The following is a 238,158-nucleotide window of genomic DNA, read 5'->3' as shown; positions in this document are numbered from 1 at the left end:
TTTTTAGGTAATTAACCTTCCAGTTCTAACTACATTAACTATCAAATTCTAGAACACTGATTTAAAAATTATTCAAATGTATTAACATAAATATTCCATTTGATTACATTTTAAAAAAATTAAAATTTACATAAAATATGATATACAAATATAATTAATTATAAGGTAATACAGTAATACAGTAGCCTGCATGTGCATTGATTATATTCTTGGTGTGTATAAGAGTTATACAACCTACTATTACTATAATGTTTATAAATCCAGTATTTTTAAGTACTTTGCTAATGCTGGATAGCAAATGTTGAAATGGAAGTTGAATAGAAACCTTTTCTCAAGTTGTATTAATGTTGAACTCAGAACATCCTTTTTTCTGATTTCTGAATGTAGGAGTCAAAGAACACCAGTATGACTCCATGTAAAGTCTCCATTCAACATTTTTTTTTTCTTTTTTTGCTTTTTCCACTCAGAAAGATAATGTGGTCCTTTGGATAATGCTGTCATAATTAAGCAGATCTGCAACACAGCATAAATTAAGTGTAGATGTACTAGAGATCTATAAATACAGTATAAAATGTTATCTAAATCAGATGGGCTACAAATAAATACAAAACACAGAAATTGCCTGATTACACTTACATAGATAACTGAAATATATATAAGTGTAATCATGAAATGTAATGCAAATTAACTTTTTAAACTTACATGGATGGAATATATGCCACATTTCAATAAATTTTGAATCAGTATTCTAAAATTTGATAGCTAATGAAGTTGAACTTGACAATAATTGAATTAGCCAAAATCTTTGTGCAAAATTTAAATGCCAGTTTAATTTCTTAAATCAAGAGCATTGAAATTTCTTAAACTTTTCAAAAGTAGTGATTATTACTTCTATTTAACGTGTCAAAGTAATAGTAATACAGTAGAGCGTTGTTTATCCGAATCAATTGGGGACTGGGATGTTTGGATAACCAATTATGTATGAAAAAATATATTAACCTATCCGATGTTGAAATTTTTCTCCGTTACGTGTCGTTTCGTGTTGAATTTTTGTTGATTTTAAGTCTAACGAAAATTTTTATAATAATAATCAATGCTATTGTATCATTAAAAATTATTTCTTTATTTTGTACAAAAAAAATAAATATATTGAAAAATATAAAAACAAAAAAATTATATTTTAGAAGTTAATCTAGTATCAAAAACGTTTGATTCGGCACGACATAGTCTGACTGGAAAGCTTTCGGTTAACTGGCTTTCGGATAAACGACGCTCTACTGTACTATTACTTTGATATTTGCAATTGTTTTATTTGAATCAACCACATGAAAATTTTAGTAATAAGAAATTTTTGAATAACTGATACATTTTAATTTTAGTCATAATGTTGATAGTGTTGTCTTGCAAATACAGTTTGTAGCATTTAAAATGAAATGTTAGTAGTAATAGTAGTAGTATATTTTTTATTTAAGTATTTTTAAAGAATTTGTATTATAAATAAATATATAATTAATGTTAAATGTTAACTAAGTTAAATTTATTAATTGGTATAATTTGTCACCACAGGAAGATATTTTCAGTTGTTGAATATTAGCAACTTAATACAGACTATACTCATTTTGCACTGGTTTGATTTATACTGATTGGCAATAACACTGGTTTCAAATTTTTCCTAATAGTCTGAAAAATTCTTTTTGACTGTTAAATACAAATATTTTTTTACACATGTGTGGTAGCACTGGTAATGCTAGTAGACACTTCACTTTAATAGTGATTCTAAGCAGTGTTGGTTTATTATTATTGTAAGGTATTTATTGTTTATACTGTAGTTCACAATTTTAAAGCAAAGTTATTATGTAATAATAATAACTGAAAAAGAACAGCCAAGTCAAATAAAAGGTAATTAGTGACTCTAAATGCCCATGTCTGTCTTGCAGAATGATCCTGACAGGAAATGCAAAGTAACAAAATGATTTTGTAAGTAAGAGTTTGTATGAAGCCTTAGAATCTTATGAAATTTTTAGAGAGAGGAAAAGACATGGCAAACGACTTTGTATTCATATTTTATGGAGGTGTATGATCCTCAATGTAGTTCTTGGTGGATGACCCTCGACTGGAATCATCATTGCAGAACTGAAGTTGCACTTAGCATCACTGCTGCACAAGATCAGCAAAGTGGCAATATAAAAATTACATAATCAATTTTTGCATTAATATGAATTGCTAAGGAAACAGTAGTTAGTTCACTTTATTAAAAATTCATATTAACAATTTTCAGGTTCAAGGTCAAGGTTGTATGATTTATGGAGTTAAGGATTAATAAGAAATTGAAATCTCTAAATTATAATATTTTGAATTAATTTACTAAGTAAGATAAATTATCATTTATTTTTGTAAATAAATTATTTTCAAACCAAACAAAGTGAGGAGGAGATAGTATTTAACCTTGAAGTGTGGAGCAGTGTATCAGTGGTTAAACAAAACAAAAAAACTAAAAGAAATCTTTGAATTTTTCGTCGGATTGGAGAATTATTTTTACAATATTAAAACAACGTCTGTCCAAAAAGGAACCACCATTTATTTCTTGCGTTCGTAGACAGTTCACACATTCGGCAACTGACCTTTCTGTCAGTTGCCGAATGTGTGAATTGGGTGTCACCGGTTCTTTTTTAGAAATTTTTGTAATTTTAATTAAACGTTTTTTGTGTTTTAAACAGACATTTTTAACTTCCGGCAACAAAGCAGCCTAAAACGAAAGGTCAGTTGCCGAATGTGTGAATTGTCTACGAACGCAAGAAATAAATGGTGGTTCCTTTTTGGACAGACGTTGTTTTAATATTGTAAAAGAAATCTGATTTTTTTTTCTGTTGAAAATTGTTTGAAAAAATAGAAAATATTTTTTGTGCCAAAAGAATAAAAAAGGAGCCAAAGTTGGCATCACTGCATGCACCTTCTGATGTGCAAAGTAGATGTGCTTGCATGGGACTGCATCTATTTAAAGGATGGATGTTCTTAAAGTTTAACCCCTATTCTCTGATACAGTGGAATGATCTGCTAAAACCAGATGTTTGAATTGCTCTACAATAGGATGTTGAACCTGTCTGCTTACTAGGAGAAGAAAATCTACTCAAAATAGAACATTTATTACAGTACCACTTTGCTTTTTTACACTTTTATACATGAATAATAAAATCATCATTGGAAATAGGGTTATTTCATTGGGGTTATACATTATCTTGTAATCTACAGTTTGGTTTAACTCAACTATACATACATACATACACACACAAACTGTTAATAACTGAAATGCATCCCTATTTATTTCATATTAAAATGGATTTATTTTGTGCTAATTTTGTTTGACATTTCTTTAGGAATGCATCACCAGTATAAAGTGAGAGCAATCTGTATATAATTAGAATTATAATCATTCTTTTTATGATTTTGCAAATAGCATTCTTACAAGAATGTGGCTTTTAGTTACAAGAATAAAATCAATGTTTAATCCATCTGCATTTTTAATCATGGGATCTATCATTCATTTTCAGAATTACACAATTCTCAATTTACATTTATAAATTAGAACAAAGAAGACATTAAAAAAAATTAAATTGAAACCTGTCTTTGTATTAGTAAAAATTTTGGTACTAAGCATGTTTTTATAGAAAAAAAAAAAATATAATATATATATATATATATATTAGGAAATTCTCATTAATTCAAAATTCCATTAGTTTGTAACTGTACTTTTGTCCCAGCTGGGATATGGAGATTTACATGTTAAAGAATTTGGTTAGTTCAAAATACAGCTACTTTGTAATTTGAAGTGAAAATTCTGTCCAAACTATGATATGCACATGTTAACTTGTTCATTTAGATCAAAGTGCTTCCATGCTATAAGAGAACAATAGACCAAGAACAAATCTAATCTGGTCATATATGACTGCTTTTATAGTAATACATTTTTGGGTGTAACCTTACCCATGGACTACTATTCTTTTTCCTCTTATATCATAAAATATGGCTGGGTTTCAGGATTGCAAGATTGGGCTATGAGTAGCAGATTGAGATTTTGTAGGACTCTAAGCTACAACTTTTGGGCCACTTTAAAAATAATTTGGGCTATGTTTTGAGGAATTCTGCTTTACTTTTTATAAAACTTATCTGACAACTTATGAGGTTCTCACTGGACATATGCTGTTACCTGCAGTTTGTTTATATTATTATTAATGAATGAAAATAGCATTCTGCCATAAGTAATCACATTCCATTTGCTTAATAAATTACATCAGTTACACGTGCATTGGAATAATAATCCATGCATTTGGAATATTATAGAGAAAAACATAAATCTCGGATATTTCAATAATTCAGTCATGAATATTTTGTCCCTGAATTTTGAACTAACAAGGATTTCCTGTGTATATATATATATATATATATATATATATAGTCAACTCATTAATACAAATTGCTAGGAGAACAGTAGTTAGTTCACTTTATCAAAAAGAAGCACTAAGTTTATATATGTATACAGTATACATAAATTTATAGTATAAGATTATAGAATACTTTTATACACACAGCACTTGCTGTAAAGAAGTGACATTAACTATTAATCACTTTTTACATCCTCTGTAAGCTGGAACTGTATTTGAATTATTCAGCTTATGCAACTTTATGTCAGAGTATTACTCTGTGCTTGTTCAATTATATGCAACCAGCTAGTCAGTCAATTATCTGTTTGGTCACATTACTTTAAAGCAGGCCTGGCCAACCCAAATTGTTTTGCGGGCCACTTTGATCACGTGAAACATTTCGGTGGGCCACAATTTAGTCAAACATGCTTTTAAAAAAGTAAAACAAATACAAAATGAATAAGATTTTATTGTTATACCAAGACTTCGTACTCGTACTTGCGCATTAGAACGATGACACATGCAAATTTTCATTTATTTAATTGGTATACACATAACAGGAAACAAAAGTTTTAATAGATATATAATATCGCTTAGCGGGCCACACAATTTAAAGTGACCGGTTGCATGCGAGCCACGGGTTGGCCAGGCCTGCTTTTAAAGTAATCAATAAACCAAAACTGATTTGTATTTTATTCAAAACTGTATTCTCTACATTGTAATTTTTTATACGCTAGAAGTACTCTGTAAGGTAATTGAACTAATGATTTTGCTAGAATTATAGCAGCCTGCTGCCTAAAGTTAGTCTTATAATAATTTGATGATTGATTATTATGTTTTCACACAAATAAGTGAATCTAATTGTTTTCAGGTATCTTATATACATAATGGATCTGATCTCAAATTCTTCAAGAAACACTGCAATAAAATTGCATGTTTATTTCAGAAAAATCAGAACTGTCTTTAAAAATTTTATTCTGATTTATGTACTAGTTTTTAGGTGGCATAAATGGTTTCTGAAAAGAATAGAGATTAAAATTCCTTTTGAAGTCATATTGTGATATGCTTTCAGCTTTAACACATATAAAAGAGAACCATAAAATTTGTTGAAGTGACTGACTAATTGTTGAAAAAATAACTGAAACAAATTGAAAAATCTGGAATATGTAAAATTTGGCAAGGATGACGATTGCAATAATGCGCTGACTTATGTTCAGATTAAATCAGTTACAATTGAAAGAGCATGTGTTGAATTATCGATCACACTTTTCTCCGAGTTTAAAAGCATTTTGGGATTGCTTTCACTCACTGATATAAAAAAACAAAATAATGGATGTTCTTAACAGCATCTCTAAAAAGACTTTAGATTTCTATTTTGAAGATGAATAGATAGGATTGATATTTCTGAGAAAGGAACAATAAAGGTCAGTTTTGTTTTATACAAATCATTTGTATGTGGAATGAATAGTTTTGTTTGCAATAATCCTTGTATAATTATAATTACATAAACTCTTGATGAATATTTTTAATAATTTTTGACATTTGTATTTTGTAAACATTATTCTTATTTATATATTGATTTCAGTTTTTTCAAAACTATTAACATACAAATTTTGATCAGGATTCAAAATATTATTAAAAATATTATACCATATTATATAAAAATGAATCAGTATTCTATTTACAAAAGTTTACTCTTTCAACTAAAAAAAAAAAAACAGTTTCTATACTGCTAAACACTTGAGAAAATGTGTAGTAGTAGTTATTTATACGACATTGAAAAGAAAAATATAAAGATGTTTTATTTTAACTTTGTAAGAACTCTAATTGTTCATTTAATATTCACAATTTTTAAGTAAAACACCTCCTAGTTCACAAGAATATCCAAAGTGGACAAAGACAATATATAAGTAATTAAGGACAAGAAGCATATACTCAAATTTTATAATTTATACTTGCTGCTGTATATATATTCATATTGCATTTTTCATATGAAAATTATTCTAACTTTTTTTTTTTTTCTTCCTTTCAAAAATATTTTAACAAATTTTAGAGAGGGTTTGGACTTGTCCAGAGTCTCACCAGACACAGAAAGAGAGAGAGAAAACTTGCTTTCATGAGTGGAAAAAGGCATCAAAGTGGATGGTGACTACTTCCAACCCAGACTGTGAAAAGATAAAAATGCTCGTAAACACATATTGTTAAAATTAAAACCTTTTTAAGTTAAAAATGTTATTTATTTACCATACAAACATGCAGCACATTGTTTCCAAACAAAAACAAACTGTATTTTGCATTTGGGGCCTGTTTTATGTGCACCACTCTATTTACTAAATCAAGAAATGTGTACCAATACTTTTTAACTGTTGAGTCCTGTCTGCATTTCTTGTAAAAAAGTCATTAATCATTCGTTTAGTAGTACTATACTTTTCCTTTCAAATTTTCAATATTAACAATGTTTGCTTGATTTTTTTTCAGTGGTGATGTGAGCATAAACAAATGCTCTTATGGACTCATATGCACAAAGTGTTTAAGTAAAGCTTGGCATTGGTTCAGACTTAAATTTTTGTTTAGCTTCATTGTCATCACCATCATTACCTGTTCCCATCCCTTCCAGCTTGTCTGTCATATATGTGAACACAGTCATACAGCTAACTGTATACAATCCAAACTGCTAGTTGCTTTATCACATTGAATTTGATGTCTAATGTTTAATTCACGAGCTGGTATGTCAATAGAGTGTACACTCATTGCCATAAAAATTAGTGCATCAAGGAGTTGTCAGAATCAAATGAAATTGTACATAAATACACCGCACTAACCTTATAATGCTTTGCAGTTATTTTGGAACATGCATGGACTGAAAACGTTTGTGTTATGTTCCAAAATAACCGCAAAGCATTATAAGGTTAGTGCGGTGTATTTATAATTAATGCTTTGTTTATTGGATGGATTTTATTGAAATTGTACATATAAATTACAATATAATAGGTGATTACAAAATGAAAGCAAAAGGATCATTTATTGCAGGAAAAACTACAAATGAAAGGAGGTTTTAGTTTTGTTTGACCACCTCTGGTGTGAATGTATGATGTGATAGAGGCATACTAGTGCTGTATAGTGTCCTGCAGCACCTCAGTCTACAGTTGCTGCAAGTGGTCCTCTAGTTCAGCCAGAAACTTAGACTGTCCAACTTGGCATCCCAGATATGTTTGATGAATGACAAATCAGAACCAGGCAGGCCAGGAAAGTGTGGCAATGTGGCAGAGGTAGTTCTGTGACACCCTTGCTGTGTGTGGTCAAGCATTGTCATGTTGGAAAATGGCTTTTAAGAACCCTGTCATGAGAGGCAACATGTGTCGCTGCAGGATATCACTAACATACCACTGGGCTAGTCCTTGGATCACTATTAGAGGTGACTGGCTGTCAAATGTGATGGTACTGCAGACCATCACACCAGCTGTGGAGGGGATGCCACTCCAAAGTATAGGAAGGATTGAGGTGTTCACTATAGGATCTTCAGACATGAACATAGCTGTCGTCAGTGCCCAAACAGAATCTGGATTCATCACTGTAGATGACCTTGTTCCATTCCATTGCGTTCCAATTCCATCAGGAGTGTCACCACTCACCATTGCCCCCTCCAAATGGAGGCAATGGTGGGTGGCTGTCAATGACAGCACACACAATAGCTGCCGCAATATCAAATGTTTCTTGCCTAGGTGCCTCAAAAATGGTATGGACAGACATAGGGTCTGTAATGATGGCGTCATCTGTGTCCATACGGTAGACAATGATATGGTCAGCTGTGTGCATGCTTGTTGGAGGACCAGGCAGTTCTGTCAGGGTGGTCTGCCAACAATGTCCTGAGCCTGGGCACCATGTGTGCAAGCTCTTTCTCGTCCACTGGTCCCAACACCACCTTGCAATGTTATCAGAATGGCCTAGGTGGCAGTTATTCAGCAAGATGACCATCAGCTTTTTTCAACTCGATGATCTTTCCTCTTTCAGACTCAGTTAGTTCTTATGGTCTTTGATTGCGACATAAAGGCATCTCTAGTGATAGAGTATCCCTCTATAACAGGTAAATTATAGACAGGATTCCTTTGTGTGCTTTTTATAGGCCAAGAGGGACACACTTTAATGCCCTCTGCTGGCATTATGCAATGAGCCATCATGCTATAATTCTAATTGTTTCAATATCTGCTTGAGACTTATCTGCATGCCAAATTTTGCAGTAATATGAGAACCCGTTGGTGTGTTAATTTTTATGGTAATGGTGTATTTATGTATTAGGTCTACCGGAAAGTTCTGTCCGTTTTTAGACTAAAACAAAATAATAAACTTTATTGAATAATATAATTTCTATCATTATTTATGACTTCTTGCCAGCATGATGGCAATTTGTTTATCCCATTTTTAAAAAATGCCTTATCCCTAGAGGTGAAAAATTGAACCAGTGCTTGTCTGATATCTTTTTCGTTTTTGAATTTTTTGCCCTGCAAAAAAGTAAGGACAGAAACAAGTGATAATTGGACGGTGCTAAGTCTGGGGAGTATGGTGGATGCAACAGAGTTTCCCAGCCTAGCTCTGCGAGTTTCTGACGAGTCCCCAAAGCAGTATGTGGCCTGGCATTATCATGAAGCAGTATGATATCTTTCCTATTGAACATCGTCGGTCTCTTTTCTTGGAGTGCTGTTTTTAAATTATCCAATTGCTGACAGTACCTCTCCGAATTTAACTTTTCTTTCAGTTTCAACAGCTCAAAATGTATTGGTCCTTGAATGTCCCACCATATACACAACATTCTCTTACTCAGGTTCAACTTTCGTTTAGAGGTGGAGGGGCAGGTTTTCCAGATTCACAATATGCCCTTTTCTTTACGATGTTGTCGTAGGTAATCCACTTTTCATCCCCAGTTATCATCCGGTCCAAGAAGGGTTCAATTTTGTTCCGTGCAAGCAGAGATTTGCATATGATGACTTGATCATTCAAATTCTTCTCACTGAACTCATGTGGCACCCATCTCGAATATTTCCACACCAATTCTAGTTTCCGAATATGGTCTGAAATGGTTTGTTGAGCTGAATCAAGCCTTTCCGAAATCTCCGATGTCAAAAAAAAGGATTTTGCTCTAACATGATCTTTACGGTGTTGTCGTCGATCGAAGATGGTCACCCAGAGCGTGGCTTATCAGAAAGCTTGAAATCACCTATTTGAAATTTTTCAAACCATCTTCTGCATGTTCTATCAGAAACTGTACCTTCACCAAACACTTTCAATAAAATTTCTACATGCTTCTGTAGCATTTCTTCTTTGTTAGAATTCGTACAAAATACAGTAGCGTAAATGAACTTTATCAGTAGCTATGGGTACATTATCGCTACTCACTTAATACTAACACGAATCATCTTTGTTTTAGTTCATTTGCTAGGTCGGTATGTATTCAGTGATAAAAAGAGAGAGCCAGATATGAATCAAATGAATATGTGCATACTTGTTGAAACTTGTTGTAACCAGAATGGACAGAACTTTCCGGTAGACCCAATATTTGGTTACTAGTGTGCTACTGCTAATCTTCCTTATCAGTTATAACCTTAGTTATTCTAAATGCTTGTATTATAATGTAACCATACTGTACTCAGATAACAAGTTTATTATTGCAATATTTTATACAACCTGATAAATTTATATTTAATTATGTTATTTTCTATATTGTGTTTTGGGGTGCTGTCTTCATCTGTCAGTGCTGGTGACTTTTTGTGAAGATTTAATTTGAGATCTTAACTACTCATGTTTAACTGCAAAATGTGTTATATATCAGGTAACTATGTAATTATTTGTTCTAATTACACTATTCTTACATTTATTACTTCATGTTTTACTGTTAATGGGAGGTATTGAACCCAATTCCAGCCCAATATCTCAAACTCCACCTTTCTCCCCTCTCCCAAAGTCTTTTGCATTTAGTAAGTGTCAACAGTCTCCTAGCGAAGCTATGTGAAAAAATCAATGCTTGGACTCCTTTTTTCCTATGTCAAAATCAGCTCTATCAATTCCTCCAAATCTGGTTATGTTTCTTGAGAAGTGTTTTGATATTATTCTGTTGAAATTAGATGTATTATCAACGAAATTTGATGGTTGGCTAATTTGCATAAGGAACATGAGGAACATCTATCATCGAGAAGAAAGTAGAATTAAAGTCAACGTCAAGCCAGTTTTGTTGTCTTTCATATTTTTTTGGAGTCCTCTAGTAATAGTGCCAAAAAGAAAAATATAGCACTATATTTTTCTTTTTGGTTTTCAGTATTATGAACTCTATTTGGGCTCTTGGGAGTTGCTGGGATCAGTTAAGAGACCAAATGAAGATTGTATCTCCCCTAAAAATTGTTATCAAAATACACAAAATGAATTTGGTCATTGCGGAATTGGAAACTGAATCTTGATCTACAAGAATCTGAAAAGAATTTGTTTGAATGAAAAATTTTCTAAAATAAATATTTTTGATGGCCGATTTGACTTGGAGGTCTAGAATGCAAAGGAAAAGGCTCATCCTACTCTATAAAGAAGCAAAACAGCAGAATAAAGTAGACTATATTAGAGCTATTTAATGATTGATGGTGAAAACTTTACTTTCGATTTAGAAAATAATGTTTTGCTTAAAACTATTTTTTCAGGGAAAGGAAAAGACCCAGAGGATCAAGTGTAACTAGTGAACTGTCTAGGAATGTGGCTGAATTTGATTTGAATATTTTGTCATGTAATTGTCAAGGAATTTTAACTTCAGATCTTATGAATGTGAATTTTCTGAAATTTTTATTATTCTTTCATATTGTTACTCTTTCAGAAATGTGATAACACATTCTAAGAAATCATTTCTTGCTTGATTAAGTTCATCAATAACTATTATAGAAAGCTTAACATGTAAGGCAGTTGGCCCAGGAAGGCCTTTTGGTGGACTATTACTAATTATTTGCCAAACATTCGGTAAGCTTGAATTTCCAAATATATCTGATAATTTTATTATGGTCAAATTCCATTATGACAAGGGTTTTTTTATTGGACGTCGTAATTTGACATTAATTTTTACATATTTATCTACTTCTAATTATGATAGCTTGATGGCAATCTTGAAGGATATATTTTTTTATATGAATGATGATTTTTTAATATTACGAGACATTAATGCTAGAATTGCAAATAAACTATATTCATTTTATTTCAGTTCTAATATAAATTTTTTATAATTCTTGTGCTTCTAGTGATCCAATTTGGAGTGTTAATTTTGTAGAAAAATTAGAAAAGACTCAATTATGGTTTTTTAAATGGATTTTCCACTTAAACCATTCAGTTTCCGGATCCTTGATAAGATGTGAATTGGGTATACCATCTTTGGCAATTGGTCTTCACCGTTTTCGATTTTGGTTTAAAATTCTTGATTTGCCTGAATGCAACTTTAGAAAATTAGTTTATAATAAACTTATGGTGGTACAGCAATTATCATCTGTGATTTATTGCCAAATGCTATTAAAAATTGATTGGAGGAGCTGGGTTTTTCAATGCTCATCAATCTCAAGTATTATATGATGTTTTTTCTGCCAAATTACTACAAGCAGTAAGATAAATATTAGCTGCAAGATAAAATGCAGTCAGAAATATAATTGGTTGTAGACTTCATCCTTTTTGTGGTTTTCACATAATTATTTATTGTTAAATCTGAATTCCAGGATTAAATCTTTAACAATATAGCTTGGATTAAATGCATATTATATTTTCTTTTAATGGAAAAAGAATAAATATGAAAAACACTAGGTGCTCTTTTTGTGATTTGGTTGTTGAGGATATTAAGAATCATATATTTATTTCTTGTGAACCTTTAGGATATTTAAAGAAATCTTTGTTAGGATATGAATTTAATTTTTATTCTTTGCTTGATGATGATGTAAGTCCCATAACATTGTTTAAGGTATATAAACTTTTCAAGATTCATTAAATCATTATGGCATAATACTAACTACTAATTTTGTTTAATGACTTTGTATAATTAAGTCTATTTTATGTATGTGTATCTGTCATGTTTTGATATGATGATATTAATTATTAATATGTGGGATAGTGGAAAAGTCTTGCACAGTATTTTTTTATCTGAAACCAAGGAATGTTACAGTGAGTGTGTTGTTACTGTCCTTCGAAGTAGTCTCCCTCATGATCGACTGCTGCCTGCCAGCATTTGGGCTGGTCCACAAATCCTGTCAGTTTACCACTTTTGTTGAGCTGGCGATGCATCAGGTAACGGCCGCCAAGATTCATCAACCGAGGCAAATTGCTGTCCTCACAGGGGCAGTTTGAGCTTGAGGATCAAGTTGAAGTCAGGGGACCGGGTCAGGACTATACAGAGGATGGGGCAAGATCTCCCAGCTAAAGGACCTAAACAGGTCAGTCACAGTCGTTGCAATATGCGGTCGCACGTAACAGACTACAGTACCTATTCTGTATGGTGAATGACACCTATGAACAGTCAAGGTGAATGACGTGTTCTGCAAACATGTCATTCACCTCCTGCTCATCACTTGTTTACTGTGGACCTTCACCCAGTTCTCATCTGTGACAATGCAAGTATTCAATGTGATTGCATACACCACGCAACAGTGTTGCCTAGATTTTCAAGACTTTCCTATTAATTCCATATATGTAAATGATACTTATTCTGGTATATGTACAGTACTGTATCTACTACTATCTTGTTTTCTTTTTCTCCCCTTGTAAAGATGCAAATAAAATCAATAAACATGATTATTATTTTGTGTTTTTGTTTTAAGATGATATAATATAGTCAACTAATGCTTGTTAAAAGCATGTGTCAGAGCTTCATAAAAGGCAAAAAATAAGTAGTAATAACATCGTTATTTTAGGGGAGAGATATGTCATTTTTTTAGTATATAAATACTTTTCTGGAAGGATTTCTAAAGAAATGATTTATTCACATTAAAAAATATAAATTATTTTATTAAATCTGTATATAACAAATAGTCCAACAAATATAAAGGTAAAGGTAATTTCAAAATTTTATCCAGTTTAGCCCGTCCCATCCATCTACGTATGGCAATGCGGCAGATCGACTGAAGGCGCAGAGGCATACCTGGAAAAAATTTCAAGAGTTACAATAAAATTTAATTTTATAAAAAAAGATTAAAAAACTACTTACTTATTATTTCCTGAAAATAAGCTTTACAACTATTATCTTTATTTAACTCCGTTACAAGCAATCCCTCCAAATCTTTCTGCCACAGGTAACCGCCGAATTCAACAAACAGTTTGGCATATATAGCGGGACAGCAGTGTCGAACCAAGGCGTGAGATAAGGAAATCTGAGCATATTTTGAGGGCAGTAACGACGGCACGACTCGTCTTAGATCCGTCTCTGCACCCGCCAATAGCAGTGCGGTGTAGCATTCGTAGTGTTGATATATTGCAGCAATGTATAAAGGAAATCCGGGAATCTCTAGCGATTTATCGATCAGTTCTGTGTCTGCACCATATTTCAGAAGCAGCTGCAAAGATTTGTAAAATTATGTCAGTTTATTTTTTGTTTACTTGTATTTTACACAAATTACAAATTTTTAAAATTTATTTCTTTACAAGCTGCTGGTATAACTTGTAAAAAGAAAGAAAAGAATAAAATTGATAAAATTCTTTTTTTTTTCATTTTACCAAGAAATTTTTTTATATTAAAACACTGATCTTATACAAGTTCTTTAGTATTAAGATAAGTGTAAAATTAATAAAACAATAAAATTCCTGCATCTGGAATCAAGGAAACAATTAGGTAGCTAGCAATCAAGTTTGTAATTGAATAGGTGTAGATTATCAGGTTATTATATAATACATTGGATGGCCAAGAGGTGAAAAAAGACACCGGGACCCACAGGATCAGCGTGGTTAAGAAATTTTTATAGATGCACTCCCCTGGATATATCAAACACCATCCAGCTGTCCCTATGATGAAACCTCTTTTATAGTGCCCACAAGGCAGAAATAATTTAAAAAATGTATATGATTGTTATGTTTAAACATTTTCCAACATGAATGTAAAGTTAAAATTAATTTCTAATCCTATGTATTTTATTTTTTAAGTTCATTTGAATTCTAAAAATATTTTCTAAATATCATCTAAGACTGGCCAAACTTTGCCCTATCAAAACAGAAGTGTAATTAGAGAAAAAAAGATATTACCCCAAAGTAATTTGATAGAATATCAAACTACTAACAAACTATCAAAGTTTGGCCAGTCTTATCGTCAAACACACACTATACTAGTATATAATTTTGAAATCAATGACTTTTGATGTTCAAATTTGCCACTATAATTTGAAATTTTAAAAAAATTTTTTATGTGAAACAAATTACTTTTGTAATTATTTTACACATCTCATCCTTAAATGTAACTGCCAGTAAAGTTGAGAGAACGACAAATTATTCTGTATGATTAATAAATTTGGCTCATTTGATACAAATAGCCAATTCATTACTTCTGACATCATCTATTCTTTCATCTATTAATATATGATTGATCATCATGCATGCAACTGGCTTTAATTCAACGTACATATAATTTATTCTGTATTTATAAATATCATAAAGAAAACTTAGACTCCATTGAATATACTTTTTCTAGTATATCAGCTTTTCATTTAATGTTAAATTTTGTAGATAATTTATAATTTTTTATAATTTAGGATTAGTTTGTAATTTTTACCAGAAATTTGACCACACAAGAGTGTCAATAATGTCTTTGCTTTTAAAAATACTATATATTATTAACATGATAAATGTTAATCAAATGAAATATTCATTACAACAGTTCAATATCTAATTATCCAGAAATCTCGTCAATTGTCAATTTATAACTCAATTATTAATAAAATGTATAAGTTTAGTAATGTTAGAGCATACAAAGAGAGTTTTAGGATAAAAATTCTAAGATTTTCCTAATAGAACTTTGCACTTTGTTGCAAACAGCATCAGAGGATGGTGGTTCTAGAAAGTAATCTATAATAACTGATCTGTTTTATGTATTATTTTTTGCCAGTGAAAAAAGTCTCTTTAAGTGTACAAGTAACACTTTGTATCAGATTATCAAAATAGATTGCAAATGCTGGTACTTTACACAAAAGAATTTAATACGGCAAACAATCAGTGTTTCGTGTAAAAAACACAAATATAATTCGATGTTTAGGTTAATGTTTGTTAAAAAATCAATGAAATATTCACTATTTGGAAGAAACAAAGTCTTCGAGGACAGGAAGTGAATTCTTTTATTGTTTCTTCCAAATTGTGAATATTTTATATAATTATTGCGTGAACTTTCTCGGTTAATACCGGACTCTTAATTTACCTTGACGCAATCGACGTATCCATCTTTTGCGGCAATAAACAAAGGCGAAGACCTGTTTCTACCGGAACCATTCGGATCCGCACCGTTTTCCAACAATAGTCTCGCGCAATCGACAAAATTCTTCTGCACGGCAACGAATAGCGGAGTCTGGCCCTTGACGTCCACAATCTCGACGTCGGCACCGTTTTCTATCAGATACTCGATGCAGGAATAACTACCACCTATTGTAATATAATGACAATTATATAATTGTTACGGACATAGAAGAGAAGAGAGATGTCAAGTAATTGATACTCGTGGCTGCCAAGCGGATAGGTGTGGCTCCGAAGGGTCTCACTCTTCTGTTTATGCATTGTTTACGTTCCGGTTCGGACAGCAGCTCTGTTAGTTTGTCTAAATCACCATCGAACGCGGCGTAGTGAAGTCTCGTGTCTCCATCGTCCGGATCGACGATAAAATGTCGTATATTTAGCATAAATTCGGCCTCGGGATCTTTAAAAGTACGAAACTTCTCCACGTGCCAAAAATAGAAAGCAACAAATAGGCCATCACGTGATCTAGTAAGCGATACTCGGATTCTTTCTTCTATGTTTATAAATACTTGTCATGTTTTATAATCTACGTAAAATATTAGCAGATCGATCGGATCAACGCACGATCGATATTATCGGTAAAGATTCGCGCGTGTAAATGAAAATCGTTCGAAGCGCCCCTTAGTGGATAGAAATGTAAATGGTTGGACTTAAAAAATATTCTTTTGAGTAAAAGTGTAACAATGCGATAATTATCTAAAAATGTAAAATAATTACCATTTTTCAAAATATAATTTGTTTTTTAAATAATTACTGTAATAATATCACTATATACTGTAGATATTTTATGCGTTTTTGAAAATTACAAAATAAAATCAAATATTTATATTTATTCAAATCTTTATTATTTATATTTCTACAAAAATAATAAACCAGCAACCAGTATCTGCACTTTCCCCGGTCACATTTAAAATTTTGGTGGCGCCATCTCTTATCACATAGAAGTTTTTAAAATAAAATATTTTTAAACTATTATGAGCTTAATTTTCAGAGTAGGATTGAGTTTTATATTTAAAAAAATCTAAATGCTAATAACAAGTATAACCGTCATTAAGTGAAATCCTACTGGAGTTACACATCTCCCCACCCATCGACCTACCTTTAACTACCAGAATTTAATAGCATCAAAGCTCTCTATAAACAAACAAACCTCCCTGCAAAATTTCAGGAATTTTCGACAAAAGTCACAGGCGTTATTAACTATTACAAAAAAGACAAATCCCTATATCGATTTTTATTAGTGTCTTAGATCATAAATATTCGAATGCAAGAATATCGAATAGATTTCCCACCCCTCGAAGTGGCTAGCAAATGTTTTTCGTAACTCGACATTCGAACTTTCGCCGCCTAAACCAGTGCTTCTCCAACTGTTTTTTGAATTTCCGCCCTCTTGGTTGTGTCTGTTAGTAGTAATGCCCCCTGTTCTGTGTACACAAGGAGTGCGTTCGTTAATAGCGGTCTTTCTGCGTCTCCGCTACTACGAGAGTGCACTGTTGTTTGTAGACATTTAGGAACGACGGTGAAAGAAAGAAATATGGCGGCGTCCGCACTATCGATAGTATCGTGATGGAGGAATCTATAATTCGAAAATATGAGCTCTTAAAGTCAAAAAAAAAAATCTCAATTGTAAAATTTAACCATAAAATGGATTATTTGTTGAAAGAGCATTCAAAATAGCCACGAAAAAAATTAGAATGCCGGCTACCATTCGAAAAAAATTCGAAAGGACACTTACATCACCGCGTGCACTAACTTGCACTTTCACAACTTCTAAATTTTCATTCATAAAACCATATAATGGACACAGAAACGAAACTATTTGAGCCACGGAGGACGCCATGTTGCTTTCCACCGTAAACTACTGCTACAAGCCGCCGTTTTTGCCGTTCGACGGCGCGCACTCCGACCGGAATTTAAGAACGCATTCCGCAAAAATTTTTGAACGGATGTCACTCGCGCGGAGTAACGCGCAAGAATAAAAGAACACACCCAGGGATCCTCCTAACATGCCTAACGCCCCCTTGGATGATTTAAACGCCCCCATCGCCAACTTTAATATTTTTATACCAAGTGGGGCGTCTAACGCCAAGAGAATCATCCACATAAAAACAATAGTTGCATTGTCTAAGATACAATTCCTATTATTCTATTTGAAATACGTGCTCATTTATTCCTATTTCTGGTTAGCAAAGCGAAACGTTTCCATTGACTCGAATGTAAAACTAAATGATTCGCTTGCATTGGCAAATGCAGTGTCACACAATTCGGGGCTTTCTCTTATCACTCGATGTAAAAACCAACGGTTAATTCAAGGAGTTAAATTTAGTCGATTAAACCCAGTCGGACATAATTTAAAAGGTGACAATTTCTAGTGATTTTGAAATAACTCGATGCCAATTCAAACCAGGGACTTTATTATAGAAATAAAATAGCTTACAGTAACAATTCAATTGTTACGACGTTTCTTGGTAATTACATTTATATTAGGCACCAATTAACCTTCGTACGGAAACGATAAATTTAAAAATTGTCGAATCGGTCCAACACCAAGGTTTGCCACAGAATATCTTGTAGAAATCCTAAATTGATTCCAATTCTTCTGCAACTGTGTTGCTTCTGTGTTTAATTCGATTAATTCAAAATCTGTTTTATGTAAATTACAATTCTGTCCAGTTGTCCAAATGCATCTTCGTTACACTTTAAGATCCTGGAAGCGATAAACAATGCTTAACGACATTTATTTAAATTTGTATTTTCCTAATGATAATGCCACTTACAGTTTCATTCAACGCAATATTTCTGTCGGAAACTCCGTACTTGACGAGATTTCAGAAATAATCCGTCTTCAATTTTCGTGTTCTTGGCATTCTTCGAATATTGAGTAAATTAATATGACGAAATAAGCAATGGATACAATTCCAAGAGACACAATTTAAGAAAGTCCAAATTCGTGTACAGACACGATTCAGGAGTCAAATTCGAGTGTAGACATAATTCGGGAGAGTCCAAATTCGTGTAGGACAAGATTCAGGAGTCAAATTCGAATGTAGACATAATTCGGGAGAGTCCAAATTCGTGTAGGACAAGATTCAGGAGTCAAATTGAAGTGTAGACATAATTCGGGAGAGTCCAAATTTGTGTACAGACACGATTCAGGAGTCAAATTGAAGTGTAGACATAATTCGGGAGAGTCCAAATTCGTGTAGGACAAGATTCAGGAGTCAAATTCGAGTGTAGACATAATTCGGGAGAGTCCAAATTTGTGTACAGACACAGATTCAGGAGTCAAATTGAAGTGTAGACATAATTCGGGAGAGTCCAAATTCGTGTACGGACAAGATTCAGGAGTCAAATTCGAGTGTAGAGATAATTCGAGAGTCCAATTTGCAAAAATAGTAATTCATTAGAAGATAATAATAAGACACAGCCGGGACGAAGTCAAAATCGGGAAGTCATAATCGAAATTGGTATTGACGCAATCGGGATGTCAAAATCGGGAGAAGTCATCGATAATTTTCAGAACGTAGAGATGAAAATCTCTAAATTTCTTCCGAATTCTGTGAAAATAAAAAGAAAATAATCAAGATTTTCTAATAAAATATTCAATTAATTTTTACATTAATAACTTTATTTTTTTCTAATTTATATCAAATATGTCATTGTTAATTCGATTATTTTAGCATGTTCTCGTCCTCGTAATCACGTAAGATTACTGGATAATTTAATTTCTATAATCATTTATACTATTGCTTTCTCTATGTTGCGAGACACAGAGAAAGCAATAGTATAAAAGATTGTATAAATGAAATGGTATAAATGATAAATGATTTACTGTTGTCCGCCATTAATTGCGTATTAGTATGAAATCGTGTTAATTTATAAACTGAGACCATGTTTGGTGTAACTAAACACGGTCTTAGTTTAACTAACTAAACTAAGTGTTTGGTGTAAAATACAATAAAGTTGCCATAGACACTTACCCAAAGCGAACTCGGCCCAAATCCAGCAAATAAGTTATAGCGAATTATGGAGCAGATCTTATTGTCGATGGAAAGATGGAAACCAAGAGATCCTCACTCGAACTGAACGTACTCGCATTCTCCACCTTTGGCCATTTTACACACTCTCTGCACGGATCTAAATGTAGAAAATCAAGTATAATTATTCACGGAAAACGTCTAACTCGATTTGAATTTCATTAAAAGATATTGCGGCGCTATATCGAGGTTCCGCCGTATTTCTATCGATTAGCCTACAATGAGTGAAACTAAGATAATGAAATTTTCTACTAATTCCTTGGTTCGGTGATGCTTAGAATTCAATTTTTCAATTTTATATTAACTTTTCGTTGTATTAGTAATGACACGGGCGTGGCAGACGAACACGCCGCCAATTCTCGATACAGCGCCGTACAACACGGGAAAGTTATGCGATTCTCAAATATTTCTAACTCGAATTTGTCTTCAGATTTTAATACTATAAAAAATTTTTGGTGTAATCGATACTTGGGTTGAGCACCGCACTCGATTTAATGCTAATTTCAGAGCCGAGGCTAAATCGCGTACGAAATCTTACCTCTTAACGGGTTTCCACATGCTCTTAAAGAACGACCCGACCTTCTTCAATGTATTTCTATCCCGATATTCACGGCCAGGATTATCTTGCACGCAATCTTCGTGCTCTGCCGGGTCTTCGTTTCGTGGAGCAACCGCGCTCTCTCTATTGTACACTTCTTCATCCTCCACATCCTCGACCAATTTCTCACTAAAGAAGAAAAGAAAGAATTTGTAATAAAATAAATATATAATCCCCATTACAATCCCCAGCCGGCATTGTAATGACCGTCGATGGTTGTACGGTAATCTTATATCAACTGGAAGGGAAGATCGGACCGAAGGTCCGGGTAGCGTAACTAGTAACGTGTCTGCACGGATAGCAGAAGTTGCGGGTTCGAATCCCGCTTCGGGCCGATTCTTTTCTTCCAGTTAGGCCTAAATTTATTTAAATTATTTAATTAAAATTCTAATTATTAAATTTAGCAAGAGATGGCGCCTAACGCCTAACTCTAGTATCAAATTAACTTAAATTATTAATATTTCTATAGCCATTTACTAGCCCGATAATTCGGCAGTTGTTGGTCTTTATATGTAACGGGTTAGTTGTTGTTTATTTATAAATATATAATCTTGAAATTGAATTACGAAACTAACCATGAATATTTAAAAAACGTTAAAGAGAAATTACAACACTTGGAAAACATTCGATTTAATGCCATTCACACAAAGTAACACTATATCGAAGTTTGATTATATATACGAGTATGCGCCGCTTACATACGAATCCAATAAGATCATGATGGAGGATTACAACGGAACCAAAAAATTGGCAGCATTTCAACGTTTAGATGTGATTTGATACACAACTACTTATTATCACTGCGTTACGTTTGGCTAACGTATACGTAAAGCCCTACACAAATGAAACTATATAAAATTTGCATAACTACGCTCTATGATGATTCCTTTACGCCGTGTATCTCGGAACGTTAAGCGGCTCGTACCCGTTTTATGTTATAATATACATAAGTTTATTATATACAAACAGTAATGTAATTTACCTGTTAAAACGTTGGCAAGCCGTCTGACAGATTGGTCGAACCTTCATCAAAACTTCTCTATAAGCAGGCTTGATGTTATTTTCAAAAACGTCCAAACCTTCGAAAACACCGATCGACGGTTCGAACTGCTTCAAGAGGCCTTTCTTCATCTTGCTGCCTCGAAATTTAAAATCATCCAAATTGTGTGGACTGACGAATCTTCGCACGTCCACATGTTTATCCAATCCCTCCCTAAATATGCAAAGACAATAACTATTTAATTCTACTCTCAAACTATAGTTTACATCCTGGTGCTTTTAAATTTATTCGTCACAGGGGATAAGCCTTTTATGAATTGTAGCTTGACACTCGACTAGTCTAAATATTTTTCTGTTATTTTAAAACAACGCATATTAAAATTTAAAAAGTTATAGTTTATATTTATTAATCGAAATTCGGATTAAAATTTTAGTAAATTTCGTCATATTCCGTACCGGAGTTAGAGACGAATCTGTAATATAAAAGAGGCCCAATTACTCGTTTAAATAACTGTGTCTTATAATGCCCCGTATTACAGGAAGACACAAAAATCGTAAAGTCTACTTCAGATATAAACCAGAGTAGGAATCTTTACATTTCATTTAATTAGGCCTAATTATATATTGTAGATGAAAGTTTTTCTATAAAGCTTTTAATCTTTAAAACGAATTTCTTATCCGAATAAATAATAATAAAATGTAAAACGTCTCATACCCAGGGGGACGGGGCAGGGGTCGATACTCTCCACCATCAAAAAACATCTTCGAATCGCTTTCCAAATCGCACTCTTCCTAACAAGAGCAAAACGCAACAACGACAAGTTCAATTGTTGAATTCGTTTGTTACGCGTTAAACCGAGAAGAAGGGAATTTTTATCAACAATTTTTGATTTTTTTTAATAATTATAATGACGATTAAAAAGACACACCGATGTGGGGCTAGGAGTTAGAATAGGACCGGTTCGATAAATGCACATGGTGGTGCTGACGTGAAATACGAACATGTAAATATAAACATTTCGCGTTAACCAAGACCGTACACAGAAATATAAAACGAAATTAAAGCAAATACGTGGCGAAAATACAAGAAAAACTCGATATTTTTACCGTAATATCGGGAGAAATGATTATTTAATGGCATTTAAATTATCATTTCTAGAAATGATTGTATATAATTATAAAACAAAGGTGAACTGCGCGTGGATTGTAACGTGGACCTGATGAATCACACTCGCCGAATAACTATTTAGTCGGCAACTTCAATATTAATTAAACTGATGCTTAATGTCACCAGGAAAGTCGTGCTAAAATTCCGTTAGTTTTTATGTGCTATTTTTATTGTGCTAGTTAGTTTTTATGTGAATTTAATACAAAATCAGCTGAACATTTGTGAAGTTGTGGCGAATCTTTAGTTCAGCCAATGAAAATACACAAGCGTCTAGATCCCGAGCGAGTATTAGTTCTAAATTACGCCGCTGCGTAAAATAGCGCTAATAGCCGGACTCGTTTTGTTGTATTTTCTGGTGGTAATTACAAACTACGAATGCTTTATTCGTAATTACTATTAGTTAAAAATGAAAGCAAGTTAAATCTTTAGATAAACCGAATGATTTCTCTGTAAAAAATTATACAGTAATGTTTAGAACGGAATGCTCGTAAGGTGTAACTGGTAAGATAACAGGAAGATATTCGGTATTCCGAAATTTTTGACGTCATTTGTGATTTTTAGAGCTTTGCGATGGCTTAAATGTAATTGTTTATAAATTATTTATAGAAAAAAGCAAGTGTTCGAAAAATTATACCTATTAAGCTTTACATAGGGTGAACAAATTCGTGTCTCCCCCGCACATACATTAACATCTATACATAGAGAAATTATCCCGATTTTTTTTTTTTTTTTTTTTGTTTTATTTCGCGACGTTTCAAGGACCCCTGAGCCCAAAAATGAAAAACTCTAAGGGTGGTGATTATGCCGGATCGCCGGATACTTTTCTCCAGTTTAAACAGCCGGGAAACAAAAATTATACAAAAGGTAACGAATTAAATGAAAACTATAATTTTAAATAAATAAATGACATTAGTTAATCTGGTGAATAGGCGGGACGATGCAATATTTTCGTTCTCCGACACGTTTCGTATCATTTTCTCACGTTTATTCAATATGTGTTTAGAACATAGCACAAAATAACTTTACTTATTAACATTCAGGATATAGGAAAAAGAATTGACTCGTCACTCATCACATTGGATAGTTGTTCATCATAATCAAATTCCAAAATGATTAAATAGTATATTAAATAAACAAATAATAATAACAAACAGTTTTGTACATTAAGAGACAGGAAAGAAATTCCAATACTCTGGTGTCAAAATGGAAAAACGACTCGTAATTTTAACCTTGTGACAGGGGCCCGGAAGCGCTCTCGCGATGTGTGGCGCATGAGAGGTGGTTGTAGGCCAGTTTCAAAAATCAATTTTGTAAAAATCATAGTTTTTTTCGTGGTTTTATGGTATTAAATGTGTTTTTGATGTACTAATAAAAAAACTACTCAAAATATATCATTTTTGTTTATTTACAACGAAAACAAATAAGTATAACGTTTCAGGAATTTTTCAGGAAAAAATCGTCAACTCTAGAAGCGGATTTTACAAACTGTAAACAAGTCTGTTGCTATCTAAGCTCTGATTTGCTTTCCTGTATGTGTTTTTTAACTATCGCAACCAATAAATGCTTTGTCACGATCCCCGAGCCAAAAATATTTCAGTATTTCCAAAAATACACCCCCTAAAATTCTACAGAAACTAGAGGTAAAAAGGCGATAGTAAACTTCTTTTACACTCTAATTGGTTAATTTCTTTGTCTGTTATTCTATTATTAGATCCACCAGTAAAAACAATTGCCTGAAAAATAAAATCTTGCGAAATGCCACCCCCGCAGCTTACCACTTCGAATTATGTAAACAGTCGTTATAAAATCGCTATAAAATCACTTGTTTTAATCGTTTATTCACTTCTAATTTGCTAATGAAAAGTTGTTTGACAGTATTTAGACGAATAAACATGTTTTCAAAACCATTTAGCAATAAATATTCCCATGATACTCCACCTTTCAACCATTCAATGCTAAGTCTATGGGGCACCTTCTTGTCGTTAATTGGCCTTAAAAATCTCGTTTATACGCCTTGTATGCTCTAATTAGTCATTTGTATTATGACTGACCCGATATCAAGCAATGAGCGTTCTTTCGAAACCCTAACTCGGTTCCACCCCCTCCATTAGTCGCGCTAATACAACTTCCTCCGTTAGGCGCGCGGGTACGTACTGCATATATGTTACCCTGTGGCTTCATGTGAAAAATTTTTTTCGTACAAATTTGAAGTTTTTTCAGTGCGATTTTCAGTAGTTTTAAGGAAGGTAATGAGGATATTATTCTTCAGCATTTAATAGATTAAAATATACGCGCCTTTATAAATGTCTGGTTTACACATGTACTCCGCGCGTCTAACGCGGGTATCTGCCAATACTCTGCCTTTTTACCTCTAGTTTCTGTATAATTTTCGGGGGGGGGTGTATTTTTTGAAATACTGAAATATTTAACGGCCCGGGGTTTGTGACAGAGCATTTATTGGTTGCAATAGTTAAAAAACACATACAGGTAACGTCATCACTCAGTCAGGAGAATTTCATTTCTTGTAAGAGACAAAACATGTTATAAATTCTTTGGAAATTCCATACGCGAGAATTTCTAATCTAAACAATTGCAATTGAATTATTGTTTAGGTACTTAAACGACGGCGTGTCATTAAACTGCTTGACCGTAACCAGAAATGAACATTCACCATTAATTAGGCATCAATGCTGATGACAGAATACCGTCAGGATGGCCGAGCGGTCTAAGGCGCCAGACTCAAGGTAGACTCTTCCTGTATAACGCAGGACCGTGCATTCTGGTCCACGATAGTGGGCGTGGGTTCGAATCCCACTCCCGACACGAGTTTTTCTTTTTTATATGTGCGGTTAATTGAAAATGTCTATTTTAGTGTTACGTAGCGCCTGGAAGACATTTTGTAATTCATTTGGTTTGAAACTGTAAAGATAATTGGGTCAGAAGTGTGCAACATGTAGAATTCCGTTTTGAGGCCATGGCAAAAGTAGAATAAAGTTATTGAAACATTTATAAGCCTCGAACAGAAACTCTGCTTGGCAAACACGCAAACACGTGCGACAAAGCAGAGTTTCTGTTCTAAATTTAAAGCAAAAGAAGTTTCCGAATTCTACTGTGGCTGTCGCCTTCATTTGCACAAACGATGACAGGGGCAAAGAAGAAAAAAAAGGCCCCACCGAGATTTGAACTCGGATCACTGGATTCAGAGTCCAGAGTGCTAACCATTACACCATGGGACCTCGCACAGACCCGCGTGTCGCATATCACCTTAATGCTTTGCAGATTGCCTTATCGACTATCGCGTAAAGATATCGCCGCATCTGTTGTTGCCGATAATGGAAGTTTCTCCGTCTGCACTTGCCGTTAAAAAGCGAAGCTGTTGCCACAAATCTGTCAAAATAATGCTGTCGCGAAGAGAATGAAGGTTGCGATCATTGAACGGGGTGAAAAAGAATTTAAGAAACGTGTTTCGTTTCGTCATGTAGACCGTAAATTGACCGTGTAGCAAATAAACCGTAAATTGTCGATGGCTGTCCGATCGGTGTGTAAATAATCGAATCATTTATTCGTTTCGAGCGTACTACGTGTTTTTATCGGAAGCGGTCACGACAGAGGCACGATACTGACACCAACTGACGCTTGGATTGCACGAAATCGTGCAATGCAAGTGTTAGTCGGCGAGCGTCGCGATTTCCACAGCGAAAGACAGTTGTATGCGATCGAAAATACTCTCGACTGATTTTTATTTTTGATTGCCTGTTTATGAACATTATTTTTGTTTATCACTGGTGATCTGCAATCCCATTCTTCCAGCCTCGTGTTCAAGGCTTGTGGTCATACTCTGCATCTTTGGGCATCAACGCAATATCATCAGCAAAATCCAAGTCTGTGAGTTGCATGTATGCTCTCCATGGAATTTCATGTTAATAAAGTGTTTGTAACAGTTGAGATCCTCATTCATTTCCAAACACATTGATTTTCATTATTGTCCTATTTTTACACAGCAGTATTTTAATATAAAATGTATATTTATCATATCAACATTTTCGTTGTGGTCTACTGAATATTAAAACACAATTAGTATAAAATCTGCCAAATGTCTAAATGGATAAGATCCACTAAACACTGCAGCTGACCATGGATTTGAACCTGACCAGTGGACTGTTTTGTTCATGTACTTAACACTTAAATAGAGGTAATTTTTTGATAGAAATTCTCTTCAGAGATACCATCCCGTAAGTTAGATGGAATAAGGCCCTTGTGCTGTATTGCCTTGTTCCATCAAAGAAGCAGTCTTATACATTTCCTATAAAGGTGCTAGGTACTGGTAAACTTAAGTTTATCTTTTAATGACGTACCACTCATATTTATTAAATTTGTTAAAGGTTTGTTATTAAGGTAATTGCAGTTTGGAATATTTAATATTCTAAAATCATAGATTGATAGGTTTATTATAGAGTTTTAATGACATTTGGAGAAATTGGGGTTATTCAAGTGAATTGGGAACAAGTTAAATTTTTCCCACAAGAAATAATGGAAAACACTTCCTGACATATGGATTCCTGATATTTAATCATTTTCAGGAAAGCATTATATAAGGATATGGCTGTATTTTCAGTATTATTGTTATATATCAATAATAATTATTTTCACAAGGAGAAATTGTGATTGATAGAATTCTAGTATAAATTATTTATATTGTGACATAAAAAATTTTCTTTCAGGAAATAATTAGGCTATATATATAATGGATCCTGGAAAAATAATTTGAAGGATGGATCTGGAGAACTAAAATTAAAGGATAAAGGAATAAATATTGGTAGATTTTGGATGAAAGGATGTTTACGGTGTGGTCTGGTACAAGACGATAAAGATAAATGGGTTAACTCCATATCATCCACTACCACCGGTAATATATTTTTATTACACAAATTTAAATTAATGTGATTATATATAAAATAAAAATATGTAATTATTAATAGAATAAATAGTGTTCAATTTTTCTCAGTACTTAGAAACATAAAATCACTCAGTTTTACTATACAGGTAACCCCCGTATAACACGGGGCTTCTATAGCATGGATTCACTCTAACATGGTTCGAGAATTGGGTAAAACCCTTGTACAGCATGAAATGTAATAAAAACTATTAAAAGCAAACTTTATCTAATTTGAAAATAGGGAAATCCCCGTACAACAGTTCAATAAACATGATAAAGCTTTTAAGTGTGAAAGATACCTCATTTGACATTTTTCATTCGAGCGCATATGTACTATCAGATTTTCCTGCATAATTTTTGTGAATCATTAGTACTTAAGTACAGTATGTAAATTTTCTTTTCCCGCCTTCTGTCGATACATGTGGTCCTTCTCAAAACTTGTTTCAATGTTGCCAGATCTCGACGCTTCTGCTTTTGAAGTTGCCAGACGTGTATCCCTTATTCCATACTTTCTTTATTCAGTCACCGGTTTTTAGGCATTGAACTGCGCCTCCGACTGTTGAACAATCCACACATTTATAAATATACTTTAAGACTTTGTGTCTCATTTTTGGCAACGTAGATTAAAAATTTTCAGTTAATAGTGTTTAAACAATGTTTTCTTTGTCATCACTAATTTATATTAAAATTTTCTTAAGTGATACATATTAATAAAGATATTTATCTTATTTATGAAAATATAATAGCATGTTTTTTAATTTTTGAAACCTAACCTCCCTTTTTGTACTAGTTCTTTGTTTTGTATAACATGGATTCGCATAACATAGCAATTTTTTGGAACATAACTCCAGTGTTATACGGGGGTTACCTGTACTGTATTTTGTTCTCTTAATTCTTTGATTCAAATTTTTGTAATAAAAAAAAATTGAAAGGTCAACAAAAATTTGTATTGCACAGCATTTATAAGCACAGTCTCCACAATTTAACTAAATATTTTGTGTACTTTTCCTAATTTTTTCCCAAAATTATCATCTTTCTCTATTTAATACTATACAGAGAATAATAAAAACTATAAACTGATGAAAAATTACAAGTACTGTATGTTGGTATCATTTATTATACAGTGGGTGATCAGTTAATGAACATAATCCGTTCCATGACTGTGTTTGTTAACAGACTACCGATTTACCGTAAATTTTTGTGGGAATTTGATTAATTCGTTCTGGAGACCCCAAAAAATAGTAAATATAAATAAACATAAGTACATAATTTTTTTTATGTAATAACAAACTAAAAGAAATCTCTCCATCTTTTCATGAATGTTTGTACTTTGTTTCTCAGATTTTCGTTTACTCCTTTATCTGCTTGAGTCTTTTTCATTTATATCTTTCTTAGCTAAGATTTGTTTACTGTAGACCTGTTGAAGTCATTTGCCTACAACGGGTGGCACGTAAGAGAAATCATCTGGCACGTAATGCATCATATGATTTTTGTCCTTTTCAATTATCATTTCTGTTTATCACCTGATCATCCTTTTTTTTAAATCAGATTTTTTACATTTATTCGAATTAAAGTGTATTCGTTAGACTTCGGATAATGATATTTAAAGAAATTAAAGATGTTAATGCATGCCAAAGTCTTTAAAGCTAAGTATGCTTACAATATGACACGCGGACTCAAAAAGGTTTGCCATCCCTGGCCTACAATATCAGACATCTTTTGCCCACTCTTTATTTTGGCTATTATGTCTTGCTTAGTTTCTATAGTGAACACAGTTCTCAACATGCCAGTCTTTTTAGGTCCAAATATCAATTTTTTTTTTTTAATATAAAGTTCAGAAAAGCACTTAACTAGTGCAAATAGTTATGTATACAACTTTGCGTGGTTTATGGAACGAGACTTTCATAGATGTCATTAAAATATACTGTAGTTTTACGAATCTTAAATGCAGCGTCGCTTCTTGTGTTTGTTCTGTCAGGTGTTCGTTATCCGAACATAAAAATCTTTTGCGAAAGTATCTGTCGTCCGATTTATTCTGTCTGAACCGTTTGCTAACTGATCATCCACTGTATTTCAAAACTAGATTTACTACTAGCTCTTGCATTGAAGTATTAGATGTATTTGTGTTCATATTAAAATTGTAAAATAAAACAACAAAAGAAGTGCAAATCGATAATGTAGCAATTTGATGATGCTGTGATTATATGGACATCAAAATCTTTTGACTCAAGAAATTTTAAAATTGGAGCCCAAAACATTTATTTCCACATAACACTATTGTTGGTTGGTAGTTACTATAATAACCAGGGCTTGGGTTGGGTAAGAAAGCTCCTGACTTATAGTTGGACCTTATAGAATTTTATGACTCAAAATATACTTTGGAGACAGGGATTTAATTATATTAACTCAGAATCACTTGGCAGTGTTGAAAAGCCAATCATCAGGCATTCCTATGGAAACTGAAAGTACTTAGTGATAATGATGATACTTTCAGTTTTTCATCTTCAGAAAACACTGTGTGTCAATGTATGATTCAGTAAAGTATTTAAAAACATGATTTAAGCCATTCTGTATGAATCTTTTGACAATAAAAATTTAGGATTATCTAACAGTGTGTATCTAAGAATAAATTTATGAAAAGAAAAATCAATAGTAATTAATGATATGCAAAGAAAGATCATGAAGTAGGGGAAATCATAAAATAAGATCTTGCATTACAGGGGCCGTATTCTGGTCACTTATCTCTCGTCTCTTCTTTCACCGACGAATGACGTCAAAGCGAGAGACGAAATTCGTCTCTCATACAAAGTGGCGATTCTGGTCGTTCGTAACGATCTCGTCTTTGTCGTTGACGTCACGATTCTATTCGGTTGATTATACATGTTCGGGTTATCTGCGCGCGCAACGCGGTATAGAATTTTAACCAATGAAATTGTACAATTTTCGAAAGTGCAGAATACGAAAATATAGAGCACGTGGTACGGCACGAGGTAATCAAGATGTCTCGACTTATGTTATCATCGGAACAAATGGAAATTTTGGTAACCGAGTTGCAAAAGCGTCCATATTTAGCTAAAGGAAAATTGGACGGAAATATTTCCAAAAATACTTTACGAGATGGATGGCAAGAAATTAGGGATAAAGTGAACTGTCTAGCTGATGGTCCACTGATCGAAGTGGAACAATTAAAAAAAAAGATGGAGTCAGTGGCGTTCCCGAACGAAAAGTAAAGCGGCTGCTTTAAGGAAAGATATACTTAGAACAGGTGGAGGGAAAAGAAGTACTCCACCATTAACAGATCTTGAAGAAAAGGTGTCATTAATTGGGAACGAAGAATTTGGATTGGAAGAAGAAAATTTATACGAGCTTGGAGCTTGCACTACAAGTTCCGTTGAACCTTTACATAATGTAAGTAATACCTTTTTATTTATAAATTCATTTTTTATATATTAAATATAGTCTATATATATATATTTATATTTATATATCGTAGATACAGAATATAGTTCCCGAAGGAAATGATGTGGAACCACCTCGTGAAATAGTTGAGAGGGAAGATCTTGAATCTGCAAGTAAGTTATTTATTATGTCAAGTAATTATATTTCTTGACTTCAAGTTTATTTAGTTTTAAAATTAAATGTTTTAATCTTCCCGTTGTAATGCCAGATTCTGGATGTCGTCGTCGTCGTCACCGATCTTCAAATGAAGATACTGTAACTTCATTTATAGAGCAATCTGTATCTAATCAAAATTCATTATTAACAAGGTAAACCTTATAATCTTTTTGGAATTTATTTTACTTTGAGGTTGACTTCATTGATTAAAATATTAATATAGTTAGATAAAAATATTAAAACATTTCTCTTTGATTAAATGCTTTGTCTAGTTTCATTAAAAGTATCTAGTCATTTATGTGTATATATATATACATTTTTTTTTTATGTAGGCTTTCATCTATAGATGAAAACCTAGCAGAAAATAATGAACTAATAAGACGACAAAATAATATAATGGAAGAGAAAAATATGATTCTCAAAGAAATCTTGCAAACTCTGCAAAGGGTATTTATTTTATATAATTGTTTAACATTTTAATACTTTTTAAAAAATTTATTGAGTAAACAATATTTTTATATTTACATGGTGTCTTCTTTTTTCAGTTTGCGTGATGTGTTCGTACTGCTAGCCAATTTAAACAATTTTGTCTCTTTTTTTATTTTATAATGTACTTAGAAATGAAATAAATAATAAATAAATATTTCTAAATAATAACTAGTGTGTTTACTTATTTATTTAGTCTCTAAAGAATAAAGACTGGAAACAAAATTAATTCACTTTTTTCATTCATGTTTATTTTAACAGAATCTCTGTAATATTAACTGTTGCCTGACATTTACAGCATTCTGATTTGCAGAATGTTCCATTTCATTTATGCTATCATCATCATCATCATTTCCACAGATTTCTTCTGTAGGAATGTTAAATGCTACACAAATGTTATGTAAAATAGCACAAGCCATCACTATTTTTGCTGATTTTTCTGGAACATATTGTAATCCTCCAGCTGACTTCAAGTCAAGGCATCTGAATCTAATAATTAAAAATAATAATTTTAATATTTAATTTTGTAAAATTAGTAAATTGTTAGTAAGAAAAATGTGAGAATTTCTCATACCTCTGCTTTAAAACACCAAAACATCTTTCAATGGTGTTTCTGGCTTTTCTGTGAGCTGCATTGTAATTTAATTCTGCAGCTGTTGATGGATTACCTACAGGTGTAAGCAGCCATGTTTCTAAAGGATAAGCACTGTCTCCTGTAAACATAATTTAGAGAATGGTATTTACTTTTTCATACCAAATTAATAAGAAAATAATGTCTTTACATTTTTGTTTTAGTTTGGTATTACATGACACCGAAATACTTCAAAAGACAATATGTCTGTGAAATATATGCTTACCAAGCAACCATAATCCTCTTCCTATTACTCCATCTTCAAAATTTTCCCGCAGAGTGGAATTTCGCCAGATAAAAGCATCATGCGTGCGCCCCGGATACAATGGGTTAATATTCAAAATTCTCAACTGAGAATCACACACCTAAAAGCATAATTTTAGTCTTATAAACAACTATTATTCAATTGTAATATCTTGTATTCAAGTGATATTAATAGTGAAATGAATGATTTGACATAGAAATTTAAAGGTACCACTTTATTAAAGACATTAATTTTATTTATAGTTAGATGGTTAATTTGTATAAATACTTACAACTTGAACATTAATAGAATGAAATCCTTTTCTATTGATAAATGATTCTTCATTATATTTGGAGGCTGGAGGTGCCTTGATTGCAATATGAGTGCAGTCAATAGCTCCTGCAATAAGTAAAGAAATAGTAAAAATCATCATATAATTAAATAAGAAACTTTATCATTTTATACACTAATTTTAAAATTATAAATTGTAACAGCTATTTAAAAAAATAAAAGTAATTACATACTATATTATATTCTAATGAACAAATAAAAACAATTTACTCACCCACAACTCCTGGCATTTGACTGATGATAAAAAATCCAGAGGACACATCCAATTGTTGTTCTCTACTCCTAGGAAAAGAAATTTTGTGTCCCAATCGGCGGATGATACTGTTGACTACAGACGGCATAATTCGGGACACTGTCGACTGGGCAACTTTAAGTTGGCAGTGATCACCGATGTGGGTGCCGGGAGGCGGACGATGTCTCGTTCCTCCTTTTTTCGGCTAACAAGTCCGTTAGACCTACCCACGTCAAGATGGCGGTTCGGATGAGTTACGCGTTACTCGTTGCGCGAGTGGAGGAAGTCAATGGGTTCGACTGTAGAGCGGCGGATGATAATATTCGAATAAAGGACATTACAACGGATAAAACAATAACAACGATTTATTAAGAATAACAAAACGATTACAAAAGAGGCGAGCGACTGTCGCCTGAGTTCGGATTCGCGGAGGGAGAGTTTACAGGAAATGGGGTCATACCTCGTGATCCGGGTCGGTCCGCTTCAGGATCAAAGGAGTTTTTCGGTCGGTTTCGTTCGGACTTCGGCGGGCACACACCTTGTCTCCCTGACACTACGTAATCGGCCTGGGGTCGATCGGACGGACTCTATGTAACCGACCTCTTTTCTCTCGCTCGTCGCCCTTTTATCGTTCCGGTCACGTGTCCCGTTTTACCAACCAGCATTTTTCGCCGGTTGTTCCTTCTGATTCATATTTGTTCCTTTTGATTCATATCCTTTCCTGCTGATTCAGAATTTTTTCGTGGAAACCGCGCGACAAAATGCTTTAGTCATTACCGGCTTACTTCCGGTGGGTTCGAACTTTCACACCGACATTTCTTTGAGATCCACCAGAAGCAAAAAATTGTAACGTGATCAATAACTGAACTTCTGGTGGAATTACGGTCCGTGACTTTCTCCGGACTAAATCATCTCGCAATTCGTTGCACAGCCACGCGGTAGCTTCTTTCGTTAGACGAAATCTTGAACGAAATTCATCATCATCTAAATCAAAAAGCGTTATCTCTATTTCGAAATACTCTTTCTCGAGATAGGGAACGTTTTGTGATGCGATCGTATAGCACGAGTAGCATGGAGTCGTCCATATTGGATATAACGAAATCGAGGCGAAAGACGAAAGACCGGTTGAAAGACAGCTATCCGCTCGTCTCTGATAAAAGAGAGAAGCGAAGAGAGAAAAAGTTGTCCAGAATCGCGTTTAGAGAGACGCGACGATCTCTCGAGACGTAAACAAACGATTAGCCAATCAGCGACCGGCTTGGGAAAGACGAGAGACGAGAGACGATGACCAGAATACGGCCCCAGAAGTCTCCTGTAATGCAAGACAGGAGCTTAAAATAAAGCACAGTAAAAAAGAAGTCAGTCGAGTTCTACTGACTCTTTAGTTTTGGTTACTAGAAGAGAAACTAAGTCAAAAATTTAATAGTAAATTGGTTAACATTTAAAATTCAGAAATTTTTAAAGTTAGAATTTCGTTACCTGTGTGAACACTTCAATTCATTTTTGAAATTATTAGCAGAGGCCATAAACTATTTGATTCACACTATAAGCTATATTTATTTTTTTTTAATTGTATGTATAGTGTACTGAAGTATCCTCTAATGTAGCTTGCATACATCATTCAAAACATGCATTTAACAGATCATGATGTAACATTGTGTATTTTTTCAGTAGTTTAATTTGTAAATTAAGAACCAGCTTCAAATTATTATGTTATCATTAATACATAATTTTAAAATCTTTATTGATAATTACGTCAGTTATACATTTAAATAAGTAATTGTACAATTACAGAAACATTAACTTTTGAGAAGCTTTAAAAATAATACCAATACATTTTAAATTTATTACAAATGACCTTTCAATGATTATTTGAGAAATTCAAGTGTAATTATATTTATTTTAAAATATTAATTTAAATAAGATAATAATGTTTTATTTGATAAAATTTTCTAAATATAAATGCTATTGATATGTTACCATTAATATCTTTCTAAATGTTATAATAGCTGGAATTTGCCAACATAGACGAAGTGCTGAAAAATGCAAAACAAGATGTTATATTAAGATACGGAACAATATTTCACGATGCAAAGACAGACATAATTGCACCTGTAGAAACTACTTTAAAGGAAGAAGAAGAAATAGAAAAAGTAGAAGGAAGTTTAAGCGAAATTCTTGAAGAATGTATGTTTGAAATAAAAGGAAGTTTAGTTTTTTATCAGGAAGATAGCAAAGAAGACATGACAGTGATGAAATCAAAAGTTCAGATCATTCGTCAAATACTTCATCAGACTTCTCATATTGAGATATATTTGCAATGGAAGTTTGACAATGGTGTTTGGAATGTCAGTGGAATCATGCTCAACATTCCAAATGCCATTGTCAAACTTCTAGGCTTACAGGAAAGCGGCACCGGACGTCCGTTTTCGCATTTAAAACTTCGGCCTCGACCTCACTAATAACCAGGAAAACAATACAGACAAAAATAGTCACTGTAGAAATGCCAATATAAAACACAAAAGTTACAATTGATTTAATTTTTATATATAGTCTATTGTAACCATATTTAAAATTTTCTTTGTTACTTCTCTGGTTTTAAAAATTCTTAATTAACAAATTGATTTCTAAATTTTCTTAAAGAATAGAGATTAAAAACCATTTTCAACAGCCATGATGAAGCATTGTTGTTAAAGATTATTATATAATTGCTTAACATATCTGTACAACACATTATGTTCTATACATTATAATAGAGGTGTACAAGAATTTTTGCCTAAGCTTTCTAAAACATTTCTTTGACCAAGAGGCATTTGGAAAATCAATGATCTCTGGAAACATGTTTAAAATGTTCATCATAATTAAAGGGAATTTAGTTTCTATCATTTTCTTTATTGAATTGAACCAGATTATGAAGAATTGTTAGCCAATGTTTGGAAAGAATTTTCCATTATGAGTGTAGGATGTCTAATAAAAAGTATAGGAAACTGGAAAGGTTTTAAAAACTACTACTGATAAGACATTTGATTATCATGGAAGTTATTGTAAAGATTTTGGCTCTGGCTTTAGCAATTGAAGATTAAGTTTTTCAAAAAAATTTCTAAAAGTCAACATTGAATTTATTTTTAAACAATGATAAATGCCTACGTAGGACCAATGTTTTAAAGATTGAAAAGCTTAATCTGTGCTAATTACAGTACATAGGGCGTTAAACTGATCGGTATAACAAAAACTAATCTTCAAAACAAATCAATAAACTATTTATTTATTTAGGATTTAACAATAGTAATTCTTCAATTTTATACTCAGTAGATTTGTATAAAAGACTTGCATGGAATAATAAATGTGTTCAATTATTATCTTACAGAAATCCTTTTCTGATATTAAATATTTATCAGTGTAAGAAAATTTTAAAGCAACATCCATTCAATTTGATAGTATAAAAATGGGTTCATAAATTAATAATTTAGATTTCTGTACTGAAAAGTCAAAAGTATCACATTTGCATATTGATATTTTACCTATATTCAAAAATTGACTGGTTATAATAGGCAGTGATAACTTAAATAATAATGCAAAATTTTACTGAATGTTTTTTTTTATGTTAGATCAAAATGATATTAAATCACTACATGTGCTTAAACACTGCCTGTTTTGGGAGTTGATTAAGAATTGTACATTATTCCAAAATCAACAAAATTCTAATGATATTTAGCTCTAGCTATGGTGATGTTTTAAATGATGATTTACGAAAAGTAATGACTAATTCATCAATTTTTAAAATCAAACAATCATTTTTATTAAATAAAAGATAAAAATAAATATTGTTAGTAAGTGTGGGAACTATATAAAATATTTACCACACATTTCTAATATCAGATATAGTCGTGATTATTCGTAGACTAATCCAAAAATCAAACTTTGTACAATTATCCGTGTAATAAGTGATCTTGTCATTTCCATCATTTTCTAACAAATACCTGTAGAGTTCATTTTATTCAGAAAGTTGTACAAAATCTTATTAAAACTTTACTCAGAAAAAAGGTGGGAAAGAAGTTTAAATATGCGTGGTTATTAATTTGGTGAATCTTAAAATCTGGGAAAACAATTTATAACGGATAGGATGTAAAATATTGTAAAATACATATTTAAGGATGCATTTTACAATACAATAAATACAATACAGTAGAGAGTCGTAAATCGGAACCACGGTAATCGGAATCGCCGGTAATCGGAACGATTTTCAGTCGGACTGTGTCGTGCTGAATCGAACGTTTTTGATACTAAATTTACTTCTAAAGTATAATTTTCATGTTTATATATTCTTCAATATATTTATTTTGTTTGTACAAAAAAAAAAAAATAATTTTTAACGATACGATAGCCTCGATTATTATTATAAAAATTTTCGTTAGGCTTAAAATCGACGAAAATTCAACACGAAGCGACACGCAACGGAGAAAAATTTGAACATCGGACAGGTTAATATATTTTTTCGTACATAATCGGTAATCGGAACAAATCACTAATCTGAACAACCCCAGTCCCCAATTGATTCCGATTAACGACTCTCTACTGTAATACTATTATTGCATCAATTGTACCAGAAATTATTTATACGAATACAAATTAAACCTCTCGTAAATGGAAATTTTATATAACACTCCAATATATAACAGTGTGAGATAAGCAGAGGATCAGGGGGAAAACCTCGCTGACCACTTATGCTGCACGGGTTGGTAAAACCCGACCTCGTTGTCGTTGAATGGCTAGGAGGGCAAAAGTGAGTGGGGAGGTGCGTCAGTACGTCGACAGTATCCTTACTTTGACAGGAGACAGGTTTGACAAATAACAATAAAGGTTTATTAACTAACAAAAACGAACATACAATAAAGATACACAAAAATAAAGATATACAGATAACTACTGCTAAAATGCGGGTAAAATATCCCTATCGCTAATCGCGATCTAACCAATAAATCAGTCACGGGCCTAACCTCGAGTGGGAGAGATTTTACAAAGTCAATATAACTCAATATGTGGTCCGATGACCGTATGCGACGACCTCCTGGACTATGGAAGCTGGAATCAGTCTTATGTCCGGGACTGGAGACACTGGATTCAGACCTTCCTGGACGATCGCGCCTTTTCCAGAGTTGCTCGGGTTTTTATACAATCGCTGTTGGCATTGAGCCAGTCTATTATTCAATGTTCGATGACTAATGGGCTGACTCGGACTTGTTTTCTCTTTTTGATCTGATCCCGATGCCTTGAATTTTTGGTTTCTCTTTCTGATCGGATCGGATTTTTCTGCGGGCTCACAACAGTATAAAGTATTGAAAATATCTTCAGAAAATATAGTTTTATATAAATGCATTTTTTCGTTTTCATTTTCGTCCGATGAATAAATATATTTCTTTAAACAATTAGAAGACAGTCGTTCCAAAAAATTAGGCGATCACCATTTTTATTTCCTTTTAGTGTTTCAGAACCAAGAATCAGACAGCCAGACCTTCCTTTATAGGCTACATAGCTGCCCTTTCTAAAAAAAGGTTCCTTAAAAGATACGCAGAAAACCAATTAAAATCAAATAAAACGAAAAAGTACACGAAATTAATATTAAGGTCGTTTACTCTTAAACATTAAAATCCGTTAGCTATTTACCTCGAGGGGCTCCCGGGCCCCTCCCTTTCCCGTTCTTAAACAAAAAAAAAACAAACCGGGTGAACTTAATTCGACTGACCGTTCTTTCTTTCATTCTAGTGCCTTCTATTCGGAGCCATAGGACATCGTTTTCACGTAAGTCCCGTTCATCTTTCGTTAGTCCAGTGTCGGATATCCATCGTGTATCGGGATTAGCTACCTAATTATTTCTAAATTAATATCGGAAAACGTCAGCGTCGGGAAAATGGGTTCGCTATCGACCATGGCGACTATTTCGATAACAAAGTTAGAGGAAAAGTTCGCAGAGCTTTTAAAAACAGCAAAGGCGTCCTTCGACCAGTCTAAGAACTTAAGCCGGACGCTAAAAGACAAGATTTTCGACGATTTAGACGAGGCAGCCGGTAACTTCGACAAATTAAAACTATTCCTGCTGAATCTGGCGAACAGGAATAAATTACTACAGATCAAGCTCGAATCCACCGTAGCTTTAGCCGGCTCGGACAGCCAGCAGTCCCCTATTTCGTCGAAACAGACGTACGCCGAAGCTGTAAAAATGCCGCCTCGTCCTCCCAACGACAAAGTTGTGCTCATCTATCCCAGGGAAGAGGATAATCACTCATAATACATCGACAGACCGTGTAGAATCGAGTGAATCGACGAGCGTTCCAGCTTGCCAAGTTTCTCTGCAAATTCGCACTTCGCTCGACGTAATCTGCATTTGTCGGCGCTAATCCTTCGCAGATAAAAGGAGTCGAAAACCCGAATAGATACAGATGAATTATCACAAGATGTCGTAATATCTACAATTCCGATTTTAAGAAATTCAGATTAATGCAGACAGAGGTAAGCCTCTGTCTACATTAATGAAAAGCATATAAACTATGAGAACAATTTCACAAAAACTTTCTACTGAGCAATGGTTTGTAAAGGACTATGTATGTCTTCATGGAGCATCAGTACTCTGCAGTTGGAAAAACGCTGATCTACAGGACTGTCAAGAACTGTTAAATAACTGCTTACATCTTTTAATTAGCAAACAAAAGCAAATTCCAATGTTAAAAAATATATTAATATAATTAAATTATATAATTTCATTAATTTTAAAGCTGAATTATTTTAATATGCATACTTTTGTTAAAATTCAAATATTTTTCTTTTCAGGTGGCAATGGTGGAAGTTCAACTCGGCGAAGAAATTCCACATGAACTGATGATTTCATATAGTGTGTGCACAATTTTATTACTTGCCGTGAACATATTGTCACTTATGATTTCTACGTACATTTTGCCCAACATGGAGGCGGTGGCCAGCGTTCACAGCATGGCCGCCGTTTCGGAGTTTCCGCACGTAAAGATGCGCTATTACGTTAAACTGGCTTGGGTTTGTTCGATAGTTATTGGCATTATACTATTCATTTTAGAAACAATAGTACTATGTTGGATAAAGTTTTACACTTATTAAACGGAGGCCGCATTGGCCGCAACCATATTAATGGTTTTCATACTCATTATCTTCTTAGCACTTACTGTTCATTTTTATAGAAAGTTGTCGTTCACAAGTACGAACAGTCTCGCAGCTTTGAAGAATTGAAAAATATGGCCGACCAAGACTATTATGACGAAACAAACTTGCCTCCGAATGAATCGATCGTGATAAATGTTTGAACTCTTTATACCCACTACAATGACAGTGATATTTTTAATTTACGAAGAACAATTTTTTTTAAATTACGGATTTATTGAATATTTTTTAATTTTGACTATATTATATTTTAATGTTTATGACAAAATGTTTATTAAATAATACATTTATCTTTAAACAATTAGAAGACAGTCGTTCCAAAAAATTAGGCGATCACCATTTTTATTTTCTTTTAGTACTCCAGAACAGAGAATCAGACAGCCAGACCTTCCTTTATAGGCTACATAGCTGCCCTTTCTAAAAAAGGTTCCTTAAAAGATACACAGAAAACCAATTAAAATCAAATAAATTTCTTAAAATCGGAATGGTAGATCTTACATCTTGTGATAATTCATCTGTATGTATTCGGGTTTTCGACTCCTTTTATCTGCGAAGGATTAGCGCTGACAAATGCAGATTACGTCGAGCGAAGTGCGAATTTGCAGAGAAACTTGGCAAGCTGGAACGCTCGTCGATTCACTCGATTCTACACGGTCTGTCGATGTATTATGAGTGATTATCCTCTTCCCTGGGATAGATAAGCACAACTTTGTCGTTGGGAGGACGAGGCGGCATTTTTACAGCTTCGGCGATAATCCCGACACTGGACTAACGAAAGATGAACGGGACTTACCTGAAAACGACGTCCGATGGCTCCGAATAGAAGGCACTAGAATGAAAAAAAAAAACGGTCAGTCGAATTAAGTTTCGGTTTGTTCTTTTGTTTAAGAACAGTAAAGGGAGGGGGCCCCTCGAGGTAAATAGCTAACGGATTTTAATGTTTAAGAGTAAACGACCTTAATATTAATTTTGTGTACTTTTTCGTTTTATTTGATTTTAATTGGTTTTCTGTGTATCTTTTAAGGAATCTTTTTTAGAAAGGGCAGCTATGTAGCCTATAAAGGAAGGTCTGGCTGTCTGATTCTTGGTTCTGGAGCACTAAAAGAAAATAAAAATGGTGACCGCCTAATTTTTTGGAACGACTGTCTTCTAATTGTTTAAAGATAAATGCATTATTTAATAATGCATTTTGTCATAAGTATAAATATACAGGGGGTTTGAATATAATATAATGGGGATATAAGTACATTTTTTTTGTATTTCAGTCTCTGCAATAGTAGACTGCAGTCTCACAGACTTACATTGTGCCAGGGAAACTCATTACTGCAAACTAAAAATGATAAAAATACAGTAAGCAAAAAATAACTATGAGCATTACTGTTACTACTAAAAATATATAGTCAGAATTAAAATATTAAATAAATCCATAATTTTGATGAAAAAACCAATTGTGCTTCGTAAATTAATAAAAATATCACTGTCATTGTAGTGGGTATAAAGAGTTCAAACATTTATCACGATCGATTCATTCGGAGGCAAGTTTGTTTCGTCATAATAGTCTTGGTCGGCCATATTTTTCAATTCTTCAAAGCTGCGAGACTGTTCGTACTTGTGAACGACAACTTTCTATAAAAATGAACAGTAAGTGCTAAGAAGATAATGAGTATGAAAACCATTAATATGGTTGCGGCCAATGCGGCCTCCGTTTAATAAGTGTAAAACTTTATCCAACATAGTACTATTGTTTCTAAAATGAATAGTATAATGCCAATAACTATCGAACAAACCCAAGCCAGTTTAACGTAATAGCGCATCTTTACGTGCGGAAACTCCGAAACGGCGGCCATGCTGTGAACGCTGGCCACCGCCTCCACGTTGGGCAAAATGTACGTAGAAATCATAAGTGACAATATGTTCACGGCAAGTAATAAAATTGTGCACACACTATATGAAATTATCAGTTCATGTGGAATTTCTTCGCCGAGTTGAACTTCCACCATTGCCACCTGAAAAGAAAAATATTTGAATTTTAACAAAAATGTATGCAAAATTATGTAAAATTGTTTTCATAATTTATATGCTTTTCATTAATGTAGACAGAGGCTTACCTAATTATATACCTGTACACTTACATGCATATATTGTTGCTCTACAAAAGTGAGAAAACACCAAAAGTGCTCTGTTACCTGAAGCATGCAATGATTAGTTTTCACTTCAATTTTGGAGAAAATTCAGAATATTCTCTTGGGTGCACGTACCTAATAGAAAACTAAAATAACACCCTCAAATTTATACAATCATCAAAAAGACTACTTTTATATTTTATTAATAAAGTTTATACTTTATAATTTGGCTTTTTACTTTATGTAATAAATTTTAAAATAACTTGTAATTTCTGAGCTGTAATACGTTGTTGGGTATTACAGCTCAGAATTGATATGGCATTAGCATTCATAATTTCACCTGAAGCTTTACATGATTATAATGTGACTATTGTTCTATTTGGAGTTTCAACACCTGCAATCTGTGCAACCAGTCCCACACATTATACAGAGAAACCATATTTCATATTTGTTATCATAAGTCTATAGTCCTACTCCTACATGACATGTACTTATAGAAATTATATATATATATATATATATTTCTATAAGTACATCTTTATTTTGTGCTACTGAGTGACATTACACAAAACTAATTTTTGGATAATGCCACTCAGTAACATGTAATTCTGCTTACACAAGCATCATTACCCTTCATTGCCATATTGGATTCTGATATGCTGTTAGGCCAACAGAAAGCAGGAGTGGGAAAATAAATATGTAATTAACAATTTTAAATAAAGATTTAACTTGATCATCTTCAGTTGAAATTTTGCAAAATTTTCTAAGACATCACCTAAAAAAAGTACTACTGACAGAAAGAAATTCTACTTCTGATGGCAACCACTTCATGACTATTAACTTATGATAGCTTGCCATATCAATCGCACATTTACAATTCCACTCTGCTTTGAAATACCACAGCCAGCTGGATTACCCACCAAGTGTCATTACTTTCCCCTATATGGTCTACGATGTTGTATGATATCTAATGACTTATGTGGGCTTTCTATTAATTTTTTAAAATTTTTTTATAAAGAAACAATAATGAATAAAATTAGGGAAAAGGAATTTTTCTTAGAAAAGAAATGTTAAAAAATAACTATAAAAGAATTAGAAATTACGTTTGAAAAACAAATTTAAAAATAGATTTTCATATCAATAGATGATGAACAAAAAACAAAACTTTAAACTCTAATTATATCTATGTTCAGGCTTCATTTTCATTATTTCTATATACAAAACATAAAATTAGAGAATAATCTCTTATCCACCCATAATTTTTTCAACGAAATTTGACTTAAAAATATAAAAAATTCTATAGTTTTGAATGTAGTACCTGCTGTGCTTCGCCTTTCCTCGGATGCAAATCAGTGGACTACCGTGAAAACAGGTTATAATAGAAAAAAAATACCGAGAAATTATGCCAAAATCTTGGAAACTTTCTCGTTTTAATTATTCTGGTGCAAAGCAAAACAGATGAAAAAAAACACGTAGAAATATTGGGAAAAAATGTCATCGGTTGCCATTTGTTTTTATTTGAAGTTATCAACTTCCATGCTGACGTACGCAGCAGTGGCGCGTTATAGCTTCATTTTTTGACCGATATTTCTACTTTCCCTCTGTTATATATAACAGCAGGAAAAGTGAAAATTTCTTACAGAGGACATAATACGGTAGTTAATAAAATCCTAGCTTTTTAAATTAATATAAACACGATAAAATGATTTATCGATTAATAAATAATTATATTATTCAAAATATAATTGTATTTTCTTTGGTAGAACGAAATCGATGCTACTACGACTTCACTAACATGCTAATCTATACGATTCCTCTTTAAGAGTTTTATTTTATATAAATTAAAATATCAAATCTAATCTTGTGTGAATACAGAAATTAAAATATTAATTAAAGAACTATCGACATATTATTTAAATTACGATTAATTTCTTCTGAAATAAATCTTTTGAGTAAGCTTTCAACGTTTTAATTGGATAAACAAAACCGAAATTCGATATTTAAGTGTATAGTCTGACCATTTATCGGTTTATATCGACTTTTATTTCGTTTCTCGAAAAGGTGAAAAAAGGAAAGTACAAATACACTTTATATAAAATACATTGTAAAAGTACAAAATATTAAAGACTAATACGAATAAATTATTCGGTAGTTTTGCTGTACCTAAAGTGGTAAAAAATCGTCACATTTGTAGTTATAAAAGTGACTTGAATTATATGAAGTGTATTAAAGGTTTATTTACTGTTCAATTACACACTATTCGGACTAGATTTTTCCATTTTGTTCGAAATAGGAAATATAACAAAATATTCCTAATTTTTGTTTATAGATATTTACTGTGTTTTCATTAGAAAACAGTTCTTGAAGTAAAATGAATGAGGACACTTACTGCTTAAAATTTTTTAAATTTTAATGTATTATCTTTCAGTTATAGAAAATATTCATTAAATATCAATAAATGGTTAGAAATACTCTTTTGGTTTTTTTTATTGCAAATACCAAGTAACGCTCCTGGTCCGTTTTCTTTTTTTAGGCTCAGAGACTTGGTTATTAATTTAAACAATTGGTTCCCAAGTTCCAACGCAACCGACACAGACTTATCATATGCTAAGCTTATGTTTACTCAACGCTTAAAAGCAAGTAAAACTTCAGTATGCATTTCGCCAAAAATTAATGATAATAATAATAATAATGCTGTCGTCCTCAGCTGGTTTTAATTTACAACCTAAAATACACAAAAATGGTATTGATACACGAATGTTTTTACATGTTAATTTTTTCAGTTTTTCACTAGAAGATTTGAGTCTTTCACTTTCCAAAGTTGTAAAAATTGTGTGAATCCATCCAAAAGTAACCATATTTTTTGTCTTATGAGACACTTTTTTATACCTAACATTTATCTGATAATTAGGACGAGTCCTATAAGCCGAACGAGTCTTACACTAAGAAATATCCATCAAGTACTGTTATAACCTCTCTAAAATAAGTTGCCAATTGTAAAAATGTTAAGTGTGCGAATACCGTATACAAAGAAACTAAAAATTTTTTAAATCAGGATCTTTAATTCGCGTAACAGGATACAGAAAATTTTGTGGGATGCCAGCTATAAAATCTCTATCCCCGACAAGTATATATACAGTCAAACCTGTTTTTATGCGCTCTTTTTTATGTGCGATTTTTATTTGTGCGATTTTTTTAATGCGAATTTTTAATTTGTGCGGTATAGGTGGCGACTAGTCTCGTGCGATTCGTCATGTCTTACGTTGACTTATTATAGCTAAATAAACTTATTATAGCATAAATGCACTTATTATAGTAATATTATTGCATGAATATGCGAAAAATGAAATAATTTACTTTTTAAGTCAACAAAACACCACCTGGACAAAAATATGTAAAACAGACGATAGACCAGACGATGCAGTCAAGTGCTGACATCTGTTGTCAATAAATTCTATTTCGTACGGTTTTGAATTATTTTCTATGTGAGACTTTTTTTATGCGGTCAACAGGGACCGCATAAAAAAATATATTTTTTAATTGTGTTGCGAAAACTATTATTTACAGCCATTCGTAAAGTTTCGTGAGATTTTTTTTAATGCGTTTTTTTTAATGCGGTCCCTATCCCCCGCATAAAAACAGGTTTGACTGTATTAGTATAATGACCGACAAAAGTTTAAATCTCGCGACGATTCTTTCTTTATAAAATAACTAGTCTACTATAAGTAATTGAAATATATGTACCAGTACATAAAAAATCCATCATTTGACACTGAAAAGTTGAGGTACCTAAATCCTCAAATATTGACAAAAAATAAACAGATAGAAATTTTTATTTTTTTAATGGAACTACAATTATTTAGACATCGAATTTCTTGGGTGTTTAAGATTGGATAACATTTAAAAAATTATTATTACCACAAATATTTTTTAAAAAAATGTTCTTTTTGTGATATTCTATCTTACGAACAATTTTTAATTAAACAAAAACAGATATTTTCAAAATGAATACATTGTATAAGTATTTAATAAATAAGTAAAAAATATAATTTAGATAATTATTATATTGAACGATTTCTGTATTTTACTTTGTCTTATTGTTAAAATGTTATTTAAAGTTGGCGTGTTTCAATTTACACTTTATATTAGAACAAATTATAAAACTTATTAATGTAAATTAATTTTATAATAATAATTAGAAAGAATATATTAATTGAACTTTGCTTTACTGTTACAAGATGTTTTATAAAAACTAAAGAATTGAACTAAAAAGTTTTCTAAATATGAAAACTGAATTGAATTTAAAAGTTTTCTATAAATTTATAAATTAATTTAATTCAAATTAATAAAAACATTTAATAATTAATTTAAATCTGTGATCAGTATGTCTCATGAAATTAATTTAGTGATCAAAGCTTCCCAAACCTATACTACTTTTATAATTATGTTATTTAGAGATAAAGTGATAATACTACACATATTTTTTTTTCAAAACACTACTGATAAAATATTTCTATATCTCATGATATAATGTTCATACTTTAAAAGCTGTTATAATACATAAACAGAAAAGATAAATTTTTATTAAGTTAGTAAGACATAACAGTAACATTTAAAATTGTATATAAAGATTATAAAAATAAGTTTGTGTCAATCATTTTAAATTTGATTCAGATTCAATTATAAATTTCTAATTCTAATTGAAAATACATGCTTTATTAAATATGACAAACTATAGCTGAGTTTAATATTAATATTGTATCAGAATTAAAAAGAATTACAATAAAGTAATGTTTATAGAAGATTATTATTATTGATAATAAATTTACTTATAAATTTTCATTAGACTAAGATCTCAGTTTAAATAAATCAAATTTTTTTCTTTCAATTTTTTAGTTATTACTTAATATCCTAGTAACATTCAACATTAAATTTTGGACTTGAAAATTAAAACAAAAAAAAAAAAAAAAAAAAGAAAGAAATCACTAACATAAAGAGTTGAGAAATGCAAAAATTAACATATTTACTTTAATATTTTGTTTTAGAAATCATACTTTTTAACAAATTGATAGAATTTAAAAATTTTATGAGACATCACATTTTATAATCATCGCATTTGATGATTATAAAATATAATGTTTTATAAAATTTTTAAATTATAACAATTAAAAGGAGGTTTAATATCATCATTTATTATATATTTTCTTATTATGTGTTGTAATTGTTTAAATATCTACCATGTGTTGAACAGATTAATTCAGAATCTTCAAACTTTGATGTATCAGCTTTGAATGTTAGTCATATATAAGAAACTTTTGTCTAGTCCAAAGTTATCTATCTTGGCAAGAACGTCATTAAAATGTTGTACGGTCATGTTACAAAAATTTAATAATCCCAAGAAATTAAATACTTGTTTCGTTGTAAATATTATAAAAACGAAATACTCTAAGCTTAATTGAATATCATCATTAAATAATTCAATAAAAATAAATATTAATACTCTATATTGCTAATATAATTTAACGATAAGCTTTACAACTGAAAATTATAATTATATATATATATTTATATAATTAAAATTTAATGGTAAAGCATAATGGTTTGGTATATTTAAATATATAACACACACACAAATAGCCAAAGATTATTCATTTTGTATAAATCGAAGTTCAAATGTTAAAAATATAAAATATTATAATGATCGATTAAATAATATTCTTTTTGTTCTTATAGTGCAGCAGCAGTATATGATTTATCTAAAAATTTTGACGTAACTAAATAAAATAATTATCGTCGAAATTATATTTTAATCGTATTAGAATTTTGATAATTTAATATTTTTTGTATCACTTAAAAACGTTAGATAAATCTGCTATTTAGTACCTTTCTAATTACGGTAAAGAGTCGTTAATCGGAACTTCGGTAATTGGAATTGCCGGTAATCGGAACGATTTTCAGTCGGAATCGAAATTCTGAATCGAACGTTTTTGATACTAGATTTACTTCTAAAGTATAATTTTCATGTTTTTTATATTCTTTAATATATTTATTTTGTTTGTACAAAATGCAGAAATAATTTTTAACGATACGATAGCCTCGATGATTATTATAAAAATTTTCGTTAGGCTTAAAATCGACGAAAATTCAACACGAAGCGACACGCAACGGAGAAAAATTCAACACGAAGCGATACGCAACAAAGAAAAATTTGAACATCGGACAGGTTAATATATTTTTTCGTACATAATCGGAAATTGGAACAAATCACTACTTGGAACGACCCCAGTCCCCAATTGGTTCCAGTTATCGACGCTCTACTGTACTTGCTTATTATTATAATTTTTAGTTATATATTTTCTTTTTCGGAATTTTTTTATTTTTTTTTGCGTACATGCAATAAGTTAATTCCGAATTTTTTCGAATAATAATTTCTTTAAAGAATTTTTTTTTACATAAATTTCATTAATGCTATGGTAACGATTACACTACCTGTGTATGCATTACATGTTTATTATTCATTAATGTAGTCTTTATTAACTTTCACCAAATTTAGTTGTTTTTGTACTTTAATGACGTCCTTGACTCTTTTTCAGCATCAACTGCTAACAGTATTTATTAATATTCGATCTACTTATTCTTTAAATGGACAGTATATTATTTTATATTATGTTGTTTCCTCATTTAAAATTATATATATATTTTTTAATAGAGTTTTGTGCTTTATTATTGTAAATTGTTTATATATATTTATATACATTGATTGATTTTGTGGACAGATTAATATTTTATTTTGTAGTCAAATATTTTAAATCTTAACAATATATAAACATATGGTTTTATTTGTACATAAGAAGTAATAAATTATTCAAAAATTTATTATTAATATTAATAGATTAATTTATTAACAATAAATCTTTACGTTTATTTTGTTTTAATATTTATATAAAAATTTTGGGCTGCAATTTAAAAAATTGTAGACATAAATTCCCACTGTCGTCCGTCCGTCCGTCTGTCTTTCCTTAATCTCGAGAACGGAGTTAGATAGATGAAAGCCGAGACCAGATATGAGAACATTAGGGACAAAAGGCCCCGATTAATACATAAAACTTTTATTCTCGGTTTTAAAAATCATCACATCATTTATTGATGATGCACTAAAATCGATGTTATATAAACATTAATTATAAATGTACATAATACAGAATATTCTTAATTTGTATCTAGTATATATTTAAAATATTACTTTATTTATAGAGGCGCAAAATAAATAATGAACGAAAAGCGTGGACAAACGTATCGAGCCATCCCCATATCGTGTCTTTAATATGTTACTTCGACGGCCGGATGGCCGAGCGGTAAAGGTGGCAGCCTACCGCTGTGGGGACCCGGGATCGAATCCGAACGGGTCGAATAATCCCCAGGAATTTTTCGGGGGGTGGTCCGTTCGGATATGTCGGGCCCCGTCCCTCACCACCCGTCCGCCCCATTGTGGGCCTGGCCGAACCCATAATGGGCCTACTAAAAGAGGCCCTCTTAGTGCCCACAGGGCGGAAAGAGTTAAAAAAAAAATATGTTACTTCAAAACAAATACAGTAGAACCTCTATTATCCGGACTAATTGGGGATGAAGGTAGTCCGGATAAGAAAAAATCCGGATAATCGAAAAAATAATAATTGACAGTGCATATAGAAGACATGGGCAAATGCGGCTCTTTTTGAGTTACATGCGGCTCTTGCTGAGTGTTAATTTCTGTTTTTTATTATTGTTTTTACAATTTTATTTTTATAATTTTATGAAAAGATGTTTGTTAAAAAAATCAAATATTTGTTTTATATTATATTTATATTATATAATAAAATCGCGCGCCTTACCATACTATCCGCCACGACAGTACAGAACTGCGGCTCCCAAGCATTTTGCAAAACCTACATTTTGGCTCCAACTGAACTCTTGCTTGCCCACCCCTGGCATATAGTATGAATAATTTTTTATTTGTCTAGATTTACATATAGCTTCAATATTAAATTATTTTTTATTAAGAAATTCAATTAACGATTTTTGTTTAAAGCTAGCTGTTCTTTTTGAAGCTGCTAAATCGCGAATACTTTTAAGACATAAGTTGTCCTGTACCACTTTCTACTGTTACTGGAATTTACTAATGGTCTTTTAAAAATTTTGTTCCATGCATTCCATCACGTACGTACGTAAACAGTGTCGCAACTTGCCAAGTGCAAATCAGCAAATTCGTACAATTTTTGTTTATGTTGAACAATCCGGATAATCGAAAATCCGGATAATAGAGGTCCGGATAATGGAGGTTCTACTGTACTAGGTAAATTTTAACTCTACATTTGATTTAATAGTAATACTTTATGGTTTTATGCAGTAATAATTGTCCTTCAGTTTCTGTTTCGTCTCCGACTTTGTGGACGGACAGGATATAACAAAATATTTAGAAAATGATAGACCCTTCGATGAAGCCCGAGTCAAAATGACGGTGCTCAATGTGGCTTCGGCCATAATGTATATTCACGATCGAGGTAATTTTCTAAATCTATTTATTTATTCATGTCTTTAACAAATGTAAATTGCACAATGAATCTGTTTGTCTTCGACAGGAATCATTCACAGAGATATCGGGTCGAATAACGTTATGCTAGATAATTCGAAAGGAGCGCAACTGATTGATTTCGGTCTCTGCACAGTAAGTAGTGTATAATACAATATCCTAATTTTCGTACAAGTGTTGATTTCTCATTAACTGATTATGTTTCTGTCAGTATGAACGAAACCCGAATCAATTTTGCGGGAGTTTCTTCTATCTTTGTCCAGAAATCCTTGAGGGAAAGCCGTATGGTAAGTTGTTCCATTCGAATTTAATCACGTCATTTTGTTTAAGTCTTGCAATTATTAATAATATGAATTCATTTTAGATGTTTACTGCGATTGGTGGGCATTCGGAATTCTCTTATACCAGTTGATTTTGGAAAACATTCTGTAATTCATTTGGTTCGAAATTGTAATGATAATTTGGTCAGAAGTGTGCAACATGTTGAATTCCGTTTTGAGGCCATGGCAAAAGTAGAAGAAAGTTATTGAAACATTTATAAGCCTCGAAAAGAAACTCTGCTTCGTCGCGCACATGAGCGACGAAGCACAGTTTCTGTTCTAAATTCAAAGCAAAAGAAGTTTCGAATTCTACTGTCGCTGTCGCCTTCATTTGCACAAACGATGACAGAGGCGAAAAAGAAAAAAAGGCCCCACCGAGATTTGAACTCGGAACACTGGATTCAGAGTGCTAACCATTACACCATGGGATCTCACACAGACCCGCGTGTCGCATATCACCTTAATGCTTTGCAGATTGCCTTATCGACTATCGCGTAAAGATATCGCCGCATCTTTTGTTGCCGATAATGGAAATTTCTCCGTCTGCTCTTGCCGTTAAAAAGCGAAGCTGTTGCCACAAATCTGTCAGAAGAATGCTGTCGCGAGGAGAATGAAGGTTGCGGTCATCGAACGAGGTGAAAAAGAATTTAAAAAACGTGTTTCGTTTCGTCATGTAGACCGTAAATTGTGGATGGCTGTCCGATCGGTGTGTAAATAGTCGAATCATTTATTCGTTTCGAGCGTACTATCGTCTTTTTATCGGAAGCGGTCACGACAGAGGCACGATACTGACACCAACTGACGCTTGCATTGCACGAAATCGTGCAATGCAAGTGTCATCGACGAGCTTCGCGATTTCCACAGCGAAAGACAGTTGTATGCGATCGAAAATACTTCAGCCGAATCGTTAAACGACGCCCATCAAATTAGATAACGCGAAGAAAGGCGAGGTTGTTTCGTCCTGCGCAACGCATCTGTCGTATATCGACAGATATGCGACAGATGACGATAAATCTTTTGCGACGCTCAAATTTCCGTTGCATGCAATAATGTCCGTTGGCACGTTGATTGGCTTTTAAATGGTCTTTTGAGAAGTGCCTCGTGCGGAGGTCTCATGGTGTAACGGTAAGCACTCTGGACTTTGAATCTAGCGATCCGAGTTCGAATCTCGGTGAGATTTTTTGTCTTTTTCTGTCGTCGAAGCTCGTGCCCTATGCGATTATGACGTCTTGAACGTATTTCGAATGTTTTGGGAGAATTTTTTGGCCACCAACAAGCGGCATTTGCAACATCTGTAGAAACTCTGCCGCAGGATAACGTACAGTGCCTGTATGTCTGTCTCTGTCAACCGTATTGCACTTAATCAAAAATGTTCGTTCTGATATTTATTGTGTAATCGAGTTACAATAGCCAAGAACTTTTGACCAATAAATATCTAGCTTATCCGTTGTAATCGCTGCCAGAATAGCAAGAAAACGTTTTATACTTTACATTTTTTCATGTACAAATCAAATAAGTGTTTAAATCGCGTTAATTTTAATGTAGCAAAGTTATTCGATTTTAATTCTGATGATGTTTCGTGATTTTAATTAAAGTTTGCGTGTTAAGCAAAAACACCAAATGCTGAACGTTTTGTTCGCATGAAAGACAAATATCGTAAGTTCTTGTGGAAGGAATATTTAAATCACCCGCACAGAAACGAAAAAACGATATTATTTATTTAAAAACCATTTGTTTTAAAAGTTCTTAGAGTTGCAATTAAAATAATAACGAACAATTATTTATGGTGACACGGTCACAATGCCGGCCACATGGCCACAATTAAATAAATTTTTAAAAAAATTTTAATTTATTTAATTTAAAATACAGTAGATGCTCTCAATCTCAGATCAGTACTGTAGTGTCTCGCCCCTGTACATCATACTTTTTCGTTAGCAATAGAATCCTGCCTGTCATCTATTTAATTAACACACTAAAAATAAAAAATTTTTAGTTAAATAACAAGTAAAAATTATACTCTTTCCATTTCCGACTTCGAGGATTCTATGAGCCAAAACAAGACAAACAAATAGCAAGGAACAACAATTATTTTATTAATTTATCCATATGCATTTCGCCATCTAGGCCTCATCAGTGGATACATCAGGATGTTATTCGTTGATTACGTTTTATACCCAACAGCCGTTCCCAGCATGCATCAACAATCAATCCAGCATTCAAATTAAGTAAATTTACATGTTCGGCGATACAGAAATGTTCTACAATTTTTCTTTCTAAGTTATTTTCTATTCTATACAAAATTTTAGTATTTTTTATATTTATGTTACAATTAAATTTTTGGCAATGTAAAAACCATGCTGATTCCGTTCTTCTCAGTCTAATGGCTGCCTCATGTTCCCTTACTCTCAACTCCAATCTTCTTCCGGTTTCTCCAATGTAATAGTTTGGATTTCCACATGTACATGACATCCTATATACGACACCGGCGATTTTAAATTGGTCTCTGGGCGAATTTTCACTGTTCATTATACTGATAATGTTAGACATCTTATTCTTTTGACTCGCAACTATGCATACAGAGAATTTTTTAAAAATTGGTTTATATTTTTCAAAAACTTTAGCAACATAAGGAACCTTTACATAAGAAATATCTTCTATGCTATTTTTAACATTAAATCTACGTTTTAAATATAAATCGTACCACTTACAAAGAATATGTTTCGGATAATCATTTAACTGAAATTTTTTAAACAATTGTTTTACTTCGATGTCTATGTTTTCTTGCTGAGTTGTTCGATTTAGTATCTTTCTCAAATCCATAATAAAGACATTCTTTTTATTTTCTAAAGGACAGTAAGATTTAAAGTTAATGGTTTTACCATTATTACATAGTTTTTCATACTTACTAAATGATACACTTGTTTCTTCTCTTTTTATAGTGACATCTAAAAAATTCATTTTATTTTGTTGTTCATCTTCACTTGTAAACTTTAAATTTTTATGTAATCCATTTGCATATTCTTCAATGTGTTTGGATGAAACTGTTTGAGAATCATAAACTATTATTATATCATCTACATATCTTGCATAATATTTAATACCTGTTAGACTTGAAATTCTTTCATCTATTTTATTCATATAGTTATCGGCCAATTTTGGTCCTATAACCGATCCCATGGCAATACCTTTTTTCTGTCTATAATACTCTGTGGAAATTTTAAAGTAATTATTATTGAATACAAATTTAACAAGTTCTATTATATATTCAGGAACGTTATATGTTTTAAGACTTTCTATTATCATTTCTAAAGTGATAGATGGGTACATAGACTTATCTATACATATCTATTACATATAGTGCATAGACTTATGGGTACATATCTATTTAATTCCTTTTAGGAAAATAGATTTGAATTGAAATAAAAAGATTTCCGGCTTGCGTCGCATGTTCATATGTAGTTAATAGAGGCCTTCCTTCTCCTAATCTTTTTATATCTTTTCTCGACTTTTATCTATCTAACTGCGTTCTCGAGAATAAGGAAGGTCAGAAAGGCGGACGACGCCACGTGGGCTTTAATAGATCTACAATGGTTTCAAATTGCAGCCCAACAACAATATAGAAACAACAGTTCCAGAAGATTCTCTTAAGTGAACGGAGTGAACTAGTTCACAACTGCTCACATTTTTAGTTTTTTAGTTCAATTTATTTTTTTAGTTCCTGACTGGAGGGCCCACCAGTAGCCAAGTGGTCTTTGTTCCCTGAACACTCGGACTTCGGTCGTGGATTCGCACCTCGCTCGGACGTGGACGCTTGGCCACGTGGAGTTTTCCGGTTTTTCTCCATATCTGTAAATAGGGACCAGTTTCCTTTAAAAAGACCTCTCGGAAGGCATTCCCCTAGTCAGATCGCCCAAATGTCGCAAAAACTTATCGTCCTCCGTGGTATATCGAGAGCGTTGAGCAGGACGAAACAACCTCGCCTTTCTTCGCGTTATCTAATTTGATGGGCGTAGTTTAACGATTCGGCTGAAGTATTTTCGATCGCATACAACTGTCTTTCGCTGTGGAAATCGCGACGCTCGCCGATGACACTTGCATTGCACGATTTCGTGCAATCCAAGCGTCAGTTGGTGACAGTATCGTGCCTCTGTCGTGACCGCTTCCGATAAAAACACGTAGTACGCTCGAAACGAATAAATGATTCGATTATTTACACACCGATCGGACAGCCATCGACAATTTACGGTTTATTTGCTACACGGTCAATTTACGGTCTACATGACGAAACGAAACACGTTTCTTAAATTCTTTTTCACCTCGTTCAATGACCGCGACCTTCATTTTCTTCGCGACAGCATTCTTCTGACAGATTTGTGGCAACAGCTTCGCTTTTTAACGGCAAGTGCAGACGGAGAAATTTCCATTATCGGCAACAAAAGATGCGGCGATATCTTTACGTGATAGTCGATAAGGCAATCTGCAAAGCATTAAGGTGATATGCGACACGCGGGTCTGCGTGAGGTCCCATGTTGTAATGGTTAGCACTCTGGACTCTGAATCCAGCGATCCGAGTTCAAATCTCGGTGGGGCCTTTTTCTCTTCTTCGTCCCTGTCATCGTTTGTGCAAGTGAACGCGACAGTGACAGTAGAATTCGAAACTTCTTTTGCTTTGAATTTAGAACAAAAATTCTGCTTTACCAAACGTGTTTGCGTGTGTGCGAAGCAGAGTTTCTGTTCGAGGCTTATAAATGTTTCAATAGTTTTATTCTACTTTTGCCATGGCCTTAAAACGGAATTCAACATGTTGCACACTTTCGACCCAGTTATCTTTACAGTTTCGGACCAAATGAATTACAAAATGTTTTCCAGGCGCTTACGTCACACTAAATTAGATATCTTCAATTAACCGTACATATAAAAAAGAAAGGTCGTGTCAGGAGTGGGATTCGAACCCACGCCCACTATCGTGGACCAGAATGCACGGTCCTGCGTTATACAGGAAGAGTCTACCTTGAGTCTGGCGCCTTAGACCGCTCGGCCATCCTGACGTTATTCTGTCATCACGATTGATGTCTAATCAATGGTGAATGTTATTTCTTGTTACGTTCAAGCAGTTTTATGACAGGCCGACGTTTACGTACAGTACGTCTATAGACCAGCCATTTTTAAATGCGCGTATTTTTTAATCTATTAAATGCTGAAAAATAATGTAATTTAAATAAAACATAATACAAAATATTATTGTAAATTTTTATAAGACTTCGAAAACCAAAGACGGTCAATACTTCGATCACTCAATCTGTTTATTATTTTAATGAAAAGTCCCACTACTGAAAATGCCCTTTCCCATTCAATGGACGTGGGTGGAATCATGTTTAATGTACAGTCAAACCTGTTTTTATGCGCTCTTTTTATGTGCGATTTTTATTTGTGCGATTTTTTTAATGCGAATTTTTAATTTGTGCGGTTTTTTTGTGCGATTTTTTATTTGTGCGGTATAGTTGGCGACTAGTCTCGTGCGATTCGTCATGTCTCACGTTGACTTATTATAGCTAAATAAACTTATTATAGCATAAATGAACTTATTATAGTAATATTATTGCATGAATATGCGAAAAATGAAATAATTTAAAGTCAACAAAACACCACCTGGACAAAAATATGTAAAACAGACGATAGACCAGACGATGCAGTCAAGTGCTGAAATCTGTTGTCAATAAATTCTATTTCGTACGGTTTTGAGTTATTTTCTATGTAAGACTTCTTTTATGCGGTCCCTATTGACCGCATAAAAATATTTTTTTAATTGTGTTGCGAAAACTATTTTTTATAGCCCCTCGTGAAGTTTCGTGCGATTTTTTTTATGCGTTTTTTTTAATGCGGTCCCTATCCCCCGCATAAAAACAGGTTTGACTGTATTTAAGAAAAGACAAATGTTACGTGTATTTTCACCGGTAGCTTCGAAGATTTCTAGTTTGTTTTTCAGATGACTTGTAGTACTTCTTTTGCTTTCTAGTATTCTTGATTTGTCTACTTTGGCTTCTTTAATAGCGGTATTAAGCTCATAGCCCAATATTTTGGAAGTTCGTTTGTCTTTAATAATCAGGTTTATGAAGAAAAACTTGATACTTGCAGACTTTGTACTCGTTTATATCCTTGCCCAATTCGCACAACCTGGCATAATGCGTTTATTGAAGCTGCTGGACATGGTTAAAAATTAAGACAGCATCGGCGCAATTATTCCAGATATTACAGGTTCTGACAAGTTAAGAATTTTCAGAGTCCTGCTACAAATACAAATTGATTATTGATGATCTGTACAAGAAGTACAAGAAGTTGTTGAAATGGTCTGAAATTAGTCAAGACGAAAAGTTTTACACTATATTACAGTATATAGTAAATGTGTTACCCTGGTTAAGGAAACCAGTTTGGAAAGAGCCTGAAAGTGTGCCTGCAGCACCAAAAGACAAAAAAGAGGAAGGTAAAGAACTCGATCCGGGGAAGGCACATGTATTGCGTTTTTAAGGGATTGACGAATGACATGAGTTATGCGGTATGTAGATCGAAAGTGGCTTGTGACGTGGGTTAAGTTTTAGGACTGTAAAATTAATATATAAATAGATTTTCAAATAATTTTTTATAATTAACAGAAAATTTGCCATTCAATGTAATAAAATTTATATTCTTGTTACATTCTTTAAGTCAGTGGTGTCCATTCGAAATTGTTTACTGGGCCAACACCAAAAGTAAAAATACACCGTGGGCCACACATATTTATTTACAACAACACATTTACAATTATAGTTTTTTTGTATGTATTTTAATGGGAAACTTGTTTTTCAATTTTTTCACTTAATATTTTATTATCAACGGGTATTTTTGACGTCGTACAACGTACTTGGTATTTAAACTTCTGTCAGTCAATCTGTTATGACTTATATATTGAACAATCCTCAATTTTGAGAAAAAGGTTTACAAAGATAGGTAGTTCCCATTGCTGCATTGTAATGCTCACCGCCAGTTTTTTTTAGGTTAAGGAATTTATCGTTACGGACGTACATTTTTATGAAACTGAACTTTGTCATTGGCCTCAATCATATATTTCAATTTAGAAAATGTCCGGAGATTTATTAACTCCATTTGCAAAGTTGTTAGAGCTGATTCCACGACAATGTCAAATGGACGTAAGAAAATATTAAATATATTCTCATAATTCCTTAAATATGAAAGTTTCTGTTGAAATTCTCTTAGTAAATTAGTAATTTCTTGTTCATATTTTAAAAAATGTTTTGTCACTATTAAATTTATGTAACAATGGAAAGTGGACTGTACTTTTTGATTTTAACTGACTTTCATAAAAGTTGAGTTTTGCTATGAACGCTTTTATATTTCGATAATAGTCTGTGATCAATTTGTTTTCACCATGAAGCTGCTTTATTAAGTTCGTTTAATTTCATTGTGATATCTGTGAGAAAACATGAATCCAAAAGCCGCTGTCCATCATATAATTCAGGAACATTCTGAACATTTTCATTTATAAAAATTCGAATTTCTCCCCTCAAATTCTAAAATCTTTCTAAGCATTTCTCACGATTTAACCATTGAAATTTTGTGGAAAAAAAGCAAATCTCTGTACTCAGATTTCAGTTCTCGAAGGATAATCTTGAAACTGACGATGCTTCAAAGAATTATTTATTACTGCCTTAACTGTTTTAACAATTGACATCACATGGTTAATATTAAATACTTGCGCGCATAAATTTTCAAAGTGCAAAAACAAGGACAACTGAAAAGCACCGAAAATTCTAAACTTTTTTCCATGGGTTATTTGTTAACGTTTCATATACACAATATGTTTAATTAAGCTACTAATAAAACAATGAGTGTGTAGTATATATAAATACGACAATAATGAATTTAAAACTTCGTTACTCTGTAAAATGTATGTTAATTAGAAGAGATTACGAAAATTGAGGGGAACGCAACAATTTGTTTCTGAAAAAGATGGGACGAAGGGACAAAGGTTGGAAACCACTTGACCTACAGCAGATAATCGTGAAATGAAGCACCCCTTAAGGATGCGTTTATTGTTTGACATTTATTACACATAGAACAAATTTGGGGAAATATGATTTCGTTACAGCAAAACACAAATTTAAAAACTTTTGTTGTAAATATACTGAATAAATACATGTACCGGAATATGTAATGCACTCGAAGCGTTGTTAAAAAAATATTTAATAACTGTTTTAATTTCTGAGTGCAGGTGATAAGGTGTTATACATCACATAATGTATTTAGCCATACATGTGATATTTCGTTGTAATAAAAATTTATATAAGATAAATACAGTTTTAAAAGGGCCGCGGGTTGGACATGGCGGCTTTAAGTTAACGAAAATATCTTTTTAGTAAGAAGAAAATTATTTTTACGAAACAATTAAGAAGCTTGATTACTTGTTGCGTATTAAAATAATGCAAACCGAGCTTTAATTGATTTCATTGTAAGTTGTTCCAGTTGTAATTTGTTGCTATTCCACGAAAGTAAACTCGAAGGTAAGTTCATATTTCTGTGTAGAATATTACTTAAGAAAAATACTGATAATTGCTGATTGTGTCTTTGACTATTTACGAAATATCGAGCAAATTTGATTGATACTTCAATCTTATTTCATTCAACTGGCTAATTGAAAACATGGGATTTGACTGAACAACGCAACTTAAGATTATAAAATGCGGGCGGGGACGTCTATTTCCATTTTGTACGAAATGGAGATAAATGTCCCCCATCCGATAGATCGAATTTTGAGACTGGTCTGCAAAATGGATTCTCACAAACGGACTAAAAGAGTTAAGATTCAATATCTACTTTATGAAAAAATGGAATAGAATTGAATAGTTCTTAAGTCTGTTGCGACGTGTAAGAAAAGTAACTCGAATAAACTTAGAATGCTTCTTGAATTTTATAGAAACGACGTAATTTTATGCTAAAACATGAATTAGCATCCACTATTGAACAGTAGGATGTTAGATGATAAATACAGAAGGGTTTTTATGCTTAAGAAAAAGTTTTGACTGTCAATATACTTTTTATATGACAACAAATTTGCCAATAATAATTTATTCTAACGTGTAAACTCTTTTATCACTTGTGTTTGTTTTTACATCGGCAGCTAGCGGCTAGCCGTTTTAAGTCAGTGCTATGCTTGCAAGAACTCGATCGCTTGCTCGCGTGGAGGTTTGAGGCAGAAAACAAGTGCGCGCGCATGACGTCATTCCAAGCATTTAACACGGCCAGATTTTATCGAAAGCTTGCTGGTACCCTGTCAGCATACATGTATTGTGTACAGGGGCGGATCTACATAGAGATTAATAGAGCTTAAGCCCTGAGCCCTCAGTGTCAAAGGCCTACAAAATTTGAATTATCATCATAAATTTTTAATACTTTTTCATTATAATATATTTCATATATTTCACGTGTGAGCATATAATGGGCTTTATAATAGTTCATACTTTTTTATTCACACCACTTAACGTTTCTGCCTATTGTTTAGTGCTAGAGATAGGCTTATTCTTATTATAACTTTCAGCATGCCCAAAAATTTTGGTCAGGATTCGCCCCTGTTCAGACAAATCTCTTTGTTGATTTACTTTGTGTGTGTATACACGTCTGTGTGGTGTTAAGACTAGAGCCCTATATAAACAGAGTATGGCCACTCTAACGTGTGGATGCCATCTTGAGATCAAAGTGCAGTGTTACAGCACTACTTAGCCTTTAAATGAACAATGTTAGAAACAGAAATCAAATTCAGAAAGAAGTTATATTAAGTTAAATATTTTTAGAAATAATTTTTAATTACGTTCGGAGTAATTGTAGTTTATAATTGATAGACAAAATCTCTAGAAGCAAAAACGTGAATATTAGAAAATTATATTTAGTGGATCACGTTTATTCACAGCACTATTAAAATATAAATAATATAAAAAATATGTATTTAAATTTAAAAATATAATATCTAAAGACAAAAATTATAAAAAAATCAATAAAGTTTATTTTTAAACAAGAAAACTCAAGTAACAGTGTAACATAGTAACATAACACAGCGTAACATGGTGACATAACATAGTGTAATATAGTAACAAATTTTTCACTTATTTAGTGTATTGTTATTTTTCTGATATAAATTAAATTAACAGTATAATTTATTTATAACAGTATAATTTAGTATATTATTATTTTTATTTGTAATAGGAATTTATTTAGTGATGATAATCACTAAATATTGTTTAGACCAGGGTTGTCAAACATTTTTCCTAATGGGCCAAATCTTTTCTTAGTATTAGATGCCATGACCAAATGCTGAGTTATGAAAAATGGGCGAATACCTATAATTATACAAATATAAATTTAAAGTTGATGAAATAATTATAAAGGTTATGAAGGTTGAAAATATTTAAATTATTACAGTGGCAAAAAAATATATATGTAGACAATAAACAGACTACTAATTTAATTAATTTTTTGGACATTTGTATCCTGACATGGATTTACTTGAAAAACTAGATTTCCTATTTTTTATACCTGCATCATTTGTTTTTTTCTTTTGTAACTGTTGCTTAAATATATGAAACCTTACATTTACAAAATTTTTCTTCAGCACATCTAAATAACTCTTCCACCCGCAGGAGCATGTTATATGCCGAAACTGTTGGATAGGTCAATGCATCTTTTTTAAATTCCCTTGCCTCTATCAGTTTTTGTATATGTTGAGGCATAGTCTCTGTACTTTTACTTTCAATTGACTGTAAGCAACTGTTACAGTGACTGTCTTTAATTTTTACTTGCCTTATGGCATATCCTGCAAGTAAATACAAGCAATCTTGCTCAAATTTCATAATGTCCACCACCTCTTCTCCTTTACAAAGAAATTCATCTTTGCTGAAGTAACTTTCTGTAATTGGACAGTTCTGAGAATTATCTAAAAACTCTGCAAGGAATTTCCCATCATCCTCCTCATAATTTGTAGATGATGGAGCTTTTAGATACTGAGCAATAGTCAGCAATCGCAGGTTATACTTGAATTCAAGTGCAGTTGGTGTAGGATTAGCTTTTCTAATGCACGAAAACAAATTTTCAAGGAAATCCTGACTACATCTGGATGTTAAAAAAAAAAATGGAAATTATGCTGTTGTAATAATAAGTCTGCCAGATCCAAAACTGAAGTGGTAGACGATTTAGCCCCTGACTATCCAGTTCCAACCATTGGACCAACCAGTTCCAACAATTGGAAGTGGTTGGACTGGTTTCCAACCACTTCCAATTGTGAGGCCATTGAAAATTTCTATACATGATTTTAAGAAGACAATCTATTCATCATACTTGTTCTTATCATGTAGACTGAGTGCTGTAACAGGATGTCTTGATGACACGAGATTAAACCATTTGGCAATAACTTCAATAAACCAAGCTGTAGTTTCAACGTTTCTACTCCAACCAACCTCATCAATCATGTATCGCATTGCAGTACTAGTCTTACAATTAAATAATTTCAAGGCAACATTAACTTTCATTTTCTGAAAATGATGTGTACTAAGTTGCTGTAAAGTAAGTTGAGGTGCTAACTTCAACTCACAATTACTTTGATAATTAGCTAAATTAATAACATGATTCAGATCCACAACATTCGTTGGTAGATTATATTTATGAACAGTGTTAGCTGATAGAATAATATTTACATTATGTAACAGGGCAGCACGGAAATTTTTCAAAATATGTGGCGGATCTGCTATGAAGTAGATCTAGATGAATCATAAGGATGAACAATCTTATTAATAGTTTCTGCATATTTGCCCACATTGATCCCAAAGGCCTTCCACATTGCTCTATTTGCACTAGCCATGTCGCATGTAATGCATATAATTTTCAGACCTATGTCTTCTGCTTCTTTAATAATACTAAGGATAATATCATGCAATATAACTCCTTTGCATGAATTTCCACTGAAAAAATATGCAACAGTTTGTTTCCATCGACTAGTGATACCACCAAGTACAAAGACTAATGCTTGACTTGCATATCCCTCATGTTCTGGCAGTGTTACATCACATAAAAATCTATCACCCTGTGGATCATACTGAACACCCTGAGCAGGGCCGGATTAACCCACTTTGGGGCCTAAGACATTTTTTCCTACCGGGCCCCCTCCCTCTCCCACAAGAAATAATGCACACAAAAAATATAAAACAAAACTAAATACAGTAATACCTCTACATACGAACGCTTCAGCATACGAAATTTTCAGTATACGACATGAAATTCGAACATATTTTTGCTCTACGGTACGAACAAAAGCTCACCATACGACGTTACATTAGTTCGCAGCGCCACTGTCATGATCACGTGTTCTTTCTGATTGTGACTGTGACTGATTTTATTGAAAAGAAACATCCCGAAAAGGTTCCACACTGGTCGCATTGCCGCTCAGTTTAATGACATTTGCCTAAGTCATTTTAGAAACATTTTAAAAAGTAGGCAAAGCCAAACCTCTTTGGATAGATATTTTACCAAGCGACCTCTATGCAGTGAAGGAGAGAAAGCAAAAAGAGGTGAATAAAAAATTTTAAAAATATATAAAACAGAAAAGATTGAAAAAAATTAGTGTTAAGTTATTTTTAGTTATTGATACATTATGTTATGTAAGTTAAGTTTTAGTATCATTTCCCTTCTCCGTCTTTTCCGCCACCAGTTTACACCTCCGTCGTCTATCCTCAAAGGTAAAGTGCAAATAAAGCTACATTTTTTTTTATCAATTGTTATTCCATTATGGTTATTTATACATTTATAACTATAAAACGCATTTTTCAGTGTTTTCCTTACTAAAGTTATCTTTTTGAATGTATTACTTAGCATTAATTTGAGTGTTTTTTTCGTGTTGGAACGGATTATTTGGTTTTACATGTAATTATATGAGGAAAAATGATTCACCTTACGACATTTTCATGATAGTTTAAGAACGGATTAATTTTGTATTCTGAGGTACTACTGTAATGTGAAAAACTAAAACAAATCTTAAATTTTTATTGATAAAAAATATTTAATATACAACAAGAATTTTAGTTTTTCTAGAAAAGTTTGAACAGTTTGTTTATAAATTTAAAAAAATTGAAATTTATTTTATTAAATGTCTAACAAAAGTTATCTTTATGCTAATTAGTCTTTTATATTAATTTCTTATTGCTTTTAGTATTTAACGCTATATTAATTCTCTATAAAATGTGTTTTTGGTATGTATTTTGGAGTGTCTAGAACGAATTAATTGTATTTACATTGATTCATATGGAAATAATTGGCCTCGGTTTTCATTGGTTTCGAATTTCGCCGAATGTTTTCGGACGGATTATCGACGAAAACCGAGGTATCACTGTATTTATATACTTACTTTTTTAAACTATCTTGGCTTTTATTTAAATTATTTTTTTCATTATTCAATTTACCTCTCATGAGTAAAATATTATATTATTTAAATATTAACAAAAAAGGTTAAATTAAACAATTGATATTTTAAGGTAATATTGTTATTGTATAAAAGCATTAAGAGTAGAGATAAGATAATTAGCATAAAGATAAAAGCAATGGAATTGTTCGGCTAGACACGCGGGGTCTTATCTTGTAGAAGCTAGTTGGACACGAGCTTCTAGCCTACATCGCCCTATGGTAAAGTGTGACCTAATTGTCATGTAATAATAGTTGTATGCGCTTATGATGATCTTATCGAGGGAATAATGCTTTCCGGGAATTCCGTTTAAGGGTTACTGGCTTCTATTCAGACGTTACAGACGTGGAGAAAACCCGGAAAACTTCATGTGGACAGCCCGCCCTGGCAAAGCGCGAACCCATGACTGAACTCCCAGTGTTCAGGAGACGGAACCGTTGGCCAATGGTGGGCCGTCGCGGGGTAATATTCACACAACGAGAAATAACGCCACACTGCGCCGGAAAACGCGTGGGTCGCCCTTTGTTTTCGCAAAATTAGCAGCGAGGTCACTTGAGAACGCTGACGAAATCCGAGGCAATCGACGAAAACAGACAAATTTTTCGCGAAAAAATCGACGATAACCGAAGTCAACAAAAACCGAGGTATTACTGTTTAAATAAACTTTATTTAAAAATTCAGTTTTCTAGTCTTTAATTCAGCAATTATTTCATCATAATTAATATTATCCAAAGCATTTTGTTTGATGTATAAAACAGCTAAAGAATTTAATTTTGATTCATTCAGTGAGTTTCGTAAATAATTTTTTACACGTTTTAATACTGAGAATGACCTTTCACCAGATGCATTTGATATAGGCAAAGTTAAATATATTCGTAATAATATCTCTGTATTTGGAAATGTTGACACTATTTTTGTGCTATTTATAAATTGCAGCATATCAGATGGCAACGTTAAATTTTGGCTTTTGCAAATTAATTTAAATTGCAACAATTCCTCGTCCAATTCTTCAGTATTAATGTCGCCACTGTACCATGTTTTTTAGCAATGCGGTATTAATTGATACGTCCTCGTCGTCAGCTATGTTTGTATGAAGAGTTTTAAAAATTTCATCAATAACTTTGTAACTTTTGCTTCTAACTTTTAATTCAAGAGATATTTTATCACAAATTACGTAGAAACAATTTCGCTTAAACATTTCTTGGTTCTGACAAAAACTTACATTTCCCTCATCATTATTAGCATCATCAAAGAAACGTTTTCTTTTTTGGGACCTTTTTCCAAAATCACAATACACTTTTATTTCTGACGTGCTTAATGCCTCTGCTTCTATTTCCAGAAATGAACTTCTTAAACTATTAACGTAATCATATAAATTGTCAAAAATATTTACTGCAAAAGATAGTGGCAAAGTAGGATTTTGTAAGGATTGACTGCTTGCATTTATTCTGGGAAGAATTTTATCCCAAATAACTGTTAACAAAATGAATTCTAAAGTATTCATTTTGTTTGCTATTTTTCGTGATTCTTCTTTAACAGAACATTTCTGAGATTCGTCTAAAGGTATTTCCAGAAGAGCACTTTTTATTTGGTCGAACCCAAAGCGAATTGCCTTAACTGCATCAGCTCTACAAGACCATCTCGTAATACATAACTTTTTTACTGTAAAATGTTTATTATTTGCGGCAAAAGCTTTTTCTAAAATGTTCCACCTATACGTAGAAGCCGAAAAAAGGTATAAATGATTTCCAGTAAATTAAAATATGTTATTGCCTGCAAGCATGATTCACTAGCACTATTTATTACTAGATTTAATGAATGCGAAGCACAAGGAACGTAATGGGCTGTTTCACTATGTCTTTTAATGCGGTTTTGGAGCCCATTATATTTGCCGGACATATTTGCTGCATTATCGTAGCTTTGTCCTTTACAATTACTAATATCAAGTCCTAATTTTGCAATATTCTGTAAAAGTTCATTTTCTAATGATTCCCCCGAGTGAGAATAAATGGGAATAAATCCAAAAAATCTCTGGATTGGGGTTCTATCTTCTGATAAATAGCGCAATATAAAAGTTAATTGGTCTACATGTGTTATATCAGGAGTAGAGTCAATTATTATAAAAAAATATTTGGCAGCTTTAACTTCTGACACAAATGTTTCTAACATTTTCTCGTTCAATATTTCAATAAATTCATCACAAATAGTCGAAGAAAGATAACTCACGTTGCCTCTTCCAGCTGATCCATATTGTTTTATATGCGATGCTAAAAACTCATCAAATTCTGCCAAATATTCTAGAGCTCCAATGTAATTCCCGCTTTGACATTCAGAAAAGAGATCATTAGAGCCAAGAAATGCCAGAGAATTTTTAGCTAAAACTTTTATTGTTGCTACTACCCGCAGCAGTACTTTTCTCTAGTATTTTTTTTCTAAATACTTTTTTTCAACTATAGTATCTACACGTCCCTCAACTGAATTTCTTCCTATTAAAATTTCAATAGAATGCCTATGATCAGTAGAACGTTCATGTTTTTTTACTCTTACATTTACATTTTTCCAGTCCGAGAAGCCTTCTGTAAAAGCGGTTCTTCTGCTTATTATCTGTCAAATTAGTCTAGAATCGATTAATTTTATGGAAGAAAACCTTTCAAACAGCCGTACCCACTAAACTGCACGAGTGCCCGGCTCATATATTTGTAAAATCTAATATCGCAAATATCTTGCAACATAGCAGTAAACTGCTTTAATTCTTGGGCTCACTAACCATTTTCGCTCAATTTTTTCACCGTTTGCCTTGTTACGAGTAAAAATATTTTTCTTTAATGTCCGAGTTACAGTTTTTCCACCTTCTGTCACTACTTTTTTAGCGGTGTGTACAAGAGAAATATATGACGATGGTTTATTTTTAAGCAAATAATGTTGCGTGTCTGTTGTTAAATTTAAAGGCCATAATGAAATGTCCAAATTGTCAAAAACTAAAATATCATTAACGATATTGGATCTACCTTCTATATTTTGTATTTCTACTTCATTAATTGCATTTTCGTTTTTCTTTTCAACCTCTGGTATGTTTTTGGCTTCTATATTTTTCATTTTAACTACTTCAATTATATTTTCATCGTTTTCTGTCTTTTCTATTTGTACTTCTTGATTTTCACTGTTTCCAGAATATTCACCAACGTCCTTTTCTTCAGGCTCAACTTCCACATTGATATTGTCTACTTTTGTATGGATAAAATATTTTAGCAGAGCGTTTCTATGTTTATTTGCTTTTTCCTCCAACTTCTTCTTACACTTTCTTTTCTCAGAACCCGAAGCGTGATGATAATTCATTTTCTCTAATATATTGAAATTTATAATTTAACAAGCTCAAATAATAAAAATTATAAAATTAGAGTAGACCCCGCTATATCACGGGTTCATATAAGACGGATTCGTATAACACGCTAAAAGAGGCTCGTACCAGATAACACGGTAAAAGAATGAGTCAGATTGTCATGGCCGACTCCTGTCTCAACAGGATTGGTCGAATCTGGACCAATAGTGGATATTGTACAAACCGTTAAGTTTAAACAAGCAGCGTACCTACTAAAAAACATTTATTATTCATCAGCCATAAAAATTATATTTCTATTAATGACGTCTCCAAAGTTCAGTGAATTTTTCGCAGAATAACTTATCGGAAAACACGCGTCCGCCGTTGGATGAGCCGCTCCGCGACGAAAACAATCTTAAGCATGGGCGTGTTCGAACGGTGCGCACTCGGTAAGTATTCCTACAATTTTTTGTTTATAGCATAGTTTATATGGATTATTTCCAAAAAATTATACGTGTTTTGGAAATGTTCGAGTCAAATTAGTCTAGAATCGATTAATTTTATGGAAGAAAACCTTTCAAACAGCCGTACCCACTAAACTGCACGAGTGCCCGGCTCATATATTTGTAAAATCTAAGTGACTCGTACAACACGGAATTCATATAACACGGAACGTATCTACCGTGTTATACGGTTGTCTACTGTATTATAATAATGGTAAATGACCTACCTCTGAACCTCAACACGCTTTACAGTAGAAAAGTAAAGAATTCAAAATTCACACTTGCAGCGAACTTCACACTATTCAACAAAATTCACACTGTTAAACACTAGGGGCGCCCCTAGCTACTATTTAAATTAATAATATAAATATTATTGTTACAGAATAACTCTGCTGCTACTAGATTTACAGACATTGCCAAAATCGTTTACAAGGTTACCCCAGCTATGATTTTCAGCTTTTATTCAGTATAATTGAGTATATTATTATTTTTATTTGCAATAACAATTTATTATTTATAAATTCCCATTAGGGGGCGTCCCGGGCGGCTAGTTTAATAATATTTCGCAGGATGTTAGAATACGTATAGTTAATATTATTCTTATCGCTATAAAAAAATTCGAAATTATCGGAAGAATTACTTTTAATAAGAAGAAACATAAGAACATATTTTCTTTAGATTTTAGAATTCATAATAACGATATAAAAAGCAATATGTTTTTATTTATTTGTTTATTATATACAGTTGTCCAACAGAAAAGTAAACTATCTTATTTACAAATCTTTTCAAAATACAGTAGACAGTTCGACCGGGCCCTTCAAAACACCGGGCCCTAGACATTTGCCTCATTTGTCTATTCGATGATCCGGCCCTGACCCTGAGCAATAGCCATTTCATCTAACGATAAGCAGCAGAATTTTTCGTGGCTATTCATTTTCTGTGACTTTATTTTTAAATATGAGAACACATCGTGAAGTATTCCACTTTCAAAATTAATGTTCTGTAGTTGTCTTCGCAATGTCCGTAAAGACGGAAGAGGCAAGCCTTGTTCAATTAACACTTCATAGCCTGATCTTCCACAAGCAAATTTTAACTGCAGAGCCTTTCTTATTGTATTATTTTGCCATTTTATTCCCCGTGTTGACACGTTTCCAAGGGATGTTATTTGATCAGAATTGAAAATTAATTTTATGTTTGTGCTCTGTGTATTGACTCTAGATTTTAATTTTCTTATCTCTTCATAGAGACCCTTCTTACTTTTCTGCACTCTTTTAACTCTGTGTAATGCTAGGTATTCTTGAAACCGTGTTTTCTTATATGTTGAGCATCAAACACAAGACCGTGTTATTTATTAAACACTTGGCACTTTTCCACTTCTATTAGTTGAGACGAGATTTTATTTCACTCGTTTCGGGCATTTCGCCCCTCTTCAGTCAACTAATAAAACAATATACAACATTTCAAGTAATATAACACACACCAACAGATACCACAAAAATTAATTTAAAACGTACCGTTAATTCCTCGAACTCAAGGGTGCGCGTGCATAGCACAATTTGGACCTCAAAGTTACAGCAACAAATATAAATGTTCTACGTACGGCTAATTAAATTGTAAAATTTCTTTTAAAATATATAAACATACAGGCTTATTTTATACATATCGGTATATTAAACATATTCGGTATCTTACTTTTTTTAAAATCGAACGCAATAGATCTTTAATCTTCTTTTTACTAACTTTTTTCTTTTCTTCATTGTTGTTTTATCTTGACATAAAGCAATAAACGTTTGGACCTGGTGTTAACTAAAAAACTCACTTTTCGTCTAGTACTGGCTCATTATTATGCAGTTGTTTGTTGACCATTTGCATATTCTGCTGGTTATGACGATCTGAATTTACATAATTAACTGTATAGCCAAAAGTAGCCAAGTTAGGCTGGATCTGTTGCTTATTTTTTATATGATTATAATATTCTTAACCAATTCTTGTTTATATTTATGCTTAAATTTTTATTTATAGAATTACTGGATTTTATGATGGCCACGCTCTCTTTAAATTTTCTATTATAAGCGTATTTTTCTTTATATAAAATTTTTGTACCATCTTGATCTATATTACAATTATTAAGTAGGCAATGATCATGAAAAACAGAGTTTACTCGATTGTATCTTAAGTCGGCGACGTGTTCCTTTAATCTGTTAATTCTTTATTAATTTCTTCATATAATCCTTTTACATATGGAAAACTAATATATCTTATTCCTGAGCCTTGTTTTTCTATTCTTTGTTTGTCGTTTCTATTTGTTTTATCATTTATTTCTTTTTCCCATTTTGTAATTATATAGTTTGGGTATCCATTTAATACAAATTTATTTTTTAATTCTTTTATATATTTAGACATATTACTTAACTTACTGGTTCTATTTTTAATTTTTTCATATTCCATTGCAAAGACGTTATATTTGATATATAAAGGTATATTAGAGTTATATTTAATAGTCGTACTAATAGTGCAAGGCTTTTTAAAAGGTTCAAATTCGATACTATTTCTATTCCTTGTAATCCTAACGTCCAAGTAGTTAATGCTATTATTAATACTATCTTCTTCTTCTGTTTTAAACTGAATTCGTTTATTTAAATTATTTATAAGGACTTCTATCTGGTTGATTGTAATTTCAGAAGTATTGTACATAATCAGAATATCGTCAACATATCGCTTGTAAAATTTTATACCTTGAATTTTATTAATTATTTCATCTATATCAATCATTACTAATTCAGCAAGTTTAGGTCCTATAACTGATCCCATACTAATACCTTCATTTTGGGTGTAATAATTACCTTCTATTTCAAAGTAATTACTCATGTACGAAAACTCTATTAGTTGGGTGATCTCTGGTGTTATGTTAAGTTTTTTTAATTTTTCTTCAATTATGTCCCATGTTATGGAGGGATACATTTCAATTATGTCTAAACTAGCCATTTTAAAAGTGCTTTCTATCTTCATATCTTTTAGATCTGTTAAAAGCTCATCAGTATTAGATATGGCAAAATTAGAATTTTGGTAAGACTTAAGTTCTTGCTTTAGAAATTTTTCAAGATTATATAACGTTGAATATTTGAAGTCCACTATGGGTCGAACCTGTTCGCCATCTTTGTGAGTCTTAAGTTGAATATTAATTTTTGGTGTGCGATCATTCTGATCGTTTAGGATAAATTCTTTTTCAGCTTTTGTTAATTTATTCATTTTATGTAATCTTGTGACTCTACTTTTTAGCTCTTTATATATAATATCTTTTGGGTCTATCGGGAGTTGCCTAAACTGTTTACCTTCGACTAATTCACATTTCTTATTTTTTACCCAATCAGCATATACAATAATAACTTGTTTCGATTTATCTGCCTTAATTATCTCTAGTCCATTATCAACCAGGAATGTTTGTACTTTGCTAATGTTATTTTTATATTTATAATAATTTTTGTCTTTTATAACAGTTTTGCTTTTTTCTTTTGTTATGTATTTCTTAATTTTGCTACTAAGACTTGATTTAATAAGTTGCGATTCTGGCTCAGGAAGGTTGTTACATACTCGATCTAAGTCTGGTATAATATCAAGAACTTCCCATCTATTGGGGCCACTAAAGTCCAGGCCTGCACGAATTGTTTCAAGGATGTCCTCAGGAATTTTAACCTGTGATTTGTTTTTTACTAGAGATTCTTTCCATGCGCTAATCTCCATGTTGGGCGGATACTGAAATCGTTTTACTAATTTCTCATGTTTATTGGCTTCGTAATCGCTTAAATTTATAATCGGGTCGATCCTTTTGTTTGAGTATTTCGAATTTTTGTCGTTTGATTTTTTAAAATTGCGCTTTAATCTTCTAAGCTTTATATATTTATACTTTATGGCCGATCTTAGTATTTTCAAATTAAAATAGTTCCTATCCCTTGTCGGGATTACTTTAGCGATGGACTTAGGAAGGGAAAGTGTTTTAAGTGTTCTCTTTTCCCTTAGATGTGTTTTGTGGTATCTGTTGGTGTGTGTTATATTACTTGAAATGTTGTATATTGTTTTATTAGTTGACTGAAGAGGGGCGAAATGCCCGAAACGAGTGAAATAAAATCTCGTCTCAACTAATAGAAGTGGAAAAGTGCCAAGTGTTTAATAAATAACACGGTCTTGTGTTTGATGCTCAATCTGTGTAATGCATTATGCAATTGAGATTTTAGTTCATTAATCTGTTTTGATTTTGGTGACAGTAGCTGGCTAACAAGATTACTGGAGTCCCGAAATACTGGACCAGATGTCTCATTATCTTCATCTTCATTTGTGCTTTTACAGCCATCACCATTTTCTTCAAAAAGAAACAAAGTATACAATAAAAAAAAATAGAATATTTAATAATATTTTAAATTTATATTATAAATATACCTGTACTGGGCTGCATAGATGTCATAGGAGATAAATTTGTAGCATAACTGTGGTCCAAGGTCGGATCTATATGCTCACAATTGTTTCTATGCCCTGTTTTTGGTCCAGAGTATCTTCTTCTTTTAGGTGCAGGTCTGTGAGAAAAAAGTGTAGGCACAGCATCACGCTTCAGCAATCTTCTTCCATCCTTCCTGCGATTCTCATACTGATCTTTCTCAAAATGAGCCTATGAGAGTTAATTGTAAATATTCACATTTTACTAAACCAATAAACTTATAAAGGCTAAAATGTAACAGGCTTAATACATTTTAGCCTTAGTTTATTAACGTGCAATGTACAATTAAATAGGTAAGCAAAGAGAAATCCTTTCCCATAAAAATTCTGATTCTTACCTCCCAAAGTACTGCATGTTTTCCAGGAATCCATAATTTCTCATTTTCATCCAGCCTGTTTACTTTAATTGCCCATATTTTTTTTCTTGCTTCATCACCGGGAAATCGATGAAGTTTGAATTTAGGAGCTCTATTTGAGCAATTAACGGCTGAACAACCTGGCATGATTTATTTTTATGTGGTAGCTTTAGATGTATCGGCAGATCTAAAGGCTAAAATGATTTATAACGTCAGTATAGCCAAATAATAACTAACTCGATGTTTAAAATCTATTTTAGATCGGAATTACCTGGTATATAAAGTTTCTAATTCTGTTATTTATCGGAATAAATAGCTGACTCACTTGTCATAAGCAGATCGGAAGCTGGCCTCATAATGGCGTCCATAAACCACGTGATCGGCAATAGCCAATCATATTTTGACCCCACCAATTGACCATACTCTGTTTGTAGAGGGCTCTAGTTAAGACTGAGCATGTTCTCTTTTGTTCCTCCGACAATTTATTTTGGAATATCCTCCGAAAAAATCTTCCCATTACCCAAGGAGATCCAAAACGAATTATTATGGAAATTGCCTCCTACCACGCCAAAATTAATCGTTAACATCGTCTGTCGTGGCTGGAATCTCCCAGACGTGCGATTCCCGCCTTTTCCAGTTCTAACGTAACTTTTGTATTTCAAATCGATGGTCGTTACAAGATCCGTTGGAGAACGATCGTTGGGAAAACCGCCGTTTGTTTTGAAATCGGCGATTGGCCAGGATGATCGTACGTTGGCGGGACGAAACGGAGACATCGGCCGCTGATTGGTGGATCGGCATGAAACTCAACGAGTATAAAAGCATCAACTTTAGGCGAGAAGAGGTTCCCTTTCCAAAGCCCGGAAAGTGTGAGGTTCAATTTGAACTTGGAAAAGTGTGGAGCTCTCTTTGGACTGACAAGTGCTAGGTGTGCTCAAAAGGACTCGAGGACTCTACTGCGGATACGTCTGTGCAAGTAAAGTCGAAAGGTGTTCTTTCAACGGACCTGTTACGGATTCAGTGACTATCCGAACTCTTAATTGTAAGTGTGTGGAAACTTGTTTAATTATCGTATCGTTGTTTTCTAGTTGTCGTGAACATTGTAACCTCCGTATATTCATTTGTTTTTATGAATATTACGTTATTGTCAACTGTACGTAGTGGCCACTTTTTTTTTTAATTTGAGTTCGTCCGTCGTTCCGGTTTTCGCTTAACTCAAGATAGAGCTAAATGGATAGCGCGTTGGAAGTCGTATATTAAATGCGAAGAGTTTGAATGTGTTAGCATCAATCAAAAAGTTAATCATTTTCCTGGTAGCTATAATCTTGCAGAAAAGATTGCTTGTGGTTAAATATAGTCGAGATGCAAAGTACTCACGGAGAAACGGCGTTTTCTTTTATGCCAAAAACTTACATCTTGCCACAGGATTTGGCAAGATTACAAAGAGCTTGGAAAGAAGAATCTCAGATGTGGATCGTTAAACCTCCAGCTTCATCCAGAGAGTCAAATTCAAAAAGGAGTCACCACTACGTACGGTTGACAATAACGCAATATTTATAAAAACAAATGAATATACAGAGGTTACAATGTTCACGACAACTAAAAAACAACGATACGATAATTAAACAAGTTTCCACACACTTACAATTAAGAGTTCAGATAGTCACTGAATCCGTATCAGGTCCGTTGGAAGAACACCTTGCGTGTTCTTCCAACGGACGGTATAAGTGGTGTGACGTTCCCAAAGACTCCAGTCCTGATTCAGAAGTATACATCATTCCCTTTTCTTATCAACGGGAGTAAATTCGATTTAAGAGTGTACGTTTTGGTTACCAGTTTTAATCCTGTCCGACTTTATATCTTTAATAACGGATTAATACGATTCGCTTCGAAGCAGTATTCTAGTGACTTAAAGTTCATCGAAGTAAAGTTTATGCACCTAACTAACTACAGCATCAATCGCAAAAATCCGTCATACAAGTTTAACGAAAACGAAAAGTTATGCCAAGAACATAAATGGTCACTTCAATCATTCTGGGAGTACTTGAAAAGTAAAGGAATCAACACGAAACATCTATGGTGGGTCATCAAGGACATTGTGATCAAAACCATAATCAGTTCCGAAGATGCTATCGGTAGTATGGTCCAATTATACAGCAAAAGCAGATATCGTTATGAATTGTACGGCTTCGACATTCTGTTGGACAATAACTTAAGACCGTGGCTTTTAGAAGTGAACATCTCTCTCAGTCTTCATTCGAACACTGAACTCGACACTGGTATCAAGGAGCAGTTAATTAAAGACACACTTAGCACGGTAGGATTTCATATCCCAAACAATGTCGACGTCCCACCGAGATCGGAAAGAGAAATAATGAAAATGCTGAACATAAAACCCGATAAAGGACAAAGTTATTTATAAATCACAATCTTCATTGCGCGGTGTTAAGCCGAAAAGAAAAAACGAAACAGATGAAGTATAAAGAAAAAAACTGGAGTGACAAGTCAATTTTGAATTATTTGACACCGGATGACGTTCGACGTCTAATAGAAAGTGAAGACGAATTGGCTCGTTGCGGTCACTTTCTTTGTATTTTCCCATCTAAAACGTCATCTGCCTATTTAAAATACTTCAAAAAGCCAAAATATTACAATCTCTTATTCGACGCTTGGGAAAAAAGGATTCAAAGAGACAGAAAAGAACGGAATCCAAGTATTGAAGACTCTTTGCGATGAAGGAATTCATCTGCAATGTGGCAATTCCACCGAAAATGACACTCTTAAACTTCCTAATATTTCCCTCCCAGCCCAAGAAAAGAATCCAGAAAGAAACTTTACTTTTCGTAGTTTTAAGAATTTAAATCGAAAGAAAAACGAAAATGTGCGATTTTCAAAGGAAGAAAACGCAATACCGGGAACTTCTTTGCAGGTGATTCGAGAGAAAAATTCAAATAGTAATCACGAATAATACGCAGGACAATTTGCCATTGATATTTTACCAAAATTTATTTTACGTGTGCAAATCTATATAATAGATTTGCACTCGTAAAATCTGTAATCTGTACGTTACATACTGTGTATGTAACGTACAGTACCCTGTGTACCAAATTTCAACTTTCAACTCCTAACCGTTTGGACTGCGCTGATTATTATCATCAACTCGGCTATAATAGTAATCACGAATAATACGCAGGACAATTTCAATCCGAAATGGGAAGCTTGCTTTCTTCTTCGTATGTTATGGAACATCGCAGTGTTTTCCACCTACCTTTTCATATAGGTAGGCGTGAGGCGGGAGTTTATATTAAACTGAAGGGCCAGAAAGAAAAACATCGCCGAAAAAGAAATCGCAGAAGAAAGAGAAATAAAAGAACAGTTCCGACAGTTCGATTCCGACTTAAAAAATGGGAAGTTTATTAACTTCTATACTGCTAGAACATCAATGGGGTTTTGACTTCTACCTAAGTTTTAAAATAGGTAGAAGTAGAAGTAGAAATGGAGTTTGTATTAAACCGAAACAAAAAAAAAAAAAAAAAAAAGAGAACAACCGTTTTGCTGCCGGCAAAGGCCCCAGCACAAATTGTCCTGCGTATTATTCGTGATTACTATTATAGCCGAGTTGATAATAATAATCAGCGCAGAGTCCAAACGGTTAGGAGTTGAAAGTTAAAATTTGGTACACAGGGTACTGTACGTTACATACGTTTTAAAATGTTTATACAATTTGCCTGTAAATAATGTTAAAACGCTATATACACTATTTCTTATATTATTTTGACTGATGAGGGGCACAAGGCCCGAAACGTGTACTGTATCAACTAAATAAAGGTGGAAAAAGCCATGTGATTGTTATTAACACGATTTTGTGTTCAACACTTCTAAGACAATACAACACGGTTTCACAACAAATCATTAATTAAATTTAATTATTGGTTAATATTACCTGTGGTATCGAAGATGGCGACGGGGAAATTTTTTCCCTAGATACTAGACGGCGACGGGGAAGTTTTTTTCCCTACGTTCGAGATGGCCGCGTTTCCGGTAATCTCGAATCAGATTCTCGAGTGATAATCTGGAAGCAGATTAACAATGGATAATCTGGAAGTAGAATACCGAGTGATCTAAGCGTTACGGGGCGTACCCGTACTATCTGTCGCATTATGCAAATTAATAAATTTCCCCGTCACCGTCTAGTATCTAGGAAAAAAATTTCCTCGTCGCCATCTTCGATACCGCGGGTAACATTAACCAAAATTTTTGCTTTAAGTAGACGTTTTATCCAAATGATTTTCGAGAGTGAGTTAGCAGTTGTGGCTTAGTGGTTAGAATGAACGATTTTTCTCAAAAAATAAAATGAAGAAATTTATGCTTTGGATTCAATTCCGATTTCTCTTTCTATTTTGCCACTTAAGAGATGGCGCCTAACGTCTATTCTTTCTTTCTTCTTTTTTGTTAATATGGAGACTATAGCCTGTTGGTTTTTTCTTCGAGGCGCACCGCTTAGTTATTAGGCGAAGCGGTTAGATCGGTACACAAAACATTCCAAAGCCTCCATGTGTTGACGGGAAGGAAGGTCGGCTCGTGGCGAGTATATGGGAGTTAAGTTGCGAACGACGGACAGGTCCAAGGTCAAGGAACGACCCAATTCTTAGCGGGCTCCCTCGTACTGCGGGCAAACTGCCAATAGTGAGAAGAAGTTTCAGACAAGCCACTGTGCGAACAATCAGGCGAGACGCGCAGGCGTCGAGAGTAAAGAAACCCGTTCAACGGGGCTGTATAAGTGCGAAGATGGGCCAATAGGGTTTCGTGACAATGCGTGATGATAGATCCAAGGGGAGAAAGGACGGAAATGGTCGCGACCTTTACTCCAGAGAATAGTGGACCAGGTGCCAGTGTAAGTACGAATTATCGATTCCCGCAAATTACGGATGAGGTCACGTGCCACGAGAGGCCTCCATCAAGAGCCGGTGGGAGTGTTATTGCTCGCTGCCTGGTCAGCCGCTTCGTTAATATGGATACCGACGTGACCCGGAGTCCATCCGATTTCAAGGGGTGTGGGATGTGTACGGATTGTGGCAGCAAGGTCAATAATGACCGCTGGGGAAGAAAAAGTGACATTGGCGACAGCCTGGAGAACGGATTTACCGTCCGAAAGGATGGCCGTCGGACTGTTAAGACGGGCACTGATGTGGACAGCCCGTTGAATACCAAGAGCTTCCGCGCCAAAGACGCTGCAGTTGGAGTGGAGTGACCATGTTTCCTTGACGGTGTGGGCCGGAACAACCACGCCGAACGCCGTCCGTAAGTGGGATTTTGAGGCATCAGCTCCAATGAGAGACCAATCCCGCCAGGTGGTTGCTTGTAATTCGGCGAACCGAGCACTCAAGGCTGCCGGAGGTTCGCTGGAAGAGTTCGGAAAGTTGTCTAGACGTATGTGAGTAGCGACGCTTACAGAGCTCGGGGGCACATGCCTCTGATGGTAGAGGTGAGAGATAGGAAGACCCTCCTGATAGATCTGGGAGAAAACTCTGGAAGCATAAGGGCTCTGGAAAGGGCGCCAGCGGTAATAGTCTAGACTAGAAGCAGTGTGAAAGATCATGTGTAGAGGGCTATAATGTCCTCTCGAGAGGTGAGTGATGGCGTGCGATATGGCCCTCTGGCGCAGTCTGGACTGGAGTGGAATATAGCCGGACTCAGCGTATAATGAAAGAAGCGGTGTAGACTTGGGCACCCCAAGGCAGTGCGAAGAGCTTCGTGAATGGGTTTTTCGATACGGCGGATAGTAGTTGGGGGAGCCCCATCCAGAAGAGGGGCTCCGAATTCCACCATCGGACTCAAGATGGTATAGACTAAGCAGAGAAGGTCGGCCCTCCTGGCGCCGTTACGGCGAGAAGCGAAGAATTTAAGGAGGGAACCAGCACGTGTCGCTTTCGTTCTCAAGAAAGTTTCATGAGCATGCCAAGTGAAAGAATGTGAAAAGTGAACACCGAGGATATGGAGAGAAGGACGCTGGGAAATGGTTCCCGAGCGAAGGGACAAAGTTAGTGGTGGACGATGTTTAGGAGAAAAATCGACAGTGGCACTTTTAGCGGCTGAAAAAGATAAACTCCATGAGTCTGCCCAGTGTTTGAGGTGGTCAAGTGCTATTTGAGCGTTGCGGGCAGCTTGAGAGGGCCTAGTGCTAGAAGTCAGGATGTAAAAGTCGTCTGCGTACAGAACAGCAGTGACGTTGAAGGGGGGGACTGTCCAGAGGTCCGCCATGTAGAATGTGAACAAGATGGGGGCGAGAACGCTTCCCTGCGGGACACCTTGAGTATAGGCGTGGGAAGAGGACAGTGTGCCACGCCAGAGGACTCGAAAGGAACGATGTAAAAGGAACGATTTAAGCCAGGACAAGAGTCTCCCTCCCATACCTAAATTCTCCAATTTCGCCAAGAGCCCCTCTTGACACACTGAGTCGTATGCTCCTTCTAAATCGAGTGCAACCAGATAAACCCAGTGCCTTCTAGCCCGAGCCACGGCAATATGATGATGTAACGTGATTAGGGCCTCTTCTACTCCCCAGTAGGGGAGAAAGCCAAAATGATGGTGGTGAAAGATGTTAGAGTGAGAGGCCAAATTATGAATGCGGTACAGGATCATATGTTTGAATAATTTAGCGACGTGTGATGTAAGAGAGATAGGCCTATACGAGGTGCATATCGTTGCTGGACGATCCGGTTTAATGATTGTGACAATTGTGGAGATTAACCAGTCGGGGGGCAGGACCTTGTGGCCCAGAGGTTGTTCAGGAGATCAAGGAGGACCGAGAGGCCCATATTAGGGAGGGTCTGTAGAGCTTGAGCATTCACACCGTCAGAGCCCGGAGTTGTGTTTCGAAGCCGGCGCAAAGCACGGCAAAGTTCGAGAAAGTGGAAGGGGGAATCGTTGCTCATAGGAGACCCTGACCGAGGTTCGTTGAGAAAGGCAAAAGTGCCTCTTGGACGAGCATGTCCAAAGAAGGATGCAAAGGCTTCTGCCTGCTGTATAGGACTGAGGCGAGTGTCCATCGTTTGAATTATATGTTGGGTGTCCGTGATCGTCGAAGGTGACCTCAACCGGCGGAAGATGCGGTAGAGCGTAGACTGGGAGGGGGAGAGGCACACAGACGACCCCACCACTCCCGGCGAGCCTGGCGGGTCTTCTGACGGAGTTTTGCCTATAATTGTTTGTATTTGTCCCACCACGAGTACGATGCACGCCTACAGGCAAGACGGAACGCACGACGTTTTTGCACTCTTATGTGGCTGCATTCTGGGGTCCACCACGGCGGTGTACCCGAGGAAGGAATAGAGCGAATTGTCGTGTTAGCGTTAATAGTATTGTGGATGTTATCGACGAAGGAGTAGTAAGAGGTGGGATGTGAATCCCTGGAGGTCCAAAGCTGATCAAGATTATTGGAGTATTGATTCCAATTTGTGGTACGATGAAGATGTGGGGCAGTCGTCGAGCTAAGGGTGCCCGGGAGAGATAGAGTGATAGAGATCGGGGCGTGGTCGCTAGTTAATGTATCAGCGCAAGGGCGCCACGAGGCAAAGCCCAATAGGTCCGGGGAGCAGAAGGTCAGGTCAATGGCCGATGAGCCGTTAAAATGGAAGTAAGTCGGCTCACCTGAATTCCAGCAGCATAAGTTTACTGATGGAAACCAATCGAATAGGATGCGGCCAGTACCGTCTGGGCGGCTGCACTCATTATCCCAATAAGGATGATGAGCGTTCCAGTCCCCACACACAATACGTGGGGAGTGGTCATCCCGCAAGAGGGAGTCCAGAGGGGTAGTTGGCTGGACGCCGTGTGGGGAATAAACGTTAAGAAGAGAGAGAGGGGGGCCTGTGAAACGTAAATCAGGGTCTCTTGGGATTCGATGCCTGTGAGCTTTGGATCAGGGGGCAAAAGGCGGGCGGGACACTGGTGAGCTACCACTGTTAAGAAACCCCCACCCTGGGCAGTGGTGCTGTCTTGACAAAACAGAGTAAAGCCTGGAATGGTAAAGACTACGTCTGGTGTTAACTATGTCTCCTGTATTAGGAGGACGTCTACGTTACGGAGCCACGACGACGCTAGAAGGAGGTCGCGTTTGGAATGAAGACCTCTCGCATTCCAGTACACCAAACGGAAGTAGTGCAAATCGCTAGAGAAATTAGACATTTTGGTTGGAGGTTGTGGACGGGCGGCGGCGAAGCTTAGCCTGCTCCGCTGGTGAGGCTGTGCAAGGGTCATCTAGTGGACTCATTCTCGTGGAGCACGTGAGATCCATATCCGAGGGCGGGCCATCGGAATCAGATGCCGCCGATGGTTCGGCAGGGCAAAATTTAAGGCTTTTCTTTTTCTTTGGAAGTTGGGCTGAGGTCAGAAGACCCGTTGGGTGGGAGGGACGTTTAGTTGTCGTGGGTGTGGCAGATTCCCTGTCTGGATTTAATTCACGTGTAGGCCGGTGGGAATCCTGGGATGAGTTAAACGAGACTGACTGGGTAATCATGCGAAGCTGGCTTAGTTCCGAGCGTAATGCCTCGACCACGGATTCAAACTGGGAAATGCGTTTTGACAAGGTCGAAATATCAGCTGTTTGCCCAGGTGTGAAGGGAATGGATCGCTTATCCCGCCGAGAGGGGTGGCGAGGGATCGTCTCTGGCGGGAGAGAACGAGGAATTGACACGACCTTAACGTATGTCGTTGGGGTTTCGCGTCCCTGTGAACGTTTCGCATCTAGATATGAACAGCGTTGGGTGATGCTAAGTTTCAGCAAGCGTGCCCCTCGTTGATAGGCCGGGCAGCGGGGAGAATTTGCTGTGTGATCCCCTCCTCAATTCACACAGCCGGCTGCTGTAGCAGTGCATTCAGCCGGGTCATGATCGGCCCCGCAAGTTATACATTTACGATTGCCACGGCACGTCTTGAACGCGTGACCGAAGTTTAAACAGCGGTCACACTGACGTGGGCGAGGAATGAACCGCTTGCAGCGGTAACGCTGGTAATAAATGGTGACAGACTCCAGTGGAGAGGCACTGGCTACTGAGAAATAAATGGTTGGACTAGGCACAACGATGTCTCCGTTCCGTCGCGTAAATCGGCGTACCTCTGTGACCGGGAGAGAGGAGGCCGAGAGGATATCGTAGATTTCCCTAACTGTAATAGAAGGGTCCACCCCACGTAGGAGATAGGCCGTAATGGCCAGTCCGGGGCCAAACGACCATGGACTGGAATCCCGGCTATGGCGGGAATGTTGAGGGCTGCCTCTGCGGCCTGATGGTCCCGGGTTTTGATAATGAGAAAGCCGCTTCGGGAGTAACGGACGTCTTGCAGCCTGTCCGATTGGGGAAAATGCAGTTTCAGAGCCACATGAAGATCGGCAGGCCGAAGGCGACGGAGTGGAATTTCTTCAATTCAGACAAGGGAAAAATAAATCGTAATTCTTCGGTAGGCAAGCTCACCGCCGATCCCGGCGCTGGCTGCTGACGGCTTCCGCGCGAGGGAGACGCCATCTTAGGGCCCGGAGGAGAATCCACTCCAGGAGAAAAATCCGAAAAGTAAAACTCCTACCTGGGCAAAGAAAGGACAGCAAAAAAGGCCGAAGACTATAAGGATTAAGGACTGTAGCACAGCCGATAGAAATGCTGGAAAACAAGTGGAAAATCGCTGGAAATCAAGGAGCGAGGAAAAACACACCAATATGGCGGTCGAATTTCGCGCCCTCCTAACGTCTATTTCTAGCGACAAATTACTTTATACCAACCATTTAATTAGCCATATTATAGCCCGATATTTAGGCGATCGTTTGGTTTTCTATTATATAATAATTAAATTATTATAATTTGAGAAATTTGCTTATAAAGTTATTCTATCCTGTTCATTGTAATTTAAAAATGAAAATATTCTTTAAGAAATTACGTAAATTATTTGCAAACGTAGTAAATGAAACTTATTATTATTATTATTATTATTAACAGAATTATTGAAAATAATTGAAGTTTAAACTGATTATAATAATGCGAATTTCATGGGAAACCGGCCTATATTCTAAGGAGAAACTAAAGGCCGGATGGCCGAGCGGTAAAGGTGGCAGCCTACCGCTCTGGGGAACCCGGGTTCGAATCCCGACGGGTCGAAAAATCCCCAGGAATTTTTCGGGGGGTGGTCCGTCCGGATATGTCGGGCCCCGTCCCTCACCAACCGGTCGCCCCATTGTGGGCCTGGCCGAACCCATAATGGCTTGCAAAAAGAGGCCCTCTTAATGCCCACAGGGCGGAAAGAGTTAAAAAAAAAAGGAGAAACTAAAAACAATGTTTCATGGGAATTTTGAATTGTGCAGTAATTAATTGTCCAATTCTGTTTTATGAGTATTTCTTTGTTCTGCTTATGTTAAAGTTAAAATATTTATCTAAATTTCACAGCGTACGGTAAAACCTGTCCAAAACGGAACCTAAATAAAAACAAACCGGTCTAAGGGAAAAACATTGTTTACAACGAAGAGCTTTTTCTGTTTTAAAACGGAAGCCTACCAAAGATTAATAAACCGAATAGCACGGTACCTAATAAATTTACCAGTTTGGTAAATTTATTAGGTACCGTGCGATTCGGTTTACATTTATTCGATCCACGAAAAAAGAACTGTGGAAGGAATGTTGGTAGGATTTACCACTTGTACTGAACACATACAAAATGGAATATTGAGCATCAGAACTACTTCCAGAAATTCAAGACATAAATTTAATAGCCTAACAAGAACAGTAAATTCAGTTGACTCTTAAACAATGTGGGTTTACTACTGTGTTACGGAAGTGTTTTTCATTCAGTAAGTTGTAAAATTGAGTGAAGAAAATAAATTACTCGTTCTTTTCTTTTATCAATATCTACGACAATATCTGGTAAGCAACATTCATTCTCGATTAATTATAAAAGAAATTAATAATGAATGCGAGTCTCTATTTCAATAGATTTTTCTAAATTCTCTATTTACATCGAAAGTTATATTCAACTCTCATCACAACTAGAGTTTATTCAATTAATTATCGTTCTCAAAATGTATATTATTCAGAAAGTATGAATTCTAATGTTAAATTTAACATGAAATTAAAAAATTGACTACCTTTCATTAAAACAGTCTTTCAATTAACCGCAATAATCATGAATAAACTGTATACATATATATTATAATCACAGCGAAGAATGATAGAATTAATGTATTCATTGATTTAAATAAATGTATTTCGTTTGGGTAACATAAATATAATCGTCTGCAACAAACAAAACAGAAATTCCGCAATTTATATGAACGAGACAAGTAATAATTTAATGTAAAAATCAAATTTCTTAGCCGAATTTTAACATTTCTGCGTATTTATCTAAGAAAACAAAAGAATGAAAAACACCATTCTTTTATTTTCTTTTCGAAGCAATTCAATCATCCCCAGAAAAAAGGGAATAATCATTTTTCATACAGTTATAACACTAGTATATCTTGGGTTTTAAATTTGTTGTTTACAGCTGACATTACAGAGCACTTAAATTATTTAAATAAAAAACTTTGAAGCAGAATGCAAACTATATTGCAATTATATGAACACTAGGCTTCTTTTGTTGAAAAAACTGATATTTTTATTATAGTAGTTTATTGTACTGTGTATTATTATAGTCATATAAATTTTTCTTAATATAGTTTCGCTAGTTTGATTTCAATGACATGCGGAGTGTCCGCTTTAAAAAAACTTATGTGGCACTCCGGTGTATTTAGGTTGCTGACCACTGCTCTATGCTGTGAAATTTGCATAGTGGATGAAATATTTTTTCATTTACCTCACTTGGGGACTTTACAGCTGGTTTAATTAGTCCACATTCATTTCCAGATCCCTCTGCATTTTCCATTCCTTATGATTCTAGTTTGCAGGTTGATGATGATTTCTCTTTTCTAAATTTTTATTTCATAGCTGAGGTGAGTAAATGCCTCCTCCTCATCTGATAATTTGTATGCCCATGCAAATGATAAGTCAGAAGTATTTTTCATTACGGATACCACTTGCTGCATTGTTTCACAGTGCACTATTTATTATAAAAATCTCAATTTGGCTATTTGCAACGTTACTTAAAATGAGCCATCATTCACAGTAAAAATTAAAATAACAACTAAACCCTCAATTTATCAACTTTAACATAATAAATAAAGTTTATCCTTAACACAAACTTATAGCAATGTCCTAAATTAAAAAATTGTAGTGGCAATACTGTAGTTCTCTCTTACTGCTCGATTCAATCGTTCTTGATACAAAACATATATATTTCATTGCAACTGCACTATAAATTAAGAAGACAAAATGATTAAAAAACTACTATCTGAAAATAATCAGCATTTTATTTGATTCATGATTGTGATGAAATTGCACATTTTGAGAATGAAATTATATACAGATATTTAAATATTACAAGTGTACATTATAATCCTTTTCTCATTTTGCTGTCCGGATTTCTTCTAGTTGTTTGCGATATTGCTCTGCTTCGTGTTCCTTCTGTTGGAGCTGGGTCTTGTATTTCTCCGCCTGTCTTCGAGCTTCGTCTAGTTCTCTCTGTAATTTTTCCTTTTCATTTTCAATATTATTCTAAAACAATTTAATACATAAGATAAGAATAATTGTTTTGATTCTAGTAAATGTAAATACAGGCATACCTCACTGATATGGTGAGTTGGATTCTGGACAACCATTGTAAAGCAAAGTGTAGCCTGTTTTTTACTTGCCAGTGTATATAAAAAAAGCCTAAGAACATATTTACACTAGCACTAGGCCTAAAAACACAATGCAAAAGCAAAAAATAGTCAAAAAATCCTGAAAACCCTAAGCCAGTGCCAGGCGAGTGGCAAAAGTAATAAATGTGAATTGCAAAGTGCTCTACAGTGAAGTGCCTTAAAGCAAGGTATGCCTGTACAGAGTAAAACTTTTTAAAATAACATTTGGAACATTTTTTAATGTGACATAACTGCAATAAGTGGACTACCAAATTAGGTAGAAAGAATTATTATATTACCATAGATGTCCTTCCGTATGTTTTTATTGAAGACTGTTGGGATCCTTTCCTAAGTCTCTTGGCAGGTGATTCTATACAGTTTCCTTCAGAGTTTCCTGTTAATGAGAGAAAAATTTATTAAAAGAAGACATAAAAACTATAAACATATTTTAGAATCAGTTTAATAATAATAAATACCTCTGTTTTGTGATCCACTCACAACCACTACAGATGATGGAGGAGAATTATTTATAATAGAAGGTAATTGACCTTGATCAGCTAATATAGTAATAACTTTCTACAAAAAAAAATCAAATAAAACAAATTAATTTATTTATTATAATTTAACTGTAAAGATAACGTTAGGACCACTAACTTACTTGATTTCCACTGGGCGAAACACTTTGTATACCATTGGAACCGAGAGAATTTTCCGTGTTTTGTGGAACTGATGAATTCTTCGCCAGATTCTGTTGTTCTTTCACCCATGTGAGTGCCAATCTTCCTGCCTCTGAAAACAAAAGTAATTAAAATTAACTGGATTCATTAAAATCTCTATATGGTTGAGAAAAAGGAAGTAATTGTATGAGAGTATAATGACTATATTACATTAACTGAAAATAAAATACTGTCCTAATTTCCAAAATTTTGCACCACTGAAAACTTGCATTTTCAAGTGAAACAGTTGGAATTACTTAAGTTTTTAATGTTCCAATGATTTACATCTCATTTTACTATTTGTAACAGAAAAATAAAATTTGAATTCATAAAAATTTCCCTATTATTGGCTATCATTGTGGCTTAGAGATGGCATGCAATCGCATACTTTACTGTATATTAGATGGCTATCTGACAGCACAGTATATGAAATAATACACGACAGAAACAGCAGTTAGAATTAGTGCTGCGTAAAGGGTAAGGGTGCATTTGATTAAATTGCAATTACATTAGTTTATAAAAACAGAATAATCTCACAACCAAGAAAAAACTGCTGTTGTGAAATGTATGAAAGGAAATACAAAAATCTTAGTTAATCATGTGTACATGAACAATTCCAGACAGCTGAGCAATATTATGGAACAAAAATGACTTTTGAGAATGCAGGAAAATGAAGAAGACTGTTAATGAGGAATTGAATGAGGTAATGTATGGTTTTTTTGTAGATATCAATCTTCTAACATTCCAATTTCTCTATCTATACTTCAGGAGAAGGCTCCGAAAGCAGCTTAGGAACTAAACATTTCCAACTTTAAAGCAAGCAGTGATGACTTCAAAAATTCATCCAACGTCATAATGCTTGTTCAAAATTCAATGTGGGGAAAGCAAAAATATCAATTTGCATCTTCCTCATACTTGATTATTAGTTGCCTTTTCCATTTAGAAACTACAAACATTATTGGCGATTACGATCCTAAATATGCAGTATTTAGAGCAGCGATTTTCAACCGGAGTGCCGTGAAAATTTTTGAAGGTTATTAAATATATTATTTTCGAAAGAAACCCAAAGAACAATAAATGTAAGTGTCAAAATTAAAACTACTTCAAATTAATTATTTATTATATCAATGAAAAACTTGTATAAACATATACATAATGTAGTAAAAAATATACTAGGTATAATACCAGGTTATTTCATTTAAAATGAAATTTTCTTTATATATATATAATTATAGATAAATTTTTCATTTAATCTAATGTATACTAAATACATTAGATTATCAAATTATTTTAACTTAAAAATAGTGAGATATTGAGCAGGTTTCTGGGTTGAAAAACACTGACTTAGAGTAAAACTTTGCTGACAAGAAAAGGCTTTGTTAAGCAGAATGAACATAGCAGTGGTAATAAACTTAAAAAATCCCACTACTGTACTTTTACGTTGCAGTGGTTTGGCAGAAAAGCTCATTCCATTTATTATTGGGAATGCTGCCAGACCTAGGGTTTTCAAGAATGTTAAGATATGTGGTATTAAATACAGTAATTGGTTGCATCATATTAACAGAAGAACGGTTTCTGCTATAATGGATTGTTTCTATGGCTTTTGGGAATAATACTGAATTTTTTTCTTTCCTGGTCACCATATGTAAAAGTAACACTACTATCAGTGAGATTCCCACAAATTGAAATGTTTGAATATATTAAAAAATACTGATTTTACATGAAAGTTTAAAAACTGTACTAAATATATACAAGACTATAGTGAATCTGAATCCCATAATTAATTAATTAAAAGTACAAGTGTATATTTGTTATACACAAATTATTAACTACACTACAGCAAAATCCCACACAAATTAAGGTATGACTGCGTATGTAAATAGAAACTTTGAAGAAATTACTACAAAATTATAAACTTTCATTCCACAGATCAAAACTGAAGTCCACATTTGGATAATCAGACTAAATTCTTTTACCTGTTAATGAAATAGTCTGTCCTCCTTCAATTGCCGAAGCAATAAGTGTGGAATTATCATTGGGGAACATAGTTATACCATGTGTTTCTAACCATTGCAAGGCCTCTGTGGTAGCAGATGCTAAAATGGAAAAATAAAAAAGTTATAACAAAACTAAGATATTAAAATAATAGTTACAATTACTTCAAAAATAAAAAGTCTGCATGTGAATTATCTAATATATGATATTTAAAAATATTTATTCAGTGAAAAATAATTTACTTTGTTGCTATAAGACGACCTCGCATATAGAACAAGGTGTGACTTTAAAGATGAAAATAAAAAAAATTAGATTTATTAATACAATTCTAATTTTTTGTTGTTTAATCGCAAATAAAATATCAAATGCATATAAATGTACATATTGTCCCGCAAAAATTACTGGAATTTTAAACTTTCAGGAATAATCTTGTAAAATTGACAACATAATTTGTTCATGTAAAGCCGGACAATGGGGAACTTTGTTTTGCCAATTCTTAACAGTCAAATCCATTCTCCGTCGATTATGGGTTTCTCCGAATTTTGATTTCCGAATAATCATCTGTTTTCACGTGGGAATAGATTAAAACTTATATCGGGCTCCCGTGTGATTTTGGAATTCAATTCAAAAGCTTTGCTTTTCCTATTGCTGTTCATCTTTACTCCTGGCAATACACAAGAACGATTCAAACAACTAAGATAAAATATTTTTGTTTTTAAACACAAGCGGATGGGCATCTGGTAAAAAATTTCAATACACCGTTCACAAAAATTATTGCAAAAATGCAAAGAATCCTTCCCTCGCATGTATAGGACGTTAAGATGAGATAAGGACCTAGATTTTCAAAGCAGTAAAAGATGAATAAAAACCTCATCTTACATGCAAGTAAATATGGTATATGAAATTCCATATTCAATTATTGTGGATGTCAATTTTCGTATTAATTGTAAAAATATACGCAATTTGCCAACCTAAAGTTAAAAATTCTTAAAGATATGCAATATAAATTTTGTAAACATTATTTATTTGAATTTTTTAAAGATATTTATTATGCATGATAATCAATCAATTTATTAATTCCTTTAAAGGTTTAGAACCCCCTGAAATGGAGGGGTATTATGCATGATAAAACAATATTAAATATTATATGTTATCCACACAAATAATACAATAAACAGTAACATTAATTAAAACTTATTTAAAAAACTCCATTAATACTTCTATTACATGTGTAAATTATTTCTCATCAAATCATTTATTTGTGATATCATTAGTTTAAAAAGTAAATTTCTGTACGAAAACTGAAATTTCATCACATTAGCTCACATAAAAGGCAATTTTTCCCCTTTCAAAACTTTTGTGCCTGTCAACTGAAAATCCTAGCATATTGAAACCAACCAGTGGCAACCGAAATTGTCAGTGTTCTCTACAACAAATACAGATAACTATTTTTATCTTTGTTTTAAAGATATATGGTAATGTCACGTATCACTGAATGATGCAATGGCTGTACTAATTTTAATATGAAGATTTATTTCAAAATAATTTTCTCGGCTGTTAAAAAGTGTTTTATAACAAAATTTCATATATTATTACTTATTATAACAGAAACCCTACCCCAAACTGGATGTATATAATACTACAATGCTTCCAAATGTAAAATCCAGTTAGAAAAACAAAAAGATTCAATGAAAAACAAACATTTTCAACCTTTACAAAGGCCATCCTCGGGTTCTACTATTAGAATGCAAACCGAACAAAAACGGGAATTTGAATAATGTTCATATACAACAAACATTATTTAAATTTCTGTTTTTATTCGATTTGAATTCTACCAACAGAACATGGCGGTGGCCTTTGTAAAGGTTGAAAACGTTTGTTCTTCGTTGAATGTTTTCGTCCTTCTAACTAAATTTTAGGTTTGGGCGTATTGTAGTATTAGTTACTATAAAATGTCAAAAAGCTTATGTTTGAGGGTATGAGTTTTATAAAAAAAATTGTAAATGTTGACAATGAGTAAAATCATTAATTTTGACCTCTCTCAAGATAGAGAGATTCAAGTCTCATATCTTCCCACCCCCTCAATCTTTAAATGAAACAGACACAAACACACACATCTATGGAATTTCCCCTTTTTGGTTTCAGCGGGTCTCAAAATGTGGAGATTTGCATAAAGCTTAGAGAATCAAATTTGACACAATTCCAATAGTTTCCCTTGTTATGCACATGTAACAGCCAGGAAAGTAAAAATCTTCAATTACAACAAAAGCTTTTGTATATTTGATACCCCTACTTAAATCATAAATATAAATTTTTGTTATCTGAAGTATTCAGTATACTTTATGTTTGTTTTATTTATGCTTATCATTTGTAATAGAATAAAAAAGTGTAATTATTCTGTTTGAAAAATATGAAATGCATAACCTTTATAAAGAGTGAACTGTTCAAAATTTTAGATATTATAACTTATAAACAGGAATAAGTTACATTAGAAATATTTCTTAATTATTTATATTTCTTTGGGGATATTTTGCTACCACTTAATTATATTTATGACCATATATAAATATTAAAATTTTTAAATTCCACTTAAACATTCAAATAAAAAGATCATATTCAAATATCTTGTTTCAATTTAAGGAAATTTGAAAAATGTTCACTTTTCTTAAGTATTGTTGGTTTTTAATCAAAGTTAAACAACAGTGGAAAATTAATTTTTAAAAAAATTTGACTGTAGATTACACAATTACAGGAGCGCAAAAAACAATTACAACAAATAAATATAATTTTATTGTTCAATGCACACTTCACTTTAAAAATAAAACATATAATAAAGAACAAAAGGAATTTGTTGGAAAGTTTATAAAATTAAAACAATATTCTCAAGCAATATAAAATAACAATATAGATAAAAATGAAAACAATGCATTTAGAAATAAAATGTATTCATAATTACTGTTTAATTTTTTTCATTCTTTTCCTGACTTGTTTAATTGCTTTAGTTATAACTTTCTGCAAAATTAAAGAGACAAGTTGAACGAAGAACTTAAACTCGGAACACATCATTTAATAGCAATAATTTTGCTGTTGTTAAATATTGCATAAAAATAAGAAAATAACAGCTACATTTTATGTAAGAAAAATGAAAAAATTCATTCTGGGATTAAACATGCTTAATAATATAATTTTTTACTTTTGTATTTCAGGTTGTACATACTAATTTTGAACATTATCATCTAAATATATAAAATTACTTGTCCTGACTGAGTGATTGACTGATTCATCATTGCCCAGAGCAAACTGCTGAATCTAGAGGTGAAATTTGGTACACAGTTAGTGTGCGTTTCCATGACGTACCCTAAGAAGGAATTTTTCGAAATTCCCCCGCAGGAGAGAGAGGGAGAGCATTAAGGCTTAACATGAAGAATGGCTTCTACTGTACTATTTTAGATGCAATTTTTTGTTTTTAACTGTGTTCAGTCTTTATTGAGTACTTAGGTGTATTAAATTGATAACATTTCAGACATTGTTATAGGGTATTTTTATATATTTTGATTTTTTAGCCAAATGTTCAAACCGTTTCAATATACAATAACAAATTCAAATTTAATTTGATTATAGAACGATTGTAAATGTTCCAGAAAATTGATCAAATTGAAAACAGTTCATTTGATTCTTAGCAATTCTCATCATTCTCAGCGGTAGGTGTTATATAACAATTACTATGGTTGTCGAAATACTGAATATAAATGGTGTTTGCTTGCAAAATCCATGCGGGTGAAGTTACAGGTAACAGCTAGTTAATCTATAATTGAAAGATGCATAAACCATGTGAGTTATCAGAATATTAAGAGAAAATAATAATTCTCCAGTTACAATGCTGTCTAGTATTTAAAAAAAAAAGTATCTTTAATCAGTAAAAATGTTAAAACTGCTTTTGAAAACATGGGTTATTTTTAGAAATTAATATACATCTATATAGATTATATAATAATATACTGTTTTAAATATTTTTAAAAATAGGAGAAACTATAGATGTCTTTGTTATGTCTTTTTGCACACCTAGGAAACAAAACTGTCTTTTACCAGTGAAGTCGACCTTTCATTAGAGGCTACTCATCTGCCATAATATGCAAAATGAACAATTAAAAAGCGTTCCAGGATTATGACACATTAATTAAAATAATAAAATTATATTAATTAACACATTAGCCAGGACGGCATTAATATTTAAATTTCCTTCTATATTTTTAAATATTAATGTTGTCCTGGCCAATGTGTTAAATAATATGCTGTGTTGAACTATTTCACATCCATACGTTATAAAGGATATTATATTTAATTTTAATGATACAATTCTGAGAAGAAATTATTGGTTAAGCCAGGTTAAGCCAATTTGTTACTGCTTTTTTACGAGCTTTTCTACAATATTTCTAGGAAAAATGCTATTATTAGCTGAAGCAATACTATTTTAATCATATAATAAGGAAATTAATTTGACTAAACAGTTTACTTGATAACTAGCTATACATTATCAACAATTACTGAAGGGAATAATTCTATTTAATTTGTTCCAATCAATCCACCATATTACCACAACTAAGACTGCTCATAACATTTTTTGAATTTATGTAGTATTGTAAAGTACATTATTTACAGTTGATTACATTGTATTGAAACATCACAACTAGCTATGGAAGGATTAAATATACCAATCATCTAGGCATACAACATTTTATCACACTATTTAAATATCTATCTATGAATGACATACAAAACTACACCAGTATCAGCTCATTTTTGATACATAAATTAATGATAATGAGTTGTATTTAATTATGATATATAGAAACATACAACAAACGAAACTGAATATCATAAGCAAATACACCAACTGCCGTAAATGATTGAGCTAAATATAGATTATGATGATATTTCATTTTATTTAATGTATATATGATAGAATGACATGTACTGTATGGTGGAACCTCGCTTAACAAGCATAATTCGTTCTAGAATCTTACTCATAATGCAAAACACTCGTTAAGCAAAACAATTTTTCTCATATAAATTAATGTAAAATATAATACTGCCTTCCATTCCATGCCGAAAAAAATACTCAAATATTTTATGTGTAATGTTTATTCAAAGCAAATTATACAATATACATTGTTAAGGAGAGTGAATCATCATCATCTTTTCTTCTTGCATGGAATGAACCAACCTGGAATGCAAATTTGGTTTGCAAAAAAAGAAAAAAAAAAAAAAAATTTAATTTGAAATTAGTCATTAAATTTAATATGAGGTAGCAGCGTAACTGCTTTCCTCTAGTCAAATTATTTAATTTCTAATATTTAATTATAGCCTTTATATAGCCCAAGAATTTGGCATATTTATTATATAATGGGCTGCGGTCATTGATGTTTATATATAATATGTCTGAACATAAGTTTCGAAAAATGTATGATCACAAGTGACACTAAGATGCTAGCGGAATGGGTGCTAAACACAGACTTATGTAGCATGTGCACAATCTGGGACTTCTCATAACTTGTTAAGTGAGTCATTTCTTTACAATTTGTTTTGCTCGTTATGCAAATTACATGATGTCAGAGGTACTTTTTAGCTAGTCAATAATTGTAGCTATATCTGTCATTAACCAGCCAACTACAGAAGTGTTTTATGACCATTTGATATATATTTAATTAAAGACAATAAAGTTCATATCATTTTGAAAATTTTTATGTAAAAAATTCACAAGTATACAAAATTGCAAAAATTAGAAAATATATACTATAATAATTAAAAACAAATATACAAAACAACTTATAAAAATTGTATGAAATCTTGCTAAACTTATTTTTTATATTTACTACTATATAATAATAATTTATAAAAAGTTTCCTATCCAACTTTGTTCTTGGATAAATAACAAAAATAATTCTAAAGCTATGAAATAATTTATATCTTAAAAATCTATCATAAATATATTATAAAACAACTTGATTTCTTTTATAAAAAAACTATCCATCAACAAGTCTGTATATAAACTTAAAAGATTTTTATTTTTAAAGTATTTTAATTACTTTATTTATTATTCTAAATTTTTACAATTTTATTTGGCTGAAAAAGTGAAATTTAGACATTTCTATTGTTTTTCCAGAAACAACTGAAAAAAAAATGTTCTAGAATATTCAATGTAGGTATATAAATAATCAAGATGCATTTCATCACATTTCATTGAAAATAGATACATCAGCACTGTCTTACAATATGAAACCTTTGAAAGAATACATTCACATGCTGTTGTTCTGATCACTTCAAAAGTGGCCACAATGTGACTAAGGGTCATGATCTCATCTGCGAAGAATTTGACAAGGACACAGTCAACAGGCAGACCCACTACGATTGGTTCAAGAAATTCAAGAAAGATTTCTCGCTTCAAGATGAACCCCATTCAGGGAGTGATTCCACCATTGATGAAAATGTTCCCCTGCAACTGACAAAACAATAATCCATAGTTAACCACCATAGCATTATCATGAATTGAGTGTTCCCATACACTCTAAAACTCAACAAAGTCTGATACCACTATGACAATGCACCGGCACATGCAATGCAGAGCAAAGATGACCTTTAGGGAAGCTAATCAGTCTGGGCTGGAGATTCTATCTTATCCAACTTACAGTTCAGACTTGGTGCTATTTCAAACCCTGCAGAACCATATTGCCAATATACAGTTCAATGACAATACCCATGTGAAAATGATGCACAAAGACCTTCTTCAAAAAAAAAAAAAAAAAAAAAAACCCATCATTCTATGATTATGCAATTGAAAGTTTGCAGCAAAAGTGGTGAATCTGGTTTAAATTGGTGGTGATTACCTACCAGGCTGAATTGTAATCATTGCTGAGTTAATTGCCAATAAAATTTTTCTAAAAATGTCTAAATTTAATCTTTGCAATCTGATATCATCATATTTTTATTTAAATACAAGGATAAAATTTATAATTTTATCATATTTAATTTTATAAAAATTAGTTTTGTAACACTTTTCCATTAGTTTATAGTAAAAAGGAGTATTTTTATTTGTTATTTCCAGATTTAAATAATTATAAAATTGTATTCCCCTGAAATAGAAGTGTAATCCCTATTACAATAAATAAATATTTGAAATTAAAATTAATTTTTGTATAAAACATCTTTAAAATCCTTTTCACTAATTTACTCTACTGTGATTTGTAATAAACTTTCTTCTTTCCTTAAAAATAAAATATCTCCAAAGAATTACACATTAATGAATAACTTAAATTTATTATTTAAACATACAGTAAGTCATCACTTGTATCATTCAGAGAATTACAGAATAGAAGGTACAAAAGTTGGATAGAGAAAGTATTATTTTTCTCCTCAGTCTAAATCTTATGAGAACAGAACTGAAGTTCTTTGAAATTAGATAAATGTTTCTACAATAGAAATATGCAATTTCAAAAAGAAATTTGTTTTTTCAAATATAGAGAAATGAATATTAGTTATTTAAAACTTTTTAAGCTAAATCACACATTAAAATATTTTGAAATTATATGTAAATTTAAATTTTACTAAATATAAAATAAAATGATTTTATTATTAAAGATTTTTGTTATATATTTTGACAACAGTTTTAAGTTCTTCAATGTTTTGAGAAAATATGTATAATGTGTTACAAATTTTCATTATAAGAATTATTTCATTTGCTAATATTCTGTGCAAAAAGTATTTAAGAGTTTAAATGTTTTCTAAAAACACTTTAAACTGGATTGAAATCTTATCTTTACCCACAAGATGCTCTTTATCAACAGGTTCATACTGGGTTCCATAAAAGTGAAACCTCCTCCTTACACTCAATTATTTGAAATGCATTTTGGGTTCCACAAATCTGATGCCTTTCTTCAGTCTTCAAATGGAAATAAACTTATTTTCTATAATTTTCTAACAAAAACCAGGAAAAACACCAAATAGTACTTGAATGAACACTTTAATATAGCCACTTAGACACTTAACATAGAATCCGTCAATGAACAATCCTCTGGCATCACTGGCCATAAGATAATCATAAATTTTAAGCCTTTAAAACTCCTAACTCTCAACATTCTCATTTACATTTTCCTACATTATTGGATTATAATGCAAAGCCATTATGTTTTTGTACTAATTCCTGTCTAAATTAATATCATTGTCCTTTCTGTTTTTGCATTTTTAATATTTTGTCATATTACAATATTTTTCTTTTTAATTCATATTTTTCTTTCTTCATTACTATTGATACCTTTTCTCTATAGGCTGGATGGAAAGTAGCTATGCATTGAGAAATTGATATAATTTCTATGTTTCTAATGCAATTATGATGAAAATTATTTGACATTTACCTTATTAAAAGGAAATATTGATGCATATCTTAAAATTCAATGTAGGCAGTGGTGCCATCCACCAACTATTTTACTCAGATTGTGATGTGGCTGGATGGTCACTTCCGTGTGTCTGCAACCAAACCAGTAGTCATGTTAGCTTCAAATGACAATTCTTGATTGTTTCCAGACAGATTGTGGTATGATGTCTCTTCACCAAATGCCACCATCTCTGCACAGCAATCTGCACTCAATCCTGAACACACGAGTGGTCAGCCATCTTTCTTTTTTGCCACAATGCATGCAATCCCTCTTGGTCACTGCCCACACTGTCAATGCAGGAATTATAAAATTTCACTGATTGGTGTACTGTACATGAACATACACATTTTATTATGATTGCATTATTCTTACAAAAATTATAGTAATTTCTCATGCCTAGTTACTTCCCATCCACCCTATATATTAAACCATTCTCTATTACAGTGAAGTACTATACCAAAATTCTTGTAATCGTTTTTAATTACACTTACATATCTTTTAACTTAATTTTATATTTTCTAATTAACCCACAATGCATTTCAAGTGACAAAATAGGTCCAACTTTTACAAACATCCTGATAAAGGACATCTTGTAAATGAAAAGACTACAATCCATTTTAAAATATTTTCAGAAAATAGAAATGAATAATTCAGAACTGAGACTCAGAATTAAATATATTCACCTGTATTTGATGAAGTAGCTTCTGCTAAGGCAGCCAAAGTTGCTAAAACAGAAGTACTACTTTGATCAGAAACATCATCTAAAATATATAATGAAAATTATTTTAATATTGAAAAATCAAATTTCTTTCTACATTATAATTAACCTAAATTATTTTTGATTATAAAATCTATAAAATGTCTCATATAGTTTAATTTTAAATTCTATAGAAACAAATATTATTTACCTTCTTCTACTTCAGTTTTCGGTGTATTACCAATAGCAGAAGCTGCGGCTGCAGCAACAGCAGCTTTCTGTATGTGAGCAAGATTAGCGTGAAGAAAGATGGGCCTATTGCTCTTTCCTAAAGAACACATGGGTGAAGATGTAAATGATATACCACTCTGACTACTAGGAATATTTGTTGTGTTGGTCAGTTTAGCTATCGGTACTTTTACATCATTATTCGAAAAAGTTTTAGTTGTTCCCGCACAACTTGGTTTGATTTCTTCTTTTATTTTAGGCTTGTTATTTACATATTCCTAATAAAAATTAATGATAAAATTTACTTAAAATAATCAATATTTTATATAAACTTTACTGAAATTAAATTTCTAATCTATATTATCCAATAAAACTTTTAAATAGTATTTAGCAATTTAATAAATCAGCAAATTAAATTCTTACTATACCTGTAACAGTTGTATCAAATCATTTCTGTTATTATCTATGGCAATGTCAATAGGAGTTTTGTCAAATTTGTTAGAAATGTTTACATCAGCACCATGCCGTAAAAGACTATGAATGACAGATATATTGCCACGTTCCACAGCCCAATGAAGGGGTGTCATTTTTAACTAGAAAATAAATTACATTAAAACAATTATATCTGTGTTTAACTACATTATTTCATAAATACTAATAATAAAGAATATTCTTAGTTTAAAAACAAGTAAAAAATACTCTGGCTTCTTCCGACTTTGAGGAACGATACAAGTTAAACCAGGGGTGGCCAACATATGGCCCGCGTAATGGGTTTATGTGGCTTGCGATTAATTTTTCAATATTAGCTACTTAACTTCCAATAATTGGTCAAATGGATGATTCGTGATACGTCTTCATTTTTAAAAAAAATTCCATTGTAGAGATTTGTAACTTCTGTATTTGTCTGTTATAAATTTACACTATTTGAAGAACGAAAGACCTCACACTAACTGAAACTCATCTGCCATGTCACTCTGTTTATGCTGACGTTTGACGCACAGCGCTGCTTGCCTGTCAACCTTTTTTTTTTTTTGCTTGTACGTTTCTTTGCATTGTAAAATGACATTGTGCATGCGTCAGGAACTTCTGTTCAAACAAACCTGACCTGCCGCCCAGGTCAGCGTATTCGTATCTAACACAATTTAATTTTAATACTTCGTTTGGCCCATGAAAAAATTTTTCTTTCCAATTCAGCCCGGGGCAAAAACTGTTGGCTACCCCTGAGTTAAACAGATAAACAAATGATGAAAAAACCTAAACTTTCATTATTACCAGCATTTTTATTCCATTTTTTCTACAATTGATATACTCCAATTGCATTTTGCTTCACATTTTATATTTTATATATGTAATATATAATAATAATAATTCAAAATTAACATAAAAATAAATTTTACTGATAAATTAAATTAATTATGCAACATTTTTCAGAGATTAATATTAATATTTTACAAAAAGATACTTTTCTTCATTTAATAAAACATAACATTTGAGAAAAATCAAATCCAAAGTTTTATATCTTTTTCAGTTTGTTAATCAATATACAGCTTATAATTTCAAATTATCAAGACATTTGCTAAACTTGGATCAATAACAATAACAATACTTTTGGATCGTTTGAAATTTGTAAATTTAAAATATTGCTTTTTACTTATTGTTATCATTGTAACAATATGTAAAAAGCAACAAGTACAATGCTATGAATAGCTTTTAAATTTGCTTAATTCAACTGTTTCAATTAGAAAATTATTTATCACCATTTATTGCAAAAAATCATGATTAACCTTCAATTAGTCAAACACACGACTATACAAAAACATTTACAGGCACAGATGAAAATATAAATGTTGAGAGTAAATTCACACATAACACAATGAGACAACTTACAACTTGTTTACATTACTTACAAAACGCTTTGATTTTTGGTTAAACTACAAATGTGAGAATGAGAGATAGCAAGCAATTTATTCGATAATTTATTCATCTTATTTACTACAGCCTTAGATTTCTCCACTTGATAAATAATCTTTTAGCTGTAAAATAGAACAAAAATCGATGTTTTGTGTGGGAAAGGGAAATAGAACTTCCCTTGGAAAGTTCTTATCACAATTATCTGACAAACATCTGTCTCTTGTGTCAGATGTGTGTCTGGTCAGACGATCAGAATCCTACAATCTGATTGGTGGAAACTGAGAATAAATGAGGGAAAAACTCACAAGCTTGGGGGCAGTCCACAAGAATTAGGAAAGTGCCATAAGAGACATGTAGTCTACAAAAGAAGAGACTTGCCACATTAGACGCAGTTCATGACCAGAAGGAAGCTATCATATAAATAGTATTCATTTCACATTCTCCAAGTTTGATTTACTGAGATATTATCATTATTTCACCGATTGTAAACTCTCTCTCTCTTGATTTTATTTAGAATGTATTTTATTTAGAGGTGTATTTTATCTAGAGATGTATCTTAGATTTAGAGGTTCGATTTACAATTGGTTATATTAAGTATCTTGAAATATATATTACTTTGTATTGTTTTATTCATTAAATCCTTCATTGTTTTTGTTATCCTGTTGATTCCCTCAGTTACTTAAGTACAGACATTCACCATGAACTTACCCATGACTCCTCCCCGCTTGATAGAACATAGCCCTTTGTTTAAACATTGCATGAACATTGTGAGATAGGACACGAAATCTTCCCCTAGCTGGTGTCAGTCCTGATGTCTGAAGGATCCAAAGATCCTGAGGACATTCTATAAAAAGCCATCCAGTGATCAGGTGAACAGGTCTAATGAATTTGACAACTAGAAGATTTGCCCTCACACATATTCACACACAAATGAAAAACTGAACAGAAAGAGAAAATTGTAACGTTTCTCTTGGATTTTCAAATTTGTTCTCTGTTAGATTTCTGCCAAACTGAAGATGGAAAAATCATAGGTTGTGTAATTCAGTTTCAATTGTATGTTCAGGCAATATAGAGTCTAAGTCTTAGGCTTTAGTTTGAACTTTGAACTCAGTTGTGTTATTTCAAAAAACTGTCTCCTAACAGTTCTCTTTTGGATGTTATATATAAGATTTAGGAACATAAAAACTATTTAATTGTAATTTTTAAAAAGTGTGTTTTGTTTATTATTGTGATTTAGAGACCATATCCACAGATCTAACCAATTCCAAAAAAGCATTTAATAATCAAAACAGCAACTAAACAGCATTTAGTACTCAAAACTGAATTAAGTGCAGTCAAAGTATATTCTAAACCAGTAGACCACGAGATATGTTACAAAAATACAAAAAAATTTTGTCTATTCTTAATTTTTAAGAAAACGAACACAATATCATTTATGAATAAAAGCTTTTATGTATAAAAAAAGAATTTAATACCATGTCTTTTGCTTCAATATCAGCACCATGTCGTAAAAGTAACTCAACAATTTCAACATGTCCTTCTTGTCCAGCAACATGAAGAGGAGTTCGATCAACTTTTGTTCTAGCGTCCCTGCTGATTCCTGCTCTCAACAGTACTTCAGCTGTTGCTAGATGGCCATACTGAGCTGCCATATGCAAAGGCGACGTTCCCAACTATAAATATTTTAAAATAAAATGTTTATATGTATTGCAAGAAAAAAACTTTTTCTACAAGTTATACCAATTAGCACATATATTATGATTTAACAGCAGAATAAAATTAATCATGGAGCACAAAGTGCATACTACATAAGCAACCAGTGACTGAAGACATCTGCAAAATGACAGACTCTAAGAAGGGGGAAAAAGGAGAGAGAGAGAGAGAGAATAAAAAAAGAAAAAACATATTTTATTTTTAAATGATGTAAGTGAGGCAATTCCATGTAAAAGCAAATTATCCTTTAATACTGCTTCTTTGGAAAACTAAAAAATTTATATATATATATATAAACATTTTTGTTCTGAACTAGATCATCATCAGCTTTACTAGCAGTGGTTAAAATGTAAAGCATGTTATAAAATCAAATTCAAGATCAAATACATTTGCACGACCAAGGTCAAAAGACAGTGATGCATGCATAGTATGCAATAAACACAAAATTCTGTGTATTATACTTACCACTGTGATATTGTAACTACAGACAAAATTATAGGCAGAAAAAGGCAAAGTACAACTAGTTATACAAAAGCACTCTTAAGGGCAATTTATGGATTTATTTCAATCTGTTGCATAGTTTTTAATTAGTTTCTTTCAACCCCATATGCTTAGGGCCCATTGTCCATCTAGCATCAGTGACTAAATCTTAGTAATTAATGACCTCAAAGTAAACTGCTTGTCAAAAGCTAAGCATGGATCACAAAAAGCTAAATAAAAGCCTAAATAGCAAGAAAGCTTAATGAAAATTAGTTTATAGGTATAATTTAGTATGAGAACTAACATTTAGCCCTTAAAACTATGCAAAATATACATAAATATGCAAATGAAGAACACTAGGAAAATACTGGCATCTTCCCATAGAGTCCTATTTTTGCTGAAAGGTACTGTAGACAATAAAGAACAGAAAATGAAATTGTTACTGTGCAAACAGTATACATAATCATGTCCCAAAGAAGACATTTACAGGAAGGCTTCACAAGTATGGACTCTATACCTGACAATTGGCAGTATGTGTGCCTTTAACCTCCAGACATAGACAGGCCTGCATGAAGTGATGTCAGGAGCATGTAGGCTGGACTCAACAATGTGCTCATGTCCTGTTCACAAATGAGTCTAGTTTCTCCCTGGAATCTGATATTGATCTGGAGGAAGATTGCAAATCCCAGAACATAACAGAAAGACATGCTTTTAATGAATGTCTAGGCTGGATTTTCATTAGGTGGATGCACCAACCTCCATCTGTTTGATGGAAGTATCATTACTTCTCACAGGTATTGAGATGAGATACTGGACCACTATGTTAAACCTTAAACTGGAGCAATGGGAGATGATTTCATTTTAATGGATGATAATGATCATCCACATCGAGAAAGACTGGTTGACCAATACCTTTATGAAGAAATAAAACAAATTGAATGGTTTGCATATTCTCCAGATCTCAAAGCCATAGAACAGTGGTTCCCAAAGTGGGTGCTATCATCCCTCTCTGGGCAGTGAGTAAATCTGGAAAGGCAAAAAAGAAGCAAGTGGGCAGTACAAGGGGTACTGGAAGCAGGGTACTAAACAGTGATCATAGGCAAAGGTTGGGGTCACTGACAACTCTTACCTTTCCTCTTTTAAAATGGGTAAAAAGAAACATGGTTTCCCGATGTTAACAACAATGTATGGTAAGGAAACAAAATGTGAGATTCATAGAAAAGTTTTTTAAGAATACAGGCCTTTCTTACACAAGGAAAAACATGCAAGAGCATTCAGGTATGGTTGGAGGCATTGGGTATAACTTTATGGAACCAAGGGGGTGGTGGCTTAAACAGTTTGGGAATCACTCCTATAAAACATCTATAGGAATCTTTAGGGAAACATGTTTCAGCTGTCATAGCCCCTCCCCAAACCCTAAGTCAGGGGTGGTGAACCTATGGCACGCATGCCCAAAGTGGCACGTAAGAGAAATCATCTGGCACATAATGTATCATATGATTTCTGTCTTTTTCAATCATCTTTTCTGTTTATCACCCGATCATCTTTTTTTCAATCAGATTTTTTACATTTATTCGAATTAAAGCGTATTCGTTTAATTTCTTTAAATATCATTCATTATTCGAAGTCTAATACATTGGCACGCATTAACATTTTAAAGCTAAGTATGCTTACAATATGGCATGCGGACTCAAAAAGGTTTGCCATCCCTGCCCTAAGCGACCTCTAAACCACTCTTTTCTGTGAATTACAATCACTGCCTTCTCACTTTTGAAATTTCTTATTGAAAGTATGAGTCAATGCTGTCAAACTTGCATTAATGCTTAAAGAGGTCACATTCCATATTGACCCCAACATTTGTATTCAAACCTCTGTTTTTTGTATTCACATTTATTGTTACTTGCATTCATCTTTTATTTTTTCTGTTCACATTCACTAATTTTTTCCCAAATGTTTGCAGTGTATACCTAAAGTGTGTATATATAACTCCATGAAAATTTTATAAATTTGTTTAACTGGTTTTGAAAATATTGTCTTATTTATAATCTGTGCTTAACTTTTGACGGGTGGTGTATTACCTAAAATAGGAATGAAACATTGTTCATAATCCTTTGTACACAAATCTATCCAATTTATAAACTTACTATGGCATTTCATTAATGTCCATTGAGTAAGTGAAGTATTTTTATGATATGACTTAGTACTTCTTAATATTCTCTAACCATTGAAGAGATTAACCTAAACATTAAACCTATGTGTAAGAATTCCTTAGCTTTCCTGTTAAGTACAATCACATATACACTCATTATTTTGGTTTTTCTAAAGGCTCATATCCATTAGATAATGAATCTGATGCAAGACTTTGCTTAATGGATGATAGGCCTCTAGGCCTCTTAATTACAATCTGCATATCAGTTGATCTTGCATAAGATGAAACTAATGCAGCTAAAGGCCTTCCATGTGACTACGAGTTTATTATTCACTTGGTCTGTCTTAATTGAGATCTTGCATCAATTTCTTGTGAGTGAAACAGCTTTTAATCAGGCCATTTATCATGTGTGGGTGGCAATGGGAAGGAATGATTAAACTATTAACTTAATTTCTTGTCTCCTATGCATTGGCAAGGAAGAGAGCAAGTTCACCCTGTTTAGGAGGGTCCTAAAAGCCATCAATTTGTGTTCAATTGAGTCAGCCAATCTGCAATATACAGTCTGTAACAAAAGTATAAACACACCTGTTTTTTTAAATTTAATAGTAAAAGTTTTATAAGATGATTTTATATATTAATTAACTTATTTATACAAAGTTTAATAAGTATAAAATAATTATATAATTTATACAAGTTTTTTAGATTTTGACTGTAACAAAATTATAAACACAATATTAAGAAATAACAATTAAAAATTGTTTTAATATTTTGTAACTCCACCTTTTGATGAAATTAGTTGAAATATTCTGTCTAGCATTGAGTTTACTAATTTTTAGATTTTTTCTTCAGTTAGTGCTTCCCATGCTTCCATAATTGCCAATTTTAGTTCATTTACACTATTATACTGCTTGTTTCCTCCATAGATAGCAGATGTTAGGCAACCCCATAGATTTTCGATGGGATTCATATCTGGACTTCTAGATGGCCAATCAATTACCTCAATTTTTTCTTTTTCAAGCCATTGTTTCATTGAATTTGAGGTATGTACTGAAGCATTGTCCTGTTACAATTTCCAGTTACTTCTACCAATTAATAGCCCAAATGTAATTGTCATAGAGCATCTTTTGATAATTTTCAAAGTTTATTTTACCACTAATAAAAACAGTCTGTCTTACCAACATATCCAATATCTGCCCACACTATTACTGATCCTCCTCCTTGTTGTCTACTCATTTTCACTTCTTCATTCTTTTCTAAGTCATGCCAGTAACTTGAAAAGTCATCTGGGCCATCTAAATCCTTTTTTTTTTTTTTTTATCTGCAAACACTATTTGATGTCACTCCGAGATCCAGGACATTTTTTCTTTTGCCCATTGAAGTCCAACTAATTGGTGCTGTTTGGTTAAGCACATACACCAAAAACTGCCGTAAATGATCGGGCTAAATTTACAGCAGTTGTTGGTGTATTTGCTTATGATATCGAGTTTCGTTTGATGTATGTTTGCTGTTTGGTTAATTTTGATTTACATTTCATTTTTAGGAAGTTTACATTCTGATTATTATTTAGGATTCTACAAACAGTCATGTGCAATGCTTTGATTAGTAGAGCAGCTGCAGTATCTCTTGATGACATGTTTTTGTTTGTTATTAATTGAAATACTTGGTGTCTATCTCTGTCAGTCAGGCTTTCAGGCCTACCAAATTGTTTAATTTTTTCACACTGTTCTTTTTGTTCTAAAATGTGCCTTACAGCAGATGTAGAATGATTAAAACTAGCTGCTATTTGCCTTAATGACTTGCCAGATCCATGTAGTAAATATATTTCACGAATTTCTTGTTCTGTTGGACTGCAACCACGAGACATTGTTTAAAATCCTTTCAAAATTTCTAAACACTGTTTAAATTGCCACCATATTTGATTTCAAAACTATTACTGCCTTCTATTGTTAATAATATGAAGAGCAATTTAAATTATTATACAATTTTAGTCATTTTTAAAGCCTGTGTTTATAATTTTGTTACAGTCCAAAATTAAAAAATTGAAATAAATTTTAAACTAGTAATCATTTTGATATAAAAATTTACCAAAATGTATTAAATTATATTTAAAAGCTGTAGCTATCAGTAACTTTTATAGGTTTTTAACCTAAAATTTAAAAAGCTTCAAAAAACAGGTATGTTTATACTTTTGTTATAGACTATATATAGGAACTAATACAATTGGACTTTTTAGAAACTTTTGTTCAATATCTGGTACCCAGTGGTGATATTCGAAATATTTAACAAGGGGTTCGCTAGCAGAAAATTTTTCCCTGACAATCACCAACAAATAAAATGGAAGTTTTGAATAGAAATAAATACAATACCTTTTCTTGCAACCATATATCTAACAATCAGTGGCGTACTTGGAACGTAACGAGCCATGGGTGAAGGGCAGGTAACGATAATATTTTAGGGCTGTCGACCTTTTTTTTTTTTAGGCAGGGGTAATCTTTACTGCAAAATGGCGCTTATGGAAATACACACGTGTCATCATCTCTCGAGATACATTATACTTTTTCTTTCGCTGTCCATAGCCCGACATGTGTTCGACAGCCATCTTGTTTATCTCACGTGCGTGGCATTCTGGGATCTCTCTTATGACTGGATCAAGAACTCTCTTGAATCGATCGCGATTAAACCTCGATTGAAATGATCGAGAGAGATTGCACCAACACATACTCCCTGACCTTGCTCACAATCTAGATTGAAATGCTCGGTTCAAACAGGGTATAAGGCTCTAGTTTAGTAGTATTACAGAGTATAATACGCATATTTTAATATATTTAAAAAAAAAAAAAACAAACCCACTGAGAAATGTTCCGTGTGTTTAACAAGGTTTGGGAAACTGAAAATTTTAACAACGGGTTCGGCTGAACCTGTGCGAACCCGCCAAATATCACCACTGCAGGTACCCAATACAAATATGATGAGATCCAAAAAAATTACCATTGTGTCATCCAATTTGGTCATCCTTGGTGACAGATGGACAGAGACCCAAGCATGTAGGGTTGGGAGAAAATAATTAAAAATACTATGTGACAGACTAAAATAAATTCACATATTGCCCTTAAAAGCACTTTTGTATAACTAGCTATACTTTATCTTTTGCTGACTATAATTTTGTCTGCAGTAACATTATCACATTGGCAAGTATGATAGACATGCATGTGGTATTTTTTGCATAGTACACATGCATCACTGTCTGTTAATTTTGATTGTTTAAATGTTTTGATCTTGAATTCAATTTTAGAATGTCCTTCACATTCTAACCACTGCTAGTAAGACTGGTGACTTCTATTTCAAAACTATTTTTATAAATGTTTTGATTTCCTGAAAAAGCAATAATGAAGGATAATTTGTGAATATAGTGGCAAATGTCTGGAACTTATTCCATGCACACAGATATCTTCTCTCTACTCAATAGTATAAATAGCAAAAATTATCTTTACTTATTATTCTTCATATCTATATATTATAATATTTATACTAACCCAATCTGTTGTAAAAGGAGCACCATTCGTCATTAATTGTCTTACTTCTTCTGTCTCTCCAAGCCTAGCTGATTCAAGAAGACGTTTGCCTAAGTCCACAAGGGACATGGCAGAATTTTCAGGTGGCTATAAAAAAAAAAAAATCTTTAAATAACCATGTCACATTTTTAAAATTAAATTATTTTATACTAATTGAATTAAATATATTAATTTTTATAATGAAATATTATGGTTTTGTTACAGTAATATAGTCAAATTTAAAACAAAGATTACTGCTGTACAATAATAACAGTAATGATAATTTTAACCAAATAATTTAATATAATTAAAATAGATGCATTTTACATCATGTTTCAAATAGATATGAAATTATTCGATTTGTCTAGTAACTTCACGAAAAATTTAACTTATATTTCATTTATATTTAAAACTTGAGATAAAATTTGAAATGTTGCTAGATTTTTTGTACTATAATTTCATAAATTTTTAAATTAATTATTATAATAATTGGTAAACAAGTAAGCAATATTGTAATGTTGTATGAAAGTGTGAGCCCGATGGTTTAAGGGTGTAAAGTTTTGAGTTTTACTGTTAAATGATTTTTTTGAAGGAATTGTAAACATTAGTCGATGAGAAAGAAAACTATCTCACAATCTCACGGAAATGGAGCAGAGGTAAACTTTTAACATCAACAATTCAGGAAGAAATCGCAAGTCATCGCACGCACACCTGTGAATTGGTCATTGTAACAACGAATGACCAGTTGGCTAAGTGCCAACAGCGATCGTATAAAAGCGATCGTCGTTGGCACTGAGCCGACAACGATTGCTTTTATCGAAAGTTAGGGCAACACTTGGAAGTTATTTTTGGTACATGTGTCTCCCGTCCTGGTCCTGTCTGTGAAGAGAATGGTAGAAAACAGGACGGTTCCAGCTTCCATGTTCCCACACAATCATCGCATGCAGTCATCCGGCAGCAAATAGAAGTATAATTTAGGGCTGAAACCTTTGTAAACTCTCTCTCCCACTCTAGTGGTTAGGCACGCAACATAGCGATTAGGTTGATCACCATTCTCTAAGTTTATATGTTAACCGCATTTAGTCATTTTATTCTTAATGTATATATACTCTTGTATATTAGATTAAGTATATAATAAATGCTTTATTTGTTAGTTTAACCTGTCTCTTGTCTATCAACGACGCCTGTCGACTTGTTCACCCCCTCGCCACTCGACAACAACCCATCCGATGACTCTGAGATTGGATCTTTCCAATCCGTGCTGATTAAGTGGTTAATAGGGCACCCCCCTGTAACCCCTGGCTTATCCCACAAAAGTTAAATTAATTTACAAATTATCATATTTACATGAAAATGATCTGCACCATAATTTTTAAACCAAGAAAAATAGTTTAATGCAGATAAAATACAAACATTTTTGATCTACTTAAAAGATCTTAAGGCTATTGTGTTCCAAAATGGAATAAATTTAAACTTATTTTAAAATGTTCAAATACATAAATAATGCCCAATTGTACATAATGTGATACAAAATAACATAAATTCTGTAACATAAAATAAAAGTATAAATGAGAATTTACAAAATTGTTTAGATCATCTGTCATTGTTGGTCACACATGATAATCATTTTTAATCTTTAAAATTGATGCAAAAGCCCTTTTCAGTTTTGAATATCTTGAGAGCCTCCAGTGTCCTGATTTGGTTGTTATGTTTAGATTGTCATATAATGGAAGCTTGTCCAGGTAGGTTTAAACATTGTTGTCTGTGGTATACCTGACTAGGGCAGTGTTGTATTTTCTTTTATTAATACCATACCTATGTTCCATAAGCCTTATTTTGAATGACTGCATAGTACTGATGTACTCAAGATCACACTCGAATCTGTCGTCTCTCAATGAAATCCTATAAACTCCTGGTACCCTAAGCATGTCAGTGTTGTCTTTCTGTTTCTGAGGATATTATATACAGTGGGAACACCCTTTATAAGTGAATCTATCACTTTTCAGATGAGCAATTTCTTTATATAAGCTTATCATGTTGTAAGCATATATAAAGAACCCATGGGCACTATGGGTGTCTATATTTGCTACCTATGGCAGGCTCAGCAAGACCCACAATGAGGACAGCCAAATGTGCCAATTATCATTAACATTCACATGGACATACATCAGGAAGTTATCATGTTTTCCATTTTTGTTAATATAATCCACAACCCAACTTCAGATCCTTAAAATTCATTAAAAAGTGTAACTCACTTTTATATAAATACAGTAACTTTTAAACCTAATTTGAGACAGCAAAATTGCTATTAACACTACTAAAAAAGCTTCTAAATTATATAGTTAATTTATATATTTAAAATTGCCCTCTTGAGCCCAATCTCCCCACATGCTCGAGTCAGATTCGAGCATGGGCAGATTGCAGTTAGCTTATGTTTGGATAAACTTTGGAATATTGTTTGCTTTGATGAAAATTTTAAAATATAAACTTTGAATACTATTTCTATTATAATTCTAGGCAATAATAAGGAACAAACAGTTATTCAACTCAATGAAACAAATTAATTAACAGAAATCAAAACATTTCTTTTAATAATAAAACTTTTGAAAACGATTTTAAGAAAACTATACTTTTTGATAAAATGAATATTTTCTACTACATTAGTTTATACCATTAAGCTAAATAAATTTAATATACAATGAATTCTTTCAGACCCAAATTAAAATTATTTTATAATATTTTATTAAATTTTTCGTGAAGTTATAATGAAAATAAAAACGTGTTAACTGATAACACAATACTTAATATTTTTAGTACAGTTTTTGAAAACTTGAAAAGCCTAAAATCAATTTAATATTTTTATATTTATAGGAATTTTTTAGAGTTAACTGACGGAATTTTGAAATAGTTGATTACTGAATACACTTCAAAATTTTTTTTAAAATCGTCGAATTTTTAATTTTGCAGATATACATGAACATATATATATATATATTTACGTATATCTGTAAAATTAAAAATTCAACAAATTATACACAATCCAAACATTGCAGACATTGCTGTATATTTTGTACCAGTGTGCACAATGCTGCATGTTTCCAATTTGTTTACACATGCTCTGATAAGATACAGTATTTGACTACACCATGTTAAATCTACAAAAAACATTAATGAACACATTGCACAAAATCAACACTCTCATTGATTCCTGTGCATTTATTTTCCAGATGTACTGTAAACATGTAATTCACAAAAACTACACAAGCAATGTACTGTCATGGCAACTGGCCTTTGGAAAAGAAAAAAAAAAAACGTCAGTCATTAAACAAGCAATTATTTCACAAAAACTTACACCTTTATAAATCCAGTTTAATAAAAATAAAAAAATTTCTTCAGTTACAGAATATAAAGGAACAGAAAAATAAAAGAATGTAAATACAAATTAATGTTATTTTATTTTTCTGTTACTTTATATTCTGTAACTGAAGAAGATCAGTGAAATTGATCGAAAACATTTTTATTTTTATTAAATTCATTGCTGATTTATAAAGGTGTAAGTTTTTGTAAACTATTTCCTCCAGTTATTCTCGAATTTCATAAAACAAATATTTATTGAGACATTGCTACAATGCCTGACTGCAATTTTTAATCATGTTTTTAATTTGTTTAATTTAAAATATATGCTCTCCGCTTCAAATTAGTACTGTGGTCTCTTGCCCCTGGACATCATACTTTTCTATTAGCAATGGAGCCATGCCGATCATTTAACTAACTCCTTTCGGGGGAAAATTTTTGAATTGAAATAACATGACTTCTAGTTTGCATCAGAAGTTTATATACAGTTAATCAGGACCTCCTGCCGTTAAGCTTTCCATATATGGTCTGTAATTTCATTTATGTAACTCCGTTCTCGAGATTAAGGAAAGACTGACAAACATATAAAATTATTTTTAGACTAATTTATTTTGTGAATGCAACAGAGCTTGCATAAAGCATACGTTTTGTTAATTTCATATTTAAATTCTAATGCAGTGATTCTCAACCTTTTTTTCATCATGGTACATTTTTAATAATTTAAAAATTTGGCAGCACACACGGTTACCTTGGTAAGTACCGCAGGACACCAGTGACGTCATAACGGTGATTTTTAAATGTAGTTGGTTATTTAGGTAACATTTTCTAGACATGTTAATAACTACCGACAGTTATCGGTAACACCTGTTACAATTTCCAAATGCGCCCTAGGAAGGTAGAACCGACTGAACTACTTGTCTGACGTCACTTATGTACGGGTATTCACAGTGATGGCACACTTCAAAAATCTTGCAGCACACTAAAGTGCCGCAGCACAGTGGTTAAGAATCACTGTTCTAATGCATAAAACTTAATATGAATTATCTATATTAATATTTATGCTTTAAATTTTAGTTGAATATATATGGAGAAGTATAGCAACTCGAACTCTAATACAGTGATGTAAGTGTGTAGACGATAACAAATAATAATTTAAAAAGATACACACATTGTAGCAATATAAAAGATACATTAATAGAAATCAAATACTTAGAGGAAAAAGTACATCAACAATTTACATTACTTAAATGTATCTAAAACATATTAACGCATTACTGCTATATTATTTTTACTATATTTGCAATTCTAAATTTTTCTTTCAAAAATTATATATTTTTTAAACTTTATAATGCATCTTATAATATATATTTTAATCACAATTTAGAATTAAAAAAAAAATCATTCAAATTGTTGTTTTAATTTTCAATACATATTTTTGAAAATATTTATGCTATGAGTCAAATAAATCAACTGATTGATTAACCATTATCTGAAATGTTTGTCATTAATATTTACAAAAGATCCTTTCTCAATGTAGAGAAAATCATAGATTCATTAATAGTAGTTTGGTTTTATGTCGTCATCACTTCAGCTGTGGATATTAATCATTTATCTGGAATCAATTTTTTTCCTCTATTTATATACTTTCTCTACATTTACTGTGTATATGAATAATTTAGAAAGTAATACATTAATTTTTTTATTCATTTCTGTTTTTTTAAAAGTTTGTTTTAATTTTTCGTATTTAATAAAAGATTATAATATCCAAAATGCTAAAACTATATAATCATATTGAATATTTCATTTTTTACTATTTAAATCAAATTTTCAATTAAAGTATGAACATTTTTAAATATCTTTCTTCGTATAATTGATAAGTAACGTATCCGATTACCTACTTTGGAAAAATATGTTCTGCAAATGATTTATGCAATACTAAAAACCATTTGGTTATCATTAAAGTTATTTAAAATTAAGCCATGGAAAACGCTGCTTTATATTTTGAATTATAATTAAAGATAGCAATAAACTATTTGAATATAACTATGCAATTTAATTTATACCAATAAACGTCTCTTAATATATCTTCATAACTAATTGATATATTTTAGAGCATATGCATATCTGAATTGTATAACAGATAGAATTTCATCAGAGGTACAGTACAAAAAGACAAAGTTCAATTTATTTGTCAAGTTTACATCTACATGTGATTCATTTTATATTGTACGATATTACAATATTTAATTCTATAATTATGCAAATTAAATAGTGATTTTTAATTTAAAAAACTATTTATTTTTTCATATATTTTTTAAGAATTGTATGGTACACCTTTCATTATGAACAATTTATAGCATCTTTCGGCACTATTCGGTCATCGTATTTGTTCATTCTAAGTATTCACATTTAATAAAGCAAAAATAATTAAAGCATTATCATTTCTTTAACAAACTTCATAAAATAGTAATTATTCAAATATTTGATATTATACTAGATCCCACCATATAATATTGTTTAAAAATATATAATGTTTATATATTATTAAATTAAATAATGGCAACATTAAACTTTATATAGAAAATAATAAAATTTGTTATTTCAGGAAACATATTGCAGTTAATTAGGCCAAAGTTTTGGTAACAGGTGTGCGATTTATGTAAACGATACTTGTGTAATTTAAGTAATTTAATGTATAAATATACAAAATGACTTGATTGTTCATCGTATATTGAAATATATATATATGTATAAAAATTTATGTTACTAGTATAATATTAATAAAGTATTAAATATACACCGTATTTAATCTTAGTTATTCTTATATAATAAAAAATTTTAAACTTGTTATGCAATAAGAATTAGAATTGATAAATGGATGACATAAAAATTACATTTAATATATATTATAAAAATAATCTATGAAGCAGACTTTCAATGACTTGAAGTGAAAAGAATAGAGAAAAACTTTTCATGTTAATAAAATTTTGAGTTATGGAAACTTTTTGTTTTAATGAAACAGCAACTATCACAATACAAACAATATAGTTAGACTTAAATACATTATATAAAATATAAAAGAATATTTTTATATGTTATGTATTGTATTGTAATATATTATTTTTTAAATAATTATATGTAGAGATAACAAAACATTGACATTATTAGTGAAAAAAATCTGTTTTATGAGTTTGTTGTCCATGATTCATTGCTCAACAATGTTTTTGATGTGGTCGATCAACTTCAAAATTATCTTATTTTATGAATAATGTACTTTCTAGAAAGTTACTTAAAAGCTCAAGAGCCTTTCTTGCTTCCCTACATATAGAAAAAACAGATATTTGTCCTTGACAGGATTTATTTCTTCCTCATATTCACTGCTTCTTTCTTATGCTTAGTTCTTTTGCTTTGGCAACGATGACATCCTCATATAAGTGTCCGCAGACAACTAGGTCATCATCAACATTGATAAAATCTTAAATTTTCATCATTTACTACTGTAGTAAGATAGTCCCAGTGTTCTTTGACATTGTCAATGGATTCTGATGAAAATTTCAATTTACTTAAACCATCAATAGATTGTTGACTAAAACTTTATTTTTGTAAATAAATTGCAAAGGAGCTTTGTAAAACTTAAATCCAAGCTTTGTTTATCATCTGCATTGCATCTAGCAGATTCATTCCAAACTCACATGATTAATCATCAATAACATGCAACATCTTTCATACAATAAGCTTTCTTTATTTCAATTTAAAGTTTTGAATGATTCTCTGATGTAAAGATGACAATCTATAAGTTGGATTTGATGGTAAAAATTGAACTGTTACAGCTTTCAGAGTAGAAATTATATGTACATTGCAATCGTTGACGATGAGAATAATTTTTCTGATGACGTCAAACAAACACAGATCATTATAAATGCAAATGTTAAGGGCTGATAGAAGGAAGAAGTTGATTACTTAATACTTTTTCTGTTTTCAGCAATTATGCGGGTGTCTAGCTTTTTCAGTAAGTCAGAAAAAAGTATGATCTTCAACAGGAGAGTAGTTGTAAAAACCAAATAAAATAATAAACATTGTCAATCTATTTAAGGCCATCATCAGGCAACACATTCAAAATAAGCAATCAATTCATATTTTCGAATGTATATAGCAGGGGTGGCCAACAAGTCGATCGTGATCGACCGGTCGATCGCCAAGCCAATTTTGGTCGATCGCTAGCGATGTCTTGACTTAATGTATTATATTTGTAACCGAACACAACTATATGCATGCAGTTATGACTCGACTCATGAGCAGTGAGTGCACTTCGTACTGAAACAGTGTATAAACATAGTGTGTATTTCACACTTCCCCTTCCTCACTGTAACTGTAACTGTAACTGTAGACTATGCCTATGACAACAAGTCGATCGTGACACATTTTTATGATAAAAGTAGATCTTATGTGCACAAAAGTTGGCCACCCCTGGTATATAGTATATATTCAAAAACAAACCCAATAAAATTAGTAACAAAATACATTTTATTTTATTTTAAGACCATTGGGAAATATATGGATCAATGCAGGCACCTATAAACATGAAGGGAGAAATAGACCAGTTAACCATTTTTTTTACAAATATATCACATCATAAATTAATAAATACATAAAAAATATTTAAAACATTACTTATTCGTTGTTGAATAACAACAAAAACAGTCATACATTTCAATACCTAAAAATAAATATTTATATCATTTTGAAAAACTAAAAAATTTAGGTATTTATATTTAAGTAAAAATATTATGAAATGTAGAACAAAGTCACAAAAATGATGTTTAAGACTAATAAAATAAGTGTTTTCTTACTTCCCTGTATAAAAGGAATATTAAAAAAAATATCTGCGCATTCATGCATTAAAACAGGCAGAACCATAGTGAGGTTACAGAGCTTAAGCCCTCCATTAATTAACACAACAAAAATTAAAATCTGCTTGTCTAAACGTTAAAACATTGTTTTTAAAAACTATTTATCAGACCATCTGTAATACAATCATCTCGCACATGTTAGCACTGATAATTATTCAAATATTTTTGATAATAGGGACTTGATTTGTGAGTGTCATAAGTTTTTTTGTTCTCAACCCTGCTGAAAATTTTCTTCTCACAGTTCATTAATATGAAAGTTTCTAATCAAGATTCAATTGGGGTTGATCTTAATCTATTCATAAATAACAACTTCTCAAAGCCCGAGTTGTATATAATAGAATGCCAAACGATCACCTAAATATAGGCCTATGGCGCCTAACGTCTACCTCTAGTGTCAAATTGCTTTATACTAATCATTTAACTAGCCACGTTATAGCCCAATATTTAGGCGATCGTTTGGCATTGTCTTAATCTATTCTTTATATATTTAATTTTAAAAAAGTTCATCTGCAGTCTACTTGAAAAACTGGAAAACTTAAAAGATATTGTATCACAAATACTCAAAAGCTGAAACCTTCGTACAGTAAACAACACCTTCCACCAGTCAAAAACATCCATTTTAAATAAAATGTTTATTGCTGGAAAAGTGTGGAAGATGTTGTTTACTTTAAAAATTATTGACATTCAAGAACAACTATTAGGTAAGCTTTCTGGTATGTGTTGTATTTATATATTAATAACATGCATATGGCAATGTGTTTATTAATAACAAAAATTTTAGATAAAGGATCAATATGATGTAAACCATCAATAAAAATTTCTGGATGCACCACTGGTATAGATATTTAAATATATTTAAATAAGTTCAATTAATATATTAAGTTTTAATTGTAATTTTATAACAAAATGTAGATCATCCAGCATCAGTGTGCCAGTGCCCAGTCTTATTGGCACCTCTGGAAGTTTCCCAACTCCCAATGGTCCCATTAGCTACAACATTTAGATTCAATAAATAAGAATCTATCATCCATTTTCTGGAATAATTATTCTATTTCAGCAAACACACTTCCTAAAACAACCCATTTCCAATTCCTCCAAATAACTTGAGGATTATAAAAAGAGTCAATACAGTACAGTTTTAAAGATGGTTTCCACTAGGAGACCTTTTTCTGATAGGAAAAAGAAACTGTCAGCTGACTCCTCGAGAGCACTTCTAGAAGATGGATTATGGGTTTTTGTGTTACTCAACAAAATTCACCAAATTCACTACACTCACAAATCCATCTACCTAGATCATAAACAAACATCTCAAAACCCAATAGTTCTATTACAGACAAACAATTGCTAATTAAATCAGGCTATATTACTACTACTAGTAATAATTAAATACCAAGTAACTTGCCACTAGAGGTAGGCTTCACGCATCATCTCTTATTAAATTTAATACTTATAATTAAATTAATATTTATTAAGTAATTCAGAAAATTTTGGAAGAAAAAAAATCTATGCAGAATGGGACTTAAACCCACAACTGCTGCTTACCATGTGAATGCATTACCATGGTTATATGTAAATTAAATATGTCTGGAAGCAAAGGATCAAACAAAGGTTGAGGTAGTGTAATTGGAAATGCAGTTTTCTTGCCTTGTATTAAAAATATCTCGTATTTAGTCTTCAATATTTTTAATATATATTTCTGATATGTGTTGTATTTATATATATTAATAATATGCAACGTGTTTATTATTAACAAAAATTATAGATAATTTCATCCTAAATTTTTAGAAATTTAAAATAATGCAACAGCAAAACACACGCAAAATTATAAAAACAGAATGTATAAAAATTTTGAGAATAATGAATCCTCATTAGTTAGAAATTCAAGGGACTAATAATCACAACTGTAGGTAAACAGTACATGTCCAGTGAGAACCTCACAGAATGCCAGAGTTTTACAAAAAGTAAAGCAGAATTCCTCGAAATGTAGCCAAAAATTACTTTTAAAGTGGCCTGAAAAGCAGTAAGTCACCCAAATCTTGTAACATAGAGCCTTACAAGTATCTCATTCTGTTCCTTATAGCCCAATCTTGCAACCCTGAAACCCAGCTGTATTTTATGAGATAAGAGAAAAAGGCAAATTGAGATAGAAAAAAATAGTCAATGGATAAGATGACATCCAAAAATGTGTTACTATAAAAGTGAAGCCATGTTGATCAGATTAAAGTTGTTCGTGTCTATTATTCATTTATAGTATGGTGGTATGTACATGAACCTCAATCTAAATATACATAGTTCCAAAAGAATTTTCACTTCAAAGTAAGCGTATTCTGAACTAATCAAATCCCTTAACAAATAAACCTCTATATCCCTGGCTGGGACAAATAGTACAATTACAAACTGAAGGGATTTTGATCTATCCAAGTTCAGATTAACGAGGATTTCCTGTAAATGTATCTAATATAGAAATTTATTCGTAAGAACTTTTATATAATTTTTTAAACTGATATATGAAGTAATGAGCTATACTATTGTAAATAAAGTGTTAGTTGTCAAAGTTTTAATAAAATAAAATTGTCCCCCTTTGAGATATCCAGAAAACAAAAACTATGACAGTATTCACAATCAAAGTGTTAGGTATAAATAAGATTAAGTATTTAAATCCAAAAAATTCAGAAACTGGCTATGAATGTTGACATTTCCATAAATTAACTTTAAAAAGTTAATTATAACGATATTTTATTCATCTAAGATCATGAAATAAACTACTTAACAAGAATTTTTTTCTTATATATCTAAGTTTGAAAGATGAAATGAATAAAAACAAATATTCTATAGACATAATTATTAACTCTGTATTTAAAATGATTACAAATTCATTCCCTTAATTAATAATTTTCTATAAGAAATTCTAATGATAGTTTTTATTTATAAGCATAACTTTCATAAAATGATTTTAAATAACTAATAAATTAGGCTCATTCCAACTATTTTGTGAGTAATAAACTGAGATTAAGATAGTAAATTTTCACTAAAATTCACTTCAGATCCTATATTTCTGTAATGTTTTAGTTTTGCATTAAGATAAGTTTTACGGTACAATTAAGAAGACATATTAAATAAATATTATAATTTTGATATCTATATATTATCTACTAATCATAATTATTTTACATAATAAATTAAAATCGCATAACTAAATTTTAAAATACATTATATAATTTATGAAAACAATTATTCAATAGAATATTTATTCTAAGTCATATATTACCATCGAAAAATATTTGTTTACCGAATTATACCAGTTGTTAATTGACCATTAAGTAAATAATTAAAACAATTTAGGATAACAAGTAGACACGTTTTCCAATTTTCTAAATTTGATTAAAAGTATTCTAAATTGTTCAACAATTAAAGCTGCAAATGTCATTTATAATGACAAATTACCTTGATCGTTAAACAACTTAATAACTTAATAGATAATAATTAATATTTCAATATAATTTAGCAAATGACATGGTTTAAATGTATTTTATAATAGCAGTTAATCACGTTAATGTTTTAAACATAAATTGGTCTAGCTATTAAAAGACAGAAAACTTATTTAAAAAACTTACTAAACATTTTTGAAAATAATGCTTTTTTTTAATAAATAGAATGTATGCCGAAAATGCTTAGTTCAGAGAGCAAAATACTTTTTAAACAAATTTTTTGATTTCTAATAAACAAGATGATTTACATTTTCCTTCAAGTCAAGAAGTCGACTATTAATTTTAACTTCAAGTATTTGTTAAAACATTACTTTTGTAAAAATTTTTAAACAAGTAAATTATATTATCTATACATAATATTAACATCACTTTTTCATTCTTGAAAACACAAAATCTTAGTAATATTTTCTACCCTTATTTCTATTGTGTATAGATTTGCAGCAACTATTTATTTTAAATTATATTAATGCATTGGTAAATATCATTCATCAAAAAACACTGTATAATTTTAATCAAAATTTGTTAAGCTGTGGTCACACCATGCGATTTCCAGTCGCGCAGGCAACCACAACTGCAACAAGCGCGAGTGGTGCGCGTCTTCTCATGGTCACACATTGTTGGCTGACGAAGCAACTTGGAAAAACACAACTCTATAATAAACCAATAAAATTACAGTAGCTTGATTTTGACTACTTTCATGAGTTTACTGACATTTTATGTTCTACTTCAGAGTATTTACGGAATTTTAGCCACTTTTCTTATTAAAAGTGCAAGCAGTTCCTTTTCTGGAATGAATAAAAGAAAAAAAAGGCAATTATTTTGATAGAGCTGGCGAGAATACACAAAAAGATAAAACCTTTGATAAAATGAAGAATTAAAATCCCACAGGTATTCGTGGGCCTGAATAAGCTCAATCAATCTTGATTCTGTAAAAGTATCAATTCTCTAACTATCTGCCATGAGGATGAACTATTTTCAATGTTGTCACTGTATGACGTGGCACAAAGATGTTTGCTGATTGGATGCGCATTTGCAATTGGTGCAAATAGAACAAACTTTTCGTTTCTAGTCTCGGTTGCAGTCGTGCCAGTTTTCAAAGGGTTTTACTAGTTAACGGAAACAGCCGTCTCGGTTGCAGTTGCTTGTGCGGCTAGAAGTCGCATGGTGTGACCACGGCTTTAGTATTTATATTTATTACTTGATAATTAGAATATTTTTAATATGAGTTGACTGTCAATTTTCCTCTATGTTTAGCTACAAGGGTTTGCTAGACCAACTGAGGACACAGACTGTGTTGTATGGTAAGGCTGCTATAGTTAAAGTTGCTGGAGGTCACTGTAAGCAACTTACACTTTTGAAGAAATAATTCTACAATTGTTGCTTTGCAGTTTATAAACACTATTTTTGTATAAATTGAATGCTCACTCAGAAATGAGGCAAAATTTTAGCTGATGTTGTAAAAATTATGAAGATAACCAATGACAAACATATTCTCCCACCTAAAAAATTTTACAAATATTTTGTCATTTGTGACAGTCATCTTGAATTTTCTCTTTCGTATTTTCAAATTTTACTTGACTAGCACCATAGCAGCAAACTTAAAGCAAAATCACAAAACTGTCTTTTAACAAAACTACTTTAAATGACTTTACTAGACAATGCACCCATAATAACAACTCAACAATGTATCTTAGACAATTAATTTTATGTATTATATGTTTCTAAAGCATTATAAGCTGCTAAAACTTGAATTAAACATAATTTGCATTAAATGTGGACAGATATTTGTTTGCACTCAATATCACTGAAACTTACATCTTTCGTACAGTTAACTATTACATTTAGCTATGGTTCCTAATGTGAGCTAAAAGTTTCCCAAAGTAAAGGAATCACCAGCAATTGCAGTGTAGAAAATCTAACGGAATAAGTAATATCTGCGAAAATAAAAAGAATATGTAGCATATTAAGTCAGTAACCTCTAAAATGTTAGTAAGATATTAGTAGATGAATTAGATTAGTAGATACTCCTCTATTAAGCTTGAACCTTGCTTCTACATCCTTAGAGACTTTCTACTATCTTGGTTTAAGTAAAGTTGATTCTATCAATACTATCACACATTTCATACACCTTATCAATATCTTTCCAACATCTTACAGCTGACAGATCTAATATGCTATATAATTTTTTCTTCTTCAACAGTAAGATCTACAAGCAGTACAATGATTGTGGGAATTTTGAGTTCCCCTTGTAATTATGCTGAAACTAAAAGAGATACCAGAAAATCAACAGTAAACCTGTAATAAATATTATTGTTTATTTGGAAAATTTTCATAAATACATTTTACTCATAAAATTCATTGCATAAAAAAAAATTCAAAAATTATCTTATATAATTTTATATATGTAGTCTAATAATTTGTGTAAAAATTATACAGAAACTATATTTTTATCAACAATAAATATAAATTATTCATTAAATAAAATAATATTGCTATAATGTATATTTTTAAACTTTGTAAAAGCATCAACTTTACTTTCTAAGATTATTTTTTCTCCAATAATCCCATATATCTTATATTTATACTATTTTTAATTTCATAAATACTAAATTATCACTTCAAACAAATTACAAACTTGACAATATCAAAAATTCAAATTTCTGTTTAATCAGAGTGTATGAAATCCCTCCAAGAATAAATAAAAAACGTCCAAATATGACTCAAAATATTGCTGATCATTAGACTTAGAGAACACAAAGGGAATGTGAAGTAAGGGAGAAAAATAAAGCATGGTAGAGTGGGATTCCTAATACTACAGGAAAAGACAACATAGCTGACATTAAGAGGCTTTGGATTTTTACAGAAAGTCTATGCAAACAAGTAGTTAATGTCAAGGATGTAGAAACCCTTCCTAATACATGGAACTAATATCTATGGCATAAAAATATGAACAAATGGTAAATACAAAATGTGCAGCAGAAGATATACAGAACCATTCATTAAACTTAAAACAGGACTCTTCCATTTCTCTAGATTTTGTCAAGTTGGGTTTCTCTTATCTGTAAACGAATTTCATCATAAAATGCCACTGCATCATGATTGGTTAAGAACATTTAAACATTAAATGTTTTAACCACAGACAATTTTCAAACTATCAGAATTATTTTGTGGATGCTTTCAAATTTAGTTGTTTTTTTTTTGGTCTCTGAAAACAAGCCAACTGTCGCTCAAATGTCAAAGGCAATGCTTTATTTTTCTATACTCCTAAACAAAGCAATATGAAATTAGTTATTGATATTTTTATTTCTTTATTGCTATTATTACAAATATCTTTTAATGGTTATTATGCTTCTCTTTCAGCTTCTAATCTGAGAACTTATCGCACCTTTTGGAAAATGTTTTTACTTAGAAGTGTCTAATATGCATAATTATCTTAAATGCATATTTCAGACAGTTTGTCCCTCTTCAGTTTAAAATAGATACTTTTCAGATAACAAATTCTTTTACATTATATTTTTAAAAAAGAAAGATCATAATTATAATACATCCATATAAAAAAATTATTTTTGATTTTACTACTTTGTATATAAATATACTCACATTTACTGAAGACCATACCCTCCTATATTAATAAATACACAATGTGTCGTTCAAAGTTTGAACTTAACAACAATTAATTTCACACCTTCCTTACATCTTGGAACTCAGTATACTATTTGATTTGAATGTGTAGAACCTGAAGCAAGCCCATAAGCTAGGCTGAAAACATTTGTATTCAATACATATTGTTGAAAGACATAAGAAAGATGTGAAATGAATTATTAAATACAGCTGACTCACCTTAAAACAACACCAATAAAACGAATTCATGCATTGAACTGAATTTTGCCACTGCTCTGGCAAAATGCCATTGTCACACATTAATTTTCACATGATAAAGCAAAACAAAAATTTTACCAGAATTCATTAAACTAAACTGTAAATTACCTTAAAAACCTCTAGAAATAACCCTATTAATAATATAATGATTATATTATTAATAGATGATGATTTTATTATTCATTTCAAAAAGTGCAAAAAGCAAAGTGGAACTGTAATAAATATTCTATTTTGAGTAAAATATATTTTCTCCTAGTAAGCAATAACGGGTTCGATCTCCGATTGTAGAGCAATTCGAACATCTCGTTTTAGCAAACCATTCTGCTGAACTCAGAAAATAGGAGTTAAAGTTTAACGACATCCCTCCTTTAAATGGATGAAGTCCCATGCAAACACATGATAGTTTACAGGAGGTGCATAGTGATGTCAAGCTTGGCTACTTTTCATCAAATTTGGCTTCCTTTTATTCTTTTAGCACCAAAAAATATTTTAAACTTTTTCAAACAATTTTCAACAGAAAAAAATCACGGATTTCCTTTAGCTTTTTTTGTTTTGCTTAACCACTCTGATATACTGTACTGCACTTAAACAAAAAATATCATCTATACTTCATTTTGTTTGATTTGAAAATAATTCAAATAATTTATTTTACTTTGTAAATTAAACCAAAATATTATAATTTAGAGATCTTATGATTGCTTATTAATCCTTAATTCCATAAATTGTACAACCTTCACTACGACCCTGAAAATCATTCTTACAAGTTTTAGACTAAATTATGTTGTAAGGGCTACTCATATTTTTCCCCTAAAATGATCCAGAGATCCTATTATCTAGTATTATTAAAGCACAGGTCTCTTTTTTACAATTGCATTCTAAAACATAAAACCCTGTTATTTTAAAAAATTACTCACATTATATGAGTCACTACAATGTTTATATTTCTATAATAATTTCCAAAGTCTTCTTCACTTGTTCAATTCTGTTGATATTATCAAGTGGAGGAAAAAATACTAATCCTTGGTAATAAATAAATGTGTTTAAATTATATTATGCATTTTATATATATTTATAGGAAAAGTCTAAAATTTTTAAAAAAAATAAAATTGTTCAGAAAAAAGTCCAGCACCAAGTTGCAAAACTTTCCAGTTGTTAAAAAATAACTTTTACAGTACATTTTTAATTATAATAAATAAAATTGTGTGGGCACTATCTGTAATGAGATTTTGTTATAAAATTTTTGAGAGAAATGATGAGTTTCATAAAAAACTGTACAAGTAAATGCTAATAATGAATAACACCTTCGTTAAGTCCGACCTCTCTTGAGATATAACACCACACCTATCTCCTCATCCTCTTGACCTCTAACCATCAAAATTCAATACCACCAATGCCTCTTATATACAAGTTACTATGCCAAATTTCATTTCTTCATCATTACTCCATCCTAAGACATTAAACAAAATTGACGACAACACACTAACACACATGCACAGAATTTTTTCTTTTTCTTTTATTCTTTTTCTCTTCTTTGGATTTAGAAGGTCTCAAAATATGGAGATTGCAAAAACTCAGAGGGTCAAATTTGACAAGATTCCAATACTTTACCTTGTTATTTGTATACATAACAGCCAGGATAGTAAAAGAAAATGAGTTCTTAAAATTAAAATTTTCCTTTTGAAAAGTGAGTAAATTTAAAATTAAGTTTTAGTAACTAAGAAGAAAGACAAATTTGTAATACTTTGTAAAATATACTAGTAAATAAAAACAACCAAAGATCTGATATACCTTTAGTAATGGTCTTAAATAAAACCAACAAAAATATAAATGTAACAAAAATAATTATAAAAAGAAAAATGTATATAGGAATATACGGTCTTCAGTGAATGTGAGTATATTTATATACAGAGTAGTAAAATCAAAAATAATTTTTTATATGGATGTATTATAATTATGATCTTTCTTTTTTAAAAATGTGATGTAGTTGTAAAAGAACTTGTAACCGGAAAAGGATCTGCTTTAAACTGAAGAGGAACACAACAGTCTGAATGAATATTTAATAAAGTAGAACAGCAAAAAGCCTCTTGGTGTCTAAGTGTAAACATTTACCAAAAGGTATGATGAGTCGTCGGATTAGAAACCGTCATAGAAGCTTAACAACAATTCAAGAGAAGAACAAGAAGCAAATTTTTTATCAAATTAAACACAAATATATTCTGCTTCCTAATTCTTACTTTCAAATGTATATTAATTATTATTTCGAAAAACTATCAGTAATATAAATGCAATTCATATAGTTTATGATATTACAGGTAAACATTCATAATTTTAAATTATTTTTATTAAATTCTATTGTAGCCTGTTCAAAACAAAAATGCATAAAAATAAATAAAATGCCAATGTTTCTTATCATATAAATATAATATATTACCATAATAAAACACAGAAATTTTTAAAGTAATGGACAAATCAATATTTTATTTTTTTATGTCACATGCATGCCAGATGTTATAATCATTTGTCATAACGTTTAAAAAATATTTACATAAATAAATAAATAGATAAATGATTAAAAAAAAAAAAGCAAAAATAAACTATAATTATACTAAAATCACCATATGGATTAAAAAAAAAGAATTCATTTACAACATTTAGAGGATGTATGAATATCAAAAAAAAAATGTAACAAAATTACATGTTATGAATTCTTTAAATTTCAAGTAACGTCCATAAAATATTTAATATATCATTATCAAATTCTGATATTAAAATTTATCAGAATTAGAAATAAAAATTATATTATTTTAAATTTTATAGAAAAATCAATTGTTTCATATTTTTATAAACACATTTGTTTAATTACAAAAATTTAAAATAAAGTCGGAGAAAAATAAAATTTTTACGAGTACGGTGATCTTTTTATAACATGAAAATATGGAAAAACAAAATATCAATTATATTATAAAATGTATATAGATGTTTCATAATCTTTCAAATTGTACAGTCATAACAAATAATTACCACTTATTTTCGATTCATACAAATCGCAAACATATTAAAGACATTAAACAAAACTGTACAAACATTTTTTTTCTATCTGTTTTTATATTTTAAAAGTTAATTGATAGCATAGGTAATTTAACACATCATTTTGTCATATCATTGCAAATGAAGCTGACAATGCTGGGGATCTAATGTCAAGATGCATACTGGTTGCCATAATGCAAATTTGCAAGTTACTTGTCAATACACAGGAAGAGACTAGGTTCTGCAGCTAGGCTTCCACCTGTTTCTAAATGGTGGACAAAGATGATGTTGCAGCTGTTCATGATTGTCTTGCAATCAGACAATCACCCTGTCTGATTGTCTGGGGAATTCAGAACCTGCCTGCTATGTTTGTGTGCCCTCACATATATACTACCCCAACACCATCTCACAGTCATATCAAAACAGCTCAGATAGCAGGCAATTCAGCAAAATAGCCATACTGCTTCCTTCAATCCCACGATGCAATCTTTCTCAAATTACACCAGCAGTACACAGATGTCTTTGACTATTGTAAAAGCATGATTGACATCTGAAGACCTCCAAACAACAGGTACACTGAAAATTTTGAATCGTGACCTCTGCAAGTCTTTTTATAGGTTACTGGGACAGCAATTTTAAAGCATTCTGGTATGTAAATGGACTACAACTGTAGGCAATTACATATCTGTCTGAGATATAGTTATATGATGAGTTAAATGATGCAATTAAAGCAATCAGACAATTTTGTCTAGGCATATAACTTTTTGTCAATAAGCATATTTCATTGAATAAGTCAAAACAGTATGCCAACTGATGTGCTTGACAAAGGCTAATATTATTCTAGGAAAAATAAATTATTATACTAAGAAATTTATTTTGCATATGAAATACCAATATATCATCAAATATACTTTATAAATAAATATTTATTATTAATAATATCTTATATTATTATTCAAACCAAATTTTTAAATTTTATGATGATAAAAGTAAATACAGTACAAGAATGTTATTACAATTTGCATTAATAATATTTACATATTTAGAAAGGATGTTTTTAGAATTGTTTTCATCTAAAAAATTAGGATTTCTTAAAGAGCACATGTATAAAACTTAAATAATTTATCCAGAGACGTTATAAATATGCCCAGAATAATTTTCTCTCTCATTATTTTTTCAATATGTCAGATCTCATTGCTAAAATCATATACAAAAAAATACTCGAAAACATTTGTGAAGTACTCTGATTTACTGAGAGAAGCACACCGGTCAAAGGCATTTTAGTTGTTTTATTTTAATTTCACTCTGGTGTTTATCCTTTATACTTTAAAAAATACTCTTTCATATCATTAGAACTTTAGTATTTCACAAGAAAAATATTTATTCATAAAAACATTCTGCAATTTCACAATATCTGTGAAATTTTAGACAAAATTATTGCAAAACTTAAAAACTTACATTACAAATATTTCATTATTAAAATATCAAATATGCTATAAAAAATAATGTAGATTGTGCATCACTTCAATCAAGATAATCCAATGAGTTATTAAGCTTTTCTTTGTATATTTAGAAGAAATAAAAAGTAAAAAACTTTCAACAGCAAATGTTAAATTAAATTTTAGAAGTTCCAATATCCTTATGGACACTGTCTGCTAGCAGAGTAGTCATTAGAAAAAGAAATGAGGAATAATTCTCTATTTGGCATTTACAGCAAAATACTCTATGATTTTCAAATTTATTCTGCATAACTAAAGTTATATAATAAATACATAAACAAGTTAATGAAGATTTATTACTTATACTTTCCATAAATAAATATCTTTTAAAAATAAATTCAAAATTCTGAAGAAATATTTTAAAACACAATTCATCCTATTAAGATGATGATGTCATATTCATAATGTTACTTTAACAATACTGTTTCTACACTGTTGTGTAACAGACTGGATATAATTGAAGACAAAAGAATGTGCAGATGTGTTAGTAAATAAACAGTTATCATTATAATACAATGATGAAAGCATCAAGCAAAAGTATTATATGCACAAAATGCCTATATAAGAATTATTGTAATGAATATGTTTTTATGTTGTAATACAGAAATCGCTGAAAATAAAAATAGCTGTATTGGATTACAAATAGCTGGTTTCAAAAGACTGAAAGTTCATTTCATGAGTACAGTGTGCAAGAATCAGTGAAAGAAATCAATATGAGACAAATAAAGTAGTTGTTTGTATTTAGCTAACTCAAGTCATAAAAATGTATTATATAAATTCTATGAAATATATCTGTAATTAAGAGCACATTATAACTTATTGGATAGGCTACTATACCGATAGTATACATCTAACAGAATAAGCAATAACTCAATATAAAAAAATTACACATAACACGGTAGTTACATTCCAAAAAAGTGCCATGCTATGCAAATCCGTGCTATACAAAACAAAGAACTAATGCAAAACATAGGGTTAAGTTCAAAAGTTAATAAAAGTATACTATTCTTTTATGTTACTAAGAGAAATATTTTTATGAAAGCAATCAATAATTCATTTATAATTAATAATTAACTAACAATCACAATTAATCATACTGTATGATGCATTAATATTAATTTAGTTAAATGAGGGTATTTTCCTTTAACAAAATATTGTCATCATCTGAGCTTTTTTGTTGAACTTGATCAGAAATATCAGCAATATTTTCATTTTTTTTATTTTTGATTAATTTGTTCTAATGGGTCGCGTCTGTTCAATTGAGGACCAAGCTATTTTTTCCAGAATTTGCGTTCGAATACAGAATTGTTTGCATTGGGAAATGTTTGAATATCGACATACTGCTGTATTTTGATCGTCGTTTGTAGGTAAGTAATATCAAATAATAGAATTTATACTTAAAAGTTGTGAAATTTTGTATGGAGGATATCCAAAACTGTGTTAGGGCAAAACCGGAAACAGTGTTGTATAGGGGATTTCCCCAATTTTCAACCATGTTGTAGAAGTGCCATATTGTATGAGGGATGGGATAGCTATATATACTTTTGCAAAAATCTTTGTATGCATAAAAACAAAAAAATATTAAAAGAAGGCTATATTTAAAAATTTCCATTTCATGGTTATAAGAGATCTATTAATACCCAACAGCAATTGCAACTTTTATTGTGACTCTAACTACTTCCAATACACTATAATGTTTGGTCCTCTTGCTATTGTTCTGAAACATTTCAGAAAATTGGAAGTCATTAGACAATCTTAATAAAAAGTTATTACAATTTATGAATTTTATAATGTTTTTAAGTATAAAAAGTGCAGTTTAAAAAAACATTTCTTGGTTTCTTTATTTTTAAATACAGGTACACGGTACTTCTACAACATGGTTTTTCTCTAACATAGTTTGAAAATTAGGGATATACTCATACAACATGACTTCTGGTTTCACACTAACATGATTTTGGAAATCCTTCATACAAAATTTCACAATTTTTAAGTGTAAACTTCATTATTCTATAGTTTTTTTAATTCAAGCAAGCATGTGTTGTCTCAAATTTGCCCATGATTTTAAAACATTGAAATTATTTTGTGCTTTTTATCAGGTTTACTTTAATGAAAACTGATAGGAAAACTAGGACAAAGAAGAAAAAATTTGTACTATCAACCAGGTGTCGTCATTGCTTTCAGACTTTAGCCATTAACACTGTCATTGTGTTTTTTTTTTTATAGATTAATCTTCATACTCACAAAATACAGCAGTATCTTGGTACTCGAACACAAATTCTAGAAAATATCACTTGGTACTTGACTGAACAAACATGGCCCACTAGAACAAATTTTCAATTAATAACATATTTTTATTTTGTCTTTGAGAAAAATTTTTTTTTTATGATAAAAATAAAAAATACAAAAATGTTACTGATACTTCTGATCAAGATCAACAAAAACTGAGATGATAACGATACTTTGTAAAAAGAAAACTCCCTCATTTAACTAAAATTAACATTAATGAATAATATAGTACTTTTAATTGTGATTGTTAATTGGTTATTGATTATAAATGAATATAAATAAATAACGACTAACCCATTACAAAGCTAAACATTCTCAAGAGCCGAATTATCGGGCTAGAGTTGGCTATAATAAATAAATTATTAATAAGACAATTTGGCACTAGAGCTTGGCGTTAGGCGCCATCTCTTACTAAACTTAATAATTAAATTAAATAAATAATTTTAATAATTTGGAACTGGAGGAAAAGAAATCGGCCCGAAGCGGGACTCGAACCCGCAACTTCTGCTATCCGTGCAGACACATTACCAGTTACGCAGAGGAGGAGGCGATTGGACTGAAGGTCCGGGTAGCGTAACTAGTAACGTGTCTGCACGGATAGAAGTTGCGGGTTCGAGTCCCGCTTCGGGCCGATTTCTTTTCCTCCAGTTCCAAATTATTAAAATTATTTATTTAATTTAATTATTAAGTTTAGTAAGAGATGGCGCCTAACGCCAAGCTCTAGTGCCAAATTGTCTTATTAATTATTTATTTATTATAGCCAACTCTAGCCCGATAATTCGGCTCTTGAGAATGTTTAGCTTTGTAACTTTGTAGCTTTGTAGCGTTGGTTAGTCGTTATTTATTTATATTTATACGCCTTGCCGGGGTTGCGATAGCCGGTTGAGTGCCTTGGGAGGACGTGGGCACTTGATGTGTCCCCAGCGGCATTGTAATGACCGTCAATGGTCGTCGCGTTAGCTTATATATACTGGAGGAGGCGATCGGACTGAAGGTCCGGGTAGCGTAACTGGTAACGTGTCTGCACGGATAGCAGAAGTTGCGGGTTCGAGTCCCGCTTCGGACCGATTTCTTTTCCTCCAGTTCCAAATTATTAAAATTATTTATTTAATCTAATTATTAAGTTTAGTAAGAGATGGCGCCTAACGCCAAGCTCTAGTGCCAAATTGTCTTATTAATTATTTATTTATTATAGCCAACTCTAGCCCGATAATTCGGCTCTTGAGAATGTTTATAAATGAATTATTGATTGCTTTCATAAACATATTTCTCTTATTGACAAAAAAGAATAGTATACCTTTGCTTATTTCTGGAACATAACCAAACATTTTGCATTAGTCTTTTGTTTTGTATAGCACGGATTCACATAACACTGCACTTTTTCAGAATGTAACTACCATTCGATACCAAAGGATACCTGTATTCATATTTACAAAAATATTATTTAGGAATCAGCATTTTTTATGACAAGGACTGTGCATTAATTATGTGTACAGTTTAAAGGAGGGAAGGAAAAGTACATCACTCTGCATGATGGGAAAAGATGCTCGAGACATCATGAACCATGTTTTTTTTTCAATGCAAGAGGTGAACAGAAAGTAAATTGATGTAATTTGGTTTCAAAATCGTGCACACTGCAGACATCAAATGCAACATGCATGTTGATATATTCTATATTCAAATTTCATGAAATCATTGTTCAGAAGTGCTCAAATCTAAAATGAATTGGGTCAAACACCAAGCTCTTGCTAAACATGTTGTGAAATATTCTGAAACAGTTGCTGACAGAGACAAATACAAAATGGTTTAGCACTTTACTGGAGAATCAGTTAGCCATCAAACTGTAATCAATATTTTAAAATACAAAGAACATGGAGATAGAAGCTTCCAGCCACTGCCTAGTTGAACATCTGCAGCTGTAACACTATAGCTGACCCAATCAACTGTAGTTGCCATTAAAGTTGGAAACTGGGCATAAAAGGATAGATTAAAACCACAGCACTGAAAAACTCAGGGAATAAGGAACTGCATATGAAAAATACATGTAGACAAATCTTGAAAAAATCTTGGAGAAATCATTCTCATTGACAATGAAACCTGCATGCCTCAAAATCCAACCAACATTCCAAGATGCCATTTCTAACATGTTGGAATAAAGCTGACTCACAAGACTTCAAATTAAAGGGCAAAGCAAATTTCCCAAAGAAATGGACTGTGTGGCAATGTCTAGACATTTTTGGAAACATTTCAGAATCTTTCATTTCCAAGAGCTATGAAATACATTGAGGAGTGTTTGAAGAAACAATTGAAACCTTTCATTGACAAGCATTATGAACATAAAGTGATCTTGTTAGACCTTGCTTCTGTTCATTAAGCCATTTCGGTGACCAACTTTCTCAGAATGTCCAGCATTAATTTCATTGCATGTACTCCTAACATTCCCCAGCTAGACATATTGAGAACTTTTGGTCGATTTGTAAGTAGAAGTATTCCTATGAAAAGCCCCAACCAGAATCTATGAATTCAAGTGTGTGTGAAACAGAATTAGCAAAGAAGTAATGCAAGACTCAGACAAGATGGGGGATGAACAAAACTAGGACTTTGTTGGAAAAGATTAGCAAGGAAGGTATGTTTTCTGTAATTTAGCTGTCAGAAATTGTATAACACAATTGGCTTGGCTTGTTTGCATTGCATTGTCATAACTTTGTATTTTGTTTCCATGCATTACAGATTTTTTTATTTCAAACATCAAGTTACCTCCTGACCATCCCTTATTAGTGACACACAACTTTATTAAACCAAACAATCTTTCCAAAATTATTGGACCACTTTTGGGCTACATTAATAATTAATTAATTTTTAACAGAGCCCAATAACTTCAGCAAGATCATTTGACTTTATTAAAATTGGGTTATGCTTGTTGTTTATATAGATGAATTTATTCTTACAAGCTTACTTCCTAGTCAAATATTACAACTTCATTTCTAGAAAAGTATCAGGATTAAAGTGTGATGCCAGATTCTTTCGTTCTACTTGTGAGGTGTGAACCATGTGTTTTTTTACCTTCCTGTCCCAAGGTCTCTCTTGTTTTTCTTTGTCATAAATAATGTTAGTCATGCTCTAGACCAGGCCTGGCAAACCCGTGGACCATCACGTTAAATTGTGTGGCTCACTAAGTGATATTATATATCTATTACAACTTTTGTTTCCCGTTATGTGTATACCAAAACAATTAAATAAATGAATATTTGCATGTGTCACTGTTATAATTTGCAATAAAATCTTATTCATTTTGTATCTGTTTTACCTTTTTAAAAGCATGTTTGCCTAAATTGTGGCCCACTGTAATGTTACACATGATCAAAGTGGTCCGCGAAACAATTTGGGCTGGCCAGGCCTGATCTAGACTGTGCAGTTGTGATGTGTATATCTGTTCACCTTCATTGCATGCATATACATAAAAAATTTTCTTCTCAACATTATCAGTTAGAAAATATTTACAGAACTTTCATAAGTCACTTCCTCTATATCAGGGGGTTACACAAACTATTGTATATACATAATTAAAGGGAAAGGAATTTATCAGAAGAGACTCAATAATTGTACACATGATTAATGGATAGTCCCTTAATTCACAATTGTTTTAAAGTAGGAGTGGAAAAACTTTTTCTCTGTTGACTGCAAGAAAAAGTTTTTAACTATGAGGACATTAGAAAAGTCATTGTAAATATATACAGTGTAATATAACAACATATACAGTATTAATACTTAAATTTATATGTACAAAAACATCAAAGAAATGTTAACAAAATGTATACCAAACACCAAAACTCCAGTTTAAAAAATGTAAATTTAATGAAAAATGAATGTGTTTTTGATTGCCTTAAGCAACCATCAGGAGATTACAGAAATATTCTAAATAAGAACAAATTTGGAACAGATGAATTTAAAAAGTTGTGATGTCTGATTGATTAAAATTAAAATATCAAAAACTGACTTCAAATAATGATGCCCAAATTTTCTGAAGTGTGTTGTTATTCTTAAAACTGATTGATATTCTCTTCCTGTAGGCTTTGTAAATTTCTAATTTCTCTAGATGTTTAAATTGGTTTAATTGGCCAGTGAAATGTTTGATTCTGTTGTAATGCACTTGAACTTCATCCATTTCAAATACAGCCAGTGCTGTAGAGTTGTGACCATTTTCCAATGATTCTAAATGCTTCTTTAAACATTGGTTGGGTGGACAGATTATGATCCCAATGAACTGCAAACTCTGGCTATCTTTTTGGTCCATAACAAGAAAAGTATATATTCCTGGGAGTTGCAGGTCACTTAGAGAATCTTTAGAATTCCTAATCAGAGTATACTGTTGGGTTTTGCATAAAGGCAATAGATATGTTATTAACTCTTGCTATTTGTTTGTAAGTTTGTTTGAGTTGTTCAATGTAGCAAGAGTCGATAACATCTCTATTGCCTTTATGCAAAACCCAACAGCATAATATTTGATTAGAAATTTTAAAGATTCTCTAAGTGACTTGCAACTCCCAGAATATATACTTTTCTGGTTATAGACCAAAGAGACAGCAGAATTTGCAGTACATCAAAGCCACAACCCACCCATTTGACTAACATTTGGCATCATTGAAAAAAGATCACAACACTGTAGTACTGGCTATAGTGTTGTAACAGATCAACAAGTTCAAGTGCATTATAACAGAGCCAAACTTTTACATCAAATTGGCCAATAAACCAACTCAAACATCTGGAGAAATTAGAAATTTACAAGACTTAGAGAGAAAACATCAATCAATTTTAAAAATAACAACACACTTCTGAAAACATGGGCACTTTTTGAAGTCAATTTTTAATTTTTTAATTTTAACTAATCAGGGGCCATATTCTGGTCACCACCTCTGGTCTCTCATCTCACACAAGCCGGTCGCTGATTAGCTAATCCAAATGATTAGCCAATCAGTAACCGGCTTGTGACCAGAATACGGCCCCAGATGTCATCCTAACCTTTTGAAAGTCTGTTCCAAATTTATGTTCTTATTTAGAATATTTCTGTAACTTGATGATGGTTGCTTAAGGCAATCAAAAACATTCATTTTGTGTTAAATTTACATTTTTACCTGGAGTTTTGGTGTTTGGTGAGCACATTTTTACATTATAATCCAGTTTCTAAGCTGTTTTATTCAAGCTGTTTACATTCTTAAAATCATTTTCTTTTCAGTATTGCCATTACTAAAATTCAAAATTCAAAATTTCGAATTTTACTAATGGCAATACTAGTATTCAAAATTTATCAAAAAACTTTGGTGTCTTTCAGTATTATTAACCTTTAAATAAATAAAATAATAGTCCCATAAAAATTAACATAAAACTTTTCATATAACTTTCTTCCTGTTCATTTTATCTATAAATTAAAATATACATTGCAGAAAATTTTGCTTCATATATAAAAATGTGAAAAATAGATAGATTTAAAGAAATTGAGTTGACTTTTTGATGGTGGTCAATAATATTAATGCTCTATAACTGTTCGTGGGCCATAGAAAATCATCTTACAGGCCACAAATGCTGCAGCTTGCCCACCGCTGTTTTAAAACATTACAATGGCTGGAAAAAAATCAATCAACTATTAGAATATACATATTTAATGTAACTAGAATATTAATATTTCAATAAAAATTTAAAAATATTTATATATCAATATCAATATGCTTTATGATGATGTTCCTATAACTGAATAATAATGTTTTCGAATATTATTTGTCTTAATAAATATATAAAAGTAATTTTGCCTGTTTTGTAAAGAATAAATTTGCATCAGTATACGAAAATATTTAATTGTTATTCATTCTTTTTCCATGTTTTATAAGCATAAATCCCACATTCTCAAATGTGGGTATATAATAAAGTTTGCCAAATATAATGTAACAGCTGTTATGCCATGTATGACAAGATTCGTTCTTATTGCAAAAGCACATTTATATTATACAATGTTTTAAACCATCTGTGCATCTACAATCAGTTTGGTGATTCTATTATTCTACTTTTTAAAGCAAATTAATTCCAAAATCCATTCATTTTTTCAAAAGGCCAAAACATGCTTTAATAAGCATAAAAACCATCTAAAAATTCTTATTAAAATAAATCTCCAGATTTAGTTCGGCCTCAATATAATCAAATATCGGTCTTTATTTCTTGTTTCACATTTAAAATCATTCTGTGTTTTTATAATATTTTTGATAATCATTGGCAATTGGTACATCATATACAAACTTACGTAATATCCACTAAGGAAATTCAAATATAAACCACAATGTTTTTTTATCTAAATTATATATGAATAATTTACATTGCACTAATATGGACAACAGGAATATGTCAAACAAACCAAAAGCATTATCTAAGGAATAATTCTTGATAAATAATATTTCAGGGTCGTAATAAGTAAAAGTGTCATAATTAATTTTATTTTAATAAATTTATTTTGTTACAAAATATATCTGAAGTCTGTAATATTTAACTGAACATTTATTATTAAAAAAATATAAAAAATTCTCCAAACTACCATTTTTCCTAAGGTGTTAAATTAATAAATTATTTATTAAAAAAACCTTTCTATGTTATTATTATTACGATTTTAGTCTCTGTAATCCAAAAATTATTGGTAGACCAATCTCACAGCAATAATTTTTTGGATTGGTCTACCAATAATTTTTGGATTACAGAGACTAAAATCATAATATCTACATATACAGCAAAACATTTATATATTTAAAACTTTCTACGTTATTAAATATATAATTTTTACCTTTAAAAAACTGCCTGGTAATTACATCAAATCAGTACACGAGGCATATTTTTAAAAATTTATTTAAAAAATAATAATTTCACCACAAATAAAATACAACAACACTACTTGTATTAGTGTTCTAAACTAGATGCTTGTCATGAGCAAATACTGATGCATGCAGAGTATACAAGAATATGTTAGTGATTAACAAAACTGTTTTATAATGTAAAATCATCAATTACAACTGAAAAATATTACAAAGTTCAAAAATTAAAAGAAAAAAAAAAACCTGATAATATGCACAACCATTATTGCTTAATTCCAAACTTGTTTAAAATGAAAATTATCAGATATTAAGTACGTCAAACAAAACCTTCACAATCTGGTAAATAATTTTGTTGTAAAATTCGACAAATGTTTCTGATCCTTTACGTGATCTACCTCGGGTCGACAACATTCTAAATCGGAATGCACGGAACTAATTTCAAATTTTTAAATAATTACAACAAAAATACAAAAACATAAAAATATAAAATTGATATGTTTTAAAACACCTTTCACTCTTTTTTCTAGCAATTTCTTTAATTAAATAAGAGAACTAAGGCTTTCAGCTATTTTAAATGGCCTTCTTCGGGTTAAATCAAAACAATCTCAGAAAAAGGTATACATGTAAATGTATTTAGAATCTTTAAATGTAATTATAACTAATGTTTATTAGCATAAGAACTAAAATGGAGAATTAGTAAATATAATCAGTGTAAAATAAACATGTGAGCTGATCTAATATATGTTAAGTCATTGCAGGTTTGTATTTAATGCAAAAAAATGGCTAAAAATGTAGAATATTCGAGCAAATGTCCATAGCAATTTACATGTTATTACTGTTTTAAGGAATTTGAATTATCATTACATTAAGCAAAGGCACAACACATCATCCTCATGGACTGAAAATCTTTAACCATGTTAATTTTCTTACCATTTACAATTCCAAACATGTATTATTGTCGATTAAAGACGTTTCGACGTTAACAGCGGACGAATAATTATCATTTAGGACGGAAAAGTTAGCAAATTCAAAACATTTGAACCATTTTCAGCGCCATAGCAGCTAAGCCTAATCAGTATATATGATAACTGGCAACCAACGTCTGCGGCCCGATATCACACGGAATTAATATTTCTTACCTTTTCGCAAGCCGTTTCGATTATTATTCCCGAAACAATAACTTGAAATAAAACTCTTCCAACATCGATTTTTCCACTTCCGGAAGTTTGTCTTTTGTTTTCCGGAAGCACGCGACTTCTAGATCCTTTTCGGATATTAACTGCGCTTGCGCCCGATTGCTGATCCGCTGTGACGTCATACCAGCAGCAAACATGTAAACAGAGTTTATGGTTGCTTCATTCTCACAGAGTTTTTTTTTCCATCGATGAATCGACTAAGGACAAATCAATATAAACTTTTAATAAATGGTTTTATACGATTTTTTTTATTAAACTGATGAAATATTTAAACAGTTGTAAATTTTAAAATCTATTCCATGTGTTTATCTCTTAGTGTTTGTTTGTACATTAAATTACATACAAAAATAGTTCATGTGTTATCTGAAATAATGTTAAACAAAATTCTTATTTGTTAAATCACTGAAGTTGTTAAAGGAAAATGGAATAAAATTCTAAAAATTAAGTATAATAAATGGAAGTTTAATGATACCTAACAGTTTCCTTGTGTTGGTTAAATTGTTTTTAACATGCTTTACACTCTGAAATTCAAAATTTGTTTGGAAGAGGAAAAAGTTAATTAAAATATTTATGTAGTTTCTACATAATAACTATACATTACATTAAAACTATCGTGTTTATTGTATTCGAGTTGACGGTACTTTATAGTATAATATCAACTGTACAAAGATTAAATGATTCACAAAATTTCCTTAAACGTGTACGGTTCTCTGCTTTTTCTTGAAGATTAAGACAAAAAATTTCACTTAAACTCATACTTTTTGAGCTTTTTAGCCAATCTGTAGGTACTAACGTAATTAAGTAATTGATAAAAAATTATATTTTAAATGCAATAAAATTATTTAATTATATCTTTTATACAGAACAACAGAAACAAATCATCAGCAATGTTAAACAAGAGAACAGCACATACAAGCATTTTTATCTAAGTTAACTAGAATTCTTCAGTTATGAACTTAGTGCTGCTGGACATATTAACTAATTAATAGCAATTTGAAAGTATATCTATAACATTGTATTTACATAGAAATGTTTAAAAAGTTAATTACATAAAACATTGGTTTTACAGTATATTTGCTAATCTCAGCTATTTATTACAGAGAATTATTGTAGAGACAACATCATATATAAGGAAAACAGAGTCAAAAAATGACTGAAAACAAATACTGTATTTTTTAACTTTTGTTAAATTTTCTAATGTATATTAATTTTATAAATTTGTCACGTTTTTAAAAAAATATGTAATAATTACTGATTTGAGTTTAATTGCATATATAAGTAGTTAAATGTATTTTTTAAATTTTTCTAACAAATAAGTTTCTAATTAAAGTTTTATAGGAAACCTATTGTAATCATATTAGATAATTATGAAATTTTTATACTGTAAATTTTAATAATAATAGCACATTTTTTATAGTTATTTGGATATTCATTGCAATCTAACTATTTTTAATGAAGTAAAATAACAGATAAAATTATTGCAGCTCTGAAAAATAACAGCTCGATAAGTATTATTATTATTACGCAGAAAAAATTTGTACAAAATAAATTTTATTTTTTTAAATATATAAAATTTAAAAACTTTCATATTGTCTAAACCAGGCCTGGCCAACCTGCGGCTGGTTAGGCCAAAACAATTAAATAAATGAAAATTTGCATGTATCATTGTTATAATGTGCAAATGCATGTACGAACTCTTGATGTAACAATAAAATCCTATTAAATAAAACGTGCTCAGCAAAAATTATATAAACAAAATCTAACACCTTATCTTCACTGAGAAAGTTTAATTTTAAACAAACGTTTTCGGCCTATTCTATAGGCCATCATCAGGCTAAATAAATCGAATAGTACCGTTCCATAAGAACAAATACAAAAACAAAAAGAAAAAATATTTGTATTCGTTCTTATGGAACGGTACTATTCGATTTATTTAGCCTGATGATGGCCTATAGAATAGGCCGAAAATGTTTGTTTAAAATTAAACTTTCTCAATGAAGATAAGGTGTTAGATTTTGTTTAATAAAATCCTATTCATTTTGTATTTGTTTTACTTTTTTAAAAGCATGTTTGCCAAAATTGTGGCCCACCGTAATGTTACACGTGGTCAAAGTGGCCGGCGAAACAATTTGGGTTGGCCAGGCCTGGTCTAAACTATTAACTTATATAGTTTAATATGGTTATATTTATGATTTTTGAAATTTAATACGATTATATCAATTACCACGTATTTAACAATTAAAGGATAATATAATACTAGTACTGCAAATGTTTTTAAACTGTACATTTAAAATAAAAAATACAGAATACACATTTTTTTATTTTTGCATTCTAATGTATTTAAATATTTATTTTTCAAATGATATTACATCTGAATAAACAAAAGTTCTTGGCAGGTCATCAGAAGAGATAACAATATTTACAATAATTAACTATACAACTTGAAAAATTTTTAAATAAAATTTGTAATTTTTTTTTTAACATTTTGATTAGAACTTTTATTTAATATTTCTGCTCATATTTATCTATTAATTTTGTACATTATATTGTGATGAATTAGCATGTCGGATCAAGACCATATAAGAATTTACCCATTTTCTCAGCAATTAAATGAAATATTCATTTAAATAAGGATAATTTAATTAATACATTATAAAATTTAAATAATTTTGTCAGAAATATTTCCTTGAAACTGAAAAAGAAAATGAATTATAAATGTCAACTTGGAAATCCCAAAAGCTTTTAATATAGGTTACTGTATTTAATCAAATTTTCTTTATTATGTTAGATGATAAATTCAACACTAAATTATATCATCCAGGAGTTGTTAATGGTATTCAATTCTCTTCTCTTTTTCATGTCATAGGAACACTACATAATTTTACTGTACTTGTTATTATTTTCCAGTGTTAAAATTCATTATCACATAATTTTACTGTACTTGTTTATTATTTTCCATTCTTATATCATCAATTTTATTGTTCTATCAAACAATTACTAAATACTAGTCAAATACATTCTTCCCATAAATATAGTACGGGCCTTACTGAAAAGATGTAAACATCATTGTTCAAAAATTTCTGAATTCTCTTTAATTGGGTAAAGTATAAAAACAAATAATTACAGTACCAGTACTACCAATTAAGGTCATATGATCTGGTCTTCACTAATCACTTTTTGCCTTGTTCCCTTAAGATGAGGATATATATTAAGTGACAAACGTCCCCCTTTAGGGAGGACAGTCCTTCTTTTGTAAGTTCTGTCCTCCCTCAAAAAGTGTCGTCCTTTTTGATATTTGAAGACTAATCTGTAAATCTTCATATTTGATTGATGCCGAGCCGATCTGTTGCATGTAATGTGATGTGATGTGTTTGTATTTGACATGACGATTCATCAAGGCTCGGTACAGTGCAGCAAAATGTGATTACAAAATGCATGTGCTCTGCATGGGAGACCTTGAGAGAGTGCGCTGCATGTAAGTAGCTTTGTTTACTTCTTACTGAAACACAACACAGCACATATGCATGCAGTAGAGATTATTATAGTGTATTATTATTGCAATGAATAAAATGTTTCTTTTATTTACAATATTTTTTCCTTCAATTTATGTGTGTCCTCCTTTTCATTGTAAAAAAGTTGGTCATCTTATATATATATATATGTCATCTGTACTGTTCATATGTATGTGCTGTATTTTATAATACCTTCCTAATGTGTAATTGCTTCTCATGTGTCCAATAAAATCTGTTCAACAATCTTTTTATTTTCTATGTGCAATCTGTGTGTTTTCAGATTTATTAAACTCCCATCTTCAGGCAAAAATTAATTATTGAATATTATTGAATATTGTTGATCAAATTTACATAGAAATTATATAATATAAAAACACTCCATGCCAAACAACATTGCAAAATTAACAACAAAACTATCTATTGGAGTTACATAAAAGATTTTGTGGGAAGTACTCGATCATTAGAGTATTCCCCGTGCAGGAACAAAACAAAAAGAAACTTCAATGAAATAAATCATACACTCTATGACTCCAATGCAAGGAACTTAAAAGTTTATTTTAGTCCTTTCAATCACTACTCTGTCCCTTCGCTATAACAGACACTAAAACAAAAGAAACAACACACACAAAAAAACAATCTCACGACTCTATCATCTACACGTCCTCTCTCCATTCTTTCTTCTGAAAAAAGGCCCTCTTCTTCCGTTGAGCATGCACGATCTTCCTCTCTCTCTCTTTTTTCCTTCCGAAAATGCCCATCCTTTCTTTACCCTGTAGCCCACCCAAGGATCACACAATAGAACACGTGATCTTTGGACCACAATTTATTTATGCAATTACTTTGACAATTCTTAACTGTTTCCTTCATGAATATTACTATTCACAGAGTACAGAATGCTACTATTTGAAAAATAAAATACAAATGGAAAAGAACATTTTTCAAAATTGTACCTCATGCTCAAGCATGGAATGTAATTGAAACACAACATATAAAATTACAAAATTTTTAACAACAAGCATACACAATGAAAAAAAAATAATAAAAATTTATGCCAAACCAAAACACAACAGTAAATTAACACATGCAGTGCCATTAATGAATACACAACTTTAACTGTTGCGAAGAAACGTTTGGCGTGAATATTGTCATATCGACATATACACAACTTTAGAAGCTTAAACTGTGCTATCTACAATTCTTGTATGTCAAGCATGGGGAAGCTGCACAGCGATATTAATGCAATGAAAAAAAAGACTCCTAGACAGTGTTCTTCAGTCCTCACAACATCTTAAGAGCAACATTTGTGACTAAAGTAGATTAAACTTATCCTTTATTACTTGTTTAGCTAGCTCTGTTGTACACCTATTACACCTTACATCCTCATGATTCTCCTGAAGACAAAGGTAGAGAGCATTCTGACAGTCACCCCAATATACAACAGCTTCTACCCAGTTAGTGAATTTTGTAAGGGAATAGCATAAAACCCAGATTTTTCAAGTAATGTAATATCACTGTCATTGGAAAGGATCCTGTACAATATGTCTGGCCTCTGCAACCCTTGGTAAATAAGTGTTCCCATCTAATGTATTAGAAAAAGCACTGGCCAAAAATCGCTGCACTTGTTTTCTTAGCTTCAATCTTGTCATATCTTCCACTCTTGAAGCAAAATCTCATACAACTAGTGTTATTCCTACTTTCTGAAGTACCCTAACCACTTTGGCTAATTGGGAATCATAAGAGGATTAGAAATATTAGTTATAATGTCTAGATGGCCAAGGAGGCTAAGGTAACCTGCTTAGATATAGGTAGGGTGGTCAGATGTCCTACTTTTGCAAACTGTTCCTGTTTTTGCCTATTTTTGATTGTGGAATCAATCTGTGAATAGAGTGATTTTATTAACATATCAATATAATATCATCAATTTATGGATCAAAAAATAAATAAATTTTAAAAAATAACTGAAGTTCAATCAGTTTTAGACTTTATTTTCACTGATTCTGAAATAGGTCCTTGGTTGAATTGTAAATGATATGGTCTGCTTACTGTAAGAGACATTAATTTGGGTCTAGATTTCAAGTCTCTACAATAGCAGGAACTTTTCTTAGTGATCTGATCTGGATGTGTTGGCCACTACTCTCTATCCTCTTCACTTGTGCTTGCATTTGAATATTTTTGGAAACACATAATAGCATACTACATTAACAAAGGGTTTCAGAATTATAGAAAATATATTTTCTGTACTGAAGACAAATATATGTATATACAAAAGCATTGGCACAGACATGGCATACTTTTGACAGGTTGGCAGATATATGTGTGTATCACACACACCACCACACACACACGTCGACATAATAAATTACATAAATGAAAAAAATGAAAATTTTGAAATATAAAATAACATAGAAATGTGAAAAATGATGTTCACAATACTATTTTTCATTAAAAAAAATCAAAATTCAGTCATTTTTGGTCCTTATAAATGACCTACTTCAGACATCTAAGAAATTTTGTAACATGGGGGTCACATATATTTTGAATCCCACAAATGTCATTGGATTTTTTGACCAATAGCACCGTAAAAATTTTAATTTGAATTGCATTCCAAACTAATATTTGATTTTGTTATTCTTAGAGCATGCTGAAGATGGTCATTTAAAATGACTGAAAACATTAGCATTTTAGTTTTTTTTAAGAAATATATTGTTGGAATTTAAAGGTTGTGTATTTTACTATGTTTTGTCCTATTTTAAATTTGATTATTTTGAACTATGGCAATGTCAATCAAACTCTACAAAAACTATTCTTTGTTGCAAAAATAATCTAAAACTTCCTTTTTCTCAAGTTTCTCTTAAGCTATGTCATGTAAAAGTGTCAGATGGCATTTTATTTCCTTGTCATGAACCATGGCTCTCATCAAATTTTATTAAAACATTTTAATTGTTACCAATTTCAGATCTCTGAGCACAGAGCCTGAAGCATATGCCTCTTATACCTGTGCAATAGTCTGCCATTGCTTATATTCTCTAATATGATTTGTTAAAGGTTTCTCTTTAGTTCATTATAATTTCTTATAATACTATTACTCATATAAACAGTTTTTCTTGAAAAGGAAATAATTTTACTTTCTCAATTTCTTGATTTTATTAGACAATCGAAAAACCTAAACACTGCCAACTTTAGCTATCTCAAATTTTCATCATCTAATTTATTTACATATTTTTTCCAAAGATTCCGAAGTAGTTTACCAAATTTATTGGTACTTGTTAAGTGATCTAGAATATTGATATATCATTCAGATTCATTAAGCTTATTTATAATTCTAGAAATTATTATCTACAGTGAGTGGTATCTTTCTATCAGTTTTTATATAACTTTGTACTATTTTAGTTTTGGCATTAGAAGAGAGAAATATTTTAAATTTAATTCATAAACTGTTTCATTTAAAGTGAAATGATTTTTGTTTAATTTTAAATTTTGAGAATTATTTTGTATTTTATCTCAATGGAAATTTCCATTTTATAATGATTTACACATTTAGTTAATTAAAAAATGGTAATTTGTATTGTAAAAATGCCTATTTTTAAAAAACATTTATATTTTATTAATATTAAAATTTTAATTATTATTATAAAATATATAAGTTAAAAACAATTCGTTTTTGCAGATTTCTCTCAAAAACTTTTAATTAGGAAAATTGAATTTATGAAATATCCAATTTTTACACTCATTTTTTAAATTCAAATGTATGAATTCAAAACCTTTTGATATTCCTATAAACAGAAGAAATTATATATATAAATATAAATTGAGTGTATACACAAATATTGTGATGCTCTACAGGATTCTAATCATACAAGGAGTCATTCACTGTTTAAGAAGTTTCTTTATTGTCCTATACACAATACTCTCCCACTGGGTGTTCTTACTTAAGATTTCATTACTTATTAATAGAAAGAAAATTTCTTAGCATGTATATTCATTGTATTGATATTTAATATTCAATGAAATAAAAAAAAAAAACAATAATATTAGCAGCCTGCTATCAACTAATAAATGCTTGATAGAAATTTTATAAAATACTAATTTGATGCTTAAAAGTTTATAAGTTAAAACATATTTGATGATTTAATGAAGATATGGTTCTGTATTGTTATTACAGTTCAACAAAACACAAATTTTAAGACCAGGATTTCTCTCTCTCTCTCGTTTGTTAAATCATCTTCAACTGATTGGACATCTTGATCATTGAATTGATTCCAAAAACATTTGATTTTTCTAGCTTAAAATTTGGTGAATGTTTTGTTGAACAAATTTGACTTTAGTAAATTTAACAAATAGTCTGATAACATGTAATAATGGATAGACTGTGCAAACTCTCTTCTCTCTCTTAGAACAATTAAAAATCAAATACATTCACTAGTAATATGCATCATTCATAGTGGCTTACAGATTAGTCTTTTAATTTTTAAAAATTTGAAATAAAACTGTACAATTGTCTAATTGTTTCTATGAGACAGTTTTTTATCTCAAACAATTCAATGTTGCATTATTCATAATTAAATTTAAACTTATACAATATTTTATATAAAACAAAATCGCTTAATAGAACAAATCTAAGTAACTAATATAGCATTAATTTATGTAATGTGCTTACTACTACACAATGAATGAAATAGAAATAATTTTGTATGTAAAAATTTTTAGCTTTAAGTGTCATTATAAAAATCAAAATTGAAGAGTTAAATATCCAGACATGAATTTCAATGATTATTACAATTGTTTTTACACGAATACAATATAAGAAATATTCCAAAACAATTACCTAGAAATGCTAAAATATTTGATTTATTTGAAGAAAAAGGTAGTCTTTAACTTTTATTCTTGTCTGAGATGAGAGGGGCAAAAGAGGGAAAACAGATTATTAAAATTTTTGAATTTCACTACTGGCCAGAGTGCATTCTTCTCATTAGACATCTATTAATTTTTTATTTGATCAGCAGTATATTGTACAATAATAATCACACAAAATAAGCATCTATGGAAATAACTTGTGCATAATATCCATAGTTCATTTCTTTCCCAAATTAAGTCTGCAATGGCAATGATGTCAAATGTTAATTTTTCTACTAACATAACATTTTTTTTTACTTTTTGAAATTATGGAACTTTTCATAGAAAAAGTGTTTTTATTTAATCTTTATGAAAATTGATATATTATTTTCGTCTAAAATTGATATAATAAATTAATATTTAAAAGTTGTTATAATTAATAAATATTCTTAATTTTAAATTATTTTGTCCAGATTTCTGTGAAATTCTTTGTAGAACCCTTAAATTTTGCAGAATACAACTTAAGAAACACTATATTGAAACATCGTGATGCACTAATGAGTCCACAAATTTGGATCTACTCAAGTATGAAAAAGTTATCTATGTTACCAATAGGTTGCATTCATAACTGCAATTGGGTTTTATCAATCACTTGATGCTACAGTGTACATCAAAATTGCATTAATCAAATACAGTGGTACCTTGGTACTCAACTGAACAATCATCATCAGTTAGAACAAATTTTTGGTTAATAACATATATTTTTATTGTAATAAATGAAAATAGCAAATTCTCCAACACCTTTTTTACCGAGAAAAACATATGTTAAGTAAAGACAGCTGTTAAAGCCGTGTTAATTATAATTTCTGCTGTGTATAAAACGAGATTTCCACAATTAATTTCATGCGTTAAGCAAAACCATGTTAAGCAAGGGATACCTGTATTAAAAATAGCTGATATATTTTCAATTTTATATTTTCCAATTTTGAGACATTTACTTAAAATCTATATCATTATGAGCTTAATTAATTCTAATAATACTAATTAATTAATTAAACATTAATTAAATATATTGCATTAATGTATCAGATATTTTTAATACAGGTATCCCTTGCTTAACATGGTTTTCCTTAATGCATGATTTGATTAATTAAATGTAACAAACTGTAATTTGTAAAAATTTTTTATTTAATTAAATAAAAGGTATTGAAAATACATATAAAATTTATTATAAAAATATAATATTTGTTTATCATGAGAATTAGGAAATTATTACATGCATTATTAAAAATTTAATAACAACAACAAACATTTGATCTTATAAATAATTATTGTTAATCATACTAAATCTTTATAATTGATATGTTTATCAAAAATCATTTTATAAAATACCATATTTACTCATGTATAAGACAATCTCACATATAAGACAAGATGTGACTTTAAAGATCAAAATAAAGCAAATTAGATTTATTATAAACTCCTTACTTGAACCAAATCACTGGAGTAAATTGTTTCTTAGGTGCAAACGTTTTCGACGCCCCTTCTGGGCTTTTCTTCAGGCATTCCAAATCCGTTGCTAGCTGTTCTTTAAATTTTAAAGCTTCTTTAGAATGTATTCTATTCTGTATTCTTAATGCGTACGCATTCCGAATTTATTCAAATATCGTGAGTAACCGTGTCATTCAAAATGCGTACAGTTCACATTTCCAACAAATATAAACGTGTAAAAAAAAATATATAATTAATTTAAATATTATCGTCCATTAGGACCTACCGTGCGGTAGATAGTGTCAGTTCCTCTTTATAATTAAAGAACAGCTAGCAACGGATTTGGAATGCCTGAAGAAGAGCCCAGAAGGGGCGTCAAAAACGTTTGCACCTAAGAAACAATTTACTCCAGTGATTTGGTTCAAGTAAGAAGTTTATACACAATCCGGTGTATTCAGTAGTTGAATTAGATTTATTAATATATTTCTGATTTTATTTCGTTTAATCACAAATGAAATATCAAATGCACGTAAATGCACACATTGTCCCACAAAAATTACTGGCATTATAAACTTTAAGGAAAAATCTTGTAAAATCGACAACATAATTTGTTCATGTAAAGCCGGACAATCGGGAACCTTTCTTGGCAATTCTTAACAGTTGAATTCACTCTCTGTCAATTACACTTATGAGTTATTTCAAATTCTGATTTCCAAATAATCATCTGTTTTCATGTAGGAATGGATTAAAACTTATATTAGGCTCTGATGTGATTGTGGAATTTCAACTTGAAATTTAATTCAAAAGCTTTGCTTTTCTTATTGCTACTCATCTTTAATCCTGACACCACACAAGAACGATTCAAACGACCTAGATAAAATACTTTGGTTTTTAAACACAAGAGGCGAGCGTCTGGTATAAAATACGAATACACAGTTCACAAAAGTTATGGCAAAAATGCAAAAAATTCTTCGCTCACACGTATAGGACAACCTAGGTTTTTGAAGCAGTAAAAAATAAATAAAAACCTCATCTTATATACGAGTAAATACAGTATTTCATTTTTAAAACTTTATCACTTTTAACAGCAGTAATTCTTATAATGGTTATTCTTCTCATTTTAATGAGAAGAAAACATAATTGTCATTTTTAAAATTAACCAAATATCCCCTAAAAATTTTATGAAAACTATACAATATACCAATTTACATATCTGCTACATATTATTTATAACAATAATTAATAATTATATATAGCAGTAATATTATTAATTTCTCCTACTCAAAGCTTCATTCTTAAATTATAATTCTACATGTAAACAATTTAGTTTTCAGCAGAAAACAATTTTTTAAGTATATATTATGTATTCAATATTGATTAAAGAATAAATAAGATAACAATCATAAATTACAGTAAAAATTATGAGTATTAAATATGTAGCATTTTAAATTTGTTTTTAAAATATCTCTTAATATTTCAAAATAATTGAATAGATTTTTTTTTTATATTGTTATTGTACATTAAAAATTTCAATATATAGGGTGTCCATAAAATAAGTATGCAACTTTAAAAATAATTATTCATAAACTAAAAATGATAAGTGCTGCTAATTAATGTTTGGCAACTTCAAAAGTTTCTTTTTAGATGATGCACCACCGCATTGATCTTTGAATGTACACTCTTGTTTAGATTTATGTTTCCCAGAACACTTGATCAGACACGGGGGTCTGATTGCATGGTTACACCCATTCACTGGACATTACTTTATGGGATTTCCTTTGAAAATTTATTAAAGATATCACCTACAAAACTAAAGTGACATCTTTAACAGAGCTAAAGGAATGAATCATTGCGGCTTTTCAGTGTATCACCAGGTATTCTTAGGCACATGTGGAGATATACCGAACATACGGGAAAGAACTTTGAGAATTTTGAAACATTATAAAGTTCATTAAAACTAAAAACTTTTAAAGTACAATAAGAATATAAATTATAATGTTTATATGGAGATTGATTAAGGATTAAAATTCATTATAAGTTAATGTAACAAACTACTTTTTGGAAACCAACATGAGAAAATCATTAATCATCTAACACTCAAGTATAACTGAACTGGTCAATCTCATCTTCAGAAAATTTGCCCTAAGTACAACTTTCAGTTTTAAATAAATGCCCAAGGAATTCAATGTTTGGTTGGATGCAAGCTTATTGGAAGAAGTGTTGGGGAAAACATTCAAATGGCAGAAAACACAGATTTGGGAGAAACATTAGAATTCAGAAATAATTACCATCAGAGGGGGTACATTACAAACAGCTTGGAAATGGATAAAATCAAGGAAAAAAATGTAAAGAAAGGAAAAAAAAATGCTTTAATTAAAAAAAAAACAGCTGAGAGAAAGTGCTATGTAGAATTTGTCTTCATAATGGTTTAGAATGCTTTTAAGAAAATAAAAAATACAGCAAAAAATTTGAAAATGTATACAACAATACATTCTTTTGGCATTTATTCAAAACCAAAAATTATAGTTAGAACAAAGTCTCTGAAGCTGAGCTTGACCAGCTCAGAAGTACTTGGGTGTTAGAAAATGAATGATTTTCTCAGGTTAGTCTCCAATAAGTAGTCTGTTATTTTAACTTACAATAAATATTTTTGTAAAAGTTAACAATTTACATAATGTAGAGATATGTAAATTTATTTTGTAAATCAAAAGCTATATCATTATTTTGTACTTTTCTTTGATTTACCAGGCAATATATCCATAAATTTACAAATAATAGCCATCATAATTTCATCCGTCCCTCCTCCTATAGATAACAGACGGCCATCACGAAAGGCTCTACTGACTACAGCTTCTTTGGTGTAGCCCATTCCTCCCCAGAACTGTAAGCAAGAATCTACCAACTCTCTTTTAAGTTTGCCAGCTTTTAACTTTGCCATAGTTGTAAGAAGAGTTGCATTTTCTCCATTCATTACATGAACTAGAAATTTCAAAGTAAAAAAAAAATCAGAATTAAAATTAATCATTAATTTTACATTTTTTAATCAAATAATTTTAAATTAAAATAATAATTTTGTTAATTAACAAGTTTCATTTTAAATTATCTTAAAAAGCTCATTTTCTATATGATTAATTGCAATTCATAAGATGTAAAAAAAAACACCCTGATTCAAAAAAGATATAAATACTTTTATTACATTTTTACTTTCCCATCTGTTATATAAAACAGAGAAAGTATGGCAATCGGACAAAAAATGACCCCCAAGATTTTTACATTTTTGGACTCGGGACACCTTGAAACGTTGAGAAATGCAAAAACATTTGGGAGTTTTTACTGTATGTATGAATGTTAGTGTGTGTGTGTGTGGGGGGGGCATGGTTTTGTTCACCCTCTTTGAAGCTTTATTTAATAACTCTTGTGCTTTTTGTCAAAAAGTTTTGCAGAAAGGTTTGTTTATTTGGGGGATTGATACTATTAAATTTTGGTAGTTTAAAGATGAGAAAAGATAATGGGGGTCACATGTATCTCCAGTAGAGTCGGACTTAATGACAATTTTACTCATTGTTAGCATTTACAATTTTTTATAAAACCTATCCCTACCCTCAAAATTAAGCTTTTTGCCACTTTATAATAATTAAAAATATAAAAGTTTTTTAAATAGAATATGATAACAGATGGCATCACCAAATGTTGCCAGGAAAGATAAGCAACTTGTTGCTGGATTTTTAAAATTTAATTCAAATGTATAAAAAAAAATATAATAAAGTAAAAATGTCATTTAACACTACAGAATTCAAAAATTCTTGTTTGTAATGAGTTTTAGATTTCTAAAATCCTTCTAAGAATATTATAATATATAGTTTTATAAATTATCAAAGAAGATTAAAGTCTAATACACAAAAAATAACACCTTTTACTTAAGGCTGAGATAATTTTAATGAGAAAACTAACGTTTTCGGCTTACTCAATAAGCCATCTTCAGGTTTTAACTTTCGAAAAAATGGAACATTATCATTCCATTAAAAGAATACAATTGTTTGAAAAAATTCAAATCATTAGTAACGGACAAAAAATAAAAACAAAAAGGAAGAACATGGTAATATAAATAAATAAATATACAAAAATAAATAAAAACAAAAAAGGAAGAACATGGCAATATAAATAAATAATAACAAAAAAGGAAGAACATGGTAATATAAATAAATAAATATACAATAAAAACGTTATAGTGGGAATAAGAAGTAACAAAAAATGAAAAATAAAAAATGAAAATAAAAATGATTCCACTGGTGATACTTTTTTAAAAAGAATGGCAGATTATCGAGGAATGACACCAAAACAAGCTAAGACAAGCCTACGAGTTTGTGATACACTTCTTAACTACGAATTTCCAAGCTGTTGGTAGGCTGTCAGCGTCCCTCGCATTTATGCATGCGTCTCCCAACTTGCTTTTATAAATTTCAATTTTCTCTGCGGTACCCGCTAACGTTGGGGAGCTCAAGGGTTTTACAATATCCGCTTCCTCCCATTTAATTACTGAGCCTTGGGTCTGCGCGTACTGCAAAAGTACTGTTGCGTTGGAGCCTTTTTTGACGTCGTACTTGTGTTCCTTAAGTCTTTTCCCTAAACTTCTTGTTGTGACTCCAACGTAGTCTTTTTCGATACCCAGTTCCGCGTTCTCGTACGGGATTCTGTATACTCCTGCTTTTTCTTCCTTTCTAATGCGATCTTTATCATTTCTTAACATTGTGTATAGATTCGGAGCTCTTTTTAGAACCATTCTGGTCTCTTTGCGGTTTGCAATTTCTTTCATAATGCTTTTTGAATTCTTGTTGTAAGTAAACTTTGTGATTTTACTGGGAATGTATTTTGAATCTCCTGTTGTGCCCATCTCATACTTTTTAACTAATCCTGCTATTGTGCCTTTTTTATATCCTAGGGATTCGGCCACTTGCGTGATTCTGTTGATTTCCTTATCTCTATTAACAACGCTGTCACAATAGATAAAGGCCCTTCTGATGAGAGCTCGGAATGCCGCCAGCTTGTAATGGTACGGGTCGTTGGAATGCGATGGAATATAAAGTGGGCTGTGTGTTGGTTTATGTACACGTTGGTGGAAAAATGCCCTTCTTTGAACACAATACTAATGTCTAGAAAATGGATAGCGAGGGAACTCTTTTGCTCCATTTTCAATTTTAGGCCGTCATTGTTGCTGTTTACTCTTTTCACGAATTTACCTATCATACTATTATTCTTCCATACAATAAGAACATCGTCCACGTATCTCTTGAAATATAATACATCCTTTCAAAAATCATACAGGACTTTCTTCTCCAGTTTTCTAATGACCAACTCGCACAATATTCCTGAGACCAGACTTCCCATTGGTACTCCCCGTTTTTGCCTGTACGCTTGGCCGTTGAAACTAAAGCAGGATTCATAACATACTAGATTGACCATTTCTGATATCTCTTCGTTGTAACGTGCTAATTCCGGGTTTACATCGAATAAGAACTCTAAAAGGGCTTCCTTGCAAGACTCGATTTTTACGGAAGGATACAAGTTTTCATAATCAAATACCATTGCCACTTCCTCTTCCATTAATGCTAAGTTTTGTATTTCCTCGACTACATTGGCAGGATCTTGTGCTACTAGTGCGCTGTTATCAAGCTGAGAAAATATAAATCTGCGTAATCGCTTTTCTAAGATGAAAGTCGGTCCCTTGCGTTTTTCTACTATTGGCCTTATTTCCTTCCCTTCTTTGTGAGTCTTGGCGAATGCAAACAATCTTGGCATCCCTGGTCTTGCGTTACTGCATTTCTTAAGAAAGGGTAAAATAGCGTTAAGTTTTGTTCCCGCTAGCTTTTTGACTCTTCTATCAATGCTCTCGATGATTTTGTATTCGACTTTTTCACATTCTGTTTTTGTTATGTAATCCTCCAACGCTTTGTTGTACGTTTGTCTTTTCATAATTACCAAAAGTTTACTTTTGTCCGCCCTTGTAGCTATTAAATCGTTTACCCTCAACCATCTTTTAGTAAACTGGATGTAACTGTTCTTGCTTCCTCCCTTCTTCCAATTTGCTTGGTTTTTAATAACCGTCTTCCATCTGAAATAATCCTTTTCTAAGGAATCCAGCCCTACAATTCCTCTTTCAATTTCTTGAATCAATGTTTCCCAGTTTTCTGAATTTATTGGGGCTTTTCTCTAGAACTTCTAGAGATGGCCTTTCTCTAGAACTTCTAGAGAACTTTCTCTAGAATTTCAGATGGAAGACGGTTATTAAAAACCAAGCAAATTGGAAGAAGGGAGGAAGCAAGAACAGTTACATCCAGTTTACTAAAAGATGGTTGAGGGTAAACGATTTAATAGCTACAAGGGCGGACAAAAGTAAACTTTTGGTAATTATGAAAAGACAAACGTACAACAAAGCGTTGGAGGATTACATAACAAAAACAGAATGTGAAAAAGTCGAATACAAAATCATCGAGAGCATTGATAGGAGAGTCAAAAAGCTAGCGGGAACAAAACTTAACACTATTTTACCCTTTCTTAAGAAATGCAGTAACGCAAGACCAGGGATGCCAAGATTGTTTGCATTCGCCAAGACTCACAAAGAAGGGAAGGAAATAAGGCCAATAGTAGAAAAACGCAAGGGACCGACTTTCATCTTAGAAAAGCGATTACGCAGATTTATATTTTCTCAGCTTGATAACAGCGCACTAGTAGCACAAGATCCTGCCAATGTAGTCGAGGAAATACAAAACTTAGCATTAATGGAAGAGGAAGTGGCAATGGTATTTGATTATGAAAACTTGTATCCTTCCGTAAAAATCGAGTCTTGCAAGGAAGCCCTTTTAGAGTTCTTATTCGATGTAAACCCGGAATTAGCACGTTACAACGAAGAGATATCAGAAATGGTCAATCTAGTATGTTATGAATCCTGCTTTAGTTTCAACGGCCAAGCGTACAGGCAAAAACGGGGAGTACCAATGGGAAGTCTGGTCTCAGGAATATTGTGCGAGTTGGTCATTAGAAAACTGGAGAAGAAAGTCCTGTATGATTTTTGAAAGGATGTATTATATTTCAAGAGATACGTGGACGATGTTCTTATTGTATGGAAGAATAATAGTATGATAGGTAAATTCGTGAAAAGAGTAAACAGCAACAATGACGGCCTAAAATTGAAAATGGAGCAAAAGAGTTCCCTCGCTATCCATTTTCTAGACATTAGTATTGTGTTCAAAGAAGGGCATTTTTCCACCAACGTGTACATAAACCAACACACAGCCCACTTTATATTCCATCGCATTCCAACGACCCGTACCATTACAAGCTGGCGGCATTCCGAGCTCTCATCAGAAGGGCCTTTATCTATTGTGACAGCGTTGTTAATAGAGATAAGGAAATCAACAGAATCACGCAAGTGGCCGAATCCCTAGGATATAAAAAAGGCACAATAGCAGGATTAGTTAAAAAGTATGAGATGGGCACAACAGGAGATTCAAAATACATTCCCAGTAAAATCACAAAGTTTACTTACAACAAGAATTCAAAAAGCATTATGAAAGAAATTGCAAACCGCAAAGAGACCAGAATGGTTCTAAAAAGAGCTCCGAATCTATACACAATGTTAAGAAATGATAAAGATCGCATTAGAAAGGAAGAAAAAGCAGGAGTATACAGAATCCCGTACGAGAACGCGGAACTGGGTATCGAAAAAGACTACGTTGGAGTCACAACAAGAAGTTTAGGGAAAAGACTTAAGGAACACAAGTACGACGTCAAAAAAGGCTCCAACGCAACAGTACTTTTGCAGTACGCGCAGACCCAAGGCTCAGTAATTAAATGGGAGGAAGCGGATATTGTAAAACCCTTGAGCTCCCCAACGTTAGCGGGTACCGCAGAGAAAATTGAAATTTATAAAAGCAAGTTGGGAGACGCATGCATAAATGCGAGGGACGCTGACAGCCTACCAACAGCTTGGAAATTCGTAGTTAAGAAGTGTATCACAAACTCGTAGGCTTGTCTTAGCTTGTTTTGGTGTCATTCCTCGATAATCTGCCATTCTTTTTAAAAAAGTATCACCAGTGGAATCATTTTTATTTTCATTTTTTATTTTTCATTTTTTGTTACTTCTTATTCCCACTATAACGTTTTTATTGTATATTTATTTATTTATATTACCATGTTCTTCCTTTTTTGTTATTATTTATTTATATTGCCATGTTCTTCCTTTTTTGTTTTTATTTATTTTTGTATATTTATTTATTTATATTACCATGTTCTTCCTTTTTGTTTTTATTTTTTGTCCGTTACTAATGATTTGAATTTTTTCAAACAATTGTATTCTTTTAATGGAATGATAATGTTCCATTTTTTCGAAAGTTAAAACCTGAAGATGGCTTATTGAGTAAGCCGAAAACGTTAGTTTTCTCATTAAAATTATCTCAGCTTTAAGTAAAAGGTGTTATTTTTTGTGTATTAGATTAATTATTGGCTGAGCTAGTATCTGCTTTATGAAGATTAAAGTCTTTAATAATATATGAAAACTTGACTCCAAAGTAGAATAACAACTGTGGTGCCAAGTTTTGTAACACAGTACTAAACAAAGTTAAAAATTTTTTACATTTTGTAGTAGCATTCAATTTACCAGTAAGCTGGTGTTTGTTCAATTAGCAGCCAGAAATGTTTTTGAATAAAAAAACTCTTTAGTAATCTAAATCATGCAGTTTGTCTTTATTATATTTCTTTCTTGATAAATTACTTACAAATAAATATAAAAAGTATTACTTATAAAGTTTATTTGCATATTTTTGTTTATTAAAAAAATTTTTTAAATATAAAATAACTTTTATATGCTATTTGAACTGATGCTAATATAAAGAATACTGAAAATATCCAAGTAATAAAAGAATACATATACAGCAGTAGATTAAAATAAGGACAAATTGTGAATAAGAAAAACATTAAACTATAATTTCATGTACAGTACCTGAAGCCCTGTAAATTAAAGAACGAAGAGCTTCTACTTCTGTCTGTAATTCGGCTAATCGATAATGAATGTATTGGTTATCCAAGATAGACTGTCCAAATGCCTTTCTTTGTCGACAATATTCTATTGTAGCTTGTATTATCCTTTCCATTGAAACAGGAGCTGGATGTATTTAACAAATATAATTTATTATTTTAATGAGTTATCTACCGAAAACTATTTCAATAAAATTTATGAAAGTAGTTAGTTTTAGTATATATTATTAAATAACATATACTAAAACTGACTAATATATTTAAAATTTTAAAATAATTGAGCAATTTAATATGATATTCAAATATGAACTTTAATATTTTTCTTTTGAATAAATTGAATCTTAATAGATATAATTATTATTTCTAAAAATAAAAATACATACCTCCTATACAACCTGCCAATCTCTCATATTGAAACTGTAACATTTGATATGTGAAACCCATTCCTTCCTCACCAATAATATTTTTTGCTGGAACTCTAACATCTTCAAAGAAAAACTGTGCTGTGTCTGAAGAAAACATACCTAACTTTTCTATCTTATTTCTACTTATACCTAAAAGAAAAATTAATATATTGTAATAATTTGAAATGTGCATGTTATTTATAACATTTTTTAAATTTTTTAACTCTTACTATTTGGTCAAGTGAATGTTTTTAAGTCATAAGTAGAAAATAGTTTAAACAAATACAAGTATTAAATATTTATAGTACATACACTATATAATCAGGCGTACAAACACCTTTTTATTATGAAAACTTGAAACTGAACCATATTTGTAAAATTGCTTGTCATATATTCAAAGATTAAAACTTTGTATAAGGTAATTTTGTATATTTTTTAAATTTATGACATTAAGTTTATATATAACTATAAATAAATTTAAAATTTTATACTCTTGAATACTTTTTGCATTCAAAAAAAATATACAGGTGTTACACATTAATGTATATATTATATGTAGTGCATATATATTATATGTACAGTACATAGCGTATTTACTCGCATATAAGATGAAATTTTTATTCATTTTCCACTACTTCAAAAACCTAGGTCATCCTACATGCACAAGCGAAGGATTCTTTATGTTTTTGAAATAATTTTTGTGAACCATGTATAGTTCATGCTGCCATTATAGCAGGGTGCTATCGAGGTTAAGGTGAGTGCTGCTTTCAAAGAGACGGTCTGAAAATAGCCAGTCATTTAGCAATCATTATTAATGTAGTTATTTCATATTTGTTAAATTGATATATTTAATGATTATTTGAACATTCTGAAGCATAAAAAATCACTATAATCAACAGTCGATGTAGAATTGTTAATTGTGAAAATTCGAACCCACCGGAATTTAGCCGGTAATGATACATCCCTTTCCGCGCAAGTAGAAGGAAAAGGGATATGAGTCAAAAGATAGAAAAATTGAATCAGGAGGAACAAGAGTCGAAAAACGCGGGTTGGCGAACCTGGAACTCGTGACCGAGAGAATAAAAGGGCGACGACGGAGAAAAGGGGGGTCGGTTACGTCTATCTCTTAGCCTGTGCGCGTGCGGCCAAAAAGTCGAGGGGAACCGCCGGAAACCTACGAAATCGTATCGACTGTGAAGAGCGACCCGGATCACGAGGTATGACCCGAAGTTTTGTAAACTCTCCCTCCGCGAATACGAACTCAGGCGACCGACGCTCGCCGTATCTGTAATCGACAAGTTAGCTTTAATAAATCTTTGTTATTGTTTTATCCGTTGTAATGTCCTTTATTCGAATGTCATCATCCGCCGCTCTACCGTCGAACCCACTCACTTCCTCCACTCGCATCCACTCGCGTAACGCGTAACTCCTCCGAACCGCCATCTTGACGTGGGCAGGTCTCACGGACCTGTTAGCCGACAAAAAGGGGGAACGAGAAATCGGCCACCTCCCGGCACCCACAATGTATGTAAAAGAAATAATGTCAAGTCAAATTAAGACATTTTAGAAAATCATTAAAATAATAAAATGTAAAATTGAAAGTATTATCAAATCAACAGAAGTAGACTTCCTTTCCATTGACAGAGTTGAGATGAATCATAGAACAAGTCTTTGTCGGCTGCAGGCCGCTAGGCCCTATAAAAGGGAGCAGTTTTAGTGCCAAAATGCGCAGTTCCTAAGAGAGGTGAAGCCTTACAAGATATAAGAAATTATCAGTGCAGTCCATGGAAGGATAGAAGCCATACCAGATTTAAGGCACAGCCATAGGAGGAAAGCCATTCAAGAAATAGTTATTGGGTGCAGTTCCCACATGTATAGACATTATTAGTATTGTTATATGTGAATATGAGAAGATTACAAGTTCTTCAAATACGATTTGCTATAAGAACTTGCTGAGGTATTGATCGTTAGATGTCTGTAAACTCTCTCTCCACACACGAACTAGGTATTGATTAAGTTAGTAATAAGATAGAAGGCTTAGATATAGTAGTTTGAATTATCTTTTGTTGCATTTCATGTTTTTATAATATTGTTTGTGATTTATTGTATATACCTATTTTAGTTTATGTTAAACTTGTTTATTATTTAAATGCATGACTCCTCACTCTACCACTCGCTTGACGCTCTTGTATAATTTGCAAGACAAATTACTACACGTGTTATTCCACGTATAACATAACCAAATAATTGGTGTCGGGCTCCTGACGTTAAGGAGAACATTGATTTTGTGATTATCGATCTCCAATCTTTTATCTTAAAGTCCCTCCTACCACTCGGAACTGCAAGGTAACCATCTCCTAAATTGGGTATGACAAACCAGGGAACTGTTCTTACGAACAGGTTCGATTAAGTGTTACTCAAGTTCTTCCTGAACTTAGATAGGTAACCTCGATTACGTTCTCATAATACAATAAAAAATTTAATTTCTAAGAAAGGCACAAAAATAATAGAAGACAATACACAAATGCTTAAAAATAATAATATCATATTTTAAATCATTACAGAGAGCACATTGCCTGATAGAGCATCTTTAATACAGCCGAATAAGCAAGCTAATTGCATAACAATTTCATTTATAAAACAGACTATGTCATTGGTTTGCTTATCCAGCTATAATAGAGCCACTTTACCAGGCAACATGCCAAATATTTTACATAGACATTCAGATTGATAAATAAAGATTTTTAAACATCTGAATTATAAAAATTTCTTAAAATACTTAAAATTATTTTTTAATAAGCCCAATAACAATATACAATTATTACTAATGCAATTATTCATTTTAAATTTGTCTAAAATTAAAATAGAATCATACACGTTTATCATAAATAAAGTACAAGCATGCAAAGAAGTTTATTGTAAATAAAAATGTTTATAAATTGTACATCATATGGTAACTATGGCTTTTAAGTGTAATAATATAGCTTTTTTGTGAAGTTTATTCAATTCTGTATTTTTGACAAAAATTGCCATTAAGGTCTTGTTATTTGAAATGATTTTTTAAAAAATATGTTTCTATTTTAAATAAATTAAACTGTTTGTGGAAAATTTTAAACCATTCTCTTGAGTTTACACTTTTCTATTGATATAAATATCAATATTCTAATAAATTACATATTTAAAGTCAAATTATAGCTATATTTCTTCCTCAATGTTTTAATTAAAATTTAATTTCAAATTTATATATAAAATTTAATTAGAAAATTTCTTTATGCGATTAAAATCATTCAAAAACAAATATCAATAAAATAAAAACAAGATTCACAACAATAACACCTTATACAAATACCTGGTAAATTTAAAGGAATACATATAAGTGATTTGTTTCTGTGTGGGTGACCATCACTAGTGTTTGCCAAAAGACACATCCAATCTGCTTGCAGTCCATTTGAAATCCACATCTTACTTCCGTTAATAATTAAATCATCTCCTTTTCTAACTGCCGTAGTTTTTATACCTACATAATTTCATATTTAATTAAATTAATGCGTTCAATTTGGTCAAAGAAAAATCATTGCAGAAATAAATGTTTTTACACTAAATAAATGAGATTTTATAAATATACAACAGATATAACATAAAAATTAAATTAAATAATATCTACCAGCAACGTCTGAACCTGCACCAGGTTCACTTACTCCCAAGCATGATACTTTATCTCCAGAAATGGATGGGACTAGAAATTCCTGTTTTAATTCTTCACTTCCGAAGCTGATTGGAATATAACAATAAATGAAATACAAAAAATCGTATTTTTAAATTTTAATATGTAAATATTTTCGAAATTCTCATAAAGATATTGTTCTTTATAATATGTTACATTAGCAATATAATCGAAAATTAGTTTGTTCAAAGACCTTCATTTTTTATGCTATGTTGATTGTTACCTGTTGTACAAACATTACATTTCAAAATTAACTATTATTAATTTTCATTGCTAGTATGATCCTTTTCTGCAATTCAATTCTATTTTGTTAAAATATAATAATAAAAATTAAAGAATTATACTGAACAAATCAGATTTTACATATTAATCATAACAATTTTGAAAAATTCATAATAAAATGCAAAAAAATAAGTGCAATTGTTGCAGAATATTAACATGTTTATCTTTTGCAATGTGACTTATTAATAGATCATAAGCTAAAGCTATTTTTTCTTTTTAAAAAAATCAATTGTTTTAAACGAATTTTTAAAAATTAAAAATCTTCAAAAGGTCATTATTGAAGACAACAGTCATTTACAAAGGCAAAAATTACTAAGGATTACAAACGTTAGTTTTAAATACACAATGCATTTCGGATGCAATATTTTGTTACACTTGCACCCCTCTTCAGGTGATACATATCTACAAAAGGTAAACATACAGATATCACAAAAACTATTACGAAATTACATTATTTAAATGATTTACATTATAACTAACTAACCTCTTAAAGCCAAAACATAAAGTGCTCTCATAAAGCTATCCTAAAACAAAACAAAAATATTCCTTCATAGCAAATGCAAACAATTGGCTACCTAAAATTAAGCATATAATACAAATAATAGATCAAACTATACAACATAAACATAACTAAATGGCATGCATCTTTGTAGAGTAAAATTTATAAATGAAATGAAACCAAGGTGTAATGATCAAGGTTCTTAAGTACAACCAACTCTGTTTTTACTTGATATAATATAATAGGATGTGTTTGAACAAAATATTGCAATTTTAGTTAATAAATCAAAGGAGAATTATAACTTACTTGTCAGCAAATTTTAATAAATTTATATTATTCACACAAATTTTATTTTAACTTTTCCTTTTTTATTTTATTTAAAATAAACAATCATAGCTTTGAACACCAAATGTGAAAACTATTCAATATTTTTTAAAAACTCTTTCCACCTAGTAGCACCAAGAGTGCTTTTTTCATTGTAGGTTCAGCCAAGGCCTGGCAGACCGACAGTGGAGTCAACAGATAGTGAGTGATGAGTGATGTCAGACTGGTAATAAATTTTAGCCTGTAAATCCAAATATAGCCCTAAATATATATCACCTGTTGTATGGCCGAAACTATTAAAGCCTATTGCTATGGAGGAAGCAGGATCAAATTCAGTCCAATATGGGTCTTTCATGACAGTCTATGGTCCGTGATCAGTTACTTTCAAATTAGAAATGCACATTGAGATAGGCTGAATGTTAGTTTGCATGGACTGTACTGTACATGGCAGCTTACAGCCTGAATTATAATAAAATTTTCCTTTTAATTTAATAAAATAGACAGATAAGCAAAAATACAAATGCTATCTATTAATTTATATTTCATTTCCTAGTTTCCCAGTGGGTCAGTCCATCACTGGATATGTTGGACTATCCTGGATTTGTCAGTCCAGGGCAACTGCTCATGAAACATTCCGTGAGTTTTTTGACTTCTCAGCCAGTGTGATAGGCTGATGCCTTAACTGCCTTAGTCATCCAGTTATCACTATTGCGCATTAAAAGAAATTCAATCATACAAACAAATTATCAATATTTGAATTAAAACTTTTATGATTACATCTGTTATGGAATAAAGTCAGAATGAAAGACTACATGTATTCAAATAAGTCATAAAAAACAGTCAAATCTTAAAATTTACCTCAGCATCTATAACAGCCATATATTTAATTTTTTTTTTTTAAAAAGTACAATAACTATGTTCTTCACAAATTACTGGAGTAATTAATTAAATACAAACAAAACCTTTTTATCCAGTAACAGCACTTCAACGAAAACTCGAACGTTTGCAGCCTTCACAAGGCCTGCCTCAGGATCTTCAACGAAATCGAATTTCCAATGTCGAATGTCAGAACGACGATGTTCGAAAATCACTTTTTTAAAATTTCGAATATCTCATCACGAAGCAAATTTATACAGTTGTTTGACTAAAACCGTAAAAATGCGATCATGTGATCCATATAAAGTTTTTAAGTCGTATATATTGTATAAGATGAAATTATAATTGGTTAACTTTGCTCAACTCTTTGATACATGTAGTACTTCCATATATGCGCCACTGTATTGCAGTTCTTAAAGTTAATACAATTGCCGGTTAAGCTAGCTTTATATATTTCCAATGCCTCCAGGCTACAAATATAATCTGTTTGAAAGACCTGCCTGGTTAACTTGGTCTAGAGATCCGCATGTACTTCCAGGCAGGTGGCATACGTGGACAAGGCAGTGGTATGTCTGTTGTTCACAAGGTCGTACTGGTGTTCATGTACCCTTTTATGTCTTGATCGTTTGGTTGAGCCAATATAGACTAAGTCTATATTGGCTCAACCAATTCTCTAATATTGACATGGCAATCCCTATACCAAACTGTCAAATTAAAAAATCATTTGAGAGATTTAAATTCGATTTAATCGATTTAAATTATTTGAAAAATATTTTATGAGAATTAGTTAAAAAGTTCTCGTTTATACGTTTTTTAAATGATTCTTAAAAACATTCCATTTCTGCATTCCAATTTAAAGAATCCTGAGGAAGATCTGTGAAGATCAAAAACGTTAGAATTTGCAATTGATTATCCTAGAATTTCTTTTAAGGTTCAATTTTTTGCTATTTTGTACGATATATTCCAGGCTTGAAGAGTTGGAGACTAAGTCCCTTCGGAATCTATTGTCTCTTAGAGGTATAGAGTACACTCCTGGGGCTCTGGTTTGATCCATTTTATCTTTTGCATTGTGTAGCAATTTGTATATTATACCGGATCTCCTGTATGTAATTTCTGTACCACTCTGGCCTGCAACTTATCGAACATCATCGTTCTGACATTCAACTTTGGAAATTCTATTTCGTTAAAAATCCCGAGGCAGGCCTTGGTGAAGGCCAAAAACGTTTGAGTTTTCGTTGAGGTGCTGTTACTGGATAAAAAGGTTTCATTTGTATTTAAAAAAGTACAGTTTTCTAAAAAGGGAAGTATATTTTTTTTTCTTAGAATTAAAATCAAATGAATATTGTTTTAAAAGGCAAATTTATTGAAACATGTTATATAAAAACAAATTATGTAAAAAGAATTGAATTTTTTTCCATAACACATTAAATTAAAATTGTGAAAAAAATCCATATAAAACAGAATCATGTGTACAAGTGTATCTTATGTAAAAATTTAAATATTTTGATCATTAATGTCTGAATTTTTCTAAAAATTTTGCAAGCAGAATTGAAGTAAAAACTTACTTTTATATATATAAATTGTGATTTTATCACTGTATTACATGATTTATTTAATTCTCTTGAAAAGTCTACCACGAGTGAGAGAAATAATAAGTAAAAAGAGCAATATAATACTTCAATACATATAAAAGTTGCTTTAAGAGCAATATAATACTTCAATACAATTCTGAACAGTTACAGCTGTATAGACCCAACCTCAGAAATACAATTGTCTTGAGAAACTGCATTGAAATGCAACTTTTATATTTATTGAAGTTGAAAGAGAGCCGTTTGTTTATTTGAGAAATATAGCACTTTTAATAAATAATATTATCACTTCGTAAAATTATTAAACTACATAAAAACATACCTTACTAATGCTGGCATTGTCATGTCTGTATGAACTGCAATTGACATAGGAACACCGCCACAGTTTATATATGCTAATTCCTCAAGGAAAGCAACAGTAAAAGAATAATCAAGTCCAAGTCCTCCATAATCTAAAATTTAAAACAAAAATGTGTAAATACCACAAATGTATATAGTTTTCTTATGTTTAAATATTTGTTAATATCAAATTTATTAATATTCAACCAAACAGTTCAATAACTTATACAATAATACATATAATTGTGTAAATAAATATGACGTCGTTTGCTCCAGTTGACAGTCCAATGGGACTGTCAACTGGAGCGAACAATGAACAAATAAATGGAAGCAAAGTAATTTTGTTAAACGTTGTCTTTTATATATTTATTTACACAATTAAATTGATTATAAATATTAAATTTAATAAGAGATAGCACATAGCACCTGCCTGTAGTACCAAATTACTTATAATTTAATTATTAATAGCAGCAGCAAAGCAGCTCGATTCAATACAGCAACTGTTTAGCTTATTATTAATTAAAAAACACACGCTTTGAGATGTACATATATGTTACAGTAAAAACCCGTTTTTAGTGAAAACGCGTTTTAACTAGTTGAAACTAGTTTTTACTGGATGTCATTGTTAAAACCCGTTTTGTCTAGTTAAAACTAGTTTTAACTCAAATTCATTTTTGACTAGCAGTAAATTCTAGTTTTAACAATGACATCCAGTAAAAACTAGTTTCAACTAGTTAAAACGCGTTTTCACTAAAAACGGGTTTTTACTGTAACATATATATATTTAGAGACAATTGGTACACTTTTATAACTTGATGGTTAGAAGAAACTAATAGATAACAGTGATAGATAAAAAAGTTTTATTGTAAAGATCTTTAAGTCCAAAAATTTATTTTTAATATATTATGGTGGCCAGAGATTCGGAAGACTGACTGGCAACACTGGAGTTGGTTGGCAATACTTGTTTACAGTGTGCAAAACTCATTGTATCGTCTGTGTGTCAGCTGAGAGTATAGATGTTTGATATGGGTTGCTCTGACCGTGTTTAATAAAGTTTTGTTACAGTTCATGTGGTGTTGGAATTTGATTTAAACTGGGATCACTTGAACATGGTGGCATTTGACTACCTAGTGTTAGTATTTGGAAAAAAATTGGTAGGATAGAATGCCAAAATATATCTTTTTTTATAAATAAATGCTCAAAAAATAAATGTCCAAAACTTATAATTCAATGTGTACATAAAATATAAAACAATCTTTACCGTTACTACATCCAATTTTAATTTTATCTGAAAATAATGATATAAATATGGTCAAAACTTTTGACATTCTCCATCATTTTGACAAAAGTTTATTTACTACTGTTAAAAAAGTTCAAAGTTTAAAACTATTTTGAACATTTAATTTTTTAATTATTAAAATAATAAATTATAAAAATTAGAATAAAGCCAATTGTATTTATTATAAATGATATAATTTATTATATAATTTAATAAATAACAACAAGCTAAAATGGAAATTATAATCCATGAAAAATATTTTATACCTGTAGGACGTGTAATTCCTAAGACACCAACTTCTGCTAATTTTTTGAAAATTTTGTGAGCTGGATAAATTCCTTCTTCCTCCCATTGATCCACATATGGATTAATATCGTTATCAATAATCTGAAATATTTATGTTAATTTAAATTTTAATAAATCATTCATTTTTATATATCAATTTAAATAAATATTGTAAATATTAAAGTGATCCAAAAGAAATGATCTTGTTATATGGTATATATTTTTAAGTGTGTGACAAGATTTTAACCTTGATGCTGGTCTAAATAATGGAATTTTCATAAAGATGTTATATGTGGAAATTCATATATGTATTAACTCCATACCAATAGTGACTATTTCTATTTGTAGTTAAATTCTAATTTTAAAAAATATTGGCTATTCAGTGGCTACTTTTGAGTTAGTGATATTCGCATCTGGAGTTTGCAGTGGCGCTTTGATAAAAGGGTGCCACTGCAAAACTCCATGACACAAAAAATTACTTTTTTTGGTAGAAGTTTACTTAGGTAGTCCCAATGGCAGCACTTCCGGAATCTTGACAGCATGCGTGTTTTGAAAGTTAATCTAAGTGTCTCTGTCTTTAGTTTACAAGATTTCTAACGTCATTTCAGTTCTAGATTAATTCCTAACATTTTATAACTTTGTTAAGAGTAATTTAATTATTCAGGTTCAAAAAGTTATATATTCTTGTGTTAATCATTTTTTTTCGAATTTTACATTTGATATTTTGTCGTTTTTTGATGTAATGGCATAGTTTGGAAAACATCAACAATTTTCTTGGCAAAAGTGTACTTCAAGGGATTTTTTCATTTTTTAGTATTGTATTTCCCCAAATTTAATTTTGACAAGAGAATTTCATCAGTTAATATGTCTGCTATAAAGTTTGGTATGCAACACGCAGATGCAGATTGTTCGAAATGTGATGGTCATCGTATATTAAATTATCGAAAGGATCGTGATTCTGTTTCTTTTAGAGGTCATAAATGCAAGATGAATAGTTCATCATTTGAAGTAATTTTTCAATGCAAATTTGGGAAAATTTCTTGGAAAACTACTTTTGGTATCTAATTTGCATAGAATATATGGTACAGTACATTGAGCGTCACCTGTTTGGCAGTGGGCATGAGTAGTTGAACAGCTGTTGACTGGGCGAATTTCATACAACACGTTACAATTGTTTCATAGTCTAATTTTACTGGAATGAAAATTGAATGGACCTGGAAAAGTTGTCGAAATTGATGAAATTGTTGTGAGCAAAAGGAAAAAACTAGGAGGAAACGATTCGACCTGTTTGTTCAGCATACGAGTAAGTTTTATCCAGGAGCAGGACGTGTTTTAGTTTGAAAGGAGCCAGAGATTGTACCTTCAGCCCTGAAAGTAAGTACCAATAAATCCAAAAACTGTAAGAGGAAAAACATAGACATGTGTGTTAAGAATGTGGAAAAAATTTCTATGATAGAAAAGGATGAAGTTACAAAAGAATCATCCAAACAATGTTTTTTACAGAATAAATCGGAGAAAACGAATTAGAAATATGTCAAAGGGAGTGAAAGATTTTTTCTTTAAATGCCGGTGTAGTAAGAAGCTGCGCCAGTTGCCATCTTGTTTGTGAATGAGATGTCCACAAACAAGATGGCGACCGGAAATGCTGCCATTGGGACTACCTAAGTAAAACTTTTACCCTATTTTTAATCGCATGACAATCTTTACAGAATATCAAGTTATTGAGAGTATGAGTTTCTGGGATTCTACAGTAAAATCCCAGAATATAAATTTTTTGTTATATTACATTTCAAATAAATTCAAATTTTTGATATTATTATTATTTTATAAAAATAATATACGAAATATTTATATATGTATATATGTTGCAGTCAAAATCAGTTTTTAGTTAGGACATGTTTTAACTAGTTGAAACTAGTTTATACTGCATGTCTTTGTTATAACTAGAATTTACTGCTAATCAAAAATGAATTTGAGTTAAAACTAGTTTTAACTAACAAAACGGGTTTTAACAAAATGGCTTAGTGAAAACTGTTTCAACAGAGGGCAAAGTTTATTCAGCTAACACGTGATAACTCCTACGATGCTAGAATGACTGATTATTTTTGTATGACTTTAATTAATATTACTCATGTTGCTTTAGTGTTAATATTGCTGACATGACTCTGTGATTTTCTTCAAAAATGTTCCTATAGTGTATGATTAATTTTGTATCACTTTAATTAATGTTAATAACACAGATGTGTGACCAATATTTTCAATAAATAAATATTGTATTAAATAATACAAATGTTTTAATCCCAATCATCACTTTATTTATTTCCCCCAAACATATTTATGTAGCTAAAATTAGTTTTAACTAATGTTCAACGTTAAAACTAGTTTTATCTAAAATCCAAACATGTACAGCAGTAAATTCTAGATATAACTAGGAAATTCTAGATGTAACAAAGACATCCAGTATAAACCAGTTTCAACTAGTTAAAACGCATCCTAACTAAAAACTGGTTTCGACTGCAACATATATACCACGTTGGGTAAAGTGATAGCCGTCTGAGCGCCATATCGGGGTAGTCCAGTGGGTGTTGAATACGTCCTGAGGTGGTGGATGATTTCTGCCCGATTAATTTGGCTATTGGTTGGTTATTATTGAAATATTTAGTATAAATGAAAGTTTAATATAAAATTCATCCTCTAGAATAAGACAAGATCATTTAACATTAATAATTCATTTATAATTTAAATTTGTTTGTGTATTGAAGATAAACTTCATTTATTAAAGAAAATGTGTTCAGAAAGTATCATCATCATCAAATCCCATTAGCTTGCCCAGATGATGATATTTTGTGTTGTTTAACCTAGTAGACATTAGGTTTAAAATCAGAAAGAACCAAGATAGATTTTTGAAATTTCCATAAAAAATAATAATACTATTATTATATAAACAAAGATTATTCTTTATTGGATCTCATTAAAGCACAGTGTGAGTTTATATAATTTAATAAATTGGAGTTTTATTTATTATTTGTATTGTTATTATATTAGAACTAAATTTATAATTTCTTATTTTTATATACTTGTTACATATACTTAGTACAGTGGAGGAAAAAGTGAAATTCTAATTGCAGGAAATTTTATATATATATAGATAACATAACATTTCACAACTTTTATTAAACTTTCATATATAATCAAAATTAATTTTAAAAATTTTATTTAAACTACAACTAATTTCATTTAATAGTCATCTTTATTTATTAAATAAGATAATAGTAATATCAAGAACAAATACTACATTTAACTTTTAAATAATAAAATCATTGCTAAAACAAGTTCAAAATAATCAGTTGATCAAGAGGAAAAATCAATTGCTTATCTAGATATATCTCAAAATATTGTGCAATACATGAAATTAATTTTCCATATTTTATCCTATAAATTTAGCAACAAATATTTATCTAAAAAAATTAAATAATGCATTTAACCAGTATCTATTTTTGGAAGTTATTTATCTAGTTGCATATTACTTGCAATTTTAATAGCATATAGTTAAAGAATATAATAACCAATTTTATATTCCGTATTTTATTTACCTTCCTAACGCTTTTCCTCATTTCTTCGTGTTCTTGAGTGAAGTTAATGCTGACTCCATACTCACTATTTCTACTTGACGGGCTTATAGAGAAAAATCTTCTACTTTCGTTCCTCGTAACTTTTGCAGATAAACACCGTAAAAATCTAGCAGACTGCCTTTGCACAGATCGATATTTAAACATTGTTGAACGAATTAAACTTTAATTAACTAGAACAATAACAACAGATGACTTGCGATTAATAAGTTCTGATAACAAATATCAATAGAACGAATTATCAACTAACAAGTAATCAAAGCTTCTATACTCTTAAACACAACAACCTCGAAAAGTTCAACCACGTGGTTTTGAAGATAACATTTGCTGATTGGACGATTTAAAATTTAAATGAGAATAATCGATATCTTTTAAAAATCATATTAAAAATATTTAATTTTATTAGCTGGATGTATATTATTTCAATTTTAATATTTTATATGATTTATAAATTTGTTCTATCCACAAGTTTCCAGAATGTGTTTTTAAATTCTGACACACGAGGGCGTATCTTGCAGCCATTAAAATGACTTTTTAAAACTCTTTCCGCCCTTTGGGCACTAAGAGGGCCTCTTTTAGCAAGCCCATTATGGATTCGACCAGGCCCACAATGAGGTGGCCGGATGGTAAGGGCGGGTACCGACGTATTCGGACGGACCCGCCCCGAAAAACTCCTGGGGACCTATTCTGAGCTCTTCCGATAACTCAACGAGAGCGATACGCGGGATATTCGATAAGTCCCCTTAGCGAAAGGCAGTTAACGAACCTTAGACAAATCGCTATTCTGCGCACCACGTTAAGTGGGTTTCGCTACGGGTAGTCGGTCGAGATGCGTCTGGGTTCCATGCTATCGATAGCTATTACGCTTTAACCAATCACAGTTTAGTTAACATTGTATTTTTGTCACGTGACTGCAACCCGCCATTTTCTAAGCGAAGCACGTGGTTTTAGCATTGTCGTGTATCAGCGCTAATGAAATAGTTTTGTTTTAAAATGACGAAGAAAGGACAACGAAGCCAGCGAACTACGAGTCGCCAGTCCGAGATGCTCGTTAATTTTATGGAAGACAACCCGAAATTAATGTCAGAGAAGTTAGATGCTTCCTTCACCGTAAAAGATCGCCAGAAATTGTGGCAAGAAATAGCCGACCGTCTGAATTCCGATGGAGTCGGCTCACAAAAACATCCAGAAAGATGGCGAAAAGTAACTGATAGTCGTATATTTATATATTTATATTCAAAGCTATCATTTTAATTTATACATATGCGAATAAAACCTATTTCAGAAATAATGTTCACGCTATAGCTACTTACTTTAAATTTTAACAAGAAAGCAATTACATTATTCATACAATATTCTTAAACAGTTAAGGTAATTATTTTTAAGCAATACAACAACATAGTTTATTAACTCTCTCTCCAATTGCTCGTGAAGTAAAATCATTCTTACACCAAAAGACGTCATGTTGTTTTCACTTTCGTTATGTTCCTAACGGCAGCTCCAGAGTGACCGATAACAAAAGCTTAGTTATCGCAAGTGGCTATCGGCACCGAAAACGAAACGTACGGCTCGGAATAGCATTTTCACGATTGATTAAACGCGAATCACGTGGTTCCGATAGAAACTGGTTTTTATCGTATTCGTTAGCTTAACGATACTACTCAGAATAGGTCCCCTGGGGATTTATCGACCGTTCGGATACGAACTTGGGTCCCCCAGAGCAGTAGGCTGCCATCTTGACAGCTCGGCCATCCGGCCGTCAAGTTATTAAGATACTGCTAGTTGTTAGTATAGGTCTCCAATTTTTACTCATTCATTGGTGACATGACTTATAAAACCAGTTCAGATAAATATTGTGCAATGGTTAGCTGCCAGAATGGCCAGAGTGTTCTTTATAAATGGTTAGAAACTGTACACGATGTACACGAAAACACGATGAGTTATTAATCGCACGAATTATTAATTAAGCTTTAAAGTGGGTGAACAAATCTGCTCCTCCCCCACACACAATAATACCCATACATACAGAAAAAAACCCAAACTTTTTGCATTTCTCGACATTTCAAGGTCACTGCGTCAAAATTGTAAGTCTTGTAAGATCATTCGCCATACTTCTTTAAAATAAAAAGAGTAACAAATAAAAATCATTTATTACTTTCCAGACACTTTTATACGTAAAGTCGGACTTAATGACGATTATACTCGTTATCAGCAATTATAATTTTTTATATAAACAATTCGTATCCTTAAAATTAAGCTTTTTTTTATTTCATAATAATTAAAAATATTTTTCAAAAATTTAATAATAAAATATCATAATAGATGGCGCCACACACAAAGTTTTAAATGTCGCTGAGAAAGTTAAGCGATCGTGGCTGGAAACAGTGAAACCTCTCTTAACGAGCACCTCACACAACGAGTATTTCGCATAACGAGCAAAACAAATTGTAAAAAATTGCCTCGCGTAACGAGCGATATTTCGCATAACGAGTGATGAGGAGAGGGGAAGTCCCGAATTGTGCGCATGCGGCATGCCCCATCAGTCTGTGTTTATTACTCGTTCCGTTAGCATCTTAGTGTCGCTTGTGATCACATACAGGGCCGGATTTACCAATCCAGGGGCCCTGGGCACAAATTCGGTGGGGCCCCCCTTTAAGAGTAGGAAAATTTGATGATTTAGAAAATTTACACAAAGTACTGTACTTTCAACTAGATTTCAATTAGGAAGTTGTAAATTTCATTTAAAAATAAGGTTATTGTAAACATACATGTATATTTTATTGTGTAAAACGAATTATTTTAATTTAATTGAAAAATACCTATGTTAAATTTTTTCCCGAAATTTTCCGATGTTTCGTAGGTTTTTTCCCGGGTTTGGTTTTCTTTGCCTGTGGCCCTCATGATTAGGCCACACTAGCCTGTCGCAGTAATATGAAAAAATTATGTTTAAACATAGTTTTGTGGGGGCCCTGGGCACAGGCCCTAAATGTCCTTATGTAAATCCGGCCCTGATCACATATTTTTCTAAACTTGTGTTCACACATACTACTAATAAACATGAACTACCATAGCCCGTTATATAATAAACACGCCAAACGATATGCCAAATTCTTGGGTTATTAAATTTAATGACCGATTTCAAATTAAATTTTAGAAATGTCTGAATTAAAAATTAACTATTTATAATTATTAAATTTAATACGAGATAGAAACATAACTGTCTACCTCTAGTCAAGTTAATTAATTTCTAATATTTAATTATAGCCTTTACATATCACTCCAAACGATATGCCAAGAATTTGGCATATCGTTTGGAGTGTTTATCAAACATATTAGCTGTGATCTTTCTTTTGTCTTTTGCAAATTGAATTCTCATTCTAAGATGATTCATTCCGCACTAGAAAAAAGATGATAATGATTCACGCTCCTTAACTACCAAAATTTAATAGCGCCAAAGCCCTCAAAAAACAAACAAACCTCCCTGCAAAATTTCAGGAATTTTCGACTAAAGTCACAGGCGTTATTAAGCTTCAAATAGGGTGAACAAATTCGTGTCCCTCCTGCACATACACTAACATCTATACATATGGAAATTACCCCGAATGTTGTTTTTTTTTCATTTCACGACGTTTCAAGGACCCTTGAGCCCAAAAATGAGAAAATCTGAGAGGGTCATTTTGCCGGACCGCCGGATACTTTCCACCGGTTATAACAGTCGGGGAAACAAAAATTATACAAAAGGTAACGAATTAAATGAAAACTATAATTTTTTAAAAGTAAAGAACATGAGTTTATCCGGCGGGACGATGCAATGTTTTTGTTCTCCGACACGTTTCGTATCATTTTCTCACGGTTATTCAATATATGTTTAGAACATAGCACAAAACAACTTTACTTATTAACATTCAGGATATAGGAAAAAGAATTGACTCGTCACTCATCTCATTGGATACAGATGTTCATCATAAAAAAATTCCGAAAATTATTAAATAAACAAATAAAAATAACGTACAGTTTTGTACATTAAAAGACAGGAAAGAAATTCCAATACTCTGGTGTCAAAATGGAAAATCGACTCGTAATTTAACGTAGACGTCATCACTCAGTCAGGGAAAATTTCATTTCTTGTAAGAGATAAAACATGTTATAAATTCTTTGGAAATTCCGTACGCGAGAATTTATAATCTAAACAATTGCAATTGAATCATCGTTTAGTTAATTAAACGTCGGCCTATCATAAAACTGCTTGAATGTAACGAGAATTAAACATTCACCATTGATTAGGCATCAATCGGGATTAGAGACTAACGTCAGGATGGCCGAGCGGTCTAAGGCGCCAGACTCAAGATAGACTCTTCCTGTATAACGCAGGACCGTGTATTCTGGTCCACGATAGTGGGCGTGGGTTCGAATCTCACTCCTGCGATGTACTTTCCTATTTTTATGTACGGTTGGTCGAAAATGTCTATTTTAATGTGACGTAAGCGCCTGAAGATAATTTGTAATTGTTTTGATTCGAAATTGTAATGATAAGTGGTTCAGAAGTGTGCAAATGTTGAATTCCGTTTTGAGGCCTTGGCAAAAGTAGAATAAAGTTATTGAAACATTTATAAGCCTCGAACAGAAACTCTGCTTCGCACACACAGGTGCGGCGAAGCAGAGTTTCTATTCTAAATTCAAAGCAAAAGAAGTTTCCGAATTCTACTGTCGCTGTCGCCTTCATTTGCACAAACGATGACAGGGGCGAAGAAGAAAAAAAGGCCCCACCGCGATTTGAAGTCGGATTGCTGGATTCAGAGTCCAGAGCGCTCACCATTACACCATGGGACCTCACACAAACACGCGTGTCGTATATCACCCTAATGCATTGCAGATTGCCTTATCGACTATCGCGTAAAGATATCGCCGCATCTGTTGTTGCCGATAATGGAAGTTTCTCCGTCTGCACTTTCCGTTAAAAAGCGAAGCTGTTGCCACAAATCTGTCAAAATAATGCTGTCGCAAAGAGAATGAAGGTTGCGGTCATTAAACGTGGTGAAAAAGAATTTAAGAAACGTGTTTCGTTTCGCCGAATCGTTAAACGACGCTCATCAAATTAGATAACGCGAAGAAAGGCGACGTTGTTTCGTCCTGCGCAACGCATCTGTCGTATATCGACAGATATACGACAGATTACGATAAGTCTTTTGCGACGCTCAAATTTCCGTTGTATGTAATAATGTCTGTTGGCACGCTGATTTTCTTTTAAATGGTCTTTTGGGAATTGACACGTGCGGAGGTCTCATGGTGTAACGGTAAGCACTCTGGACTTTGAATCCAGCGATCCGAGTTCGAATCTCGGTGAGACCTTTTGTCTTTTTTTTTTGTCGTCGAAGCTCGTGCCCTATGCGGTTATGACCTCTTAAACATGTTTTGGGGAAAATTTTTTGCCCACCTACAAGCGGCATTTGAAACATCTGTAGAAAAATCTGCCGCAGGATAGCATACAGTGCCTATCTGTCTCTATTTCAACCGTATTGCACTCAATCAAAAATGTTCATTGTGATATTTATTGTGTAATCGTCTTACAATAGCCAAGAACTTTTGACCAATAAATATCTAGCCTTATCGTTGTAGTCGCTGCCGGAATAGTAAAAGCGTTTTATACTTTACATTTTTTCGTGTACAAATCAAATAAGTGTTTAAATCGCGTTAATTTTAATGTAGCAAAGTTATTCGATTTTAATTCTGACGATGTTTCGTGATTTTAATTAAAGTTTGCGTGTTAAGCAAAAACACCAAAAAATCTGTAAGTTTTGTTCGTATGAAAGACAAATATCGTGAGTTCTCGTGGAAGAAATATTTAAATCACCGCACAGAAACGAAGAAACGATATTATTTACTTATAAGCCATTTGTTTTCAAAATTCTTAGAGTTGCAATTAAAAAAGTAGACAATGCCGGGCGGAAATTTGCAATTATATTTTTAATTTTTTAATTTAAAAATAAATGTTCTCAATCTCAAATTAGTACTGTAGTGTCTCGCCCCTGTACATCATAGTTTTTCGTTAGCAATAGAGTCGTGCCTGTCATCTATTTAACTCCTTTCAGAAAAATAGATTTCAATTGAAATAGTGACTTCCCTCTTGCATCGCAGGTTCATATATAGTTAATGGAGGCCTCCCGCCCCTATTCTTTCCATATCTGATCTCGACTTTCATCTACCTAACTGCGTTCTCGAGATTAAGGAAGGCCAGACAGGCGGGCGACAGTGGGCATTTATTAGATCTACAATGGTTTCAAATTGCAGCCCAACAACAATGTAGAAACAACAGTTCCAGAAGATTCTACCGTGCCTCTATTTAAGTCAAATCGTATTCAAATCTACTTAGTTTATGAGAATTTTCGAACATCTAAACTCTAACAAAATTGATTCTACCTGGTCTGTGGGGATCAGTGAAAGACTACGGACAAAAAGCAGAATGATCTGTCTATAGAAAGACAGATGCGGAAACCCCGAAATTCTGTCAAAAAATCTAAATTTTTAACATCAATTTAAACAGGGTTAATTAAAACCATGCAAACGTTTTCGAATAAGTGTTAAATATTAAAGCAGTTTATATACTGGATTTTTGTTTTCATCTAACAACATAAAAAAAATTTAAAAGAAATCTCTATTAGTAACCCGATTAAAAATTGCAATCCAGCAGTGTTTTCAATCCAGCTGGATTTTTGCTGGACCAACATCATCCCATCTGGATCCAGTGCGGATGTATTTTTGGTGCAATAAAGTGTTATCTATCTATCTATCTAGTAATTTATGTTTTTATTTTTTATTTTTTTAAAATAAAAGTTTCTTAAGTATTTAAAAAAAATGTTTTATTATTTAGACTGGTCACTATAAATCAGTAAAATTTCTTACACATTTAGGTTTAACTTCGGTTTAACACTTGAGATAGAGATAATTAACTTTAAATGTTTAGTTAGATTATAATTATAATGTAATCTTTAAGTTAAATAATAGCCAAAGGTAATTGTACTAATTAATATTATCAATATTACATTTATCTTTTAGAAAAAACTCTTTAATACATCTGTTAAAGTGTTCTGGTATTAGGTCCACAAAACCTTGAAGTTTGATATCAGTTTTATCTTCTTCTGTAAGAGTAGTAGCAGCATCTGATGGGTAACGGGCTTTCTTTGTTTTCTTAATTAAAATTAAAATAATTAAAATTAATCTAGAAGATATTATTATTAATTATTACTGCTCTACTTTCAGACATGAAACTCTTAATTTTGAGTTTATTTATCGTATTAGCTTTTACTGTTTTGGAAGTGGAAAGTGATCCTTGCAGTTGGGTCTGTAAATGATATTGTCCCATTCCTGGAATTTGCGATGTGACGTGAAAATTGCTGTGCCCAGATCCTCCTCAAAAATGTGTAAATTTTAAAATAAAAAATTGTTTGATTTATTTAATATTTGTTTTCTTTAATTAATCTTCTATCAGAATATAAGAGAAAATGAAGATATCATTTTCTATAGATAACATTAAATATTTATTTAACAATCGCCATCTTAATATACCACTCTCTTTTGCTAAGATATTTGAGAATTAAACATACTTTAACGATCAAATTAAGAATATAGAGTGACTTATGAGCTTAAACATTTGTTTTAAAAGCTACTTTGAATTTTAATAACATTATTTTTATTTCAGGAAAACTTATTTTTTCCCAAGTTCAAGAGTTTAAATTATGAATGTTATTAAGTGAGTATACTCTATATAGGTTATATATAATATTATGAATAATAAAAGCATTTAGTTAGAATATATCAGAAGTTATTTTTACATTAAAATCAGTAGTTGTTAACCTAAAGTAATATAGTATCACTCAAGGCTATTGTAGTAAACATTTAAACCATTATAAAAATAATGGCTACCTTCCATGTATTGTTACTAAATAAAAGTTTTGTTCAAAAGTATTCAGAGATCAACTTCAATTTAATCTTTTAATAAAATTAACTTAAATCAACTGTTATTTTTCTGTATTTAATTTTTAAATATAAATATATATTAAATATAATTTTTTAGCTAAATATATTGTGAGGGGAAGAACGGATATTTTTAATCTTCTCTTCAACAAATGCATTTTATAATTTACATTATTAAATTTATATATAAATTAATATAATATAATATAAGCTTGATTAAAATTTACTTTTTTCTAATTCGAATAAATTTTTTTAAACTTTGTTTAAAAATTGCAATTTTAAAATACTGTATGGTGTAACTACGAAAATGGGAAAACAAGCAGAACTTTAAAGGAAATAAATGTCATGTAATGGATACATAATAGAATTCTGGAGTAATTTTATTATATATTTCATTAAATTTACGAAACACTTTATTATATAAATTATCACATAAAAAAATTAATTTGAAATTTCATTTTTAAAATATTTATTGTTAAATTAAGTGGTCATTTACCGAATTAAGTAACAGTTTGCAATGCGTAATTCGAGTAAACAAACATAAATTTTATTTAAAAAAATAAGCATAATACTAGTAGATTCCGTATACTCCATACTATGTACAGTACAAATACTAATCGGCAGTAAGGATGAAAAATTGCTCTTTTTAACCGAACAAACCCTTTTCTAGTTTAATCCACTAATACAAAAATTTTAATAACGTATTTAAAAAAATGTTTAGTTTAAAATGTTCAATAATGGCTAAAGAGTAAGCAAAATTACGATTAAAATTTGATTACTGTCTAAGAGTTACTTGTCAATATAGTCCGGACACGAATATAAATATTGCGATTCGCTACGTAATTTAGATAAATCAAATAATTTCCCATAAAATTTACTTAATTTATAGAATTAAAACACGCTTGGAAAAATTGTTTTTCGTAATATTAAAATTATTAACATCTAAAAGTGATAAAAATTCTAAAGATTTTGTCTGAAAATCTGTCAATATAATTACAGTATGATTAAAAAAAATTATAATTAAATATAACTTTGCAAAAAAACGTACATAAAAATAACATTGAATACTCTTTACTTTTTAAATCTTAAAACAATTCACGTAGTCAGAGAGCTCCCTGCCAGTGGCTATAGCAGTGTTTTTCAACCTTTTTCATTGAGTGGCACTCCCGATTGAAAAATAAAAAATCGTGGAACCCTTGACCGGCTGCAGATCTAGAATCTGAATAAGGGGGCTAATGGGGGAGCAGATGAATTTTTTTTGAGAAAACGAATATTATGTACAACGCTGGGGTGAGGTCCGGGGAGGGAGTCCCTCCCCGAGGAAAAAAAATTTAAAAATTGACAGTTTGAAGTAGCATTTTAATACAAAAATAGTGTTTCTACGTGTTCAAAATCAAAATTTAGGTCCACTGAATTTTGTCGAAATACTGACAATGAGTTATCTTGAACTACACATAAGTAAATTTCCAAGAAAATGCCTAAAGATCCTAAACTTTGCGACACCCCACCCCAATCGTGGCGCCGCGGCATCCCGGTTGAAAAACACTGGGCTAAGGGATAGAATCGTTGAAAGCGTTATACGTGTAACTTCCACCAGCTAAACCGGGTGAGGTTGGTGGTCTGTAAAGCGCATGCGCAAATGCCTATAATCTGGCTGCTTGGAAGCTGACCCGGTTTCGACAATACAGCGCTTCCATTCCGCCACTGATATTCGAATATACAATAGCAATCTTATCGTTTTTTTTACATGTAGTATAGAAATTTGTAATAAGATAAGTAATGCATTATAATAAAATATTAATTTTAATTATATGAAAATAATTGCACAATATGTATTTATTTTTTAGAAAATACTAGGGAAGCGGCGCTTCCACCGCTTCCAATGACGGCACGCCACTGTAAAATAATATAGTACATTAGAAAACTTTTTCATTCTACAAATGGCTTCCATAAAACGAAAGGTTGATCTTGACTGCCGTATATTTAATGATGAATGGAAATGGAAATATTTTTACTATATACAATAATAAGGCGGTTTGTCTTAATTCCAGATTCTGCGAATGAAACAAGCTTCTGTGAAGAAATTTTGATTGCCGCATTATTAGAGATTTAAGAGGGGGAAAACCAACTTTTTAAAGCACATAAACAAAGAAAAATTAAATTGTTTGCCTTAAATTTTCAATAAAAAAGGAAAATAAAAATCACTTGTTAACTAATAAAAAAAAATTAATATAGGATAAATAATAAATTTCAGGTTAAGTTTAATACTTTAGTAATCTTTGATAAACAAATTTAAATATATATATTTATTTATTTTCGAACGATAACTTTTATTGTAAATGATGATAAATTCATTTAAAAACACAAATAAATTACATTTGATTTTCTCAAGCAACAGATTTAACCCTTAGCTTCTCGCACTAGCTGTGTAGCCGTACTCAGAGAAATCTCAAGGTCGTTGGACTAAATGTACTTACATTATGTAAAAAATTCTTATAAATTCAAATATTTGTTTTAAAAATATAAAAACAAAGAATTTTAATATGGAAGAATGTGTACTTTTATTTAGTATATTATTTATTGGCTTATATTTTGTATTATTTCTAAAATACATTCGTAATTTTTGGTTTACGTTAATGATTTGTACAGTAATTAAAATTTTATCTAATGTAATTAAATTTTAAGTCTAATTAATGTACTATTGGATAGTATACTATTAATTATGTGTTATATAAAAGTATTAGTTTATTACATTTGATGTAAATTATGTTAATTTTATTTTTATTAAATTTTTACAACGGTTCTTTCTTATCCAACTTTCGAATCCACAGTGCTGCCGTTTTACGTACGTTTTTACATATACGTATATTCTACATGTAGGTATATTCTTTCATATACATTTAGTTTGCTATAATACATAATTAGTCTGTTTAATTAATTGGTAGATTTAATAATATATAAATTGCAGAATTTTAGCAATATTACAACTTTTTTTTATAAAAGTTTACTTTTGTAAGATTCATTTACATATTTTGATTAATATGTTTGGGGATACTACAGATTACTATCTATGGAATTTCGGGACTTTGAGTATATATCTGAACTGAGGGGACCGAGACGAGTTCAACGATACTTTACTTTTGGACCGGAGACGAAAAATAAAAAAGTTATACTTTTTTCGGCGATCGCGCGATGATAGGGAGTCGCGTCGCTCTCCGCTAAGTCGGCCTCGCTATCGCGATCGGGAGTCCTGTCGCCTGCCGTTAAAATTGCCTTTAGTGGACGTTTCCCCCTTTTTTTATTTCGTTCAAGAACTACCGTGAATCGATCACTAGTTTAGCACATGGCGGCGTGTGGTGGCGCCCATACGAGAGGTCAGTCGGGCCGCCATGTTCGCTGCCATAACCGAAATGGCGATCGCGCGATGATCGGAAGTCGTGATTGAAAAATTAGTTTTTATAAAGTTTTTATTCAAGTTTTTATAAAGTTTACTATAGTCACTACATATTCTAAGGCCTAGTTCAATGTAGTACTCAGATATTTTGATGTGAATACTTACCTGTAAATAATGCAATCCATTGTGCATCAGGGGCTTTGCTTCATATTAAGTGCCTGCCATCCTCTATAACAGCTAGAATAAAATGAGCACTATCAGTACAGACACCAACATCTTTCGGCTCTCGTATCGCGTTGTTAACCCTCTGGGAGATGACGGTAGTCCGACGTCATGGTTTGCAGACTTTACCGCAAGATGGCAGTACTAGCAACTATGGTGCTGTCTTCATGAGAGCATGAAAAAAGTATGGTAAGTGAAAAAAGTATGATAACTTTTTTATTTTTCGTCTCTAATCCAAAAATAGGGTACCGTTGAACTCGTCTCGGTCCCCTGAGTTCCAATGTATAATCAAAGTCCTGAAATTCCATAGATAGAAATCTATAGTACACCCAAATGTTTTCATTTTAGAGCAGGGGTTCTCAAAGTGGGCGATACCGCCCCCCTGTTGGCGGTGAGTAAATCTAGGGGGGGTGCTGGAGGCAGGGTACTGAACGGTGACCAAAGGCAAAAGTTGGAATCACTGATGAGTTAGGGGACGTTGGATATAACTTTATGGAACAAAGGGGGCGGTGGATCGGAAAAGTTTGAGAACCAATGTTTTAGAGTATTATGAAATTTTTTTTTTAAAGTTAAATTCACTTGTTTGGATTATCCTCTGTCCTATTCATTTTTGAAATTATTAGCAGAGGCCATAAACTATTTGATGCACACTATAAGCTTTATTTATTTTTCTTTCATTGTATGTATAGTGTACTGAAATATCCTCTAATGTAGCTTGCATACATCATTCAGAACATGCATTTAACAGATCATGATGTAACATTGTGTATTTTCTCAGTAGTTTAATTTGTAAATTAAGAACCAGCTTCAAATTATTATGTTATCATTAATACATAATTTTAAAATCTTTATTGATAATTACGTCAGTTATACATTTAAATAAGTAATTGTACAATTACAGAAACATTAACTTTTGAGAAGCTTTAAAAATAATGCCAATACATTTTAAATTTATTACAATTGACCTTTAAATGATTATTTGAGAAATTCAAGTGTAATTATATTTATTTTAGAATATTAATTTAAATAAGATAATAATGTTTTATTTGACAAAATTTTCTAAATATAAATGCTATTGATATGTTACCATTAATATCTTTCTAAATGTTATAATAGCTGGAATTGGCCAACATAGACGAAGTGCTGAAAAATGCAAAACAAGATGTTATATTAAGATACGGAACAATATTTCACGATGCAAAGACAGACATAATTGCACCTGTAGAAACTACTTTAAAGGAAGAAGAAGAAATAGAAAAAGTAGAAGGAAGTTTAAGCGAAATTCTTGAAGAATGTATGTTTGAAATAAAAGAAAGTTTAGTTTTTTTATTCAAACATACATTCAACAAGCATACAAAGCATAGCTTCTTTGCTGTTATATTTCATATAACAGCAAACAAGCATAGCTTCTTTGCTGTTATATTTCATACAACAGCAAAGAAGACATGACAGCAAGGGCGTCGCCAGGGGAGGGGCAGAGGGGCAGCTGCCCTCCCCTAGATAGCATTTAAATAACTTTTTTGAATAAGTTTTAATTAAAATAATCTTCTTAGACTTCTTATAAGTTAAAGAAAATGTTTTATTTGAGATATTTCTTTTCCGGTACATAGTAAATGATTAAAACTTTATGAATCGTTTTTATTTTACCTACATACAATTCATATCCTCTATCAATTTACATCATCTTGCCCCCCCCTTACCCATTGGCTGGCGTCGTCCTTGCATGACAGAGTGATGAAATCAAAAGTTCAGATCATTTGTCAAATACTTCATCAGCCTTCTCATATTGAGATATTTGCAACCTGAAAATGCGTTAAAATCTATTCTCGCAAAAGTAAACTATAAAAATTTTAATTAGTAGTACATTTATACAGAATAAATTTATATGAAGAAGTTTTAGCCAAAAATCTGTATTTCATAAAACTCAAAAGAAATTTCAATAAAGTAGCTTGATACTTATTAAAACAAAATGTAATTTTAGAAGTTTCATAAATTATAGTTAAGATTTTAAAACAGTATTATAAAAAAACATTTGCTTACTTGTATGAAATTATACTCTCTCTTCAAGCAGTTAGTGGTAAGTTAATAGCGAGGCCGAGGCCAAAGTTTTAAATGCAAAAACGTGAACGTCCGGTGCCACTTTTCTGTAAGCCTAGAAGTTTGACAATGGTATTTCGAATGTCAGTGGAATCATGCTCAACATTCCAAATGCCATTGTCAAACTTCTAGGCTTACAGGAAAGCGACGCCGAACGTCCGTTTTCGCATTTAAAACTTCGGCTTCGACCTCACTAATAATCAGGAAAACAATACAGACAAAAATAGTCACTGTACAAATGCCAATATAAAACACAAAAGTTACAATTGATTTAATTTTTATATATAGTCTATGGTAACCATATTTAAAATTTTCTTTGTTACTTCTCTGGTTTTAAAAATTCTTAATTAACAAATTGATTTCTAAATTTTCTTAAAGAATAGAGATTAAAAACCATTTTCAACAGCCATGATGAAGCATTGTTGTTAAAGATTATTATATAATTGCTTAACATATCTGTACAACACATTATGTTCTATACATTATAATAGAGGTGTACAAGAATTTTTGCCTAAGCTTTTTAAAACATTTCTTTGACCAAGAGGCATTTGGAAAATCAATGATCTCTGGAAACATGTTTAAAATGTTCATCATAATTAAAGGGAATTTAGTTTCTATCATTCTTTCTTTATTGAATTGAACCAGATTATGAAGAATTGTTAGCTTTGGAAAGAATTTTTCATTATGAGTGTAGGATGTCTAGTAAAAAGTATAGGAAACTGGGAAGGTTTTAAATACTACTGATAAGACATTTGATTATCATGGAAGTTATTGTAAAGATTTTGGCTCTGGCTTTAGCAATTGAAGATTTAGAAATTTTTTTGAAAAACTTAAACATTGAATTTATTTTTAAATAATGATAAATGCCTACGTAGGACCAATGTTTTAAAGATTGAAAAGCTTAATCTGTGCTAATATACAGAACATAGGGCGTTAAACTGATCGGTATAACAAAAACTAATCTTCAAAACAAATCAATAAACTATTTATTTATTTAGGATTGAACAATAGTAATTCTTCAATTTTATACTCAGTAGATTTGTATAAAAGACTTGCATGGAATAATAAATGTGTTCAATTATTATCTTACAGAAATCCTTTTCTGATATTAAATATTTATCAGTGTAAGAAAATTTTAATAGCAACATCCATTCAATTTGATAGTATAAAAATGGGTTCATAAATTAATAATTTAGATTTCTGTACTGAAAAGTCAAAAGTATCACATTTGCATATTGATATTTTACCTATATTCAAAAATTGACTGGTTATAATAGGCAGTGATAACTTAAATAATAATGCAAAATTTTACTGAATGTTTTTTTTTATGTTAGATCAAAATGATATTAAATCACTACATGTGCTTAAACACTGCCTGTTTTGGGAGTTGATTAAGAATTGTACATTATTCCAAAATCAACAAAATTCTAATGATATTTAGCTCTAGCTATGGTGATGTTTTAAATGATGATTTACGAAAAGTAATGACTAATTCATCAATTTTTAAAATCAAACAATCATTTTTATTAAATAAAAGATAAAAATAAATATTGTTAGTAAGTGTGGGAACTATATAAAATATTTACCACACATTTCTAATATCAGATGTAGTCGTGATTATTCGTAGACTAATCCAAAAATCAAACTTTGTACAATTATCCGTGTAATAAGTGATCTTGTCATTTCCATCATTTTCTAACAAATACCTGTAGAGTTCATATTATTCAAAAAGTTGTACAAAATCTTATTAAAACTTTACTCAGAAAAAAGGTGGGAAAGAAGTTTAAATATGCGTGGTTATTAATTTGGTGAATCTTAAAATCTGGGAAAACAATTTATAACGGATAGGATGTAAAATATTGTAAAATACATATTTAAGGATGCATTTTACAATACAATAAATACAATACAGTAGAGAGTCGTAAATCGGAACCAAGGTAATCGGAACGATTTTCAGTCGGACTGTGTCGTGCTGAATCGAACGTTTTTGATACTAAATTTACTTCTAAAGTATAATTTTCATGTTTATATATTCTTCAATATATTTATTTTGTTTGTACAAAAAAAAAATAATTTTTAACGATACGATAGCCTCGATTATTATTATAAAAATTTTCGTTAGGCTTAAAATCGACGAAAATTCAACACGAAGCGACACGCAACGGATAAAAATTTGAACATCGGACAGGTTAATAGTTTTTTTCGTACATAATCGGTAATCGGAACAAATCACTAATCTGAACAACCCCAGTCCCCAATTGATTCCGATTAACGACTCTCTACTGTAATACTATTATTGCATCAATTGTACCAGAAATTATTTATACGAATACAAATTAAACCTCTCGTAAATGGAAATTTTATATAACACTCCAATATATAACAGTGTGAGATAAGCAGAGGATCAGGGGGAAAACCTCGCTGACCACTTATGCTGCACGGGTTGGTAAAACCCGACCTCGTTGTCGTTGGATGGCTAGGAGGGCAAAAGTGAGTGGGGAGGTGCGTCAGTACGTCGACAGGCGTCCTTACTTTGACAGGAGACAGGTTTGACAAATAACAATAAAGGTTTATTAACTAACAAAAACGAACATACAATAAAGATACACATAAAATAAAGATATACAGATAACTACTGCTAAAATGCGGGTAAAATATCCCTATCGCTAATCGCGATCTAACCAATAAATTAGTCACGGGCCTAACCTCGAGTGGGAGAGAGTTTACAAAGTCAATATAACTCAATATGTGGTCCGATGACCATATGCGACGACCTCCTGGACTATGGAAGCTGGAATCAGTCTTATGTCCGGGACTGGAGACACTGGATTCAGACCTTCCTGGACGATCGCGCCTTTTCCAGAGTTGCTCGGGTTTTTATACAATTGCTGTTGGCATTGAGCCAGTCTATTATTCAATGTTCGATGACTAATGGGCTGACTCGGACTTGTTTTCTCTTTTTGATCTGATCTCTATGCCTTGGATTTTTGCTTTCTCTTTCTGATCGGATCGGATCTTTCTGCGGGCTCACATCACTCTCGGTTTTCTTTAAAATTATACGTCCCTTTGGACAGTATAATTTTAACATTTGGCTTTACACTCTCCAGACCGACAGGGATATTCTATTCTTACGACTAGAATACAAAATAATTCCGAATGACATTATTAAAATCTGGATTGACAACATTTCGCGTGACGATCTCACCAACTCAACGCGTAACATCGAAATCCGTACCTTTCCGATAGCACGTCTCAGAGTGTTCTTGAAACGTTCATTGATCTACTGTCACAGTTCTTAGCGACGGAGGTGTCTGTTGTGGGTTGATGGTTGCTATGTCAATCCCTCGGATGTCCTACGTCAATCACCTGGACGTTGACCTTGTCCTAATGTCGATGATAACTCGCTACGGCTGGTTCCTGCCGAATTGCCCAGGGTTGGATACTGGACTTGCAGTGTTGACTTGCCTTGTGTCGATTCACTTCCACATGAGTTTCCAGTCACAAAATAATCACACAATAATAAAGAACGAAGTTACAAAATTGGTTATAATGAACTCTCTCTTACAAATAAAAAGTTGATAATATCCTGAAGCTAAGCCTATGCTAGAGCATGCGCTTTCCTAATTTCGTTGCCCAAATTTTGGATTTGCGGCAAGTCCCGAAGGAATGGTGCTTAACTTGCGGCATTGGCGTCGCCGGATGGATCGGAAGTGGGACATAAATTGTGTCGTTGTGCGTTCCTTTCGGTTATTTTTGCTGTTCGTGCTGTGTTGTCTTCCACAGACTGGTTTTGTCCGCTGAGAAGACCAAAGTAAACCATTAAAAGTTGAAGCACTTGCATAAATTTTTCTAAACTTTGTCGAAATTCTCTCTGGAGAGGTTTCTGATTCCGATCTGGTATTGTTGCTCTGTAGATCTTCTGATTCAACTTCTCTGGTCTCGACGTGGATTCGTCTGGTTTCGGATTTAGTTGTCTTTCCTCGGTCATGCCTTCTATTTGCTGGAGGAGGTGTTGCACGTATTATTTGGATCCGTTTCGGTTCCTTGACTTTTGTTTCCGTAACTTGAGCGGGATCTAATTGTTGCTGGCCGCTTCGAGGTGCTGATTGCATGAAGCGGAGTACCGATGTTTCCTCTGCTCGGTTGGTCAAATTTGTTATACCTCTTGTCTTCTTGGAGTTTTTCCACGAACAAAAGTGGACTACCTTTCCGTTGGGCAAAAGAATTCGTTCGTTGTCCCTGTCGAGCGTCAAATTTTCCTGCTTGAGAAAGTCCTTTCCGATTACCCCCTCACATGGTAATGCTATTTCGGGTTTTACGGTCTTACATGGTATGGAGAACTTGTGTCCCCTTAATTTGAAAGTAGGTACTACCAGACCAATAGTTTGGATTACCTTTCCGTTCAACACTTATCTTCCCTTTTGGTCCGAGGTGGACTGGAACTTTAGTCATAAGTCTATTGGCTACTTCCTTAGACAACAGCGTCTCGTTTACGTTAGGATTAACGATAAATTTGACTGGTGCATTATTGACATACCCTAAAATGAAAGGGTTCCCGCTTCGCTTGGGTTTTTGCGGTTCGAATGATGCCTTTCCACCTGTCATCATCTGAGAAGGAGTCTGCTTGGCGAATCCGTTGGATCCGCTCATTGGATTGAAATTTCCGACGTCTTTTCTCCTGCTGGTTTCGATCTTCTTTCCATTGTGGGGTCGAATTTCTCTGCAGATTTGCTACTTTACTTCGAAGAATGTCAATCTCCTCCGCTAACTTCTCTAGATAGTCCTTCGAAGGGTCGTTCCTTCTGTCTTTGGAAGATTTCCATGGTTCTGGCTCCCCTCCAATAGTTCGAACACTCCTGCGAGGATGTGTCGTTAGACTTTCAATAGTTTCTTCACTTATGGCGGCCTTTAAGGCCTCATCGAATGTTTTCGCTTCTCGGCCCATTATCCGCTTCCGAATCCTGATATGTATCCCATTTAGAAACTGCGCTTTTAATCGCTCATCCAACTCCTTCGCCTGTATGCGCTGGATAATAGCAGTTTCAGCGGCATCTACGCCTTCTTGCTTTATTTCTATTTCAGCTGCGAGGGCTTGTAATCTAACTGCATAGGTTTGAACGTCCTCATCTGGACGCTGAAGACAAGCGTAAAATTTGCTCAGACGGACCGGAAAAGGTTCTTTGTCAAAGCGTTCAATTAGGATTTTCTTAAATTCATCATAGTTTTCCACTGCCTTAATACGCCGATCCTTTCTAACGAACTCCCTAGCTATCCCTATCAGTCTCAGCTTAGCTACAGCTAACATTTGTGCTTTTGTCCAAGCAGCTAACTTGGCTATATCCTCTAAGGATTCGAAAAATTCGCTTATGCGAAGACCCTCTCTGACTGTCCCGCGAATGCAGGCAGCAAAGGAACTAAAGTGCTTAGTCCTCCAAGCGTGGCTCTTGGATTTTTGCCCTCCATTCTTTTTCTGTATTATGTTCCTTTAGCTTAGCTTATCCTCGAATTACATGTAGAGAACGAGATTCCTAAATTGTCCCAAAACCTGTCTGACTGCCTAAACCTGTCTAAGCCGAACCTGTTATCGGCGGACAAACCTGTCGAAAGCCTGGAAGTTGGCTTCACCACTCCTGACACCAGTGTGAGATAAGCAGAGGATCAGGGGGAAAACCTCGCTGACCACTTACGCTGCCGGTTGGTAAAACCCGACCTCGTTGTCGTTGGATGGCTAGGAGGGCAAAAGTGAGTGGGGAAGTGTGCGTCAGTACGTCCACAGGCGTCCTTACTTTGACAGGAGACAGGTTTGACAAATAACAATAAAGGTTTATTAACTAACAAAAACGAACATACAATAAAGGTACACATAAAATAAAGATATACAGATAACTACTGCTAAAATGCGGGTAAAATATTCCTATCGCTAATCGCGATCTAACCAATAAATTAGTCACGGGCCTAACCTCGAGTGGGAGAGAGTTTACAAAGTCAATATACCTCAATATGTGGTCCGATGACCGTATGCGACGACCTCCTGGACTATGGAAGCTGGAATCAGTCTTATGTCCGGGACTGGAGACACTGGATTCAGACCTTCCTGGACGATCGCGCCTTTTCCAGAGTTGCTCGGGTTTTTATACAATCGTTGTTTGAATGATAGACTGGCTCAATGCCATGTTCGATGACTAATGGGCTGACTCGAGATGACTGGGACTTTTGTTTTCTCTTTTTGATCTGATCTCGATGCCATGGATTTTTGGTTTCTCTTTCTGATCGGATCGAATCTTTCTGCGAACTCACAACAGTATAAAGTATTGAAAATATCTTCAGAAAATATATAGTTTTATATAAATGCATTATTTCGTTTTCATTTTCGTCCGATAAATAAATATATTTCTTTAAACAATTAGAAATATCTCTCTAAACAATTAGAAGACAGTCGTTCCAAAAAATTAGGCGATCACCATTTTTATTTCCTTTTAGTGTTCCAGAACCAAGAATCAGACAGCCAGACCTTCCTTTATAGGCTACATAGCTGCCCTTTCTAAAAAAAGGTTCCTTAAAAGATACACAGAAAACCAATTAAAATCAAATAAAACGAAAAAGTACACGAAATTAATATTAAGGTCGTTTACTCTTAAACATTAAAATCCGTTAGCTATTTACCTCGAGGGGCTCCCGGGCCCCTCCCTTTCCCGTTCTTAAACAAAAAAAAAACAAACCGGGTGAACTTAATTCGACTGACCGTTCTTTCTTTCATTCTAGTGCCTTCTATTCGGAGCCATCGGACGTCGTTTTCACGTAAGTCCCGTTCATCTTTCGTTAGTCCAGTGTCGGATATCCGTCGTGTATCGGGATTAGCTACCTAATTATTTCTAAATTAATATCGGAAAACGTCAGCGTCGGAAAAATGGGTTCGCTATCGGCCACGGAGACTATTTCGATAACAAAGTTAGAGGAAAAGTTCGCAGAGCTTTTAAAAACAGCAAAGGCGTCCCTCGACCAGTCTAAGAACTTCAGCCGGACGCTAAAAGACAAGATTTTCGACGATTTAGACGAGGCAGCCGGTAACTTCGACAAATTAAAACTATCCCTGCTGAATCTAGCGAACAGGAATAAATTACTACAGATCAAGCTCGAATCCACCGTGGCTTTAGCCGGCTCGGGCAGCCAGCAGTCCCCTATTTCGTCGAAACAGACGTACGCCGAAGCTGTAAAAATGCCGCCTCGTCCTCCCAACGACAAAGTCGTGCTCATCTATCCCAGGGAAGAGGATAATCACTCATAATATATCGACAGACCGTGTAGAATCGACTGAATCGACGAGCGTTCCAGCTTGCCAAGTTTCTCTGCCAATTCGCACTTCGCTCGACGTAATCTGCATTTGTCGGCGCTAATCTTTCGCAGATAAAAGGAGTCGAAAACCCGAATAGATACAGATGAATTATCACAAGATGTCGTAAGATCTACCATTCCGATTTTAAGAAATTCAGATTAATGCAGACAGAGGTAAGCCTCTGTCTACATTAATGAAAAGCATATAAACTATGAGAACAATTTCACAAAAACTTTCTACTGAGCAATGGTTTGTAAAGGACTATGTATGTCTTCATGGAGCATCAGTACTCTGCAGTTGGAAAAACGCTGATCTACAGGACTGTCAGGAACTGTTAAATAACTGCTTACATCTTTTTAATTAGCAAACAAAAGCAAATTCCAATGTTAAAAAATATATTAATATAATTAAATTATATAATTTCATTAATTTTAAAGCTGAATTATTTTAATATGCATACTTTTGTTAAAATTCAAATATTTTTCTTTTCAGGTGGCAATGGTGGAAGTTCAACTCGGCGAAGAAATTCCACATGAACTGATGATTTCATATAGTGTGTGCACAGTTTTATTACTTGCCGTGAACATATTGTCTCTTATGATTTCTATGTACATTTTGCCCAACATGGAGGCGGTGGCCAGCGTTCCCAGCATGGCCGCCGTTTCGGAGTTTTCACACGTAAAGATGCGCTATTACGTTAAACTGACTTGGGTTTGTTCGCCAGTTATTATTATTGTTTCTAAAATGAATAGTAAAATGCCAATATGTTGGATAAAGTTTTACACTTATTCGACGGAGGCACCATATTAATGGTTTCAATACTCATCATCATCTTAGCACTTACTGTTCATTTTAATAAAAATCTTGTCATTCACAAGTACGAACAGTCCTACAACTTTGAAGAATTGAATAATATGACCGACCAAGACGGTTATAACGAAACAAACGTGCTTCCGAATGAATCGACGGTAATAAATGTTTGAACTATTTATACCCACTACAATGACTCGTATTTTTAATTTACGAAAAACAATTTTTTTTTAAATTATGGATTTATTAAACATTTTAATTTTGACCTGTATTATATTTTAATGTTTATGACAAATTGTTTATTAAATGCATTTATATAAAACTATATTTTGTGAATATATATCAGTTTACAGTATTAAAAATAATGGAGTGTTATATAAAATTTCCATTTACGAGTGGCTTAATTTGTATTCATATAAATAATTTCTCGTACAACTGATGCAATAATAGTATTATTGTATTTATTGTATTGTAAAATACAGTCAAACCTGTTTTTATCCGGGGATAGGGACCGCATAAAAAAAGTCTCACGTAGAAAATAACTCGAAACCGTACGAAATAACTAGGAATTGCTTTTTTAACTCCTTGGGTCTTTTTCTGCAACACCTAATGGGGAAAAAATCCTCTAAGAATTTTAATTTTTATATTATTTCCACTTAAATACGAATCTAACATTAAAAAGTTAAAAAATCGTTAAATAATGATTTTATTTGATAAATATAGCTGCAGGAAATGTTATTTCATTTAACAAGGCGTGAAATTTTACACCCGCAGTCTAAAGCTGGAGGGGAGCTAACTTACCGCATCTGTTCAAAGATAACATAATATTTATGGTTTTTATGCTATTAAAATAAGAGGGGACCGAAATAAACGTACGAGAGAAAAATTTTACTGAATAAAAAATGAAAAAACCTGCTGATGTCATAGAAAACAACCAATAGAGTTTTTAAAAATTTTACAGGAGTCAATTATGTTCCAATTTGATTGAAATTTTCATATACAGCACAAAAAAAAATCGCACAAAAAAAATAGCACAGAAAAAGACCGCACAAAAACAGGTTTGACTGTACATATTTAAAGATGTAAAATATGTATGTTACAATACAGTGGTGCCTCGTATAAAGTACGCCTCGATAATGGACGCTGCGAACAACGGACTTTCCGGCATAATTGGTGACTGCTCCATGGGTGCGTTCTTTAATAGCGGTCGCTCTGCGTCTCCGCTACTACGGGAGTGCGCTGCTGTTTGTAGGCATTTAGGAACGACGGTGAAAGAAAGAAAGATGGCGGCGCCCGCACTATCGATAGTATCGTGATGGAGGAATGCATAATTCTAAAATAAGAGCTTCTAAAGGCAAAAGAAGAGTCCCAATTGTAAAATTAAACCATAAAATAGATTATTTGTTGAAAGAGCATTCAAAATTGCCACGAAAAAAATTAAATGCCGGCTACCATTCGAAAAAAATTCGTAAAGACACTTACATCACCGCGTGCGCTAACTCGCGCTTTCACAATTTCTAAATTTTCATTCATAAAACCACATAATGGATCCGGAAACGAAACTATCTGAGCCACGGAGGACGCCATGTTGCTTTCCACCGTAAACTACTGCTACAAGCGGCCGTTTTTGCCGTTCGACGACGCGCGCTCCCACTGGAATTTAGGAACCGTTCCGCAGGAATTTTTTAAACGAATGTCGCTCGCGCTGAGTTACGCGGTAGGAATAGTAATAGTAATCAGATATACAGCTGTAGTAGTAACAGTAATGCTCATAGTTATTTTTTGCTTACTGTATTTTTATCATTTTTAGTTTGCAGTAATGAGTCCTGGCACAATGTAAATCTGTGCATCAAATAAATTTCTTAAAATCGGAATGGTAGATCTTACGACATCTTGTGATAATTCATCTGTATCTATTCGGGTTTTCGACTCCTTTTATCTGCGAAGGATTAGCGCTGACAAATGCAGATTACGTCGAGCGAAGTGCGAATTGGCAGAGAAACTTGGCAAGCTGGAACGCTCGTCGATTCACTCGATTCTACACGGTCTGTCGATATATTATGAGTGATTATCCTCTTCTCTGAGATAGATGAGCACGACTCTGTCGTTGGGAGGACGAGGCGGCATTTTTACAGCTTCGGCAATAATCCCGACACTGGACTAACGAAAGATGAACGGGACTTACCTGAAAACGACGTCCGATGGCTCCGAATAGAAGGCACTAGAATGAAAAAAAAAACGGTCAGTCGAATTAAGTTCACCCGGTTTGTTCTTTTGTTTAAGAACGGGAAAGGGAGGGGCCCGGGAGCTCCTCGAAGTAAATAGCTAACGGATTTTAATTTTTAAGAGTAAAAGACCTTAATATTAATTTCGTGTACTTTTTCGTTTTATTTGATTTTAATTGGTTTTCTGTGTATGTTTTAAGGAACCTTTTTTTAGAAAGGGCAGCTACGTAGCCTATAAAGGAAGGTCTGGCTGTCTGATTCTTGGTTCTGGAGCACTAAAAGGAAATAAAAATGGTGATCGCCTAATTTTTTGGAACGACTGTCTTCTAATTGTTTAAAGATAAATGCATTATTTAATAAACATTTTGTCATAAGTATAAATATACAGGGAATTTGAATATAATATAATGGGGATATGAGTACATTTTTTTTGTATTCCAGTCTCTGCAATAGTAGACTGCAGTCTCACAGATTTACATTGTGCCAGGGAAACTCATTACTGCAAACTAAAAATGATAAAAATACAGTAAGCGAAAAAATAACTATAAGCATTACTGTTACTACTAAAAATATAATACACTCAGAATGAAAATATTAAATAAATCCATAATTTTGTGCTTCGTAAATTAATAAAAATATCACTGTCATTGTAATGGTACAACGAGTTCACACATTTATCACGTGCGATCCATTCAGAGGCAAGTTTTTTCCGTCATAATGGAGTTGGTTGACCATATTTTCCAATTCTTGCAAGCCGTGAGCAGACTGTTCGTACTTGTGAACGACCAGTTTTCTATAAAAATGAAAAGCAAATGCTAAGGTGGTGATGACTATGGGAACCAATAATATGGTTGCGGCCAATGCGGCCTCCCTCGAATAATCGTAGAACTTCACCCAACACAGTATGGCTATTTCTGAAAGGAATAGTATAATGCCAAAAACGGTGGAACAGGCCCAAGCCAGTTCAACGTGCATCTTTTCGTGCGGAGACTCCGAAACGGCGGCGATGCCGTAAACGCTAGCCACCGCCTCCACGTTGGGCAAGATGCACTTAGAAATCATAAGTGACAATATGTTCACGGCAACTAATAAAATTGTGCACACACTAAATGAAATTATCAGTTCACGTGGCATTTCTTCGCCGAGTTGAACTTCCACCATTGCCACCTGAAAAGAAAAATATTTGAATTTTAACAAAAGTATGCATATTAAAATAATTCAGCTTTAAAATTAATGAAATTATATAATTTAATTATATTAATATATTTTTTAACATTGGAATTTGCTTTTGTTTGCTAATTAAAAGATGTAAGCAGATATTTAACAGTTCCTGACAGTCCTGTAGATCAGTGTTTTTTTCAACTGCAGAGTACTGATGCTCCATGAAGACATACATAGTCCTTTACAAACCATTGCTCAGTAGGAAGTTTTTGTAAAATTGTTCTCATAATTTATATTCTTTTCATTAATGTAGACAGAGGTTTACCTAATTACATACCTATACACTTACATGCATATATTGTTGCTCTACAGAAGTGAGAAAACACCAAAAGTGCTCTGTCACCAACATGCTCAATGAAGCATGCAACGATTAGTTTTCGTTTCAATTTTGGAGAAAAATTCAGAATATTCTCTTGGGTGCACGTACCTAAAATAACACCCTCAAATTTATACAAAACATCAAAAAGACTAAACTTTATTAATAAAATATAAAAGTATACTTTATAATTTGGCTTTTTACTTTATGTAATAAGAAATTTTAAAATAACTTGTAATTTCTGAGCTTTAATACTTTGTTGGGTATTACAGCTCACAATTGGTATGGCATTAGCATTCATAATTTCACCTGAAGCTTTACATGATTATAATGTGACTATTGTTCTATTTGGAGTTTCAACACCTGCAATCTGTGCAACCAATTCCCACACATTATACAGAGAAACCATATTTCATATTTGTCTATCATAAGTCTATAGTCCTACTCCTACATGACATGTACTTATATATACAGTCAAACCTGTTTTTATGCGGGGGATAGGGACCGCATTAAAAAAGACGCATTAAAAAAAATCGCACGAAACTTCACGAATGGCTGTAAAAAATAGTTTTCGCAACACAATTAAAAAAATATTTTTTTTATGCGGTCAACAGGGACCGCATAAAAAAAGTCTCACATAGAAAATAACTCAAAACCGTACGAAATAAAATTTATTGACAACAGATGTCAGCACTTGACTGCATCGTCTGGTCTATCGTCTGTTTTACATATTTTTGTCCAGGTGGTGTTTTGTTGACTTAAAAACTAAATTATTTCATTTTTTGCATATTCATGCAATAATATTACTATAATAAGTGCATTTATGCTATAATAAGTTTATTTAGCTATAATAAGTCAACGTGAGACATGACGAATCGCACGAGACTAGTCGCCAACTACACCGCACAAATAAAAAAATCGCACAAAAATAACCGCATAAATTAAAAATTCGCATTAAAAAAATCGCACAAATAAAAATCGCACATAAAAAGAGCGCATAAAAACAGGTTTGACTGTATATATATATATATATATATTTCTATATGTGTGTGGGAGGCGGGGCGCCATCGGACGGCGAGGGACGAAGGCGAGAGTGGGACGGGGCGAGACTTGGGTGTAGCCAGACGACGTTTGAGAGGAAAGGCGGGAAGAAGACGGAAGACGAGTCCAGACGGGACTTCATTTTTCTTTTCCACTAAGACGAGACGATTCAAATTTAGTGTTCAATGTTTATGTCGTTAATTGTAATGTCTAGTGTCACAATTAAATGTTAGTTTAGTAAGCAATTAAGTGTCTTTACTGGACTAAACACAAGCGAAGTTACAAAAGTAGGAGACAAGACGAAAAGAAAGTCCTACAAAAGTGGGGGCTCGTCCGGGATAGGAATAGGCTTGGATGTGGATTAGGCTCAACTCGAGAAGATTCGACGAACTGTGCTTTGGTTTTGTAGGTACACTGGACATTTACGGACATTTCTGTTTTGTTAAAATTTCGACGGTGGACAGTCCGAAGACCTCCGGAAGAACTTCGACTTACATTTCGGCAAACCGTGAGTAATTCTAAAATTCTATTTTAAGATGGCGACGCTCGTAGAAATTATCGGCGAAACGCTAAAGTCGGCCTCGACAAATTCGATAAAATTGTTGCATCAACTTGTATTCGAAGAGATTGGAGATAGAAATAACAGAAAAAGATTGAGAACCTTTGGTGGATTCAATTTTCCATCCAAAGAGGACGAAAACCTAAAAAAGAAAGTGCAATATATTAATGAGAACTTTCGATTAAACGATCTGGTTGTTTTGTGCAACTTGTTAAATGTTAAATATGACGGTACTAAAGACGAAATCGTCGAAAGGCTTGTTCTTTCTCTTTCTGACTTAAGATCATTGCAATCAAATCGGATCTTGGCAGACGTTGATACCGAAGACGAAGATGTATTAGAAGTTCAGTCTGTCGATGATTCACCTGGCAATAATTGTCCGCGCGTTTCGGATATGAGCAAACTTTCCATTAACTTTCATGACGTGAAAAACGTAATCAAACCTTTCGATGGTAGTGAGTATTGTTCTATCGATAAATGGCTGGTTGCATTCGAAGACTTTGCTAAAATGATGACTTGGTCCGATTTACATAAATTTATATTTGCAAAACAATCCTTAACAGGGTTAGCGAAATTATTTGTCGAAAGTCAAAGCGGTATTAATTCCTGGGATAAATTGAAATCGGAATTAAAAGCGGAATTTGGTAGTAAATATAACTCAGCGCGATTGCACGGTATGTTGGCTAAACGCCAAATGCTCTCCAATGAATCTGTGCAAGAATATTTCTTTAAAATGCAAGAACTCGCTAGTCATGGAAAAATTGAACCTGACGGGTTGATCGAATATGTTATTTCTGGTATACGTGACATACCCAGCAACAAAGCGATGCTATACGGAACAGATAATTTAACAGAATTTCGTGAAAAGTTGAGAGTGTATGAGAAGATCCGGTCTGCGTATTCTCGTTCGGTTCAGTCTAAACCGAATCTACCTACAGAGCATCGAAAACCCCAGCCTTATCGGAGTAAGCATGACGGTAAAACTGTCAAATGTTTTAATTGTAACGAAATTGGTCACATTTCGAGTAATTGCTCGTATAAATCTGAAGGTACTAGATGTTTTAAGTGCCAAAGATTCGGCCATAAAGCTAACGCTTGTCCTCAAAAAGAAGTAAACAAAATGGGACTAAGCCATTTCTCTGGATGTAACAACAAGATTGAAACGGATGCTGAAATCCTAGGTGCAAGAACAAAAGGACTCGTCGACACCGGGTCGGAAGTAACGATGATATCGAGGCATTTTTATGAAAAAGTAGGAACTCCGAAATTAAACTCAGATAATGCATCTTTAATTGGATTAGATGGGAATAGTGTTTCTCCGTTAGGTTTCTTCGAAAGCGAAATAAAGATCGACGAATACTCTCTTCCTGCAAATATTTACGTGGTAGAAGGTGATCTATGTAATTCTATGATAATAGGAACAGATATTCTGAATAAACTGAACTTCTCTATAACAAACTACGGATTCAAAGTCATGGGAAAGCGAAGTCAAAATACTATTCGTGTTAACTATACTCGAATTTTTGTTCCCGATGGAAAGTCTGCAGCTGAATCAACACTCGTTAGATCAGATGACGCCCCTAGAAAGGAGCAGATGTCCCTTTCGCATTCCTCTGAGAAGGGAGAGGGAAACGGTTTTCAAAACATTAAATCACTTGGCGAGCGACCACCCCTTGTGGTCAGTGACACAAACGACTTCGGCGCAAATAAACAAGAAAAGTTGACTTCCAAATCTGATACATTTTCGATGCCTTACGATAGAAGCAAAAAAATACAATCAAGTGCAGATATGGGCAGATTGAACCGTTTTAACCATGTTTCGTTCACCGACGACAGGGAGTATGATTTAACTGATCCTTCAGAAGCTGAGAGCGAAAAAACATGCTTTTTGAGTCAATTGGCAGATGCGACCGATTGTCAGATAGACTTAAGTCACATTCTGGACACAGAACAACGACAGGATTTGATGAAACTAATTACAACCTATGAGCCAAATAAGGTTAAGGATACCGGGTTGAAGATGCAAATTATTTTAACTGACGAAATCCCCATTAGTCATCGCCCACGTAGAATGTCATTCGAAGAACAAAAAATAGTAGAAGACCAAATCCAAGAATGGCTAGACGGTGGCATAATCAAACCTAGTTGTTCGGATTACGCTGCGCCAGTAGTTTTATGCAAGAAGAAAAACGGAAAAATTAGATTGTGCGTCGACTTTAGAAAGTTGAATCGGAAAACGGTCAGAGATCACTTCCCCTTGCCTTTGATTGAGGATGTGATAGATCGTTTGGAACAATCAAAAGTGTTCACGTCGCTCGATTTAAAAAATGGATTTTTCCATGTTGACATTGATGAGAAATGTAGAAAGTATACCTCTTTCGTTACACACGAGGGCCAGTACGAATTTTTAAAGGTTCCTTTTGGCTTGTGTAATAGCCCAAGCGTATTTCAACGTTATATTTACCATGTGTTTAGACCGTTGTTACAAGATAGAACTGTAGTAATTTATATGGATGATATCCTAATACCGTCATCAAACGCACAGGAAGGGTTAGAAAAGTTGAAGCGTGTACTGGAAGTAGCTTCAGAATATGGGTTGGAACTTAATTTCGAGAAATGTCAATTCTTAAAGAACGAAGTAGAATTTCTCGGTTATGTCATCAAAGACGGAACAATTAGACCTTCTCCGACTAAAACAGCAGCCGTTCAAAAGTTTCCACAACCCAAAACCGTAAAACATGTTCAAAGCTTTCTAGGACTCACGGGTTATTTTAGGAAATTCATTCCCCACTATTCGAAGATAGCAAAACCCTTAAGTGATTTACTTAGGGATGGAGTAAAATTCAGATTTGGTTCAGAGCAACTAGAAGCGTTCCAAAAATTAAAGGACATGCTATCACAAAGTCCAGTTCTCCATATTTTCAAGCGTGGTGCTCCATTAGAATTGCATACAGATGCAAGTTGCCTTGGGTTCGGAGCAGTTTTGCTACAGCAAGCTGACAACGGAAAGTATTACCCGATTAATTATATGAGTAGGAAAACATCACCTCAGCAAGAAAAATATAACAGTTACGAGTTAGAAGTACTCGCGATAATCGAGGGCTTGAAAAAATTTCGAAACTATTTGTTGGGTTCCAAATTTAAAATAATTACGGACTGTGCTGCGTTCCAACGAACACTCGGAAAGAAGGAGCTTACCCCAAAATTAGCAAGATGGTCTTTATTACTTGACGAATTTGACTATGAAGTTGTCCATAGGAAAGGCAGTCAGATGAAACATGTAGATGCACTAAGCCGCAATACAGTTTTACTAGTTACGCGCTCTTCCGACGAAATAACGACAAGGATTGTGTCTGCGCAGGATACTGACGAGGATATAAAAGCTCTTAAAGATTCAGTGGGAAAAGGAGAGACAAATGACTACGTGCTGAAAAATAACGTTCTATACAAATACGAAAACGGACTAGAACTGTACGTTGTACCCAAGTCGATGCAGACTGACTTAATCAAACACGTACATCGGAAAGGTCATTTCGCAGCGGCGAAGACGGAGGATCTTCTAAAATGCAATTTTTATATCCCAAACGCTAGAAAACACATAGAAAACGTCATACTGAACTGCGTTGACTGCATACTATATAATAGGAAAAGGGGGAAAGGTGAAGGCTTATTAAATCCTATACCAAAGGGAGACAGTCCTTTGAGCACATACCATGTAGATTTTCTCGGACCACTACCCTCAACGAACAAAAACTACCAGCACATATTCACGGTAGTAGATAGTTTTACTAAGTTTGTGTGGTTTTACCCCGTTAAGTCAACAACTACACGAGATGCTTTGGATAAGTTGAGGATCCAACAAGCGGTATTTGGAAACCCGTCTCGTATTGTCACGGATCGTGGAACTGCTTTTACCTCCAAAGAATTTAGCGATTATTGCACCAACGAGATGATTGAGCACATTACGATCGCCACAGGTATCCCTAGAGGAAATGGACAGATAGAGCGTATGCATAGCATCTTGATCCCCGTTTTGGCGAAACTCGCGCAAGAAGACGCTACAAAGTGGTACAAATATGTTTCAGACGTCCAAAGAATCATCAATAGTACACCAACGCGTAGTACCAGATATACACCTTTCGAAATTTTGATCGGTACCAAAATGAAAAATAAAGAAGACCTAAGAATAAAAGAGATCTTGGAGGAAGAATTTTTAAATTTTACGATGCAAGATAGAGACAAGATCCGAGAAGATGCCAAACAAAACATCCTGAAACTACAGGAGGAAAATCGTAAATCTTACAATAAGAAGAGAAAACCAGCTCCCAAATATCAGGTTAACGACCTTGTTGCCATTCAAAGAACTCAGTATGGGACAGGACTCAAACTAAGACCTAAGTTTTTTGGGCCTTACAAGGTTACCTCGACGATGCCTAGGGATAGATATGCGGTTGAGAAAATTGGTCATCATGAGGGGCCTAATGCGACTGTTACTGCAGCTGACCACATGAAGCCATGGCCCATTGACCTTGACTGACATCAAGAACTTTTTCTTATGTTTTTGTGTGTGTGTGTGTGTGTGTTGTTTTTTTCTTTTTCTTAATTTTCCAGTCGTCTCTCCGAGGACGGAGAAAATTGCAGGATGGCCGAGTTGTGGGAGGCGGGGCGCCATCGGACGGCGAGGGACGAAGGCGAGAGTGGGACGGGGCGAGACTTGGGTGTAGCCAGACGACGTTTGAGAGGAAAGGCGGGAAGAAGACGGAAGACGAGTCCAGACGGGACTTCATTTTTCTTTTCCACTAAGACGAGACGATTCAAATTTAGTGTTCAATGTTTATGTCGTTAATTGTAATGTCTAGTGTCACAATTAAATGTTAGTTTAGTAAGCAATTAAGTGTCTTTACTGGACTAAACACAAGCGAAGTTACAAAAGTAGGAGACAAGACGAAAAGAAAGTCCTACATATATATATATTTCTATAACTAACTGAGTGGCATTATCCAAAACTAATTTTTGGATAATGCCACTCAGTAACATGTAATTCTGCTTACACAAGCATCATTACCCTTCATTGCCATATTGGATTCTGATATGCTGTTAGGCCAACAGAAAAGTATAAACAAACAGAAAGCAGGAATGGGAAGATAAATATGTAGTTTATACATATTATAACAATCTTTAAATTTAAATTGCTTATCATCTTCAGTTGAAATTTTGCAAAATTTTCTAAGACATCACCTAAAAAAAGTACTACTGACAGAAAGAAATTCTCCTTCTGATGGCAACCACTTCATGACTATTAACTTATGGTAGCCAGCCATATCAATCGCACATTTACAATCCCACTCTGCTTTCAAATAAAACAGCCAGCTGGATTACCCACCAAGTGTCATTACTTTCTCCTATATGGTCTACGATGTTGTATGATATCTAATGACTTATGTGGGCTTTCTATTAATTTTTTAAAATTTTTTTATGAAGAAACAATGAATAAAATTAAGGATAAGGAATTTTTCTTAGAACAGAAATTTTAAAAAATAACTATAAAAGAATTAGAAATTACGTTTGAAAAAACAAATTTAAAAATAGATTTTCATATCAATAGATGATGAACAAAAAACAAAACTTTAAACTTTAATTATATCTATGTTCAGGCTTCATTTTCATTATTTCTATATACAAAACATAAAATTAGAGAATAATCTCTTATCCACCCATAATTTTTTCAACGAAATTTGACTTAAAAATATAAAAAATTCTATAGTTTTGAATGTAGTACCTGCTGTGCTTCGCCTTTCCTCGGATGCAAATCAGTGGACTACCGTGAAAAGACAGGACATAATAGAAAAAAAAAATACCGAGAAATTATGCCAAAACTTGGAAACTTTCTCGTTTTAAATTATTCCATTGCAAAGCAAAACAGATGAAAAACGCACGTAGAAATATTGGGGAAAGATGTCATCGGTTGCCATTTGTTTGAAGTTATCAACTTCCATGCTGAAGTATGCAGCAGTGGCGCGTTATAGCTTCATTTTTTGACCGATATTTCTACTTTCCCTCTGTTTTATATAACAGCAGGAAAAGTAAAAATTTCTTACAGAGAACATAATACGGTAGTTAATAAAATCCTAGCTTTTTAAATTAATATAAACACGATAAAATGATTTATCGATTAATAAATAATTATATTATTCAGAATATAATTGTATTTTCTTTGGCAAAACAAAATCGATGCTACTACGACTTCACTAACATGCTAATCTATACGATTCCTCTTTAAAAGTTTTATTTTATATAAATTAAAATATCAAATCTAATCTTGTGTGAATACAGAAATTAAAATATTAGTTAAAGAACTATCGACATATTATTTAAATTACGATTAATTTCTTCTGAAGTAAATCTTTTGAGTAAGCTTTCAACGTTTTAATTCAATAAACGAAACCGAAATTCGATATTTAAGTGTATAGTCTGACCATTTATCGGTTTATATCGACTTTTATTTCGTTTCTCGAAAAGGTGAAAAAAGGAAAGTACAAATACACTTTATATAAAATACATTGTAAAAGTACAAAATATTAAAGACTAATACGAATAAATTATTCGGTAGTTTTGCTGTACCTAAAGTGGTAAAAAATCGTCACATTTGTAGTTATAAAAGTGACTTGAATTATATGAAGTGTATTAAAGGTTTATTTACTGTTCAATTACACACTATTCGGACTAGATTTTTCCATTTTGTTCGAAATAGGAAATATAACAAAATATTCCTAATTTTTGTTTATAGATATTTACTGTGTTTTAATGGTAAATGTCCAAATTTTTATATCCAGAATACTTTTTTATATTTTACTTTATAAATACTTTTCAGAATACTATTCCAGAATAATTTTTATGTCCAGAGTACTTTATATCAACTTCGTTATTTACGTGAACTTGTTTTTATCTAAATGACATTCACTAACAAAACCCTATAGTTTTATTACATTAAACAGCTAACAAGAATTCGTCAAACGAAATTAATTTTATTTTCAGGGAAGAAACTAAATAAATTAGCAAACTTCCTAAAGATTTAAAAATTTCATCAAGAAACATTTCCTAAAAAACAATTTTCGGCATAAGTTTTTTAATATATTTTTTTTTTGGGGGGAGCATCTGTCAGTGCTGTGTCTTCGATACTAATTTTTTTTCTATTTATAGTTATAGGTAAGTCTTTACAATTATGGCGGTTAATCCGAAAAGAAAGTCGTTTTCACCGAGTTTAACGGAAGGAGAGACCAGCAGTAAAAAGAAATCTTTGAAGAGTCGCGAGGAGGAAGAATTTGCATATCTTCTGGAAGGAGAAAATTTTAACCTCGAAGAGGGTATGCGTGTTCTGTTGCGTTTACATTTTTCCATGAATTCTAAGGTTGATGAACTTATTTCAAGATTAAATTATGTATCGGAATGGTTAAAAAATTTGGATGAAGGTTTGGGTGACTTAGATACCAGATTAGAGATATTGGAAAAATTGGCTGATAAAAATTGTGGTTTAAGCGATCAAAGTAATGTTACGAGAAAGTTTAATGATATTACTCGAGAACTTGATTTTTTGGATAACCAACGTCGTATAAATAATGTTGTCATTTCCGGTCTAGAAGAGGTACGGGATGAATCATTTCTAGAAACGAAAGAGAAAATAGTTGAATTTGCTACGCGAGTCTTACAGATGCCCGACATTAAGATTGGTAGGGCAATGAGAGTGGGAAAGAAAAAGGCTAATTCCCCTAGATTAATTATTTGTACTTTTGTTGATTATTATGAAAAAATGAACTTTAAGAAACGAATTCTGGAATTAAAACCGGATGGTGTTTATGTAAATGATGACTTTTCTCCTAGATTGAGAAATATTAGATTTAAGCTTCGTGATTTCGGTAGACAGTCAAAACTTTCTGGAGCGCGAATGGTAAAAGTAGTTTATGATAAAATTATTATTGACGGAACGAAGTACTTTTACGATGTTGACTGTGACCAGGTTAAGCCTGTCTCATCCTAGCAATTGCCGGATAGGGGTACTTCCTTTTTAATTTGGAATTGTGCTGGTTTGTTTAATAAACCCGAGTTTTTTTGGAAGTATCTATTGCAGTACGATATTATATTTCTTTCTGAAACTTGGTATGGTTCTACTAATAGAAATTCGGAGGTAACTGATTGTTTGCAAGGTTATAATCTCTACTTTGGTAAGGCTTTTAAGTTACATACGAAAGGTCGTTATTGTGCAGGTTGGTTATTGGCAATAAGATCCTCTTTTCCCTGCGTTGTTATTTATCAAGATAACTTTCTAATACTTGTCAAATTTGGTGCCGAACTTGGTAATATTTTGGTATGTTTTGTTTATTTTAGGGAAAATGACTGGCAGTCTATTTTTGAAACTTTAATTGGTTTGATATTACATGACAAGAATGTAATGATTGCTGGTGATTTTAATGCTAGGATTGGATTGGGGAATATAATTTCTGACGCTTTTTGCAATTCTTTTGGTATTGTTTGTCCTTTGCATAGGAATTCGAAAGACTTGGTGATTGATTCTTTTGGTAGAAAGTTGCTTCATCTATGTGATGATTTGAATTTGATTATTGGTAATGGAAGATGTTTAGGTGATGAAGCGGGTGAATATTCTTTTATCTCTAGTCGTGGCTGTTCAGTTATTGATCTGGTCATAGTTTCTCCGTTAATTTGGAAAGATATTCTCTCTTTAACGATGGGTCAGTTTTTGGATTCCGACCATAACCCTTTGATTTTACGACTGGCCTGTGGCAATGATAGATCGGTTTCTTTAGAGAAGAGGCAGAGGATTAATAGATTGTTCTGGGATGAATCTAGAAAGGATGAATTAAGGTTGGCTTTGGAGGAAATATGTGTCTTGAATGGGTTTGATTCAATGGAAGACCTGAGTAATCTTCTTTTTAATTTGGCTTGTAAGTGTGGATTTAATATTAGGAGACATAAGAATTCTTTTTCGTGGTTCGATTCGGACTGTAGGATGTTAATTTGCGCTAGGAATAGAGCCTGGAGATCTTTTAGAAAGAGTAATGATTCTAATGATCGTTTGCGTTTTGTTATGTTACGAAGTTTGGCGAAGCGATTTTGCATTGCGAAAAAAAAATTATTTGCTGGAAAAATTCAAAATTGTTTCGGGAAAGATAATAGGCTTTTTTGGAATTATTTCCGACACGTTAAGCGGACTAAGTCTTGTAATTTCTGCTTTATATCTATTGATGATTGGTTTCATCACTTTTTTAATTTATTTGGTTCCCTGGACCCTTATTTTGTTGATTTTTCTATTTTTAATTATTGTAGGAATTGGTATGATGAACTTTTGGACCATGAACTTTGTGCAGGTGAGCTTAATGATGCTCTGAGGAGGTATAAGCCAAATAAAGCGCCAGGTTTTGACGGGATCCCGATGGAATTTTGGAATTTTGAGACTCTGAGACCACATATTTTGTGTCTTTTTTCAAAGATTTTTGATACTGGGATAATACCGGAGTCTTGGAAGACGAGTATTCTAATTCCGATTTTTAAGAATGGTAGGAAGGATGTTCCTGGTAATTATAGAGGTATATGGCTATCATCTTGTGTTTCGAAATTGTTTTGTATTATTTTGTATAGAAGACTGATTAGGTGGTTAGAAGTTAATAATATATTGCATGAGAATCAGGCAGGATTCCGAGCTAGTTATTCCACATTGGATAATATTTTTGTTTTGTACACGGTTATTCAGAAAACTTTTTTACGGAAACGGAGGAAGGTGTATGCTTTTTTTGTGGATTTATCTTCTGCGTTTGACAGAGTTTGTAGGAACTTGCTGTGGTCTAAGATGTTGCGTTATGGTTTCAGTTATAAATTTATATCTTTACTTGTTGCTTTGTATGAAAATTCCTCGTTTATGGTAAGAGATGGTGGGAACTGTTCGCCATTAATGTTTTCTAAGACTGGTGTTAAGCAGGGCTGTATTTTGAGTCCAATCTTGTTTGGTATTTTTTTGAACGATCTCTTTGGTTTTATTAATTCTTCTGGTGATGGTATAGAAATAGATGGTTTCCAAATTAAAATACTAGCTTATGCAGACGATATTGTAATTTTATCTGACTCTGTGATTGGACTTCAAAGATTGATTGATAAATTCGCAATTTATTTAGATGAAAATGGTTTGAAATTGAATTTGAATAAGTCCAAGATTGTTGTTTTTCGAAGAGGAGGTAAGAGTGCGAGGGCAGATAAATGGTGGTTTAAGGGTTCTCCAATTCAAGTTGTCTCTAATTACAAATATTTGGGTGTTACATTTTCGTCTAATGGTTTATTCCATACGCATTACACTAATAAGAGAACTCATGCCAGATTATTGATGAATAAAGTCATTCAGTTGGGGAGATCTGCCAAATTACGTAATCTGAGAGATTATTTACGTCTATTGAAAACTGTGGTATTGCCCTCTTTGTTATATGCTTCAGAGATTTGGGGTTTTAATCTGACTAATGGTGATGGTATACAGACTGAATTTATTAAAAACTTATTTTATTTACCTCGTTGTACACCAGGTTATTTAATTATGATGGAATGTGCTTTGACCCCTATAAAACTTATAATATTTAGTAGGATAAGAAATTGGATTAATAGAATTTCTAAGCTCGATGATCATCGTCTGAGTAAGGTTTGTCTGAAATTTATACTTAACAAAAAGTCTATAGATTGGACACGTTATCTTATAGATACATGCAATAATCATGGTATTAATTTTATTAATGATGATTTGGATCTAATGGACTGGTCTCTTCTCCTTGTAAACATTTTTGATAATTTTTTATATAATATAAATGAAAAAATAAGTAAAAGCGTATATAATTGTTGGTATAAGAATTTGAATGTTACGTTTTTTGATAATTCTTTATATAATCAAGATGTTTCCCTTAATATTTTGTGTTTATTTATACAGGCTAGGTGTAATTCGTTAAACTTTTTAAATAATTACTCGAGAGAATTGTGTAACTTTTGTGTTGAGAAAGAAATTGTGGATGCCTGGCATATTCTGGCTAAATGTGGGCGTCTTAAAGTGTTACGTAAAGAAATCTTTGGTTGCGAAGTTCTTACCAGGTTTTTTTTCCTTAAAATTTTATCGAAACCTTGTTATAAATTTAATGTATTTTGTTTTCTAAGAAAATCTGTTAAAATTTTGTTTTAGGGGGCGTGATTCCTCTACTATAAATCTAGCCTTGTTGTTAGTGCTGTTTGGGAGCATCTGTCAGTGCTGTGTCTTCGATACTAATTTTTTTTCTATTTATAGGTAAGCAATTTGCCATTTTGGTTTCTATTTTTTAGTATTTTGTATTATATTGACAGATGCTCCCGATCTTTAAACTTTATTTAATTACTGTATTTGATTTTGTAAATTTTATATCATTTATTTTACAACTGAATTGTTATTTATCATTGTATAATTTTGTTTGATTATGTTTATTGTATTTAAGTGTTTTGTTTGGGAGATGGTTTTGCTCCCCGCATCAAGGAATAAAAATCCAGTATGCGTAATAAATAAATAAATATATTTTTTTTCTTTTTTAACGCTCGGGGTGCCTGGTGGGGTCCCACAGACCCCAAAATAAAACACTACGTTATATGGCTTGTAAAAATAATTTCAATGTTATGTTAATATATATATACAATGTTTTATTCTAAATATGTCTTAATAAACCTAATCATCGATTTACGTGAAATATTTATTCACACGACTACATAATAAAAAACATCAACTTTTTTTGTTGTAACAAAAATGTTAACTTTGTTTCTCTAGAAATCATGATGTAATCTCATTATAATTTAAGTATTTTCGGTTCATTTTAATGGCACTTAATTTTTAAGCTTTAATAGATAATTATATTAAGCTTCTTCACTTAAAATTTGAAATTGAAAATTCAGGCATTTTTCCCGTAGGAATTTCGCATGTCCCATGCAAATAAATCTGGATCATTTTTTACAGACGCTCAGTAGCTGCTTAAACGTTTATCTACTGACAACGTAAACGTGTTATAAATCAAGCAAACACAAAAAATACGAATTTTACACAGAAAATATTACTTGCACTTTTGCAACACGGAGCGCCTGGTGGGGTCTGTGAGGCCCGGCGCTTATTCGACCACGTCTTGTTCGAAGAATATCGCGCGAAGAACTAAAAGTTTTTTGGGGATCGCAAGCGCATGAAGAGAACTGAAGCTACTAATAACCTTAAGTCGCTAACGCAAATATTAAAATAGTCAAGAATTTGAAGATATGCAATCCTAATTTTCACATTTATGTAAGATCTTAAAAGGTTACAATAAACAAAGTGAAATCATCATCAGAAAAGAAATTTTATTTGACTGAATCCTTAGTAATTTTTATCTGACATTTTAGACTTTCGAAATTTGACATTAGGTTTTTTTTTTTAAATAAAATATTACCTATTTTTATAAGAAAATTTGAAACATTTCTATTAAAAATTATGATGTGTTAGGTTGAAATAAATTTCACACGCTCACTTTTATTACGGAATTTCACATTTTCTTTTATGGTTCGAATGCATCTTTAAAACGTAAGAAATAAAAAATCGTATTATTCAAGCTATTATTCTTGATTTTGAAAAATTATTGTGTTGTTTAGGCCTATATATTTTTCATTGAGTATTTTAAAAAGTTTTTTTTTTTTTGACTGAACCAAAGATAAGTATCTCCCATTCCAGTTCTCACGTAGATCATCTATATAAGAACAGTCCGAAAATTCATTTTATTGATTTTTTACTGGTTATCAGCTTTAATTTATATTGATTTGTCCTTTTATGTTACCACTTAAATTGACAAAAAAAAAATCGATAAATAATATGTTCGAATAACGAAGAGCAAAATTTACAATAAATGGAAATCTCACCTAAATTTTATAAGTAGCCCATACGTAAGAAAGATTTTTAAAAAGGAATTAAATTCAGAGAATTATAATAAACAACGTTTAAAAACATTTTATAAAAAACCTTAAAATCAGAAGTGTATTAAAAATATCTGAAATATAAATTATTTATAACGCCGATTATTTTTATATCTACCATTATTACTTTAACGCGATATAGAGATAATTTCTTCGGTATGTGATCGATGAAAAAAAAAATAGATAAAGCGTATTGGGGACCCCAATACGCTTTTATTTTTAAAGTTTAAAATTTTTTTGAAGGTAACATGAATGTTTTAAGATAAGTTATAATGCAGAAAACTGAAATTTTTAATTTAAAAAGTTTGGCAGATGATCAAGATTATTACGATTTGTTAATCGCGAAGGATTCAAAATTGCTATTAATTTTTGTATCTTTCCATTTAAATCATTCTGTTACTGTTTGACATTGTTCCATCTAGTAGTATAATATAGAAAAGTACAATACATTTTGAGCTCTCCTGGTGTATCTAGTGGTAAGAAAGGTGCAAAAGTTGTACGATACCGAGATTTGTTAAGTTTTCAAAATGAATTTTACTGTTCTGATGGGAGTGAGTATTCGGATTTCGACGGAATCCGATTTGATACGAATTTTTATCTCCACATCCGAGAGACTGGTGAAAACAATTTCGTAAAATGCAGGGTAGAACGGAAACAAAGTTCAGTCATAAGATTCTCCAAGAAAGGAATCTTTTGTAACATTTCTAATAATCTTAGTTTTTGGCCGTAATTGCCTATGCCATCTGTTTCATTCAATCGGCCTCGAATGCGTGATTAAAGGTTTCTTTTATAAGGCTACTAAAATGACTTTTTAGCTATTAGCAGATATATTTTAAAAATTGGACGATTTCTCATTTATCCTCTCGCTATATAATATTTATTTCGAAATTAAATGTTTAATCTATTCAAAATTCTGTAGTTAAACAGGTTGGCAAAGAAAAATGTTAAGAAAAGCTCTTTCCTCAGTTTACTGAGCGATTTAACATCGCTACTTTTCGTTTGCAGCACAATTAATATACAATAAAAACCTGTTTTTATGCGGTGGATAGGGACCGCATAAAAAAACGGATAAAAAAAATCGCACGAAACTTCAACACAATTAAAAAATATTTTTTTAATGCCGTTAATAGGGACCGCATAAAAGTCTCACATAGAAAATAACTCAAAACCGTACGAAATAGAATTTATTGACAACAGATGTCAGCACTTGACTGCATCGTCTTGTCTATCGTCTGTTTTACATATTTTTGTCCAGGTGGTGTTTTGTTGACTTAAAAAGTAAATTATTTCATTTTTCGCATATTCATGCAATATTACTATAATAAGTTCATTTATGCTATAATAAGTTTATTTAGCTGTAATAAGTCAACGTGAGACATGACAAATCGCACGAGACTAGTCGCCAACTATACCGCACAAAAAAAAATCGCACAAAAAAGACCGCATAAAAACAGGTTTGACTGTAAAGGTTGAAATTTGAAAAAACGACACTATTTTCTAAAAACGCCCTAGGATTCACTCAGTATAGAGCAGCGATTATTTAATGCAGAAATATCATGTTTCGGACCAACTGCACGTCTCGGTACCTACTGGTACTGACGTCATGCACATGTATCAAATTGCTGTGCGTTTTTTTCTGGCTACAGGAAAAGGTTTTCGGACTACGTCATCGCTTTGGCCACAGAAACGTTCATTGGTAGGGCATGAATGATCTACTCTACAGTTGACATGAAACCCTGCCGTTTTTCTCTGAGAAGTGAGACTATTTGAAGGACCGAGTGTACTACCTTCCTCGACGACCTCAAAAGCCATTGCAGACGAAATCCAGATCATCGACAAAAAGCACGCTAGTAATTACACTCGAGATAAAAATTTTCAAAATACTTATCCATAAATTTCAGAACGTAAACAAAACGTGATGGGTTAATGTTACTATGGTAGCGAACTCTGCGAACAGGGAAATTTTTCCTACCCTACAACTAGACGGCGACAGGGATTTTTTCCCCACCCCTACATTACACGCGACGACTGAGAATTTTTCTACGTTACATTTAGACGGCAAAAGAGAGATTGTTTCTACCCTACGTTCTACAATTACAATTCTAAAAAATACAATTAAAAAAATATGATAACTTACTTTGTTTCTGAGCTTTTCCCATTTTTCCACGTTTCCTGTCGACTGAACTAGACTCCTGTACGTGAGGATGCTCTTTTTCCCCCTTTCGTTTTAACACTTTTCTCTCTTTTTTTCACCTTTGTCTTGTGTTTTCTTTTGCTTTTTTGTCTTTCTTGCTGACATTAGGTGCAGGAGCAGCCGGAATAGTCTCTGGTTCTTTCCAACTAGGTATTTTTCCGTAACCGGGATGTATTGATTAGTGTATGCCTGCCTTTTTAGAAACACCCGAGGAAACTGCCGAAATACTCGTCGTGCACTCTAAACCAAGATAGTGCCGTATGAATGTCAAAAGATTCGCCCATGACATATTGCCACATTTCCCTTTGAACGTTCCTTCGAGAGCCGAACTATTCCGCCAGCATTTTCGGCAACGCATCACGCATGATTTCCAGTCACTGCGATAACTCGATTTGCATGTTTGGCCACATTTCTGGCAAACTTCCTCGGTGTGTTGGAGGCCCAGTTTTACGGCAAATTTCGGTCCGCCATCAATTCTTTCGTCTAATCCTAATTCGGAAGACTCTGCTTCTATTAACTGATAAAAACGTCGCCCAGTACACTCTTTCCAAAATTCGTCCGACTCCAAATCGCAACTCGACATGACAAACTTGTGAAATATCTATTCCAAAATTTGCAGAATACATTTAGCAAATTTGTCAATAAATTTATTCCAAGTAAATTTACAATGTAAATTAAAATTATTATTAATTACCTTATAATAGAAAAATTCCAAAAGTAACAAAAAGTCAAGAAAATCTTTTCGCACGGCAACACGCCTACTCCACTCTCGGGGAAATAAATTTACATACTTCCGATCAATCGCGATTCTACGGATCAAAGCGCCCTCTACGGATTTCATTAATTGATAATGAAATCCCGACAAATCCCTGTCGCCATCTTGAATGTAGCAAGAAAAAATTTCCCCATCGCAGTCTAGAATTTCCCCGTTGCCAAGTTCGCTACCATAGGTAACATTAACCACGTGATGATTGCATCACGTTTACATTTCATGCATTAACTCTTTAAAGCATAAACTCGTAAAATCTGCAAAAATAAAGTGAGAGACTAATGCAATATAGACTTAAACCATATTTAAAATGGTACAATAACTTATTAATTTAGCTTTAACTCAATGCATACTACTAGAATAACATCGGACAAATCAGTCCAATAAAATTCCGGTATAATTAATTATTTTTAAAATAAATATAATAATTGATATTAAAATCGAGATTACAATGAAAGCAGCCATTGTAGAAAATATCTTGTCAATTGTACGATGTTCCAGTAATAAAAACAAACGCAATGCATATCAAATTATCTTTCCTTAATTGGTAAATTGTTTTCAATTTTTCACACCAGATGGATTAGGATAGATGTTGGTAGAATTATATATATATATATATAATTCTATAATTCTACCAACATCTATCCTAATTTCCAAAAGCGTTATACGAAGAGGGCGGTTTTCCGCCTCTTCGTGGAACGCCTCTCTTTTAAACAAATATTTCAAATTAAAAAAAAATTAAAATATTAAATTCGATTGCTTAAATCACGTTATTTTAAAACAAGATAAATAATTTAAAAAGTAGAATTATCTAAGTTTTTAACATACAAACCGACAAATTCCAAATCATAAATAGCGGTAGACGGAATTTCCAGACAAATAGCGTTAAATAGAACACTTAGCTCAACGATATATCATAATGACGGAAGAGAAGTTGGCATGTAGCATGACAGGGCGTTTTAGATTGTCATTGTTACTGCCATACTCTTGGATATACGAAGGTAGTGGTTTATTCTGAAGGTAACGTGACTATTATACAGACAATATCAAAAGCATTTTAAAATAATTTTCTTCAGTTTTTAAACAGAGATAATGAGATATGTCTTCCCGACAACAGGAATACTTAACATCTATCAACCTGTTAAACACTTGCTTCTTTTGAAATTGTAAAAGTTTAACAATAAATATATTTTATCCACTACCACAAATTGAATTCAAACGTTATTCACAGAGTAGCTTAAACTTTAATCACTTAATTAAAATATTTTCTTTTGTCGAATTATGAATTTGTTTGTAATAGTTAAATTTCGATTAAGAGAACTATTCATCGAACGAAAAACGTTAAAAACTAAAGGAAATTTAAATGCAGGGAAAATACTGTACTCTATACTGCTAATATAATTTAACGACAAGCTTTACAACTGAAAATTATAATTATATATATATATATATATATAATTAAAATTTAATGGTAAAGCATAATGGTTTGGTATATTTAAATATATACACACACACAAATAGCCAGATTATATATTTCAAATTGGTAAGTGTGTTAATTCATTTATAAAATTTGGATATTTAAAATAATTGCTGATTAAGGACAAGGTCTTTATAACTTTTCGAAAGTGTATACAGATGAGATAAAATAGTAAGAATAAAACAACAATAGTAAAGGGGACAATCTCACCATTGCAAATTCAGACAACAATGCGGATGTTCTGCTAGATGCTTTCCACTTTGCTCTACTCAGATGCAATCTTCTCCAAGAGAGAGCGTGAACCGAATTCTCGGGTTTTGACATTTCTTTCATCAAAATTTGCATAAACCACTCGGATAAAACGTTTGGTCTGTGACTGGAATCAAAGCCCAAAATGGCTTCTCCGCAATTAGAAGGATTTATCCGTGGTAAATCGCTATAAATAAAGTTCTTTTGTTTCAGATCTTCCCATTCAACCTATAATAAATAAACTATAATTCGACTGTTGAGAATGAAAAATGTTGATTCGTTCCGTCCGACGACGATTCTCTTTATAGCTTTAAAGATGGCGCCTCGGATTTTTCTTTCGTCCAATTGTGTAATTAGAATAGATGACGAATCTCCAAACCGATTTATAATACATTATACACGTTATTATTATTACTTACGGATTAAAATTAAATATTATAACACAAAAGTTTTAATTTGTTATCTTTCTCGCTTTAATAAAAATATACGAAAGAAAATTAAATAATTTAATTTTATACTATTATATAAGACTGTCGAAATATTTATAAATGTCATTTGGACAAAATTTTTAAACATTAAGATTTTTCCGTTTTGTATCGTTTCGGTTTCTGACGTTTTTCTCGTTAAACGAAATTGGCCATCCGTCGCGTGATCTTTCCGGTGACGTCACAATACACACACACACAAAAGTTACATTGAGTTGTCGTTTTTTGTTGGTGATGATGATTATAAATATCGACGACTTTTATTAGATATTTGGATGAAACAATTACAGATCAAGTTAACTTTAATGGATGATCAACAAGAAACGAGTCGCAAACTGGTTAGTATGGGAAGCCCATCTTTAAACCTGCAATTCCCTATTTAAGATTCGCCTTTGATTTTCCTGTCCGCAGCCATCTTGTGGGGGTGCCATGTGCTTTGACTCGAAATGACACGGGCGTGAAAGTATTTTGTGAACTTGATAGACATAAATGGATAAGTTTATAACAGGATCAAAAATAAAGTCGATGTAGTGTGTTAGTATGGACCGGTGTTAGACATTTCTAAGCACTTTTTTCCTATATACTTATATACACATCATATGCGACACGATTGTCATGTTTATTCCCTTCTCCCTCAAACAATTGACAAGTTTGGAACAGAATCTTTATTTCAAATATTTTTATGAAACAAATATAATAACGAACTTCTTAGGCAATTTCTTTATTACAGTATATATTCTGTCTACAGTAATCTGCAATAGATGCACAGTATAAAATTTTTCTAGCAACAAAGTTTTTCTTTTATGAGCCTATATCAATAATATGAGTGCAATTTTTTAAATCAAATTACAGTAGAGAGTCGTTAATCGGAACCCCGGTAATCGGAACGATTTTCAGTCGGACTGTGTCGTGCTGAATCGAACGTTTTTGATACTAGATTTACTTCTAAAGTATAATTTTTATGTTTTTATACTCTTCAATATATTTATTTTGTTTGTACAAAATGAAGAAATAATTTTTAACGATACGATAGCCTCGATTATTGTTATAAAAATTTTCGTTAGGCTTAAAATCGACGAAAATTTAACACGAAGCGACACGCAACGGAGAAAAATTTGAACATCGGACAGGTTAATATATTTTTTCGTACATAATCGGTAATCGGAACGAATCACTAATTCTGAACAAAGCTCAGTATATCAATAATATGAGTGCAATTTTTAAAATCAAATTATATCAAAACGTGTAATGTTTTGATGTTAATATTAATCTGAACGCAGTTTTTTTAATCTATTCGTGTTTTGTATTATTTTAATGGCATATATAATAATTGAGAATTTGAGCAGACTGGAAAGCAAGGGTCATATCTTAAATTTATTTATTTTTTTATTTTTTTAATGAATTCTTTGATATTTTAAGAGGGAGGAGTTTTTTAAGCAATACATTTCGTTATAAAGAAAGGAATTTATTTTATAATTATTTTCTAAACACGTAACAATAGTTAACTTTTCTGAATAGTTCAATTTCATTTCATGTATACACCTATCCCTCGATTTACACGGAAGATAAATTCCTGAGAAAAACGTGTAAATCGAATTTGTATCGTTTTGAATGTAAAACCGTGTAAATCGAAAAGTATGCAAAAAACGCATAATTTCGTTGTTTATTAATTATGAATTTTTTTCAATTTTTTAAAGGTACATAAATCAAACAAAAATATTGAAAGGCAAAAAATATATTCTTTTATTAATTAAATACAAAGTACGAAGGAACAAAAAATAAAATCTGAAAGATTCATAAAAATGTAATATAATTGTGTAATGTAATGTAATGTAATGTAAAAAATGTAATTAAAAATAATGTAATCGTTTGTTACTTATGAATATGAACAATTAAAATTTTCTGGTTTAAAACTATGTGCAATGAATGCAACTTCGTGCGTATGGGGGAGTACCCTATATCGGTTTATCGGTTACTATTTGACGGATTGAAATAAAACTATCACCTAGTATCCTAAATATCAACTATAACATATAATTAAGGTGGATTGGAATATAGATGTAGATTAGAGTTAAAAATTGTTCCTTTTGATCATAGCCAGTTTATTTTCTACATTTATTTTTTAAACCGTGTAAAAGCGAAAACGTGTAAAAAAAGTACCGTGTAAAACTGTACTTTTTTTACACGGGTAGGTGGATGGTTTTACGTAGGTGTTACGCGTAGGTGGGTACGTTTTTTACACGGGGAGGGATAGGTGTATATATGCCTTTAGATTGAAACTTACGAGTAATAGTCGTGAATGTATGTATTGTTCTATAGTGAAAATTGTTTAAATTGTACGAATTTTTCTCATGACTTAATGTATAAATGCTCTCGAAAGGTATAAATTTTGATAGTTTTAACTATAAATGCTACTTAATAACAATCAATATTAATATAAAGATTAAAGTTTATCGAATTGATTTTCTTCATTACTGATTGATTACTGAAATCTGTTACTTGTTCAAATGGATGAGGATTTATAACAAATTAAACAAAAATTGTATATTTTCTTTGCTGTAATTGAAATTTTTTCACGCCAAACAAAACATGAGGCTGCATTTCTTGATACACTTCTGTGTCTTCGCTATTTATCATATTTATTGTATATGGGGTAGTTCGATCAAGTAATTTGACAGCTGAATAATAGGAAACTTCCTTGATTAACTGTTGCTTGTGAATTGAAAAGATATTCGTAAAATGTTTTCTCGTATAAGTTTCTTTTTACAATCGCATTTTTAACTTATTAAATATAAAATAGAAAATATTCATTTATTTAACAAGTTTATTTGTATTTGCCTAGAAATAATACTTAAATGTAAATGTTATGTATTTTTAAAGCATTGGTGTAGTACAAAAATGGAGATTGAGTCGAATTTTATGTTCTAACTTAACTTATGATTAAGTAGTATAAAAATTAATTCTGTAAGGAATAATGTTGAAAATTATGCGATGATACTTTGCGTGTAATTAATTGACTTAACTTAAATCAGTTTTAATGAAGTTTTTCGTTATTTTATAAATGTTAGCATGAAATTTAATATATGCTGTTGGATGAAATTAGGGAGAATGTTTCTGAATCAATACACATACAATCTTAGGGTTGGATAGTTTCTTACTCTGCTACGGCACTGCAGTACAATCAAATCTATCTACTATAATAAAATTAAAATATTTATCATTGTGAAGTCAAGAATGAGCCTTACATACAAAAATGACTGTACTTCACGTTATATTTTTTATATCATATATAATTTCACTTCCTATACGAGCATCTTGAGAGTGAACTTGTAATTAATTGCAATTAAATAAATTACCATAAATAATAATAAACATATTTAGTCTGTATTTTACTGTAAACAAAGAAATCGTATACGGATGCACTGTTGAAATAATAATCACAGTTAGGCAACTGTTTGCTGTTCATATGACTGCATAAAAATGATATATAAGTGTACTGTTTTCAAGATTTAATATAACTAAAACTAATATTGATAAAATTAAAGAAATTTAATGGTATAAATTTATAAAACTTTAATAAATCACAATAGATGAATAAATTGCTTAATGCCTGAAGAGGCTATCGTATATAAAGAATTTCTTTGTTTTACGATAATATTCAAGGTTGATGGCAGCAAGTTTTCAAGGACATTAACATTTTAAACGGATGTTCAAAGTGTAGTTTGAATGATATCATCGTAATTATTAAACGTCATATTTTCTTAATTACATAAAATTTAATCAAAAAGGATAATATTAAACACAATTTAATGATATTTTTAACAGAGCTTATCTGAGACATAACTTCTTTCTCTGTAAACACACAGGATAAAAATAAGATAAAAATATAATAAAACTATTTCTGGAGGTCAGCAGAAGTACGCATAAATGAACTTTTGCTTTCATACAGTTTTTTTACACTTAAAGTAGTCTGTTCATATCTCTGGCAAAAATATGCAGTCTCACTGAAAGAAAAGTTGAGATTAACAAATCCTTGATACTGTGTTGACAAGAATTTTGTATCACATGAGTTACCAACCCTGAAGTGAGTTGTAACAGATTTTCCTTTAAATTGTCTTTGTTTAGGAATGAATTAATATGCTTCCTAAATGTTTTTTCACTTTCCCAAACAATGTTGAATGCAATCTTTGTTGGATGAACCAAATTACCTTTACTTAGAGTAGTGGTCCATTCATGAGGTAATGTTATAGAAGGCTTTACAGTACAAATAATTGTATAATTTTACGGACTATAAGACGCTACAGACTATAAGACGCACCTTAAATTTTATAAGTATTTTTTTTAAAAATTGCTTAAGACGCTACGGACTATAAGACGCACCTGAATTTTGGAGGCAATTTTTCGAGAGAAAAAAGTGCGTTATAGTAGTCCGTAAAATACGGTAGATTGTATGCAATTATTACAACTAATTATTTTTGACTCTCTTACAAGCTTATGAATTACCCATCCTGCTAAATAATAAAGTCCTGCCATCTGCAATTCATTTAAAGACACATTACTAGGACAACAATTAGATTCTAATTCTGAATGTTCCTGTAATGGTTTTGTGTTAGAGAAGAATTCTAAATAGTATTCATCATCATCAACATCGTAAGATGATGAATTAGGCATATGAGTATATTGTGCAATACTGATCATTCTAATAACATGTCTAAATTTTACAGGTGTAGGATGGCTATCACCCGTTTCACGAATTTGTGAAAATAAATTCTCAACACAATCTGTTGATAATCTGCTTGTAAGCAGATAATCAATTAACTGTCTGGAATGAAGTTCCTCAAAGAGTTCCAGAGCACTTCTAGTTGATAACTGTAAACCAGTCTGGATTGGTTTCCAATGCTTTTTCCCTCTGAAACTTAAGGTTGGGAACCACTTTAAAACTTCCTTCAGATGGTTAATTTTGTCATTGTTTTTTCTACATAAGGAATCATTTTTATTTCTACTTGTCATAACTTCAAACCAATTGTATATCTGATTAATGAACCAACTAGTAGCTATGGCTTCTTCAGGCATGGTTCCAATTGATATACAGAATAGCAATGCAGATGAAACTACATTTGAAAACAAATGCCTCACAAGTGGAACTCTCATTTTTTCAAAGGTGCTAGGTTCAATTACCTTCCTTGATAATTTAGGAGCTATAACAGGCCCACCTCCTTCTTGTTGTTTTATTAAACATTCAATATGCTTCATTGAAACTATTCCTGACTTTAATCTTTGTTCTGATACAACTTCATCAGCTAAAGAAATGTTTTGGGCCAACAAACAATTTCTTATATTTTTTAGTATGTGAGGAACATCTGCTACAAAATATACATTTTCTTCTTGGGTAGAAGGATGCCTAATTTTACAATTAACATGATTTCTAATAGAATGGATTCCAATAACCCCCCACATACCAGTGTTGTTAGAGCCCATGTCACTGGTTACACATTTCACAAGAAGTCCTTGTAAATACAAACTTTCTATTACTTTTTTCACAAAATTCCATAATTTGTGAGAATTAATTGAATTGCCTGTTAACGCATATGCCACAACTTGTTTCCAGTGCAAAGTTAAGCCTCTTGCAATAAAAACAAGAGCATGTGTTGCAACTACAGGTTCATCAGAATCAGTGAAATCTTTACTTACTAACCCAACATATCTCTTTAAGCCTTTATCGTATTCAATATGTGGCCTTAACTGCATTTCATCTAATGACAGTACACAAAGTTTGCCTTGTTCATCAGCTGACCGTAGTTTAACTCCTAACCACTCAATAATGTCGTACTGAATTCCTTGAGAAAATTTGCACGATTCAATCCTTCTATTTAAAGTTCTTGAAGAAGGCAAAGGAAAATTCATGCTTCGAAGGAATTCATAACCTTTGTTGCCCACTGCACATTTAATTTGCACTGCTTATTTTATTGTTTGATTCGTCCAAGTATATGGGTTCGTTACAGATACTTTCTGCAAATATTGGATTTGATCCGGTTTCAGAAATAAATTTAATTTATCTTCCTTTGCTTCTTGCCTTTGAGTTAGTTTTTGTATCTAAAATTTAAAAAATAGATTATATATATATACAGTGGTGATATTCGAAATATTTAACAAGAGGTTCGCTAGCAGAAAATTTTTCCCTGACAATCACCGATAAACGAAATGGAAGTTTTGGCTAGAAATAAATACAATACCTTTTCTTGCAACCATATATCTAACAATCAGTGGCGTATTTAGAACGTAACGAGCCATGGGAGAAGGCCAGGTAACAATAGTATTTTAGAGCTGTCGACCTTTTTTTTTTTTTTTTTTTTTTCTCAAGGCAGAGAAATTCTTTACCAGCAATATGGCGCTTCTAGAAATAGGCACATGTCATCATCTCTCGAGATACATTATACTTTTTCTTTCGCTGTCCATAGCCCGACACGTGTTCCACAGCCATCTTGTATTGTCTCGCGCGCGTGGCATTCTGGGATCTCTCTTATGACTGGATCTACTTTCAAGAACACTCTTGAATCGATCGCGATTAAACCTCGATTGAAACGGTCGAGAGAGATCGCACCAAGACATACTCCCTGACCTTGCTCACAATCTAGATTGAAATGCTCGGTGCAAACGGGGTATAAGGCCCTAGTTTAGTAGTATTACAGAGTATAATACGCATATTTTAATATATTTTTTTAAAAAAAACAAACCCACTGAGAAATGTTCCGTGTGTTTAACAAGGTTCGGGAAACTGAAAATTTTAACAACGGGTTCGGCCGAACCTGTGCGAACCCGCCGAATATCACCACTGTATATATAATAATAATTAATAATAATATATACTGTATATAGTATCTTTGAAATCTAATACAGCTATACTTAAACATATATAAGATAACAGCAATATTATTTAATGTTTTCTGATTTCTTTATTGTTTTCATTACATAAAAGTATAGTCAGTTTTCTACTCAAATATCAGAATTCTGATTCATAATATAAGATATCACTCCATGTTTCACATTACAAAATAAAAGTTGGTCTAAAATTGTTTTAAATGTAAATAAAACATTTACCTGCAGTTGTAGTCTCCTGTTTTCTAACTGAAGTTTTTCATTTAGTTTATCTGAAGTATTTTCATCACCTTCTTCACTTGTTTTTTCTGTCATGGCAAGGTTCACGGAAGACTCCACTAGAGCTATATAAAAAAATACATTATAAGTCAAAACATGTTAAAATAATTATTTTTTCGTGCTATATAACATTTCTCGCAAAAACAGACAGAATTGAACATACAAGATTTTCGATAACGGCCAATTTATTAAACACCGAGAATACTCATACAAAACAGTCATCTATATTTCAGATGAAAAAAGAACTAGCTCAGCAATTAAATAATTTTACCATTGGTTTTTCTATCTTCAGGAAGTTTTCTTTTCCGAATAGGCCTCTTTATCGTAATAGATTTAGGAGGATTGGGCACATTGAAAATTGTGGGAACCGCATTCCATTTTAGCAGCTTCCTTCCGTCAGCTCTTTTCAGTTCAAACTGCGATTCTTCGAAATGAAGCTGAACAACAAATAATTTAATGTGAGCTCACGTATACATCTCAAAGACAGTACCTATAGAAAAATACATGATATACACTAACCTCACACAGTTGAGAATGTTCAGTTGGCTGCCACTTAGCACGTCTGCAGTTCTGCACCCATTTCGCTCTCCTCTGCTTATCTGCAGGAAATCTGAACAATCGAACCTTGGAAGACATACTTTTACAATTAGGTGCCACACAATACCCCATTGCTTAACGTTTTGAGTATGTATATACGTAATTATATTCGATTCACGCACGAACCACGTATGATGAGCTCAATCGATTAGTCTCAAAATGGCCGCTGCCGCAAAAAATCACGGGAGCATGTCCTGACCTTCTTATACAGACCTTGGGCATTTAGGAATGACGGTGAAAGAAAGAAATATGGTGGCGTCCGCACTATCGATAGTATCGTGATGGAGGAATCTATAATTCTAAAATATGAGCTCTTAAAGTCAAAAGAAACGTTCCAATTGCAAAATTTAACTATAAAATGGATTATTTGTTGAAAGAGCATTCAAAATAGTCACGAAAAAAATTAGAATGCCGGCTACCATTCGAAAAAAGTTCGAAAGGACACTTACATCACCGCATGCACTAACTTGCGCTTTCACAACTTCTAAATTTTCATTCATAAAACCATATAATAGACACCGAAACGAAACTATTTGAGCCACGGAGGACGCCATGTTGCTTTCCACCGTAAACTACTGCTACAAGCGGCCGTTTTTTGCCGTTCGACGGCGCGCACTCCGACCGAATTTAGGAACGCATTCCGCAAAAATTTTTAAACGGATGTCGCTCGCGCGGAGTAACGCGCAGGAATAAAAGAACACACCCAGGGATCCTCCTATCATGCCTAACGCCTCCTTGGATGATTTAAACGCCCCCCCATCGCCCACTTTAATATTTTTATACCAAGTGGGGCGTCTAACGCCAAGAGAATCATCCACATAAAAACAATAGTTGCATTGTCTAAGATACAATTCCTATTATTCTATTTGAAATACGTACTCATTTATTCCCATTTCTGGTTAGCAAAGCGAAACGTTTCCATTGACTCGAATGTAAAACTAAAATATTCGCTTGCATTGGCAAATGCAGTGTCACACAATTCGGGGCTTTCTCTTATCACCCGATGTAAAAACCAACGGTTAATTCAAGGAGTTAAATTTAGTCGATTAAACCCAGTCGGACAGTACTTGACGAGAAATTTCAGTAAATAATCCGTCTTCAAGTTTTCGTGTTCTTGGCATTTTTCGAATATTGAGTAAATTAATATGACGAAATAAGCAATGGATACAATTTCCAAGAGACACAATTTAAGAAAGTCCAAATTCGTGTACAGACACGATTCAGGAGTCAAATTCGAGTGTAGACATAATTCGAGAGTCCAATTTGCAAAAATGGTAAGTCATTAGAAGATAATAGAATAAGACACAGCCGGGACGAAGTCAAAATCGGGAAGTCATAATCGAAATTGGTATTGACGCAATCGGGATGTCAAAATCGGGAGAAGTCATCGATAATTTTCAGAACGTAAAGATGAAAATCTCTAAATTTCTTCCGAATTCTGCGGAAATAAAAAGAAAATAATCAAGATTTTCTAATAAAATATTCAACTTTTCAATCAATGTCACCCTGCTGAATCTAGCAGACTTGATGCGCTACCAATCCTTTTTTTTAGATTCAGCGAGATGACATGCAAACAAAAGAAAGGTGTCCCAATGGAAAGTTCTATCAGGACTCCTGTGCGAACTAGTGCTACGTGAGCTGGAAAAAGACATCGTCAAAGATTTCGTCGAGGACATTATAATTTACAAACGATATGTCGATGACATTTTTATAATTTGAAATAATAACCGACAAATTCAAGAATTTTTACTTGCAATCAATAATAATGATCTTGGTTTAAAACTAAAACTAGAACAAAAAAGCTATACTCATCTTCATTTTTTGGACATTGATACAAGATTTAAACAAGGAAATATAAACACGGGTGTGTATCTAAAACCCACACATGCTCCTCTCTACATGCCATCTTGGTCCAACGACTCGTATAAATATAAATTATCAGCATTTAAAGCACTTATCAGAAGAGCATTTTTATGTTGTATCAACGTGCAGGGCCGTCTCAAAAAGATTAATAAAATTAAAAGTCTTGCAAAACTTTGGGTTACAAAACCGCAACAATTGAAGGGCTGGTCAAAGGTAACAGAAAATAAAGGCAAAAAAAGATAATAGCTTAGAAGGAATTAACAAATTCACATACAATAGGCATTTAGGAGGTGTGGCGAATAAGTTAGTTTCTTATAAAAATTCGAGAATGGTCTATAAAAGAGTACCCAATATCTATAGCTTACTGCGGAACGATAAAGATGGAGTAAAAAAGGAAGAGAAAGCTGGAGTATATAAAATATCATTTGAAAATCAACAATTAGGAATCGAAAAAGATTATGTGGGTGTGACTAGAAGAAACCTGGCGGTACGTCTGCGAAAGCATAGATACAACGTTGAAAAAAAGGACACAATACGATAGTAGCGATTATGGTTGACTGCAAGAGCGGATGTAAAATGGGAAGAGGCGAAAGTCATTAAAACGGTGCACTCTCCATCCATTGCGTTGGCGATGGAAAAGCTGGAAATTTATAAAAGTAAAATGAAAGACCGTTGCCTAAATGCTAGGAATGCTAATGCGCTTCCAACAGCGTGAAAACATATGAATAATTGAACAAAAACCCTTAAATCATGTTTCTTCATAGTTAGCTTTGTTTACTATGTTTGATTTATTTGTTTATTTATTTAATATACACACTTCTATCAATTTTTTTTTAAATGTTCGAAAACATTTAAAAAATACGTTCCAATACGTTCCATATTGGAACATTTATAGTAAACCTGACGATGGCCTATATAAATAGGTTGAAAACGTTTGTAAAAATAAACGAATTTTAAAATCAGCAAAAAATTGAGTGTTGATGAAACTGAAGTTAACGAAGTTCTATGTAAACTTAATGGACCGATTCCGATTACCGGGGTTCCGATGAACGACTCTCTACTGTATTTTACACTATATCTTCTATAAGCCTAATTTCATTGATAATTTTATAAAATAATTTCACGTCTTTTATGGCTTCACTCCATGTAATTGCAATTAGCATTTTATGATTAAAAAAATTTATTAATTTATTGTTCTCTTATAAAATCTTATATCTGATAATTATAGAATAATAAACAGAATAATTATATAACTATAATTATTCTGTTCAAACATTTTTCTCTCGGAATTTTTAAGTAAAAAGCTGAGGAGAAAGTTTATAATCTTTTAAGCGTTATTATATATCTAAGTGTTTTTCGATAGATTTTAATTCATTTAAGCAATTTATACGAGAGCGAGTTCATAAACTTTTTACGCGCATCTAAATTAATCAATTCTTAAAGGAATTACTAAGTAAGCAACTCGATTATATGTAATTAAAATATTTGTAGGTCTTAATTGTAATCTAATTAAGTATTGATTCGTTATTTTGAATATTTTACGCGATAACATTAATTTAGTTTTATATAAACGTGTTAAACGATTGATTTTTTTTGAATATGTTTATCTTATAAATCATCGTTATCAATTATTTAAGCGTTACTTGAGCCTTAATTTTTTAAAAATTAACAGTATTTATTTCATGCAATTAGTTTTTATATTGAAATAATAGTGATTAAACGAAGACGATAAAGATCTTTTGGATATTATTCGTTACAGCTGTTATGCTTAGACAGCTGGTATATAAATATATCTAAGCATATAGACATGTTCTGTAACCATGCTGAAAAAAATGAGACCATTAATAGTTGGTAATAAGCAGGTTAAGATTCAATCGCTATTATTTTTTTATAAATATTTATCCATTCTTTTATCTGAAGCTGTTTAATAACTGTTTGACCTATATTTGTTATTTGTGATTTTAGTGGTTAGATATCACGACGTCTACTTATACTTGCTAACAAACAGTATACACAAGAATTTTGATGGTCAGACAGTTTAAGTATTTGATACAATAATAATAAGCTCTGCAAGCAGGAACTAAAGAACTAAATTGAACTAAAAAACTAAAAATGTGAGCAGTTGTAAACTAGTTCACTCCGGTAACTTGAGAGAATCTTCTCGAACTGTTGTTTCTATATTGTTGTTGGGCTGCAATTTGAAACCATTGTAGATCTATAAAAGCCCACCGTCATCCGCCTTTCTGGCCTTCCTTATTCTCGAGAACGCAGTTAGATAGATGAAAGTCGAGATCAGATATAAAAACATTAGGGGGCGGGAGGCCACGATTAACTATATATGAACCTGCGATGAAAGCCAGAAATCACTTTATTTCAATTCAAATCTATTTTTTTGAAAAGAGTTAAATAGATGACAGGCACGACTCTGTTGATAACGGAAAAGTATTATGTACCGGGGCGAGACACTACAGAACTGATTTGAGATTCAGAAGATCTATTCTAATTTAAATAAATTAAAAATTTTCGCCCGGCATTGTGACCGTGTCACCATCAATAATTGCTGGTTATTTTTTTAATTGCAACTCTAAGAATTTTGAAAACAAATGGCTTATAAATAAATAATATATATTTTTTTTCTCGTTTCTGTGCTGGTGATTTAAATATTTCTTCTACAAGAACTTACGATATTTGTCTTTCATGTGAACGAAACTTACAGATTTTTAATGTTTTTGCTTAACACGCCAACTGTAATTAAAATTACGAATCATCATCAGCATTAAAATCGAATAAATTCGCTACATTAAACTTTACGCGATTTTAACACTTATTTGATATGTACACGAAAAAAAGAAAGTATAAAACGTTTTTCTATTTTGGCAGCGACTACAACGATAAGGCTAGATATTTATTGGTCAAAAGTTCTTGGCTATTGTAACACGATTACACAATAAATATCATAATGAACAGTTTTGATTGCGTGCAATACGGTTGACATAGAGACAGACAGGCACTGTACGCTATCCTGCAGCAGGTTTTTCTGCATATGTTGCAAATGCCGCTTGTAAATGGCCAAAAAATTCCGGAAAATTCAAAACACGTTCAAGACGTCATAATCGCATAGGGCACGAGCTTCGACGACAGAAAAAGACAAAAGGTCTCACCGAGATTCGAACTCGGATCGCTTGATTCAAAGTCCAGAGTGCTTACCGTTACACCATGAGACCTCCGCACGAGGCACTTCTCAAAAGACTATTTAAAAGCCAATCAGCGTGCCAACAGACATTATTGCATGCAACGGAAATTTGAGCGTCGCAAAAGACTTATCGTCATCTGCGCAGGACGAAACAATCTCGCCTTTCTTCGCGTTATCTAATTTGATGGGCGTCGTTCAACGATTCGGCTGAAGTATTTTCGATCTCATGCTGTCTTTCGCTGCGGAAATCGCCGACTAACAATTGCATTGCACGATTTCGTGCAATCCAAGCGTCAGTTGGTGACAGTATCGTGCCTCTGTCGTGACCGCTTCCGATAAAAACACGTAGTACGCTCGAAACGAATAAATGATTCGATTATTTACACACCGATCGGACAGCCATCGACAATTTACTATTTATTTGCTAAACGGTCAATTTACGGTCTACATGACGAAACGAAACACGTTTCTTAAATTCTTTTTCACCCCGTTCAATGACAGTAACCTTCATTCTCTTCGCGACAGCATTCTTCTGACAGATTTGTGGCAACAGCTTCGCTTTTTAACGGAAAGTGCAGACGGAGAAATTTCCATTATCGGCAACAACAGATGCGGCGATATCTTTACGCGATAGTCGATAAGGCAATCTGCAATGCATTAAGGTGATATGCGACATGCGGGTCTGTGTGAGGTCCCATGGTGTAATGGTTAGCACTCTGGACTCTGAATCCAGTGATCCGAGTTCAAATCTCGGTGGGGCCTTTTTTTCTTCTTCGCCCCTGTCATCGTTTGTGCAAATGAAGGCAACAGCGACAGTAGAATTCGGAAACTTCTTTTGCTTTGAATTTAGAACAATAACTCTGCTTCGCGCGTGTGTGCGAAGCAGAGTTTCTGTTTGAGGCTTATAAATGTTTCAATAACTTTATTCTACTTTTGCCATGGCCTCAAAACGGAATTCAACATGTTGCACGCTTCTGACCAAATTATCATTAAAATTTCGAACCAAATGAATTACAAAATGTCTTCCAGGCGCTGAATCCAACTTCACACTAAAATAGACATTTTCGATCGACCGTACATAAAAATAGAAAAAAAGTACATGTCAGGAGTGGGATTCGAACCCACGCCCACTATCGTGGACCAGAATACACGGTCCTGCGTTATACAGGAAGAGTCTATCTTGAGTCTGGCGCCTTAGACCGCTCGGCCATCCTGACGTTAGTCACGGATCCCGATTGATGCCTAATCAATGGTGAATGTTCAATTCTCGTTACATTCAAGTAGTTTTATGACAGGCCAACGTTTAACTAACTAAATGATAAATGATGATTAGATTGCAATTGTTTAGATTAGAAATTCTCGCGTACGGAATTTCGAAAAAGTTATAACATGTTTTCTCTTACCAGAAATGAAATATCCTCTGACTGAGTGATGACGTCTACGTTAAATTACGAGTCGATTTTCCATTTTGACACCAGAGTATTGGAATTTCTTTCCTGTCTCTCAATGCAGTGGTCTTCAACTCTCAATCCGTAGATCAAATGGTACGGGTCCGCCCAAGGAACATTAAATTATTTCCATTTTATTTACTGTGGTGTATTTCTCTAGGGTTTGTGCGACATTCAATAAACAAGAAATTAACCCGGAGCTGAAAGACGTCACCTAAACCCGTGAGTTAAAATATTAAATTACTTTATATTCGTGTTTTGGTGTAACTGTCTTTTATTTTAAAGGCATGTCTAAATACAATTAAATTAAAATTATTAAATCAAAACAATTTAAAATATAAACAATCAACGTCCCGCCTCAGCGGGCCGCGGTAAAATTATCAAACGTTGATCGGTCCGAGGCGATAAAAAGGTTGGGGACCGCTGTCTTAATGTACAAACTGTTCGTCATTATTATTTGTTTATTTAATAATTTTCGGAATTCGTTTATGATAAACATCTGTATCCAATGAAATGAGTGACGAGTCAATTCTTTTTCCTATATCCTGAATGTTAATAAGTAAAGTTGTTTTGTGCTATGTTCTAAACATATATTGAATAAACGTGAGAAAATGATACGAAACGTGTCGGAGAACAAAAACATTGCATCGTCCCGCCGAATAAATTCATGTCATTTATTTTTAAAAAATTATAGTTTTCATTTAATTCGTTACCTTGTGTATAATTTCTGTTTCTTCGGCTGTTATTACCGAGGGAAAGTATCCGGCGGTCCGGGAAAATGACCCTCTCAGATTTTTATATTTTTGCACTCAAGACACCGTGAAACGTCGCGAAATGAAATATACTTGTATATATATATTTATATATTTGGGGTAATTTCAATATGTATAGATATTAGTTTATGTGCGAGGGGACACGAATTTGTTCACTCTATTTGAACCTTAATAACGCCTGTGACTTTAGTCGAAAATTCCTGAAATTTTGCAGGGAGGTTTGTTTGTTTATTCAGGGCCTTGATGTCATCAAATCTTGGTAGTTAGAGGTAGGTCGATGGGTGAGGAAATGTGTAACTCCAGTAGAATTAGCACTAATAACGGTCATACTCGTTATTAGAATTTCGATCTTCTTTAACTATAAAACTCATTCCTACTCTGAAAATTAAGCTCTATAATAGTTTAAAAATATTTTATTTTGAAAACTTATATATGATAAGAGATGGCGCCACTAAAATTTTAAATGTGACTGGAGAAAGTGCAGCTACTCGTTGTTGGTTTATTCTTTGTGTAAAAATATAAATAATAAAAATTTGAATAAATATAAATATTCGATTTTATATTGTAAACTTCAAAAGCACATTGAACATCTACAGTGTATAGTTATATTATCGCAGTAATTATTAAAAAAACAAATTATATTTTGAAAAATGGTCATTATTTTACATTTCTAGATAATATGGGCATTGTTACACTTTTACTCAAAAGAACATTTTTTAAATTCCCACCATTTACATTTGTATCCACTAAGGGGCGCTTCGAACGATTTTCATTTACACGCGCCAATCTTTACCGATAATATCGACCCCGCGTTGATCCGATCGATCTGCTAATATTTTACGTAGATTATAGAACATGACAAGTATTTATAAACATAGAAAAATCCGAGTATCGTTTACTAGATCACGTGATGGCTTATTTGCAGGGGCGTAGCAGTCGAAAATGGCGCCTAGGGCACGCATTAAAGTTGCGCCCCTTCGTAAATTATTTTAATATAAAAAACAGATGCACTAAATAAAACCGTCCGTTTGGCCAACTCCCCTTTTCCCACCAAAACTTTAAGCTTTTATACGGATTGAAGTTAAGTTTGATTAATTAACCAATTAGTGCTACCTAGCTCTGTCGTAGGTCTGGCTATGGTCCGATGATCCTCGGCCAATCAGCGATCGTGGATTCAAAACTACTGGTCGTTTTCCAACCGACTTCTGCAGCGTCGACTAATTTGAAATAAAATAAAAAAAAACAAGAAAAGGCGGGAATCGTACGTCCAGACGATTCTATCTCGACACTGACAATTAGGTAACAAATCAAGTAGCTTCAATAACTCTCGCTCGCTCGGGATTATTCAAATCAGAATCACAGATCACATGTAAACAAAATAAACAACTGCGCGAGAAGTGTCGAATTCGAACGAGCAAGTGCACTCATTTCCCTTCGCTCATTCGCAAAGCGCGTAAGTCGCGGACGAGATTGTTTGATATGAATTGGTTTATTTTGATTTTTGAATTTAATAATTGGCGATTTTGCGCGTCTCCCTTTGAAAGGCGCCCGGGGCACGTGCCCCACTTGCTCCACCCTAGCTACGCCACTGCCTATTTGTTGTTTGCGGTTTTGGCACGTGGAAAAGTTTCGTACCTTTAAAGATTTCAAGGCCGAATTTTACTAGTGTATAGCCTTTGAATACGTACTCACATAAGAACGAACTATATGATACTGATCAGAAACTTGTTTGTTTGTTTAGTTATGGCAACGCAACACTTGGGCGATCTGCCTAGGGAAATGCCTACCGAAAACTCTTTTTAAAAGAAACTGGGCCCTATCTACAGACGTGGAGAAAACCCGGAAAACTGCACGTGGCCGGGCGTCCACGTCCGAACGAGGTGCGAATCCACGACCGAAGTCCCAGTGTTCAGGGAACAAAGACCACTTGGCCACTAGTAAGCTCTGCAAGCAGGAACTAAAGAACTAAATTGAACTAAAAAACTAAAAATGTGAGCAGTTGTAAACTAGTTCACTCCGGTAACTTGAGAGAATCTTCTCGAACTGTTGTTTCTATATTGTTGTTGGGCTGCAATTTGAAACCATTGTAGATCTATAAAAGCCCACCGTCATCCGCCTTTCTGGCCTTCCTTATTCTCGAGAACGCAGTTAGATAGATGAAAGTCGAGATCAGATATAAAAAGATTAGGGGGCGGGAGGCCACGATTAACTATATATGAACCTGCGATGAAAGCCAGAAATCACTTTATTTCAATTCAAATCTATTTTTTTGAAAAGAGTTAAATAGATGACAGGCACGACTCTGTTGATAACGGAAAAGTATTATGTACCGGGGCGAGACACTACAGAACTGATTTGAGATTCAGAAGATCTATTCTAATTTAAATAAATTAAAAATTTTCGCCCGGCATTGTGACCGTGTCACCATCAATAATTGCTGGTTATTTTTTTAATTGCAACTCTAAGAATTTTGAAAACAAATGGCTTATAAATAAATAATATATATTTTTTTTCTCGTTTCTGTGCTGGTGATTTAAATATTTCTTCTACAAGAACTTACGATATTTGTCTTTCATGTGAACGAAACTTACAGATTTTTAATGTTTTTGCTTAACACGCCAACTGTAATTAAAATTACGAATCATCATCAGCATTAAAATCGAATAAATTCGCTACATTAAACTTTACGCGATTTTAACACTTATTTGATATGTACACGAAAAAAAGAAAGTATAAAACGTTTTTCTATTTTGGCAGCGACTACAACGATAAGGCTAGATATTTATTGGTCAAAAGTTCTTGGCTATTGTAACACGATTACACAATAAATATCATAATGAACAGTTTTGATTGCGTGCAATACGGTTGACATAGAGACAGACAGGCACTGTACGCTATCCTGCAGCAGGTTTTTCTGCATATGTTGCAAATGCCGCTTGTAAATGGCCAAAAAATTCCGGAAAATTCAAAACACGTTCAAGACGTCATAATCGCATAGGGCACGAGCTTCGACGACAGAAAAAGACAAAAGGTCTCACCGAGATTCGAACTCGGATCGCTTGATTCAAAGTCCAGAGTGCTTACCGTTACACCATGAGACCTCCGCACGAGGCACTTCTCAAAAGACTATTTAAAAGCCAATCAGCGTGCCAACAGACATTATTGCATGCAACGGAAATTTGAGCGTCGCAAAAGACTTATCGTCATCTGCGCAGGACGAAACAATCTCGCCTTTCTTCGCGTTATCTAATTTGATGGGCGTCGTTCAACGATTCGGCTGAAGTATTTTCGATCTCATGCTGTCTTTCGCTGCGGAAATCGCCGACTAACAATTGCATTGCACGATTTCGTGCAATCCAAGCGTCAGTTGGTGACAGTATCGTGCCTCTGTCGTGACCGCTTCCGATAAAAACACGTAGTACGCTCGAAACGAATAAATGATTCGATTATTTACACACCGATCGGACAGCCATCGACAATTTACTATTTATTTGCTAAACGGTCAATTTACGGTCTACATGACGAAACGAAACACGTTTCTTAAATTCTTTTTCACCCCGTTCAATGACAGTAACCTTCATTCTCTTCGCGACAGCATTCTTCTGACAGATTTGTGGCAACAGCTTCGCTTTTTAACGGAAAGTGCAGACGGAGAAATTTCCATTATCGGCAACAACAGATGCGGCGATATCTTTACGCGAAAGTCGATAAGGCAATCTGCAATGCATTAAGGTGATATGCGACATGCGGGTCTGTGTGAGGTCCCATGGTGTAATGGTTAGCACTCTGGACTCTGAATCCAGTGATCCGAGTTCAAATCTCGGTGGGGCCTTTTTTTCTTCTTCGCCCCTGTCATCGTTTGTGCAAATGAAGGCAACAGCGACAGTAGAATTCGGAAACTTCTTTTGCTTTGAATTTAGAACAATAACTCTGCTTCGCGCGTGTGTGCGAAGCAGAGTTTCTGTTTGAGGCTTATAAATGTTTCAATAACTTTATTCTACTTTTGCCATGGCCTCAAAACGGAATTCAACATGTTGCACGCTTCTGACCAAATTATCATTAAAATTTCGAACCAAATGAATTACAAAATGTCTTCCAGGCGCTGAATCCAACTTCACACTAAAATAGACATTTTCGATCGACCGTACATAAAAATAGAAAAAAAGTACATGTCAGGAGTGGGATTCGAACCCACGCCCACTATCGTGGACCAGAATACACGGTCCTGCGTTATACAGGAAGAGTCTATCTTGAGTCTGGCGCCTTAGACCGCTCGGCCATCCTGACGTTAGTCACGGATCCCGATTGATGCCTAATCAATGGTGAATGTTCAATTCTCGTTACATTCAAGCAGTTTTATGACAGGCCAACGTTTAACTAACTAAATGATAAATGATGATTAGATTGCAATTGTTTAGATTAGAAATTCTCGCGTACGGAATTTCGAAAAAGTTATAACATGTTTTCTCTTACCAGAAATGAAATATCCTCTGACTGAGTGATGACGTCTACGTTAAATTACAAAAATTCCTATCGACACATCGGAGAGGTCGCAACCGTCGTATTCAGCCTAAAACGTGAACGGCAGGTCGATAAATCCCCAGAAATTTTTCAAAGGATGGTCCGTCCGAATATGTCGGGCCCCGTCCCTCACCACTCGGTCGCCCCATTGTGGGACTGGTTAAACCCATAATAGGATTGCTTACGGCAGTGGCGTGCCGTCATTGGAAGCGGTGGAAGCAGCGCTTCAACCGAATTTTCTAAAATATAAATTTTCATATTTTAACGTAGTTTGAATTAATTAAAATTAATATTTTATTATAATTGCATTATGTATCTTATTACAAATTTCTATACTACATGTGAAATAAATGATAAGATTCAGTGGCGTGCCGTGTTTGATGGCAGGGAAGCTGCGTTGCTGTAAAAAGCCGACTTCTAGAGGCAATCAGTTAATTGCGCGTCAGTGATGGTCTAGGGCAGGGATGAGCAACCTGCGGTCCTCGGGCCGCATTCATATATTTTGCGGCCCGCGACGCATAAAATGTGAATAAATATATCAATTTTCCAGCTTAAGACAGTTCTCGATGAACAAAACCAGCTGCCATGATGCTTGCAAGTATGATGAAATATACGATAAGCACGAAGATCTTTAACGAGTTAGCAATACTGAAATACGAGCGAGATTTGTGCGCAGATAATTTCTTACCACACTAAATTTAACAGAAAAATTCATCACAAAACGATTATTTATGCTAATGTGTGAAATTCCATTTAATCCATGCAAGAAGTGTGATTACCAGAGCCCCTTCGGCCGCCAATTTAAAGTACTTTAATCTTTAAAATTGGCGTTTCCACTTCCCGGGACGAGGACCCAGGGGTTGGATTTGTGGGAAGCGAGTGTTCGGGTTGTTTCATTGTGTCGAATTACATACACAGAACGAGGCGCTTGATGTGTAAGTGCGTGAGTGCGAGAATTCGAGTAAAGGTTAAACGGTGTATATCTTCGTGTACAGTGATGTTATGTCCGTGTGTGTGCGTGTGTGATCGAAGAACATCTTCGGCATGTCTAAAAACAGAAAAACAGTAAATTACGTACGAGAATAAGATGTGTTGAAAATGAAACGAAAGAGATCTTACCATCGGAGACTTCAAAAAATATTCACTTTTACGATAAATGGCCACTTCGTCCTCTTCGTGGTAAAGTTGGGGAGGGAGAAGTATCTCCCTCCCAAATGTTCCTACAAAACACAAAGACAGTGAGAAAAGAAGAAGTTCATTCATTTATTATCTAAGGTCAACATTATTACCTGTATCAGCTAGTCTTTCTTCCCGAACAGTGTCATGAGGAGAGCGAAGGACCTGACCTAACCTAACCGGAAGCTCAATCCTCGTAACAGCTGTTTGGGAAGAAAGGTCGGTCAAATGTCACGTCCGGTGAGTAAACGTGTCACGTCCGGGTGGTCACAATCGGGAGTCAAATCCGTTGTCGTCGACCGAGTGTCAAGTTCGGGAGACAAGTCCGTGGGTCATGACCGGGTAAGAGACGTCAAGTCCGGGAAAAGGTGTCGAGTCCGGGTAAAGTGTCGAATCCGGTAAGAAAGTCGCATCCGGGTGAAGAAGAGGAAATCGAAGAAAATCACCGCCTTGGCCAAGGGAACCGCAGCCGTCCGCAGCAGCTAAACCACGGACAGCACGGTCCCTCAACTTCGGCGGCTCTCTCCTTCGACTCCTCCCCGTTCCGACTTCGGCAAGGCGATGGCGTCGCCGTCGCGGACGAACGGGCAGAACGCGACCAACCAGAAAATGTCAGCTCGGACGAGCTGTCATTTTCTATATCCTCCACAGCAAGGTCTGTGGCCGGATGACCCCCGAAGACCTTGGCCAAGTGCACTGGACCCAAGGTGTAGCGTCGCATCATCCCGACTCCGGGAGGATGCCACGCCACGCGCACTTGGGGAAGGTCTTCTTCACCCGCTGCCTCTCGCTCGTCGAGCCCCCGCTCCTCCAACGGCACGGAACGACAGACGCGTTCCGCGTCGTCCGAAGAGCCCTCTCCCTCCGGCGCCACCGCCTGCCTCCGCCGGAACCGCCTCCAAAGCCGCACCAACGTCTTCATTCTGTAAAAAAGAAAATTTCCAATTAGTCCAGTGAATACAAAAGCTTAAATTAATATAGACATAGAAATATAACACCTTAATTTGTTAATATATAATTGAAAACACAAACGTTTTCAGCCCGATTAACAGGCCATCATCGGGTCAAAAACAAAATAGAACACATACGTTCCATGTATAGAATAAAAATATTTAAATCAAAATTTAGAACAAAAAAATTTTTTAAAATATCCAAGAGAAACGGAAGAACATATAAAATTAACACAAAATAAATTGAAAATATCATAAATCTTCCAATAAACTAATTCTAGCTTAAATTAATGCTTAAATTCTTCCGAGAAAAGCAAAATCTCACCGCAGCTGCCTTTTTAAATCTAAAAGATTCGAATCCGA

At 32.5% G+C, this 238,158-nt stretch overlaps 7 protein-coding genes, 3 long non-coding RNA genes, 12 other non-coding genes and 1 pseudogene across 26 annotated transcripts; 10 read left to right on the top strand and 13 right to left on the bottom strand.

Moving 5' to 3' along the window:
* Positions 1 to 13,403: 13,403 nt before the first annotated feature.
* LOC136983170 (ankyrin repeat and SOCS box protein 1-like) lies at positions 13,404 to 16,501 on the bottom strand. The gene is made up of 4 exons (XM_067279829.1): positions 16,108 to 16,501; positions 15,814 to 16,034; positions 13,624 to 13,969; positions 13,404 to 13,557 (listed from the first exon to the last, which is right to left on the bottom strand). The coding sequence occupies exons 1-4, from the start codon at positions 16,286 to 16,288 to the stop codon at positions 13,418 to 13,420; spliced, it is 888 nt and encodes a 295-aa protein (XP_067135930.1). The 5' UTR covers positions 16,289 to 16,501; the 3' UTR covers positions 13,404 to 13,417.
* An 8,912-nt stretch (positions 16,502 to 25,413) lies between these two features.
* Positions 25,414 to 25,530, top strand: TRNAL-CAA (transfer RNA leucine (anticodon CAA)). Its single transcript has 2 exons — positions 25,414 to 25,451; positions 25,485 to 25,530. It is a non-coding gene; the product is annotated as a tRNA-Leu (tRNA).
* A 341-nt stretch (positions 25,531 to 25,871) lies between these two features.
* TRNAQ-CUG (transfer RNA glutamine (anticodon CUG)) lies at positions 25,872 to 25,943 on the bottom strand. Its single transcript has one exon. It is a non-coding gene; the product is annotated as a tRNA-Gln (tRNA).
* Positions 25,944 to 31,973: 6,030 nt separating this feature from the next.
* Positions 31,974 to 33,213, bottom strand: LOC136983160 (putative nuclease HARBI1). The gene is made up of 5 exons (XM_067279817.1): positions 33,185 to 33,213; positions 32,912 to 33,018; positions 32,602 to 32,740; positions 32,319 to 32,457; positions 31,974 to 32,233 (listed from the first exon to the last, which is right to left on the bottom strand). The coding sequence occupies exons 1-5, from the start codon at positions 33,198 to 33,200 to the stop codon at positions 31,999 to 32,001; spliced, it is 636 nt and encodes a 211-aa protein (XP_067135918.1). The 5' UTR covers positions 33,201 to 33,213; the 3' UTR covers positions 31,974 to 31,998.
* Positions 33,214 to 51,126: 17,913 nt separating this feature from the next.
* Positions 51,127 to 51,478, top strand: LOC136983156 (uncharacterized). Its single transcript, XR_010881989.1, has 3 exons — positions 51,127 to 51,214; positions 51,291 to 51,366; positions 51,444 to 51,478. It is a non-coding gene; the product is annotated as an uncharacterized lncRNA (long non-coding RNA).
* Positions 51,479 to 52,507: 1,029 nt separating this feature from the next.
* On the top strand, positions 52,508 to 52,579 carry TRNAQ-UUG (transfer RNA glutamine (anticodon UUG)). The gene has a single exon. It is a non-coding gene; the product is annotated as a tRNA-Gln (tRNA).
* A 962-nt stretch (positions 52,580 to 53,541) lies between these two features.
* LOC136983602 (uncharacterized) lies at positions 53,542 to 54,710 on the bottom strand. The gene is made up of 4 exons (XM_067280397.1): positions 54,501 to 54,710; positions 54,306 to 54,440; positions 54,108 to 54,242; positions 53,542 to 53,966 (listed from the first exon to the last, which is right to left on the bottom strand). Exons 1-4 carry the CDS (start codon positions 54,700 to 54,702, stop codon positions 53,542 to 53,544), a joined length of 897 nt encoding a protein of 298 aa, XP_067136498.1. The 5' UTR covers positions 54,703 to 54,710.
* A 1,209-nt stretch (positions 54,711 to 55,919) lies between these two features.
* On the top strand, positions 55,920 to 55,991 carry TRNAQ-CUG (transfer RNA glutamine (anticodon CUG)). Its single transcript has one exon. It is a non-coding gene; the product is annotated as a tRNA-Gln (tRNA).
* Positions 55,992 to 56,330: 339 nt separating this feature from the next.
* TRNAL-CAA (transfer RNA leucine (anticodon CAA)) lies at positions 56,331 to 56,447 on the bottom strand. Its single transcript has 2 exons — positions 56,410 to 56,447; positions 56,331 to 56,376 (listed from the first exon to the last, which is right to left on the bottom strand). It is a non-coding gene; the product is annotated as a tRNA-Leu (tRNA).
* Positions 56,448 to 74,013: 17,566 nt separating this feature from the next.
* Positions 74,014 to 76,525, top strand: LOC136983595 (tubulin monoglutamylase TTLL4-like; annotated as a pseudogene).
* Positions 76,526 to 85,924: 9,399 nt separating this feature from the next.
* On the bottom strand, positions 85,925 to 138,750 carry Atac3 (Ada2a-containing complex component 3). 5 transcript variants are annotated; one of them, XM_067279939.1, is made up of 11 exons: positions 138,611 to 138,750; positions 108,163 to 108,288; positions 101,763 to 101,960; positions 98,805 to 98,969; positions 98,360 to 98,654; positions 98,135 to 98,212; positions 89,004 to 89,123; positions 86,970 to 87,100; positions 86,788 to 86,887; positions 86,611 to 86,705; positions 85,925 to 86,186 (listed from the first exon to the last, which is right to left on the bottom strand). In XM_067279939.1, exons 2-11 carry the CDS (start codon positions 108,268 to 108,270, stop codon positions 86,037 to 86,039), a joined length of 1,440 nt encoding a protein of 479 aa, XP_067136040.1. In that variant the 5' UTR covers positions 108,271 to 108,288; positions 138,611 to 138,750; the 3' UTR covers positions 85,925 to 86,036. The 5 variants fall into 5 exon arrangements, with proteins under 5 accessions (XP_067136040.1, XP_067136059.1, XP_067136031.1 ...); XM_067279958.1 differs by lacking the exon at positions 138,611 to 138,750 and adding an exon at positions 138,402 to 138,584 and having other exon boundaries at positions 85,925 to 86,153; XM_067279930.1 differs by lacking the exon at positions 138,611 to 138,750 and adding an exon at positions 138,402 to 138,580.
* Positions 138,751 to 150,859: 12,109 nt separating this feature from the next.
* LOC136983271 (probable acyl-CoA dehydrogenase 6) lies at positions 150,860 to 171,036 on the bottom strand. The gene is made up of 8 exons (XM_067279981.1): positions 170,728 to 171,036; positions 167,116 to 167,236; positions 165,554 to 165,683; positions 161,602 to 161,708; positions 161,287 to 161,454; positions 157,917 to 158,087; positions 157,499 to 157,660; positions 150,860 to 151,482 (listed from the first exon to the last, which is right to left on the bottom strand). The coding sequence occupies exons 1-8, from the start codon at positions 170,908 to 170,910 to the stop codon at positions 151,223 to 151,225; spliced, it is 1,302 nt and encodes a 433-aa protein (XP_067136082.1). The 5' UTR covers positions 170,911 to 171,036; the 3' UTR covers positions 150,860 to 151,222.
* A 5,004-nt stretch (positions 171,037 to 176,040) lies between these two features.
* On the top strand, positions 176,041 to 176,112 carry TRNAQ-UUG (transfer RNA glutamine (anticodon UUG)). Its single transcript has one exon. It is a non-coding gene; the product is annotated as a tRNA-Gln (tRNA).
* A 19,340-nt stretch (positions 176,113 to 195,452) lies between these two features.
* Positions 195,453 to 215,730, bottom strand: LOC136983283 (calcium release-activated calcium channel protein 1-like). Its single transcript, XM_067279985.1, has 2 exons — positions 215,596 to 215,730; positions 195,453 to 195,982 (listed from the first exon to the last, which is right to left on the bottom strand). Exons 1-2 carry the CDS (start codon positions 215,728 to 215,730, stop codon positions 195,482 to 195,484), a joined length of 636 nt encoding a protein of 211 aa, XP_067136086.1. The 3' UTR covers positions 195,453 to 195,481.
* Positions 205,187 to 209,237, top strand: LOC136983297 (uncharacterized). Its single transcript, XR_010882014.1, has 3 exons — positions 205,187 to 205,316; positions 208,928 to 209,085; positions 209,174 to 209,237. It is a non-coding gene; the product is annotated as an uncharacterized lncRNA (long non-coding RNA).
* LOC136983290 (uncharacterized) lies at positions 215,614 to 215,888 on the top strand. The gene is made up of 2 exons (XR_010882013.1): positions 215,614 to 215,753; positions 215,848 to 215,888. It is a non-coding gene; the product is annotated as an uncharacterized lncRNA (long non-coding RNA).
* Positions 215,889 to 223,112: 7,224 nt separating this feature from the next.
* On the bottom strand, positions 223,113 to 224,005 carry LOC136983577 (52 kDa repressor of the inhibitor of the protein kinase-like). The gene is made up of 3 exons (XM_067280374.1): positions 223,794 to 224,005; positions 223,546 to 223,711; positions 223,113 to 223,339 (listed from the first exon to the last, which is right to left on the bottom strand). The coding sequence occupies exons 1-3, from the start codon at positions 223,941 to 223,943 to the stop codon at positions 223,113 to 223,115; spliced, it is 543 nt and encodes a 180-aa protein (XP_067136475.1). The 5' UTR covers positions 223,944 to 224,005.
* Positions 224,006 to 228,886: 4,881 nt separating this feature from the next.
* On the bottom strand, positions 228,887 to 228,958 carry TRNAQ-UUG (transfer RNA glutamine (anticodon UUG)). Its single transcript has one exon. It is a non-coding gene; the product is annotated as a tRNA-Gln (tRNA).
* A 659-nt stretch (positions 228,959 to 229,617) lies between these two features.
* On the top strand, positions 229,618 to 229,689 carry TRNAQ-CUG (transfer RNA glutamine (anticodon CUG)). The gene has a single exon. It is a non-coding gene; the product is annotated as a tRNA-Gln (tRNA).
* Positions 229,690 to 230,027: 338 nt separating this feature from the next.
* Positions 230,028 to 230,144, bottom strand: TRNAL-CAA (transfer RNA leucine (anticodon CAA)). The gene is made up of 2 exons: positions 230,107 to 230,144; positions 230,028 to 230,073 (listed from the first exon to the last, which is right to left on the bottom strand). It is a non-coding gene; the product is annotated as a tRNA-Leu (tRNA).
* Positions 230,145 to 234,177: 4,033 nt separating this feature from the next.
* TRNAQ-UUG (transfer RNA glutamine (anticodon UUG)) lies at positions 234,178 to 234,249 on the bottom strand. The gene has a single exon. It is a non-coding gene; the product is annotated as a tRNA-Gln (tRNA).
* A 659-nt stretch (positions 234,250 to 234,908) lies between these two features.
* On the top strand, positions 234,909 to 234,980 carry TRNAQ-CUG (transfer RNA glutamine (anticodon CUG)). Its single transcript has one exon. It is a non-coding gene; the product is annotated as a tRNA-Gln (tRNA).
* Positions 234,981 to 235,318: 338 nt separating this feature from the next.
* Positions 235,319 to 235,435, bottom strand: TRNAL-CAA (transfer RNA leucine (anticodon CAA)). Its single transcript has 2 exons — positions 235,398 to 235,435; positions 235,319 to 235,364 (listed from the first exon to the last, which is right to left on the bottom strand). It is a non-coding gene; the product is annotated as a tRNA-Leu (tRNA).
* Between the last annotated feature and the right edge of the window lie 2,723 nt (positions 235,436 to 238,158).

Source organism: Centruroides vittatus, unplaced genomic scaffold (assembly GCF_030686945.1).
Source record: "Centruroides vittatus isolate TY-2023 unplaced genomic scaffold, ASM3068694v2 contig_12, whole genome shotgun sequence".
Taxonomy (NCBI): domain Eukaryota; kingdom Metazoa; phylum Arthropoda; class Arachnida; order Scorpiones; family Buthidae; genus Centruroides; species Centruroides vittatus.
This window is presented reverse-complemented; position numbering and strand designations above follow the sequence as displayed.

Coding starts and splice junctions, on each gene's coding strand:
- LOC136983170 (XM_067279829.1), bottom strand. CDS start 16,288: ATGCTAAATATACGACATTTTATCGTCGATCCGGACGATGGAGACACG. Junction 13,970..15,813: donor GATACGTCGATTGCGTCAAG/GTAAATTAAGAG, acceptor AAATCTTTGCAG/CTGCTTCTGAAATATGGTGC. Junction 13,558..13,623: donor TTATTTTCAGGAAATAATAA/GTAAGTAGTTTT, acceptor AATTTTTTCCAG/GTATGCCTCTGCGCCTTCAG.
- LOC136983577 (XM_067280374.1), bottom strand. CDS start 223,943: ATGGGGTATTGTGTGGCACCTAATTGTAAAAGTATGTCTTCCAAGGTT. Junction 223,712..223,793: donor AACATTCTCAACTGTGTGAG/GTTAGTGTATAT, acceptor TTTGTTGTTCAG/CTTCATTTCGAAGAATCGCA. Junction 223,340..223,545: donor TGAAGATAGAAAAACCAATG/GTAAAATTATTT, acceptor TTTTTTATATAG/CTCTAGTGGAGTCTTCCGTG.
- LOC136983283 (XM_067279985.1), bottom strand. CDS start 215,730: ATGCAAATTTTGATGAAAGAAATGTCAAAACCCGAGAATTCGGTTCAC. Junction 195,983..215,595: donor TGTTGTCTGAATTTGCAATG/GTGAGATTGTCC, acceptor TTTTCTTTTCAG/GTGGCAATGGTGGAAGTTCA.
- LOC136983602 (XM_067280397.1), bottom strand. CDS start 54,702: ATGATAATAGAAAGTCTTAAAACATATAACGTTCCTGAATATATAATA. Junction 54,243..54,305: donor AGAAACAAGTGTATCATTTA/GTAAGTATGAAA, acceptor ACTGTCCTTTAG/AAAATAAAAAGAATGTCTTT. Junction 53,967..54,107: donor TTATCCGAAACATATTCTTT/GTAAGTGGTACG, acceptor CTGTATGCATAG/TTGCGAGTCAAAAGAATAAG.
- Atac3 (XM_067279930.1), bottom strand. Junction 101,961..108,162: donor CTCCTTTTACAACAGATTGG/GTTAGTATAAAT, acceptor AAATATTTATAG/TTGGGAACGTCGCCTTTGCA. Junction 86,706..86,787: donor GAGTGGATCACAAAACAGAG/GTATTTATTATT, acceptor TCTCATTAACAG/GAAACTCTGAAGGAAACTGT.
- LOC136983160 (XM_067279817.1), bottom strand. Junction 32,741..32,911: donor ATTCTATTAATGTTCAAGTT/GTAAGTATTTAT, acceptor TTATGCTTTTAG/GTGTGTGATTCTCAGTTGAG. Junction 32,458..32,601: donor AAGAGGATTATGGTTGCTTG/GTAAGCATATAT, acceptor TTATGTTTACAG/GAGACAGTGCTTATCCTTTA.
- LOC136983271 (XM_067279981.1), bottom strand. CDS start 170,910: ATGTTTAAATATCGATCTGTGCAAAGGCAGTCTGCTAGATTTTTACGG. Junction 167,237..170,727: donor TGAGGAAAAGCGTTAGGAAG/GTAAATAAAATA, acceptor TAAATATTTCAG/ATTATTGATAACGATATTAA. Junction 157,661..157,916: donor ATTGGCAGGTTGTATAGGAG/GTATGTATTTTT, acceptor AAATACATCCAG/CTCCTGTTTCAATGGAAAGG.